General features: G+C 37.2%; 6 protein-coding genes and 1 long non-coding RNA gene across 9 annotated transcripts; 3 read left to right on the top strand and 4 right to left on the bottom strand.

Moving 5' to 3' along the window:
- Window positions 1–103,420: 103,420 nt before the first annotated feature.
- CDC73 (cell division cycle 73) lies at window positions 103,421–214,174 on the bottom strand. Its single transcript, XM_065842223.2, has 17 exons — window positions 213,949–214,174; window positions 208,284–208,389; window positions 207,245–207,314; window positions 206,169–206,231; window positions 206,034–206,086; window positions 204,210–204,298; window positions 201,793–202,009; window positions 189,222–189,320; window positions 187,825–187,903; window positions 179,778–179,842; window positions 127,734–127,791; window positions 125,427–125,462; window positions 124,954–125,041; window positions 117,377–117,538; window positions 115,450–115,550; window positions 112,179–112,320; window positions 103,421–110,944 (listed from the first exon to the last, which is right to left on the bottom strand). Exons 1-17 carry the CDS (start codon window positions 214,077–214,079, stop codon window positions 110,908–110,910), a joined length of 1,596 nt encoding a protein of 531 aa, XP_065698295.1. The 5' UTR covers window positions 214,080–214,174; the 3' UTR covers window positions 103,421–110,907.
- B3GALT2 (beta-1,3-galactosyltransferase 2) lies at window positions 149,046–157,392 on the top strand. Its single transcript, XM_065841635.2, has 2 exons — window positions 149,046–149,631; window positions 154,526–157,392. Exon 2 carries the CDS (start codon window positions 154,662–154,664, stop codon window positions 155,928–155,930), a length of 1,269 nt encoding a protein of 422 aa, XP_065697707.1. The 5' UTR covers window positions 149,046–149,631; window positions 154,526–154,661; the 3' UTR covers window positions 155,931–157,392.
- LOC136103551 (ubiquitin-conjugating enzyme E2 D2-like) lies at window positions 207,796–208,234 on the bottom strand. The gene is given in 3 exon segments (XM_065841701.2): window positions 207,796–208,036; window positions 208,038–208,117; window positions 208,226–208,234. Coding segments are annotated over 3 exon segments (330 nt in total).
- Window positions 214,175–214,709: 535 nt separating the features above from the next.
- LOC136103711 (uncharacterized) lies at window positions 214,710–217,925 on the bottom strand. The gene is made up of 2 exons (XR_011739744.1): window positions 216,754–217,925; window positions 214,710–215,091 (listed from the first exon to the last, which is right to left on the bottom strand). It is a non-coding gene; the product is annotated as an uncharacterized lncRNA (long non-coding RNA).
- A 143-nt stretch (window positions 217,926–218,068) lies between these two features.
- Window positions 218,069–220,374, top strand: GLRX2 (glutaredoxin 2). 2 transcript variants are annotated; one of them, XM_065842068.2, is made up of 4 exons: window positions 218,069–218,244; window positions 218,629–218,695; window positions 219,368–219,544; window positions 219,887–220,374. In XM_065842068.2, exons 1-4 carry the CDS (start codon window positions 218,084–218,086, stop codon window positions 220,016–220,018), a joined length of 537 nt encoding a protein of 178 aa, XP_065698140.1. In that variant the 5' UTR covers window positions 218,069–218,083; the 3' UTR covers window positions 220,019–220,374. The 2 variants fall into 2 exon arrangements, with proteins under 2 accessions (XP_065698140.1, XP_065698141.1); XM_065842069.2 differs by having other exon boundaries at window positions 218,073–218,240.
- Window positions 220,375–220,743: 369 nt separating this feature from the next.
- RO60 (Ro60, Y RNA binding protein) lies at window positions 220,744–238,834 on the bottom strand. Of its 2 annotated transcripts, XM_071810282.1 has the most exons (10): window positions 238,584–238,834; window positions 233,168–233,767; window positions 232,469–232,689; window positions 232,072–232,218; window positions 230,848–230,985; window positions 230,409–230,525; window positions 229,606–229,719; window positions 229,050–229,196; window positions 227,696–227,774; window positions 220,744–227,613 (listed from the first exon to the last, which is right to left on the bottom strand). In XM_071810282.1, the coding sequence occupies exons 2-10, from the start codon at window positions 233,745–233,747 to the stop codon at window positions 227,501–227,503; spliced, it is 1,656 nt and encodes a 551-aa protein (XP_071666383.1). In that variant the 5' UTR covers window positions 233,748–233,767; window positions 238,584–238,834; the 3' UTR covers window positions 220,744–227,500. The 2 variants fall into 2 exon arrangements, with proteins under 2 accessions (XP_071666383.1, XP_071666384.1); XM_071810283.1 differs by lacking the exons at window positions 220,744–227,613; window positions 227,696–227,774 and having other exon boundaries at window positions 229,613–229,719.
- A 215-nt stretch (window positions 238,835–239,049) lies between these two features.
- On the top strand, window positions 239,050–259,662 carry UCHL5 (ubiquitin C-terminal hydrolase L5). The gene is made up of 11 exons (XM_065842067.2): window positions 239,050–239,267; window positions 242,110–242,173; window positions 243,923–244,028; window positions 251,566–251,691; window positions 251,778–251,839; window positions 251,915–252,045; window positions 253,593–253,656; window positions 254,787–254,889; window positions 255,298–255,411; window positions 257,151–257,249; window positions 259,049–259,662. The coding sequence occupies exons 1-11, from the start codon at window positions 239,186–239,188 to the stop codon at window positions 259,091–259,093; spliced, it is 996 nt and encodes a 331-aa protein (XP_065698139.1). The 5' UTR covers window positions 239,050–239,185; the 3' UTR covers window positions 259,094–259,662.
- The last annotated feature ends 28,696 nt before the right edge of the window (window positions 259,663–288,358 follow it).

The following is a 288,358-nucleotide window of genomic DNA, read 5'->3' as shown; positions in this document are numbered from 1 at the left end:
AGAGCCTTAACAATCTATTGTTATTTTAGTTTTTGCCAGCTGCATAATTTTAACTGGAAAAAAAAGTTGCTACTGAAAAAGAAATCATGTCAGAAGAGAGGAAATTTGAAAGTCACGGTGAATCCCATCTTTTAGTACTTAGGTAACATTACAGTGCTACGTGAAGAAATGTTCTTTTTTTAAAAAAAAACATTCTATTTTCAGGTGCAAGGAGAACACAAGGTAAGAAGACAAGAATAATCCTGCTGGCCAAAACAAAGGCTCATTAACATGAAACACCATCTCCTTACAGCTACAAGAAAAATATACAGTAGAAAAAAGAATGGGAGAAACGTATTTGATACATAAGTACTCTGAAGCCTCCAACAATTTTTCAGCTCAAGGACTTCCTGATTTGACTATTGTAGAAGAGCCAGGCTACTCAGCTCTTCTTACAGACTTTACCAGTTTCCCATTGTATCTGTAGAAAGAAGAAAATATGGTAAATATTTTAGGAATTCACAGCCATCCAGCCTTACAGAACAATACAGATTAAAAACTAGGGGAATCCTAACAGAGTCGGAACACTGACTTTAGGTCTGTAACAGCAGGAAATAAGAAAAACTTATCTAAGATACTGTGTTTGGAGTGACACTGAAGTTATATGAGAGTCCAAGAAAATTAGATGCCCAGATCACTCCAGGTTGTGGAGAGGTTTAGGACCTTACCTCCTTTGCATATTTTCAAATGATATTTCAGACACTTCTGATATTTCTTCGAGACAAGAATATACATATCAGGCTCTGCTGATGATTTCTGAAATATTTTGCAGGTATAATGGAAGTTTCTGTAGAAATGTGAAAAGCTGAAAGCACATGGAAAAGTGAACAGTCTGTTTTTCTTAGTGGTTCTTCGTACTTCAATTTGGAGCTCGTTAGTGGGACAGTGTAGGTAGTTTTCACTACAGTGACCATTCTAGAGTTTTTAAGCAAAAATTCAGTTTCTGATGTTGTCATATGCAGAAACTAATTTTTATCTTCCTTTAGAAATAACTTCTGGGTTCCCAAGAGACCACAGGATCTACTGTACAGAACCCAGAGCAATACAATAGGAAATATTCCTGCAAGTTCTGTTCTTTAACTGCGATGTAAACAAAGACTATTTTTAGCCTAATATCTGTAGATTAAAGTCTCTCTAAAGTCTAGGTAGACTTTTTCTAAACTACAGTCTCATCTCTCAAGGCAAATTTAAAAGTCATTGTTCAAAAAAGACACAGATTTATGTATAATAGAAACTACTTTTGTTTCCTAATTAAATATGAACTAATATTAGCATTTATTTTCATCTTAACACTGCTCTTCTAATATTTTTATCTGAAATTCCTTTAAAGCCTATCACTTTAGAGTAAGGAAAACTGGAAGCAAGATTTAAGAATAGCAAATCCTACTGCAATTTGTATTGCTTGTTTGGAGAAGCAAAAGGAATTAGGTTATACAGAGTGAGAAAATTGATACCTAAAACTTATTCTTCAGTCTTGGAAGCCACATTTGAAAAATTCTGTACTTTGAAAGTGTTTTGTCAGTATCAGAATGACATGTAGGACATCAATCAGCCATTTAACATCAGAAATGGGTTTTGATTGTCCGAAATTATGTTTTCAAACTTACCACATACTTTTATTCAAAAACTCACTAGGGGATTTGTGATGGATATAATTTCATTTTGCTGTACTCCAAAGGCTCAAAATTTGATACAGTGCTCCTTATGCCATGTTTCACAGAAAATGGAACACCTGGGGGAGCTATTCTGTATCAGACTGCAGTTTATTGTATAATTGTGGCTTGTCAACTTTTTGTCACCATTTGCAGTACTTAATTTTAAGCTTGCACATTTCATTATAAATAGCTTACTATAACCTTACTAGGTGTATTCACTTTCTGTTAATGGCTCTTGAGCAGTTTATAGCATAACTAAAACCAGAGTTCATGATAAATATTTTATAAAGGCAACCCTTGTCACCTGTTTATCATTCATAATGTGCTGTGAATGCACCAGCAAATATGTATTAACATTTTAGAGATGTTGTGCTGCTACTAACATATTTATATAAGTTTCTGATCCTTTGTAAATCATACAGCATTGTACCAGTATATATAAAAAAAGATATTTAAAACGTTGGTATGTGTTCAAATGATTGCATCACAAAGCCATTAGTCATTCGAAACTCCTGTGCATACCACATTTTGGTTGATAACCAAGTCACAGAATAAGGGACTGGTAAATTTATACAATGAGACCTGCTGGAAAGAGTGACTATATTGTAAAATATCCTTCCTAATGCACACTGTGGGGCTCTGGCAGGCTGTGAAACTGCAGCAAGCTTGTGAGAAAGAATACCTAAATCAAATGTTCAGCTGTGTATGATTTTCACTCTTCTTTTATCCTGTTAAGGAAACTTTTTGAAAGGCTCGACTTAGTTCAGATTCAAAGCTTTGTTTTAAATCAACCAGAGAGGTAAATTTAGGATGCCCATAACTGAGAAATAAAAGCAATTACTGAAAAATCTACAGAAATTTGGGAAACAAGAGTGGACAACCTATAAAGATTCAATTTTTTAAAGAATGAAAGTAAAAAACACATATATAGAAAGAGTGGAGAAAATTACAACACCAAAGTATATTTTTACTATATGATCTTGTTTTTTTCATACAAATAATGACATAATTTTCACATATAAAATATGCAATTAGGACAAAGGTATGAAAAAGATAATCCTTGAGAAGATTTTTGTCAGAAACTTTTGACTACTATTCACCTCTGCACTCAAAGTCATGAGATCTGAAGTCGTATGAATAATTGAGAGTTCTTACTTTCTCTATATTTCTTGTCTAATGAATAATTCATTATTTTTTGAAAAATGGAACACTTTAAATAGGAAATATTAAGAGAAAGACATCTTCAAATACTCCATATCACTTGACTTGGAAAAGGAATATACCTAAGTTCCTGTTCCTCTCTGAATTTGGCAGGCAGCAGAGCTGAATCCATATTTATCAGATGTTGAGGGTGTGCAAATATAAAGAACCCCAGTATCTCTGCTATAGTCCTAGGAATTGTATCTAAGCCTTTAGGACAACCACCTCTCAAAAAAAAAAAAAAAAAAAAAAAAAAAAATCAAAACATTGTATTTTGATTAATGCTGTTTCAATATTTTCTAGATGTATTACTTTCCTTTGCCTAAATTTGTTCCTTGAAGTTGGGTCAAGATGGAAAACAGTTTGTACTGCACTGAAATTCGATTTTGTAATGAATAAATGATTCCCAGAAAGATTTTTGCCAGTGCTGATGTGATCATATGTTCATTGTGACTTGGTCTATAGGTGATGTAATCTTTAACAGTACTTCATCTAGTAGTGATTTTACATATGTGTAGTATAGCACTTGTCTGCTTTCTAATATTTCTTGCGAGACATTATTATATTTTTGTCAGGAAGACTAAATGTTGCAGTCCTTAGGCTTCTAGTATTCATTATTATTTGAAATCTTAATATATGCATTAATTTCTAGAGCATTCAGAAAGATAAGACAGAAGATAATGCCTCTTAGGTCAGACACTGCGTTGTCTGAATTGTCGTCAAGCCCTTGAAAAATACTGTTTGTTTTACTTCTGAGTTTTACTTTTTATTGTATTGTATTTTATTTTAAAAACACTTACTTGGACCTGTATCACCTTTATGTATCTTCCTTTTGAGATTTCCAGATAACTGAAAATGAAGCCACTTGGTTGAAGTCCTAATTATTCTCTATATTCCCTCTTTATGCACAGTGAAATAGTTTGAATAGGAAGAATTGGAAACATCTGTCCCGGAACACTTAGAGGCCACAGTCTGTACATTATTTTTAATGAGCAAGTAACAGTAGCTTCAGTTGACTAATGTATATAAATTTAATGCTGGTTTAAAATACCCATTGCACTCATTAGCTGATAGGTGGCCAACATGAATTCTATTAAATTGTCAGCACATTCCTTCTTTACGGTGACTGGTAGCATCCTTATTATTTTAAGCTTTTCATTCCAGTCATACTCAAGTTTAAGTGACTATGTTGTCAGAATACAACAGCTCATAATGTTTTTTATTACTACTTTGAACCTTCTTCAATCTTATCTAAATGGATAGCAGGGGAATTCTTTCTTTCTTTCCTTCTTTCCTTCTTTCCTTCTTTCCTTCTCTCTCTTTCTCTCCTCCTTTTTTCATATTAAATATACGGCAAAGATTTGTGGACCTTCAAATTTCTTCTGTTAAATGCATGACTAAAATGTTGCATCTACTTGAGCAAATTTTCAACTTAGTTCAAAGTTTCACAGTCCCCAATGAGCACTCAGACACTACTGACAGGCTGCAGGCTGCGTCTAGAGAAAGATCAGGAACAGAAGATGAGCAAGGAAGGCCAGTGGGCTCTGTAACACCATCTTTCACTGCTCAGATGTCCAGAATAACGTGCGTTACGGTTTAATTAGCCTATTTAACGTGGTTTTAATTATTCACCTATGGCAAGTCATCACAATAGCTCAGCTCATGTCTGCCTCTGGTATATATCACTGCAATATTGCTGTTTTCAAGCTTGTAATTAATATTCATCTCCCGAATAGCTCTTTATGAAGATTCCCAGCCACCAGTCTGGACAAGGGACTCCCCCTGAGCTCTCAAATACTGTTCTATTGTGAAAGGTTTACATGCTTCATTCATACTGTGAAACTCGGATAGGAAGGAAAATGAGTAGGAAAAGTTATAACTTCCTGAAATGCTAGTGCTTATTAAATGGGTAAAACTCTAAATAAAAATCCACTTAAATAAAATAAAGCCTTTTTATTAAGTTCAACATATTGACTATAAAATAGATAATGCCCTTTAAATCTAGACCTTTGTGGCTTTCCTGATCTGAACATCTTTTATCTTCCTTCACAGCAGATTCTTGTTAAACCCAAGAACTCAGTAACTTGAAAGAATGGAGAGCACATGAAGAAAAGTATTCTTTTTCTCCTTTTTCCTTTTTCTCCCTGCCTTGGCAGAACTCCCCAATAGGAAAGTAAATTTAATTTTCTCTCCCTCCTTCCATAGCAATACATGGTGCTGTACTCTATAGTATGTACAACTAGGTTTCCATTAACAGGAAACATTTCCAAAGCATAAAAAAGGTTTAGGGCATCTCTTAGGTTCATCTAAACCAGTCTGAAAATGTTATGTGAGCATGTTTTTGAAGTGTTTCAGATTCTGTAATACATTTATTTTCTTAGCACCCTGTGTTTTAGGGTTACTATTTTCTCCCTTTTACGCAGAGGAACTGTTGTAAATTCAAGTTCATGCACCATAAGGAAATCTGGGACAGAACAGATTTCTGTTCTCAAGTCTGCTTTAGAAGGTTATAGCAGACTCTAGTTATAGCAGACTTCGTAACTAACAACCATTTATCATAAAGATTTTATTATAAAAACATAGCTTCAGGCTTCTAACTTAATTATGAAGTTTACATATTACTGACTGTTATTATCCCACACTTATTAAACACATCTTCTAAACCTGACAACTCATAAAAATCCCACCAATTTTATTCTCCTTGTGCCTCCAGGTGAAAAAAAAAAAAAAAAAATAAGAGTAATATAACAAATGCTACTCTTTCAAAAACCAAACCAAACCAAACCAAACCCCACTTCACCTAACCTAGGGTACAAATGGTTCAAAAGAGAAGGACACATACTTTGTTTTAAAATGGATTTCATGGTGATAAACATGGATCCAAAATACATCTAAGTGCACATTTCAGAATAGAAGTGGTTTGCATGTCCCTCTAATTTCCGTTCTATAGAGGATTTCCTAAGAAGCCTGCCTATGAGTCTCTTGATTCCATCAATTAATCAAGGAGCCTTGTTTGAGGAAATCACACCAAGGCATTGATCATTTGTGTTATCCACTCCCTAAGACAATGTCCATCTTCTCATACACTTGCATAATCCCTAGTATAATCCTTTCTGCCCTCTCTACATGCTCCACTGCAGATGGGGTTTTTGTCATTCTACTGTAACACAAATTTATGGTAAGAGTGATGAATGTGACTAGTTTCACGTGCTGCTATGTCAGATTGTACATCCTCAAATTCTCCACATTCATTTATAAAGGACTAACATTCTGTTACTATAGTAACTGCAGTTTTACATGCTGTGACTGTTCTGTCTTTATAAGCTTTGCCACAGCACTGCTGCAAGATTTTTTTTCTCCTTCTTTAATGCTATAAATCATGAGTTCCTCACCAAGTAGTTACATATAAACATTTTCAAACATTTCTGTCATAGAAAAATGCTACTTCTTAATCCTGTCTCTCCTGAAAGAGCCAAAACAGTAGGGGAGTGATTTGAATCAGTGATTTTAAATTACTTTATTTAAAATCATGCTAGGTCTGAGCTTTATAAAAATAATATGAAAAAAAAAATCTGCCACAACTTTAAATTTTAATTTATAATGCACCAAATTATAATATTTAACGTAGCACAAATGGTAAGAGATCTTATTTAAACTTTATAAAACTGCCATAAGCAAGACCCGTTGTATTAAAAAATAAGATCCAAATCCTTCACAATCTTTAGCTAGAATAGCAGTATGCACATGTCTGAAGATAAGAATCTCCATAAATCTTGCAGAGTACTAGGAACAAATTTCTTTTTATTAGTAACTTTTTGAAGTCTAAAATGGCTGCCACTTCAATTCCCACTTCAAAAAAATTCCTTTGGTGTTAACATGTTTAAAATTTTTAACTTGGTTACGTTTAAATATCTCTGTGTTATAAGTAGCAGGAATCTGCTGTGTGACAGGAGTTCACTTGTCATCAACATCAGTCACAAGGTATAAGCACAAGTGACATTTGCCTGGGAACTCTCTAGGAATCAGCTGGCGTCCTGATCCCACTATGCGGTATCGACACGTACTGTGCCGTGGCCCTATCTTTGTCTCTGATGCTGCTGCTCAGAGGCTTCTTCCACAGCATATGGCGTTAATAAAAATAAAGGATGAAAGGACGCCTGTCTTGCGACAGCATGTATTTTAACATGAATAAACAAAGGCAGTGCTTCAAAAATACAAAGATATAAAATTACTAAAATCCAAAGAACCACCTCAGAAAAGAACTCCAGGTTCTCAGTCATCTGATTTTCATCTTGTTCTTCGTCAACGTTTTTTTCTCCTGCTAATCTGTCATTTGATTTACTGACTAGTCAATCTGTATATCTGACAGTGGATAAAAATTTCAAGATCTGGATCCCTTCCTTTTATTTTTGCTTTTTCCATCAGTTATGAATTCTCTGTCCTGATAAGACCACCTTCCCATTTACATTATCAGCATACCAGAGAAAACATGCAGTAGCAAAATATCTCATTGTTGGAACACAGAAAATCGGGAATATGGCAACCTAAAGTGAAAAATGAGCCCCCCATTTCCAAATCACATTTCTGATTTGTGAGAAATTCAGCATGACTTAAAAATTCCTGACCTTAAGGGGAGAGCTGCTGAGGAAAGATTTTTTTCCCATTATCAGCCACTGTACACAAATTCCTCTGATTAATGCCTGTTATCAGGTGCTTGTCTCTGACTTGTAAACACAGTCCTGGTTTCATTCCAGGCTGCTCTGCTCCCAGCTGTGGGGCATGCAAATTCTTCATGTTTTCTGCTAGGGTTACTGTCTGGGTTGCTTTAAAGAAACCCTAATTTCTCACAAGCCTCAGCTTGTGATACTTGTTGAAGTAGGGATTAATTTAGTGCCCACCTCACCACATGCTGTTCGCAGGCTCTTTTTCTGTTTGCCTGGAACACAGAACTGAGTCCCTGGAATGCCTACTCAGATATCCAGAAGTGACTGGATTCTGCTTTCTCTCTGGAAGGTGAAGTTGAACATGTCTGCCCTTAGCATGTGATTTTCCTCTCATCACAATGCAAAGGCCCCCAAAAACACGGTGTGGTCAGTTGGATTTACTCAGCAGAGGCTTCTTCCAGATGCATCCTGTGAACTTGGGATGAGGCTTCACAGCCAGTGTACCCTGTGAATGGCTCAACCTGTCCCATTGCAAAGAGCACAACCAGGCACGACTTCTCCTTTCAGCGCAGCTCCATTGGGTATCTTTCAGGGCTTCACTTGAAAACTGCAAAATTTGTATTACTGCTGTTTCTAGGCTGCCTCCTAAGGCATTGCTCTACTTTCAGTCAAAAATTCTGTAAGTTTGAAATATTTTGTGACTAATAACTTGTATATTATTTCTTCAGTCCTTTAATGTTAGTCCTTGGGTCTATATCTTTGAATACTGTCCCAGACGTTTCTTACATGTTCCTGCAGAATCCAGAAATATAGTTGACCAGCAGTTTAAATTCTGACCTTGTTTTATAACTGTAGTTTAGTATAATTATTATTTTTCAGGCTCTTGGCATATATCTGAAGTCCCTCAAGAAATGTCAAATAAAGGTTACCCGTTCAATATTCCAGAAGCTGTTCCTATCGCCATGAACTAATCACTGACCAACTGTGACATCTGTTTTGATACTGCTAGGTGCTTTTGGATCAGATATGACTTTTGTGCTGCCTGAAAATTTTTTTCCCAGCACAAAGCAGTTGATCCAGCTTGCAGGTGTTACAGAAGGTGAAATGAGGCTATTTATTTCCAGAAATATTCTGTCTTTATTTATTCTGGGACATTGTTGAATCATGTGTTTTTTGGATACTTTAGGACCCCTGTCTAATTTTATTTTGCCATATAGAAATCCATCTCCTTTTCAAACATCCTTATACGTTGCTGAAACTGTAGAAAAGCCCAACAGGGATTCCTCTTCTTCCCTCTTACTGAGATTATTCTGGAGTCATAGCGTGATCAAGTGCATTGTTTTGCACTATCCTATTGCACAGAAATAGTCAGTTCTTGTGTCTGTTTCAACTACTGTAAATTCTCAATGCAAATGCCTTGTGGTTTTTTTGGGTCTGTCTCTCCTCAGTCTCACAAAAAGAACTGATTTACTCCCAAATAGATCTAGGCCAGATGGCACTTTTTGCATGGTGCTGGATTTACAAACACAGGGTCTTATTTTGAAGTTATGCTTTAAAGCTTAACAGACGCTATGGCTGATGGGAGTTTTGCTAGATTGCTTGCACTGCTTAGCAATGACAGTGAATAAATACACAATAGCCCATAAATTCTATTCATGGCATCATCACTGCTGTGGCAACTTTTCTTGTCTGGAAGGCTATAACATCTTATTTCTGAGCTATCACTGTCTCCCAGTCAGGCAGCATAGCCACCTCCAAATATGCCCTCAGGATACCTGTGGAAAAGAGCCATTTTGTATTCCTGGTTTGTCAGAGAAATTTCTGAAGACACAGGAGGAAGAAATTTGAGGACATGAAAGCCCTGGTATGGTCCCAAGTTTTTTGCCTAATAATTTAAATAAATGAAAGACGTGAGAAAATATAAGCACTCCTGAAGGCTGAAAAATGCTCTCTTCACTAACCAGGTTGTGAGGGATAGTGCACTCTAATTTTCTGAATTCTGCCTTCTTTTCATATGAATTTTTTACAGAACTAATACAGAAGGGTTCTTTAATGACTAGGAGAATTACTTTGGTATTATGTTATCTGCTGTAACTATTTTAAATGGAAAAGAGACCTTCAGTCAAAAAGAAAAGAAAGAAAAAAGGAGAGGAGAGGAGAGGAGAGGAGAGGAGAGGAGAGGAGAGGAGAGGAGAGGAGAGGAGAGGAGAGGAGAGGAGAGGAGAGGAGAGGAGAGGAGAGGAGAGGAGAGGAAAGGAGAGGAGAGGAGAGGAGAGGAGAGGAGAGGAGAGGAGAGGAGAGGAGAGGAGAGGAGAGGAGAGGAGAGGAGAGGAGAGGAGAGGAGAGGAGAGGAGAGGAGAGGAGGAGGAGAAAAAAGAGGAGAGGGGAAGGGAAAGGGGCAGGGGAAGGGGAAGGGGAAGGGAAGCAAATGGTGGCATAGATCAATGTTAGCAACAGCACGACAGCAAAATTAGCCCAACATACAGCCTGCAGTTGCTGTGTCTCTGGGCAGAATTCAGTAGTACATGGTGTACATAACTGCCAGATATCCTAAGCCCCATATAAAGTTCATACACCAGTGTTTACTGCAAATAAAACATTCACAAAGTGAAAAGTGAAGAAAGACTTTTGCCATATTTAGAAGCACAAGCAGGAAACTTGAGTGAAGGAAGGACAAGAGGAATGAGTCATAAACACCTCCATCCCTTCCTCCTGTTTTCTTGGAAATATCTTAAAAGTTGGAGCTCATTTTAGGAATAAAATTCTTATTTTTCTTCTCAAAATCCTTCCCACATGTCAGTTAAGTGCACACAGCACTATCAGCTCAGTAACCTTTTATTTCAACACAGGACAAAACTAACCAGTGAAAAAAAAATTCAGTTTGTTTGAATTAATGATTATTTCTAAGATCCTTTTCATCCAGATTTCTACCCAGACTGTCCAATTGACTGTCAAATTAACTAGGGATGAGAAAAACACATAAGATAAAAGAAGAAGCTGTAGCAGTCTTCACTAATTCTTCATAATTAATCCAGACCAAACCCTCAAGGAAGTAAAAAATCTAGTTCCTTTTTTTAAATTTCCATGCAGTACATCTGCTTTTTGTTTTCAATCATTTGCAAAAGCTAATTCTGCTAGTAGTAATCACAGAAAACAAGTATGAATAGCAGTACGAATTGTCCAGATAGGCCGTTTGAATGATGACTTAGACCTGGATGTAATTCATGTGTACAAAAATGTGATTGTCAAATTTGTACATATAATTTTCTTATAATTTTATATGTAATTGTATAATTAAATACAAACAAAGTACAGTTTATTTTGTGACTGGCTCTAGAAAGAAGTTAGCTTAAATATTTAGAAAGACAAAAATCTGGAACTGAAGGCAAAGGAGGTAGGTTTGACTTGACGATAGAAATGTTTGAGGGAGGAAAATGTATTTTTATGTTTTCTTGCAATGAGCATGTGCAAAATAAAGGTGCATGAAAATTTATCTGACATACACACATACTTCCAAAAATGTGATGCTAGTAATTCACAAAGTTTTGGTTGATGGAAATTTTAAACACTTGAGGGTTTACCTAATCAGTGCATAGCTCTATCTGTGTATAAAATCAGACTAGTGGTTCTACAATATCAGTTTTTCCTATAGCACCTTAAGGTTTTCAGGATGTGGGTTCTAGGACTTGCAACACAATTTTTGCATCAGTTTGTCTTCTTCATAGACTATTCTTCCAGTACTTCATAAAAAGAAGGATCACTCTCCAGCACACAGATTTTTGTACCCACTTTAATCATCCTTTGAAAGCTCCTGAGTCTTGCTCTTGAATCTAGCTAAATGGAAAGCCTCCACTTCAACGGCTCATTCAAAGAGATTAAATTCTGTCTACTGCATGATTGAATACATTCCTGATCAAAAAGTAGCAATCACTAAATACATCAATGAACAATGACTTTGAGGAAGGCATTGTTCTTCATTCTGTCCAATAGACCACGGCAAAACTGCTCTTTCATATCAGAGATTGCTACTGAATGAGTCAGTGTTAGAAAAGCATCTGGTCTTGAATTATTTTTTTCCTACTTTTAAAAAATCACAGTATCACAGTATGTTTGGGATTGGAAGGGACCTCAAAAGATCATCTAGTCCAATCTCCCTGCTGGAGCAGGAACGCCTAGGTGAGGTCACACAGGAATGTGTCCAGGCGGGCTTTGAATGTCTCCAGGGAAGGAGACTCCACAACCTCCCTGGGTAGCCTGTTCCAGTGCTCTGTTACCCTCACTGAGAAGAAGTTCTTTCTCAAATTTAAGTGGAACCTCTTGTGTTCCAGCTTGATCCCATTGCCCCTTGTCCTATCATCGTTTGCCACTGAGAAGAGCCTGACTCCATCCTCGTGGCACTCACCCTTTATATATTTATAAACATTAATAAGGTCACCCCTCAGTCTCCTCCAAACTAAAGAGCCCCAGCTCCCTCAGCCTTTCTTCATAAGGGAGGTGCTCCACTCCCTTAATCGTCTTTGTTGCCCTACGCTGGACCCTCTCCAGCAGTTCCCTGTCCTTCTTGAACTGAGGGGCCCAGAACTGGACACAATATTCCAGATGGGGTCTCACCAGGGCGGAGTAGAGGGGAAGGAGGACCTCTCGATCTACTGACCACCCCCCTTGTAATACACCCAAGGGTGCCATTAGCCTTCCTGGCCACAAGGGCACAGTGCTGGCTCATGGTCATCCTGTTGTCCACCAGGACCCCCAGGTCCCTTTCCCCTGCACTGCTCTCTAATAGGTCATTCCCCAACCTATACTGGAACCTGGGGTTGTTCCTGCTCAGATGCAGGACTCTACACTTTCCCTTGTTAAATTCCATCAGGTTATCCCCCGCCCAACTCTCCAGCCTGTCCAGGTCCCGCTGGATGGCAGCACAGCCTTCTGGCGTGTCAGCCACTCCTCCCAGCTTGGTGTCATCAGCAAACTTGCTGATAGTACACTCAATTCCCTCGTCTAAATCATTAATGAATATATTGAATAATATTGGCCCCAGTACTGACCCCTGAGGCACTCCACTAGATACTGGCCTCCAACTGGACTCCGCACCATTGACCACCACTCTCTGGCTTCTCTCTTTAAGCCAGTTTGCAACCCACCTCACTACTCTATTGTCTAGACCACACCTCCTCAATTTAGCTGTGAGGATGCTGTGAGGGACTGTGTCAAAGGCTTTACTGAAGTCAAGGTAGACCACATCCACCGCTCTGCCATCATCCATCCACCTTGTTACATTCTCATAAAAGGCTATGAGGTTGGTCAAGCATGACTTACCCTTGGTAAAGCCATGCTGACTGCCCCTAATGACCCTCTTATCCCTGATATGCCTTGAGATGACACCAAGGATAAGCTGTTCCATTACTTTCCCAGGGACAGAGGTGAGGCTGACCGGTCTATAATTACCCGGGTCCTCCTTCTTGCCCTTTTGAAGACTGGAGTGACATTTGCTTTCCTCCAGTCCTCGGGCACCTCTCCCCTTTCCCAAGACTTGGCAAAAATGATGGAGAGCGGTCTAGCAATGACTTCAGCCAGCTCCCTCAGCACCCGCGGATACATCCCATCTGGACCCATGGATTTATGGATGTCCAAACTATTTAATTGTTCCCTAACCCAGTCCTCATCGACTAAAGCAAACTCCTCCATTAACCTGGCTTCATCGGGGTCTCAGGGGTACAGGGTTCCCCAGGACAGCCTCCAGCGGAGTAGACAGAGACAAAGAAGGCGTTCAGCAATTCTGCCTTCTCTGTGTCTTCTGCCACCAGGGCACCCACCTCATTCATCAGTGGGCCTACATTGCCTCTGGTATTAGTTTTATCTGCTATGTATTTGAAAAAGTTCTTCTTGCTGTCCTTGACCCCTCTCACCAGCTGTAATTCTAAGGAGGCCTTGGCTACCCTAGCTGCCTTCCTACATCCTCTAACAGCAGCCTTATATTCCTCCCAAGTGGCCAGTCCCTGCTTCCATGACCTGTAAACTCGCCTCTTCTGCTTGAGCATACCCAACAGATCCCTATTCAACCACGCAGGCCTTCTGGCTCCCTTCCTCGACTTCCTATGTGTGGGGATGCTCTGATCCTGAGCATGGAAGAAGCAATCTCTGAATGCAATCCAGCTCTCTTGGGCCCCTTTTCCTTCAAGCAGTCTTGCCCATGGGATTTCCCCCAGCAATTGCTTGAAAAGGCAGAAATTAGCCCTGCCAAAGTCCAGGGTTGCAATTCTACTTGCTATTCTGTTCCTGCCACACGAGATGCTGAACTCCACCATCTCGTGGTCACTGCAACCCAGGCAGCCCTCAACCTTTACTGCTTCAACCAGACCCTCTTTGTTAGTGAGGATGAGATCCAGCAGTGCACCTCTCCTGGTGGGCTCCTCCACCATCTGCATGAGGAAGTTACCATCAATGCACTGGAGGAACCTCCTGGACTGTGGCTGGCTGGCTGAATGGTTGAAAAATGATTGAAAAATGATGGAAAAATGATTGAAAAAAACAAACTTCATCAAGGTTCTGCTTTAGAAGTAGCAATTAATTTAAAATCCCATTTCATTTTACATGGAATTAATGTTCTTTAAATGTTGGCATTGATCATCCTGTGGTCATGCATTAGGTTTCTCTTCGGGTGTGTCCATAGGGGGTGTTTGGCATGACTTCTTAAATACTGTTACTAGGGAGAGGGCTTCTCTTACATGTATTTAGACTCATAGAATGAATTAGTAGATAAATAAATGTACAAAAGTTTGGGTAGTGCTTTTAGAGCCATCATTAGGACTGTTCTCTGCTAAAGGAAAAAAAAACAAACCAAACCAAACCAAAATGCACAAAATCACCCTAGTTACATCTTTCAGGATCCAGGGGTTTGAAAAAGCCAGATTTTAACAGTTGCAGATGAAGGGGAGTTGAACACAAGCAACACATGATATGTGCATGTACGAATTATATGCAACCTTGGTATGGTCCTAGCCTTGAGATATGGGAAATGCCAAGATGGTCAGGAGCTGGAATATCAGACACGTGATGAAAGGCTGAGAGAACTGGGTTTGTTCAGTCCTAAAGGGAGAAGACTTCACAGCAACCCTATTGCTCTCTACAACTGCCTCATGACAGGGCACAGAGAAGATGGAGCTGAACTCTTCTCAGATGTGCACAGACATGCTTCTCAGAGTAGAAAGACAAGAGAAAATGAATACAAGCTGGTACACATGAGAAATTCTGACTCAATACAAGAATTTTTATAACATATAGGTGTTTAAAACTGGAACAGATCACCCAGAGAGATTGGTGAATCTCTACTCTTGGAGATACTCAAAATTTGACTAGACAAGACACTGAACAACTCTGCTCTAATTGGCCCTGCTTTGAGTGGGTGCTTAGATGAGGCAACCTCGAGTTCTCTTTCTAGCTGGTGATTCTGCGTCTGGCTTTCAAATCTACTACATTTCACTCAAATTTGATGTCCCCTCAGTTTTGCCATTGAGCACTGTTAATGTCAGAAATAAAGACTGATGGTACTAAGGTTACAGACAGATAATGAATTATATGCAAAAAGAATGAATACGTTGCAGTTGTTAATTCTGGATCTGCCACATTTCAGGTAGTTGATCTCACATCTCACTCTGGAGTCCTGGCATGGGTATGGGGACACATTTGAAATTAGAAACTTATCTGACAAGCTCTATTCAGTAGCTTCCTGCTATAGTATTTTCAACTATTCATGAGGCTGGAATAATAATGTCTCTTTTCCATTTCTCAAATAGTATTTCCTGACACTAAGGGATCCTTAACAGAGTTACACCGCTGTGTGTCTCTTGGCATTCTAGACAGATAAGACAATAAGCCTGAAATTGCAAAAATTTACCTTGAATACTTAAGCTTTCTGTAACCACAAATTAGTATCTCAAAAGCACAGGGAAACATGATGTCTAAACATTACAGTATTAGCACCCCTCATATTATATTTAGCATTGACTCAAAACATAATGAAAAGCTTAAATCTGGCTACTGAAATCTACTACTTTTATTGTGATTTTCCAGTCTGCTAAATTGGAATTGGGGGAAATTTAGCTCCAATGTAATAATATCTACTTATAAAACATTTTTTTAAAAAGTTTTCACTTTTTCTTCTGCTTTTTATTCTGCAGCCTACTTTTTTCTTGGCTGAATAACTTGCTACACATGAATTATGCAGCTCTCATTGGCATATGGAAGAAGGCAATAGCTACCAAAGGATTTAATATTTCTGGTGCTATGTGTAAAGTACAATTTTAAGGTTTTATCCCCTTTCTTAAAGAGTGGAAGAAGAAGAATAAGCAAGAAAAAAAAAATACCCACCATCTCAATTTAGTTTAAAGCATGATCATTTAATTTTCTTAGATCTGGTTATAAAAAAAATAGGAACTTAAAAAAAAGGCTCAAAAACTTTGTCTGCTCCAAGTAGCAGAGGGGAAGTAAAAAAAAAAAATCATGAAAACATGAGAGAAAAAAAAATGCAGAAGAGAAATGAAAGTTGCAGGAAAACAAAAATGCTTTGCAGTCAATTCGAGAACACATCTTCACCTATATAAATTATTGCCACTGCAGTGATGTCAGTAAAAGTACTCCAGTTGACTTTACTAAAGGATCCAGCTCTCTCTTTTCACTAGATTGTTTCCCGTCAGCTCACCTTAGGTCGAAGAATTGACAAGTGACATGGTCTACAGAAACCCCAGCTATATCAAAAAGTCAGGGTCTGACCCACCAGTGAATTAGCTTGTGTTTATTGCTTTGCCTGACATAACATTTCGAAGACTCATTTTGAGAGTTACTTTTAATGAAAACATTAACTGACTTATTAAATTAATATACGCACTGCTGATACACATTTCCCAGGTTGTATATGACATTTATTAAATATATATATGTGTAGATATTACTCCTACATTTTCTTATGAGACAATGTAATTGATCAAGTGGGAATATACTTAGTCATTTTCATGGCTTTTCTGGACATCTTAATCCTCATAGGTATAAATTAGAGTGGCAGATATACTGGAGGTTTTCCAAGGTTGCCCTCTAAATTATGAGCTACTCAGCAAAAGCTATGCTGTTGACTGGTTTTGTACAGAATATATAGTTGGGGGAAAGACCCAAAAAGAACAGAACCTTGACACTAAACATATGTGAGTCCACCTTCCCTGTTACTGTCCTCTCTCTCACACCGACTCACACACACACGTACATTTGTACACATTACAGTCTAGCTTTCAGTGCCTTTATTTTGTTTTATTTTACTTTCCACTAAGCAAACCTCCAAAAATTATCTTAGGTGCACAGTGAAAATAACTGAGCACACCATCCTTCCTCTGCTGCTTCTCCTCATTCCTTCTTTTCCCACCTTCACATCTCGTTCTTGTTAAGTCTCCCTCATTCTTATGAGTAGAGTTATGTATGTTATATATAAGGATGCAATACTTCCCTGGAAAGTATGCATGCAACACTGAATATTTTTAAAGAAAGATGTCAGAGTGAACATGTTTGTTTAGCTGAATCCTATCTTCAGGTTGCATATCTCAACGTGGAATTAAAATAAGAAACGTAAAATTATTAGCCTATATATATAGTCTCAAATTTTCCAGCTGAACTGTCCAATATTAAATTACTGCAATAACACTGCATTACAGCTATGAGGACTTACTGCACGTCTTTTGCTGACATATCTGAGCAGCTGCTTTCACTCCAGCAGCCCCACTTCTATCACCAACTGCTCACTAGCATCAACAAAGGATTCACAACCGAGTCGTTGAAGGTTTGGGCAGTCCATGCAGCAATACTGTGGAACCTCACACATATCCTGGGTGGCTTACTGTGCTATCAATGGGGTAATTTCCTTTACATCACGCAGAAAGACCTGAATGTCACTTAAATGATACTTCTCTTTAATGTTAGTTCATTTTCTTCCCCTCTCCATCAGTTTTCCTGCTGTGAGAATTAAGATGATTCACAGAGTAAAAGGGATGTAAATAATCAATGACCACTTATTTGAACCTCTGGTATGATGAAAGGAGTGAGAGAAACTGAAAAAGAAAAAAAGGCAATACAAGCCAGAGCAAGTAAAACTTGCAAGGTTAGGATAAAGACTCAAAATGGAAACAGCAGTAATCATAGAAATGGATTTAAAATAACTAACTAGTTCTCAGGTTTTCATATCTCATTGCAGAAGAGTAATTTATGCATCCCATGAAAACTGAAAAAGAAAGCAAGAGAAATTGACTTAGAGAAGATTTGCTGCAAGTGAAGGCCCTGCTTTGACTGAGCTTTCAAACTTGATTTTAAATCCCTAAGTGCAACATTAGTTCTAAAGGGAGAAAACAGGTATGGAGAAAACAAAAGAGCAGATAAACTGGGTAATGTCTCCACCATTATCTCACAATCCCTTTGTGAAAACAGAAAGCTCCAGTTGCAGTAATGAAAGCCCTAAGTACAGAAAAGGAACCATAGCTTTTTAAAGCTCTGAGCTGATGGGTTACAGTGCACCCTGACTCACACACTTGTTTATATGCTATTTAAATATGTGTCCAGTAATTTTGCCTTGTGTGGTGTTGTTATTGCTTGTATTTGAGGCAATCAATCAAAACCACAATACAATATTTGATGAAAGGGCAAGAAATAACCTCTCGTGACAACATCTTGGTCATGTATGATTTGGTTTCTGAAATTGAGGTCCTAAGTGGCAATTCTGTTCTTGACCTTGTATTCATTCCAGGTTGTTATGTCTGTTGTTGTAAAGAGTTGCCTTGCTGTTTCTTATATTCTTTGGCATGTCATTATCTTTTTCTGGATTTTTTCTGTCCTCACTTCATGATGCAGTAAGAATCATTCCTTTAAATCAGACTGCAGCTGTCTGTTGCATGTAACTTATGAAGATGTATTCAAAATCCACTACTTCCTGCCAATAAACAGGAATGAGAATTAAAGGGATTTTGAGAAGTCGAAATGGGATTTCTTCTGGAAATATACCAAATAGACAGGTCATCTGAAAATAGCACAGAAATGCAAGACACAAAAATGTTCCACATGTTTTTTACCTGAAAAAGGCTCTGATGAAAGTGTTCAAGAAAATAAGCATATCCCAGGCTAATGATATGGTGCGAAATCTTACATTGCTCAATTCTTGAATTTCCTTCAGACACAGTGATGCTATGTACACCCACCTTTTGCACAGGGCACTAGAAAGTATACAGGTAGTAGTCAGAAATAATGATGATGCAACCAATTTACAATTCTGTACTTGGGTACAGAAAATTTAGAATTTTAACATTAGTCACCTGTGTATATTTGTGCTGAATGTGTAATTCCCAAAGAGGTTAAAAAACTGGTATGAAGGAATAGGATACAAAATAGCATTTTTTAAAGATACCTAACAAATATCACTGCTCTGAGATACAAGTGCAAAATATGCTTCTGCAGTGAAGAGAAAGTATGAATACAGGATATTTTAGTGGGAAATAGCATCTGTATGTTGTTGTGTACCAACATTATGACAAAAATTAAAGATCATGAACTACCCTAATATAGCCTTGCAAAGAAGGAAATCAGTATTAAATAAACATATACACACCCTTCCATTCTCCCATTCACTCTACTTGACCTTTATGTTTGACTGCATTACAAGGTCTGAACAATTACTATTTCAGAAAACTTGCTAATATTTAAAGATGAAAAATATAAAGAGAGGACAGGGTGTAAGCAAATGCTTGTCTCTGCCTTCCAGACTTGGCAATGAGAAAATGCAGGAGATTATTTGATTTTCTAGAGAGCAGCAAGATAACCTCTCCTTAGGAGGTAGAGTGGAACACAGTTCGCACTCCTCTCCTGGAGGAAGGAGCATACTCAGATGAACAAATACGTAGTCCATCCTTAGCAACAGAAGGATGTGATACAGATCTTTAAAAATGCCAGCGCGTCTTGCTAGTCACATGGATGCAAAATTGTTGATGAAACAATTTGCAAAATATCTTCTTTATGGTTGCAACTGACTTTAACTGTCGGATTTTAAAACTGATATTTAGGGAAAAGCTGCTTGGAAAAGCTGAGCCACAGAATTCAGTAGAAGCGACAAAGCCAAAGAGAAGCCCATTAGTTAGCATTCATATATGCAACTAAATTTCAGCTTCTTTTCAGGTTCAGGAAGAGTTGCCAGACACATTGAGGGAATCTTGGCATTTGAAATGTTTCAAATATTATGTATATTTTCTTTTAAGGCCATTCATAAAATTACATAAAAACTTTTCCAATGTACATATTCTATGCTCCATATACCTATCACATACTCATAAGGCAGTATGAGCACTACCGGGATTTAGCCTGGTTTACGTTCCCAAGAACTACACACACCTAGTGGAAGGCTATAATAACACTGTAACGTAGCACAACTGAGGCATGTTTGTGTATACAAATCTCAAACTACTATTCAATTCTACACTGTGTTTCATAGAACTAAATTACTCATAGAGTACAAATGCAGAGTAATGTAATTTTGTACAAACGGGCATGATCTACCCCAAGGCCTCTGCACTACATGTAAGAAATATTGAACACACCAATACCTTTTTGCAGGCTAATTTCAAATTTGAAGTAATAATATTCAAATCAAGACTGAAGTCAGGCTAGTTTACTTTTTTTAAAAAAAAAAAAAAAAAAACAAAAAACGAAAAACATTAGTTGTCTCAACTTTTCCAAAGTTTCAGTAAATATCACAGATGTACTAAGTGTGCTTTGTGAGTTAGGTTTGATTGTTAAAGACCCTTGCATAAGTGAGCAAAATAATTACTCGGAAAAAAGACTTGTGAGTTTGGGTGCTGAACACATCATTACATCTCCTCTGGGCCATAGTCCCCACCAAACAAAGCATCTGTAACTGCCTTGGGGGCCAAAAACTGCTGTCCTGACACTGCCTGTGTTGCTGCCATAACTGGAGCTGTTCCCTAAAAGGGATCTGAGTTAAAATTTTCTGCCTGTGGCTGATAAACACTGCATGCCAGTAACTGCAGGAAGAATTGATTTAGTATTTGTTTAGGTTCCATTGCTGTATCTAAATTTCTTAATTAATTTCATGTTAGAGAAATATAGGACATTTATCTGCAAAAGGAATATGCTGCAAAGGCTTCGAAAACAACAGTAAACAGACCTACATTTTAATCATATATGCTAGATTATTTTTCTGGTGAAAACTAAGCTTAAGTTTAATTAATTTATATCATCAGGAGATATGGAGTGCAGTTGCTGATTTTGCAGCTCCTGCGTATAACCCAATTTTGAAGAAATGTCTAAAGCGGGGGTTTCACCTGAATTACTGAGCGCGATGTGGCATAGTTACTGCTAAGATGTTACAGTCACAGCCAGACAAGGTTGCTGAGTTTCCTTTTTATAGTGAAGCTTTTCCAATCATCATCTTAAATAGAGATTATAATGTCTCCAACTGTGTTAATTTAATGGTAAATTTAATCTTAAATATGCAGAGCAGAGTAGTTCTATAGTCAAAAAGCAAAAAAAAAAAAAAAAAAAATATCCCTAGAGACTTACCTCAAGTGTCTTTTATAAAATAGTACCATGTTACAATTGCTAGAAAGTTAATCTAAATGGACACACAGCTAAACAAATAAATACATAAATGCATGCCTGCATCAATACATTGCCCCAAACCCACACACATGTTATATGTTTTGGTGAATGCAAGTAGATTAATGTATTGAATGTTACCACATTATATATTTCAGGAATTTGCTTCGTGACATAATGCTATTTTGTAGGCTGTTCCTATTATTGTAAGAAAAACATCCTGAATACAAATAAAGATAGAAACATGCGACCTCATTAGCCATCTGATGCCTAAAATTGTAATGATCATTAGTCTTGTAAAGCTAAGAGAGTAAAATTTTTATTAATTTTGTATCTGCTTTTGTAAACTGAGGTACTGGTATCTTATTAAACAAAAGAGGCACATGAGCACAGGACCAAGATGTAAAATACAAATATCTGTTTCTTTTCCTGTTACTGGAATTACCTTATAGATAATATTTTGCACTGTTTATGTTTCTGGTGTTTTAATGGCTTACTAAAGCAGTAAAGAACACTAAAATAAAGTTAAGCATAATCAGAGCAATGTATTGGAAAGTTTGATCCTTCTTCTAAAATAATCTACTTTCCTCTCTGAAAACAGTAACCTCCTTACATCCCAAAGGACCATATTTTATTCAGAAATTGTTTTACTGGCTAAGTGAGCTGTAGTATTTCTCTAAAAAAAATAATTGATCATGTTGTAGGTATTGTGTACACAGAATGACACTTGACAACAAACAGCAAAAAAGATCCACGAAAACAAGTAAAGGAAGAGTAATAACAGATACCTATTCTAGGAGGAAGTGCAAAACATAATCATGGTTACATGTATTTTAAAATAAGGCCACATTGCCCTGTATCAGAATCTGAGTGGGGGTTTTATTTGAGAGCACAGTCTCTGGTGTAAGGGTGAAGAGAATTGTCTGAATTAGTCTGAATTCCAGATAGAAAGGCTGGGACAGAGGTTAGAACTGAAGAAGAGATGAGATTAAAGAAGGGATGTGAGGAATAGTGGGGACTGAGTCCAGGGAAAGTTTTGTGGAATCAGGAGAAAGCAAAAAGTGTTGAGATAGAAGTGGAAGAGCTTCCCACACATATATTTAGTACTGCTAACTGTGAGAACATTGAAATCCTAAAACTGTACAGACCATAAAATATTTAGATATATGTTGTTTTTATTTACCTTTCTTGGTAGGCAGTTATTTCAGGTAGTACAAGCTCAGGAGTTCTGTGCTTCATTGTAGATTGAGCTGTAGATAATCCAGCTATATAATTCTTTAGAATATGCTGCATTCAAATCCCACAGCAGCAAATGCTTCTGAAAGGCAGAAAAAAATTTTTGCTTGAAAATTCTGTACTTAGCATTTCTTCCTCAGGAAAATGCTAAATATTAAGAATAGTTAAGAAATCTTAATTTGTTAATAATAAAAATACTTGAAATGTTTAATTTCAAAACAAATACAAAATTCAAAATCACAAAAATTCATAGCCTTAGCAGTTCCTTCCAAATTGAACAATGGGCTTAAAAACCCAGTCAGTCCCAAAACTATGTATGCACCACTAGTATTAGCAGTATATACTTTATATCATGGATTTCTAAAAAAGCAAACATTGCCATGAAAACTACATTGCACATTCGCAAAATAATTCTATAAGTTAATGGATGAAAGGTATAGAGTAGTTTAGAATGATATACAGTACAGCAGGTTTAGTAAATCAAAGTACGTGTCAAATAATCTCCCTTAAAAGAAATCATTCCGATTGATTTGTTCATGAGCACACACTGAAAATGACTAAGGGACTATAAACAAAGAGAGAATGATAAATGACAGAGCATCAGTATGTAGGTACCCAGACATCACTGGCCTGGTTTTATCACTGGACTTCGTTCATCTCCTTTAGCAAAGATAGAAAATTGGATGAAAAAGATTATTAGGTATAGAGGAGGTAGGTTTTGTATTCTGCTTACCTGGAGCCCTGTAACATAGAACGTAACAGACAATACTTTCGCAAAACATATAAAGAAATTAAAAATATTGTGAATAGAGTTAAAAAATAAAAGGTGGTATTTCTATGATGAAATCATCTTCTTTGGAGAATGGAAGATGTAAACAATTCATTCTGATTTTCCACAGTGGATAAGTAGAGTTGATTAGTGTCAAATGAGAACATGCAAGCTATCGTTGCTTCACATGAACAAACTGAGCATATACAGCTTTGGAGATCAGAAAAGCTGTTTCAGAGGTGACTATAGACTAATGTTGGCATTTAATCTGTCTTGAAATTGTTGTGTGTCCTTGCACATTTATTTTCACTATGGTCCTATTTCACTATGGGAGAATGGATAGAAATATAATGTTTCTAAATGAATGAGTATCCAGGGGTTTTATGCAAATTGTTTATAGCTGGGAGTGGATAATAAGAGCGAAGGACCCCCTCAACAGTGCATTTTAATTAGGGGTGCTAGGGTAAGCATAATTCAGGTAAAATGAAAAACAGTTAGGCCCATGATAATGAAACTTGAAAAGTGCTGTACCTAAATTCATGTTCATTTGTTGGCGTGCTGGCAAGGAAGCATTAATCATACAGAAAGCACCTTGTTTAGCTACAAGCTACACAAAGATAAATACATGGACCTATGTAATGTGTGATGCACTTTGATCTTGAGGCAAACTCCCCTAAGTACTGATGAGATTTACTTCATGCGGTGCTTCTCCTACCACCATTGTGGCAAAGGCTCAAGGCTGTCATGGAAGAACGTATGTCCTAGAGTGTGACAACCTATTCTGCCTTCATCCTGGTTTATCCCTACAGGACAGTCTGACAGGAGCCCCGGATTGATTAGGAGGGGCTAAAGGCTGAGCTAAATCTGTCAAATGCAATCCCCTAGAGTATTATTGTGGTTTGGACTTCAAAGTAAAGAGCAAATGTGAACTATCAAGTCATACAGTGCTACAACATAGGTCTCATTTGTAAGATGCACATTAATACCTGCAGTAATATAGTTCAGATCTGTATTTTTAATGAAAAGACCAACTATATGTATTCTGAAAGCTAACCGGAAATACATAACTTGGCATTTTTCCAACGTCATCATCTTTAAAATGTCAATGAAATCTTCACAATTTTTCCAGTACACATACTTCCTGTATTTGCATAGGCATCTGTGCTTGCAATGTAGAGATGATTTTTTAGGATCTTGGTAATAGTAAGATACTGGGAACCTCACCAGTGACACTAACTTAAGTGAAAGTAAACCACTTTACACCAGCTCAACATATGATTCTCTATGTTAACATGTTTTGTAATAACAGAACTTTTTGGAAATAATGTATCTGAGGTTTGGGTTTTTTTCAAATGAGCTATTGATAACTTTGATTTTTTGTTTCCATCAATCCATAATTTCAAATATTAATATATTCAGTACTAAAATACTTTAAGTGTGAAGTTAAACACCACAGACCTTCTTTGCTGTATTTTAGATAAATCTTTTCCTTCCAATTTGCAATTAACAAAGTCAGCAGCAGTTTAAAAATGCAAAATAAACATAATGATAATTCGTAGACTCTGGGATACAAACAGAATTAATTATATTTCCTCTTGAAACAAATGACACACTGTTAAGCTGTTCTTTTTCTTGAAAACTTAAGTTTTTAAAATGCATCAGAAATAATATCTTTTTTCCCCAGTCCCTGCAATGTTGCATTAAACAATTTCTTGAAATACAAGCAACTTTTGAAAAGCCACTAGTTTGCCTCAGTTGAGTATAATCAGTGGAATGCAAATTGATGTGTAAAAATTGCCTAGAGTGCTTGATGTAAATTAAAATTACTCCTATAAATTCAATGTTCAAATTATCTGACAACTGCCATTGTATTCATTTTTCTGCTGAGTACACCAAATAATAATTTTCTCATTCACATCACAGTTACTTTCGATGCTGGTCAGGAAGAGCTACTGAATATACCCATAATCATTTAATATTTAAAGCCTGTTTAAAAGTAGATTTATCTAAAGTGAATGACCTTCCTGGTGTTGGTATTTCTCTTGCAAATTAAAAACAACAACAACAAAACAAACACAAAACAAAACCAAAACAAAGCAAAAAAGGGAAAACACACAAAAAAACCCACAAACCTTTAACAACAAAACTTTCTGTAAAGTGAACATTTTGTATTTCTTTCCTAGAAAACACCACCATTGACCAAAATAAATCTTTTCTGTTCCTTGCAGAAGAGCCAGACTATTTACAAACAGCAAGTTAGAGGAGCCTCACAAAGACATATGTGAACATTCACATGTATTAAAACAAGTGCAAGGTCAAGGTCATGCTGGCAAGGACTAGATATATAAAATGAACTGCAGATCACAGAGGATGACAGTAATAGAATTAAAATTTAAGTCTCTGAACTCCTATACTAGTGTCCAGGCTTCCAGACCAACCATTTTTTTCAAGATAGTTGCAGGGACTCTTGCAAAAGAAATTAAAATCACATCACCCTTTTTCTCTCGTTTTACTCTGAGACTTGAAAAGATACCAGAAGTGCATAGAAAGTGTCTCACAGTTTTCATTTTGAGTATTTACTCTGATTTAGCACTAGTTCAGTTATGCTGCTCAACACAGACATATGTGAAACATCTATGGTATTTGAAGGCTGTATTTTTTTTTAAATATAACTAAAAGGGACAGCTATATTCCCAAGGTAACTTTGCCCCTAGCTCGTACTAATTCCATGGATTTTCATTTCCCTTAGGAACCTGTGTGTCAGGGTGCTGCCCTGCATGGATGGGAGGGAGAGCCAAGAGTCGAGGGTGATAGCAGGGCAGGCAGGGCTGTGTCCCCACCAAAGGAGACGCAGGGACCAAGTCCCAAGCTTTTGAGGTAGGTGAGCATAGCCAGCCCAAGGCCAGAGGTGGGTTGAGCCAGGCCCCACAGGTGGCCAGCTAAGTCCACAGTGCCAAGGCACAGAGCTGGAGAGCTGCTACGTGGAGGAAGAGGCACTGACCAAGCAAGGAGACCCATCTTATTGCTACGTGGTATTGCCATTCCACCTTCTGTCCTGGCTGTTAAATTAGGCTCACTGTCAGGTTTCTAGCAAATATATCATGCTCCCAGACACTCAGATAAAAGTTTGAGGCAAGATATATTCTCTTTCATTTTCTTTTAGCCACAGGGCATTTGAGAAAGAACTGTCAGAAGAAACATGTTAACTTTTCACCAAAACTGTGTAAATAAAACATTTCAGTCAATTATTGAAAAAATATTTTACAGATTTTTAATGTAAATTTAATCTTCCTAGTTGTCCTTATTTTATTTTTTGTTATTTTTCTTGGAAACATCAGGACAAAATATTTTCAGAAGTCCTACCGGTGTTTGCATGCATATAGATAACAAGGATCTTCATTACTTTGCAATTTTCAACTTTTAGATGGGATTAGGTTTTATTTAAATGAACTCTAGAACTGCATTCCCTCTTTCTTTCCATATCATAACCTACTTTTCTCACATTTGTATAGGGTCAAGGACAGAGAAAGGCTTTAGGTGCAGAAACATCTTTGCAACTGAGATTACATATAACCTTGAATCATTTCACAGAAACATTCAGTTTGCCATTTCAATTATTATGTTAAATCAACATGAAATTGCAAATTACTTTTTATGTCACCGGTGTAACTTTAGGGTACAATTCAAGCATTCAGGGTAGTGATTTCTCTGAAAATTAACACCTTCCCTTTTGTGCCTATTTCCAGCTAAATAAGAGAGAAAGCAGTTGCTGGAGGTATTTCACATGTACGGTCTTGCATCTCCTTCACAGGCTGAGAAAGTCTTGCTTTTAATTAAAGAATTCATCTAGCTCAAAAAAGAATTTAGCAGAAATTCTGCAGTCTTGACTGATTTCAGAAGTTTTATTGAAGCTGCAGAAAATTACAAAGTCAAGTCATATACCTAATTCACCACATTTTCTACCTTACTTCATTTTCATGCCACAACTTGTTTACGATAAGACAGCCCTGTTTGAAGCGGAAAAAATATTTCTACATTCACTGTAGGAAGTCAGCGATAAGCAGAAAAATAGGTATTAAATTATTTCTTTTGCAGGTTATATCACTGAATATCACCAAAGTACTTACCTTTCCAAACTCCAAGTCCTTTCCTGTGGACTTTTGTAAATGTCTGTCGTGGGATTTGATTACATTTGCCTCTACTTTCTTACCAGTCTCTTCTGCCAGCTGAGTTCTTAAATGCCAGCGGAAACAAAAAAACTGTTTCTGTCCTTCCACCATCAAACCACTTTCTTCCCTTGTTATTTCAGAGTAAGCAACTTAAGGCATATTTGTTGTAACTTCCAGTATTGACTCTCTACTCCTTCCTTTGTCACCGTTACCACATACACCGCCCCCAAATAATTTTAAAACGTTCTAAGTATCAAGGACAATCAATTTCCTGGTTGTTGGGAGGGAAAAACAACTTTCTTATTCAAGCTTGTTTCCATAGACCTTGGCAGATTGACTCTTAGTCCTTTAACTACTGCTAAGGTTTATAAGAGCTATGTAGCCCGTGCCTGCAAACTTCTAAATTCCCACAGGCTATTCTCCCTGCTGGGCACAGTTCCCTTGATTTCTCTAGATTTAGCTTAGCAGCAAATTTGCCCTCTCTATGTCTTTGCACATTGCTGCTACTGTTTTAGAAGACTAGAGTGTATGGATAAACCTACCAGGATTTCATAACTGGCCATGATCTGGGGAGACATGATGTTATATGGTGAAAGAATCTGCACCTGAAACAACAGAAACAATGCTGGCCCGGTGAAAGTTCATAGCATCAAGTATTCACAGTTTAATGGTTAAAGACCATTTCCTTAATTGGTATGATGGAAATAGCAGGGAGAAAATCTGAACAAAATCTTTAGTTATTTTCCATTTTCCACAAATAAAGTTTGCATTCCTGTCGCATTTAAACCTACGTAGGAATGTCTCTAATTTCAGTTGCATGTCTGAAGTGTCTTTAAAAAGAGTGTACTACTCTTTTCTATTTCCAGTCTTTTAAAAGTTTTTCAACCTAATTTAACACTGCAAGCGAAACAAAACAAGCAATTAGCTAGTCATTAGTTACTGTAAATCAACGTGGACCTTCTGAAGACGGCAAATTTGTATCATTTAGGTAACACTGCTGACTTCCCTCTTTTCTCTTTTTCTAACATAAGGTTTTTAGGAAATTCTATCATGATGTTGGAAAATAAATTTATATCTATTCAATTTTACCTCTACTCCGCCCTGGTGAGACCCCCTCTGGAATACTGTGTCCAGTTCTGGGCCCCTCAGTTCAAGAAGGACAGGGAACTGCTGGAGAGGGTCCAGCGTAGGGCAACAAAGATGATTAAGGGAGTGGAGCATCTCCCTTATGAAGAAAGGCTGAGGGAGCTGGGGCTCTTTAGTTTGGAGGAGACTGAGGGGTGGCCTCGTTAATGTTTATAAATATATAAAGGGTGAGTGCCATGAGGATGGAGCCAGGCTCTTCTCAGTGGCAAACAATGATAGGACAAGGGGTAATGGGATCAAGCTGGAACACAAGAGGTTCCACTTAAATTTGAGAAAAAACCTTTTCTCAGTGAGGGTGACAGACACTGGAACAGGCTGCCCAGGGAGGTTGTGGAGTCTCCTTCCCTGGAGACATTCAAAGCCCGCCTGGACACATTCCTGTGCGACCTCACCTAGGCGTTCCTGCTCCAGCAGGGGGATTGGACTAGATGATCTTTCGAGGTCCCTTCCAATCCCAAACATACTGTGATACTGTGACACCAGATTCCAGTAGTGAAAATCAGAAAAAGATGATATACATTCTAATGTTTTGCTTGTTGTGTGTTTTGTGGGGGTGTTTGTGGTTTTGTTTTTTGTCAATAGTACACAAGCTGTATTTATCTTCTAATTGTCAAGGTAGATTTTAAATGTCTTGTAACATATACTTAATTTGTTAGGGAGGAATAAATTGGTAATTATCTTTCCTAATGAAATGTGCTGTAATTTCAGTTAGATTTTAAATGGGGCATGACTCACTTTTAAAAGGACCATTGCATAAATGCCTGTTAGTTGCAGTTTAATGAGTTAATGCCCAACTCATTTTTTTTTCTGTCTCTTTCTGAATTATTTTTACAAACTTATTCAGTACAAGGGAGCAACTCGGTTTCTTAAGATTAGGAAGAATCACTACAAAACTGAAATTATTGAGCACTGTAAACAACAGCGCATTCCTTGCTAGTCGCTGCCTGTAACTGAACAGCAAATAAAAATAATTAGAACATGAAAGCGGTAGAATCACATAAAACTTACCAGTTGCTACCCAAAAATAATTACATTGTTATCATGGTAGTTGTAAAGTGCTAGTCTTCATTGCTAGCAATTCTCATAGGGCCCCTATCTTTACAGGGACCATCACCTTTTAGTCATTAATGTGTAATAGATTTGCAGTGGTGAGTAAACAGGATCGATCCTGTTCTGCCTCTTACTTTACCTGTTTCACTAAAGAGGCAAAACTGCCTGTATTTAATGGCTTTCTCTGCTAGTGGCAGAGAAGGAACTTTGCATCTCAGTTAATTACCGTGCGCCTCAGTTTACTTGATTTGCAAAGCATGATGTCTCACTGAAGAAAATGAGGATTTGAATACATGTCCACAGTACTTTGCTAAATGAAACTGGACTTCAGCATATGTGTGTTTACTTGTATTATATCTATAGTACTACATTCCTGTAAGGCATTCACTCCACAATATCAGTTCACAAAGTCCACATCCCACTTTTCATCCCTATGAGAATGACAAATGCATCTCATCTCACACAGATTGCATGGGAGGGATGTCACCGTTGTTAATATGTGTAGATGTGGACAGTGGCTTACCACTGAACTTGGAGCCATCGCCAATAAAAAAAATTATCTGCTAGCTGAGAGAGCTGGTAAGAAAGTGGCATATAAAGCAGATCCCTAGTATAAATAAGGTATTTCCATTATAACAATGTTTCTGAGACATGATACATATTCTTTCTAACTTCTAATTTATTGCTATTATTATTTCTTATTCTTCACTGAATTTTAAAACTGTAACAAAAGGAAATTGAAAAGTTCACGACAGAAAAATCAAGCCTTAAGTGTATTCATTGCACAAACAACTTTATCCCTTGGTATTTTATGCTCCAATTCAAACAATACATCTGTTCATAATTGCATGCATGACTCTGTAAGATTACTACAGGCTATAAATTTATGTCTATGAGCACTGGAAATATTGTAGGAAGACAAAGATAAAGCATTTGAAATGGGAAGACCTTTTAAACAGTATATATAAAACGTAATGTCAGGCTTTAAAAGGTATCTTAACATGTTGGGGTTTTTTTTCTAATTCAAAGCTAAGGTAATTCTGTACCTAAGTCTGGTTGTATTGATGATCTATCACACAATCACTCTAGAGAAAAGAAACACTTCTTTAAAAACTTGGGATTTCAGTCTCCAAGTAATCAGTATCTAGAGAATCATAATAAATCACAGCTTCCATGGCAATCTATGTCCAGCTTCCCCTGAAGTAATTCTCATCCTTTATAGTTCCCTACCAAAAAAATCACCTCTAATATATTCATCTCAGGTCTGGCATTTCAAAGTTTATTCTATCTCATCTTAAAGCTGAGAAATTTTTTTTTTTTGAATTCTAGAACACTGAAATATTGATTAATTTATAGCTCTTCCTTCAGTGCTCTAAAAAATCCTCCCTCCTCATAAAACTACATATTCTTCCCAACATCCACCAGAATACCACAAGTGAAAAACAGCTTGTATTGTGAGCAGCATGACTACCGTGAAGAAAGAGACAGGAACTCTCTCCAGGCAATTGAGCTTGAAGATTATGCCTATCACTAGAAAGGAAAAATACCAATGATTTTCAGCAAGTGCTCTGTCTTGACCCAAGAACTCAATATTGTAAAGCTTCGCTGCATTTATCTTTATCTTCTTTATTGCAGATCTACTAAGTTCATATTAATGCACAAGGAGGAATTTACACAGCTCATACACTCTTAAAAGTTATGTCTATAAATGAAACATAACTATTTTATGTTGGGGCAATGCTGTTAGTTACTGTAGCATTGAACACATCTACCAGTGTCTCACAAAACAAAACAAAAGAAAAAAAGAAAAAAAAAATGAAGAAGAAAAAGAACACCTTGGACTATGTGTTCTTCCACATTATACTTCTAATATCGCTTTCACCATAAAGAACTTCCTGGCTGAACTTGCTACCCCTCATGTTGCACAATATAAAGTTATTTGAGCAGAGTGAGGAATGAGGCCTCCTGTCCTTTGTTTTATATTTCTCTGTTGTTTTCCAGCCATTTACAGGAGTGTTTAGATGGAGTGAGATCCCTTTCTCCTTATGCAACTCTCATGCTCACAGCTTCACTTCCTGCAAAGACATTCTTGCATGTAATAGATTGTAAAGAACTGAAAAGGTATATTCGTTACCATTTCCTGATAATGATTCCAGATCTAATCAATTTTAACTTGACTTTACAATGAACCTGGGGATATCCAAACACCTTTTTCCAGTTTAACAGGACCAATTGAATTTCCTGAACCAAACAGAGATCCTACCATCATCTGGCATCAGACTAACACTGCACATCCACATGAAGTAACAAAGAAGAGGTCCCAGCACTCCTGGGAACAGGCTGTTTCCCTGTTTACTTTTCCCAGTTGGTAAATAGGAAGCCAAATCCATTGAAAATAGTCCTGCTAAATCCAAACCAAAGAGAAAAATTATATTGGAAAAGAAAGTGGGAAATATTTTGGAAAAAAGATATCTGTCATAGTTTCCAGAGCACATGTTAATGAATAAGGACAAAAACATTTGTAAAAGGATTTTTAATGGAAAACACAGCTTTCTGAACAATTCTGTCAGGTCCTGTAGGGCAGCTCAAGGTATAAGGCTGAGTCTCTCAAAGAGGAATTAGAACTGCATTATTTTATTCTATCTATACCTTCTTCTGTTTCCTTGGAGGAAAATGGGATCACAGAAAATAAAACTTAAAAATTAGCTTAAGGATCCTATAAAGATCAGAGATTTTTTTTCAAGGAAGTTAAGTCTAAAACTAAAACAACTGCAGAAAACTTGACAAGTTTAGCAGCCTAATAAAATGCTCCCATTTGGGACTGAAGTTTTTATGTCCTTGAAAATGCTTTTGTAAGGAGATAGTTTTTCCATTTGAGTAACAGCATCTGCCCTTTCACTTAGCTTTGTCAAGGATTTTTTTTTTATTCCCAAACAGTGTACCAATCAATAGTTGTTCAATAATATACATGATTATTGCAGTAGGTACAACAGTGTTTTCTGCCTTCTAATGTAATAGAGAGAAAATTTGAGGAGAGATTTGTTAACCCCTTTCGGACACCTTTCCAGAGTTTTGCTAACCCTTTTAGGCTATTTTGTATGGTTTGATTTATAAAGCTCAAGTATCTAAACATGCAAATGACATTTTTCTAATTTCTTAAAATATCAGAGCTACAACACTAAGTTGCTGAACATACCAAGCAGTCATTATAGAATTTGAAAAAAAAATAATAATCAGGTTACCTCTATGCAACTTAGTTATCATAAGAAAGTATTGGTTTTAAATAAAGTCATTGCGGAATTATATGAGAAAATAATTTCTACAGCTAATAATAATGTTTCTCAGGAGTTCATCTGCCAGATTCTAGAATTCAAGATCCCAGAACTCTTCATAAAGAGATCCCTTAGCTTTATAACTCTCTGAATGTTAGTCCTTTTATAGCAAAATGCTTAAGCATTTGCATCCACGGGCTTAAAGTCAATCATTTGCTTGATCTGATTTGGATCCACTGCTGTCATTTTATCAACTGCAAGCAGGAACACAGGAAAGCTAAACAGTGTTTATAAAGCCAATCTGTGTCAAAGAAAGAAGATGAATTCAAGATGTGTAATTTTAGGACTCCTTCTGGAAGTCCTGCAACTTCCAATTATTAAAAATTACATAAAATAATTTAAGATTTTTTCCTCCTCTTAGACACCTTATGCATTGCTTTAGCTGAGTGCAGAGACTCTAAAAGAGTGAAATACAAGGTATTCTAAATAGTTTATCTAAAATGAGTACTAAATCAATGCTAAAGTTGTCATATAATTGTGTACACTCTCAGTATAGAAGTTTAGGCTGCAGTAATGTCTCTAAGATGCCAGGAAATACAAATGGATACTATCTAGAAGTCAATGAAGCTGCTGCACTGAAAGGGCAACCTTCAAGATTGGATCAATGTATCATGTGGTGTTATAAACATGATTTTTGTTGCCTTTCTGTCTGAGATAGGCCTGTATTAATCAGAAACAGGAAAACAAACAAGTATTTACTAATACAGAATCTTTTTATAGGAAAAAAAAAATCCACTTTTGTTTAAATGCCTGTTTTTAAGCAGAAGTAGTAAAAGTGGAGACCAGGCTTACAGAATGTGATTGATTCTACACACACTCCCCCATCTCCACAAAGGGGAGTTTCGAAAGGCTTAAGTGTCTTTTAAGAAATTAATATTATAGGAAATCCAAAGAGGGAGAAGCTGAATAATAAAGCCATGTTTGAGAATACATTCTGCTCTTAATGTCAACATTTTACATCTCTAGGGTGTTGTGCATCCTTGGCCACACACCATGAAAATAAATTAATACCTGTCAGAGTCAATGAGACCGTTTCTTCTGACATCAGTGAACTTTGGTTTAGGCTATGTTTTCAGTGCAGAATGTGACAATAGATAAAAATACAAGAGAGACTATTCAGACATCTAGTGTCTGTTCCCACTTTTATCAGTACTCTATTGTATGGCCTTAGGCAACTCCTACCCTCATTATGCTTTAGTTTCCCTAACATGTAAACATTTCTTCAACTGGGGAGCAATATAAGGCACAACAAAACCACAAATAAGTGTAGAAACTCATGTGATAACTTCCCTTTAAACTGGGTCATTTGCAGATAACACTACCATATATAGTGATCAAAGTATGAGCATCTTGAATTTTCAATGCTGAATGAGAACCAGCTTGCAAATAAAATCCTCCTCATCCATTAAGCATCTCCTGCAGACATGGTCAATTTATGAGGCCACTGAAGCTGACTGCCACTCCAATATCTCCCTCTCAGACTCTCAAAATACATTTGACTCCTGGCCATGCCATAAATCATCCACAAAACTACCTTCATAACATTGGTAACATGGTTAATTAAACATTACTTTCTAACTGAATAGAACACAACTTAACCAGTAATAAAAATGCAATGAGTGAAGCAGGACTCTTCATGACAGTATTAAACATTTTTGATCTTGTTACACAGAATGTGAGCAAATAAGAAAGAAAGACTTTACATGTTCACATATTAGTGATGTTCTTAGTAAAATTTACTAAAACTTCAACAACAAAAAGCCTGTTTTCATTATTATATATACTGTGAAAAATCCCGTATTTTGCTAACGGATATAGCCAAATTTACCCTATGTGAGGAAACTGTAATAGAGACAATAAAAACCAAACTGTGTAAATATTGCTGTCAGAAGCTGGGTAGGCATTTGTACAAACATGTAATATACACCCTTTCTAGTTATGCAAAAATGGTCCTCATGTATTTGGAGATCATGAAAATTAAATGTAAACACCTGACAAAAACAAACAAACAAAATCCCCTACACATTAGAGTTTATTGACTCAACAAGCAACATAGTTTCTTGACCTTCTGCTTTTTAAGGTCTTGACCATTTGAGGAAAAATGAGATTCCTTTGTCAAAAAGACTGTTGCTTTTCTCAGCATCTTGATATTTGGATTGTATTCAGTGGGCATATCACAAATAAGCTGAAGGCTGATGGTTCCTAGTCTGTGTTCAAACTGCCTGATACTAGGCACAAAATTTGAACACAGACTTAGAATTTTAAAAATATTCAAAATGAAACCACAGTAAAAGAGGCATTTTTAAAAGAATGCATGCATATAATACTGGTTTTAAAATAATATAAGTTTCAGAAACATTTTACTAAACCCAGCAGACTTTTTTCTTCAGGAAATTGTGTTTTAAATCTGGAAATCATAAGCTAAATGTCAGTCTTTGTTTTTAAGACACAAGAAAAGGAATATTTGATACCCACAAATCCTATGCTAAATATAGTAACTGTGACCCGTAGTAACACCAACTATTTTCTAACTACGACAGAGATATTGCTAAATCTTTACAAAGATAGTCACATTCTGCTTCCCATAACATTTTCCATTATTTCAATCTAATCCTGTTAGATAGACATAACTGAGAGCAGAATTTTAACCATTAGTTTCGATTTAGATTTACCATAGGTATTTATTGCCAAACCCATATACCAAACAAGATCATCTAATCTAGAGACCAAACATTGATCACATAGAAATGTAATCAATATTGGTGACTGCCTATTCCCTTTATATATACATATACCTATATTTAAGAACCTTTCAATGTATCACTGAAGCACTTGAAATATTTTACTCATTCTTTTCTCTTGTGAAAATGGTTTGTTTTCTGTAATATGAGTTAGAGATACACCAATGCATGGGCAGCCTCAGAGAGACATCCAATTTCATTCAGATATGCAACACAGGAAAACAAACAAACAAACAGACAGACAGACAATCCTCCTCAGACACCTTCAGGGAGAATTACAGATTTCCTGATTTTCAAAAGTGCTGGGCACTGACCATCCTAGCCAGAGTCGTATGTATGTATGTATGCACTGGGGAACTGTGCAAACACCTCCTGCTTCCTGCTCTTGCTGCCTCCCCACCATCTTTGCAAAAGACACAGAAATGCCAAAAAAAAATTAGTCAATTACCAGAGTGGAAGTTTAAATGGATGCATTGACATGTGCAAATGGACAACTTTTAAATTGTGATTGATCTCTCCTGTATGTCTATGTGCCCTCAAAGGACCAGGACTAATGCTCTGTTAACAAGTGTTCCATCATCTGATTTTAAGCTCAGTGAAAAACTGGATTAAAGGTTCAGGCATGAATCCTGACTCTGTACATATCTCTATGAAAATGTAACAAAATTGTTCAAGACTCAAACTTTACATAGGTGGCTAATTTCTTTAAATTATTTGTCTCTTTAAAAACTTTATAAAAGTTTTTGTTGTTGTTTCAAGCTGATTTTCTGACACTTCTTCCTTTACTAGTCTTTACAAGTAGAAAGAATTCTCCATCTTAGGAAAGGGTCTGCTTTCATTTACAAAATGAATCAATGAAAAAGAACCATTGAGAACTTTTGTATTATTATTATTATTCTACTATAAAAAACAACTAAAACATTTGTGAACCACAGATGTTGAAAATAGCAGTAAGGTTTTAAACAGAGTAACTGGTGCCCTGTAAGAGCTTCGTTCTACTGAGCAATATTCACACATGTACATAGACAGCACCATTCACATGTTTTGGCATTGAAGAGCTGGGTGGATAGACATACATACACCTCAGATGCTAGTATAAAGTTTACTGTCAAAGCAATATTTCACAAATAATATTAAGATCTTTACTAAAGATGTTCAAATTTATAATTGCCAATATTAAAAAAAAAGAAGACATACAACCGTCCAGTTAATCAATGACAGAAATCAGTTTTGTCACTTCAAGTATGAATTAAATCAAAACTATCTATTAGCACTGAAAAAGATCTGCTGCTGCAGAAACATGCTTAATATGATCAGGTTTGAGTGTGGAGATACATACTGAGCAAGGCAGATACAGAACAGAAGCTCAAAACCTAGGGGTCATATTTTGACAGAAAGAGCTGAATAATTCCAAAAGCTTTAGCTTTGCAGGCACTAAAAGGAACCTGATCTCAGAACATTTCTTGGGGCTAGGACGCACAGTCCTTCTGAATAAGAAGCTTTTGGCAGATTTGGTTTGGAAGAACAACTCTTCTGTTTTTTTAATCTCTCCCTGTACACAGAAGCCCAATTATACATCGCCTTTTGTGGGCAAGCCTCTTTTGCTGCAAGAAATGCTCCATTGTGGCTGCCAATTGACTCTTACCTATCTAGTCAGCACAGCACAAGATGGCAGCTTCAAGCAGCCAGATTTCTCTCTTTTTCTGTCACCAAGAGAAAGTGGAACATCTCCTGCAGAAATGTACTGGCCTACAGCATTGCTCTGAGCCATCTATGCAAATCATTTCAGCCAAAGAAACAAAGCTCTTAAACATAGCAACAAACACCATTTCACAGAGGGAGGAAACTGGCTGAGAACAACAATGTGAGCGTTTGAGATAGTGCCAGATTATACAGCAGAGAAAAAAGACAAAAATTCATCCACCTACCCTAGGAAAATATGTGAGAATAAATAACAGGGTGCAGGAAAGCCACCCTAAATGGGATGAAACTAAAAGGCATAACCTGAATGCAAGAAAGCAGCGTGGTACAGTGGTTGGTTACTCATGTTAGTATAAAGAACACAAGGAACATAAAGGAAACTGAGGCAAGAGGATTTTACTCAAAATACTACTTACTGTACTAGTGTTACTTAGAAACTGACAGCTAGCCTTGTATTAATGTTTCATTCTTAACAGAGCAACTGTTTTCCTGAATAAAAGTATTGGCCTCTACAAGGCTCTGCTCATAGTATCCTTTATTTTCAAACTTCTTTTGATATGTAGGTTTTGTAAGGAGCAATTGAATCTACATGCAAGATCCTGATTTTCTGTATTGTTCTAGCATCAGAAATACAATTCCAAAACAAATCCTTATCCTTATATTATAAGGTCACAGCTAATGCAACAGGCAAAAAACATCTGCTCAGACATCAGAGTAAAGCACCTACTCTCTTTTCAGTGTCTCCTAGTATATTCCTCCTATACAGAAGGGAGCTCAGAAATTCTTCTTGATTTTGATCTGACATTTGAATCATATGTTTTTGCACTGATTAAATCTGTGTAAGTATCAATGACTTCATCACATAGCCACATTACCCTGTGTGCTGATGACATATTTCTTATTCATCCATTTTTTTCATCTCACCTAATCTGTTTTAAGCGTGGCCTCTTTGAATATATAGCTAACAGACAGATTCCAGTGTTGATGCTACTTTCAAGAATGCTTGAACCAGCCAAAGCAGAATAATTGTGGTTCTTGGTTACTCATTACAATCATTGCTCCACAACTACTTTATTTTAATTCGCTTTCCCCTTTAATACTGTTTGTGTTAAAGACCTGTTCTAGTCAGGCAATATTTATTAGAAACTACAATGCACAAGATCAGTTTAGCTGATGTTATTTTCTAGGATTCTACAGTGAAGCTGCTCATTTTCATCAAGTGTAGATATCACTGTTGATATCTAAAAAAGTGATAATGAGTGAAGGGTTTGGAGACAATTAGAATCATCTCACTGGAAATCTCTTTACTGCTCTGATAATGTTTGCATTATGATATGTTGTTCTTGCAAGATAATATTAAAGATTTCCATCAGAACTGGATGGCTTCAGGCATACCTTAAAAATCAAAACTGATCATGTTCTGATAAGGAATAACTTACATTTCACACACACCCACTCATGATAGCCAAAACAAAGAATCATGGCTCTAATCTTCTTTATATGCAAAAGAGTGTTATACATTCAAGAAAGGCTTTCAGTAAAATTAATCCAAACTACTGCAGAGTTTCAAAGTATGTTGGTTTGGTTTATTGCCACCTATTCTGAATGTTCCATGCAACCTGAATAACTAATGTAGATTTGTGTGTGTATATAAATGTATGCATATCAATACAAAATTAATAATAGAGTGCCTACATTCCAGTGACATGATCCTGCATTTCCTTCATTATGTGCTTCTCATAAATACACACATAATAGTAAGTTCACACACAAAAAATTCATTACAAGATCATTTTAAAAAGCATAATATTATATCTTTTCCATGCTTACCTTTATCCCCCATTAGCAACATTTTGTGTAGCGTTACTCTTGTATTGATATCATAATGTATCAGATCTTGCTGTGATCTCATGGACCTATAGTTGTCTCCTCCCTTCTTCTAGGTCAGATTTGTTCCAGGCAGCAGTGACCAGAGAGTTGTTTAAGAAGTTCCGTTTCAAGATATTTTCTGTTTAGGAAAAGAGACAATAGTGTCAAAACCGCTCTAACAGTGGAGTCATTCATCTTTCTCTCTCATTGAGGAATTTCTACCCACTGGTGGTTTACATACCCAAACCAGAAATATTTCTAAATCCAACACAATTAATGAACATTTCTGCAATGTCCAAGTGCTTATTTATTATACAAAGAGGAAATGCAACCTATGTTGCTTATAGAAAGGCTGACCTAAAGAAATGCAAGGTGTACTCTTAATTTTTCTTGTAAATGTGAATTGTTCTCTCAACAATCTTTTTTTCATTGCATGAATAAATATTTCTCTGCCTTTCATTGTGAAGCCAGAATAACTTAACTAAAATATGTGCAATACTGTCTTTTTGTTATTGCTACAAGCAAATGAGAAGATGATAAGTTTATTTAAGTTTGCATTGCCTCCCTTCCCTTCAGGCTTGTTTTCTTCTCCCTACATCTCATACAGGGCAATGAGGTTCCTGGCAAACTCTGAACACATACAAACATAATATACCTCTTTCAAATTTCCTGAGCCAGAAGCATTATGGAGCAAGTTGCAGGACTTTCCTACATGTCCCCAGCCCTCTGAATAACCATACAGAGAGAAGAAATATGAGAGTGTATTGTTTCAAAGGTAGTACAAAGGATGAACTTAACAAAACAAAGGAGAATCTCTCAGGCATCGTAGAAAATTTGATAAACTGAAGTTCTAACATCCCCAAGGACATCCACACCTGCTGCTCATAGAAACAAATTAACAGGGGCACCAAAATCAAAAATAAATGGGTTAGAAGAAAAAAAAAAAAGCCAAATTTGCACAGCCAATGTTAAAGCAAAGGATTAGAGAAAAATTTAACTGCAATCTCAGTCTGTGCCCAGGGAAATTGTTATTAATTATAAACCATGTCTTGTGACATCCCTCACCAACATAGCTTTGTTGGAACAAATCTGTATACTAGATGAATTTCTAATGTGAACAGAAGTACTTTGGGCTGTATGTATCTTCTTCCTCTCCTTTAATGAGATATCCCCATTCACACTAGGTAATATCTTCTTCAGCACATAAAATTGCCATCTCCAATGCATGTGCTTCACACTACATGAGACATACTAATAAGGCACAAGATTCACACAAAAGCCCTTAAAACTCACAGGAGAGATTCCCAACTGATGTGAAATGTCACAGCTCCATTGACTTCAAATAGAGCTGTGCCACTGTATCCTAGCTGAGGATGTGGCCTGCAAGCCTTCACCTAGCCATCAGCATAACTTATCATTCAGACAAAGCATTAATGTCATCCCTTAGGCTTGCTCTGAAGAGTATATGGAAAAGGTAGCCTGTGAGCCAGCAGAAAATACATGTTTTTACAAGCATAAATTCGTAGCAGAACTGCTGAAATGAAGCGCTGAGTTCAGAACAGATCCCTCTGTCAGAAGTGATACCACTTGGAACACATCACAAAAACAGCTCCTCCAGGGCTCCTCTCAGAAGAGGGATGGACTGAAGAGGCAACGTGAGAATACAGGAGAAAAAAAAATAAAAAAGGGAATTTTCAGAGGGACTTTTTTTCTCAAGAAGTATCTGACATAGAAAGGAAAACGGATTAACTGTCAAAACAGCACTGTAAACATAAAAGGGTAAGAGATACAGCCTTATGGAAAGGTAAGATGTTTGGAAAGTATGTGCTAGGGCTACTTAAACAGCACTTTCAAAGCACAGTTGTCAGTAAAAATAAAACCAAAACAACAACAACAAAAACAAACACCAAAAATCCCAAAACATTCAAAGATAAAATGTTTCTATCTAATGTTGTTCTTACTTATGCCTGAAAGTATCTAAGAGCAATTTCAGGCAAACATTTGTGGGGGAAAAAAAATAATCTAGTTTCTCACTTAATTTTATGGACTTTGTGGTAAAACTTGCTGTTCTCCATGCATAGTCAGTTTGGCACCAGTCCCATGAAACTTAGGTTATTTAGCTAAGTGGAGGCTAAGATATGACGAAGTCTACAAATGTATCATAGTGTAGGTACCATTAGAGAGATATATATACTACAACTAAGAGGCAATGGTGGATCATTATGGAAATGACTGTACACTGGCCATTAAATTTAGAGTCAGAATTAGTAGTAGGTTTTTAACCATGAGAGGAAAAACATCCTGGAACTGTCTATCATTTGTTGCATCGGAAGGAAAACCTTGCCTGCTTTGAAGATGGAAATCTTTACATTTCCAAAATGGAGATTAGAATAAGTGGCCTGCAACAGTATAAGATGTGATAGTGTTTGATAATTTTGTGTTTCAAGGGATCCATGTCTTTGCAAAGAGCATAGTGTTAGGGACTCTGAACATCCCAGAGGAGTTGGAGCTGATCAAAACCTTGACTTACCCTTTTTGTGATTAAACACAGACTTTACTAGAAGATTTTTTTCTGCCCTGGAATGTAAGGAAAGGAATGTTAAAATACACATCTATGCAAAATGCATAACTTTGTCAAGCTTATATTTCCTAAATGAAACAAAACATGCAGCCCTTGATGACTGGGTATTAGTCAGACTACCCAGAGCCTGCTGCTGTAGTTTCAAGAGCTGACGCTGAGAGCCGAAGTTCCCATTGGGATTCTTCCAGACATTTGTGGGTTGGACTACATGATCTCCAGAGGTCCCTTCCAACCCTAACCATTCTGTGATTTCCACAGTTTATGTGGAGGAGCTGGGAATAACTTCAGAGTTCCCGAGACTTCCAGGGTTCTAGCATTTCTGCACAATGAGGTTGCAAAAATGCACAATACCTGGCCCTTACAGTCCAAATTATAGAGCTGCTTCAGTATTGCAGCTGCAGGAAATGGAGCAGGTTGCCAGGTGAATTTGTTAGAAAGCAGACTGGTTTGCAACAGATGTTTGCTGGGGAAGCAATAGATTCCCCAACATTGGACACTTATGATTTATCTGGAGAGGGTACTGGGTCATCTTGTCTAGACTGTGCTTTGCCAAGAAAGCTTGGACCAGATGATCCTTGTGGTCCCTTCCAACCTGGTATTCTGCTACTCTATGATTCAAATGCAATTCAGTCAGGACTATAGAAAATAGACAAAATGTTCCAATTTCAGCTATTCAGCGTTTTTTGGAATAAACGCTATTCGTTCTTGAATTCTTGACTATCTGTAGCTCATTTCAGCTGAACAGTAAATTCCTCTAAGAGTATTTGTAAATTCCAGGGTAAATACAAAACAAATATTAAGCACAAAAGGACAACTAGAAGATTACATATAGGAGTCTGGAATATAGACTAATACATGTAACCTCATCTCTAACACCACTGATGCTTCATCCACAATTTCTACAACCATAGAATCCCTGGTTAGATATTTGTTCTCCTTGTAACTTACACAGGTTTGTTTAGCACTGTGCACTCTCAAGTAAAACTTATTAAGATAATTGAGTGATTTGAAATTAACATGGAATTTGGTACTTCTCTGTACATATACTTGGGTTTCCTTGGCAATAAATTAGCCAAATATTTAAAATTACTAAATGCAGAATGATGTATATAACCCTAATTTCAAGTAAATTGCTTACAAATACAATTATTGCTTCAATTAAAGTACAGGAACTGAGTCTGATAAAAGATCTATGATTGCTGAAGTTTAACCTGTCCTGATATTCTTGTCCAAAAGTATCATAAATTACTTCTATCCTCATAGGTTGGTTTGTTTTTTATCAATGACCAACATGACAAGCCTCTAATGTAACATGGCAAAAATAAAAAACTTCTGTGAAGATGCAGGGACTTAAACATCTCCAACATCTTACTACAGTATAAGGCCCAAATTCTGGAAGGATGCTTGAAGGGAATTCTCTAGGTAATTTGGCACATGAAATCAGAGAAGATACTCACAACATCACTTTTAGGATTAAAATCTTACAACAGACATGCATGATAATTCCTGGCGTCCTATCTATTCAAGACAAAACTATTCTTTCTAACAGAGCTGCCTTTTGCCCTTCGGTCATCTCAGATTTTTAATTGATGTTGCTTAAATCCGTATAGATGTTTATTTTCAGAAAGATATTACCAGATGGTTTATGTCAATCCTCTCTGTAATGGAATACATGATAGCATATTAATATATGCAATTCTATGCTAAAATTAATTACTCAGGTAGCATAGTTTCTTCATTTTTGCCATTTTATTTATTTCTTAAACTAAATTACTTCACTTAAGTGAAAAGGTTTTGCATAAATAAAGCATATTTGATTTATACTTTCCATAAGAGCTGTTTTCATTTCTATTTTTAAAAACAGCAGAGAAAACTAACTGGATCAAGTTATTCACATCTCTGTCACAACCTTTCTAAGGCTCAAACTGGTGGGCAAGTTAGCTACCTGTTTGAAACCTCAGGAGAGAATGACCACAAAACTAGGGGCATTGGGTGAAAGTGTAAGGAGTCATGAAAGAAACGCTGAGGCACACAGAACGAGGTGGAGGTGCTGGTGAAGCTCATTGCCTACTGCTCAGGACTCCACTAATAAAGTGCCATTGGACTAGCAGCAAGTGTGTATTGGAACGCATTCAAGTCAAAAGCAACATATTGGCTTTTCATGGGCCCGAGAATGTGTCTGTCCAAGCATCCACACTTGTGAGCTCAAGCCTCACTCCAGGCATGTAGAAAGTTTTCCTCCAGACAATCACAGGAGCAGAATATTAAACAAGGAAAAAGCATAAAGGTCTAAGGTGTCAACCAAAATCTAAATGAAAATGCCAGGAAGAGAAAAAAAAAAATTACTGGACAAAACATCCACCAAAAGTCAGCGAATACAGGACAGAGAAAATTGGCAGCCTGGGTTGTTGGAGTCCTCCATAGATTAATCTGTTCCCAGACTCCATATTTTCCTCCACCAGATACCTTTTTAATAATTGAATAAAACTAAAATTTACCCTGGAAGGAAACTTGATGTTTGACTTTTACAGCAGAGGTCTTTCCACAATCACAACTCAGATATTTCAATTGTAGAGGAGCCAGATCAATAATATCAACATCAACCTCAACAGTCACTACAAAGCAACAGGATAAGGCCAAGGGCAAGAGGTAGTATTTGTGTTACAAAATAAGCTCAGCAGGGAAGTTCTCTCCAAACACTCAACCTAAGGAAGAGCAAAAATCTGGATATGGGCTTTTCATTTTTCTTTTTCACTTCAAAACAGTAGAAGAATCTGAAAGCTATAGCAATATTTGTCAATAGCAATTCTAAAGCTTGTATGTCTTGCAAGCTCTTTAGTAACACGTTGTTTCCTAATATTTTTACCACCTAAATCAATACTGATGAATTTCAATTCTAGTCAGAGACAGCACAGCCTACAAGCAGATACTGAGTGGGAACTGGCCTTATTCGCTAGGTTCTATGAAAAGTCACCCATTAGGTAAACAATCACCACCTTAGCTACCATTTTTAAGGGAGGTGAGGATTACCATGTCCCAGGGAAACGTGCCAGGCAGAATGAGAGCCAAATCAAATGGAAGCCAATCAGCTATTACTGATTTATTTCAGTCCAGACGATTAATGTTGCCTGTTTATCCTCACTGAAATTAACCATCTTTTTCAATGGTTAGCTTTCAGCTCTCTGGAAAACACAAGATCTTTGGCATCTCTAGTATAATTATTCTATATATCTTAGAAATAACAAATTTAGTATTTTAATTCATGGTAATTCAAAATAAATGCCTAGAAGAATAATGTTATTTCTTGTGCTTGCATGTCAAATAATAAATGTTTATGAACACTGAAATTCATGCTTCAGTGCTATGGTGTAGACTCTTCACTACAAGGTAAGACACCATCTGCAAGCAAGTTTCAGGTCCAGAACAAAGCCTGGATTTCAAATGATAGCATATTTTGGTAGTGTTTTCATCCAAGAATGTCTTAAACTTTATATACAAGCTTAAACGTATGGCAAAAAGAGCATGTCACAAATACTTATTCCTACAGTATTTTAGTTTTGGAGATTTGTCAAATAGGAGTCACCCTTTTTTTTTCTCTCATTCTTTAGGTAAAGCAAGAGAAGAATCAAACGACATAGGAATACAAATGTATAGAATTCCCAGTCCACAGCAAGAACAGGAGACCGAATGGGTCATAAATAACTTTACCTGTTTCATATTCTGTGGAGTTAAATCTGAGTAGCTCAGAATGAGCTGGCTGCAGCTACCTCTTATGAAACTTCAATGTATTTGGTAATTTAGGTCAAAATATCTTCAGGCACAGATTAAATCCAAACACAGGGACATATATCATTTGAGTTTGTCTTTAATCTTTCATATTGCTTCCATGCTTCCATATTATTGCAGTGAAAGAATTTGGAACCTATCTGTATAATACCTGTGAAAGACCTTGAGAAATCCACAATAATAGGAAATTTTATGCCTCAATATTAACTATAAATCATTGCACAGAAGAGAGAGACATTCTCCAGTATTAAGAAGTGGGCACAAAAGCGTGACTTAAGCAGGAACCAGATGAAGAGGATGAAAGTTATAATGGTGCTCCATAATCAACACAGCTGTGCAATAATTTGATTTTCATTATAATGACGCTATTTAGACATGCCCTGCATATTGAAGATTGAGCAGAGTACATAATTATTGATTAGTTATAAACCATTTGTGTTTTATGTTTATTTCATCTGACAATAATTATCATACATTTGCACTAATTAATTCATCATCTTTTATTACTGGAACTGAAAGGTAAGTAGCCTGAAACAGCAGAAAGGGCATTAAGAAGAAAAGTAGGAGGCCCTGTAAAGTAATAGCATTATTTGCCGTATAATACAACAATGATGCTCTTTGCTTTTTTATTTTTAGAACATAAACAGGGGCAAATGATTTACTAGCTAAAATTTGAACTTTCTAGTAAATTGCTCTCTAAACCATGATGAAGTCAAATTCAGCAAATATGCTGATGAGATGGATCCTGACCTATCATTCATTCTTAATGATATTTTTTTCATGAAGGTCTGTGAAATTGTTGCTCATTTTGGAATATATTTTAGAAACTGTGCAGATTGCCCGGCTTTGGAAGCAGAAGTTCTTATAATACACACCCCATACAACAGTGTATTGAAAACTTTACAAAATGGAGCTGTATAGCATTTTGTGAACCAAAGTTTGTTCCCTAAACAGAAATAAAATAACTTTCATTTTTATTAATGGATGGCTTCATCAGCTGCTAATACCATTACTGTGCAGTGCTGATATAAAAACACTGTGCAACACTGCATGGTGCAGACAGCCCTAAGCCAGAGACGAATGAGATAAACGGTAGAGAAGCAAACAAACATCAGCATGGAATTGCTATTAAGCCTTATCAAGAGCCACAATACACTAAATAACAATACTGATGTGATTCTATTTGCAAAATCTGACCTTGTAACTAAGTGGCACTGCTATATTATGTAGAAGTACAAACTGGCCTGTAGCTATGCTGAAGATACACAACAGTCCATTGTACCTTGCGAATATACCTAAAAGGGAGCAAACCAGGCAGTAATAAAAATAATAATAATAATTAAAAAAAAAAAAAATTGAAGGTATACAGAAGTATTTGAATTTTACTCTTTGAAAACATATATAATATGATGGGAAGACATATACCAAGAGTAGCCTCCTCTTCCAGAGGTCCGGGTATCCATTTCTTAGGAGGCATCCATAGATGATAGTGAAATTAGACATTGGTCTTTCTGTAGACAAGTCAAGGGCAGGCAACAACCTGAAAGTTTATGAGTTAGTGCATGCTGGAGGCTTGGCAAGTGTGACAAACAGCATGCAGGGTGCAATCCAGAGCTCCTTCATGGGATACCAATGAAGTGGAGCATCTCTCTTATGAGGAAAGGCTGAGGGAGCTGGGTCTCTTTAGCTTGGAGGAGACTGAGGGGTGACCTCATTAATGTTTATAAATATGTAAAGGGTGAGTGTCACGAGGATGGAGCCAGGCTCTTCTTGGTGATAACCAATGGTAAGACAAGGGGCAATGCGTACAAACTGGAACACAAGAGGTTCCACTTACATATGAGAAGAAACTTCTTCTCAGTAAGGGTGACAGACACTGGAGCAGGCTGCCCAGGGAGGTTGTGGAGTCTCCTTCTCTGGATGCATTCAAACCCGCCTGGACACCTTCCTGTGTAATCTCATCTGGGTGTTTCTGCTCCGGCAGGGGGATTGGACTGGATGATCTTTCGAGGTTCCTTCCAATCCCTAACATTCTGTGATTCTGTGAGATGTAGCTAGCAGAGCCATGCACTTGCCAGTACTAATTACATGCACTACACATACTTCATCTACATCTTGCTTCTCTGGTAGGGTTCAGATTGGTCTTGAAATGTGAAAGACTGTGTAAAAGTTCACAGTACAGTTCCTGTGCATTACATTAATGATGGATGAAACAAACTCCAAAATTATGTGTATTTTGCCAAATACATGTTTTGTATATTTTACTAATGAATTTGACATCTTTTGAGAGACAATAGTAAATTGTACCTATCTTGTACATGAGAGAGACACATACTGAACTGGAAGACCCTGCTTTACTAAAGTGAGAGAAAGGCAATTTCAGACCTCTGACCCTGGTGGCTTCTGGGCAGTCAGTAAGAACTTGTGATGCTGAGAAGAAGTGGACAAATAAGTTTCACTTTAACAAACTCACATGGTCCTAGCAAGTATTTTCCTGCTTTTATATCAGCTTCATTCTCAGCATATCTGTCATGCAGATTGTGATGTTCTTAAGCATAGGAAAGCAAACAAATTACAAGAACTTCATATGAAACCTTAAACACTCCAGAAACAGCAAGCAATTCTTTTCATGCTTAAATTTTATCTTTAGGGACTGATGGGATAAACTCTCACAGAACAGCCTGATAACAACAGAACGCTTGAATAAATGGAATTTTGGAGATAAGACTTACAGAAAAACAGGAAATCATACAACAAAATGCTACTAAATAAATATCGAAACACTTGATATAGCCTCAGAGCAATATACATCACAACAATATACACTTTTATTTTTCGTTATGTGTTGGGGTTTTTTTGTTTGTTTGTTTGGGGTTTTCCGTTTTGGTTTGGTTTGGGTTGGGGTTTTTTTTGGTAGCTTCACCTGGTTGAAACATGTTCCAAAGATTGTATTGAGTCCCAGAATTTTATTCAATAATCTTGTATTTAGGATGTTCAAGGGTATATTTATGATACTTCATTCATTGTGGTCAATTATATACTAGTATTTTCTTAAGCATAGACAAACAAGGCAGTGATAAATAGATTGCTTAGGTAAAACTATGAATGTGACTTAAACATTTATTTCAGCCATCAAGTTGTGAGTGATGCTGCGCATCTTTCACATACATTTACCTCCCTTTCTGTCATTTTTCTCCCTATCAAATTACCCCTGACAAAAAGCTCCACCTAATACCTGACACCCATTCATGTCACACTGATTTCTCATTTTCCTCCCCCCCTGAATCTCCCCCTTCTCTTTCTTCTTACTTTCAGCTTCCCTACTAATGATTCCTCCTGCAAATCTGCTGACATTCGTGGTCTATATCTAGGCACCAGGACACTGGTCACCTCCCGAGAAACAGCCAAAGCAGCTGTCCAAAACAAGTTTCCCAGGTAAAGAGGATACAAAGTCCAGGAAGCATTACATGCCTTTTAGACAGGGTCATTCAGGAGTTCACTGGTGTCAGACAGTAGCCGGCTTATCACCTGGACATGACTTGGTACGGTCTTTATCTTCATGTGCAGTACAAGATACTGTAATAATGGCCCTGTAATGGAGAAATAATCCCCAAATGGAAGATAACTTACAACAGAGTTAGAGGTCTTGGTTTAGGAGAGGATTCTGCTTAACATATCAAAGAAATAAAAGTGTCGTTGTTTCCAGTGGCTGTTTCTTTTCAATGGTAAGAAAAGAGAATGTGGCTACATTCATTCCTGATTTTCACATTGGGAACTACCGTAGCAACATGGGAAATGGCATCCACTAAAAGAGGTACCCAGAACTTCTACTTTCTAAGTTCTCTGTTTACATACATAGATTTCCTTCTTGTTTATTTTTATATCCTGTGGAAAAGATTAGTTTCACCCCATAAGAATATAAACGTAACATGTAAGGCAGAATAACTGTTATAATCATAATATTTCTTATATTTGCTGATATTCTAGTTTTATAGCCAGACTAGATCTGGTGTAAAATTAAATACTTTCTTAGAATGTTTACTTGTGCCAGAAAATACCAACACAATTCAGCAAAATATCTGATAAAAGGGTTTTGCAAATTCTCCAGAATTTTCATCAGTCCCCTTGGTGCTGATATTTTCTGCCTGTCCTTTCACCACGCTAGAACAGACCAGTGGGGCACATCCCCTGCTACACAAATACAATCACCCTGCTGTAGAGGGTTAATGACAATCAAAGCACATTTTACCATGACTGATAAATGCATTCATCCTTCATGTGATTATAATCAGGAAGTTGATTATCAATAGCAGAAAAACCACTGGAAAATGCTTACCTGATATCAGCTGGACAAAGTTAAAACATAGACATGCATTACTGATTATTTTTGAGACACCCTGAAAATAGCTAAAAGATAACTAGATTTAAGGCTAAATTTTTGCTTAAAATCTCTGCCCACATGAAATAGAACCATGTTGTGCTAAATGCACGTGTAAATACGCACTAGGAAACAACTGTAGGTGTACAACATGACAAAGCAGCACAGTAACAGGAGATACACCATATTATGGTCTTCATATTTACATCTGAACACAGAAGTAGAAAAGAGAATAGTTGATTCATGCATAATTGAACAAGAAGTTTCTCACAGTCCTTCCCTAAAAGAGAATCTAGCTGAGCTGTAATTGCAAGCCATTTCAGACACAACTGAAGGCTAACATGTGTGATCCTCTAAATTAACTCGCACAGTGCCATCCTGCTCTGTAAAAAAACAAACCAGACTTGCCTGCCTGGAGTGGCTGAATTACATCTTCCGTTGACCCTCCAGCAACCTTGATTTCTCTCGCTAGATTCCCTGAGACACCAGCTTCGTTGAAAGTGCTGTATATATACACATTTAATACGTGATTTTTTCCAAACTGGAAAGTTGATTGTTTTATTTTTTTCTTAGAGAAAATTAAATGGGAAGCTGTTGAGACATGGAAAATTGGGTCATGATTTCTAAGCCATTACTAAATAATCAGTAATAGATAATGACTTGTTTGATGGTTAAACATCAAGAAGAAAAGGCCAATGAGTTTAAGGTTATAAGAGACTGGTGTTATTTATATTAGTTAATATTTTTTGCTGTTGAAAACTATAATCACCAAGTAAAGTAAACAATAACCTGCTTTCAAAAGAAAAATACCACAGCTGACCTCTCTGAGAAAGGGTGAGAGCAAGGAAAACAAAAAATCTTTAAATTATCTTTTCATCTTCCTTCTGTTGTTTGACCATGTACAATATATCACTGCTTTTAAATTATGCAATCAGCCTGGTACAAACTAACTTCATCTGTAGGAAATCTTCTATCAGAGGTTCAGTTCAGAGGTTCAGTTTCTGTGGAGTACATTTACTATCAGTATAATTTGGGACAGTATTTAAATATGCCAGAACCCTATGGACTCTTGGCTTTGCCACTGTCTTTTGTGTGTTTCCACACCAAACATAATATGTGGATAGAAATGCTCATTGCTAAGATAGCTAAGGCACTCTCAGCTTAACACTGTTTCTTCTGTTGTGTGCAAAGAGCAAAATCAGTAATAATGTGTAAAGTTCAGAATGCTTGTATGACACAAGTTAATGTTATTCATCTTACAGAAACAAATGAAAAGATCATACAAAGTATTGACAAAGATTTATCAAACCTTACTAGGTTTCTGAGTCAGTGACTGATTCCAGGTCCAATCTCTTTTCACATATGCAGGTGATGGGAAACGGGATAATGCAGCACACACAGCATAAGGATAAGGCCAGCTCTACTGCTGCCTTTCAACAGCTGTCCTCACAACAGTCAACTGGTTTTGTTGCCCTTTTCCCCAGGTAGCTACGTGCAGGATCCTTTATCTGTGTATCCTCAGAATCTGGCAGAAGCTCTTCAGAGCAAACTAGTCACGCCTTCATCTGGAGACCAAGGGAAGTGCTGTCCAGCAACAACCCAGCCTGCCCTTTTGCCTTTAGTAAGGTGAATATGGATTTATTTTAATGCAACTGCAACCAGTCAGGCTCCTCAGGTCCATTAGCGATTAAGAAGCAATAATGCAGTGTGCACCCACCATAAAAATCTTTAAAAATAGGGAACAAAAATGCTGGTATTTTACTACAGTTGCAAAGTCAAGCCTACTATAAATACCTCTGTCAAATAAATTGATATTGGGAAAATACTATATTCAAAGAGGAATTGAATACCAGTTATCCTGCTTGTAATCCTGAATTTTTAAAATGTAATTTCATGAAACCTCAAAACATTTTACAAAGTAAGGCTTTATGAAATTCAATTTGACTTACACCTGACTTTGATCAGTCAGCACAATTGTGGTGATTGTCTCCATTGTCATGCTACCTTCCCATCTGACAGTCTTCTGGACTAAATGTAGTCTAAAACATCCAATCTCTGAAGCTAGCTTGCTGTTACACAATTAAATAGAACATTCATGTTTAATTACACATAAATTTCATCATTCTGTACTCCATGAGGGATTATGAAATAATCACTTGTCTTTTCCTTGGCCTCAGGGGGGAAAAAGAAAACCCACAGAATTTGTAAATTCCATTTGCCACTTGCAAAGAATATTCTAACAGACACAGAGCACTCTCAGGTTCACAGTAACTGCAGCACGTATACAGTGGGTTGCAGTATCTGCTTATATAGACAAAAGTTCTGCCACTGCCCTTTCTGGTCCAGTTCTGTGATGAAAGGTCCACAGATATATGGTAGGTGAAAATGCAGCTGCACGCTAACATGTGTATGTATTGTACATAAAGAATAATGAAGACTAGGACCTGGGTTAACTTGGTTAAAATTGCTTCTCTAGCTTTCTAATTGCAAAACAATGCACTGAAAAATATTAAAGAAATGTCTAGTTTAATATACTCTGGGGATTAGAAACAGTAGGCTTCAGCTTGCTTCAAGACATCTGGTTTAACCATTTTAAATATAGCATTCAAAAAAATATGGAATTTTTTTAATTCTCATAAAATAGGGGTTTTTTGTTCTTTGACAAGGTGATTTCATGAAAATACAAATGGTGTTATAATGTCACCAAATCACATATTTGACTCAATAGTTTAGTGAATTTGCCTTGTCTAGTCATAAATTAAAAGTGAGTCTTAAATATTTCTATTGTGGCAGGATGAAAAGAATTTGTTGTCTTTTTAGAAAATTGTTATTTCAACAGCAATTGAGTATTCCCTAAAGTAAAGATTTAACCAAATTCAAGTTAAAACCAAACTTTTTATTTAATACTTCTTTTGTAGTATCTAGTAAGCTTTATTCAGAGATTTAGCTGGTCATCTAAGACTAACAGATAAAAGCTTGCTTTACACAACTTTTATTAACTGAAAAATGCTCTTATTTCACATAATATACTACATGCTATGTGAAAGTGCAGTTATTGACTGTACCATTGCAAGTGTATTATCCTGTTGAAAGTTAATGTTGCAATTGTTCTGGGGCCATTGCTTTTTTGAAACTAATATAGGCAAATGGTATAATTAACTGCGTGCAATTCAAAGAAGTCCAAGAGAATTTTTAATGCTCCAGGATTACGGGCATATGTTTGTCAACTACCTGGACTTGGAAGTATAGAGTTAAGTAATCTGATATATCAGGAAACAAAAATATTGATATTCAGTAAGATAGCAGAGAAAGAGGATGGATTTTTCTCATAGATAGCCTGGTGATAAGGTAAAATCGAGAGTATATAAAGTATATCCTGAGGGCAAGATTATTTTGAAGATGCTGTCCCCCCCCAAAAAAAAAACCAAACAAACAAACAACAAACCAAACAACTCCATTTTACCATCAGTCTCTAGCTGTCTTTGCCATGGCCTCATTTGGTCCCAATACTTTCAGAGCTGACGCTAGAGGGGGAAATGTTCTTTTCCTGACTGATAGTAGTAGAACCTTATCCAGCTTTTCAGAACAGACAAAACAGCAGCATTACTCCCAAGAATGGTTGAGAAAATATAGTGCCCCATGCATGTCTTCACATAGAGATTTTGCTCAGTTGCAAGACTTAAATAGTGACAAAATATTCCATCAGAAATTTAACTAGTGAGATATAATACACAAATACATCATGAAAAGTAAGCATCATCATCAAGGATTTCGTCTCCTTTAGTAATTCACCAGTTACTCAAGCAACTGTGTAATGTATTCAAGCCTAACTTTTGGTCATACGAGCGTCTGCTCGTGTGTAATATCAAAATTGTCTCATCAAGGAAAAAAGTTGTGCAAATTTAACAGTTCAGTTGCCAGTAGTAAAACATACATAAAGGCAAGCAGACAAATGCTTTTCCAGCAAAAATTCAGCTGCAGTGAAACATCCTTTGCAGCTCGGATGGCTAAATTATGTGAAAAGTACAAACTATCAGAACTTTACATTACTCCAGTTGGTTTAGATTACCATCATTTTTTAATTTTTTTTTTTTTCCCCTGGGGCTCAGCAGAACATTTTATTCCACACACAAGCAGTGTAGACTTCCTTCCCTCTTCCCCTGGTTACTCAAGTGACCAGACTTTCAAGCACCTGGGAAGGAGAATATTTTCTGTCAGCTACAATTTAGAGAACCTCCACAATCTCATTTCATGATGGAGTACATGTTTAAGTCAACAGGATTACTGAAATAAATAAATACTCAGCAGTCTGAACAAGGTATGCAGAATCTGGACTGAATTTTATAACAAAATCACTTTTAAAAAGGTTACCTTCAAAATTTACAGTTTTGTGATGTTTATTTTTGCCCTGAATTATTTTTTAAAGTATGTGCTTCTGTGAGTGTTTTTACAACGATGAAGGAATTCCATACTTTTCTTTACCCCTCTTTACCTCTCTTACATACTTTTTCATACCTCTTTAGGGCCAGGCATGACTTTGCCAGGAGTATAGGACAGCTATGTGAGAATGCATTAAGCTCTTGTACAATTCTAAAATAGTAGCATAGTTCCCTTTTGCACATGGCTGACACCAAGAATTACATTAATTTTAACATAATTGACTATAGTTATGTCTCTGTTGCAGGAGGAACTGTTTAAATAACACTGCATAGAGGAGATTTTTATTCAGAAACTTTGAACTCCTCCACTTACAAAGGGTTGGCATCAATGAAATAAATTAGCATGTACAGAGTTGTAATAAGTGGAAGTGTAGCGTGTACAGAGTTGTAATAAGTGGAAGTGTAGCATAACATACCAGCACACCGCAGGACATCCTTGTGTCTTTGTCCTTGTACTGTAAGAGCATATTCTTGAGTGGATTTCTTCTTGGAGACTTTGACAAGGAGGTCAACCAAGCCCACTTATGATTCTAAAATGTCCTTACAAATACATTTACAGTGTCAGGTTCAGCCTAGCTGAATCCCATGCTTGAATCAAATTAAATCATTTCAAACATAAGAAGCCATTGTCAGGAGGAGCATGTCTGCTTTCTGCTCAGTCTAGCCCCACATTGCAGCAGACCGGCGTTCAGTGAGTGCTTAATCAAGGAATGCTTATTAAACTGCAGATTTGTGCTGTTTCTAGAGAAAATATAAAAATAGAAACATACTCTAGCTGTCAGTCAAGATGGTTATTTTAATGCTGCCACACTTAGTTTAAAAAGTTAGAAGCAGCTGAGCTTAAATATGTACATTCTGTGCATACTTGCTACACTTCTGTACCTTATTATTCTTTTGCATGATACCAAGTTCAGTCTAAAAGTTCTATGCTCTGCAATTTAGGTGCATTTTTCATTGTCATACACCTACAGTGTCTTCAGTAATCTTGTCCACATGATACTTCATGGTACTGATTATTCTTGTTAAGAGAGAAAGGTTGGGGTGGTTTATTTGTTGTTGGTTTGTTTTGTTTTTTTTTTCTAAGCATTTCTTAACAGTAAGTGAATTCAGAGGTGGAATGTCATGAGTCTTATGTAGCAGTATGAAGAGACAGGAATAGCTGAGCCCTACAATTTATTTTTTTACTTTGGAGGGAGGAGAGAGTGTATTTGTCACTAGAATTAGCAAGGATGAGGTAAAAGTTTAGAGAAGTAGGAGAAGCTCTGGCATAGGCAGCCAGGAGACAATCCAGTTGATGTGAATCAGCTTGCTTTCTTTTTTCTACTTCTACCATAAAAAGGATCAATAAAATAGTAATGACAGAGCCACAACTTGTTCTGTGATTTGCACCAAAGTAACTGTAATTATCTGCTGTCACACCTCCCCACCAAGCAGATTGCATGACTGTAGATTAATCGCCAGGGTGGGATGATCTGCACTTCAGTGGATACAGACTCACTGTCCCTGAAGACTCCATATGGCCAGTGGTGTGGAAGAACAAGCACCAAATCACAGAAGTTTGAAAAGCAAACAAAAAGAAAAAAAAAAATCAATTTTTAAAGACAATTAGGGGGCAGTTTACACTATGCTTAACACTAAATGATGTTTACTATAGGTCAAAATTAATATTTGATTATAACAGTGATGGTTGACTATTTTCCGGTAAAATAATTTTTAATAGAATAATTCATCTGATAGGAGAAGTTTTGATGATATTTTTATTGAAAATGGTTCCTTGGATCTAGAATGGAACGTCTGGTCGAACAATGATAAATACTAAATGTCAAACAGGAAGGAGAAAAGTTTTAAAGGAAATCTTAACAGATGGAGAAAGCCCAATGTCAGGACCATATCCAGTGCTGTTTAATCTCAGGACTTGGACTCCAGTTTCTTACAGCAGGTGAGTGGAGCCTACTAGAGAGAGGAATCCTCTGTGGCACGATGTGCAGCCAGCTATGAAATGGCTCTGGCAGGATCAATGCTACCTACCTGAAAGAATGAGTGACCACCTGGTTCCCTAGGCTTAGTTGGTTTTTGTTCATCCCCATACTGATCAGGAAAAGTTTTAAAATATCAGAAATGTCCACAGAACAGGAAAATCATTCAGCTCTATTCTTATTAAAACATTTTTTTATTTTGTCACAAATGATTATATAAAGCCAATGCAAAGACAGACTCCAGTTTTAATATAGGTAAACACTGTACCTGGGGCCTAATGTCTGCCTTACCATTCTTTTTTATTGGATGAAAGTATTTTAAATCCTAGTTTGGAATACTGAACACCAAATATTCTGATTAAAAAAACTGACTGATCAAAACTAGCTTAAATAAGTAATAAAATACTCTAAGGGAACATGAAGGCAAACTGGATTGAGGAAAAAAAGAAGCATAATATAATTCACACTGAGTAAATTTCTTGTTCATTCACAGAATGCCATATCTGAAAATCACTCAAAACACCACTTTAAAAACATCCATATATTCATCTTGTAGCAGTGTCAAATAGAAAACAGACATATTGTAGGAACACTATTATAGACATCTCTTTGAACACTTTCTTTGGTTACTTTATCTGAGCCTCAATATTACTTTATCTGAGCCTCAATATTTCAAACACAAATGGGAAAATATTCTATTAAAGGACAGACAGGAGAAGCCACAATGCCAGTTGGCATGAAGAGGGTGCAAACTGAGAAGAAATGACAAGGGGACACAAAAACTTAATATTTATGCATGCTTACATATCCTTATACTTTTACTCAAATCTACAAATGCTGAATTATTGCACAGTTCAACATAAAGATTAAAAAAGTTTGAAATGATTCAGTGCTCTATTGAATACAATGAAATTGTCTTTCATTCAACATTTTGCCTCATAATGAAAGACAAAACACTATTGAGCCTTTTGGCCTGTGCATCCTTACAAGAGCCAAAACCATGAAATTCGTAATATTTATCCTCTTTTTAAATTAGATGTGCTGGTGACTGAAGAACTGAGATTAAAGACAAGTCCCCAAATAAACCTTCATCCTTCTTCATCAGTTAAAGTATATTATAGTGCAGATTAAAATGACTAGCATTTCTGCACAGATTTTCTCTTCTTCTGCTGGTACACCTGTTCCTCTGGTCTTGCTATTCTGCTCAGTGCATTTAAAGATATCGCTACATGCCCCATATACTCACATTAATTTATTTTCAAGTGTTCAGCATGTCCAGGTAGGTGCTGAAAACTGAAATATCAATTCAATATGTTCCAGCCAACTGACTAAAATTAAGGATCAAAACCAAACAGAAAGAATCAAAGATTCTTCAGCAGCAGAATTTCTGAATCTGGATTTCCCATTGTTCTTGTATCTGCAGAGTCTCTAGTATCTAACCATATGCTTGACCTTTCCTTCCTGAGAAAACTAGGGAAAAACCTAAAGTTCATTGATGATAGAAATACAGATTTGCAAAGGACCTTGAGATCGCCCAGTGGGACACTTGCAGCTGGTACATATCTCTCGTGTGAAAATGGGAGCCATATACGTTCACTTGCACCAAAGAAATTCTCCCAGACACAGACAGTATCTCCATCTAGAGCACAACCATTTTACTTTAGATATCATACCATAATCCTTTATTCAGAGAAAATGTCTAAATTTTGTTCCACCCCTCTACTTTCCCTCTCCTGATGTGGAGTGCCTCCATGCTGACTATGGGGATACAGCCTGGAAGAAAATTAGCAAAGCATGTGTGAGGAGAAGGTATTAAGGAGGTAGGGAGGAAATAGGAACAGACAAAAAAAAGGGAGGGAAAAAAAAAAAAACAGCGACACAAAGAAACAAACAAAAAACTACAACCAAACCTCAATACCAAGAGATCTGAACCAGAATAATTTCAAAATGTGCAAAAGAATAAAACAATTTGCCGTCTCCTTTATGAAGGATTTCTCTACCATGACCCTATTTCTAATTTACAGTAATGCAAGGTCTGTATTTATTATAAAAGCCAACTGCTCTATAGAAGACTTTTTTTTTTCCTTAGAATGGTAAACTGTTTCTTAATTAGACACCCAAAAAGCCTTTTTATTTTCCTTTTCATTAAAACATAATTGTGTTTACCAGAAACCTTAAAACAAAGGATGTCTAACCAAGTACTAGGATCAATATATCTCTTAAACATTGTTTTCTCATAAAAGCATTTTCATTTGCTCCTTTCTTTTCAGTACAGATAAGCTGCTTCTAAGCCATAGCAACTGAATTGTAATGTACACATTTCACTCTATAATTTTAACTATCCAGGCTTGACTACTTGCTGCTCAGAGCCAACATCCACTAAATAGGATTATTTTTAAAAAATAAAATATACAGGATAATTGCTAGAGTTTGCACAAGGCATTCTTTTCTGTATTGAAACTGTAAGCAGGGTAAATAGTGCTGTACTTTCAAACGCTAGGATTTCAATCCATTTCCAGCTAACCACTACAAGAAGAATATACTCTAAAGACTTTTGACTAGCCTAGAAACATATCACTGTTACATTAAATCCATCACTATGTCCATCACAGTGGTTCAATAACTAAGCCACTAGCTGTGGAATTTGATTCTAGGCCAAGCCAGCTTTTATCTACAAGTAACACAAAGTTTCTTACTGTTATAGCTGTGGCAGGAAAACCTGAATCTGTAGCTCAGATGACAACCCAATATAAGAGCAGATTAAAGGAAAATAGTTTGGGGTCCTTTATTTCATGATGCTTAAGTGCTTGGATTGGCCGTGATGCTCCCAGGAGTTTTAAGGTTCTAGAATGATGAAAGATTAATGCTGAAATAACAGCAGTTAGATTCAAAATATGTCTGGATGAACAAAATAAGATTCATTGATAAGGACAAGTGCAAAACAGCAAAATAGACAGAAAAAATAAAGTTCAAAAAACATGAGATGCAATTTTATACTGTAAAGGTAGAGCACAGAATAAGAAACATTAAAGTACTGTTTTTCTCTGTATTTTTCTAGTGTGAATGAATGCACTCTGAACTTCATTGTGCTCTGTGTAGCTTGTTAGTGCAAAGTAATTGGTAAATCAGAGAAATCAGAGAAGAACAATAAAATTTATAAATATGCAACTTAGACATAGTTATAAAGGATAATTAAAAAAAACCCAATATATACAAACATGTAGTATAGCAACATAAAAGGAAAACAGGGAAGGGAGAGAAGAATAAGATTCTTTAAAAATATTTTAAAACACCAGGAAAGAACAGTAATTAGGAGTTAGAAGGAATAAAAGAGAATATAATTGTAATGAATATCATGAAATGCATTTGAACAGGAGTTCTCTTCAGCTTTTAAAAGGTTCCCCAATACACTTAATCAAACCCTTTTAATAAAAAATACTCTGGATAAATATTATTAAAATGTATACTGGTAAACAACCTTGTGTTAGCAAGAGTTACTGCATGAGACTGCCTGATCTCTAACTCCTATAAGGAGTGCAGCTCATACTGGGTAAAGTCAGCTGAAAATAAAAATGCTGAATATACCTGTGTATATGATTAGGCCAGTGCAATAGAGCCATATACAAACTGGAGAGAAAACAAAAAACAAAAAACAAACAAGAAAACCCAAACAAACAAAAAAACACAAACAAACAAAAAAACCACCCAAAAAAAAGAGGCAATCCCCCTTCATATGAGAGGAATGTGTATTACGGGAAACAGATCATCAAAAAAAAAAAATCAAATATGTTCGTATAAATTATTTCCACTAAATGAAAAATGGTCCTGAAGAAGGAAAGAGCTGTACCCCAGCTTCTGCGTCAACCTATACTAAAGGGCACTTTCCCTCTAAATTTCAGATTTGACACATTTTTCCACTTATGAACAAGAATAGCTGCAATTAGGTATCTTATATCTAAATACTACAGGGATAATAATGATTCACTTACAAAGAAAAACCCAAAATCAAACCTCTCTTGATCTCAGTGAAGCCACCAGAATCCACACCACCTGAGAATCAAAGTCTAGATTGCGGTGGAGGTTTGTTTTGTGGTTTTGGGGTTGGTTTGTTTGTTGTTGTTATGTTGGGGGGGGTTTTTTTGGTATGTGTGTCTGTGTACATGATTTCATTGTTGTTTTGTTCAGGCTTGGTTTTGGTTTTGTTGTTGTTGGGGTTTTGTTTTGTTTTGTTTTTTGATTTTTTCTTGCTGTTACTGTGAGGTGAATTTTGCTATGATTTGTAGGAAAGAAAGAAAAATTATAGATTCTGGAGATGAGAGGAAAAAAGGCACCTTAGCTAACACTGCAAGTTAGTTAATTAGTGGATGTACTTTATTTCAGAATAAACCTGCCAACAATATTAACTTACAACACAAGCATACTTCAAGCAGGCTTAAGAGTTAAAAGTAAGCAGCTATGAAAATATTGAGGACAGCTACCTCTCTCATCTCTGAAGAATCACTCAAGTTCAAAAGATGCTAACATTTCTACTTTTAATTAGTTGCTGTTTTGATGTCAGCGTCTAGATAGCATGAAAGAGAATGGATCATTGATGAGTAGATACGACAAAATCCAAGACATCACCTTTCCTTCCAGATTTCCTAATAATCTTTGTTACTTTTCGAACAGTGGGTGAGATTCAAGGAAGCTACAAGTTTAAAAAATCCCCAGCCTCCCCCGGTACAAGATGTTTTTCCTCTTTACAGCTTCACTGAGGTTGTTCACTAAACAGCGATTCAGGCTCTAGGGAATAAGCACCACACTAAGCCTCGCTTGGAAGGGAACACAAACTCCCTAAGGTATGCCCTGTAGGCTCAAAGAAGAAACACAAGACTGTGAGCTGCCAGTGTTAATATTTGAGATTCTGTTGTGTTTGGTTTTTTGTGGGTTTTTTGTTTGTTTGGGGTTTTTTGTTTTTTGTTGTGTTGTTTGTTTTTTTCTTTTTATCCCCAGGAAATGAGGTAATTCAAGGAGAAATAACATCTGTCTGAGGCAAGAACACACACACATTGAAGTGGTTTTTTGAGGGTGAAGAACAAAAGAAAGGGGTTCTTTCCTTTTGACTTACTTAAGTTCTCCGTGGGCTTGTATACTGTTGAAGCTTTTAAAAGAGAGACTGAGAAAAATAGCAATCAAGAGTGTCAGCTAAAGGTGACAAACAGAGCATAAGGTGGCTACTGGAGGGACACACTGTGAAGACGGTGGCTGGGCAGTGATCAATTGCATTTGGAGATGAAGAAAGACAGAGAGAGCAAAAAAAGGAATCGATCCAGTCTGCAACATCTGCAGATATAGGCACCTGGAGTAGATAGGCTGTGACAGAAAAGGGTTCAGTCTGTCAATAATTCATACTGCTTCACTGCTTAACTTTTAGTAAGAGTCTGTCTTGAAAGCAACGGTATTGACATATGTTGTATGGTAGAGTTTTACTAAAACCAGGCATCTCCAGTCAAGAGCAATTCAAACCACACTACTCAGGATCCAGTCACCTTGATCCTTTCTGCCGAATGAGTGTTAGGCCAAACTAAAAAGGCATTTGAAATACTGGTTTTGACAGAAAAAGTAACAGAGAAACACTTTCAAAACTAGAAAGAGAAAATAAAAAAACCAACCCTCTTTAAATGAATCATTCAATCCAGCTCTACACTGTAGAAAATGTTATCCTCATATTTGGCCAGCATGCCTGATGTGAGATACTAATGAATTCAGATGATTATAAAGGCCTGGAATCTGAGTGGTAAGAAGGATCCAAGACATGTGAAAGTAGAGGCTGCAATTGCAAGATGCTTCCTGGGCCAAGGGAGAAGGATGCTATTCACAGTCTGGATTGTATGCAGCATCTAAGAGAAACATCTTGTGTTACTGAAATGTCACTAGAGGGCTGGTACTCAAATGGGAATTAGGCCTCAGCCCAGTCCAGCTTTTCCAAATCTTAGACATTCAACTTTATCAAGTGTAAAAGTAAAATGAAATTATAATACTTATTCTCAGAATAATACAAGAATAAGTCACCCCTCCAAATGTTTCCCATACACAATAAACACCACAAGAAAAAGTTGATTTCATTTGTAAAGAGGCAATTCAGATAATTCTTAAAAAAGAAAAAAAAAAAAAAAAAAGAAGAGGCTTTACAGTATTTACTCAAGTTCCTGGATTTATTTATTAACTTCAATATAAACGTTCTCGGGTGAAAAGATTGGCTCCTCAAGCAAAATGATGTCACAACTGTCAATTAATATTCCATTAATTTATTTCAAATCTTCAAAGTAACATTTAATTTAATTGGTACTTTATTTATTGTGATAGTCAATGTTATACAAGGTCAAGCCTTTGATTAATTGCATCTTCACCACTGAAGACGGAAATAAAATCTGGTGCTGGCTACTACAACAAAATCCATATAAAACATAAAAGTAGTATTTATCAAAACTTAGACACTTATTAAATGACTCACAAACATTTCAAATTATCCTTCCACACAAGTACTCACATATTTAAAGATAACAGGTTGGTTCAAGGAGTCACACAGATTTTAGTCCTGGTGACATCCATTCCTGACTGTATTTAAAATAATGTCAGTCATTTCTGCAAGAAGCTGTCATTGCAGCGTGAATTGTCTTTCAAACCATTTGACTGTTTTCTTCCTGGCTGCTGACAAAGGCTCTGGTAAGTTTTGTGACCCTCAACTGAGAACACTACATGAGGTGCATCTAAATTCGGCTTCTCTAACAAACTATTCCGAATTGTTGTATTGAAGAGTTTCTAAAGCATCTATCCACAACTACTGCTGCAGCTTCTTCTCTTGCCTCTCTTCTTCTAAGTCTGAAACTGATGCATGGTTATTAATTTAGGATATGGTTAATTATTTAGAACATGTTTTGGTTCCCTGCATATGCTTAGTCCATATTATACAGCTTCTCCCAGATGAGCATGCTGTACACAAGTCATTAATAGGATACAGAAAAGTTCATACTATGCTGAGCCACAGGTCACTCCTATTAAAAGAGAGGCCACTTGGCTGCTCTAGTGAAGTCTCGCAATCATTCACAGAGAAACTAGATATGATTCAGCATTCAAGAGAGCCCTAAATGTTTCAGAAATCTGTTTTCTGAAGCAATTGCTATTAATAATAACCTGACAGCTATACTTGGGCTTTATACAATGCCTACAGATGAATACATTTCCAACCTCATTACAGTACAATCAACAGAAGCCAAGCATTTAAAATGTTTTATGCATTGGCTGAACCATATTTTAGTTTAGAAAGAGCAGGTAAGATTAGTTTCATCACAAATAGGCTAGACATTAAAATAAAAAAAACAATAACATTCTATGCTGCAAGATCAAAACAAATAGCAATTGCTACATTCTGGTGCTGCCTATCAATAATTAGTGAAATTAAATTAAACAAGTTGATTTTCTCACTTTCATTTATAGTGATTATCCACCATTTCATTAGTTCCAAATGTAAGAACTTAAGCTGTGAATGCCTGTGAAAACAAGAGATGGTAGTAACAAGTCCTTGCTCTTAGGTGAACACAGCAGGTTTTTAGCTCCTCAAAAACAAAGGCAGGTACAATGAAGTCTACTTGTGATTGTTCTTGCAGTATGGTACATAAATCTTAAAATGTTCCATGTCATAGTCAATCCATAATGAATTATACCTGCTTCATTAAGTTTCAGACACACAGTTACTCTGATTATTTTTGGGTGTTCATTTGCAGGTTTCCTAAGGCAAACATCATTCACTAATTATCTGTCTTCTCCACATCAGACCAAACTAAATCATCACCTTCTCACCATTCAGAAATTCAGTCACTTGTCCAAAACCACTAGCTAGTAAAAAAAAAAAAAAGAGAGGATATGCCTCAGCATTGAGTTATTCCACATGACTCTGTGACTTACACAAAAGCTATAAAAGAACTGGACTGCGCAAATTTCTAGTGTGCTCATAAATGAAGAATAGGTATTTTTTAAATTCTTATCAGCTGCATTCTTGACTCCACTAGTATGTTTCTGCACATGTTTTTGAAGAACGTACTTTTGTGGTCAGATTTTTTTCAAAAATCTTCTCTGAACAGTAATTTAGTGTCTGTGTGTGCAAAAAGGAAAAAATGGACAAGAATCTTACAAGTTTAAATAATTACCTCTGAACACAAAAATTAGCCTGTCATGTACAGAATGAAATTGTTTAAAATGTATTTTTGTAAGTTGCACTCTGATAAGGGAGACAGGCTTTTAAAGGATGGAATTTGTTCTAATGATCCACCTGAAAAGTATTTTTAATTCAAAATTAGAACTTTTATAGAGAAGTAATGGAGTATTTCTTTTTGATAAGCCACTTCACAGAACAGGGATCAGAATGCAAATTACAGTTATTTTCTCTAAGTGCTTTTCCATTAGAATGGCATTAATATGAAACGTTTTCTTTTTCCATTTCATCAAGACATTTCACAGTATTTCTGCTACCTTTAAGACATGGTGTATTAATTTAACAAAATTATACATAATCTTGGGTGCGTTATCTATGCTTCATTTACTTTTTGCAACGTTTATTATCTTATTTTTCGTGTTCGAACCTGTCAATTGATAACATAGCTATGTCTCCTTTCAGAAGATCAGGTTTCATATCAGAGAAGCAAAGTCTGATTACAATAGTCATTTGTGAAAAATTGGGTGGTTTATTAAATAAAAGGATGACACAAGCCTTTGTGTTTAATAGTAAAAAATCTTGTAGGTCAAAGCTTTCTTTTTCCCTCTCTCTTCTGTTTTGTAGGTTAACAAGTAACACAAATAACTGAGAAATGTTTGGAGTTGTTCACTCTAGTGTGAATGAAGGGTGCTGGCACAAATGTGCTGAAGTATGAACAATCTGTAGCACCAAGAACACAGGTAGAAATAATTGAATATGCAAAACTAAGAAACAACAGACTTTTATCTGTGGCTTTTATCACAAAGACTATTCAAAGCTAGTCACACATATCAGTTGTGGACAGTGGGACACCACTCCACCAAAGGTATCGAAAGGGCATGTACAATTATCAGAGCACACACTGCATCTTAATGCCTGAAAATTGCAGTTTTACCAGCTGTTGTTTTATCTGCAACACCTGTGAAAATTACTTCAATCCCTGTCCCACAAAGTATATTCTTTCTTACTTCTTGAACAACAATTTCTAAAGTTGTACAATGAAAATAGATATATAATTGATCTGGGATAACCTTTTTCTCTAGTTTGTTTTTTATTAACTCCAAATCTTTCCCATGTCTGTTTTCAAATACAGCTGCAGAAACAACTCTATTAGTGCAGATCAGAAGGTTGAAACACGCATGCAGATATAAATACTGCTTCAACTAACACTCCTACAGAAAGATATGTTCATTAAATGACACAACCATGAGAAATGGTTCACATTAAGGACCCCTTTACAGTCTTGATGGTCCAGGCCACTAGAAGGGTCATTGGGTAACCCGTGTCAGAGAGCCTCTTCACTTTGTTCACACCAGGGCATCAAGGAAGCGTAAAAAACCATTCTCCTTACTCCTCTAATCTCTACTAGCTTCCAAGAATGTGAACCATCAGCAACGTATAGCAAAGAAAACCTCAAGAAATGAACCAAAACAAACAGAACACCCCCCAAGACCCACCTGTTCCCAGCACAAAGGTTATACAAGATTTTGTCTTCTACAGTCAGCATACACATGGCCTAATAGTGTGCATAGGCATTGGAAGTCAGGGGAAAGTCAAAACAAGAAAATAAAGAATCAATGTGTTGGGGTTTTATTTATAATTTATGAAAATACACAAGTAAGGAGGGAAGTTTTTGGTCTTCCTCCACCCTGTCAAGTGCAATCAATTCCACAGCACTTAACACTTCTGGATTAAATTAGTAAAAAGAACCTTTTCATTTTGTTTTAATTTTTATTCCCTTACCTCAATCCTCTGGCTTTGTAGAGAAGGTTAAGAACAGCCCAGTGGAAATTTCCAGCACACAGGCTCTGAATCACAGTGCTGGACATCTATTATAGGACCCAGTGAAGTCTACAAATAAAGATTTTATTATGCAAACCTCTTTAAAAACCACAGTGCTGGAAAAGAAGATGTGATATCCAGTGAAATATTGGTGGTAATTACCTACCAGAAAAAGTTATGACAACTATCAGTGAATACAAAGAAAAGACAGCAATAGCAATTTTTCCACTGGAAGAGGTGGACAAGCAACAGCACTATAGTATGAAGAAAATGTAAAATGAAGTAAGAGACTAATGAAAACCTGTGTTCTCTATCAAAAATTGTAAGTGTGATGAAGGAAAAGCAGGAAGGAAAAAATATTCAGGATGACAAGCAAAGACTATGTTATTGATAATTAAAGTAGAAATCCCTGCACTAATGGCCACTGTGGACAATTAATGACTGGTTTAATATTTATTTTAATTACTTGACCAGAAGGCAGTCCACATTAATAAAAATCGTTATATGTAGTAACATTACATTTCAAGGGAATTAGCTCTTTTATAACCTGTGTTAACCAGTTTACAACAGATATAATGTGCTTTTAAGTACGTTGGTTCTGTGACTGCTGAGAAATTGGTGTCTCTTCATCAGTTGGCTATTGATTTCCTATCAATCCAAACACTATACTGGTTCACGATTTCTCATACATGTTTTCCATTATGTTTTAAGGTAACCACACACATACAGCATGCAAAAATGGCACATATAGATGATATAAATACAGATATAGATTTTTTTTTTTTTTTTCAAAAAAAAGAAAGAAATAGCCTAAATCATTCAGTCCTTGTTGCAACAAATGTCCTAGAGCCAAACACTCCATCTGCCTTACGTTTCTCAGGTCACTCACACCACTGTGACCTGCACATAACAACATCAGCAAATCAGAAAATGAAACAGTGATGTAAAAGAATCCCATCTGAGACTTCAAGTTCTGTGCTTCTGAGCTGAAATACTTTAGATCACTCTTGTCCCAAAACATGTTCTATATCTGTATTTTGTTCAGTGAAAGAAGTGGTCATGCACTTCAGAGCAGAACATGGTTCACGAATGTTAAAACAAAAAACAAATTAGTAAAATATGATCTTTGCAGTATCTAATTAACATTAGACAGCACAGCAGGGATCAGTGCAAATCCCTATGGAGAGCAACAGGTGAAAAACCCATCCCTCCACAATGTAGAGTTAGACTTGATCTCACTCAGCATCCACTGCTGGCAGCTGGCATCAGCATCACACCCACGTTTAAAAGTCTTGACAGACTATCTGCAACATTGGGTTGGAGCTATGAATCATTCACACTATCACCATCTAAACAGGCTGGATGACAGAAGGCTCCAGCAGATGCAGTCAGACTAACAGGAAAACTATTTTATTTCAACAGCTTATTCCTTCACAAGTAACTTTGTTTAAAGCCCTCTGCTGTTCCAGTCCTTTAGTGGTGTGGTTCTGCTTGTGTGGCCACCCCACCAAAATTCACCTGTGACAGCATTGAAAAGAATGGAGGAAAGAAAGGGAAAGGGAAAGGGAAAGGGAAAGGGAAAGGGAAAGGGAAAGGGAAAGGGAAAGGGAAAGGGAAAGGGAAAGGGAAAGGGAAAGGGAAAGGGAAAGGGAAAGGGAAAGGGAAAGGGAAAGGGAAAGGGAAAGGGAAAGGGAAAGGGATGCAACATTAAGATGCAACATATGCAACATTTAAGAAGAATCACAAAAAGCAATGTCAACCAGCAGTTGCAAGTAAATAAGTGCCATTCTAGATGTTACCATAAATTAATCTTAAATTACATTGGAACAAACAAGACAAAAGTGCAGATGCAAAAACACTTCTGGATAGGATATACTGGAAAGCAGAAAAGTGACAGAAAAAACCCATAGTTTTGCCTTAAGACACAAAAACATGAAACTCCAGACAAGTGCAGAGTTGGAAATTTAGAGGTAAGGAATGAGAGAAATTGATGCCATTTTATGTACCAATTTTATGGTATTTCACAGAGCTTCAGAAAGGATTTATAAACCAAAATCATTCAATTAGCTGAGAAAATGGTATTTTCCTGCACTAGACTGACCCCATCTCTGGTATGATTAAGGAAAACTACATCTGAAATACACATAACTGATCCTTTTATTGGAACAGAACCATGATCATTTAAAAACATCATAAAAACAAGTTCTATCAATTAAGTCCTCCTGCATGTCTGGTTAATGCCTTAATCACACCTTTTTTAGAGCTAGACAATTTCTCTAGCTAAATAATTCTTTACTTATATAAAATAGCACTACTCTAATAAAAAATACAGCATGAAAGAGCAGATCAACAGATTTTCTTATATCATCTCACTTTGAGTCCAATGATTTGCTGCTGCCAAAGGGGAAAACCACCTTCCCAATCCTCCCAGGACTGAACTGCCTCCTTTTCCCTTCCAGCATCTCTGGTACTTGTCTGGCTTCTCAGTGATCTCATTAGGCTAAATAATATTTTTTTAATATATTTTTCTTCTACCTTAGGAAGTCCAGCAGGCTCTCCAAGGAGTCAGATGAGCACCAAAGCTCACATAACAGATTAGGTTCACAGAAGCAGAAGAGAAAGAAGTCCAGATCTATCCTCAGTTATGGACTATCAGCCATCTCTTGAAAGTTCACCTTTACTATACTGCCCTGAGGAAAATGCAGTGTGCAGAGATTCTGACTGAAGTCTCTATTCTAAATTAAACAGAACCAGGATTTATACCCCGGGAAGGTGTTCTTCATTCTACTGGTCCCTTTCACAGTGTATTAGTCTGCTTTTACAATATCATTTCTTCTTTCCTAAATTTAAGCTATGTCTCCAGTAAAACCTTTACCCAAATAGCCCATTTCTACAAAAATATTTGATCTTACTGTATCAACAAGTTTTACATCTCAAACACAATATATATTCAAAAAGTCATGGCCAGTTGCCTATGGGATTTTTGCTTCATACTGTGGAGTAATTTGTGGGGAACACATGACAGCAATTAGCTGGAGAATACCTCATGCAGTACAACTGAAATAGTATTTCTATAGAGACAGTAAATTTGACATTACTGTTGAACTCTGAAGTCCTACTAGTACCTAGCAATTGCTCTTTACAAGGAGGGTGAATGGCTGATTACACAGGGTGAAATTTCACTATCTTCTAGACATAAATGTCCCATCATCGTTATACTCCTCTGCTCACTTCCAAATAATTATGGCACCTAAGAATGTTGGTTTAGTACATCATCCTTTTCTATCTATCTATCTTGCTGTTTGTCTATCACAGCTTCTTACTAAGCTGCCTCTAATAGCAATAACTGTACCATTCACCTCTCTAATTCGGCACTCCTCCAAGCAAACTCTCACTTGTAATGATAGATAAGCAAAAAGGTTCCAATTATCCCTATGATAACAACCATGGGAAGATGCCCTTCGAAGTTGGGAGGCAGCCTAAATTCAGGATTGTGTAATTATCTCAACTGATTAGCTTCCAAAAGAGTAACATAAAGATTTTAACAAAGCCAGAAAACCAGCCAGCCTTTTGTTGAATGTTCCTACAGAGTGACTGACCATCTCATCTAGGCATTAAAAATACATCTCCTTCAATGTCTTGTGACAATGTCCAACATGCTAAAAAGGGAATTAGGTTTAAGCAGGTTAAGTTGTGGGGCTTTTGTTGGGGTTTTTTTGGTTGGTTGGTATGGTTTTGGGGGTACAATTGTTTTTCTTATTGTTTAGGGGTTTTGTGGGTTTTGTTTGTTTGTTTTCCTCTGGACTCGAAGAGGGGAAAAAAAAAAAAAAAGTAAGAACATTTCTTTCTTACTGTTTGAAAAAGAAGTTTGACTTTCAAGCTTCCTCTAGGAAGTTTTCCATGAGAAAATAACTTAATAAATACATAAAAAGTATTAGTTATCCAGGAATGCACTCAAACTACTGCTGCTAGAATCTGACTATTACAGGTTTGGAAATGTTGAATGCAGATCAACAAATGGGAAATTATGCATTTAGACTCACTAGTTTGTATAGGTGACTCAAATTTCCACCCATTCATCAGGAAGGAATGATAGTACAAAGACAGCCTAATTCTCTCCCAGATAATTCTACCTACCTCAAAACCTGACCCTAAACATAAACATTGGAATATGCAAACCTTAGGAAAAGATCAAGGGTTTTTCTTATGTGTTTAGGGTTTTTGTTTGTTAGTTTGTTTTGTTCAGTTTTGGGGTGATTTTTTGGTTTGGTTGGTTGGTCTTGGGTTGTTTTTGGTTTGGGGAGGGTTACTTTGTCATTAGGCAAATTTACTTATATTTGTGAATAATGTTTAATTCTGTCCTGAAAAAGTAAGTATTTCTAAACAGTAATTTACATCAGCAAGAATTTGCCTCCTCAAACTCAGCTCATTTGGACAGGGAACTGCTGGAGAGGGTCCAGCGTAGGGCAACAAAGATGATTAAGGGAGTGGAGCACCTCCCTTATGAAGAAAGGCTGAGGGAGCTGGGTCTCTTTAGTTTGGAGAAGAGGAGACTGAGGGGTGACATTATTAACGTTTATAAATATATAAAGGGTGAGTGCCACGAGGATGGAGTCAGGCTCTTCTCAGTGGCAAACAATGATAAGACAAGGGGTAATGGGATCAAGTTGGAACACAAGAGGTTCCACTTAAATTTGAGAAAGAACTTCTTCTCAGTGAGGGTAACAGAGCACTGGAACAGGCTACCCAGGGAGGTTGTGGAGTCTCCTTCCCTGGAGGCATTCAAAGCCCGCCTGGACACATTCCTGTGCGACCTCACCTAGGCGTTCCTGCTCCAGCAGGGGGATTGCACTAGATGATCTTTTGAGGTCCCTTCCAATCCCAAACATACTGTGATACTGTGATTTTCCAAGTGATCAATAAACTTGGGAGGGAATAGAACGGACTACACAGGGAAGAATGTCAGTTCTGCTTCTTTCCTGATATTTTGAGGAAATAAAATACCTTATAAAAAAAGTTCATTTCCAAGCTTGTTTTTTTTTTTTTTCCTTTTTTCCTTTCAGTTGTCACAGGAATAGATTTTATATAAATTACTAACGTAACAGTACTGATAGTTTTGAAAAGGTTATATGGAAATTGTTCTAACATCAAAAGTCACATTTGGCAAACTTTATGACAGCTTTTGCTATGTTGTAGGCTGATTCAAATCTCCTTGCAGAATACCAATCATATTTGTGCATTTGTAGAATAAAACATGAATAAAATATGAAAGTTTGACATTAATAAATATTAATTTACAAGTCTTTCTTGAGTTCTGTCCCATCTCCGGCAAGTTCTAAGTAAAATGTTAGTAGGTTCACTTCACAAAGCTCCATTGACCTCTAATGATCATGATGAAATTTGCTTCTCATAATGTTCTTTCATGGGCAGTCTATAACACTTTTATGTTCAATAAGGTTACATTTAGCATGTGAATCGCCTTTATGATAGCCGCGTATAATTTTTTATATAAACTAACTTAGTAAGGAAAGAAGGCATAAAAGATACAAGTAGGGCTTAGTAATACAGTTTTAAAAAGACAAGTGTAAATTCAAATGGTGATAATGAAATTATTTCAATACAACTTCAATCTATTTTTCTATTAAAAGTCAGCATGAGTAAAACATGATAACATGAATTGCTCCTATTTTAAATGTCTATTACACTCCGAAAACTAACAGGCTGAATATTATGCATCACATAAGTGCAGGGACAATATGAACAGCAAGAATAAAACAGGGTGGACAAAATGCTCTGTATAAAAGGCTGAATCTGACACAGTACAAAAAATACAAAGAAAATATTAGGAAAACAGAGTTATCACTTTGCTTTATCTAGTGATTTCAGAAATAGATCAGTCTATAGACACTCCTTTCTACATTGTTGTTCCTGAACAATAACCAGACAGTCTGTTGAAAAGGAATATCTCAGGCTATAAAAATTTAATTTATGGAAATATTCAAAGTCTGCTAATAGTTTTTAAATATGACCATGTTAAAGGAAATAATTGTATCTTTTAATTTATTTTTCCCCACGAAAGTGATTCAATTTAACAAAAGAAAAAAAAAGAAAAGCTCTATTTAGAGACAAGTTTTATCATAGCATATGTTGCTATTGAAAATGTAACATTTCTACACTTTTAGTTTCTTCCCTTTGATATTTGTACTCCAAAACAAATTACAGAATTTTCAGGTTTTGCTCTGAACAAAAAAAAAAGATTATTTTTAGAATATTACAATGCCCCATTAAGTGTGTATTCCATTTTTTCTGAAATTATTTGTAGAAATAGGCCTGGATTTTGTCACTGAACTCCATAAGTCAGGATCTGAGCTCAATGCTAGGAATCTCCAGGGAACTGCAATCCATTGAGCACTTCTGTAGCAGAAATGTTGAGCAACCTGTTTCAGTGACATAAATTAGCACACCTACCCTTCTAATTTCTACTAAAAATAATTAAGTTTTTCTTACACTGCTATGTACCTTGTAAAGTAACAGGTAGATTTTCCCAGTTTAGATAGACATGGATCAGGGTCACAAATATCTAAACTAGGAGACTGATGATGGAATGAAGTCATCATCTTGCTATAACTTTTGCTAAGCAATTATTAAAGGATAGCCAATGATGTTAGCCTACTCATCCTTTTTGGTTACCAACATACATTCCACATTATTTTGGACTTCTGACAAGTCGTTGTGAAGTTTGATTGTCAAAGAAAAAATGTAATGGACAAGATTAAAACCTGAATTTCACTTGTTCAAAACAGAAATTAAGATGTAAGTGAAAGGTTGGGGTTTTTTTAAATGTAAAACTGAAGTGAAACACTAAATCAACATGACCAATACAGAAAACTGTTCCTAACAGAATCTTTCATAGGAACAAAGACTGACCTTAGGAATTAATTTTACTAAAATAAGCTAGCATTGGCTAGAGGCTATTTTTTTTTTTTTCGCAGCTTTGCACAAAGGTCAATCTTAGACTAACAAATTAAGCCCCAGGTAGCATAATAAAATTTCAATATACCGGTCTTAAGAGGTCAGCTAGGGATAACATTAGTATGCTAACAAAATACAGTTTACAATAAGAAGGGAACGAAGATATCAAGATGTCAGAAAAGGATATTTAAGATTGTTAACTCTCTTTTTGACAAGAAACAGAAATTTCCACTGGAAAGTAAATAAATATTCATGAAAGGGTTTGAGCCATGAGATGAGTTTCTCTGATTATGACAAATTTCCCATCCACATTATGATGAGGCTGTCATCCTGAATACAAGAAGGGAGGGGAAGAAATACGGACAGAGGTTTACTATCTCTCCAAGAAGTAGAGAATATTCATAAGAGTCTTTCATACCTCTTGGTGTTTCTAAAGCAGCAGTAACTCACTTTCTGTATGGCTGTCAATAATGAAAGAGAAGCCTCTTCCTTTCCTTATCTATCAAAAAATGTTTTTTAAAAAGAACAAGGGATATTTTTATTCATATTATGTATCCCTAGAAGGAATAAAATAAAGGTGTAGAATTCCATAGATTCAGGAGAGTGTTGTAAACTTAGAGTTTTTTTGATTTATTTTATTCCAATATTTTCAAAGTTTAAATACCTCCAGTTTCTGAAAGAAAATACAATATGAGCATCCAATCTAAATTTCTTTTACACATCACGTTTACTCCCAGGGGATAGTCTGAAATTTCCTAGCAGAGCAGGACATGGAGTTTAGAATATTTTTAGTAGCAATTGCCTTTTTTACCTTGTCCCTAAAACCCAAGATTAATTCTCATTCACCTCTGGCTTTTTCTGTGTAACGAAAGCTGCAAAAAGCAATAGCCAGGAAAGTGGCCAGGGAAGATTGTGTTGTGTTGTCATCACTACTGGTAAGACCTGGGTTTTTCTGCATTCACTTTTGAGTACAGAATAGCCTATCTTCAAGAAACAGAAACAGTAAGTCTAGAAGCATAAACCTTTAACAGCAGAATTAACACCTGAGAGAAAGACAAAACTAATTACTCTAATCACTGAATAGGACTTTTCATATTATTTTCCATCTCATGTGGTTAGAAAGGCTTTGCATCCATAAATCCACTGCAATTGTAAGTCAAGCTAAACTTGCAATGGTTGCTTTACAAAGCAACTGCTCACATGCAATTTGCAATCAAAAGAGCAAAATTTAGCAGGAAGGCAAGCTATGAGTGAAGAGAAAGTTTGATTTCACCTTTTCTTCTAGCATTTCTACACAGAACTTGCTATACTTCTCTCTACTTCCTGATACATATTTGTCTTATTTACATTCAGACATGCTGTCAATCAGAAATGCATTTAATTAACATAAACAAATAACAAGTCTGGTTTTTGCTTCCTACACTTTAGACATACTTGAATAATAAAGCAATCTCCAAATTTATCTTTCAGACACAGAAAGCTCAGAAGATCCTGGAGGAAATGGAGAACCTTTTTTTTCTTCAGATCACTAGGCTTCTATATAAAATTGTTTTATCCTAAAATTTCCAGCTTCTCTCACAACGGGTTGTGTCAGTTCAGATCTCATTGGATGAGGTAACCCAGTAAAACTGTTGTAGCCCAACATGAATCATCACAAAACATACCCGCTAGAAAGCCACGCAAGAAACAGTTACTGTCACAGATAATAAACATATAAAAATGTAATCTATTATGGTACTTGCAATGATGCAGCCAGCGGCGAGTTCATACAAAACATTTGAGCAAAATACAACCTTTATTGTTTCCTTTCTGACAAGTTTCACTGATCATTTCATAATGCAAGTCATTTTACTCCAACATCTAGCAACTTCTGATGACTTTAAACCTATGCAATGTTTTCCAACTCTGTAAATAAGCAATATTCCTGTATCTGAGGAACAGTAAAAGTAAATTCAGTCATGTCCAACTTTAGCATTAAGTATATATCCACTTTAAAAGGACCATCCGCACATCTGTTTTACAAAGAACTCTGACATGCAACAATTTTTCACTAACACTTACTTGCCTTTGCTGAGCTGTGGCTGATTTACGCTACAGGACCTTACTATAAGCAGACTGCTGGAAAGGCTTTAATATGAGTCACCTGTGCAGAAGATTGCATCATTATGTGAGATATTTTTCAAGACCTGATTGCAATGTCTGTACAGGCCACTCTCAGGTGAACCAATATGATCTATAACGGAAATCCCCAAAAAGAAAAATGGCACAGTGTGGAGTGCAGACTAACTAAAATGCTTCTACCAAATAAGTATTGACCAGGAGCCAAGTTCATATGATCACTTTTCCTTTAGACTTTTACACATACAGGAAAACCTCACTTATCTAGCTTGGAAAAAAAGGGGAAAAACAAACAAACAAAGCCCACAAAAAACCCTCACAAAAACAAAACAACCCCACACAAGCAAAACTAAAAATAGTTCTTGAAGAGTAGTCCTGAAATTTGAAAACTCACTATATAGCTCTGCAAAGACTGAAATGCTTAGATAATGAATAATAAAGGCAATACTATCTGGAATTAGCTACCTCCACATTCTTTAAAAATCCTAGCCTCAATTAATATATGTAACAATACAGTCTCACAAAATACAGTATCTATAAACAAGCTACAGTTCGGCCGAGTAAACGAAGACTGCAGTAGCAGTCTTCAGTTGTAAGTAGCAATCATCTGTTCATCTGTTTTAACGGACTATAAAGCAAACCTAAATGAAAGAGCAATTTGATTTTTTTTTTTTTTTTTTTTGCAAGGCCTTATGACAATGACAATATTTACAGCCCACACACAGAAACACAGATGGGAAAAAGTTATTCTGCCAAATCAACTTTCTCCGAACTTGTGGTGGACTTACCTGAATGAAGGTTTTATTATGATATGACTAATAATTCTATTCAGAAGTACAGGGTCAAAAAGTAGCATGGCAATAAAGACGTGGGTGAAATTACATATTCAGAAGTAGATCACAATTTTTTTTATAACACAAATATGAAAGCTATATATCACCGCATGTTGTTTTTCAGCATCTATCTACACGTTTCACTGAAGTGATAGACATATAAACTTAATAAAAAATTGTTTTGAAAAAAGGAGTCTACATGCTACAAACTCCATTGAGGATAATGATACTGCGATGGATTGTGTGCCAGTTTCCACAATAGGATGAGGGGAAATTGGTGTATCTTTTTGCTGGTTTTAAATAAACCAGTCTTCATGCTTCAAAGGCCAGTTATTTCCAGCAACTAAAATTAATTCTGAAGTATAGCGATTTTCCCTCCTCTTCAACACATTTACTTTTGTTATGTCATATTAGATATTTCACATTTTCAGAAGAAAGTACAAAGTCCTTCCACCATTTGTTCCTATTATGGGACTGAGACTCAATCTTAGATCCATGCACAATTATGTTTATAAAAAGGTTATCCTAGCAAATTCCACTTAAAGTATAAGATTACAAAAGCTTGATGCAAGCCATTTATGTGGACTGTATAAAAAGTTTCCGGTTTTCAGATATTATGTTATCCTTTCTTTCCTTCTATAACTGTCCATCAATCTGTTTTATAAACTCTTCCTCAAATGAGGCAACACTTATTAAAACACAAAGTCTGTACCACGTGGACTTCAGACCATTCTCTTCAGGAAAAAAAAAAAAAAAAAAAAAAAAAATCTATGATTAGCAGAGATAATATTTTCAGTTTTATGGTGTTCAAGATCTGAATTCCTGGCGGAGAAAACAAAATGCAACAACATTTTTATTTCCCATCTCAAAGGATGCAGTAATTATTTTTTCTCTCTGTATAGTAATATTCTTCATGGATACTGATATTACTATGGTGACTTATAGGATTGCTTTAACGTGAAAATGAAGGCAACATGACTAGAAACTTCAGAGGAAGATTTCTCTAAAAGGGTCAGAGATAGCAAGTGAAATACAGGATTAAGGAGAGAGTGTTGTTATAGCCAAAAGATTGTCTTTCATTTCCCTTTCCCTCCTTTTTTTTTCTTTTCATTACAATAATCTCTTGAATAAAACTTCCATAATTGTTCAGATGAAATTCTAGTGCAAATTTCAACATTTCAAACACTGTGGAAGGCTTTAGGATGTCAAAGTAACCTTGAAATATTTGATGCTACTTTGTTTCAATCTTCCCTACTTGTCTTTTAGTCAACACAGTGATTTGAGGCAGAAAAACTAGAAAGAGGGAGGAAGATTTAACATCAAATTTTGATCAAGAGACTATTTTACAGTGCAAATGAAACAACAATACAAATATAAGAGACAGAGCAAGGAACAAAATCACTATGATCATAGCTCTAAATAATGTGTCTAATGTCTTTGCTAAATTTGAATTTCAGGAAGAAACTACTCACATACTTAAAGCATATATTTCAGTCCTTTGCTGGGTCAGGGAATTTATTTGTAAATTAGGCCTTGACTGTAACAAGATCTGCTACAATAGTTTCTAACATTTCTTGGTCCAGAGACTGAGATTATTGTGTTTGAATAACATCAAGCTTAGATTTATCTGAACAAGCAATAGGATGTTCCATTTTAAATTGTGGTTTGTGTGGATGCAAATAATGTCATATGATCTTATAGGCAATATGTTGCTCACAGGTTGGGAAGCACCATCAACAGAATATAGCAGATCCATGTCCACTTCAAGTCATATCCTCTACATTTATATTTTTAAAAATTCCATATTTTACGTATTTTTTCTTATTTAACAGAATTACATTTCTTAGCTCAAACAACAAAGGCTTATGCTTTCAGGTAATTCAGTCTTTGCTGTCAATGATCAAGACAAGACCAAAATTTAAATGTGTTTGAATACTACATTGATAATAATTATTAGTATATGTCAATAATTATCAGCATGTGTATATACATCAGTATATTAATAATTATCAGTACATACATCTATGTCAACTATCAGTTTTATCAGAGTGATAATAACCAGTATAATAGAGAGTATTATCATAAATGTATATTATTCTCTCTTTTCCATGTTCTTTTTGATACTTTTCCTGCTATGTTCATGCAGGAATAGCTCCATTTCCTAATTCAGATTTTTGACTTATACTGCACAGTGAATATTTACATTAAGATGGGAATTGGTTTCTTCTTACAAATCCGAAGATCTTTCAGGCTTTCGGAATGTTGTTACTATCATTGTATAATGATTCTCTCTTACATTCTTGTACAAAGAAATGAGATCCCTATGGACAATCAAACATCAAATGTTAATGCATTATGTTGATCATGCTTAAAATAGTACTTGCCTTGGGCTCTGTCAGCAAAATTAGCCTTTCTTGATGATTTCCTGACTTTTGAAGCTATAAGGGTTTATACACATTTTCACTAGGGGAAGCCAGATTCTTCTTTACCCTCAGAGATTCTTACTCTAGAATGCCTGGGCAGACATTCTGCACAAACACAAAGGTCCCTCAAGATGAATTCAGGTGAGAGTGAGTTTACATCAGCAAACAACAATCTGCAGTTTTTCTCATACCTTCTTTAAGATAACAGATGTTGTCATGTGAAAATAAAACAAATACAAACCTGCTCCAAAATGTACCAGGCAAGTCTGCAATAATCTGAGTAGGTATACTGACACAAAGTACTCCTAGCAAAGGTGCCTGGTAACACCGAGACAAAAAAATGAAACTGCAAACTGAATTCATTTCCTGTAGGACACAAGCAGGACATATAAATACATGTATAAATACATTCCTTCATTTAAATAGTTGGCAAAAAAATTGTTTTCGTCTATTTTAAAACTTCATTGACCTATCTTTCCCCTCATATATTTAAAATCAAATTTTAGACCCCTAGCCTGATTTCAGACATTCAGTCATGTATGTCATATCACTTGGAACACGAAGTATTACAGTTTTCAGAACTAGATTCTATACCATTCATGTCTTTCTGTAATTGAAGATAGTTATTTAGCCCCTAATTTTCATAATACTCAGACAATAATAGCCAGAGCTGCCCAACAACCTAGGGCAAACAATTTGCTAGCAGAGATGAGACCAGAACAATACACACCACATGTTCACAGATGTTTGTGCCAAAGCATAAACAGTATGAATAAGGGTGAGTTTCTGCCTCCTGCAATAAGCACGTTGTACGAACACCCTTGAACTGATAAGTTAAAACCACGTGGCTGAAAAGCTCAGCTATGCGGCCAGATCCACCCAAACTATTTTTTTTTTCTTTTAATAACAAAGACTTTTTTTAAACAAAGGATTTTGGGGCTTTTTTATTTCTTCAAAACTCAAAGAAAAAATCATACAATAACTAAAGGTCTAACATAGGATTTAGAAAGACCTAGATTAAAAATACTGCACTGTCTCAAATTCCCATCAGGATCTCAGGCATTCAGTTCCTAAGGGTTTATATAAATTGAATATTGTATCATTTCTCTGCCTTACAGTGGGAGCATAATATTAGAACAGCCATACCCTGAATCCTGACTGAGTCCTGAATTCCTGAATCCTGACTGTGACTGTATCAGAAGCAGGTGCTTAAGGAACGTGTTTCACTGTTCTATTTTGCCAGTTTTCATCACTCTGCCATATCAATTTATTTAATCTTCTTTAGCTCTTGTATGGTGAGAACTAGTCTATATTTTTTCTCTATTCACTCTTTCTGGGCTACTCATAACATTGCATTATTTGCCTTCTGGTAATTTTTCCCCCTCACCTCAAGCCAGAAATTCTGTAAATGTTTAATCTCTTCTAGCAGAGAAGCTATTCCACACAGCCCACTTTGTTGTTCTTTTCTCTGCACTATATGGTTCTCTACCACATATTGTCAATAATATGAACATTTTGAGCTGGTCAATTAAGCAGATATTCACAGATTTATAAAATAACATAGCTATTTTCTGTTTTCTTCTCTGTTACTTAATTTCTAACACGGTATTTACATTGTTGGCTCTATTTGCCAAATACTCTAGTTGCATCAGAAAAAAATTATTTTTAATAAATACATCCTCCAATTTTCTAATCAAATGCCACTACTGGCAGAATACATTACTATCCTTGTTTCATATCCTAAAGATCCCAATATGCTGAAAGACCTGAGTTATTTCATTCACAAAAGAAAAAAATTGTCTCTGTAAATGAGTCACGCACATATACTCAGGATAATTATGGTATTAAAAGTCAGATACTAAATTATAAAAGTGGAGGACTGGTTTGAGAGTTAGCAGCACTCAGCATTACCAATGACCAGTTCAGGTCAGGAAATTAAAAACACTATGTTCAACTGAAACAGAGAAAGTAGCATGAATAAATGAAGTGGGCTCATAACTGACTCCTCTAAGGTGCAACCAGATATTGGGTGATTTAATCTACTCAAAGCCTCAGAATGTGGGAAGATATATGAAAATGGTATCTTTGGGAGCACAGGCACTTCTGACACTGGAGAGGTGTTGTGATTCCTGTTTTGTTTTTAATGGTGTCCAAAACAAAAACACCGGCTAACTGGTAAAGTTTTATCACACCCCAGGTTTCCCTGACTACATACTTTTCATGCTTGATACGCCTGCCATGTCTGTAATCTGAAGATGTCATGACATAAGTTAAGAAGGTAACAGGTAACTTCGGCATTATCACCAAAGCTTTGCATGGTTCACATATTTGCATAGATCACAGATATTTGTAGTATGTAACTGCTTATTTCATATGTGCTCATTAATGCATTGATATTGCAGAAAGAATAAAAATATGTACAATTTAGGACAAACACTCAAGAATTTTTACTCTTTGCTATATCTCAAATTGGAAATAAAGAATATAAAACCACTTCTTTGCTCATTCAGAAAAAATGCCTAAGAAGACAGTGGGCTGTGCAGACATTATTTGCCAGAGTACAGAACCATGCTCTGACTCAGCCTTCTTTCCAGAACCATATGCTCACAACTGTCACAAGGAATGACAACCAGCTAATGCCATGAACTTCACCTACAAAATCAAGAAGAAGCTGGCATGATTCCTGGAAATGCAGGCTTAAGTGGTATTTTCTGAAGAGAACACACCAAGCAGACGGCTGCCTCACTCTGCAATCAGCGCAATTTCTAAATGGCTATCTGGTGCACCCACTGGCAGCATCAGCAGTAATCCACTCCAGAGGAGACAAAGGGGGAGGTCTAAGACACAAACAGCTGACATCCTGTTAGAGACACTTGTCTGTAACATCTTGAGGAACCTGTCAGAGAGAAAATCAAACCCTCATATTTGTATTTTTACTTGCAAGGTTTTCCCTGGGGATTACCTAAGAATGAAAACCAATGGCTAGTGCATACACTTACGTGTAGCATTACTTTCCAGCTTCAGGAAAAAAAACCTTCAAGGCCTTACTGTTGAAAAAAAATTCTCTTCTGTATAGGGATATGGGATTATTGTTCTCTTAAAAGGCTGGAAGAAGATATTAAATTAATTCTCTCCCAGATAGTTAATTCTCCTGTAAGAAAACAACAATCAGGCTGTTTTTTAAGTCAGAAAACTACTGACCTTGACAGTGAAGATGTAAAAGATGATAAGTCCTTAGATGAAAAGCCAAATGGCAGCTGTTAAGAAAAGACACCACGAAAAAAGCAAGAAAACATGCAGGAGAACATGTAGATGCTGCTTAGTTAATACACAGCTCATTGCTTGGCCCTCACCTGCAGGATTATTTTCCTACAACACCCTACCTTTATTTCCAGTGACTCCACTTGAAAAACTGCAGCAATGACATCTCTGACAACCTATCAGCTAGTATAATACTTAGGATCAGACATCCAAGCATGACCAGTACAGCAACGGTTGCCAATTTCACTCTAACTACTAGTAACTGCAGTTCGTACTGGTTATGGCTACAAAGCATTTCTGGAAGCAGATAGAACTCAAAGACAATTATTCTGAAGTCTGTATGGCAAGATGCCATGAATAATGTTCCAAACTGATGCCAAGCTCAAGTCTTAGAATTGGTTTAGCAGCATAAGCCCAATATACTACCTAAACCAAAGAAACCTGGCTCCCAACAGGAATCAAAAAGCTCCTATTTTCATCAAAATGGATTAAAACCTTCCATTTACTTCTAAGAAAACATACTTAATTCACATTACTGACAAGTAGGGTCTGTTAGAAGGCAATCTTTCTTTGAAAACAAATGTTTTTTTCCAGAATCTCTCCTCTTCATTTCTCTATCACTTTCTATCTTCTTGTGGAAAAATGGAAGAGGAAAAATGGCAGGAGTTACAAAGAAGCAGATGCACACAGTAGATATTTATTGTGGAAGTTGATGCTCTATCAAATAATCTTGTGAGGGAAAAAAAAAATCGAATAGCTGAAAACCAATTCTGTAAAAACCTATAGAATGAGAAGTATTTCCACATTTTTCTTGAAGAATTTCTTATTTATCTTTGGATTGGCTGTTGAGAAAGCCGCTTGAAAAATGCAGCGGTAGTGTTCACATAGAAATGCCTGTCTGAACCAAAACAAAGGCTCACAAATGTGGGAGGTAGCTTGAATATATTAAAATCATATTGACTACAACCAGAAGAGACTACAACCAGTGGGAAACAGACACAACTGTCCACTTAAGAACTCCCTTTATAGCAAGAGAAGATAATAACAGCATAAGTATACATTTTAGCAGTCTAGATTTTACTGCTAGGGATGCGATTACTGGAAGATACCTCTGTGAAACTTGTGAACATGGATGGTGATGAATATCTGATAGAAATTTCTGCAGTACTTTGAATGTATATATGTGACTATACATGGAACATATGTATCAGTTCTTTTCCATCACTTTTTTTGTTCTTCAGCTTAGTCAAAGAGATAAAAAACCACTTTTTTATAGAAGAAAGAAAGAACAAAAAGTTAAACTAATATGGACATATAAAATGTATCTTCTCTTTTTATGATCATAACAGTATCTATATTAAAAATACTGGTTGCTCAGAATGATCTACTTCTGGAAAGCTGACTACCTATCAGCCATTCCATCCTGAGTTTTTTCTCTGAGACAACAGAATACACACTTTGCTTGCAGAAGTTCTTAAATTGACGTAATTAAACAACCTATATAGGCATCTTGGAATATTATTGTCTTCTTGCATTAATGCATAGACATACTGCCCAGATGAACGGTAGAAAGGTGAAGTGACTTTCATGCACTTGGCATTATACATTGCCTCTGACACCTGCATTAACCTTCTGCTAAGCCACAGCAGATTTCTAGCCCATACAGGACAGCAATGCTGGAAACAAAAGAGGATATATCCACATGTAAGTATATTTCACTTTCTCACCTAAATGAATTATGAAAACAGATTATATACAGTAGTCCTTGGAGCAGTCCTCCTTTTTCAAGAACTCAGTAAGTATGGCTCAGACTTTTGTGCCACACACAAGTCAATGACATGCAGACATGAAGAGACAGCTAGTTTAAAATTACTATGTTTAGAACCTAAATTAAATTTGAAGTATTTAATCTTACAATGTTTGAGCATACTGGTGCCATGGAATATTCTTGAACAAGAGAAGCAACTTATGCTCACCATGTTCAAGTTTTGAACCGTAATTTCCAATATTAAGTACAGTGTCCATTTTAAAACATAATTTAGGACACGTATAACATCTTATTTGTAAATCACAAGAACACAGGTGCATTTAAAAGCTACGATCAACTGTGTAATGTTGAGTTTTTAAAAATCATATTTCACTGGAATTACTATTCACATTGTATTGAGTTTCTAACTGGATGATAATTTTCAGCTGCCCCATGTTTCACTAGCACATTTAAAAGTCTTGATCTTCAATTTGTTTGAATCAAATTGAGACACAATATTACAAAACATCAATTTCCTTTGTAAGAAATTATTGCTGTATTTCTTGCTTCTCTACAGTTAAACCAGTTTTAAAATAAAAAATATATAGCAATAAACATTAGTGTCTATACCTGTGTCCAAAGCCAGCAAATCCCTAAGGAGGCAGACCTCAAGCTTACAGCAGAAGTTACAGAGTGAGAGGGTTACAGAAGCCTGTTCAAAATTGTGTCTAAATTAAGAAAATTTTTATTGTCACATACTTTATTTTTTACATTTAGGATTGAAAGCAAATATTTCTAAATATTAATAGTATAATTATATTTTAGAGCACACAGTTGTCAGTTTCCCCCTGAAGTCATCAGGTGACCAAACATCACACATTGTAGAGAGACCATTTTTGCCATCATGAATGCTTCATTTATGTCATAAAGATATTTTTAGCTGAATTAGCTTTCTAAATTACATTTCAATGTTGCAATTACAGTAAACCTCAGTATGTTCTGTCTTTAGAAGTTAAAGCAGAGTACTTATTCAAAATTAGAAAGAGTTATACAGAAGTTCATTAATTAAAAAAAAAATCCCATTGACTAAAAATAAAGTCTCCCCATTACCTAGGAGATTCTAACCCATCATCTCACTGTGCATCTCCTAATATTTTTTCTTTTTTATTCACTCATCTGAAGAACTTTTGACGCCCAACAACAGCCAAACACAATCAGAACTAGCCCATTCATTGACACACTAATATATTAATAGTTGATCTAATTAATCATTTGCCAAAATAGCTAGCAGATACAATGTTATTGCTTGGATACCATCATTTCATTCTATCCAGGCAGTTAATTTCTAAGACACTTGTATGCATGGAGTTGCCAGCTTGGCATGCTGGCCTCATTAACTCAGCTGCCTTGCTCTTCCAACATGATCTGCTATCCAGCTCTGGGAGACTCCTCCTGTGTAGTGGTTTGTTCCTATTTAGTTTCATTGCATGACTTTTGGTTTTCAAAAGACAAACTACAACTGAAGAAAGATGAATGTTTAAAGTAAATTATCCTGGAGATTTGTGTCACCTGGTAACCTTTTCAGGTGGATAAGCAGACTGGAACATCATCAGCCAATATAGGTAGCACTCAAGCCCTTTCAATTAAGATGCAGATGATACTCTCCCATTCCCCCTTTTCCTTTCTGAAACAGACCAGTTGTCATCAGGAGATTTACAACTGAGATTGAGTTGAGTTTTGCACTCTCCTAATAGTTTTGAAATAGTTTTGTATCAATGTTGTATGTGTATGAATCAATAATACAGGTTCATGGATAGTCAGGAGTTTTTCTGCGCAGCTGATACTTAAAGCACAAGATGCAGTAAGGCTCAAATGCAGACCTCTATTAGATTTTGTTAGATTTTACATCATACTTATTAAGTTATTCAAAGCATGTTGTGATCCCAACATCTTTGAGAATACTTAGAAACATGGATGAGAATTGGAACTGACAAACCATGCAAAGAATCTAAGTGGACTGTCATTTGTATTTACAGTGTCAAAAAGGACCTCTTCTTATGTTACTGACATCATTATTAGGAAACCTGCATACCACCACATCTTTTGTGCATTTAACATGCATTTTAGGACAGATGGAGTCATCGTAACAGAGGGACAAACCACTCCTCCAAGAAAGATACTGGTAACAGAAATTAACATGAAGAGATTATAACACTGTCAAATATTGCTGCTCAGGACTTAAAGAAGTATATTACTTCGGTAGTGAACTACTACAGAAAAATAAACTCACTTCTCATTAGATATAATAATAACTTTATGGTTTATATTTACCCAATACTCCAAACACAATTAGTAAGCATTAGTCTTCTTTCCCATCACCTTCTATTTAACAGATTAAAGGTTTTAGCCATTAACCTATCCAAATGTTTTCTTTAAGTCTCAAAAAAAGCCTTTGACAAAGTCAAGAATAGATCTTTTATCTATTGAATCCCTAGAAAGAAGCCTAATAATAATACTCTTTCATTCCTCCAACTAGGATAGTGGGACACTTTTAACAAGCCCCCAGTTCCTCGTGATATTTGAGTAACAAACACGTAACATTTCCAGCTGAATTCAGACAAAAAAAAAAAAAAAAGGAAAAAAAAAAAGGAGGAAATGCAATGAATGCATTGGATCTGAGGTTTAGGGTGTTTTGCATGTGCATTTTGAACAAGTTTCAGACCTTTATAAAGCAAAAAGTTCAGATAAAGATCCTAACGATGCAGAAGGTGGAGATTTTTGACATGTAGAATTATGTGGTAAAATATTTGGCATTGCCAAGTTCTCACCACTCTAACCCACCTGCCTTCTAAATCTCCATATCCTGTTTCTGCTGTTCTTGCATGACGCCCTCTCCCAAACTCCTGCACTTTTCCAGCCACAGTTTCTCTCTCCTATTGAGCAGACCCCCTCTCGCTGCCTATGCAGTACTCACCATAACATGCCTACCTGCCTCCCCATCTTGCTTATGGTGACTCCTAATTCTTTCACATGCTTCTATTATGTCCAGTACACCAAGATGTTCACTGTCAAGAGAAAAGGTCCTGAGGCAATCTGGCTTTAACAGGAGCTCTTTCAAGCCCCTTCTGACCAGTGGCACAGACTATGATAGCAAGAAATGAGTCTGCTTGTGGCTGTCTGCCCCGAGGAGCTGAGCCAAGGCTGGTTTGTCACACCTGTGCACCCAGCTGCAAGAATGTAAGCTCCTGGAAGGGAGGGAGGGGAGCTATTTCTGTAACATGCCATGGCAATCACTACTGATGCATGCAGCACACTGTTCAAGGAGACAGGAAATTTTCTAGGGGATGGTTATTCACATTTAATCCTACCTTCTTCTACAAATGTGTTACATTTTCCCTGCTGTGAAGCGAAGCTGAAACTGGAGGGCCTGGGGATGCAGAGGGGTTCTCCTCCCTGGCTTGGTGGGCTCTGACCCAGGACTCCTCCTGTCCCAGTCAGACACAGGTGGCTGATGCAGTTCCAGTGGGTGTGTCTGGACAGTGGCAGAGCTAAGCATGTACACCACAGGCACAGATACACACCCACGAGACACTAATACAGTCAATGATGCAGATCAGCAAAGTCAGAGAGCAGTGCCTTTAAAAGCACCCACATAAACATGAGATGCTCAATCCCGTTCCTTCTGTCCAAGAAGGATCAGAGCACAGGTTTGCCACTGGTCACCAGAGCTCCATCACTCTGGGATACTGGCCCCCAGATGTATCAGCCCCTATGACTGCCAACCTTTTCTCTAGTTGCCTGTGCCCAGACCTCTCATCCTACTTGCCTGTTAGTTCAGCATGAAGTTTGGTAGTGTGCCCACATGCACACACAGAAGAGAGCATGCTGGTACAGAAAACAGTCAGGAATAGAGCTTAGTAAGAAAATGCTGGCACTTAATCAGCCCTTTTTATTCTCTGTCCTCTCTGTTTTTTCATCCTCATTCTTTTCCCATTCATCTTGATCTGCCCTTATCTCCCCTGAGATGAACAATCCACTCCTACATACCTTTTTCCCATGGGTCCTGATTTTGTTACATCCATGCCCATGTTTGATGTTTCTGATCCCATTATCTAAGTCATCTAAGCTTTCTACTGTATCCAGAGAGGGCTACCTACGTTCTGTTGGTATCGCAAGGTTTCACTCCAAAGTTTGCCAGCGCTGCCCATTATCTGTGAGATTTGCTGCCTCTCGCCTAACTCCCCATTAATCACCTGTAAAATCCAGTTACACCAAAGTTGGTATTTCTGATGCCATTACTGAACCTGTCTCAATATTATATATGGTATTACTGATATGGTTATCTAGGGACTGTTGGGTTTGCATGATTCTCCTCCCCAAGAATTCTTCCTTCCTTCTCCTTCCCTTCACAATTATCTGTGAAGTTTGGATATTTCTCACATAATTCCCCCTCAGTCATCTGTGAAACACAACCATTCTCCACTCTGGCACAAACCTTCCCTCCACTCGTTTTTGCACTGTCGCCCCTCCTCATACCTCTCCATACCTTTAGTTTTCCCTTCCTCTAGACCTTCCTATCCTTCCAATGGCTTATCCCATTCATTGCGCTTCTGGTCTCTCTTCATCCCTGAACATAGATACTTAGAGAAAAAACAGATGATTCATGAAATCCAGGCATATCTGACTTTTCCTTGGATAGGGATGAAGCCATCAGAAAGTTTACATATATTTATCCTCCACCAAAGGATAAAAAGTATTTTCATTTGTACTGTTGTTTTTCCCCACTTCAAGTCCAAGAAAAACAGCATCTTAAAATAGTTTCCCTCCCTTTTCCTTCATCAGGTTTTTTGCTTCTGTTATAACAGGAAAACAGTCAACCGTAAGAACTCTCTCCAGTAGATGTCAGCTCCTACTTCTTGTAATGAGAATTTTGCAATGAAAACAAGCAGAAAAAAGGGGATGATGAAGCAGGTCTCTTCAGCATCAGGAAGATGAAAAGTTTCGCTTCCCATTTACTAGTGGTGTAACAGCTGAGCTCCCGTTAGTTTAACTCATGCACTCAGGATTCATTTCTTTGTTGCCATTAATCACCTTATCTCTCACTGAGAGAGCAGAAAGGCACACAGGATTCTGGTTTTTGGGATCATGGCAAGATTCCCCCAATGGATTAAATCACACAGAAAAGAGTGACTAAAGCATAATTTTTTATCAAAACTTTTGAAGACTCCTAATTAACTATGCTTTGATGTTTTGGGATATTTGCACATGGCTAATGCAGTCATACAGCACTGAACCAGAATGAGTTGTCGAAATAAAACCCTGTTGCCTATATCACCTATTGCTCTAATCTCCTCAGATCACACACCAGTTCAGTCAGTCATGTTTCTCACCTTTCCATTTTCCTGCAACACCAAAGCACAATTGTGATCCACTTACACTGCAGAAACACCTTCCAGAGAAAAGATGAATTTTCAATTGCTCTTACAGTAAGCAGAGGTCGACAACAGAGTTCTAGCAAGATCACCAGTGTTTTGCCATAAAATGAGCATTTTTGTAAGAGCCCTTCAGCACTCTGCTGCTGTGCCTGACCTTGTTCTGAGCAGGTATCACTGTCTCCTCTCTTTGATATGTTGTGGCCCAATGGAGCCTAGCATCAAGAATGATTCCTGATATCCATGCAGTAAGTATCTAGATAAACAAGGCCCACAGAGCACATTCTTTCAACTTCTTTGTCATGGATTCAGCTCTGCAACTAGAAAACCAATAACTCAACACCAACAGAAAAGGTAGGGATTAAATCAGTGGAGCAAAAAGGAACTTTGAATTCCTAAAGAAGTAATTGGGGGAAAGGGGTGTATAAATCACACCCTGTTGTCATTGTTATGCTTAAGTTCATAGGAGTTCAAGGGGATTCAGTTTTGTAGGCCGATACTTTACCAAGAAATGTAATTGGAGATCATTGGATTTGGGGCACAATGAAACCCCCAAAAGCTGCTTTCCAGAGGGTATGGAATATCCAACTTCTGATAATCAGGGCTCTTACTTCTAAAGTCACTTTTTCAAAATCACAGCATTCATTTTTAAGGCACAGAATATTAGCGATCTGTTCACTATGTCAACTCAAATTCTAAGGAATATTTGTTTGAATAAATAATCTATTCAAAATCAAAACTGACAGTTAAGCACTTAGCATTTACATACATCTTTAAGCAATTGCTCTCTAATTATTTTAAGTGTAACCATAAAACTAATACTTATGGGCCAGCTGAGAATGAGGACTTGCTATTGTGAACACTGTAAAACATTAGAACATAACAGCATAAAGCATGTAGCCTGAGCAAACAGATAAAATGCGGAGAAAAGAATATAAACACAGAGCTGACTGATCAATGATTTATCCTTTTTTCTTTGGACGAAAGAATAGATTAGTAAGCTAGGGATAAGCTAAACAAAGAGAAGTGAAGAAAAAGAGGACACTGATACTAAAGGCAACAAGAGAGAAAGTAAGAAGGGTGAATGTGGAGGAAAACCAATATGAAAAGAAATCATAGACTGGGAAACTGGGAGAAAGAAAGGACTGGATAACATGATCAGTTGTCACAGAACAGAGGACATCTAGATAGACCCCAGGAAAGATGCTGAAAGTCCCAAGGCTCCTGTTTTTCCTGCTTCCACATAGTCCAATCCACTCACTTGATGAAAGAATATATATAAATGAGTAATTATCTAACCTCATAGTGAGCATCTTGACCTGAGCTGAGAGAAATCTGATTTTCAAGTCAATACTTAACACCGTACACTCCGAAACTAAATTTATCTCAACCAAACTCTTCCAGAGTGCTCAGTTCAAGCCTTAGTTTTATAAGGGTGTCCAGCTTTTATATTCTTTCAATATCTTAAAGGCTAGTAGGTTCTTTTGATGATTTAGTAATACAGTATTTGAAAAAACAACTAGATGTCATTTAATGTTGTGTAAAGTATGCCTAGATCACTAATTACTTACTTTAAAAGCTGCCTCAAGATTGGCTTTTCCGTTCCTTTTCAAGATGCCCTACTGCTACAGATTTGTCACAAGCAAGTTTTGGTATGTTGGCTAACATGCTCTACACCTTGCTCTACTTACATTGGTCTGCAAGTCTGCATTACGACTGAATTTACTATATATGTTGTGGTTTACATACATCAAATAATTTCTGCTCTCTTTATTACTCCTAGAACTTGTTTTACACCGCTCCCAGGGCTGCATTCTTTTGCTGATGAGTATCACACCATGGGCTAGTTGGTTTTTAGCCACAGGACCTGTGGTATCCTCATGTACCTGCAGTTTCAAGGCTTCTGCCCTTGTCTGTGGTCCTCTGCTCTGGTCTAGGGTCATAGCTCACTCTCCACAGAACAAATAGTTGTAGTTACTTCATATTAGTTTAAAAAGTATTCATAATGTTAAGTGTTACATCACACAACTGTACAAAACTAAGCAAAAGCTCAAACAAGGTAGGTAATACTTCCCTGGTCACTAGAAAATAAGTTAGCAGCAATTAGATATTTGCTGTTAAAGCTAAACAAGCTAAAAAAAAAAAAAAAAAAAAAAATCTCCAGGCTGGCTAAGAGAAGCCCAGACAAAGCCTGACAGATGCTGAAGTCAGCACTGTTAGTTCAACACAATGCTGTGGCCAGTTACAGGCAACAGCAACTCATTTACTGGGCTACATGACTATGCCATACACTGTACAAATACATCCATCATAGTAAAAAGATTTACACAGTTCTATTTTCCTGGGTAGCTGTGCGGATCTGTAACATCACATTGTTATCGATATGGTTTCATTCAGTGATAACAGAAGTTGGCTTATAACAGTAAACTTGCTATCTTCAATTTCCTATTGCTTTACAGTTTAATATTAAGAGTTTAGGTAAGATTTCAGCTGTTAATTCTGCCCAATGTACCAGGTTTTCTCTAAAAAGCATCTCTATATCTGGTTTGGTTTCATCTTTTTTGACTTAATATCCATCTTTCCTTTCTTTTTATAAATCCATTAGGATAGAAACTACATTCCCAGAAACCCAGCTAAATAATATCTAAAGCAGCTGTTTTGTTATTTCCTTCTTTAATGTTTTAACTCAGAGATTCCCCTGCAATTTTTCAGTAGAGCAGTAAAATCATTGCCTTTTTCTTCTCCCCCAAAAAACCTCTTACGGGAAAAACTTCGTAGTGTTTTCCTTATAAAAAATGCTTATGGGTAAGTTTCTGTAGTGACTTTCTAGATCTTGGAGTGAAGCATCTGTATTGCAAGTAAGAGAAGTTTGGAAGAAATACCATTTAATTGGTTTCCATTAGCATAACGAGGAAACTGAGCTGAAGTTTATACAATTTTATACTTTGCTAATTGATAAAGGGCAATTTTGTTTTAAGAGATGAAGGTAGAGATAGAAATCATAAGGTTCCATCATAAGAATTCTCCAGTTTTGTTGGAGTGGGTGTGGGAACACAGGAAAAAGGGGTGAGACAAACAAATGAACAACAATAAAAAAATAATTAAAAAACAAGCAAACAAAATCCCTAAACTTGTTTTTATGGGGGGACTTTTTGTGTGTGTGTGTTTTTGTTTTTCTCTAAACAAAATTTCTTTCAAATCAAAGGTCTTCTATCTAAGACGACAAAAAGCTGTTTTCTCCAAGTTACCCAAGTTCCCTGCCTGGATTCTGCTGGAAGCTCAGACACAACCAAAGCGCTCATAAGGAGCATTACAATTTCAAGGATGCAGTGTTTTCCAAGACAAAGGCATTCTTTCCAAAAACTGCAAACACTTTGAATATCAATACCAGTGTTGGCTCAAGGTACCATTTCAGATTAACATTTCAGTCCACACTTCTGAATTTTGTTATATTAATCCATTTTCCTGCTATTCCCATAGCTTCAAGTATTTGAGCCTAAAAATGAATTTCTGCTTACATTGAAGTGTATTTCAGAATTCCATTTAAAAACCTCAAAGGAGAAGGCAAATAAAGAAACTTCCCTGCTAAACTTACTGCATATTTAAAATCTTGTGTGTTTTTGCATTTTTAGTCCTTACTGATGGAAAATGGAAATGTCAACTCATTAAAAGGCCCAGCACAGAAGCACCTGGCATATACATTGTAATGGTAAAGGTTTTATACACAACCCCTACAAATAAACAGAAAAATCTCTCCAATTCCAGAAAGCTTAGTGCCTATGCCTGATTTTAAGTGCTTATGCCCGATTTTATTAAGATGACAGTTTTGCCTCTTTTCCTTTCAGTTTTTTTAAGGCACTGTTTCTTTCTTCAGGTTTCCTTACATTTTAGAGAACATTTGTCTGTTTACTCTTGTCTGAATACTGGGAGTTTTATTATGCCTTGAAGGAGTAGAAATAAACCTATTAAAAATACATGTATTTTTCTCTACCTTTTCTCAAGGTAAAATTTATTTTCAAACTAGCTATGTCCTTCATTTCTCCTATTGTTTGCATATGTTAATTTCTATGCAGATCAAAAGTTTGACACATTCTAGTGTTTCAGGTTCATAACTACAAGACAAAACATATTTACATATGACTGAAAAGTAGTGAACTCAGTTTTTACTCCATAAGAAAAGGGCATGGAAAAAGCCACAGCTCCAATATACATGATAAGAGGGAAGTGAAGGGAATTCAAAATTTTGTTTTATGATTGCTGAATAGAAACTGGATGAGAGAAGAGGAGAGTAACAAAACCCCCTTTTGCCTGACAGAGCTGTTCTTAACCCTGCAGTCCTTAACGGTGCCAGCTGCACTTATCCCACTGCAGACTCTGCTAAGCAAGGCTGAGGAGAGAGAAATCTATACAGTGCTGAACCCTATGCTCTCTTTCCTGACTTTCGCCAGCTGCAGGTGTGCCTGTCACTGCAAAGAGCTTAAAAGCATTTTCTCTAAACATTGGATGGGTTGTATTATTTAGATCTTAATTTCAGCTTATATATGGATCAATAGAGTGTGTTGAGCTGGCTCCATCCCATCCCTGTGTTGCATCAGACCACCTCTTTAGGGCAGGCAGTATGCAACAGTATCTGGTTGAATTTGGTTATGACAATCGCTATGAAACTGGCAACCCAGTCTGCAAATTTGTGTTGCTTTTTCAGCCTCATGATACTATTTCCAAAAGCCCCACATCTGCAATGTCTCCTGTCCTTTTTAGGAAGCAGCAAGTTCTGATCTATTTAGTCCTAATCGATACATTAAGTGAAGTTAATCAGTTTGTCTTATTTCAAACTTTAGAATTATCTCTTATTAGATTGGTCAACAAATACAAAAAGTAGCATTGCTTATACTAGGTTATTGATAATGATTGAGTTCCAAGAGCCTTATGAAATTATTTCTGTATTTTCCCTTGCTTCTCCCTTTTTCTTCCCCAGATTTCTCCTCTTTCCCCTTTCCTTAATTCCTGATGTTTTGCTTGTACTCTATAATTTTACACCAAAAATTAATGCCCTTTCAAGTCACCTGTTAGGAATACTCCTACACATTTTTTCAGACATTGAAAAACAATGTTCAAAGGGTAATTTTTATTTGCTATCATACCTATGTGAAGTAGAAGCTAATGAGTTTGAAAATCATTTGTTCTAATTCTTTTGGGGATGCAGAGAGAAATAACCAAATTAGAAATGCCTTATTAAACTATTCATTCTTCTTTCTTTTAAGCAGAATTTTTCTATGATCCTGCCTGTGAGCTGAATCTTTCAGAAGCTTCTATGTAAAAGACTGTATTAATGCAAAGCACACAGTGTCTACTTTGAGGAAAGACAGTGGTCAAATGAAGGTGAAGACTTGATATTTAAAGGCTGATGAAGCTAGAAATGAGGGAAACTATCCTTACTATCCTTACAGTACAGAAATATCTCACAAGTAAAGATAGAACTTCTGAGTATCTGCAAGTTCTGGAAAGGCTTCTGAAGCTGAGGTGTAGCTGGAACACAGACTGAACTTCAAAGTCACAGGCTTGGTGTTTTTTTTTCCTGTTTTGTTTGTGGTTTGGGTGATTTTTTTGTTTTGTTTTGTTTAAATGTATTCATGCTGCAGGGACAGCAAAGCTTTGTCAGTCTTTAATTCCACAGAGGAATGCACATGAGATAAACAGCTGTCATTTTAAAAGGTGTCTTCTGCTGTCTGTATGTCCCTTCTTTAGCCTTCCCCTGAGAATACAGTGCCAGAGGAAAAGCACTACAGTCCTGGATTGACAGCCCTAGGGATCAGGAGATTGAAGTCATCCCAAACAGGGAAAAACCTGTGCAGGTACAGCAAGGCACAGCCCCCTCTCCACTCCCCTTCTGGGATTTGAGATGAGCCTGAGATTCCAGTTGAGCTGTTTCCAGTCTTCAGGATAGCAAAATATTTATAAAGTTGATTTGGGGCTCTCATGGTAGGATACCATACAGAGTCTGACACTTCTTGCGAAAACTAAGTCACATCAAATCCCCAGTCTCTGGCAGAAGTTATATTTAAAACATATGTTGCTACCATAAAGTGCTGGCTTTATTTCAGGAAGAGATGAATCTGAAGTAGTCCACATTGCATAAAGAACTACCAGTATTGCTATATGCATATGCTAAAGATTTGGTACCGAAAGCTGCTTTTTACTTCTGAAGGAAAAACTGCTTTCAGTCTCCTAAATGAAGTACAATAGCACCAACTGCTGCTATCTCAACCGATGACTGCTAGATCCTGTTACTATAAAAGCGTGAACTACTTTCCAGCACAAAAGCCCATTTACCTCATGAATCAGCTGCAACCCATCTTTGGCCTTAGCTGCCAATGAAGCTCTTTCATCTCTATTCAGATACAAACCTCCCTGATCTGTGTAATAAGATAGAAATCACCCTGGGAAGGGGGAGACACAGCTAGAATACATCTTCCTGATTACAAAACAGCAACAACATCTCCCCCAGAAAAGTCAGTGCACAAGTATTTTGTTCTTGCAATTACATATTATTAAAAACTCCTGTGTTATTCTTAGCTTTAAAACAGCCCTTCCAGATGTTACATATCTCCGTCACATATTTCAATGTCTGTCCTGCCTCCTTTGACTTGCTCAGTGATCATGTGCAATGTAGGGTTGCACTGAATAACCACAAGCAGACTTCAGGATCTAACAAAAGAAGAATGGGTGGTGCTGGGAGATTTTAGCACATGAATTTATCAAATGTTTTGAAGAATTTGACTTGCACTCATTTTCTAAAGTCTCTGTTCTAACAGAATATTTGGGAAAGGATGTAGTTTTTACAGACAGAAAAACCCATTGAAATCTTCTGCTCTGTTCTTATTAATAGAAATCTTTTTACACGTGATGTTACTGCATCAATAAAATAGATTGTGGTAAGTCCTTTAATAATTTGAAGGTAAAAATAATGGAGTGATTACAAAGTAATGTATACATCTGTAAAGAACCCTGAACTTCAAAATAAATCATCAAAAGTATTCAACAGTATTCAATAATATTCAGTCTTCACTCTGGTCAGAGATAATTGGCAGTTTTCAAAGTATGATCATGCCCACTAATCTGTGTATTTTTATTATTACAGCCTGGTTGTTTATTTACATTATGATAACTACAGAATTCCAGAGCACTAAAACTTGCTTGACTGCTGCTTTTGAACAATTAAAAAAATGTAACAAAATATTTCTGCAAAGCTCAGGGAGGACATTTTTAAATATTATATACAAAGACATCAGACTGTTAATTAATGCAAATATGCTGATGACATCTGTAAACATTGTTTGGAAAAACAGCACACCTGCTTTTCACCTCTAACACTTCTACTTTAAGAACTAAGCAAATCCTATTAAGGTACCAGCTCTAACCCAAAAGATAATGCCCCAAATCAAAACTGATGTCCCAAGATGCACCGCTCTTCAGCTGATAATGTGCCCTGGAAAACCAAATAATGTCCCTTCATTTGCAATGGCTACATACCTTATGCCACCTTCCCACACAGGAATTCACTGATTCATTTTGATCCATCGCATTTCCCTATAAAGATAACAGATTGTCTTAGTCAAATGAGTGAACTCTGGAACTAGAGTTCAACACCTTTCAGGGGCAAGACAGTTTCAACAATTGTTATTTTTAACATGTATGAACCTGTTCTACTAAAATTCCTTCTAACGTTGTCCAAATAAAGCTGTCCGAGTATGTAAATGTTTCTTTTGTTCTGCCTTTTCTTTATTTTGAGCTACTTTCAGAGGAAATGATGTTCTTGTGACAGTTGAAGCAGATTGTATTTTCTGGTACAGTAAAGCAAAACACTCTAAAAACACTTCATTTTAAGGCTACAAGAGATTATGATGATCACCCAGGTTCCTGTAATTCCTACATCCAGCTCATCTCAAACTCATTATTCCCCATGCATCTTGGAGAATTTCAGTCTGTAACAAGCAACCATCTGGAGTTATTCTTTTGACTTTGAGTAATAGCTTACATATTCCATTTATACTATGGGTCATTGCCAAGCAACAATCCTACAACCTCATATTTCTCGGACAGGGCATCTTTGTGTACTTCATACAAACAAGAGTTGAAGGACTCCTCTACCAAGCATTGAATCAGTCCTTGGTGTCTCAACAATAGCAGAAAGTCTGATTAAGCCTTGAGTTTATCCTGAATAGTTCCTTTTATGTTAGGAATAGAGCTGCTTCTCAGGAGGTTTATGACCATGCCTGAGTTCAGACAGAACAGACCACGAAGACAAGAGGAGGTTCCATTTGGCAGCCTTTTTGCAGGCTGGCAAAATCTGCCGTGCATTTGAAACAGGCTTGTGACATGGCCATAGTTTTGGATTTATCAGCTAGCAACGTGGAGACTAGTCTGAAACATCTGTTTCTGTAAGAGAATGGCTTCCTGACCTCCCCGGTATGAAGAACTGAGTATCAAAGACATGCTTAGTGGAAAAGAGGGCAAATTAATTTACTGAATAATCAAAAAAAGAAGAGGGACACCAAAACACAAAACCCCACATGTTCTGTATGAAGATATTTCATCAGAAGGGATTAAATTGCTTTCAGTACCTTGTAAGAGGTGATAGCTATGGGGAAACAGATCATAGAAAAGTGCAATAGCAAGGCAGAGTTAAAATGAAGGCACAACAAGTATAATCACATTGAATTCCCTCACAAGACAGCCTTGGTAGAGGTATCTTTACTGTAAACTTTCTCAGGAACTGTAAAACAATAGGGTGAAGAAACAGATGCTTCCTAAAATTGGCAGGCTGATAGGTAAATGAACTCTATTAAATTTCACTTGGCACACAAGGGAGGAATTTGAGATCTCTAAACTTAATTAATCCAAAACATTCAGGACTCGGTTTCAGTAATGAGAAATGCTGAAAACCTGGTTCACTTTGTGAAGTATGTGCACCTCAGAAATCTTTTTATGGATAGTGAAAAGCACCTTTTTCATGAGGAGAAATAACACTTAGATTGATTCTGTGAGACAAACCACAGTGAGGTCAGATCAGTGAAACTTCGAGAGCTCTGTGAGATTTGGGAGCAGAAAATACAAGATCTTCGAATGTTCATAGATGCATAACACTGCCTGGATAACGGATTTTTGCCTTGTGTCTCACCCTGACCATCAAAGCCATCTTCTGCCTTGCATCAGTCAATATCTTCAGCTGGAGGGGAAGAAGGCACATACCCTACACTACACTAGGAAGATAAACAGGCAGAGACCACCGGCTACCAGGCTTTGGATTTGAAAAGAAAAAAAAAGAAAAATCAGAGATAAACAGAAGTTGCTCAGAATAACCCAGAACATGGGGAAAACAAACAAACAGAACTCACCAGCACATTCAATATTCTGCTGAGCACACAGGTTCACAACACATGCATATGTGTGAAGGTTACCACTTTGTAAGGTCTCTGAAGTCTGTAGGTCTATTTTGAAACAAACAAAAATTCATACTGAGTTGATAAATGTGGATTGGGAGGGAGGGATTGGAAGACAAAATCTTTTACTTCTTTGTTTCATTTATCTGTTTACCCCTCCCCACCTTTCTTTTCACCTTAGTTCTCCAGATTCAGCCTTGATTCACAGCTAAGTTTGTCCTCCCACCATGTGCCACTTTTTTCCCGGAGTATATTATTCATTAAAAAGCTGGATTTCAAGTTAAAAATATGAATTCACTTCTGTGCCCAGTCTATTGGTCATGCAGAAAGAATTATTTTCCCTGTGAATATAAATACATTAAGGTTTGTTAAGGACACCTCCCACGACTTCTGCCAGTAGCACACCAATTTGCAGTAATACCTGGTTCAGTTCTAGAATTTCTGTGAGAAATTATCGTTTTAGTCTATTAGCAAGTTGCTTATAAAGTGTTTCACATGTAAGGGTTATGAAAATAAATTAGGGTTAATTATATTGGAAGTCCCCTCTCTAAATCATCTTGGCAACTCTGAAAATACATGAAATTTCTATAAAAAGTTTGTTAAAAAATGAGTTTTCATAGTGCGGTTTTGATTTCCACATATAAAAATGTACCACACTGGTTTGAGGCAAGGTTTACAGAAACATCAATTTAGACAAGACTAGAAACTCTAGGGTGATTATTCTTAAAATATTGGATAGCAATTGAAAAAAACTGTGGTTATCTCAATAATGAAGGGCAAAAAAATCACAGCTAACACTTGAAGAAAGGCACCAGTACATATTTCCGCCAAAAAAAAATATTATGAGTACGGGTTTGTATTTAAAGTACATTACAAGAAGTAATTTTCTCAGTCTGGATCTGAAAAAAACATGAAGGAAGTCTTCTAAGTGCTTTTCTGCTTCTGCTGAGATAGGTGTGAATTAAGCAATGCTACTAATTGGCAAGGGAAACAATCAGCAAATAAACTTGATTGTTAATATTTACATAGGAAAATCATCCTGGCCATTACTAGAAGATTACTCAGAACAACATTTAAATACCACCATTTTCTGCTAATTATAAATCAACTGATTAAACTGAGGAGACAACTTCAAATGCCGTAACAGGCGTGAAGGCCAAAATTTACCGCTTTCCTCCACATCCAAGCACCTCCTGCTTCCCTGGCCAGGTACCTCACAGGCATGGCAGCACAACAGAGAGCTCCAGGTGTTTGAGATCCCCAGGTCCAACCTCCTCTTAAAAGCAGGACCACAGAGTAGGTTATCCAGAGTCCAGTTAAGCCAAGTCTTGAGTACTTACAGCAAGGAAATAAGTTTCCACCACTTTGTGAGCAACTGATTCCCATGTTGAATTGCTCTAATGAATTTTTATTTCTGTTTTGTCCAGTTTCCCCTGAAGCAGCGTGTCTCTGTTCGCTCTTGTCCTGTCACTGCACACCCTTGTGAAGAAAGAATTGCTGCCTCCTCCATGGCTACCTTTTAGGTACTAGAAAACATAGAATATCTTTCCCAAGCCTTCAAAAAACCCATGTTCATTTCTCTTCCAGTGATTAAATAAACAACTCCAAAGTCAGATGGAGTGTCCAGCCAACACAGGAGAAACATACTACACAAACAAAAGAAAACCAACCAAACAAAAGGCAAATTGCATCCTCCTTAGAAAAAACCCCTAGTGCTGACCAAACACATCTGTACCACTGAAAAGTGCAACCAAAGTAATCTGTTTACATTGAACCATCTGAAAAAATAATGTTTTCTGCTACAGAGAAGTCCCCAAACGGACTAGATAGTAGGGCTTACACTGGCCACCAAGTGACTCCCACCACTGCAGGATCAAACTCAAGATAAAGGCTACTAGATGAATACAAGTTTTAGGCTAAGACTACAAACATACCACATACTCTGAAACTTAGAAGATCCTTCCACAGCAACTAAATTAACAGTAGCAGGAGTGTTAAGTTTCATGGATTTTTTTGCATTAAATGTATATTGGTCATTCTTGACCATTTCCATTTTATGCAGAACCTACACTGGTGCTGCAGTTTCGATGTGGAACGTGTTCCCACATATAACTTGAATGTTCCCTGCTTAGTTTGTTTGCACTCTCTGTTGTTGCATATTATGCAGACTTTCCACATCTAGTTTAGTTAGATAAATTTACTTTAAAACTGGAAATACTGGATCTAGGGTCACGGAATTTGTTTCTTTATGTTCTTTTGCAAGCATAGTACTTAAAAAGACATCTGTGGAAAATTAGAGGAAAATCATATTAGCTCTGCATGCCACTAATAATATTAGGGTTTGCATTTTAACCTGAAATGTTAGTAAATAAGGCTTATCTTTCTCTTGAAAGATGCACACACTACTTCAAATAATTGGAGTTAAAAGAGTTGTAACAGGAAGGTGGAAGTTAATAGCACGGAATATGTTTGCAAAGTGCACAAGGCATCCCATTTCGGCAGCACTCGTTCATCTTGCTGCCTGCTGGAGAGTATGAATTTTTGCCTTTCAAGCATAAGATACAATGTTTGGATTTGCTGCCTTCACAGGAAGGCAAAGAAGATATTAAACACTGGTGACATTGGCTAAAAGCAATGAATTTATAGAAAATTTAAAGATGCAAAGTAGTCCATCTCAAAATAGATACTTTATAATATCGTTTATATCAATGCTGTTATGGCTTTGCTGATGCAAAGCAAATCTGGCCCAATGCAAGCAGCTGTTTTCTCAGTCACAGCTGTGAACTTACAACTTTTTCCTAACTTTAAAATGCTTTTTTTTTTTTTTTTTACATTGTGATCAGTTTCCAATAGTAGAAAACCTGCTGTCTTTATTATATACTCAGCTAAACTAAAAGCTGTGTCAGTTCACCTCATGACCTTGATGAGGGTTTTGCGGGGTCAGCCGAAGGAGAAAGCCCCAATAGTCACCTGAGTAACACAACCACTTCATTAAGATTGTTTCATTTGCACATTCTAATCAAGGAAATGACATGATGAAAAAGTTGTATCATTTTTTGCCCGTAAATCTTAATCTGAAAGTTCCCACATAGACTTTTTCTGACATTTTGGGTAATAGAGAAACTACATGTCACTTTTTCTCACCTCCAGAGCCAAAAACCATGGCAAAACAAACAAGAAGTCAGGCTCAGTTAAAGCAGAAAGTTAAGCTGAGCTAAATGATGATTGCTCGCAGCCACTATAGAAATGTGACTCCAGTGCTCCTGACTCTGCCTGACCCCAGCGCTTTGTCCCAGCGCTGCCCTCCCCTCCGCCCGCCCTTCTCCCCGCAACAGGGGAACACTGCAGAGTCTAGAACCTAGTGGAAAGTGATAAGGGGGTAAGCCCAGGAAGCACCACAGACCCCTAACTGAGGGAGAAATAAATCGCTGGCTTGAAAGCCAAACGTTACAACTCCATTGCTGAAAAGCAGAGTTGTTGATGTAAAACTTCAGAGTTAGCCTTACAGGAGGAGAAGTTAAGAGCAGGAGGCTTTATATGCTGCAAAACGTGAAGGATCCAGACCAGCAAAGCAGAAATAGCTCTTGGAGGTGACGGGAAAAACACCCCAATATATATGTCATTGCTTCTGTTCTGTTTTGATGTATGCAGATTTTCCCGATATCCTTTACATCTCAGGAAACATAATAAGGAAATTGTTTGAGCTTGTAAATTCCAATAGAGAAAGAAATACACAATTTGAATGTGCAACGGACTGGAACAGCTGAACATGATCAGAATTGTTTGAAACAGCTTATGAAGCTGCGTATAGATTTTGAATGAGAAATGTATAATTTTAATCTTCTTACATTTTGTAGAAGTTATGATCTTGAAAGTGATTTGTGGTTTTCTAGTTACGGAAAAAAAAAAAAAAGAAGAAATTAAGCACATATTACACCATTCAGACTTGTAAAAAGTACTTCACACATTTCTGCACTTCATTGTTCCTTAGCTCTGTGATTTGTGTTAAGATGACGATATGTGTTTCCAAGTTGACTGAATTTCCTTTTGGCCCTGAGCAGGACATTGGACTAGATCACTGCCTGAGGTCCCTTCCAACCTGAATTGTTCTATCATTTTAAGATACAACAGAACCCCATTTCTCTGCCTTGTGAAAAACTAAGGTTATTGCTGGGTTTTGAGGAGTCTCTCAGTCTGCAAACAGTGGCATACACGGCACTGCCAAGTGTGGCATGGAACATTAAGAGCTGCATTAAAGAAAACCAGACATTTATCTGTGTATTTCATATATACACTTTATCTGATGTTTTATTGCTATTAAAAATATTTGTCATGGATATGATATGGTCAATGACTGTTTGCAAGGCTAGCATTATTGTGGTTAGCTGAATTATTTTTACAGAAACAAAAAGTGGGCAGGTATTGCAATACAGAAGACAGACTCAGGAGACTGAGAAAACAACTGGAGGTAATTGCTGTGACAGGATATAAGAACTTTGCTACAGGTTAGGATAATGTAGGAATGACGATTTAATATGCATTTGTATTATTGTGCCCTGAAAACACAATTATTAAACACTGAGCATGATCCACTTATTTTTTCCATTTTCTATTAGGCATCTCTTCCCAGATGCACTACCACCCGCAATCAATGTTTTCTTGTTGCAACAGAAAATAAGTTAGAAAAACTTGCCCCCTTCCCTGATGTGAGTGGTAACACATCTGAAGGCATTAATCCCAGAAATAACAGTATAAATCACAATTCCAGAATATAAGAAACACATTAAAAAATATGTTGCACAATATGATGCACAGAGAATTCTTGAATTAGCAATGGTGATTTTATTACCATTTTGACTTACAGACTGTGTGAGAGATGAGTATGTTCTGAAGATACCTGTGTGACACTTCAGGACCATCTTCCCTTAAACGGATCAATCTCTGACATATTCAATGCATTTAGCAGATTTGTCAGATTTTCTTCTGCTAAAGTTCTCAAAGGCTATTTCTTGATTTTGAAAATGCCCAGAGAACACAGCACTCTTCAGGATGCATCAGTGTAAAAATAAGTCTCTCGAGAGGTAAATTACTCAATGCAGAGTCTTCCTTTCCCGTAATTTCTTATGTAGCTTAGTTACCATATTGATTGTCTCCTGTTGCATGTCCAAATGTAAAATTTGTTCTGAAAAAAATATTCAACATATGGAGAGCACTGCACTTTAATTTCCACACATTACAAAAGTAATGTTGTAAGAAATTACAACATGAATCATGAGGGATGCATATTTCTTCTTAGGGGAATAATAACATGAATGTAAATACATGATTATTAACACAAAATTAACTGTAATTTTGCACTTAATTTTATACTTACAAGATCAACCAGCTGCTGTGATACTTGGGGAAAAGAAAAGGCTAAATAACCAGAACAGGTACTGACCAAAGTCAGAAAAATCAAGATTGACTAAAAGTGAAAATTAATCAAATTTGAGAGAGATTTTATATCGAGCGAATTTACAGATCATTCAATTTGATAAAGCTAAAACAAGATTACTGGGAAGCTAATTTGGAGCATTAATCCATTGAACATAGAAATAAGTTTCTTCTACACAGACTTCACAGTGAATTGTTGTATTTCGGTTCAGTAATGTCAGTTTAGGAAGACTTTCTATGTTTGAGGGTGTTTGTTCTGTTGGTTAAATCTTTAATCCCATTATTCCCTTTTTAGCAACTTTTCAGCAACCAGACTAATTGCTTCCATCATGCATAAAACAGAGGCTCTTTCATACAGGTTTTATTACAGAATAAAAAGTTCCCCTCTCCTGCAACCCATGTTTCACACAAGATGCAACATGTGAATTTAAATGTTTGGGTCAATGGCTGAAATTACCTACCAGAGTGGCTATACATGACATTCTAAAGTAAATAAATTCATCTTCCACTCTAATGCCTGTGTTATTCGCAGCATCTTCAGCAGTGATATCTGTCATACAAACAAGTGGAGCGCTGCTAAATAATTTTATTCCTTTCATTTGGATTGTATCTTTTTAAAACCTGCAGACATACCTTCAGTAACATGTTAGCATCAAGAAAACCATGACAGCCATTCCCAAAAATACCAGAATGAAGAACACCTGGCAGACAACCAAGACAACCTCCACAAAACAGGGAAGTTGAATACATAAAAGACCATCTCACTGCAGTGATGATGAGCAGGAACGCTGGAATGGAGGGAGTGGTCAGCTAAGATGTTTCACTACATACAAAAAGGCAGTTGGTGAGGTACCATTCAGTTACATTATCTTTTTCTATTACCATCTGCACTTTTTAAGGGCATGCTGCAAAATTTATCCGTAACTTATGGCGCTAGAAAACAATCAAATCCACACTTTCTGCCCTTGGCATTAGTATTAATTGCTGTGGTCACCCCACAGTTGTTATGAAATTGTAATAGCTCTATTACTGTTGAATAGCATCTGAAGAACAACTACCAATTTTTTGGTTTCTTCCCTGCTCATAATTTTGTTACACTAGATCTGTCCCTCACAAAATCAATAACAAAACTAGTGTGGTGCTCCCCGAATCATTTGCCAGTTGCCGAACAGGTAACTGTTCAGTTTTCATTCAGTCTCAGGTTAAAGACTGACTCAACTTGGTGGAGCTCAGGGTAATCATTCACCATTCTGCTCCTAATACTTACCTGCAGTATCAGGGAGAAATCTACAGTTTAAGATCCTTGGAGAATAACTATATACGTAGATTATTAGAATCATTAGTAAGCTCTCAATACTTTTATGTTCAAAATCTCAAAGCTTCATTACTACAGGTCAAAACTAACTAGAAAAGATGCACAATGAAGTATTCAGCAGTTCATACCTGCATGCATGTTTTCGTGTTTGGGTTTGGTTGTTGGGGTCTGTTTTGGTTTTGTTTGTTTGTTGGTGGGTTGGTTTGTTATGAGTTTCTAAACACTCTCTGATATGTAATAGGCAGAAGCTTGTGTTTCTTGTGCTTCTACTGCCACACTATGTACTGGTGAAGATGGGGAAGAGGAATAATTCATGGATGTGTGCTGAGGTCCTCAGCTTGCAGGTTTGGGAACAGTCCCAATCTGGGAGATGAAAGAACATAACAGGCTAGATGGGTCTCCTGGATAGGACTTCAATAAGGCAGGAACAAGTAAAAAATTAGAAGCAATTTCTTTAAAGTATTTTATACGTCCTATTTCACCGACAAAAATCCACTATTATGGAACTACAGGTTGGTCTTCATTGACAGGAACAAGAGAAACATGCTTTCTTTTGTTTCTTCTTTCATGGCTAAGTTGACTATTGCATTTAGGACATCCCACCTCCTCAAGGTATTTTTGCTAAGAATTTTCAAAAGTTGGACTTGAGTTAAGATTTAATAATTAACTCCATTAAAATGTCAATAATACTGTCCAGATCTTAAATAACAGGTCAAGTGGCAAGACATCTAAAAAAAAAATTTAAGATTTATCAAAACACTCATTAAGCCCAAGTTTGAGAGTTAGGTGAGAGTTTAAAGGCTTAACCTCATGAGAAGTTTGTCTTCTCCTTTCAGTCAGTAGTGGCTGTCCCCATTGTGTTCTTAGAAGATTTCATTTTAACTTGAACCTTCAAAACCACTGTTAAAATTTGGGCCCACTGACACAATCCGGCCAAAATTTATATTTTATGAACTTATTTAACCAAACCTCCAAGGAACTGCTGCTAAAGACTTACTTCTGACAGTTTCCAATGATACACGCAGGAACCTTGTGAAGCAAGTAACCAGCTTTTCTGAATTTGAAATAAAACAGACTATAGAAAAAGAATTTACAGATGCAAATAAAAAACATAAACCAAGATATTTTTCTTACAGATTTTTTTGTACCACCCCATATCTTTCGGGTTTACACCTGAACTAGTCTGCAATAAAGTTTCAAGGATGTGAGATGGTTCTTTGCATTTGCATTTTAAAAACTACAAATTTTTTGTTTAAAGAAAAATTAACATAGTAAATCAGTTTGGATACACAGCCTGTCACTGATGACTACCTACCAACAAAGTTTGCTTAATTAAATTCATTTTTTTCAAACTTGCCATCTACGACAGCATCACCACTGACAAGAACGATCTACAGACAAGTCAGTAACAGCCGAACAATGGACATGATGTTACTGGGTCATAGCTCTATTAAGAAACCATCATTATCTTTGTCAAGCGTATAAGCTCCATTTAAACAACTTCATACTCTAAGTGATGCATTTTCAATCACGGCTTCAGAATTGCTGTATTGTGTTAACAGTCTTATGGTAAAACCAAACTAAAAGAGGTGAACTACACAATCGCTACTGAAGTATGTAACTGTTCCGAAAACAAAAGTGGATCTGCCATCTCTCTTCAGAAAAATAAGTTAAGTAACAAATGAGCAACTCAGAATATGACATTTAGAGATTCCAGCTTATGGCACATTTTTCCACAGATTATCTGAACTGTAACCTACTTGGCCAACAGTTTCTTCAGGCAGGGATTTTAATTTTTCATGAACACATTGCTCTAATAAAGTACTTAGCATTAGTTATGGCTTTTGAATTAAAATGCATTCATGACATTAAATTTTAAAATCACTAAGTCATTAATTTTGACCAGCTTTTTTTTTTTAATTTTCATATAGTGTTTGTAAGAATTAGCAACTAAGTGCATATTTCATCAACAGAAGAATGAAAGCTGTACTAATAAAAGTTACAGTTGCAGGTCCCTGCAGAGCACGGCAATATTTTATACACCAACTGCATATCAAATGACAGCCAAAAACAAATTTGCTGTTCTGATATAGGCTTATCTGTCAAATACCACATAATAGTTCAACTTCAGATCAAGGGCAACTTAACACACAATCTGTTATCTACATTTTCTTCTGTATTCAGAAATAAAAAGGTTTACAGCATTGCAGAACAGTTCTATAAATTGTCTAGCTCAAGCAATGACTTAAGTACCTATTTGTGAAACTAACTTGCAAGAAAATATTCCAGGTAATAACTAAGTAGCTGAGCCTACTCAGTTGAGGGTGCTGATCTGCAATTTCTGCAGGTATGCAAGTCCCTGTGGTTGCCCTACTTTACCTTACAAAAATTCACCCTTGGTCTGTTTTGTTCAGGGTAGTACTCAGAAAGCTCAAACAGTATAAATCATAGGTATTTTAGTTTTTAATATAAAATCATTACTTCAGATATATCTACTGGCCCCTATAACCTTGCTACTAAAAGAAACAATCACCTGCTGACAGGATGGGAGCACAATAGCAGACTTCAAAGCAGTTTTCACCCTGTTTTATCTTGTTTCATCTCATTCATCTTGTACTTATGAAACGGTGTAGTTACAACACTTAAGATGAAAACAGAAACAGCCAATTTGATATCTAATCCCCATGCTAGTATCATTCTACTGTTCAATAAACTACAGTCAGTGAAGTAGCTCAGTTTTAGTTACACATTTTAATTGAGTACAATTTACACACTTTATACACCTTTAAGTAGTGCATCAGATTTGCTCAACAATAAGAATGCAGCTCACTAAAACAGATGTCTGATCCTCCAGCTTTCCCAGTTCTTCGTATCTACATTAACTTGTATCTACATTAACTTGTAGATACATTAAGCATAAGTGTCTAAAATTCCAGCTGTGTTGCAAAATGCTGCTGTAAGGCTAAATTTTTAAGTCCAAGTAGTTTCATAATCTATGTGCAGCTATTTATGAAGGCAGCAGGAATGCTATTTTGACAGCCTAATTAAACTTCCAATAATGTCAGCAGGAATCTGATTGCAAAATGGCTCATTTTATAAACATCACTACTTTTATGACTGACAAATATATGCACAATCAGGTGCCAGCTCCTTCACAAATACATATTTTACAACTTGTGTCGTAAATTGCTTCCAAGTACAAAACTCTAAGATGTTAAAAGCCTGTGCTCAATCCCTAAAAAATGGCACAGTTCATACAAAGACTTAATGGATTTTGCTCTTCTGCCAATGTCACATCCACGTAAGTTCACTAGCTTCAGAGGAGTTACTCACAATATATATATAATTTTACATCTAAATCAAGCCATCTCCTGTATATCATACCGAACTTGGGATTACACATACATTTAAAACACAAGTGAAATACAGGACAGATTAAAAATAATTGGAGTTTGCTTATTTTAAGACCACTGTGTAGTCTGTATATCCTAGTGCATATGAAGCACACATTTCTTCAGAATTTGCTTTTTAAGTTTGCTGCCCATTAAGTCTCTTTAAAACCAAATCAGCCATGAAGTACTGATTGAGTCTGAATAATAACTACACTTCTAATTGGAAATGTTTCAGAATTAAAAAATCATAGAAGACACCCCAATATTTGAGGCAGCAGTAATGAACCCTAAATTGAACCAGTTCCTCACAGTAGCGATTGCTGTGTTTATAGCCATTACTGCTGTTCCAATTATAGCACAGGTTAAAACAAAGTATTGAATGTTTTAGCTCACTCATGTATGACACAGACACATTTACAATAGCTTTAAGTCTTGTGGGAAAACAGTCATTTGGTACTGACCAACTGCCCATACAAATAGGAGAACTTCCAGTAGTTCTGTATTGCCTCCTCTTCTTAGTTACTTCACAGAACCCATTCAAAAATTCAGTGCCAAATTCTAATCTTGGAGTCACTGTGCCTTTTTTGTCATTTCCATTAGGACCACTTAAAAATAATAGTCTCAATACAGTAGAGATGGAAAGATTTAATGAAAAGTCAGACCTCACAGTCCTCAGAACTTTAAGACAGTTTTAAAAACCTCTTAAGGAGATGTGCCTTCTGATTTTATTAAAAATGAAGGTAACATCAAATAAAAAGCAAAACTAAAGAAGAATACATAGAACATTTTACTTTTGTCAAACCTTAAATGTAAAGTATATTAAAAAAACAAGGTTTGGAATTTCAAGAACAGGAATATAAACACAATTCTATCCCAGAAAAAAATCCATGCAGGTGTTACAGTATTTGATCATTCTCTACATCCACTGGTATGCGACAGCAACTTAATGTTATTAAACAGACACAGAGATACCATAGATTCATACAAATACCAGGGTCTTCTGGCCTCGGTTATACTGCAGACCAAGCACATCTGTTCTTTGGTAAGTGGAGCAGGTTCGTTTTCCTTTCCCATGCAGGACTGTTAGGAGGCCACATTAGCCACCCATCTCAGAAAATTACAACTCCTGTAAACATAGTCTGGGCTACTTTTGTCACAAGAAAACAATATTAGAGGCAGTATCAGAGGTATAAATGCCAAGAAGTTAAAGATATTTATTCCTTGTGGTGGCTGTTTCAGGAAAAAAAAATCCAAACTCTCTCCTTCTCTATTCATTGTTTAATCTAAGTAACATTTATACTCATATGCAAAGGTATTCTGATAGATGGGAATGTACACATGCACACTTTCAGTTTAAATAAAGAGACCTTGTGTGGAGAATGGCAATTTAAAGGTAACATGACTTGAAGGTATCCCTATAATAAAGTTTAAAGATTTAGTAAACTGGGACATTACAAATCCAAAAAAGTGTTTCTAGATTTTTCTTCTTCCCTTTTTCAAGACTGACAGAATATACATATACAGGTTGACATTTTGATTTATCCAAAACAGTTTTCACTTCGCTCAGTTTGCAAGTCCTATTGACTAAAATGTAATATCATTCACAACAAAATATTTTCAGTAAGTGAAACAAAAAGCAAAGAAAACCAAACTAAGCTGAGAAGCTAAGTGGTTTAGAAAGCCTGGTAACACCTATGTGTGCATAAGTGTGTCTAATTTTTTATACATTATATATATAGACACACACACACATATATACACACACGTGTGCACATGCGCACACGCACACACACATTTGTAACCTGCAGTGAAGATCAATCTATTTTCTAATAAGGAACAAAACACATTATTTAAAAATGTGGCTAATTTAACAAAACAGAGAAGAAACTGCTGCTATCAAAATATACAATTTGGATTGCAGACTAGAAGGCTAACAACATTAAAAAAATAGTTTTAAGCAAAACCCCTTTGCTTTTGAATAACAACAGGTATCAACCTGCCATAGCATGAAGCATCCAAACAAGATTTTATAAAAAGTTTAAACTGTAACCCTTCTTCATTTTGAAGTTCTTGACACATCATATAGTGCGAGCCCTGGTCTCCAAACTGGAGCCTCTTTCACTTTTCTCAATCCAAACTTCAGGAAATAAATGGCAGCTGAAGGATTCAGAATCTCAAGTGAGATTTGTGCTTCACCATATACCTGAAAAAAAATTAACAGAAGACAACATTACTACTCTTTGGTATTTATAGAAATTTTACTCTCAGGAATAATATGCACGGACTTTGCTTAAACAAAACTGCTAGAGAATTAGCAAGTTGCCAAAAAGATGCTATGTCTTATATGCCATGTAGCTCTGTATTATGCACAGTATTTGTCTCACTAAAAGACAGTCAGGTAAAGCCTTTGCTTTGAAGAAAATTCATGTTTTCCACAGCATCACACGGCTTCCAACATTGGAAGACTCTTTTAAAGATAACTCTAGTTCATTCTGGGAATTCAGATATATAGTTTAGCTGAGACTTTTAAATAACAAGCCATAGAAAGTTTGATGCTTAGAATTATTTTGGCAATTCCCATAGGATTTTTCTCTTTGTAAGTTCACTCAACCATTCAAGCAGTTTGCTGTGCCATCAACATGAAAAGATCAAACATTCACAAAATGCATGGGTTTCTTTCTTCCCTCAATATTTCTTCAGCTGCTTCACAAGAAGAAAATTTATTCTCTACAACAAGAAAAATGTATTGCGATGAACTTCCTGCTCAGAGCGGGTTCTGAACCACAAAGAAGCAGAGCGAGAAGTGGCGCTGCTCTTTGCATTGCTGCTGGTGCTGCTCCAACCCTCACTTCTCCTGCAAGGCAGGGCTAAGTCCTTGGAAAGCCTTTAAGATCCAGAACAACCACCAGCCCAAAACTCATTATGTGCCATATCGGTTTTGACTTCTTTCCTCATCTATCCAGGGTTGTGGACCCAAGGGCATCAGGGTAATACTTTGTGTCTCCTAAGGTAGTTTCTCGCCTCTTCTAGACTGTCATCTAGTGAGGTGGAGAGGGAAAGGAGAGCTCACAAGCTCAGACCTGCAGTCCAAGGGACTGGGGGAACAAAGGAAAACTAAACACGACCTACCTTGTTCTCCATTCCTTTCCTTCTGCCTAAAGAGAGGTGGGGAGTCATGGTACTAATCCATTAATCATAACTAGCCTTCCTTTAAATCCATGCACATTACACTGTGGAGATTATTTATAGTTTATAATAGAATATAGTGGTATATATTTAACTGTATAATCAGGGAAAAATCTAAACAAGCAGCATTTTCAAGGTAAAACATCATTCAGATGTCTAAGTTGTATACAATTCTCTTCTTGCTCTAACTTTTAATTCCCACCAAACATCATAAAACTGTGATCATAAAGGATTTTCAGCAGGAAACATACCTGTCCAAAGTTTCCCAGAAGCGTAGAAATACTGGCCTGTCCAAGTGTCTTTTGTGGTAGCTTAGTTCTAACACTGTTACATCCCATTTCTGCACATTTGGATCCAGACGTACTTCATCATATTTGAGATGAAAAGCTTTAACTACAGCAAACAGGAAAACATTTAGTGTACAAACATGATGACTTTACTGTTTAATTATTAGCCAAAGAGAATTTCCACCACACCCCTCTTTTTTCAGAATAGAGTCTGAGAACAAAATTAATGAGCCCATCTCTTAGAAAAGTCAACTCGTTAATGAAGGGCACTGAGTTAAATATAGTGGTCAGTGGCCACATTCAAGCTCTCATGCTATTACAGGTTTAAGTGAAAGGGCAGCCTCTATTTCCAGATGCAGAGATTCCAGGAGAATAGCAGAACACCACTGCCAACTCAAGCATATTTTCTTAGGGAAACAAAGATGTTTCTTTAAACTGTTCAAGAATTTTACAAAACCCCACAAATTTCCAAGACCATTGAGAAGGAAACCTGGCTATTTGCTCAAAGTGTGTGTAGAAGACTAAGAGAATGGCAATGTAACCATGAAACGCTACGTGGAGCATTCTGAGAAATTTAGTAACTGCCAGTTTCCCTGATCAACTGCTCAGTTAAAAACGGTAAAATGTTAACTCTTGGGAAGTACCGTCATGTGAATTATGTAAAGCCTAAGTATTAACACAGGGAGTATCAACATCTTCTTGTGATTCTTCTTGATTTTCTTAGCCAAATCATAGTTTTGACATAAACCAGTGCAACATATTTAAGTCTTGTACAACTCCTATCTAGCAACCATTTTAATGCATTGTGGAAACTAGTTATTTCTAATGCCACAGTCATATCTTTTCCAGTACCACACTCTTCATTTTTTTTTTCTTCCGCAAAATCCACCTAGAATTTTTGCCAAATGGCTCAAATAAATTTAAAAATAATTCAAGAAAAAAAAAAAAATCAGTCCCCTTTTCCAGGTCAATCTATAAAATGATGTACCTTGGAGCTTTCTAGAAGACTGCTATCTGAAATTAGCTTTTTTTTTTTTCAATTAACAATCTAAAGAAGTGATCATCTGGCTTGTACCATTGTCAGATACATTTCCTAGCTTTATGAATGAAAACTGAGAATACATATAAGTTATCTTTGTTATACAATGTTGTATATTTCAAAGTAACTCCAAACAAAGCAAATAAAGATATACTGGGGCTATGCATTTACAGAAAAATTAATCAACACCTGACAGAGCCTCTGCATTAAGGTTAAATGATATTCAGCAGAAGAAAATCCAATTCTGAATCTGAAACAAATCAGTATTAAAGCACAATAATGTGCTCTAGCAGCAAGACCTTTAAAATGATATTCAAAAATTGAATATTTGTTCATTAAAGTGACATCACTCAAAATGTAATCAGAAACATTCACTTGCAGATACAAAAATAAGCTTGTTTGCTATGCGAACATTAAACACTCAGACTACGTGGAAAGAAAACCAAGGAGAACAATTGTAGAGACTCAGGTAGCAAAATGCTACGTGAAAAAGCAATTGAATAAATAAAACCATTTGGCAGGTTCTGGTCCAATACAAATTTTATTAAGGAATTCTTTGTGGTAAGCTACTTGCTTGTTTTCCAAAGCAACGGTGATAAGCTTTGAATATTTATTAATCACTATAGAGCCAGTGACTTATATGAAGAAATGCAAACTGCAGATGAAACAATGAACTGCTACAGATCCCAGAAACCACATTTATGAAGACTATAAATATGGGCAAAGCAACAGCTTCAGGAAAAGGTAAACACATACAACCAGACTGATGTTGTTTGTGCTCTCTCCATTTACACTGTCATTAAGAGTATCTCTAGGGCTTTTCCTATCAGGAAAAGATTTTAAAAATACCTCACTTTGAAACAACAGAATGTATTTCTAAAAAAGAAAAAAAGTCCATTTCAATATATCTTTATGAGTCAAGTCAGAACAGATGTCCTCCTTTCACTTGAAAAACATAAGAATTTGTACACCTTCAGACTGAACTACACAGGTTATGATTTTGATCTTTTGGCACAGCGAAGACTTAAAAAATGTCAAAGCATGTCATAACAATTCCTGTGGCCCTCTATACATTTATATATATAAAATTTTAAAATAGGAACTTGCACGTAACCACTAGCTCAACCCTAACTATTTAACAGCATTTTCCTTGGTTTTATTTTGAAGTGTTATTTTATTCTTTCATTAGACTATTTTGTTAAGCTCTCTCCTGTGGTGTATTTTTTTCTTTTACACTGACCTTCAGGCTCGTTCACTCTCAATTCCCCCTTAAGCAACTCATTCTATTTTCTCATTCACAGACACACACCCTTAACCTTCTGTCCAACTGTTTTATTTTTCTTGCTCCTTACCAAACCAGCATTCTCCTTCCAGCTTCTACTTCACATCCCAAACATGTGCACACATAAAACCTGATCAAACTTGTTTCCTCATCACAATGATTGGAAGGTGACAGACTGAACTAAAGTGGTTTTGGTTTGTTTGTTGGGGTTTTTTGGCATTTGTGTACATTTTTTTTTTTTCTTTTTAATTTGTAGCTCAGAAACCACTGGACACTAAGAAAAGCTTATTTTCTAAGACAGATCCACAACAAGGCAACAGAGAAGAGAAGCTGACAGTTTCTTCAGATATTATCACACACCTTACAGTCAGAAGAGTGCAAGAAAAGTGCAGCACATGTCAAAGCAACTGGGCATAACTCTCATAACTGAAAAAACCTTTCCAGATCTAACCAGTGGTAACATCTAGCTCACAACTTGGAAGTATTTGTATCTTACTAAACTTTCAAGTTTTTCTCAGATCCTAGATCATATTTGCAAAGCTTTCTCAGCAAAATACTACTGTTCAAAGTAGTAATGAAATCTGAAGACAGTCTGTAAACCTGTTATCTATTAAGTGTTATAATTACATTGTCTTTCACCTATTTTTTTTTTTTCTTTTAGGAGCTTGGAAAGTAAATTTCTACACTAGCTATTTCTGAACTTCTTGTAAACATGACAGCTCTGAGAAGAATTCTGTTGCAGAAGGGACATTAATACTTGCTATCTGTGCAAAGATCTAAGTGCCTCTTCTCAATGACTTGAGCTCAACAGCACTTTTCCAGTACTTTGCCACATGCATAAACACAGCACAAAATCCAAACAGAATAATAAACCCACAAACACTAAAAAAACAAAACCAAAACCACTCCCTTACTTTTTGCAAAGATATCCACAGGTGATCCATCTGGCAAGAGCCAAGGCCAGCCTTTGAACTGCCAAGCAGGACCCTGTACAAACACTGCCACCACACGATCCCTGCAAACAGACAGATGGACATGCTTATGGCCCTGAACATTTAAATTACAGGTTTTCTTGAACAGACAACATACTTCAGCATAATTCCTTACTCCAGTAACAGCATTATAGCATATTTAGCAACTACACCTCCAGCACAACTACTTTTTCTCTGCTAAGCAAGAAAAATTTCACATGACTTTTTTGGACTTGTAGCTCTGTTTTGTATGTTACATTTTTAAGAAGTCAATGTTTATTGCTGGTCATTAGTATTTTGTTTTTAAAAAGTGCCACAACACTTAGGAGATCATCTTTTACAATTAACACTGTGATGTGAGATGTATGAATTTAAAAGCCTTTATTCTGAACACTGTTAACCTCAATTCTCAAAAATTTATTAAAAGAGACAGCTGCTAAATTTCTGACTCTGGTTGCAAAGTGCATCTTTTATTGTAAGGGTAAGTAATCACTACCTGTGGTCCAAGAAAACAAATTTGTGATTAAGTTGAAGCTTTTATATTAAAAAAATTAAAAGAAAGCCACTTTGAGAACAAATGTCCTCCCACATCAGGTCTATCTTTTTCTTGAATATTTATCATCTGCCCATGATTCCTGCCTACTGCAACAAATAATCACCTCTCTAATCTGTTCCCCAACTATAGTTCATCATATAGTCTATCAAACCCAAATGGAAAAGAATAATAAAGGTGAGGTGGAGGTTTGTTGTTTGTTTGTTTTTTTGGTGGGGGAGAGTTTGCTTGTTTGTTTATTTTTGTAAGACAGACTAAAGCTTTGCCATTTAAAATGATGTTGCAAGTTTTGTAACAGCTAACAGAAAAAACCCAGCAGCAACATGTTAATTTCTAGGTATTATTATCTGATTCTCCCTCGGATAAATCAAGCTGAAAACCCACACCGCTTCATCTCTTTGGTCAGAAGCACTTTAGGAATCATTTAGGTTTGATCATTAAACATTTAAAGTGATATTTAGAGCTTCAAAACCACAGATATCTGATTAGTTCAAGTTCTTAAAACAGAGTACAATTAATTTAGGAACAAGACCTTTTCAAAGTACTCCTCTCCATTAATATCTGCTTTGTAAGTTACAAAAAATTTCACCCTGCATGTCTAAAATATTCACACTTTTGAGGAATAAGTAAAAATGTTGCCTAATTCATTACATCAAATAACAAAAAGATGTTTCTCCAGAATTTTACTGCTCAAAGAAAAATGTTTTTGTAGCATTGAAGAATGGGTTTCCAGCATTCTCTTCAAAGGAAAAGCCTTCTGTAATTCCCTTTCCCCAACTGGGGCTCTCCCTTCACAAGTCAGCTGCCAGCATTCAATGACTCTGATTCAGTACTGAAACCACAGTTTAGTCTCTGCTTTCTGCTGTCTGTTCCTTCCTTCTTTCTTCAACTATTGAAAAAAGTTAGAATGCCAGATGCTGAAGGCCTGCCAACCTATCTTTCTAATAGATCTCATTCAGAAAGCAGACAAGAGAGGAGCATTTTTCCCTCAGACCACGTTTCAATGACTCGTCCACTACAGCATCATGAATAGGAAAATTCATCTGAATATTCCTATTTGAATTTCTGAAACTTTTCAGGCAAACTTTATATTAAGTTGTGCTGCTCATACTGTTAAAAAAGTAGAGTGCTGGATTTCTTAATAAATTATTTTAAGGAGGTTAGTGTAATAATATTTTCATATGAAGAAAAGACTCCTATACACTTGATCAAATCCATATTTTAACTTCTTATGCAATTCAGTAGAATTTTATTGGTCCCCTCCAAATTCTGCTTTTTCCTGATTTAGAAATTCTATGAAAAGGAAATTTATTTTACCAGTCTTGTGGCATAAGTTTCAGAGGTTGGTCTACTACTCGATAAGGTACAGTGACGCTGACCGTAGTTCCCCCCGGCTGTATCTGGTCCTTCCTTCTCTGTATTAGCGTTTCATTTTCTCGTTGACAGCCTTGTTTTTTCTTTTCATCTGATGGTACAAACCTTGGGGAATAAAGACACACTCAGTAGACAAAAGCAATTGATTTGATGTAATCAGCAGGAAAAGTAACTTTATCAGAACTTCGCATTATTGGCAACAGCCACTGAAGCCATCTCCTTTTCATTGTGCCAAGCCTCCATCACCTACTCATCCAGAACAGCGAAAGACGTCAGAATAATACTTCATAAGCCCTTATGATAGAAACAGCCATACTAAAAGGTCCTCCACCCTCAAAACTACAGCCAGACATGGTCTTTCACATTGAAGGCATTCTTTGCCAACCTTACCCAACACATTCATGGACAAGAAGCCAGATCCCAACCTGCTGAGCAGCCATAACTCATTCTCTTTAGTTATGGAGGGTAACGTGGGGCAGCTCGGGCACTACGAAACAATTGCTTCCTGGAACAAATTTTAGAACTCTTGCTCTTGGAGCCATCAGAACTATGTCTTTTCAAGAAAGATGGGATTAAAAAGGTTTTTGAGTGAGGTTTCATTTGTTTGGTGATGACACATTATCAATGATTCATCTGGTTACTATGATGTATGGATACTACAAATCTGGATTTTTTGTTTTCTGAGTAGGTTCTCTGACAGATTAAGTGCTCAGAAAACAAGGATAACGTGAGCCTCATGTCTTACGTAATCTCTATATGACAAAAATAAATGCTTAAGAAGTAACCCCCCTACTGCCCCCCACAAATGAATTACAGATCTCGTATTTTCAGCCCCACACTGCCAAAAGAAAAAATAAGGAATTCCATTTCAAGAGTCTTCTCTTTATGGTGATAATAAAATACACAGAACAGTTCTCAAAATTGGCATCATAAATGTAAGAGTAGTGTAAGCATTTTTACTGATGAATCTCAGTGGATTTTATCAGAAGGAGAGATAACAAAATCATGCATTTGATAGAACTAAAACTATGTCACAAAAAAGTCAGCTGGTGTGACCAGTATCACCTACCAGACCAAGAAAAGAACAGAACTCAGACCCACGTTCTCCTATTCAGAACCACCCAGCTACATGACTGCTTGCTGCTGACATTTAATTCCCTAAACTTCCAATAAAAAGAAACACCACTTTTCACTTAACTGCAGAAGTTATCAGGAGTATTGGTGCTACATTTTAAAAGCACAGAACTCTACATAATTGGTAAGATTTCTCTTCATTATAGTACAGATGGTGCTTTTAAAAGGCTTACTACATTTTCGGGGTAAGTTGTTTCCACTATTTCTATTTGTTCTCTTCAACCTACTTCTCTTTGAATACTAAAAACTCATTTGAATGTGCTTAAACAGGCGGACTGCACTTGCTATTGCTGGAAAAGTAGAAAACAGGAATGTAAAATGAAATATGAACAAAAGTTCATTATTCAGTCAAACTGAAAATACTAGTTTTTGCAAACATCTTGTATCCAATGAGAAAATGGCACTGGGGGGCGGGGGGTGAAACCCACAAACACACATTTTAAGGCAGCACACTGAAATTGTCAATAAGTGTTCAAGCAAAACTATTTTACTTTCCTAATGTAAGTAAACAGATGAAGCCCATTTATACTGTTTATGATTTAACAGTGTTTCAAAAGCAGTCACAACCAATTTCTGAAGTGTCCAAACGCATACAACCACATTGAAGAAATAAAAAAAAACCTCTGCAGATGACTAGGAATTAAAGTTGAGTAGTATTGCAAATATAGAAAAAGCATTACAGATGTTACATTGTAAGGTATAATTAAATTAGGCTTATCTGTCTAGTACATGCAAAACAACACCATTCTAAAGAAAATACAAACAAAAAGCTACACAGGATACACTGGGGAAAAGTGAGAATATAATAAAAACCCATTAAGATAGTCAGTCACTAATAAAATAAACGTAAATATTAACTGATTTCTATTTACTTAACTACCACAACCGAGTGAAATATGCAATTGCATTCAGCACAGTTCTACTTTGGAAAAAGCCACCAAACGTGACATCAGAATTGAGTTTTTCTAGTCAGGTGGTAATTTAAAAACCCAGACGTGAGGTACAACTTCAATCATGAGCACACCTAATGGCCTCTCCTGCCCACATGTTGCAGACTCTGTTTTACCAGTACTAACTGATAGGAAACAGTGGTTTTTAACTTAAAATGAGTATTTTCTTGATAGTCTTAAGCTTTTAAGAAAACCATCCATGAGTTTCTCTCCACCCATCATAACTAAGGGATCTGGGTTGGAATGATGGAAATAATTGTTTGTTTTTTAATAATTTAAAAAATTACCCAAACCCCACCCTCAAACACCTTTTAGCTAAGTGACAAGGTCTATATGAAAAGCCAGGATCATCTAAAACAATGGAGAAAAATTTTCATTTTTATTATGTCCCACGCAGTGAATGAGAATGAACTCTCACAGAATATGTAAATAAAAACCAAACTGCCATAGATACATTACAGTGATAATCAAATATTCATATGAACAGAATCTAAACGGTCAGAGTTTTAATTTAATTTGTATATGTGAGGCAGCAAACACGTTTTAAATGGGAACAGGAAACCTAGACACCTCCACCAAATGAGACCAATGTCGACACTCAGAGGCAATATTGCTGTTTTACAAAGAGTCTGGCAATTTCACCACTATATCTAAGACCCTTGGAATCTGGCTCATCAGGAATTCTCGATTCTACTTCTAGCTTTAAACTTTTCTGTGTTTAAAAATTCATTTCAACACTACTTCATTGACAATTTCTCTCCATTTCACAATCGGCTAGAAACTGTGTTACAGCCATTAAGGCACCATTCGGTTGTGCCTCAGTTCTGTATCTTTTGGACTACAATAGCTTCAATTTTATTTACTGTAGAAAACAATGTCTTTGAACACATTTATCCACAACGGAGCATCAAATATCTTGTTATCTGAACTTTCTGAAGCATAAAAGTAACAATGAGCAAATTCACAAGGAAGAGTAGAGAAGATGGTTGCCATAAAAAAAGCATTGAAGGAAGTGCTCACGTATCTGTACACACACGGAGCACAGGAATAAATACAGCTTACAGAAAGTTTATGAAATATATGTTTGCATTTCTAGGAACCATTGACTCAGTAAGTATAATAAAAGCTATGTGCTCACGAATTAAGACTCAAAAGAAATTCCTGTATGATTATAAATATAATCATGGTTTACTCCATCACTACCTGGACATAAAAGACAAGCTTAAGAAATTTGATTATTAAAGAAAACAGCAACCCACACCCCCTCCCAGCCCCCCATCTTCTCTTCGGAATTGTTTGCCACAACACTATAGCTGGTGGCTTAACTACACATTTGTACTTGCCACCTTTTCAATCATCCAGTACACTAGAAACCTGACTGTTCTGAAACCTGACTGTGAGGGAGCTTACATTTTCTGTTGCTTGTCTAGATTACTATTCGCTAGTAAAAACAAAATCTAATCCTATATCAACTTAGAATCCATTTTTATACCTCTACTAGGAAATTATTAGTACTCAGTTCTCTCGCTGTTAATTGCCAAAATCATTATTTGCATAAAAAAGGGAACACTCTCTCACTTTACAAAGAGAGCAGGTCCCTTCTTAAGATAACAGGCGAGTGATGGAACAAGATCAATTCATGGGAGGTAACTGGGAAGATATTGAACTGCCAGAGCTGCTCATGCCTGGGTTCTAAATTCCCATCAATTGCCACCATTAACTCCAAAACACTTTCACCGAGCTCAGGTCACCGCTCTGCGGCTCCAACTCAGGCACACTGAAAAATGCACGAACAGAGAATGAGGCAACTCCAATGCTCGACAGCAACCGCAATCACCGTGATATACATTCGATTATGTTTAGAACTGGAAACTTGTTTTTACGAGCCTCTCAATATTTGTTAGATTACAGTATCAAAAGCTTCATAAACCTATTTTTGCAGGAGAACAAAGTTTTTTTTTTTAAATACATCACCCTGGAATCTGTCAGAGTTTGCTCAATATCAAAGCTGGATAAATCTCAGTGAGTTGCCTAGCCACAGACGGTGAAACATCATGACTAAAAGCATCATCACCATCAAGATATATAATCATCACCTAATTATTTACATCTGCCTGAGATAATCCGTGCCTTGCTTTTGTACCATGTAAACCAGCATTACCTCTGAAAAGCCTAACTTCAGATATTCTCAAATACTTAGTGTGAAAAGACAGATTTTACACAATAATTATGATTGCTAGTGTTACATTCAGATAGTGAATAAGAATAAAGTGTATTATATGAAATATTTTTAAGAAACTTGACAATACACCATAAAGTATTGCAGTTCTGATTTTAAATGAAATATCTTTAATATTTTAGAAACTCTTTTTTATCTTGTACTTGGCTCCTTAGCTAAATAACCTTTCAAAAAAAGGTTATCAAGAATATTTGCATATTATACAGCATGTGAAATGTATATATTACAATTATGTACAGAAAAGTCCACCTACAAAATGTAAATTGCAACAAATATGTTAACAGACAAACCAGATATCTTTAAAAAGAAAAATCTTAAACCAGTAACATGCTCCTGGTTTATCATCATATGTATTTTCATTCTACTCGTGACAGTTTTCCTGCTTTCCATATTCGCTGCCTCAAAAGAGAGCATGAAGTTAGTGATGAATTAAAGATGCTAAGCAGCATACAAATGTCAGCCAAATTTGGCAAGGAAAAAACCCCAACATACTACAGAGTTATGAACCGGCTTACTAAAAATGTTGATATAATTAATTAGTTTCATTCCTTGACAATGGATTCCAGTGCCTACCATTGTACTGGATGAAAACTGTCCTGTTAATTTTACAATAAACAACTTAAAATATCTGCCTATGATATCACAATTACTTTTCTCATACCCAAAGTGACAATGAGCTGCAGTTCAGTTACTTATTAAAAAAAAAATCCAGCATCCTAGACAAAAACTATATTAAAAGACAGGAGTTCCCAGCTATGACTGTAAGTTTTGATTTTAAGTGGTTTGGTATCTAATTATAATATTAGTTATAATTATATTCAGCTAACTTTGTTCCTTAAGAAGCATTTAAATAGAGGGAATCACAAAAGTTGGTTTTCTTTGTGAAACCCAAAATACTCATTCTTCTTTATCACACATTTTAGAGAACTCTGCTGCCTCAGGTATCTGGCAATGAAGAAAACGCTGCCCTGTGACCAGCCCACGTGACACGGGTGTCACAGCTGCTGAACCCCAACAGTCCTGGGGGCCTCATTCTCCCAGGGTTCCGCTACATTTCTTAGCTGGTTCCCCTGCAACGGCTCTTGCTCTTCCAGTTCCAAAACTCCTTTCTCCTTGTGCTGTATCACTGATCTCCTCTGATGGCTAAAACAAGCAGGCTGATTACCTCTAAAAATACAAAAAATTCAGATCTACCTGAATTTTCTTCAGCAGGGGTAAGGGATGGAGTATTAATTTGGGCGTATCTTTCCTATCTGGACAATATTTCTTTATTCCAAAACTTGTGGCAATGACATGTTGTCTTCCAAATCTCTACTCTTCTGTCAAATTTAGCTGAAAGTGGGGAATGTGTTAAAGGTGGTGGTGACTTAAGAGGCAGAAATTGGAGAAGTGTTCTTTCCTTGGAAAACCATCACATCTCTATCAATCACGCTCTACATCAAGGCTAGTTCTACACCACATACCTGAACCGTAAAAACAAATCGTGCAGCCATTCCTAAACAAATTAATTCAATAAATTTGAATGCAAAGAAAATACAGGCCAGGTGGCATATTTTCTAGAAGAGTGATAGAACTGTCATGGCTAAATTAATATTTTGCTCTCCTGAATTGTGCTATTGAACTTCTGATTCATTAACATACTTTGCTTCTTGCCTTTGTCTTTCATGCTTGTTAACTACGTCGGCGTCCTCCTTTGAACCCTCGAACTGCGTTTCCTTTTTTTCTGGATTGTGTTCTTTGCACTCTAACAATCAATCTTCTCTTGGGGCAGGTCTGAGAAGTTAACTGTAGTTCTGCCCCAGCGCAGCTAAAAACAGCGCAAGCCTCCTAGAACAGATATTCTTAGACAAGACATAGGGGCTTTATTCTGTTATAGGTATCCCAGTACCAGAAAGTCGCAAATTACAGAGCTGTAAAATCCAGGGCTTGCAGGTGTGAATTTTTTTCTTAAACATAAAAGCCCACACAAACAAACATCTTCTGTCCACACAATTGTATTAGTTCAGTAACTGCCTGCACATTAAACTTTAACATTAAAATCCAGCGCTCTCTCCCACTAAATATTTCAAGAGGCACCAAGAGCCCAGTGCACTTACTGGTTCTTTGATATGTAGCAGTAATCTAGAAACTAGAAACAGCTGGAGATCACAAGGCACCTGGTATCTCACAGCACAGTCTTTAAAAAATTCTAGGGTGACTCCAGTGAAAGCTGTAGCACCACAAGAAGGACAGCCTATTTTTGAAGAAAAGCAGCATATAGTCTCAAGAAGTAAAAACAAAGTGCTGAAAGTGGAATAAAAAAAAGAGTGCTCCATTTTTTGAACATACCATTGCAGACAATCTATGGCAGTGTATTTCCCTATGAAAATGACCGCCTGCTTCAGAAAAAATAACTGGTATTAACTGATGGGCAACTCTACATACCATGATCTGTTGGACAAGCAGAAAGATGGTTGGTTTTTTTTTTACTGTTGTCTGGTAGGTAGGTTTTGTTTGTGGGTTTTTTGGTTGGTTGGTTTGGTTTTGTTTTACCATGATAGTGAATTTTATGTTACCATAATGGAAGTGTTGCAGTGTTGGTTGCATTCAGCCATAACAAATTATACCTTAGAATCAGATGTGAGTGCAATAAACAATTTTAGCAACTCATATTTCCCTGAATGAATTTGTGTCAATACTTAATGACAATGCTTTATTCTTATTTTTATTGTATGTGAACTCTTAAAAACTGTTCTATTTACACAACCAGCTGACCTGCTCAGTCAAGACAGCCCATTCTCCTAAAACAGAGGCCACCCTCTGGTCCCCTTCTTTAGGATAACTGTGGTCATTTCCCAAAATATTTTCCAAGCTTCTTGACCACATTGCCCTTGCTCATCCTCTAAGTCATCTTCCATTGTAAGGATTTGTTGATGGGTTGCACGTGTTATATATTAAAAAAAAAAAAAAACACCACACCAGGAACATGACAAATGGTACTTTAAGACTTTCTTCTCAATCTGCCCATTTGGTCAACAGGTCACAACTGTGCAAAATCTCTGAAAATAAGGTTTTGCTTTTTACCTACAATTCAATAAGTGCTAACCTCTTTTATACTCTGGTAGATATTCTCTCTTGCTTAATTATGAATTTGGTACTAGTATACTTCTGTATGTGAAAACAGTTTTTTATACAGTATGTTCTAATCAGCTACTTACTTCAGATCTTGCAGAAGGTCCTTTGCGTTAAGCATTGTTATTAAAGAGGTCGTGGCTGCTGGAATAATGATTATGGGAGTTCGAGATCCTGTAGAGATAATAAAGTTATGTTTGACTGGTTGTGGAGCTTTTTAATTGTTGTTGTTCTGGTTTGGGTTGTTGGGGTTTTTTTTCCCCTTTTTTCATTAAAGGAACTGTACAGAAAAACAAAATTCTTGCTTAACAGATCAAAATAAGGGAAAAAGTATTCAAAGAAAATTGTAGTACGTCTTTTCTAAACTGAAGGTTTTAATTCCCCAAGAAAACATATGCCCCTGTACCAAGAGTGTCTAAATATGGGCAGAGCTCATATTTAGCAAAAGAGAATGCTGTCTGCATTCCACTGCTTGTTTATGTTGCTGCTTGTGGTTCTAGCAAGAGTTGGTACAATTCACACAAAAAAGAAAAAGGTTGTATAGCTAAAATTTACTTACCTTTTTTCTGGTTTGGAGGTGGTCTTGCTTGAGAAACTAAGAGAAAACAGAAAGTATGGCAGAATGACTAATATATAAATACAAAAGTCATTGTAAGGCAACATTTCCATGTTTTCATTTGCAGGATCGAACAGAGAAGAGTCACGCTATAGTCATTAGAACATTTTCACAGATGCAATACACAAAATCGAATAAGAGGTTTGTAATTTGGGTCTCAATGTGCAGAAGACAAACAGCTTTTAATTGTCTGAAGCAGATGTTAGGACAGTTGAGTCAATCTCTCCTAATTATACCAGAACTAGTCATCCCTCCCCATCCTCCTCAAAATGTCAGGGCACTACAACATCAACAAAAATTACCACCAATCTTGAAAAAAAGCTGCTTGTAGATCTTAAGTTCAATAGTGCTGAACCAATGCTAAGATTGTTCCACAACAAACTAATCTTTACAGACCCTTACCTTTTCATTACTACTTATTATTGCACATGATATCTCCAGGATTCAGCTATCCTTAACACATATAAACCTTTCAACAATCCAAATCTGAATTTCAGGCTTACTCAAGCTAAATTTGGATTGCACTTTGAGTCACATGAGCTCTTTGGGTGCCAGAAACACTGAAACCTGAGAGGTATGGCATAACTCAAGAAAAACAAAAATAAATAAAAAAACATCCCCAACCAACCAAAAAACCCCCACCCACACAAAATCGAAGTAAACAAACCCTAACAAAACCAATAAAAAACCACAACAAACCTCAAATCACCGAACAAACCCCACACAAATATACAATACTGTCTGGAGAGAAACCAAAGAATTTCACCCCCATTCCCTCAATAAAACGTTTTCACTTCAGTCTTCCAAGTTGTGACCTCTCCTGTCTGGGAGGTAGTTCAGTCCCAAGCTGGAGAAGTGTCTGTTTCTTCACTTTGGTGCTATTACTGAATAACCCAGCTTCCTCCAAATAAACGTTTTATAGTTCAGTTTTCTGAACAATTTTCCTTAAATCCTAACTTAAAGAAAGAACTGTTGTGCTTGATAACTATCATCATAAGTGTTTATCCTAATTCACAAAAGCAGAAAATGGTGAGCAGCAGCAAGAGCGATGCAGACTAACTCAAGTCTCAACTGCTACTATGCATGACAAATTTCATTAATTGACTTGCAATTTCATAGCAACAACTTGCTCATGTTTATTTATGACCAACTGTTTCAGAAACTGCCTAGAACAGTATAAATATTCACAACACATAGTTGCCATTGTTGAAACATTGAGACCATGTCCTTAATTATCTTTTCTGACACTGTCAAATGCACAGGTATAATTGGCGACACTATATTGAACTACATGAACTTTACCTATTCAATGTCTTTTTTTTTTAAATCTAAGTATCTCCTTAATGTAAAAAGTTCCTTAAATATATGAGCAACACCAGCTGCCCCCCCGCCGCACATACCCACCCCTCCCCCCCGAAAGGGGGGGTGAGAGTGCAGGAGGGCGCAGGAAAGAGGCATCTAGAAAAAATTTGATAGCTGTACCAAGACACATTAGTAGAAAAATAGGTCATGCAGAAGGTGCAAAGAATATCTTAAATTAAAAGCACATCTTATTGTATTTCAAATCGGTATTGTACAACTGTTTTGTTCAATTCAAGTAATGCTATGTGCAAAACAGTATCCTTCTAGAAACTGCACGTTTTCATTACTTTGCTAAGAACAGAACAACCAATTTTTTTAAAGTTCCAAACCCCTAAATATCCTAGAACAGGCAGAAAGATTTTATTTTTTTTAAATGAAGCAGTATATACTTTCTTCAGACTACACTTCACTTCCTTGTTCTCTCTTCAACTTACACTATAGAGGCAAGATAATGGATTAGATTGGCCTTAGAGAAGGGCAATATCAGTATAACCTGTATAATGTACAAAAAATACACTTCTGCCAGTCAATGCCCATGAAGTCACAGTAAGCAGCAGAGACCTGTGACAATTCTGTCAGATTTCTGTTCTTGCCACTTCTACCCTTTTCATAGTGCTGTCAGCTCCATTTGCATTACCATGCTAAACGGGGCTAGTGAGATGAGTATGACAGGCAGCACGACCTTTCTGGTACCAAAAGAACCAAACAGAAGAATCTGTACACAACAGCATTTAGATATGCTGAGAATATTAAACATTATATATGCATTTAGAGGCCAAAAGTAAATGATCCCCACTTCACTCCTCAGCTAACTGAAGTTTTAAATAGTAGTTCTTTGAAACTCTTACTTATTTGGAGCAGAAGCACAAGTGCTAGGAAGTGCCTTACCTGGTCGTGGTACGGGCTGTGCTGCTGGAGCTTGTGTTTTCCGAGCAGAAGCACCTTCCTTATAAAAGAGAGAAGAGATAACATTAGCAGCTGGCCTTCTAGTCAGGTACAGAGACTTTTTAAAAGAACACAAGAACTACAGAGAGTGTCATGAAAATGAGGGCAATACGTTTCTATTAAAGAGAAGAAAGAAAATAGTGAAAAACATTCAAAAGTCTTTACAGATTCTGCTTTAGACTTGGGGAGAACAGACAACCCCATAAGCTTTCACAGGTTTACATTTTAACCATCAAATGCCAATCAAACTTTTTTTCCCATGTTAAAAGACAACTTGTTTTTATAGCATTGTTTCATTTTACCTAGGATCACTTTCACCAAGGGTTAGTAACATGAATGTAGCAAGCAGCTATAGAAATCTCAAAACAAGATTTGCTTATGCTCTGGATGGAAAACCAGGACCGAGAAAGTGCAATGCATTCCTGCCTTGAAGAGTTGTAGTGCCCAGAAATAGCACTCTCATGATAATTAGTTCTGCTCATGCCTTATCCAATTACCTTAATGTAACAAACTAAAGACCTGCACTACTATTTGTTCTTGTTAACTCTGCAGCACCAACACACCATGTAAGAGAACAGTGAGGTCACACATGTCTGGTTCCAAAGCAACATTAAATTCCTGCAAGAACAAATTTTCTTCTCAGTTACTTCTGTGAAACCTCACTGAACAAAAACATATATTACTAACAATATTACTAACACCATAAAAAAAAATTATATGTATTCCAGCCACTTCAATTCGCAAGGCTGACAGAAAACCTTCTAACACGAAACCATGAATTATATCTGAAAATTACTTAAACACTATGTGAAGTGTATCCTTCAACTGTGAGACACTCAGAAAGGTCGGAAAACCCACCCTGGGAAAAACCTGTTGGATATGGCATTATCACATTGTGTGTGCACACATAATAATAACGACATGTTCTGTAATTCAAATAAAAAAGCTAATGAGCAGGGGACTACATGCAAGGAGCCTCAAGCTCCATGACTTAAACAACACTTTAGGAAACAGCTTTTAAGTTTCCACCATGAAAGTTAAAAGTCTGTTTTTATCTCAAGAACTGGGAAGTACGAACAGAAGATAACTTGACAAGCCCTCAGAGAACACAAATTTACTCAATCTCTCTTGTCTGAACTTTAGTAAAAGCCACCCATGATTAGTTACAATAGGTTGGAGCTGACATTTGGTACCAGCACACAGCTTTTGTAACTTTTATAGTCGGCAACCTCCCATTCATCTTCAGTATAAGGATTTAACTTCCCATTGTAGGAAATGGATTAAACTTGAATTTTGCTGTTAGTATTTTTCGCTTATTAAAATATCAACATCTATGTAGGGCACTTGAATCAGTAACTGTTATTTTAGGACTTCCTCTTCAGTACCTGAGAAAAGGTATTTTTGCCAATATCTTCTCACAATAATTACTATGAAAACTATAAAAATCAAAATACCACACTCCAAAGGAAGAGTAGCAAGAAAGGCTGACTACCTTTGAGAGAAGCCTTGCAGCTGAGAAACAGCAGGTATCTGAAATTTCACCTTGCTTTTAGCCAAGAAAGTGGAAAGAAAGTATTTTGCATCTGTTTCTACACAAAAACATTATTTTCTGTGTGAAAAGACTACTCTCCTGTGGTGCACTAATTACACATTTTTAAGAAATACCATGAATACTCCCAGAACTTTTCCTTAAATTCACAGCACTTTTTGAAATGCAAAAAAACTCATCAAGCTAAAGATCCGTCACTTCCTGCGACGCTGAGCTTCTAAATCCTATTCAGTTTGCTTGGATGTGTAACTACTCCAGTCTGCAGTACCACACATCCATTCCTCTTTCCTCCCTGCAGAATCCAAAATGTAACTTCTCTGCCTCCTATTTCACTCAGTCAGCGCCTATGAGTTCAACAGACCCTGCAGGTCCTACGGCAGTTCCAACCAAGGGAGGAAACCAGGAGCTGCTTTAGAGATTCTGGGTTTTTGGAAATTCTTGGAAATAATCATAACCAAATCATAACTGAAGTCTTGCTTTGGTTTCCATTTGACTTGTGCTTGTGATTTCTCTCTTCACCAAAATGTCCATAAAGCACCAATCAAGGTCAACAAAATCTGTTTGGGAGTTTTTCATACTTTTATCTGAATTGTCTGCTCTACAGTGACTAACGGGAAACTTAGCGCAGAAGCTGAGCACAAAGAGCCAGGGCTTTGAGAACATTGCAACTGAAACAAACTAAAAACCAACCTCAAAACAACAACAGCAGCACATTAATAAAAACACCAAATCCACACATAATATCTGATTAATGGTAGGAAATAAATTCTTTTAAATGAACAGATACAGAAGACAGCTACCACTTCCACGTCTATGACCTTTCTATTTGTAAGAACAATTTCTGCAAATTAATAAGTGATGGAGGTCACAGCTTTTAGTTCTGTAAATCACTGCCTTAGGCTGTGAATAATTTCACGGATGAACCTCAGCTCACAACTCCTGATATTCTGGCATCTTAGCACAGAAGCTCAATTGTCACCTACTGAAGGCACAACATCTGTCCTTTGTAACCGAACTGCATCTCTTCTCCTTACAATTATCAGTGACCTAATCAACACCTCCTATTAGGTAAAAACTGCAGAAAATGTAGTAAAAGAAGCCCTGATCAATATTTCAACCCCATATTTCTTAAACGGTTTGTAAGGAGAAGGGTATACCATTAGGATGAGGAACAAAAAATGTAAGTACAGAGCAGCGATGGCTGACAATATTTGTGAAGTGGAGAAGAAAACTTGTTTTCATTACGGAAGTCATTAGCAGGACAATTTTGCCAATATTTCACACTGTCCTAAAAACAAAAGATGCTGAGTTCAGATACAACATTAACACTTTTCAAAAGCATTCCAATACAGATAGAGGTTTTTCCTATGACACCGCACTGATCTATGATACAACCTCTGTTTCCAAGACAGGTAACCCCAGAGAACTATATGCTACAACAGGATTTCTCCCAGAGGAAAAGACAATTCAGGTGACATTGAACTCCACTGTTGGGTCATTCAACCATACCAGGTAAGTGCTGCTGGTCATTCACAGCCCATCGGCTGCTCAAAGGCAACATCTCACTTACATGCTCTAATCCCTGTAAAGACAGCAGCTGATTTCTCTGTGCACACACAGTGAAATATTTCAGATCCTCCAACGTGAAGTTTTTAATGTAAAAGTTACTCTTAAGTAACTAGCCCACTGTAAATTTCAGCTCCAGTCAGGGGAGCTTTTGTTTGTGCAGCTGTACCCTAAGCATCCGAAGCAGCAGAAATCACTGTTTAGCTATTTAAAGAGTCATTTCCTCAAAGTTTCTGAACACTTAACAGTTTTGCTGGAAGATGACATACCTAATTGTTCTGCATAAGCCATTTGAGACTGTTAAGGAGTATATTATGAATATTCATAAGTTGAAACTAATTTAGGAACAAAACCATGGAATCTGAAAAATACAAATCTTCTTTAAGACGACCACTTAGCATCACATTTTAACCAAAACATATTACTTGGTTTAGTTGTGCTAATTTACCATAGGAAGTTATATATAGTTTACTCCTGATTTACATTAAATATATCAGTATTAAACCATTCAGAAGCAACGACCTGACACAGAATGAAATTGGGAAAAGAGATACCGAAAGCTTCATACTTCCCTGGATTTCAGGGCATCATTTACAGATACACTGCTGTACTTTTCAGTGGAACTCATTCTATTTCAGTAATAATGTTTCCAGTCATCTTGGACATTTACAAAATCTCTGCTCAAGAACTGGTTTTATGTTAGCGTAAGCATTCTGCTATTTAGCATTGTGCTACCTAAACACCTAACAACATCGGGTTTGCAAACCAATGTGTGAATACAAAACAGGTTAGTACATGTGGGGAAAAAAAAAAAAAAAAAAAAAATCCAGATTCCCACTTAGTCAAACAAGGAAAATAACCCCACAACCTGAAAAACAACTAACTTCTACTATTACTGTACACCCTGGTAATTAAGCTTTTAGTGCCTTCTTTTCTTCCCTCATTCCTTCTTACAATTTCTATGTTTGTCTTAACAACTCAAAAACCGCTATGCACTCTGATAAGTTTTGGGATAGTAAACTATATTTACAACAACAAGCAGCTTTAGGTTAATTGCTTCAAGTCCCTTAAATTTGTGTGTTTGGTACTCAGCTTACTTCATCCTTTTCCTTTCACACGCACATTCATTTTCCTGCTTCTCCATTACACAGGCAAGTTGCATAGTATGAAGATGAAAACTGTTTTGGTTTTGGACAGATTCTTACCACACTTGTCTTTCAATATTTCACATCCTCAATCCACTTTAATAATTCAACAACTTTTAGAAAAATCTATTTCTTGCAACAGAAAATCTGAGATATTTCATCTGCACAGACAATAACAATTATCTAACAAAGTAAAAAAACTGTGGTCCATCTACAGCTGTATTTAGTTACCCAACCATGGCCAGTTTTGTGTGGTGTTCTTGGTGGTGGTGGTGGTTTGTTATTTTTTTAAACAGCTTTTAAAACTTTTTACAGCATTTGTTGACCCTTTTAATTTACAAAAAAATCCCCTGTCATTCTTTGTGTTAATTTTCAAAAATCACCCATTATGAACATTCACTTGACACCACTACCTAAATGGTATTTTTCCTATATTAAAAAAAAAAAAACACAAACCACAAACACAAACAAGCACACACACATGCAAAAACCCAAACAAACATGAAAAAAAATCACACAAAAAATTACAAAACCTGTATTTTGGATACCTAATACTTTTTGGAGGTCTAAATGAGCATTAACATTCCCAGTTAAGTTACTTGCATTAATCTCTCAACTGAAATAGAAACTGCCTGAAGATAACTCATGCAACATTTCAGGAAATGAACCCTCATGTGTTAAGCAATAAAACATGTTATATTGGTAGAATTTTTTCTTGGAGGGACTTTTCACATATGTCCAAATTAGTTTACTATCTTGAAGAACAAAGGTGCTGTTAGAAGTTTCTTATTGTGGCTTCACAAGGTACAAATCATAGAAGGAAAAAGCCTCAGACTTTAACTAGTTCATTGTGCATTCACTACCCCAGCCGGTTTCTGTGTAGAGATCCACAGAATCTAATATTTTATCCAGTCCCTAATATTTTGACCTTTAAAAAATATTCAGAGCAACAGAACCAACAATTTGATGCCATCTTGTGGCTTTTTTAATTTCGGAAATTTAATTTGTATCTTGTTCCTTAATAACATTTAAATTAATACAAGATCTTAACCCAAAAATCTAAAAATTAGTATGTAACTTGCATGCTCCTGCAAAGAAGCAGTACAAGCAAAAAAGTGACATTTGATTCTATAAAAACTAGTAGGAACTGCTTACATATAAAGCAGTTTTCAACTTCACCATTGACAATGCAAGACCATTCAAAAAACTGTTCTGTTCATAAAGATGAATATAGTAAAACCACAACACTCGGATCTCAAATGAGAAAGAAAATAAATACATGTGGATGGTAATCTTGCAGAATTATCTTAAAGAATACTCCGCAATTATCTATTCAATTTAGGGCAGAAGACTACGAGAACTCCTTTCAGTTACCAGCAACTATACTGTCATTGCCTCAGTGATTGCAAGAACCTTTGAAAATTCTACAGTAAGGTCAGTCTAAGGAACTATGGAAAAATCTTAAACAACTGCACAGTTAAAAAGAATATTACTTTCCTAGAAATACACCTTGCATGCATCAATGTATGACAAACAGCCAAAACAATGCAATGACTTCAAAATCATACAACTAACAACCGGTCCAGGTGCCCTACTTTAAACTTCATAGAAATGTCTATCTATTTCATATAAACAGCTTGGATACAAGGCTTTGTTCCAAAAACTCAAAGCCCTTAAAAGCCTTGGAGAAAAATAAACAAGTAAAACCCTAAGAACCAAGCAAAACAACCCAACTGGGTTGCTCTGCCTCCGCAGTCCAGTCTTCCTAGTAATTCTTTGACTTCTATTCAGATCTTGAGAAATTTAATAATATTTTAAGTTTACCAAGTGTTTCACATCATCGTTTTATTTACACATGAAGCTGGTATAGCTTATTTGCATATTTCTATGCACACAATCTACATCTGCAGTCCCCCAAGACACATATTTAAATAATAAATTGGAAGCTTTTAAATGCCTTTCTATTTCTAAACTACACTGTAAAAAATAGAATTCAATAACAGGATTTTAACTATTGTGCAAATACTGCTAATATCACACAGTCATTCTAACTTCCATGGCTTACAATATTAATAAAAAGGTCATTTCTATTGTTTACATTGTTTCAGTTTCCTTCTAGTCTAGAAAAGAGAGTGGGAGTTTAAGCAGAATTGAAGATATTTTTACAGAACTAATTTTAAAGGGGGAAAAGTTTGCTGTTACTTATCAAGAGTTTCTGATACCAACTGCTTAAGGAAAATAACACCATTGCTTCACTATTTCCTACTTCAACAGCGAAAAAAACTGATGTGACAAGATGGGTTAGTAAAAATTATATAAATCATATTTATTTCAAAATATAAAACTGTTTACACTGAATATCATGTCTTATCAAGCACAGTTTGAAGAAAAGTACCAGTGGAAGATTGCCAGTCCTCAAATTCAGCTGCAAGAAAGATAACTTGATGCCCATCCTCATAAAAAGATAAGGCAAATTTCATCATGGTTTTCAAAATATTGTTAAAGTTGGTACATACAACAAATTTCACAAGTGTAAGGAAATCAGATATAGAGAGGGTGTTTTGGATGAGTACAGCATTACGATGAAGGAGGAGAGGGAGAAATGAGAAGCAAGGGAGGATGGCAGAAATAAAACTATGCTGATGTCATCAAGTGACTAACTGGAATTTAGAAATACTTATTGTTGCACAGCACTCAAGTTAAACTTTTGTTTACAAATCTGGTCCTTTATTAATCCATCATATAATTAAAACGGACAAGATCACTCAAATTGCAAAACGTTAACCATGGGAAACCTAATAAAGAACAGGACCGCTGTTTTTCCTTCAGTAGCTGGTTATGCCTGGAGATCAGTGTCATTGGAATATGTGAAAAACACTCACTGCAATTTCTTGTTTATTACAACCAGGTTAAAATAAGTTTGGTTTAAACATGGAAAAATAAGATTGAATTAACTGGACTGCTTGTATATAGCTTAGGCAATATTCTGGTTCTGCAAAGAAAATACAACACAAATCACGACTGGATCTAAATGGATACTGTAGTGACTAGTGACCAGCTCAGGGCAAACCCACATAAATAAGCTAAAATAATAATAATTAAAAGTATTGGGTATGTTTTTGGAAGCACTAGCCCCAAAGCTAAGCTTCCAAACCATTCTGACCAGTCTGCACTGAAGCATGCCAGAGCTCCTTCCAGCTTTAGCCTTGTACAAGTGCCACTAAAATTAAGATCTTCGTCCTGAATTTACATCAGTCAGGTAATTTCAAACTGTTGCTATTGAAATAGCTGAAAACAAATGTTGGTGACAAAGCCAGATTAAACATGCACACACTTCCATTTTCCTGGGGATAAACTGTTGTCATGAAAAACAACTGTTAATCCCAAGAACTTCAGAGGTTTTGTTTGTTTGTTTTAAAAATAAAGACATGCCTATAATATACCTACCTATGTTTATTTAAACGACTCATTCCCTTGAAATGTGTGACAAACAAAAGTAGGTATCACTAAAACATTATTTTTGCTTAGAATTCTTTCTTTTGTGCTAATTATCTGAATCAGCCTCACACATACTGGCAGTCGGTGAGATTTTCAACATACTTTGAGAACAAAAGTGAGGTGCAATGGTTTATACACTACTGGTTTTCCATATACTAAAACCAGAACATGCCACATTGATTTGATTGAACACGAATCCGCATAATTGTGAATCTACTACAATTTGCTAACATTGTAACCTCCAGCTTTTGACTTCACGCATCAATCTCTACTTCCAAGTGGTTACTACCTTTAACCACGCATATTAGTCACTCATATGAAGTGCTTTTTTCATCAGAAACATTACAGAACATGGGGCTCAAATAATTAAATAGCATAACAGCACTGCTGACATGCAAACTCTAAACATACGTAGAAAAGCACTTTTTCTATTCAGATCACACTTTGGAAATGGTATTCAAGGGATCACTCATACATAAATTAAAGAAAATGTTGCTGAGTACAGAGCAATGGGAAGATCCCCCTTACACCTGCATTCAGTGGGCGATACCTTTGCAGTGGAAAAGGCTCACCAGACCTCAAAAAGGCTCCTCTGCAATGTCTGGAAAGACTTCTGAAATGCTTTGTGTGAGGAGAATTTTTCTAAAAGCTCTGCAGTTGCCTAAACAAATACACATAGATCCTTAACTTCTGTGTGAAATTTTTTTCCAAAAAACGCCCAAACTGAGCGAAGCTCCAAGCAACTGATTAATTTTGTGTGACACTGTTCGGCCTCTCAACACAACAGAAACCCTTGAGGGTCTTCCAGACTCCCCTTGGTTATACCGACTCCTGAACAGGAGATGCTGTAATATTAGACTTTTAGTACATACAAAACTATTAAAGACCTTGGGTTTTTTTTTCAAGATTGTTTGTTCAAAAAATTATCCAGCACCACTTTCTCCCAGTTGTATTTCATCCTGATGTGATCATCTGCTTTCTGTTTACTTAAAATGAGTTTTAATATTATTCTTCCATACAGTACCAGCTTTAGCAATCACAGCACTATGGTTATATATTACATTATGTTACAAGAAAACATAATTATCATGGGTGGTCATGGCCATTTTCCAAGTTATCACCTTGGAAGACAAAATATCAGGAGAAAACCCTGAAACTGTGCTCCTTGGGGCACCATTGCACAAAGCTGAACAGTGGAGTGATGAACTCTTAGCTGTTTGTGTTGCCTAGAAAAGTAACTGCCGAGTTCAAACCAGCATGAGCTTTTCCAGGATCAAAAGCTTTAGCTGCAGCTATAATAAATTGTAATAAACAAGTTAAGAGATAAGAGGGCTTGAGCGATGACAATGACAATTATAAGAACACAACGGACTGTAACCACTTTGACGTGGAAAGGGCTATTCTGTATTGTCACAGGCAAGGGAAAAGTCTAGAAAAATGTTCTAATTGCAGATTGTTTTTGACACTCAAGGTTTCCTTCTTTATGAATAAAACCTAATCTACTATGCAGGTTGAGTTGCAAAAGAGTAGATGTTTTTTAAGCCACAAAAGGTGACAATCTTGAGGCCTCTCATAACTGGAATAAGCTGCTAGCAATACTAAAACACAGATCTGTGCAGTCAGTTGAGTAATATTGTAATGCAATTTATGCTCTCTCAAATTTTCTTCTTAATTCCTTTTATATTTCTTCACCTTGTGAGTTGTATACTAAGGCACCACAAGAGAGTCTTGTTGGACATGCACTTACTGCACTGGCTACAGCAAGGTTAAGTGATAATAACTGTACATATAGGAAATGAAGTAATGTAAAAAGGAAAAAAAAAAGATAATGTATTTATACAAGTTATCTATGCTCTTTGCAAACAACAGTAAGCCTCCAGCATAACATCTATTAAAGCCCTCATATCAACAAACTGTCCATTGAGACAGAGCAGATTCATATATCTAGGGTGCTGGAGATAATACTGACAAAATATTGAGACAGAAGAGGTATCTATACCACATCAGAAAAGCAATTAGAAACCAAACAGTAATCTACTGCAAAAGTTCTGAGTTTAGTCCAGCATGAAAGTCTCACGATTTCTACACTTGCATATGCTGCAGTTATCCAGACACTGTAACTCCCCTAAACGGGGAAGACTGGACATTTTAATCTGTTTACAAGTTAACTAGAATACCATCTTTGAACATTTGTCCTGCCCAGCTGTGTAAGTTCACATTTTGTTTTCAATTGCCATATTAAATAAACAAAAAATATTCTGAAGAATGAAAATTAAGAGAAACACCATATTCACAAAAAACAACCCCAAAATTATTAACAAACAAAACCCAAAACCAAAACAATAAAAACCAAAAACAAAGCAAAACCAAACATCACCAGATTTTGTCATGTTCTTGTCACAAAGTTATTGCTTTAACTCATGAAAATATGTAAGTAAGAAAATATATTGTGTACCATGAAGATGGGACTTGAATCAAGTCAGGATGCAAGTGACCTTTTTAGTGGATGGTGGTGTCAGGATGATGAGTGAACAGACTTCTTTGTTTGCCTTTTAACACTGTGGCAAAGTACCCTTGATCATAATGGCAGTGAAAGGTATCACCTCTCCATAGCAAGAATGTTAATCAGTCATTTCCCCCTTTCTCAAATGCCTAATTTAAGCCTTACATTTATAGGTTGTACAATCAGAAAAACCTCTGTGAAACATTTGCCAAGTACTACACTTACACACAGCGCTCCTCAAGGTGAAAAGGCATGGGAACAGCAAAAAAACCTGCCAAGGTTTCTGCAATAAAAGCACCTCTAGCTAGAGGCATGGGGTAAGCTCACGTTACCACTGCCCTAGATTCTGTTCCCCGTCTCCTTTTCTCAACATGCGACAACATAATGGTCTTTGTCAACAGGTTGATGAGCTGTTCAGAAGAACTGATGTACAATCAGTTTTAGCACAAAAAGTCTGGAAATCTGACACATAACGATCTGCCTCCCAGCACAAATTTTTTTATCATCCTGGGAATAAACCTTCCTTTCACCAAAAATACTAAACCTGAACGAAATCAACTAGTTTGAACAGACACAGAATACCTTGCATTTTCAATGCACAAGCTTGCTATATGATGCCATACAAAAAAGCACTACTTTGAAAACTATTATGACTGGAGCTGACATTCAATTGCAATGTTTCTTTCTGCCTGGTGATTTCATACACTTGTATCAAGTAAAACAAAAGATTTCAGTAGGTTTAACTCCAGAGAAAACACATCCACTACTGGATCAAAATGTTTACATTCAGATTTCAACAAAAAGAACAAATCCTCGGAAACATTTCCCCACATTTTAACTCAGGGCATAGAGGCAATTTGGGATTCAAAATAATAAACATATGAACTTCAAGAACCAAACTTATAATGTTCATAAGCAATGTATTAATAGTAATTCAATGTTAATATTAAACTTCAGGAGTTACATAGCCTCTAGCTTCCCATGCTTTATGTTTTTAACACAGTAAAACATCATGGAAAATAAAAAACTTGTGCTCTTCAGTGTCCTCAAATGGCTGCTCCCACCACCATTAAAAATTATTAACATACCTTTCTTAGTATGACATTCCGAAGTCTGAGCATTTCTAAGATTTACAGTAATAGCATCCCACTTATACCAGTCACACAGATGCTGACAAACTGTCTTCTAGACTACCTAGATCTTTTCCTTGGACTGCACTATGTAAAAATTTCATGCACATCATCATAATTAAACACCCAGAATCAAAATGCAATGTTTTTGGTACTGTTATATGCCATTTATGGTCCTGCTCTTGTCTTTCTTCTCCCAGCACCTCACTACATACTTTCCATTGCAGAACTCTCATTGCAGAATTCTAATTAAAATACTATTTTATTTACAATTATGAAGGAGCACTCAAATTAGAGGAAAACAATTCCCACCATGCACTAGCAGGTTCACAACAGAATGTGTATATTATTGCTGCAATATTATATACCAAATAGATTGTGCAAACTGCTACTGGTATTTTTACCCCGAATTAACGTATCATTCATATGACCCTATTGCATAATATAAAAACCGATGATGCTATATGCCTATATAAAAAACTAACTGTAATGGCAATAAATCATGCATTAAGTTAAAATACAGGAAGGATTCTGGCTGTATCACACAAGAGGAATTTTTCCATTTGGCCTTCTGCCTCTACTTTCAGCTTCCTTTGGCATTATATCTAAATTCCCCATTATTCTTCTCTCTTTAGTAGAGAAGATTAAATTAAGCCCTTCTCAAAGCACTAAGATGACAGCATTCAACTTTCATTTTTTCATTTTATACACAATCCATACACTAGATAGACCATCTTCAAGCTTCTATCTATGCATTATAAGATCTGGTTTATAATATGACTGTTCTTTGAAATAGCTACGGCACAGCTGTATTTTTGGTAGTGCAGAAATGCAGTCCTCTTCAATGAAGGTCAGCTGCTAAGGTCCCATGCATACAGTCTGGGCCCATTCTGCTCAAATACGAGGACAGGACTACGGTTGTACAAAACCTCTACAAATGTTAGGATCTTCCTATTATGTTGTGACTTTTATACCGTCTTCATCCATCACTGCAGAAAAAATAACGTCGACTAAATGAACAGACTCAAAAGCGTATTTTAAAACAGGTTTTAAAAGTTCTCAAATGGCTGCCTCTCTGACTGTCTCTATACACACACAAATTCCTCTTTAAGAACTTCCCACTGTGAATAAACATCTAAGATGACAGATGATGTCAGTCAGCACAGACACAGGTGAGGTTCACTGCAACTATTATTTCTGTTCCTCCCGTGTTAGCAAGTATCAGTCATCCATAACCATCCTGCGGATTGCACAGTTTATCTGAAGGAAATCTGCCTTCAGCAGCAAGACCTCTTCAGCTCTCCTTCAGCCCTCACATCTGCCGTCTTACTTCAAATGGTTGTTTCACCTTTGAAAAGTCTACTGTTGGTGATAAAAAATAAACCAGATTTTTTTTTCCTACAGCAATCTGTTGCAAAGTAAGATCCCCTCACTTGAAAACTGAGCGCTTCGGTGGCAGGAAATAAAAATGAGTAAGCCACTAAGAGCAGACAATGTTCTGGAAGAGAGTCAGGCTTCCAATGCCAAGAACCATCTCAATGAGGAAAAAAAAACAAAGTGTAACAAGATTCCTCTGTTATGACACCCTGGAATTTTCTGTATGTGCTTAGGAGGGCTTCACCAGTCACAAACAGATTCAGTTTCACAGAGGTTCACCCAATAACTTCCTTCTTAATCTGGTCATGCTCTACTTTTACAAGAAAACCACCAAAACAAAACAGCAGCATCACCTTTTGAGAAAGTGCAGCGTAGTAATTTTACATGTAGCTCAATAGGTTGGTAGGAAGTACAGAAACCTCACACTCTACTTATTCTTGTTCTTCTAAAAAGACAGTTTAGAAATGTAAGAAAAAAAAAATGTTTAAGAGATAATGCCAGAGTACATGTTTCTTCCTTATTTTGCAGCTTCTACATTGTCATATTCTTGAGTAAATTAATACACCTATTTCTGAAGCAAGAGCAAAACCCCTTATCCTCTCAAACACACTGACTAGTGCCTAGTTTGAAGAAAAACATCTGAAAATTACATAAGAATATTTACAAGGCACTACTAGTATGAAAGGTGTTCCAAAAACTCTCAACTTATCACCATCAGATCTCAATGAGCTGGGATCAGCTATTCTAGGTCACCCGTTTTCCATTCCAGATGACAGAGGTGCCTCAGATTCAGCAGTTCCAGGAGCTCAGGACAGCTTTGCAGTGAGTTGAGTCCCCAGCCAGCCAGTCTCCAGCATCATGCACAGCACGGACCTGCTATATATAAACCTTGCGAGCACCTCCCATCCACCACAGCACTTCTTGGAGAACAAGCAATTCTACCCAGAGTCATCAGAGCTGATTAGCTCCCGCCACACGGGACCTGAACCGACTCCGCCAGCCCGTTCAGAGCGGGCTGAGGCAGCGATTCCCCGATGGTCGACATTCCACAGGCTTATTGGATTGTGTGCATTATCGTGTGAATGCACAGATCCAATTTTATTCTGGCATCTGTCCCAACCAACCTGCTAGTGAGAGAGCTAAAGACATTCAAGAGACCTGCTCTAACTCTCCCTGCTGCATCCAGCATTTCCCACATCACTGAGATATCTCCTTGCCCATTCCCCCACCAGCACCCCTCAGGTAAGGGAAAGTTAATTACAGATAACAAAAAAGCCCTCTTCTTGTCATTAGGCAAATCCAGCATAAAAGCACAGACACTGGTGCATAGTTGAGACAGAGCTGTGTAGAGTCAACTGGAAAAAAAAAAAAAAAGAAAAAAAAGGGGGTGAGAGGAAGGAAATGGTAAAAAAAAAAAGATATTTTTTCAAGGCAAAGAAATCTCCTCTATATGAGGTGACCTAGATTCCCAATAAAAAGGGATTCCCTTCTTGTATTGTATCCAGGCCTCATTAAATTAAGAAGGCATTCTTATTTCATTTTATTATTTTGTTTGCTTATAAGAAATGCAATAGAAGTAGAAAACAACCCTGGTCTTTTTTGGTCTATTATGCTTCCTACTGATATTAACAGAATTACAGGGCTTTTTATCTCTGGCAAAATAAGTAAGTCCAACAAAAACAGAAAGATGGAGATGCAAAGGTTGTGAGGGGAAAAAAAAAAATAGATAAAGACTCTGAAAGGTTATTTCTTTTCTTCTGCAATGCAAATCATAATACTTGCACAAATAAAGCACAAATGTGCATTAACCAAAACTTACAGGAAAAGCATTTGTATAAGTTTGAATGCTTCATTACGCAAATCCTTGCAAGAAGACTTAAAAGAATGCACAGTGTGCAACCCATCATCTGAGGTCATAAGATTAGTGGGCTTTTTAAGAAGATGACTTTTTTGGTGTTTTTTAGGAGCTTTTTATTTTTTTTTTTTTTTTAGATGACAGATGCTGTCTATACATTTACTTCAGTAAAATGGACCAGTGACAGAAAGTTTTACAGATGCTGATTAGGAGTTACAAGAATATATCTATATTACAGAAAACTCTAATCTTTAATGTTATGCTAAATTTTACAAATTCAGCATTATTACATTAAATATCAGTGTTTTTTTCTGTTAAGCACACATTGCCCTGCAGTACGCATTAATGGTTCTTAATGCTATGTCATAACATGGACAAGATGCAAGAGAGCTTTCTCCGATTTCCTCTCTTGTTAAAAGCCACTAAATTACAGAAAATAAAAAAACCTAGAATTTAAGCTGGAAATATCATTTAGGATAGCAGAAAGTAATAAAAATTCTCTAGTTCTAAACCAATATTCTCCCACAATTAACATCATATAAAAATCATTTATTTGAGGACTAGAATTCCTGGTGATCCTGATTCCATGTTAGTAATTTATGTGAAATAAAAATCCTTAGGCTCACAAAATTAATCTAGAATCTTACACAGATTACAGGAGGAATTATGAACACAGTTACTCAGACACAAAACATGATTTCCACAGCACAGTTTCCTTTTCCTTGGAAGTCACTAAAGGGATGCTATCATTTAATATGAATTTGAGAAGTGGAAAGAGAAAGTCTGCGGGCCAGCTTGGCAACTGGAGGTATGCAAAGCCGCTTTGTATGGTCACTAGACTTTTTTTTCATCAGAAGCAAATACAAAGGAACATTTACTTCCAAAGGATTTTTTTGCCACACAACAGAATTAATTTTGAAATAACTGGAAATCAGTTCAATTATATTAAGCACACCACATTATAAAACTCAGCACATACTAAACCAGCTTTTCATTAATATATGCTGACTGGAAACTGCTTCAAGTTGAGGGAATCATTAACATGGAACAACAGCAGGAAACACACAGATACATGAAACCAGCTGAAGTAGTTCTATTAAACTAGGCGGTGTGCAGGGTGTTTGGAATAATTTTAGTTCCCCCAACATGTCAAGTAAAGGGGGGCAGGAAACTGCTCTTAAAAGGGGTCTTATTCTCCATTTTATGATCCACATTTCCATTGGATGTGAAAAAGGGTTGCTTAAATTTATTACAGCGATAGACCCTCTTGGATCACTGGAAAAAGGATCACTTCCACAGATTTTCCTGTTTTCCTAGTTCAGGTATCTGTGCTTGAAGAAAACACATCAGGCATTTAAGACACTTGCTAAAGCTTTGTTAATTCTGCTGTAAATCCTGCATGTCCCACACAATCAGCTGTAAATGAGGATACCTACAGGATGGAGCTGTTGGAATTAATGCACTAAAGCTACCGAGGAAATGTGACAGATGGAAAGAGTCAATGCAGGTCTCAATCCCAGGACACGTTAAATTCTGACAGTTCTGAAAGTCCAGTTCTTCAATTTCACATTATTTAACATCAACTGAAGAACTGTGCCACCAATTTCAACCTCAAAACTAGGAATTTGAGGTTGATAAAATACCTCCATATTCACATACAAACCACATACACAGGGGGAAAATTTAGCAAGCAGATGAACAGTCGGAGCTACTAATCTCTTAACCAGTCTCGCAAAAAAATATCTATATATCTATGCAGCTCATGCAGCAGTCCAAAGAAGAGTGCTGGGCAGGTATGCACCCTGGTGATGAACCCGAGGGATGAAGGCTCTTCAAATTAATGGGAAAGAAATGCTGGATGCCCCAAATAGAGCCTAAGGGAAAAGGGTCTTTCTGAGCCTGTTGTGGGAAGGAACCAGGCAGAGAACAAGGGCTAGACAGGTGGGAACAGCTGGAACAAAACATTCCTCTCCTTAGGCAGAAGAGCTCGTGGTCTATGAACTCCCACAGGATGGCATCTTCCTGCTTTAAGAGATTTGATAGGTAGTATCAGTTTTTCCCAAAGTCTCACTTTCTGTAAGAATTTAAGTTTTCATTTCCAATTCTCATGCTGGAGGCGTGAGGGTGGGTGTTAGGAATAACTTGATAATAAAGTGCAGGCAGGTGGAATAAAACAACTCATAAGCTGAGGGGAAAAAAAAAAAAAAACAACCACACACACCAAAAAAACCACACACACACAACAAACAACAAAACAAAAAAACCCACAAAACACAGAAGTCTGCTTTCCACAATTGTTCTTTAAACCGCTTGTGAAGGTTCGGTACTTCTGATGGTTGTCCTGCCCTCCCCTGCTGTGCTGAATCAAAGCTTCATAAAGTCCCTGCTCTTTTCAGAATGCAAAAGCAACACCTGTGACAGGCAGAAAATATTACTGCTGGCACTGGATTGTCAGTTCATCAGGAGAGAACCCTACAACCAAAAATACTGCACAATACAAATGAAATTACGTTGTATGAAATTACATTGTCTATCTCCTGGAAAAAAAAAAAAAAAAATCTGCATTTAGCACTTGAGATCAGCAATAATTGGATGCAAAGCCTGGGGGAAGACATGAAAAATCAGAATACAGAAAAGAAAGATGTGATAAAGCAAACTGTGTTATTAAAGAAACGTGTCTGGACAGTAGTACAATATGCCAAATTTGCATAACACACAAAACCAGAACAGAAATAAAGTACATGGAAACCATTTTGTATTTGGGCTTTTCAGGTGAATTTTGAAGCACTCCAAAGCTGTGTTACTCACAGAAGGCTGTGATAAAGGAATGGACTGAATTCCAGTTGGACAGCCAGAAAAGTCAGTTTACTTAATAAAAACCCACAAGCTTTAGAATTAAGAAACATCCCCTGGAAATGTTTCCTAAGGTAGATGGAATAAGCAGTACCCTCCTGATTTAAGAAGATCACTTGGTCTTTTCTCTCTCTCTCACAACTTTACAAACTTAGGGATGTGTTTATATCCCTCACTGAATAATACAACAACTACCAACTACTCGTTAGCAAAGAAAAATAGACGTTTCACAATAACTGGAAACCTTTATCTAGTGCTCTGTCACCATTTTAGCTTGATCTATATTGCCATATTTGTGTTTCAAGTTTGAAATATTCAAAGATTAATGACATCACTAAGTTTATAGCTTGGGTGTGACCATTTATAAAAAAAATGTAGCAAGTGTAAGCTGGTTTTCTCAGCTAGCCATGCAGTGGTGAAAATCTGCTAAGGAAAATAAGGCAATACTGATGCTTGTGGTCATTTCTAGCTTGCTATTTTTTCCATGTAGTTAAAAACATGCCATATACATAATAATTCTTAACACAGAAAATTAAAACTAAGCATTTATGACATTCTCTATTAATACATTTCCAGAAGAAAATTTTAAAAATAACCAACCTTGAGAATGTTTCCACTAATCATTTTCAACCCTTGAACTGGAAAGGTTTTCAACACATTACAGCTGAAATAATATTACATTTTAGTGTGATAAAATGGAATAACCTTTGCAAACTACTCATGGAGTATCCAGAAAGTATGGTCCTCATGGGAACGTTCAGTTGACAGGTCAGCTATGATGTACAGATTTAGTTTACTTTCATTGGGCTCATGGCTGCCAGGCAGAAAATTACCAAGCAGCACACACCTGAGTACTGCCATCATTCTAAATTGATTTGAGAAACTTCTGATAATGTTGTCAAGAGAGAAATTTATTTAATGGTTCAACCTCAGGGTCTGATTTATTTTAAAACCAGTTGGACAAGACTCTACTGATAAACTTCCTACATGTCATTTTTAGAGGTTAAGTTTTTTGAAGAAACTATTCCAAACTTACACACCTTTGTTATGTGTAAGTAGCTTTTCCATAATTCACAGTTGTCAGGTGCACAGGTTATTCTAAGTGGACATCTTCTCTTATTCCTTGCATCTGCTTCTAGCTTTGCAGAACTCACGGAGCAGTCAAGCTTTCACTGGTCATGGTAACTCTGTGCTGTTCCTTACACACACGCTGCCCATCTTCACATCAGTTACTCCTTCTCAGTCTTAATAGATGGCAGCATTTCAAACACTAGCATAGCAGCTTCTAATTTAAGATGTAACCATAGTAACATTACAGAACATACTACTCCTTGGATCAAGAATAAGCGGTCCACTGACCCTTCACGGTGAGATTGAGCTGAAATAAAGCCCATTCCAACCTCCAGCCCAGCAAGATTTCTCAAACCTTTAGGTCATATTTCCAGTACAAAGAAAGCTCTGCCCTCTTGAAATACTCAGAAACATACAGCATCATATAAAAGTAGTAAAGAACAAAGTGCTGTAAAAGAAAAGCAATTTCTTCCTGAAACTTTGACTCTCTTAAGCTACAGTCACACTCAGATAGAAAGTAATAGAAAAATCAAAGCTTTTCCTCACTTTCCTGTAAAATGACCTGCTCATCGTTTAAAAGCAAACAAGTGAACAAAAGAAATGATTCACTAAGATTTAAGAATTCAATATTCAATTTGTTCACAGGGCTAGATGACAAATTTTACACATATCATCTACATGCAACAGATCTGCCTGAACTTTCCAAGCTACACACAGTGACACGGTCATATAACTAGCAGCCAAAGCTGATGTCTGTTCCCTTCTAAATCTACTTTAAAACAGAGCCTATTTTAAAAAAGTGGTTCTTGGGATTTTTGTACCTTAATACTTACTAATGAGCATTTACAGAAAAATAAAACAGCTCTGCCCACAATAAAATGTAAACATACCACAAACACCCCACAAACCTTTGGAGATACACTCCAGGTACAGTGAAGCAGTACTAAATAAATTAAGTGGAAACAACTATGGATTTTAATAACCATTTGTTAAAATATCGCCTTGTTTCTGAATACAATGTTGTGTGTCTTATCCGAAAATTCTAAAATCAGAAGCATATTCACATGCTGGTATTTGAAAAAACATTACTTGCTTCTACGTAAATCAACACAGGCAAATCAACTACATGAAGGTCTCACTTGTAGCCCAGAGTGCAGGAAATTGACAATACTCCTAGGCAAGTTCTGTCACATTTATATATAATATTTTTTGTATACAATAACCTATTGCTGTATGTATATTATAAAGGATAAGGATAAGAAAGCTTTTGTGTTTAGGTGGAAAATTCAGTAGACTGAGCACACATACAACCTTTCCAAGTACTAACTCTCAATTATTCATGAACGTCCCAGAACAGTAAGTGGTGCTGGACACAGGTCTCTCCTCCCTCACTCCATCGCCCCACTGATCCCCCCTCTATTATGCAAATACAAAGTTTTTTTAGAGTGGAGGAGGTACAAGTCTTTAATGATAGCCATGTTGTACTCATAATAAATAGTTCGAGAACATACTCATGCTCCCTAAACATCCTCAAATACGATCACAGGATTCGTGGAAATTTTCATTAGGATAGGAAATGCATACATTAAAAACAAAACTAGACTAATAGAAAAAGTTAGTGTACACAGCTGATTTAGACAGGAGGACATAAAATCTGGTTAGGTTTCTAGTAAATGATCAGAACATGCATCTGGATTAATAAAACACACTGACTGCCTTATTTGCCAGTAAAGGACGCACCTACCCCCAAATCCTACGAACTGGAGATACCATATTATATAGCAAATAGATTTTCTTTATCCTTTGGCTAAAAAGAAAAGCAACAGTCTAGAGAGTTAGTGATTAACTTTTCAAAATAGAGAGGACAAACAGTGACTAAGAAATACTTGGGTAAATATGCTGGTACCTTTCTATTTTCTGCACTACCTATTGTGATATAACATACACTAAAGATAATAAGATGCCTCAGCATAGAAGGGTCAGTCATCGAAAGGACAGAAATGAAAGGAGCGCAAGTTTCATTAGGACCAGAAAGACAAATTCTGTAATATAAGGTATGTCTGTAACAGGCAAAAGACATTTTAGATCCATCAATAATTGAAATAAAGTGCCCCCAGTTCTGCAATACCAGACTTCGACCTTTACCAAAGAAGAAAGCCATTAACAGCAGAAAGGCAGCTTAACAGCATGCACTGATACATTAGTGTTGTCCAGCTTAATTGAGTAACCTAAGATTACAAAAAGCATCGTTTATAGAGCAGGCATGTGTAAAGGACGTATGAGCAAAGAAATAGATTTTTATTTTTCCTTTGGCATGAAGGGACAAGAGATTTTTACTCAGAGAGCCAAATGGGTTAAATCAAGTTTCAGTATTTAAATGCCTATAATTCCTTTGCACTGCAGAACAGCTTTTGGAATACGGGAATAGAACGCCTAGCATTAAAAATTCCCCAGAGAATCATAACTTACACTGTCAAGGAAAAGTGCAAACAATTTGAAAAACCCCTCAATCATTCATTTAATAATCATACAATTTTTATACTATTCACCTATCACTGTGCTTGAACTGAGTATGTATCATTTATCAAATAGGAGCAAGAGCCTGTGAAGGTTTCTGTCTGCCTTTGGTTTTAGTCAAAATGAATGCAAACAATCACGTGGGGTTCAGCCAAGCAATGACGTTAAATTCTGCTCTGTCAGAAGACAGCATCTGTCAAAGCCCACATTTAAACTGCTGCCTGCCTGTGCAGCAGCTGAAGAACTACAGAATGGATTTTATAGACCAGAATCCTCGGTTAAAACAGCTCAAACCCTTTTATATTACTGCCTAGCAACAATGAAGGAAGGAATAGCGGGAAATCCTATTACCGAAGGCAAGTGAAGCACTACGCGCTAGCACTCCCTGCTCCCGTTACCGTTAGAAATATGGATACTGAGGGGACGAGAACACAGCACTGCATTGTCCGGCAAGGGAAACACCAGATGTAAAAGCTCCAGTACATCAGCCCCGAATGCCAGACAGCCCTGATCGGAACAGAAACAAGAACTACTGTCCTTTTGTTTGAAGGATGAACAAAAAGCCCCAAGCCAAGGACAACACTTATGATCAAGGAAGGTAACACAGCAACGAGCAGACAGATGGACAGACTGGATACTGTGAAAAGCAATCGCAGGCAGCAGACTGTTGGGGGATGTGCGCATGTTCGATAGCATCTTTTTTGCTGAAGTGATGGCGTGCCAAAAGTATTTTCTGTGGGTATAATCCTCGCACCATCAATGGCCTGACCAGGGAAGGTATGTCAAATCCTTGTGTGTGATATTCATTTACTTGTCTGTTACCTTTTCAGCCATTACAGATAATGATCACTCCTAATTTGCAGAGCCCTGAGATAACATGTCTCTGAAGAGAAAGAATTCTAGCGGCTTTTTCCTCTCCCACAGCACAACATCCCTACCTTACACTTACTAAACGCATTGCTCGCAGTCTGCACAGGGTTGCTGTGGCTAGAGAGGAGGGATTAAAGGGATAATGTAGCCACTGTAATGATTGCTTTGAACAGAGAAATTAAAAACTCAAACCCCTCCAAGAGAGAAAAAACAGTTAGAAATCCTCTCAAACTAGGTCAGAATTAATCCCTATCTGAATTAATCTTAAAGCACTGGTAAAACGTCCATGATATGACACACTGAGGGCACTGACCCATCAATACAGACCACACAGTCAAATTGCATTATCTTAAAAGTACCTTCAGACCCTATCACACTTGCTTTTTTCTCCCCCAAAACACAAGCAAATTGTCATCAGGCTAATATCAGCCAAGCATGAAGTGGGAGCATGCAAAAGATTGGCCATGATTTAAGCTATCAGCAGTGCAATCGGGCACCACATTTTACAAGTAACATCAGGCTCCCCTGACATCCCAAAAGGAAACCTTCAAACACTGTACGCTCAAAATGGTGAGCACGTAACTTAACTCACCCCATCATTACAATTTCTGTTTAATATGAAAACACTGACTGTTTAACTTGGATTGTAAAATGACATTCCATCTTATTGCCATCCATTTCTATTTATTGTTGGAATTTAAATGCTTCATCACTAGCAGCAAACAAACCAGATGAATATTTGCAATACAAATACAAGACCTAAATCTACAGCAATTTAACACACCAGAGAAAGAAAGTGCTTATCTGTAGAATCTACCAATAAGCTGTAATAAATCACTTAATGTCAATATAAATGTGCTTTCTTTGCCCAAGGCAAAGCTAACATGCAATAAACCAACTGCAACTGGAAAGAGTTGACATACCTAAGGATTCAGTATACAACAGTCCCCAGTTTCAGATCAATTTTAAGACATTTAGAAGGTAAAGTCACTTTCCAGAACTTTTAAAACAAACAAGCAAAATGCACCCTCAGGCAATACTCTGAGAGAAGCTTGCCCAGCCAGTGGTGTGACTTTCATATCTGACATTTAAAAACCTGCACACCAAACCTCACCCCGAGTGCTGTTTTGTGCAAAAGACTAATGCAGTTTGTAAGTGAACTCAGGCACATTATGTTAGGCCCAAGATGCAACTGCTGCTGCTGTTTATCAGAATACCGACTCAGGCTGCCTTTTGAACTCTTCCCTCTAATTAAAGAGTTTGCCCACACAGCTAATCAAAATATGAAAATCCAGGACGTGTGAATAGGAAGTCGAATGCTTCAATTTGCAAAGCCGTAATTATAGAGTAGAACTGAAAGTACAAGGAATTGAAACACCAGCAGAGCACAGACCACAAATATATAAACTCTGAATGCCACTTGAATTTTTATTTGGCATCTGATAATGCATCAGTGACTGCACAGTCAAGTGCCAAAAATGAAGTAGAACTATTATAAATCATATCTTCAAGCTGCAGAGTTACATGCAACAACAGACTTCCAGAGGTTTTCTTATGTACTGCCAATGATAGATGCCTCTTTGTAAGCTTTCTGCGATATGATATTTTAAACATTCGGACAGAAGTAGCTATGCTTTATCCCTAGTTAAAATGAGAAAAAATAATATTTTTTATGATACTATTTGATAATGGTTTCAATGTATGTTGACTGTTTCCATTATTTTTAAACAATGCATCCTACGCATGTAGTACTTTCTAAAGGTGCAACTACTATTGCTCTATTTCAAATACTTAATGCCCACTGTATATTTTGAAATGCTTTGCACCTGAATTAGAAAGAAAATTATATTAAGCTACTTAGGTTTTTTTTTCAGTCAATAGTTTTATGAAGCTCAGAAATAGATGTGGGTCCTTCCTCTATAAACACAATGCTTTTCTAAAGGGCAAACAGGAAACTCCCACCTTGAAAAATCAAGGAAATATGTAAGTGAGAAATGACTCTTTATATTTCTTATTGTAGTTCCATCTCTCACCGTAAAACTTATTTTAATGTGCATGATGTGAGCATGTAGCCTAAAAAAAAAAAAAAAAACAAACCAACCACATATATTTCAGCCATTACAACTGTCTTTTCTGGGACACTTCACTAGTGCATCATGGAAAGACAGCACCTGAGAACAGTCTTCAGTTTACACAAATATTTACATAACTTACAGATTCACTCACTGCCATATGCAAGTAGGTGCACAACAAAACACCATCTCAATTAAAAACTAAACACACAGTAGTAGTGCAGCACAGATTTGCTGAAGTATCTGCACCTAATGACTGCAGTTGTAGAAGTGGGACAATTAGTCTGACAAAATTAATCAGAATTCTGCTTGCTTCTCCACATTCAGGAAATTCTGGTTTTTACTTTCTTCCTAAACTGCACAGGCATGGAGTGGAGTGATAATTAATCAAATATTCCCACTGTTGCCTTCCAAACTGGTATCAAACAGTTTCCCTGAGATCCAGGGTACCCTTTGAAGTGACATTTATGTTTGCCTATGCAGAGATATTTTTCCCAAGTAGCTGACTCTTCATTTCAAACTCACTGCACACTGCAGAGAAACTAAAATAATATTATCTTTGAGGGCAGGCTTTTGTTCTCTAAGCATGCAAAAGCAGGCACAAATGGTCAGATAAACATAAGACTTCGACGTTTGGGGCTTATTTTCTTTTACATAAGGGTAATGTCCAAGTTAAAGCAGAACAAAAAGAATAGTGTTAATTTTCATGCTACATACTTTAGCCACACGTTTAACAGCTGTAAACTGGAAAAAAAAATGTTAGAAAGACAGTCTCTGGTAAGTGGCATCGGTCCCAAGCAGTTAAAAAGAAAACAACAACAACAACAAAAGAAAACAACAACAACAAAAAAACCACACCAAAACAAACAAACAAAAAAAAAGACACCCAAAAAAACCCCCAAACTTTCAGTGAGCTTGAAAGTAAAATTAATGAATGCTGCATAAGAACACAAAGACAGGAAAGAGCTTAATAGATCAGTAAGTAAATATTTTGCTATTTCAGAAAGAGAACTGAGGAGCAGTGTCGCCTTTCCAGAGACGTTCACATGGTCACAAACCACCGTTAAAATCCCACCTTCCGCGCTCCTCCTAGTGGAGGTTTGCAAGAGACACAACTCCACCTCGGAGCGGTATTACAACCCCCTCGCTTCCCAATCTTGTGAATGAAGCATCTTCTTCATACACCTTATTTTGTTTACATATAAAGTGACACACAGTAATTAAAAAAAAAAAAAAAAGCAGCTTAATTATATATCTCTCCCTAGCCTTCTGAAATACAAATTTTCACTTCCTTAAACTAGGTAGATTGAATGTTAAGTCACACACATACAATTTAATGACATATTATTCAACTGCCACCTCATCTTAAATTACTTCCTTACAAAGTAAAATCCTGCAATTTCTCATATAACATGTCACTTAGTTTTTAAATGCACAAATTAATCCAAATACTGGGTTTAGGAGATAGCAAAGCAATTAATAAATTATACATTTATATTAGAAATAGCATTTATTATGGACTCTTGTTCAACTTTCATCTTTTTTCCTATACAAAACCCTAGGGCCCAGAAATAAATTAGAGCAAATTGAAAATCACAAACGAATTGCTACTGTGCAGTGAAAGGTTCATTTATGAGATGATGTGATCAGCTTTTAATATGCAGCATCATGAAGCTGCCATATTGACTCTGCTCTTGAATATGAAAAAATTGAAGAGAAAATGAAGCACAGACTAGTTCGGCATTTTTTCCTACCTTTACAGCTGCTAGTAACAATACTTAAAATGTCTGTGTGATACCACAACTGCAGCAGTTATATACAAATTTAGAGAGAGAAGAAAGCAAAAATCACATTCATCAGATAGTTTGCCAGAAACTAAGTTAGTGCTGTGCAATTTTTCTTTCAGTTAATACGAAAATTTCTCTGCCTGCTAAAAACCAACAGCTTAATTTTAATTCAGCTGCGTATGAGCCTGGCACAACAGCCAAGTGTTCCATTCAATATTTTTCTTCATTGTAGAGTAGAAGGTTAAAGGTGCCTGAAAGGTGACTGAAAACGTTATCCTGCGTTACCATCTGAGGGCTGTGCAGTGAGGTTACTGGACCCTGAAAATTAATTTTGACAGGTGCATCTTCTCATTGACTTTCTGAACGCAGTTGGGGCCGGTGGAAAGACGCCAAGCCGTGCACTGTGACTAACACAACTCTGCCATAATCAACCTTGCGCCGTCTGTCCCACCACCAATACATGACCATTTTACAAAAAGGGTTTTTAAACTGTGAGCTGCACTAGCCTCTGCATGTCAAATCAATTTTAATTAACGCCAATAAACCTTCCATCTGGTATTAAGGCCTCTTCATTCAGTCCTTCTCAAACACTGTACAAGGATTTCACAGTCAGTACACCTGAGGCTATTTACATCTACTTCATGCTTGTTTTGCTAACACGATCAATATTTTTGCCTTTTTATCTTTGGAACCCAGGATGTCTGTCAAAACATTTAGCACAAAAAAAGGCATTTTTAAAAGCTAACAAATCAAATCAACTTTAATCATAAAACAAGGTTGGCTTTTAGCATCAATAAAACCTTGTTTATATTAACATGGGTTGGTTTATTTAAAAACCAACAACTTAATTTTAAGTTTATATCTAGATCCTCATTGTAGCCTTTTATATTATGAGTGTGCAAAATTAAAGATTTCTGATTTTGGTTTTTTACATCTTTGCAGAATGAGCCATTTGCAGACAATTACTCAACATGAATAAAAGAAAATGAATACCAAAGAATAGCAGTGGATTCAAAAACAATTGGAAAAACATTTTGCTCGGCCATCGTCTCATATCCCATCATTGGATTCTTACAACATGCTTCAGTGGAGAAGACGACACTGCTGCTTTGCAAAGATGACCTGGAATACCAAAAGGTCTCTGTTTCGCACCCATCTCATTGGCCTGATCTCTCTCGTATTTCTTTTTGCTATGTTTCTGTTCTTTAATCATCACGACTGGCTGCCAGGCAGGGCTGGATTCAAAGAAAATCCCATGACTTACACTATACGAGGATTTCGATCTACAAAAAGCGAGACAAACCACAGCTCTCTAAGGAACGTGTGGAAAGACACTGTACCTCAGACGCTCCGGCCTCCAACAGTCACCAACTCCAACAACACAGATCTCTCACCACAAGGAGTAACTGGTCTGGAAAATACACTCAGTGCCAATGGAAGTATTTACAGTGAGAAAGGCACCGGGCATCCAACATCATATCATTTCAAATACATCATCAACGAGCCTGAGAAGTGCCAGGAGAAGACCCCTTTCCTAATATTGCTCATAGCTGCAGAGCCGGGCCAGGTAGAAGCCAGACAAGCTATTCGACAGACCTGGGGTAATGAAAGCCTGACACCTGGCATCCAAATTGTTCGTATTTTTTTGCTGGGGTTAAGCATCAAGATAAATGGATACCTCCAGCGTACCATACTAGAGGAAAGCAGACAGTACCACGACATCATTCAACAAGAATACTTAGATACCTATTATAACTTAACCATTAAAACTCTGATGGGAATGAACTGGGTTGCATCTTACTGTCCACATGTTCCATACGTTATGAAAACTGACAGTGATATGTTTGTCAATACTGACTATTTAATACACAAGCTTCTGAAACCAGAACTTCCTCCAAGGCACAAGTATTTCACAGGTTATTTAATGAGAGGTTACGCACCTAATAGGAACAAAGATAGTAAGTGGTATATGCCACCTGATTTGTATCCAAGTGAACGTTATCCTGTATTCTGCTCTGGCACTGGTTATGTTTTTTCTGGAGACTTAGCAGAAAAAATCTTTAAGGTCTCCTTAAGCATCAGACGTTTACATTTGGAGGACGTATATGTGGGGATCTGCCTTGCCAAGCTGCGAATTGACCCTATGCCTCCACCCAATGAATTTGTCTTCAATCACTGGCGAGTTTCTTACTCCAGCTGTAAATATAGCCACCTAATTACCTCCCATCAGTTCCAACCTAGTGAACTGATCAAATACTGGAACCACTTACAACAAAACAAGCACAACGCCTGCGCCAACGCAGCGAAAGAAAAAGCAGGCAGGTATCGCCATCGGAAACTGCACTGAAGGACGACGCTCCTTCGGTCTCATGTACTCCATGTGCAATTTGTAAATACCGCTGAGCATGTACAGTGAAAATGGATGAGCTTAATGGGACAGCCTTTAGTTGAGCCCCATCACATAGTGCAGTCTGAAAATTATTTTTTTAAGTTAAAGAAAAGTATAGTTCTTGATAACACTAATATTATGAAACTATAACCAAAAGGTTCTTCCCAGCAAATTTGAGGAAAAAAGAAGATGGTATATCAGGATTTTTGTGTTAATGTGCAATAATAAGCATGCACACCTTGGTGGTACAATTGCTGATTTATGTGCCAATAAAATATAATTGAGCATATTTTCCACACCAAAATTTCATTTTTAAAAACGCATCCATAGCTCTAGTTCTCTTCAACGTAATGATTTCTTGTTATCTACAATTGCTATAAAATGAAAAATAAGAAACTACAGAAAATGCACCAAGGGCAGACCAGTTTTACCTTCAAATACCACGTTTGAATTATTACACATTTCTTTAATGTACAACACATTTAGCAATGTCACATTTCCAATTCAGTAAGACAGTACACCAATGAATTCTAAAACACTAAGAAAATGCTCTCTTAAAGTAGGTCCAGTTTGGGGACAGTTGCTTACTTCGGTTAGGAAAGAGGGATATATGAAATCAAAGTTCAGAAGACTGCTGCTTGGCACATCACCTGCAGAAAGGCAAGCAGTGTTCTAGATTCAACTGGATTCTTCTCAAGGAGCTGACTAGAAGTCTGGTAATTCTCTGGAAGTCATAGGGCGAACTCCTAAAATCTGGTGTCAGGTAACATCCGCCTTGGCATCTTTAGGCAAATTCATTGAATCTACTATTCATTTCCTTACATAACTTCGAGGTAACTCAAAGGCTGATGAGAAATGAAAAATGGAACAGTCTTTTGCTGTAGCCTCAAAAATTTACCATTTTGTGGAAAGAGGGAGAAAACCAACCAAATCTTTATTGATTTTGCTCTTTCCTGCCTGCCAAAAAGAAAGGATCAGTCAAGTGAAAATAGGTCTGCTAGAGAAAGTTAAGCCACACACCTTACTTTATAAGTGGGAAAGTCTAAGTCATAATAAGATTGAGAGTTCCAGACAGCAATAAGGGTGAGAACAAAATCTAAGCAATTTTTAAAATTAAAGTCACAACATGTACCACTGAAAATAAATTGTGAGAAGTAGGTTTAATCTATTTACAGGTTTCTAGTTTCCTAACAAACAGAACTTTTAAAGCTTATTTTCCATCAGAGTTACAGTAGACTTGTATCAAATTCAGGTTATTACTGCTTGTCACTCTGCCAGAGTAAGCAATACCCACCTCTGACTTCGCAGCAAACAATGGAACTGTGATTAGTTTTCTGTTTGACTGGGACTTTTTAATTGGATAAAATAAAAATATTTGATGTACTTTTATTATTTAATAAAATTGATTATATTTATGGTCTTTAGACTTGACTTTTTATGGGAAAGCTGCTCAGAAAGAAATAAATTTCTAGCTTTTCTAGTGTGCCCTAGTTCTTAAAGCCTAGTTTTCATACCACACACAATACAGAGATTACAGAAGGTTCTTTTTCTTTGTAACGAAAACACAAGTCACATTACCAAGCACACTCAGCAGCAGGAACTTGCACAAACAGACTGTATTGCACTGGACCAGCCCTCTTAACAAATTTGAGGAGTTCTTATTGAAGATAGCTATGGAAATTTGCTCATCACTATTTTTTTCCTGATCCTCCACTAAATTTTATCATCTGCTGTGTTTGAAGTATAATAATTATACATTCGCGCAATTCTAAGATACCTCAAATCACAAAAATGACCATTTCTGGGGCAAGTAAATCTCTGTAAAAATGGTAACTCTCTGCAGAAGAGAGGTCTCCAACTACAATCAAAGAGCATCCATTTAGCTTTGGTGAGGACTATTGGCATTCACAGAACACAGAGATCCAAGTTGCATTAGAAAAAGTCTTCGGGAGTGTTCTTTCAACATAGTTTGCTTCATACTTGCTTTGCCTGCTTCCTTCCAGCTCATGCAGGCCACAGTTAATAGCCCAGCTGAAAGCCATCTGGCTTCAGTTAACTATTTGCAAGCTTTACATAATAGAGCAAGTTTTAGACAACCAGAGTAAGTGTTGAAAATCACTTACTACTCAAGGGTATTTGGTTCTGGAAGACACATAATCTTGTAAGCGGCCTCTCCCCAGGCGATGCTGGCCAAGAACAGAGTCCATCCTCCTGGAGATGACTCAACGCTGTTCCAGCCTCCAGTGCTTTCCTTTCCAGCTACACTGCAATGTACTCTGCTTGGATTTTACCAACTCTGGCTAGTTCAGAATGCTGTTACTGGCTTCTGGGTACAGTCCAAGAGGTTAATAACTAAACCTTAAATAGTTTGGCACTTGAATCATAAAGTAAGGCAGCCAAACAACCTCTTGGGTGCTCCACTTTGGAGTTCATGCATGATGTCGATCTGCCCGAGCTTGGCAGAATCATGGTACCGTGCCTACGAGTTCAGTATATCACACTTCTTGCTAGTTACAATCCTAATGAGGAGTGTAAGATGTTGAATAAAAAGCCATTTTTAATGCACTTTGAAGGGTCCAACATAATTCTTTAAGGTTTGTGTTAATGCTTGGGTATATGTTGAAACTATTCCATAAATATATTTGAATCAATACCAAGACAGCTAAAGGCTACTTAAAACATTTGTATCCAAGTACTGTTTTCTTGCACAATTCATTATAAAGCTTTCAGAAGCAGGAGGGACAGCTTGTATGGGGAAATATGCAGTTACAGAACAAAAGATCTGCGTTCTATTCTCTGAATGTTTTTACTGTTTTCTAGCTTGTGTTTAAGCTATTCGCTCACTCTGCTAGAATATAAAAACAGCTACTGTTAAAAATAGTGCAATAATTATTTATATTATTAAAATATTTGACAAGTTCTCTCAATTCCTTTCCCCATAGAGGAAGACAAAAAAAAAAAAAAAAAAAGGCATTTTCATTACCAATAGGATACAAGCTTACAAGCTTATATCTAGAAGTCTAACATGTCTGCAATGCAGTAAAAAAAAAGAAAGGATATAAATAGTTAACTCATTGAGGTATAGAAGTTTGTATAATATTTGCTATAAATGTTTTTAATTGTCTGTGTGTCTGCTTCAGGTTGAAAAAAATGAAAAGGTCAATGTCTCAACGTACTATAAACAAAAAATCGCAACGTCATCAGTACCACCATTATGGCGAAGAAAAAAAAGTCTTATGAAAGTGAAGCATGGTAACAAAAATCAGACATAAGAACCCCGTAATTTTTCCCCTATTTAACTTTCAACTAAATGAAATACGCACATTGATACTAGATGACCAAAGTGAAATCCCACAAAAAAATTGTTATTTGCCAAGAACAGAACTTTTACTTTCACATCTCCAATTAAAAAGAGTGATGTGGCTTATTTGCAGATCACACATCAATAGATTTGAGCACGGAAAACGCACAGCTACAGATTTTGGTGTAATACAACTGATCCTATCCCAGACATGGACAGATTTCTCATGGGTAAAGTTCACAATCTGTTCTAGTATGAAAAAAATACATGTAAAGGTACTTCCAAGACTCAGCAGTTGGTCTGAGGGAAAATTCAGTGTCCATTAAGATCTTCACTTAAATGTTATCAATTATTTTCATGCCCTATAAATTTAAAATTATAAGATGGCAGTGATTTAGAAGAGATAGGACAGGCTGACTTTCAGGTTAAATTACTGTTGTAGTAAGATTAAAATTCGCTTTTCTTTGCAATGCAGTTTTATAAAATGTGTCAGCCCATATTTACAAAATGTCTTCAGAATATGCATGTTAAGACTTGCATTACCTGTCTCAAAATCCATGCTAAATCAGGCACTGGAGGAGAGGGAAGTACCTAGAAGCCATTCTTTTAGACTGCTCCTCTCCTGCCCCCTCACCATCCCTACTAATTTTCCTGATACGTTAACACAATCCTCAGTCATACTTCAACCTAAAATACCTACCTAATCACATAGTGCAAGAAAATTTTAATATCTTGAATGAATACTCATTTCCATACGTGAAACTTCCTAGCACAAGATGTAAGGGAGATGGATGCTAATACAGAAGCTACTACATTTGTGATATTAGTGAGAACAGGCTCATAATCAATTGGCAAAAGCATCAGTACTTGTTCAAATATCTTTCCATTTTATAAACTCATTTCTCAATCCTTATCTTGTGCTGTAAAATAACACAAACATTGGACAAATACTTAACTGCTCTATAATAACTGCACCTATCAAGTTTTTTTAAGAGCACTTATCTTCCTTTTTGTGTCAGATTTTGTTCCAAAACAGCATGCAATTTGGCTGCCCTGCAGTCTCACCCTTGTTGGTCAGAATAAATTCAGACTGCAGATCACACCTAACAGACCTGGCTGGCATTTGCTGCATCACTACAGATTACACCTCCCGCCCATCTAGACCCACCTCCTTCCTCCAGCTCTGTTCTGCAAGCCCCAGCCAAGCAGCAGGAGGGAGGTGGGGAAACGGCACGGCCAGCAATGCAATGCTGCGCTGCCAAAATGTAGGTCAGAAAGCAGAGAACATTGTCTTGCTTTTGTACCCACGGCAAGAGAGAAGCCAAAGGCTCTCCAGGGCGGGAGGTGGGGGGAGGGTTGTGCAGAACAACTTCTTTACAGCAGGTCACTTAGAAAACCAGAATGAAGCTAAAAACGCAGCAGCTCATCAACACCACACAGATTCAGAAATGTAGTGCAAGCTCAGTGATAAGGCAGAGCACTAAAAGTGAAGCCAAACTACAAAGCAGGATCTGAATGTCAAAGCGATAAGTATTTGCACTTGCTTCACTTCCAGAGAAAATAAGACTCTATGAGGTAAGTCCATTCTTCTAATAAAAACTTTAGTTTGTGATTGCAGTGCACGATTTTTATTGCTGCCTGAACCCCAGTAATTACAAGACACAGTGCAATGGCATGAACCACCTGTCAGGAACTCCACAAAGAGTATTTTACATACAGGACTGTCAGCCCGCAGTCAAACCAACAGCAAAGAAAACTAAATAACTCGTATCTAGGATTTACATTTCATTTTCAAAGAAGGGGTTAATTCCAGTTTTCATTTCTCCCTGGTTAACTCAAAAAACATCTAGGCTGGTACCTTCCTCACACAGCAAAATGACTGCAAAGGAATTTAGCTGAACATGGGCTATGGATGAAAACTACCACGTTGCACTTCCGATATTACCATGGCAACAGCTACAGAGCTCTCTTAAGCATTTAAATCTGACAGTTTTCTTGATAACACTAACTGGATGATAGCAATGATGCACTTTGGTTCATGAGCTAACTGCTGTATAACTCAAACCACAGGGTACAAACCATTCTCTTCACTTTTCTCAAGACTATGCTTGTGGTCAAAATTTTCTGACTGAGACAGTAACCTTGAATTACTACCCTAAAAAAGATAAAAAAAATTAAAAAGTCCCTCCAGCACAGGGAGTACTCATGGCTTAAAGCTTTATGTACTCTTCAAGGTTTCTGTTTGAATGGTTAAGTTGTGCCCGGGTGCTGGACAGGGTGAAGTCAAGGCTGATAAAATCTTTGACAAGATTTTTCTCAAAGGGTTTTCATTCACCTTGGTTGGCTCAAGAGCAGAATATGCTTTCTAAAGAGCAAATGGAATTGATGCTGCTACTTCCAGGTGTCTTTTGGCTGAGAGAGAAGGAGGAGGAAACTCATGTTCTTCTACAATTGTTATCAGTTTGTGAGCAATACACACTTTTTAAAATAAGAAAACACTGCAGCTGAAGAATATACAGGTATGCCCCCAAGAATAAGTGCATCCATTTCCTTTTAGCCCATTTATCTTTATCTAATATTAATTGACATTTCAACTGTTTAATACGTATATTCAGTGAAGCACTCTGATCTCCCAGATGCTCAGTCTGGGCATAATGGAGAACTGTGTTTTTCTTTACCTCATTAGAAAGAGAAGTGTGTGAAACACATTTCTCACCCTAACATTCAAGGATATGAGCTTTGATATTGACTTGCAATTAATTCACCTGAAAAAGATGAATAAACTGAAACAAGTGTGGAATCCTTAAAGGTTTAAAATTTCCCAAGATGACAAAAATCAGACCATAGGAAATAGTCATGCTTGCAAGGATGTAAAAGATGAATATTTTCAACATAAGCAGTCCTCAAAAAGTTAAGTATTCCCAGTTCTTTCTCTGTTAACACTTCTAAGGTTTTGTATTAAATTAAAAACATCCATGCCATCATAAAAAAACCACTAAATCCCTCCACTCTTGAAAAACCACAACCACACTACATCTTTTCTTGTGGAAGGGCCCAGCATTCCCACATCTCAGTAGCTCAAAGTTTAAAACAAGAACAACCAACTGCCAAAACAAACCCTTTGTTAATAAAACACCACCAAGGAAAACAAAAACATTGCTCACTGCCTTTACTAAATATTTAACTTAACCTGCATTTAAACAAGCCGAGGGCTAATATTTTGAGAATAAGAGAGAGATTCTAAGTTTCATCCAGGATTTCTATATTGTTGTCATCACTTATAAAAGAAGCGTGAATTTGGCATGCAAAAAACCCCTCACATCTACATCATAATTTGAGCCTGTTGGGACACAGCATACAGGGTGATGCAAGATGATAAAACAAAAATGAGACATTGGAAAACACCATCTGTGCCTCAGTCAAAAATTCAGTAATGCCACTTAATGCAAATGCCGGTCTTTTTATAGGCATTCCTCTAAAGTCCACCTAGGCATTGATTTTTGTAGACATAAAAATTCAAGTCAATTATCCAGCCTTCTCTGAATCAAGAGAAAACCTATCTCCCATTGTATCATCTTTGAATAATTTAAAGTGTTGTATTTTATGGAGTGGTTTTCAATGTGGAAAAGGGTAACATTTTTATGTCCCAATAATTTAAAAAAACAAGATCACAATTCAGATGTACACTTAACGTTACTTAAGACTCTAAAATAAAAGTAACTATCATATGCATACCTGAGGGTACAACTAACACATCTGTTCCTCAAAAAGCAAATTACAAAGCTTATGCTGTAAGCACACTGAGGCATACCAAAGGAAACACAAAAAACCTCAAATGACAACGAAACCCAAATAACCCACAGAAACCACACTGCTTCTATACAAATATATCTTCACCAGAAAAGTATTTTCAATAATACCTCTATTAATGTCATAAGAAAATTCTGTCTTTCAAATCTGAAATTATTTTTGAAAGTTAATGCGGCAGATTACTTTTATAATTTCACCAAATTTGAGATGGTTTATGTATTTTGGAAGTTAACCACATTACTTAAAAAAGCTAATATTTTTCCTGAAGTCTCAGAATGGTAACAAAAATAATTAGACAAACAATGACAGATAATCACAATTTTTATTTTATAAAAGTTATAATTTATTCAGATTTAAAGACATAGTTACTACTTATTATCTAGCTGTGAATTACCTCCTTTTAAAAAGTGAGCAAGTTTGCTTGCTACATACAGTAAAGGTATGATTTTCTTTCTAATCAAAATTCAGTTGAGAAATGGATGCTGCAAGCAACTTAAGACACTCAGCTTTCACTAATGTTAATAAAGCAATGTGGGCCTTCTGCCAATAATTTGGGGGCTTTAAGCCTGGGTAAAATATAATGCTGCCATATTCATGAAAAAAATTGCACTGTCTGGGTACCTCAAATATTTATTTTTTTTCCGCTTCCACCATTTCCTCATTTTCTACTAGTACAAATTAAGCAGTTCCAATGATTTATTGTCCAAATTTCACACTAGCGGAGTAGAATGGAAAAACTATAATAAAGTACACAATTACATTCCTTCCCTACACCTCCTCCTAATCATTAAAAAACTTTACACACATGAACGCAGACTTCTGACAACACCTGCACATATCCCATCAATGAGCCTTTTTGAGAAACACCAATTTGAACAGTAAGACTCCTCATGACAATCAAACATTAATACTTCACCTCTTCCAGTTCTATAAGAGAACACAACATCTATGAATCTTGTATTGAAAATTTTTAATTGTAGAAGATTTTACATGTAATAAAAGATTCCGTGACCCATCTCTGCCTGTAGCCCCCACTTTTCTCATCAAAATATTCTCTTGAAGTTGTATTAGCACCTGAAGTAAAAATATAGTACTTGGACTCATAACACTTGGACTTACTCGAAGAACAGGTGAACCCTGGAATATTCATGACAAAACCGATCATCATGATCATGAAGTATCTGTTCTTTTTTCTCTCCACTCATGTACAACTGAATGGAAGGAACACTGCACACCATATTCATACCAGGATTGTTGTTTGTCCGTCTCAACCACAACATATTTTTGCATGAGTTTAAAGTGCTGAAAATAATTCACTGGTACAGTCATCTCAGCACATACAACTGTGATCCAGCTTGAAGTTAAGACAAATTGCTGAGTTGGACAGTGCTCCTGCTCTCAAAAGCTGGACTGGTCCAGCCCTGCCAGAGCTGAGTAGCTGGCCTGCACACTGTTGCTAAGCTCCACATGGATAGTGCAAGGTGCTGGATAATTGCCATTTTTTTTTTCTGTGACACAAAGACTCTTGGACAAAAATAGCTTTACATATTTGCTGAACACATTTTACACTGGCTTTGTCAGTTATTTGAAGTGAAAAATTATCACAATGAGATGCATTGCCAAAGAAAAAATAAGACTATCTCCCACCAAGGCCAACTAACAAATTTGGCATTTAGTTGGTTTTAGCAGCCAATACTGACAGAAGAATCCATGTTCATAGTCTTCCTCTGGCTTCTGGGAAATCCACAAAAATTGAATGCATTTTATAATAGTCAATAAAGCTTTGGTTTTTTGCTGTCCTACTTCCCTGTGACAATTACCTCTTAACAGTTAAAACCTTTTCTCAAGTTATCAAACAAACACATGGTAGCAGTCTAGAAGAGAATCTCTGCAAGATACAATATGAAAAATGGAATATTTTTCTAAACACACCCCATAACAATCTCCTTCTCAGCCTAAACACCTTCAAGAACATGCTAACGATGAAACATTCATGGAGAAATTTCCAACAAATTTTAGGCAAGTGAACATTAACTCCCTAAACATTCCTTTTTAAAGACCCCAGTCAGAACAGACAACACAAACCTGTCTGGTTCTGATAAATAACAAAGTACAGTTTCTGAATTTTCTATACAACATTTTCAAAGCTTACTGACAAGCTGGAGTCTTTTAGATATCATCAGAAAATTGGTCATATATTGCAGACCAACTCTTTGCATAACAGTGGCATCAGATGATATTAGACCAGATCAAATTGACTGGTTTCAAAAAAATCCGGTAAATATGAATATTGATTAGGACCTGTTATTACCAATACTCCTTCCCTAAACAGTTGATGAAATTTATCCAACAATTCACAGAAACATTACCTGAATTCCCCCATTTACCGAAAAAAGGACAGAACACAGAAATTCCCCTATACAGATTCAACTATAGGAATGTTTTAATCTGAGACTGTACCATTCTCCATACATGCAGTATGGTAGCAGAAGTTAACAACAAATTTACTGTGATGCTGCCAGCTATATTACATTAAAAATATGAACAAAACCAGTAGAAATACTTCGTAATTGCTGACCATTATGCTAAACTTTTAACTGAAACACCTCAGTAGTGTTACATAGTACATCTCTTTCTATTAAACTGAGACAAAAGACGCAAAACTGAGGAAAGCCAGATTTGGGGGGATATAGGTAGGCAGGACAAGCACTGAAGAAATTGTTGAGAGAAAATATTCCATAACAACTGAAGTGTGAAAGGAGTAACTATGCCCTAAAATAAACAGTCACTCTAATAAATATCCACAGCAATTTGATTTCCTGTTCCCTCCTCACCTTAAAGATCCCAAACATGCCACATAAAACTGCAAGCAAAACCAACCTCAGGTGTCCCAACCGAAATAAAACCAAAAGTTCAAAAGACTTCTGCAACAATTTTCTGTTGTTTGTTTTATATATGCAGAGAACAACTGAATTATGAAAATTTTTAAAAGTATTGAAATTACTATTAAATGTGAGTTGACATGAAATACAGAAGATCTTGCTCTGTGCATGCTGGACAATGCACAGTCTTCACAGGCTAGTTAATAAATACCATTGTAGTTCTTGATAATCTAGCCATTACTACCCAGACTGAAGAGCAAGAGTTGAATTTCATTTGTGGATCTGATTCAAAACAAATCTGTAATCCTATGTGAGCCAGTAGTGAACACACACAGAGCACTAAGAAGTAGGGCCTCAGCAACAAGAGAAGTGGGAAACGCATCTGACAGTCTGGGGAAGCTGCTCCCAAACATAATGGGCTCATCAATGATCTAAACGTTTATATAGGTTGAAGTAAAGGTGACAAGTCAAAGCATATTAATTTAAATGCATTAAATTCCCACATGAATTTCTAATGCAGGAGTAAATTTGCCTCCACTCACCGTAAACCAAGGAAATTAAACTACAGCTAACTAAAGTAATTTTATTCCTAAAGACATCACCAGCCAATGGCAATTTAATGCATTATAACTTATGAATGTTGATGTTGTATACTTTGGCAATTTGCTTTAATTTGCTTGAGTGCCTTGATCTAGATATGGCCTTAAGGAATACTTACATATTGCCATATTAGATTGTATCATGCTTTGTATTAAGGAGAAAAGGTTATTTCTGAATGGCAGAGCTATGAAGCACTTGCTTTAACAGGAAAATGGAGATGACTGTCAAAGACTCTTAACTTCCTAATGCCTCCTAAATATGCTCAGGTGGCAACAGCTTCACCTTGGGAAGACCTGAGGTGTTTGATTATAAATGCATAATAACTTAAGACTTCAACTCTTTCTAACAAATAATGTACTGGGGAGCTCAGCACCTACAAGAGAAGGCTGAGAAGAAGTTGCAGAAGATCCTCATGTCCCTGAAGAGCACCGACAGACTGCAACACAAAGGCAACCAGGAAAATAAAAATGTCTTGTTTTAGACACAGGGAAGAGTTACCCCCCCAAAACCACACACAGCTATTGGTCTTTGATTAACATTTGTGTGAGTGCAAAGGCACTTCCAGAAGTCTGTTTATTAGTCACAAAATTCCTAAACAAGATGGAAATCCAGGAAGATATGCTGAAAAAGGCAGATAACTTGCGAACTTGAACTATTAAATAGCTCCCAGGCCAGCAGGAGGTTACAACAGCCAAGTGACGGGCTACAGTGGTTCAGAATTGGTTTGTATCAAAGTGAACACGGGGAGAAAGCACACAGGGTCCACCAGAAGCCTCTCCTACAGCAGTTCGGCAAAAAGGAGTAAACATGACTTCAGCCAGGGCTTTAACAATGAAATAAAAATTAAAATATTAATCAAAATTACTGAAAACTAACTGAACCTAAATTTACCTAAGTGTATACCTTTCTATGCAGAGAAGTTTAAAATATTCTACAGTGAAAAACAAATAATAAAAAAGCAAAATACAATTTCACAGTAATACCTAAATTTACACTGAAGTATAACAAATCCACTACAGATCAGTGTCAGAGTGAATGAACCATTCATAAATAAAAACAGAATACCTCTTATTTTCTCCCCCACCAAGACAACGTCACAAAGCACAAGAAGTTTAAATATGTCTGAGAGCCCTCCCTTTCCAACAAAAAAACAACCCCATATTTACTACAAAAAGCCATGAATACTTTTCTGCAACTAGCAGCAAAATATTTTTACCCAATCACCTTCAGACTTGCCAGAGAATGTTATTCTACTGCCTTCACCCTTGAGAAATGAAAATATCTGCCTACCCCATCAGCTTTTAATCTTCCTATGGACAGAATTAATTTAGCTTCCTTCTGGGGAATATGGCAGGAGAGAAAACTGGCCAAGCCCACTTGAGCCAAAGTGAATCTTTTGTTTAAAATAAAAAAATCATAACATTTTTCAAAGCTGTGAACATTCTTCAGTTTTGCCACATTTATGAAGTATCAATATATCTCTGTGCATTTTATTATAGTTTAAATACAGCTTGACTAAAGAAAAATCATTTTACTGAGCATAAGGCAGAAACTCCTTCAAGTTTGCCAAATATTAAATGTCACATTTATCAATCATTTTCATTCCACTTATGAGAGGCACGAGAAAAAGTTACATTATTTCCTTAAAGGTATGATTCTTATTCATAACTGAGAACTTTCACAAATATTAGTATACTAGTAACTACTGTTCAAATTTAATACATTCTTGATCTTAACCTTGAGGATATTGAGTACTTATTACTTTTTATATTCTCTTCCTCTCGGCTTCATATAAATGAGTGATAAAATAATACTTGAAAAACATTTTCTGTGCATTGTGAATTTCCATCTACAAAATGTTCCCGGCATATGGATTATTGTTACGATACTCATTGTTTAAAAGGATCTAATACCTACGTTCATATCGGAAAGAATGACAATTCACACTGTTTGATAACCTAAGCCAATTACAGGCAGCTTTTCAGAGGAGAACATAAAAGGGCATTAAGAGTGTTGCTGAGAACTGCCAGGGGAAGGAATGTAAGAAACATATTGAATACGTGGTTTTGTCATACAGCACAATAACACGCATACATAAGTTACCCTTATTAAATATTTAGTACATCCAAATAAAGGTGAGCAAACTGCCTGATTAGGCTATTCCTTCATTAGTCTGAGTGACAACTGTAACAAGTAAATACCATTTTCAAGATATTGTATGAAAAAGGAAGTTGATTTACATGTTCAAGTTGCATGTAATGAAATTTGAACCAACTATAAAACTAGGCTTGAAAACCAGATGCAACATTACACCAGGCAGTCCAGAGTCCCTTTAGATTTTAATTTCTAAGATAGCATTATGATCTATTTAGTATTTTAACATGTATTTTACTACTTTAATTTGCATTTCACCTGCTGTTCATGTCCAGATATTTTTGGAAGCTTTTTCATGACATTATTTTCAAGATCTAACTATGCATATGAAACCTACTAAAAATCTGTGGTTTGTTACAGCATATGATGTCATCCTAGAATGGAACAGATTTTATAGACCAATATGAGGTACCTGATGTATTGTGTATATTATATTGTATATATTATTAGATGCAAAATACTTGGCTTCAGGCCTTATAAAGCCCTCTCCATCTGGAAGTCTTCTGTTTCACTTAGTAGCCACAGGAAAATACAACTAATCAGGCAGGTTATCTTTTTTAATGCCGACTGGGTTCCATTTTCATTTCAGTAAAATTGCAATCTGTTTGCCTGATCTACATCAACTGCTCCAAAGATAACGAGCAAGTAGGACTGATGAATCCTGGTGCATGACGCACCCGCACAGCTCCTTGTTCCAAAGGAAAAGGTTTTTTCCCCCTTCAGCAAACAGATTTGTTAGCAGCCTACTGCGGTGACATTCCCTCCCTTCTTACACAGTATGTTGTGAACCTACTTTCCAATTTCAATAAAACCTGTAAGAAAGTTATTGCCTTTGTCAACTTTTATGAAAATTGCTGGCTGGGGAAATGAAACCCTAAAATTAGCGCTCCCAGGGAGGGAAAGGCAGTGCTCTATTTCCTGAAAATGGCAGCACCAAGCCATCCGAAAGGAAACATCTGGAACTCATCAGCTGCAGCTCCTTCCAGGCCAAGGGAGGGTGTGAAGAGATACCTGCTCCACTGAGCTGGAAGAGAGACTTAGGTGATTATAGAGAAGAAACACATTGCTTTTACTCCATTCAAAGAAACCTAGAATTTTTAAACAAATATTTTAAATTAAAAGTACTATGAATTTACAGCAACTAGCCTAACCGTTACCTACAAGCAATCTTATCACTACATTGCTTTGCTTAGTCACAAAAAAATTTGGCTTCACACTTCAACTGAATTTTTAAAGCATACCTCTTACTTGTGCACAAAACCTAGTCATACACCTTTATGAAGGAAAAGTGTTGCCTGCTTTTAGCCTCAAAGAGACAAAACAAGAGACCTTTTCAATCCAATAATACATCCAAAGTCTCCTACAGCAGCAAACAAAATTGAACAGTTCAACTCCCTACAACTTAGCCTGCCAAACACAGTGGTAATACAAGGTAAAATAATACCATGTTTTGTTAATATTCATCTCGTATGAAGCCTAAACAAAAGTTTTATACCCTGGCTAATCAAAATATGTATTTGTAAAAGAACAGTTGTTCTCAAAGTTATTAATCAATTTCTTTCCATTTACCAACTGCTTTAGATAAATTTAACATTTTAAGTACATAGGACAAACCTTCATTATTTGCACTAGTAAGCACTGAAGATTAATATGTTCATATGGTAGCAAACAAAACTCTGAGAATTGCTTTTACACTTCATAAGAAAATCCAAATAACTCATCTTGAAAAAATTCACATTCACACTACGCGTTTATCAGCTCACAAAGACTGGAAACCCGATGGGGTTTCCTACCCCATCAGTATCTTTGGTGTTAAATCTGGAGTCCCAGATATATGAGATTCTTGTGACTTAGAAAAACCCCAAACCAAAAGCCTCCAAAAAAAGTCACAATCCTTTCGGGAATTGGGAGTGGCAAAACAGAAAGCGGTGAATGAAATTAAACCAGACAATACATCTTTCAATGCTTACCTACATGCACTTTCAAACATACTCAAGGCTCCCTTTAACTCACTTAGCTAAGCTGAGTAGCGTCTTTAAGAGAGTTTTAAATGAATAAATAGCGAAGAACCACCCTTCCAGCAGCAGTGATGCAAGTAGTTTCTGCAATAGCATATTGCTCAGTGAAAACATAAATACAGCTCCAGATGGCAGGTCTGCAGATCGCAATCACAGGTATATTCCGGAAGGTATGATCAGTATTGCCTAAATGCAGGTTGAGTGAGCCACAACTAATGCAGAGTTCATTATACAGTCTTTACAGTCATTTGCCTAATGAGAAAGCCTGTGCTGAAACAGACCACATCCAGGGCCATAAGTGGCAAATCTGAGTAAACCAGGATTTTGCCTATAGGTTCTTGTCATAGCAAAAATAAATAAAACACATTTAAACATCCTGAAAGCGAGGATGCAGATTCAACAGCAACAGCATGTGGCTGCATAAAAGATGCAGGCAGATTAACACCTGGATTTAGATGGAACAATAAAATCACTTAAAGACCAAAACATAGTCAGACTTAATCAATTACCCTTTTAAATGGTGCAAGAAGAAATTGCCTTAAAGGCTTTAAAACATCGCGTATTTTGCTGTTCTAACTGCACCTTCTCATTAGTGATGTTGCACTATGTTGAAACAGTGCTGAATGACATCACCTCTATTCCACCCCCCCAAAAGACTGTGAACCAGAGTTCTTACCTTAGTATTTCATTAACATTTGCATCCAAAAGATCTGTCAAGTCTAAGCTCTATAGGTTTGATGTGCTTAGGAAATCTTTCCCTTACATATTCTGATGCAACAACTAAAGAACAATTGCCTATAATACACTCTTGTAATATTAATAACTGTAAACCTGTGAAAAAGTCAGCCACACAGCAATACCTTCTGGTTGGATTCAAACACCAACAGCTACATACTCAAAGAGAGTACCATATAAGGGGGAAAACAAACAAACAAACCCACAACAACAAGAATTAAGCAGGGAGACCTTTAAAATAGCAACTCCAGAGCAGTGTCCACAAATTGAAAAAAAAAAAAAACAAACAGTCCTTAAGAATTTTCAAAGAGGGCCTTGACAATTAGGACAAAGTACAGAACTTCTAAAAATAAAAACTCACAAAGGAGAATTTGCTCTGCCATGACTAAATAATAGTAGGTAGCACTGAGATGTACATGAGACTGGGTTTTGAGGCATGTTCCTGTGGATGTTGCTGGAGTAACAATCAAACTATCCCGCTTTCCAAGCTCCAAAAAAAAAAAAAAAGGTATGACTATGATACTAAGCCACATAAGTTTTCTGCTTGGAGTGCTTGCTTATTTCCACAAATAATAAATTGTATCTTACTCCATTAGGAGCAAAAAAACAAGTAGCAAAGTGTCACATGGTCTAATGACAACGATATAATCTCAACAACTGAATAGAGAGGGAAATCTTGACTCTGTCATCTCAGATTAGTTACATCAATGACTCAAACACTTCAATTATAACATTGATTTAGTTACTGTACCGTAAATTTCAGTGTTAGAAACCTTCAAAACTCCGTTAAAACTCATTTTAAGACAATGGGATGGCTACCCATGTGATTATTTTGATAAATATGGATAAACTTGCGGAAAGAATGGATGTTAAAGTGAAATAACTTCTGGTTCCCCATCTGTCACATGCTCATTTCTACTGGGTCTGTAAGACCTTTGTACCGCCTTCAATAGTTGTGAATAAAGTTACATTGTTCTCTCCCCATTAGAAGAAATTTGATGATCAACTGTTAGTTGAAGATGCAACTATTACATATTCAGTAAATGTTTGGAGATAATTTATAGAGGGAAATATGTAAACAATACTCTTTAACATATAACCTGTATGAAATGCATGATGTTTGATTGTTCAAAAAATTAGGACAAAGGATAAAAATCTGTAGCTCAAGTTTAGCTACTACTATTGAGCAATGCCCTATAAAACTTTAATGAATATTACACATAAATCTTAAGACCTGAGAAACACCAATGAATCAAAACACCTAAATAAGATTCAAGCAGATAGCAAACACCTAATTCAAAGAACACCACTGAAGTCTCCTAGACATTTTTGTTTGGGGTCCTGTTTCCAAATGAGAGTGACTCCTGAACCATGCGTAAAGGATCTTAGTCCTGGCAGAGTGTATGTGGCAGATGAGTGTCTCGAGGAACACCCATAGGGCTAGCAAGTAAACTCATATCATTCAGCTTTAAGTCAAGGCAGGTCTAGCAAGGCATTCTAAAACTCATACTAAGAATTTTTAAGACTCTCAAGCTTCTGTAAGTAAAGCTCCCTGGATCTCTAATGCTCCACTTCAATGTATACTCAGAAACACTTTGGATTCTCATACTTCGCACTCCTCCACTGAAATCACTCAAGGACTTGACAGGCTTGCCACCAGCACACTTAGCACGGTGACACAGTCGAGCTTCACACAGAACAGAGACTTGAGACACCCTCATTCAGTAACAAAGCTACATGGCCCCAGGTCTTGCTCCCTCTTTTGTTCCGTAGCATAAGGGGCACCACAGCAATGCCTGGCTTCCAGATGTGACTGCTTACACAACATCCATTTTTCTTGAATTTACAGTTCTTACTCCCAAAATAAAATAAAACCTATTATGAGGAACAAAACAGGTAGTTCTATTGTTTAATGCAGTAGAATAGCAAGAAATCTTGGCACAGATATGCATTACTTACAATTGCTGAAAAAAAGAAGCGCAGCACTGTTCAACCTAACACATTTTCTTGAAAGCTGCATTTGTATGTGATTTTCCTTGGTCTCTATACACGTGACTATTTACACTAAAACTCTTCAGGGGAGAGTAATTTAATGTTTGAAACACGACTGAGGCAATGAAATCCCAACCACTGAAATTGCTGTGCAGACCTTAAACATAAAATTACAGTAATAGTTCTTAGAAAACTTGGTTGCATTTCATCCACTCTTGATAGAGTAACAGAGACACCCAAGGCCCTTGGGGTTGTTACTGCAGAGCAGTGTAAGGTAGCTGGCAGATTGTTCCAGGGAAACCTCCATTTCTCCAGGTCAAGGATTTTCTGAGTTACTGGTCGTGTCCTAGCCCTTAATCCCCATGGACCAAGAACCTCATGGTTGCCTGAATTACAGTTGCAGATAAATATATTTAACATGCAAAAAAAAAAAAATTACAAATCCAATGAAAATAAAACTCTCTACTTGCAGCATCATCTACGGAACACTCATTTTTAATAGGCAATTATTTCAAACATCCTTTTGATGGTTAAAATCTGAACAGTGTGCACACAAAGAGCTGACGGACACACTGCTTGGCCCACGGAGGCGAGCGGGGGTGCAGGCAGGCTGGCGTTACGTTCACGTCAAGAATAATGACCAGCTTATGCACAGACTGCATGAAAATAATGCTCTGCTTCAGAGCCCGTTTCAAATGCTTTCAAAGAGTCTGTTGTTTTGTTGGCTCCCTCCTCAATACCACTGCTCTCAAATATTTTAATGAGATTAGAACATGACACAGAAAACTGGTGGATAAGTAGTTATATCTCTCCTATGTAAGATGTATTACCTTTAAAAAAACAACTGAAAGTGTAAGTGCTATTTATCTACATATTAAGACACAATGTCCAGTTCCACTATATGCTTTCGAAAAGTCATTTCAAGTTTTGGCACTAAATCACAGTCTTAATCCTTCATGACAAATTAAAAACGAAAAATCTTGTGAATTTACCTACTTACACAGAAGCATATCAATTAACTGAAGTCTTATTTAAAATATGTGCATACACCATGTTGATTGCTCCTGCCCCAACATGCTTCATTTCCAACGGCCCAATCTTTAAGATGGCAAAAACTTGGCATTTCCCTTCATTCTACTACATGCTAATACTTTGAAAAAAATATACCAGCAGTTAAACAACCTCTCAGTTAAAATAATAAAATCACTGGGACTATACCATACTTGAAAGATTTGGGAGGCAATAACAGCAGTATCTTCTGATTAGTTAAGGTTCAAAATCTGCAACTGACAAAAAAATGATGAAAAATGCTGTTGACCTTGGTGGTGCTGAACCAGTCTTCCAGTTCTTCTGAAATTAAGCCTGTTTGTAGTGTGGCTTACATAGAGACCCTCTTTTTTAATAGTAGTTTTCTGTTGGACTATGTAATGTATTTGTTTCAACTGAAATGTAATGTATTTTCTTTAATTACCAATAGTCTCATATGTTTACTCAAACTAATTTTACAACTGACAAATAATTGTAAAGCCTGGCAGTTTACACCAGAAAGACTGAATTTACTTTCGTTAATTCATAGGAAAAATAACACTGAAATCAGAAGCACTGAAAACCTACATAGAATTTCTTATTAGAGATAAAACTTAAGATGTTTGAATGCTCTGCAGAAATTTGCATTGGAGTTTGCTACAAGCAAAGTGCCTCAACTGAAACCCTGAATAACTATACACTGACTTTCCAAGCGTGGCCTCCAACTATCTGATATGCAGATCATCTCAATAGCTAAAAGAGCTGTTGCACCCACCTGTTTACTGAACAGTAAGAGAAAGAAACGCCAGCAGTAGTTCTGGCTGCTTATGGGCGTGGATGATCAACAGATTCCATTACAAGCAGCAAAAACAAAAGACAAAGGAAGCCTCTGAGCTTCAGCAGCTATGAATACTAAAAGAAAACAGAAATTAAAACCAGGAGAGATTTCTAGTAGTTAGGAAAGAAAAAGTAATTTCTACAAGGGCCTACTGCAGTACTATGCATATCTTACTTGCTTGCACCCCAGCTTATAACCACATTGAATGACATCTCAAGACTGATCAGGATGGTAGATCAGATCAGTCTATTCCTTCCTTTCATATTAAAGTCATGAAAACCTAAGAAAGAAAAAGCACCAAGATGAGTAAAACCAGCATCACTGTAACTACTATTCCCATGGAGAAACAAACGTCACTTGCATGTGCACGCAGTCAATACAAAGCATGTCCTCAGCTTGGAAGAAGATTCCACTTCAGGACCGATCTACAAAAGCCAGCTTTATCAGATACTCGCAGAACAAGCAGCTTCTCCCATATTCTGACCTAAGCACAGATAGTTAGTTTGTTCTAATCTTCACATCTCAAGCTGTCGTAACAGTTAAATAATTCACGTGTTCTAGTTACCGAAACCATTAGTCCAAAACTGAGTTTTGTTTCTGTACAAAAGAAATGTCAGACCACTTTCTAGGCTTTCACTAGATGACACTGGCTTAGTCTCCCAAATTCACATTTCACTTTAGAAAAGCAGAAAGCTAATGTGCTGAACACATAAAATTTACACAACTAAGAAAGAACACATTGAGAATATCAGCTTAAAATTCTCTCCCAGCATTCCCTCACACCCTGCATGGTACAATAACATTTATCTTCCGTAGCTCTTATTTGATCCATCTCAAACAGTAACCTTTCCTACCTAAAGCACAGAGGTTGTCCTGCTACCCAGGGGATTATGCTTTGAAGTGAAACCTGCAGGTAGACCTGGACATTTCTGAAAGTCACGCTACACAATTTGCAACGTGAACTGCTGGATAACTGGACAGCACGAGTTACCACCATTAGCTTCCCAAAACATCACCAGCCCAGGCAAATAGGTGGTGCCACAGGTATTAGAAAAGGCTTTCAGAGGAAGATGGCCCATTATAAACAATTCCAGGTCCAGAATAATGAAATCATGCCTTCACAATTGGGGGAAAAAAAAAAAATATCATTAAATAAGTCAGTTCTTCCTAAGAGAAAGTAAGTGTGCCAATTAAGCAAAAACTCTGTTATAGGGAAGAACTGCCAGCAGCACAAGTTATTTTAGCTGACATTACTTCAGAAAAAGCCCACCATTCACCATCTGTTCTGGCACAAGTTTTGAATGCTAAGAAAGTTTCCAACATCACTGATGAAAAGCAGGCAGTCAAGATGCAGAAGTTTTTGTTTTGCTGTTAAAAAGAACAAGCATCTATGACAACTCACATTGCAGCAAGAACAAAAATAAAAGAAGTTTTGCACATTTAATAAAAATCACTACAGATAATTACGGTAAGGCAGAGTGCAAGCGGAAGACACGCAGGGAATATAACAGGAAAAAGAAAAAGAAAAGCTTCTTAAAATTTGACATGAGAAGTGTGTACACAACTCCAGACAGGGGGGCACAGTTTCCACTCCAAGTCATAAGCATGTCTACAAAGGTTTTTCCGACTGCAAACAAGATCAAAACTTTTGGAAGTTAATGCTTCCATTGACCTTTTAAAGGGAAAACTAACCATCAAAACAAAGTTCTTTGTTCAGACAAAGACAATAAAAAAACAGCGTAACACAGCAAGAACAAAAGTCTGGGTAGATGGTATCACAAATCACGTTAAACACTCAAATGAACCACCACACTAGTATAAACCACCTCTTCCAACATGCAACTCATAACCAATGTGGAAACTAGACCAAAAATAAGATACAAAAAAGTGATAAAGAACAAATATAAAGTAAAATAGGTAATTGATCTGTCTGAAGGAAATATTTATATTTTCAGAAGCAGTAAGAAATTCTAAATGCCCTACTACAAACCATTGGTGAGATCTCGTGTGGACTACATAAAATTTTACTTCTCTGTGCTTGAAAAAAAAAATCTTAATTCTAACTGGAATAGTTAGCAAAAGAAAACTCACATGTGAATTGAAAGCTTATTTCACAAGAAGATTTTTTTAGCCAAACAAAGCAAAAAGTTATAAGAGAATATGACTGCTCTCTATAAATACACTAATGGATACACTAATGGAAACAAACACCATGGAAAAAAAAGAGAGGAGCCACCAAAGTTGAGGATAAAAATGGTATAGAAATGAACCTTTCAAATTTCACCACTCATTTGAAAATCAAAGGTCTCAAGCTTGAAGTCAGCCTCTAACAAAGAGCTGCGGAACACTTCAATTCCCTTCAAATGTTTGGTGTGTTCACACAAGGGATTATACCCGTGCTATGAGGAGAGCAGATGACATCATGTAGGTAGGATGCAATTCCAGCACCATCCTCCATATTCCTGTGATTTAGCCAATGAGTATAACATTATTTTCCATTAAATCTCCAGGGGAAAAAAATTACTTTCCCATTTCCTCCCTAGTTTTGCCTAGCATAAGAAATAGGAACAAGCCACCAAAAACAAGTGAAAGTATAATGTGGAATTTGCTAACTACTAAGAAATTAAGCATTCTATACAAAATGATCTGAAGATTATGGCTTAGAACTATATGGTCCATCACTGTGACCAAGTTTAGACAAAAACAGATGAATATTTCTGTGCCACATAATAAACAGATTTATTTCTCTCCCATCTGAAGCACAAAGTCAGTATGTCACTGTAATTTATGAATGAGCTGAACATTTAGGACACCTTTTTAAGAGTCTAGAAAATAAAGCTCCAAAAATCCCTTACAAGTTCTTTCTTAGAAAAATGCTAAATGACAGATGGAGTTTTAATATTTCTCACGACACCAGATGATGCTTTTATGTGCAGTCATGTAACACCTCTTAAATAGTCATTTCAAAAAATTATAGTTTATGTTGCAAAAAAGATTCAATAGTAATTTAATATCAGTTTTCTTTCTTAATGAAAGAAACCAACACGGACAATTTAGTAACTCCATCTCAAAACTCTAGGTAGTATGTTGAATATGTGAGCTAGGATTCCTAGACTATAAAACCTTAATTATTTTTTAATGAACTTTAAGAAGTATCATTTTTAGAGCTATGTGCATCCCCTCACTTTTATAGTTGTTATAATGACAAGTTTAAAACATTTAAACATTTCTACTTCACTATAAACTTGTCCTTTATTAAAAAATTGATTTCTTTTTCCTCCCCGCAGGGCAATTTAAACAGAACTGATTTACTAAGTCATTTCAAGTGACTACCACTTCAAACAGATATATTATACCATAGAAATCTGGGTTTGGTATATTAACACTGCTTGATCCTTCATAAAGCAGCTCGAAATCAGTTCAAGATTCAAGAACAAATATTCAGACATTGTGGGTTATTTCCCTCCTTCATCCAATCGATTTCTGTGTTCATCTAGAAATGACACTGTTCACAGCTAAGTAGATTGCTTCCAATTTTTAAGATATTTTAAGTCCAGGAGGTTGGGAACAAAAAACTTGGGCAAGAGCTTTTATCAAACAAGAAAAAGTTCTAAATTATTTTAAGAAATTTACATTCAAGGTACTATTTTTATGTTCAAATTAGGAGTGTTATCTAGAAGTAGTGCATGGATTTAGGAGACTATTTAGTGCTGTCTATTCATCAGTTTTATATAGGTATGCAGATGGCAAGAACCCTAATGAGGGCTCTACATTGCTTTTGTAGCATCTGTCCTACTTACCAGCAGATCAAAACAGCATTTGTTTGAGAGCATTCAACCCACTTGCACAAAAGCAGACAAATATTGGCCAAAAAAAACCAAAAAACCTGTTTGAGGGTCTCTTTCATCTGTATATGTAGCAATACCCACTGACAGCATTGTAAAGTCATAAAAAAGAAGTCCAGCTCACTAAGCCTGAAAGCTCCAACACTAATGCAGAGGTCAAATTCTCCCACCACTGAACAAATTAATGTTATTAAATGCAGAGAAAGAAACAGAGTGATACACCAAACCCCAGCTTTATTACTTAAGTTTTCTGAGTATAATTCTACCACTTACAATTATGAATGATGCCTTTTATAGACACACATAAGACCAGCAAAAAAAAAAAAAATCTGAGTATTAAGCACAAAAACACTGCACCTCCACAAGAAGAACCCACCAGCAAAGCCTTCACAGCACACCTTTCACTGTGGACAAATCCCTTGAGCAAAGATCTCACAAATGTGCAGACCAAATCAAAACATGTTTTGTCTTTTCACAGAGAACATTCATTAATCCTGTTAGTCAGCCAAAGTGAACTTCAGAGCTTAGGCCAGATTGACAAGACATACATACAGATATGCTATCATTTCCACAAACCATATATAAGAAAATACTTTTAGCTTACCGTTACAGACTTCAGAGTCATTCCGTGATAGGTGCCCATGGTATCAATTTTGAAGCCCTCCGTTTCTGCAACGGAAAAAAAGTCTCTTGTAAATCATTATGAACAGAGGGACATCCTGTCTACACAGACAACACTGAAAATATCTTGGAATTTATTTTAGCAAAGAACACATCTTTCTCTTGGTGGTGGTTTAGGTTCTGTTCACAATACAAAACCTGGTCAGTAATCAGGAAATCTGTGTTTTCTTTAGACAGAAGTCCATTTGGTATCTCTGCTTTCTGCACAGTAAGCTTTTCCTGCTGCATGGAATCATTCAAACCACTACAGAGAAAGGATGAAAACTTAAATCTTTGTGAGAACAGGTTACAATATGCACTTGGTCTAAAAAATTCTCTTCACTACAAAAATGGAGAAGCTCCTCATTCTCAGAATGCACTATAATGCAACATTTTCAACTTAGAGTTGTATTAATGGAAAAATATAATTCATAAGAAAGCACTTTACACATTGACTATAAAACCATTGCCACTTAACACGATAAATTTACTTTTGGAGTGCAGAAGAGCAACAACATCATTGTCATATTATACAGAAGACGAAATCTGCATAAATTCACACTACCCCACTAAAGGTGATAAAAGGGGTTGTTTTGGGGTTTTTTTCTGTTGTTTTAATAAGATTGAATCTATGTTGATTAAGTGCCAGGATCCTGCAAGTGCTCAGTGACTAAACCTGCTGCTGCTGGCCTGTTTGCCTTTGAATCCTCCTTCTCTGTCAGCTCCTGAATACTGTGACCAGGACTTGCAAGAAAACCTTTTTCCTTTTGTAAATTCCCTAGCCTCATGCATCTACTGTCAACTGACTCCAACAACCAAACACCCAATTAATTTGTACTCAAAATGGCATGATAATCACCAATCAAACCACGAGAAGCAAGAATTTGTCTATATCTAAGCAACTTTGGGGCTTTTTCAACTGGACTTGGGTAAAGGTAACCGATACTATATAGAAATAGCTATTAGAAATTGAAACATTTTTGCCATTTATTACACCACCTTTATACAATGCATCAGCACAAAAACATAATAGACCAAAACTAACATAGAATCGAAGTAATGTTCACATCTGAACCTACAAAAAGTCCAAGAAAAATATGAGATTTTCAAGACTGTTAAAGTTTCTTGCTCTTATGAGTAAATGAACTTAAATTGAAACCCAGACAACCTTGGAAACAATGCAGATGCTGTGAGAAGCATCTATGGTTGCTCATCCTTTCTTCCTTAGATGAGGAAGATTATCAGACACTTGCAGGAAATGAGGCAGAAAAGTTTCCCAGATTTAATAACTCTTCAGTGCCTAGGAGGAGATAGCCAAGGGTTGAAAACGGATCATACTCTTCTCACCATGGAGATAGGTATCTGTTTTGTGAACATTGTTTTTGCTTTTTCCTTCCCCTCCTTTGCTCTATTATGCTACCAGACCTATTCTATCACATGTAAAGGCCTAATGCTACCGACCATGGGGTGGTGGTTTTTGTTTGTTTTTTGTTTGTTTGTTTTGGGGGTTTTGTGTGTGGGGTTTTTTTTCTCTTCTTTTTAATACACAAAGTCACCCCAGTTCCAGCTCTTCTTCATCTCGGCACCTCAAGGCCACCCCTCCCCTTCTGCCAGATTTAACATTTCTGAAGGACACAGAGTTGATTCTGCAGGTACAGACAGACATGAACGCAGTCTTCTCTACAGGAAGAAAAAAAAAAAGCAGTCTATCTTCCCATTATAAATGGCTATTGCTTTACCGCCTTTCCCCCAAACCTCAAAATGTAATTACGCAGTCTTAGCTCAGGGCTCATACAGCTAAACTTGTGCTAAAGATAGTGAAGTTGCATTTGACCAACACTTCCACGGATAGCAGTTTTTTCTGTGACTATATAGGTCACCATTTCTGGGCAAGGAGCATATTAATATTTCAGTTGGTGCCTGGAGCCTGGCAGAATACTTGATAGAGCTCCTCTAAGTTGAAGAGATGCTTTTGCTGACCTGGAGTGACATAAATCTGAGGTGTATAATCCAGGCTGACAGTTGTTTGTGAACTTTGAAAGGTCACCAACAGAGAAACCCTTCCCTTTTCCAGATAGACCTGTTATGGGTTGCTCTTGCCTGTGACATGGAGAATTTCCAACTATTTCAACCAGATGTTCTTCCCAAATTCTCAAGAACACAACAGGCTTCCTTAACTAGACCAGCAAAGCAGCATCCCTTGTTGTGCCTGGCATGTTACAGCTTCTTTCCTCCCAATCAATGGTTTCAACTTTTGCAAAAATCTCCCCAGGTCTCTCATGAAGTGTGTCCTGGTTCATTTAATGAGCCAGCAGGGTCACTAACTAGAGCTCAAAGTAGAATGTAGGTACATTCCAGAAAACAGCTACAGCAGCCACTACAAGGTCTAGTGCAACCCCAGGGTCTGCTACCTGTAGGTAGGGTGGGATGAGCAGGAGAAATCACCTCCCAGGCTGCCCACCAGCTCTCAAATTTCTTGTCTCAAGCTCTCAAGCAACTGGTGAATGAGTTCAACATTGTCAGCTTCAGATAACCACAGCAACACAACCCTCCTGTAACTGGTAACAGCACGGACAATCTTTCCTCACAATACAGCTTTACTGACTTGATCCTCTCACATTCACCATGTGATATTCTACCAGTCAAACACTCACTTATCTTACAGAAACAAACACTGCTACAAGTGACAACACTGGCACATGCACTTTTGTGCCTTTTTATAAGGTCTCAACAGCCTGTAAACTTGGTCACATACAGTGGTACCTCTAGCTTTGCTCACTGCCCACAGTCTACGCAAAGCAGAAAAAAAAAAAAGCGTCCCAGCCAGGGGCTCTGCCATCAGAGTTGCATTCCTGCTTCAAAGGCTGCTCATGGTGTTTCCGAGGTTAACACAGCTGCCTGTAAAAGACAATCAGGGGCCAAGCTACAAAGCAGAGACACTTCTTCCAGAGCATCCTCCGAAGGCAGCAGTTGACCCTGATACAGCCGCTCAAAAGCAGGCCTGGGATACAGGAGGAGACACAGGCCACAGCAAAGAGGAGCAGAACACAGAGCAAGCTGGAGCACCAGGGGACGGGCCCCAGCGTACAGAGCAGAAATTGCCAGACCCCTTTAAGAACACTAAAGCAATGTTTCTCCCCTCCCTCCCAAACCAGCTCGAACCTGCACTGCTGAGTCATGCACCAGCACAGAGATGAAATATTAATGCCTGGCCAAGAATTAGTTTGCAACTCCAGTTTCAAAATCACAGTTTCTTCGATGGTAATAGAGGAAGCAGTCAAAATTATGTCATCTACTAAGAAAAGGGTATCTAAGAAAGGAGTCCACTAAGTATCAGGATGGCAGGATTTGAACCCTTTTCTTTAAACTTGGGGTTAGATGCAGAAAAAGTTTAACAAAAAAAAAATCTACACCACACACCCCCTACTTGAGAGTCTTCAATACCTTCGTATTTCTCAATATAATTACAGTTATCATACACATTTTGTTTAGGCAAAAAGTATTCCATAATAAATACTTTAAACGCAGGAGTAAAGAATGCAAGCAAAGCCCAACATTAATGTATTGTGACAAACTGTATTATATTTGGCAAACAGAAAAAATTGTAATCAGTTTCATAAACATAAAAGTATTGTTAAAAACAGTGACATCAACATATGCCTTAAAGCCTACATCTTGAGAGTCTAAACACAATAACTAATACAGAAAAATCAATTCTAATGCTTCAAAAACATGAACTAACATCAGTTAGCATTAAGACTATTTTTTCTTCTCCAGTTATTGCATGTATTACAATCACAATTTCACAGTTCAGTGACTCAAAGACCATCACAAGAACCACACACTTTTCCACTGTGGTTCACCACCTTTCTAGTGTCACCATGCATGAATCTGAGTGACTTCTCTCATTCAGAAGAATTAAACACGGAAATGAAAATATGCATTCTAATATATCAGCTTATTTGACTGATTATATTCTCAATCACCATTTGGGCATCTGTTCTATTTCCTTGCATACATGTATTAATGTTCAAAGTGCCTTCCATTTGTTGAAAGCCTACTGCTCTATGTCAATTTAGGTCACTCTGCATTTTGATTCTGCACCTGCTGCAGCTTTAGCCATCCAATCCGGGTGCAAACTTGAGCGCTGATACACTACCAAAAGAATAACAGCTTTGAAAGACTCAAATTAACCTGAATTTCTGGAAGGAAGTCTAGGCAAAGAGACAGGAGCATGTGTCTGAAATACCGAAGAGCTCAAGTTAAAGACTTTGTTTGAATTGTGGATGAATAAGATTGAATAACCGCTTCTTTTTTCAGCTGTAAACTTTTCAAACCCCAGAGAGCAACAGCTCTGCAGATTGTTCTGGAAACAATTCACTACCCGACTTCACATCCACGGTAATTAAACCACTGACACTAAATTTCATTCTACATAAGAGTTCACAGAACACTCCTTTTCAGTACTATACCCTAACAAATAAAATTTGAAAGTTTTATGCCTGAATTTCTAAGCTACACTAATTAGTTTACTAAATTCTCTGCAAAGTTCATACATAACAGTTCAGTAATAATCTTAAAGTAATTAACCCCAAGTTCCTAAAAGTTTCTCACAGTACTAATAAAAAAAAAAAAATACAGTATCAATCTGTGTAACTTTCCCAGCACTGAAGTGAATGTACAGTACTGAAAGTTATCATACTGCTTGGTCATACTAAGCCAGAAAATAAGAGACAGCCTGCAATCTTTTTCAAATGTGACTCTCTTGCACATATACTCTGCTAGGGAAAAAAAAAAAAAGCAGCAGCAGAATCCTATAACCTTAAAATGAAAGTCTAACAAGGCAGTCAAGTTTCAGAACTTTGGATCTCCTGCTACCAGAGTTCTCTTTTCCCCCCTTGTGTAAACAGAAATCACACAATTTAGAAGAAAATAGTTATTATGAGAAATACTTTATAAAGAGACTTCCTTAACAATGTATAGGAGGGAGAAAAAAAATGTAAGGTCCAGAGTCACCTCAAGTTTAAAAAGTCTATAGCCCCAGGCTTAGTACTTATGACTGGTTGAAAACTAGATATACTTCTGAAAATCAGCAGCTATGTTTGAAAATCCAAATGGAGTTCCATGTTGTTGAAGAAAGGACAGCATCACTGACTGCCAGCATGACAAAAACAAAGCCAACAAGAAGAATCAGCAGTCAGGGAAAGCGACCACAGGGTGTTCACCTCCTCACCTCAAACCCATTCGCACAGTTCACCATGATGGGTGCACTGCCAAGTAACACGTTCTTCCACTGGGGAAATATCAAGGACATGAAAATCCAACTGCAAGAGACTTTCTAATACATTTCTAATACACAGAACTTTCAGGATGTCAAAGGAAAGATTTTTTCTCTCCTGCCCAACCAAAGCTGCGGTAACAAGACACCCATTTGAGAGCCACCAAGTACTGACTCAGGGCTGCACAAGCAGGACCATTGACTGCAGATGTAACTGATGCTTTCCTCTTCAAGACTACTACCTTACTATTGCCACCTGTCTCACATTCACTATTAAAGCAATCTAAGCCATTTTTGCAGCAAAGCCTGTCCCACCTGGTATAAAGATTTTAAGCAGGCCAACCAGAGACATCCTGACACACAGCATCAGAAATAATGATCCATCACAAGGAGCAGAGAAATTTGGCTGCAACTCAGCAGATTACTTGATGCATCTCACGTTAAAAATTCCAAATTTACTATTTTAGCTCTACAAGCTTTGAATTGTTTATGCTAAGAACACGATTGTTAAAGGAAAAATTCTGTATTAAAGCACATGTATATTCAAAGAAAAAACAGTTCACCTCTTTTCTGCCTAAACTTTAAATCTTCATGAATACTGTAGTAGTATATGAAACCGAGATAGACAATAAGTCGCAATCATTATGCAACTATAAGAAGACTGCTGTGAATCCTTCCTATAGTTACAATACCTTTGAGGAAAGAACAAACAGTAGTACTAATAAAAACCACTGCACTGAAATAAAAGTATGTTGAGGCCAACAGGGAATACACTTCAAGAGGATATAATAAAATATCAAACCAAATTTCCTATAATAACTTTCATACATACACAAAAAAAAGAACCCTAAATGATGTATTCACATGTAATTTTTTTTCCCAAAGTTTTACAAACTTTTTTTTAAACCTCGAGATCACTACAGTCAGATGCTGAAATTCTTGTACACTATCCAGCATGAGGTACATGGAAACAACCTTTGCAAATTTATTATGGCATGAAATTCTCCTTGGTGTTCTATCACTGAATCATAGAATGGTTTGGGTTGGAAGGGACCTTAAAGATCATCTAGTTCCAACACCCCTGCAAGGAGCAGGGAAATCTTCCACTAGACCAGGTTGCTCAAAGCCTCATCCAATGTGTCCTTGAACACTTTCAGGGATGGGGCATCCACAGCTACTTCGGGCAGTTTGTTCCTGTGCCTTACCACCCTCATGGTGTAGAATTTCTTCCTTATATCTAATCTTAATCTACCCTTTTTCAGTTTACAGCCATCATCCCTTGTCCTATCACTATGTGCCCTTGGAAAAAGTCCCTCTCCAGATTTCTTTTAGGTCCCTTTTAGGCACTGGAAGGCTGCTAAAAGGTCTCCCTGGAGCCTTCTCTTCTCCAGGCTGAACAACTCCAGCTCTGTCAGACAATCTTGATAAGAGAGCTGTTCCAGCCATCTGATGATTTTTGTTGCCTGCTCTGGCCCCTCTCCAACAGGTCCACGTCTTTCCTGTGCTGAGAGCTCCAGAGCTGGACACAGGACTCCAGGTGGGGTCTCACCAGAGCAAAGCAGAGAAGCAGAATCACCTCCCTTGACCTACTGCTTTTCTTTCTCCAGTCACAATCAAAACCAAATATCCAGTTAGTAATGTAATATACTCATGCTTTTATATTTCTTCATATAGCAAAAATGATCATGTCATTTCAATAGAAAATTGAACACAATCAGCTAGAGCACTTCCAAAAAATCTGAGAAATCACATGCACAACATATGAATGCCATACAGTTTCCCTGAACAAAAAAGTGATACTGACTTGGACAAAGCCAAATACACTTAAAAATGCAACCTGAATCATTCATCTACAGTTTAAAATGGCATTTAGCAGCATGTGAGTTCTCGCAGGCAGAACAGAAAGCCTCTAGAAGCATGCACGGGAAATTTCAATAAAGAAGAGGATGGTATTGTTTGAGAACTAGAAGGAAGCAGCAACTCAGAGTTGCAACAAAAATGTAACAAAAGTGTAACAAAAACTTGCTTTGCCCTCTGTAAGAAAAACAAAAACATCCAACCACAACAAATAAGAGATTTGCAAAACAAAACCACAGCGAGACACCAACAAGAAATAACTAGAACTGGTACTGAAACAGAAGATAAAAAAAACAGGGGGACAGAAGAAAAAATCTGAGTCATCACTCAAGTTCAACCTTCCACCCTGTTCTAAAGTAAGTGAAAATTCTTAAACATTGTAGATTATTTCCATCTCCTCTACAGAAGGGAGCTAACATTTTGCAATTTTGTTTTGTAACTTAAAGAGGCATAACAAGCTAATAATATTTACTTGTAATTACTGGAAGTAACTTGAAGTAATTGTGATTGTTTGAGGGCAGGCAATTTCACTTTACACACCTGACAGTGACATTTGCAGTTCTGCTTTTCCATTAATTACATATGAGTTTTCCCAAACAAATAATTCATTCTTTTCTCAAGTAGTTCTGGTTTTAAGCTTTCAGTTTGCCTCCTAATAGGTAGAAATAATTTCTAATAAATAATATTTTTAGACTTTATTACCAGGAAAAGCTCTCTTTAGGCATAGTTACTTCTTTTTTTGGTCTTTTCTTGGGTTTGGAAAGTAGAGAATCCCCTAACCAAAGCTTTGTAACTCACCATCATTTCACAGCTTTTTTTTTTTCTTCTTATAAAAGAAGTATTACAATCAACTTACCCTCTTTGCCTTTGAATCTTTCCTGATCGTATCTGTTGTAGGCAGCTGGAATAGGTTGCTTATTTCGTAAAGTGGGATCCTAAAAACAGGTTAAATACGATTTGTAAAACATACTAAAAGATATTTGATTTTTTTGAACTTTCATAAAGTATTACATGGAACTGCTCAAGAGTATAAAATTAGTTCACTTGCGTAGGAGTTTCAATGCATTTGAAAACTTCTGATACACTTCTCTTCAACATCCACTTACAATCTTAGAGAAACAACATTTAGAAGTACATGTTGAAAGCAGTGACAACAACATGAGACAAAGCAGTAATAAACTATATTAGCTAAAAATCTGCAAGTTTTATGAAATCACTGAGTTTTTGTAATATCTCAAGAATTGGTGCGGGGGGGGGGGGGGGGCGGGGGGGGGGGTTTGGGGAGGGAACTGTCAACTGGCAACTCATGATTAAACCTTCAGCCACACACACAAAATGTTCCTTGCCAGACTGATTAAGCTCAGATTTTGCAAAATCTACAGGAAAAAAAAAAAACAAAACAAAACACACACAGATTTGGAGGAAAAAAGGCATTCTGGGAAAAAAAAAAGTTTGAAAAAGCAGCAATCTAGAGGCACACTAAATACCAATTCAGTCTTTTTGTGGATGGCTTAGTTATGTATTCACAACTATTCTGAATGAGACATTTGAATAGTCCCATGCACAATTTATGAAATCCAACACAAAGCAAATATTTAACTGTTGGAATTCATCTTGCTATTTAAATTTAGTTTTGTTAAATGCAGTAGCAGCAAAAACAAAACCAAGTATGATTAAATAGCTTTTATAGCAGACTCCCACCAAGTTCAAGAATATATTATGTTTAATAGAATGCAACAGTAAACACCATAATACAAAACAAATCCTGTCTAATACTTAGATAGACTTAAACAATAAAGCCCTAAGACTGTCTTCCTGATTTATTACAGGAAAAAAAAAAAAAACTGGTTCAAGCTGTTCCCACTCATGAGTCATGTTCCAGATTCTTAAACATTTGCTACCCTATCTGTCAGAAAAACAGCAAAACATTTTGTTTGAAATGGCAGTAGTCTCATCTAATACATTTTTTGCAAATAGATGCAGGATGTTGCTAGTGTTTGATAGATGCAGGAGCTGGCACTAGCAACTTAATCTCTAAGTAACAAGAACACATTGAACAAATTAAACTAATATATTCAACTCTTTAAATACCAATAAGTGTAATTTAAGTTAAAGAATATCTGTGAAGTTATGCTTGAAAGTTGTGCTTTCATTGGAACTAAACCAAAAGAAATTCTGGTTTTAATGACAAGACACTCTACTCTCACATTTAATGTCACAGCCTTTGTGTATTCATCAAAGTGCTGCTCTTACCGTTGGTGCTGTATTTGGTGCAGGTCTTTGCTCAGGTGCTCGGCCTTCTTCTCTAGCTTTTACCGACTGAAGAATTGCAAAGATATTCTTGGCAAAGTTCTGAAAAACACCAGATACCCATGAATTTTGCTGACTCTCTGCATTTTCCATAACAACAGAGGTAGAAGACACTATTTGGATAACTTGTGCTTCACAGCAAAACAAAACTACTACACCAATTTTCTAAATAGATGTTTTCTGGTTACTCTTCTGTGACAGGATCCAAACTTAAACAGAGTTTTAAGGCATCATTGCAGCCACCATTAAGGCCAAACTTGTGAAATCTAACTGGCTTCATTATACCACAAAGTAACCCAAACTCTTCACAAGGTGCTCGAAATCTCTTTATCCCTTACAGGCCCTTTGAAACTTTGTACTGTAGCAAGAATGAAAAACTGTTAAGATTTCCAGGGCAAGTCTCATCTATGAGGCCCAGGTATGTATATGCTAAGGAGAGCCTGGCTGCTTTCTCTCAGCCTCCTGAAGGGATGTCCCAGGCCCTGGCACGACAAGCAGCTTTCCTCCACTGGGGACACTCAGCTCCTCTCAGGGAAAAGCCCTCACAAAGCCCAGGGAGGTTTTCCCCGACACACCACGGAGCAGCAGAGGCCAGGCAGGCGCCTCCCGCCCAGCAAGGGGCCCAAGCAGAGCAGAACACGCTTCAGCTGGCGGGGAATGGGCCACAGGCACAGCCCCCTCACACTCCACTGCAGATCTTTTAACATCTGTCATGAATTCCAACTCCACTCCATTTGGCACCAACTAATTTGAGCAGTAGAGCCTTCCGTCTTTAATTGGAAAAAGCAAGTACAGAAATCACATTCACAAATCCTTGATTCAAGAGTGATTCAGGATAATTCTAATAATTTCCATGCAGTGTTTTGTCAGATAACCAAGACATTAAGGCACAACAAATTATATCGATCAAGGTTTTTAAAAAACATTCCTCCTAGTAATATTAGCAGGACTGCTTTATTCTGAACAAAAATGTAAACGCTAATTAAACTTCTGAAAGGCATATGCTTATTACATTACCACTCAATAGGCATTTTAAGCTATAGAGAGATGTGTACACAATGTCTGTCATTACTGTCAATTTTTGGTAATGGTTCATCAGTAAAAGAAACCTTTAATCAATTAAGGAAAATTGCTTTTTTTACTGTTTCAGAATAGCATAAAGTATCCACAAAACGCTTAAGACTCTTCCAGAGTATTGTATACTGAAGCAGTGCTAATTAACAGCACTGGCATTACAAAACAAATGCATGAATTACAAAACAAAGATTTCTGGGGTGAGTTTTGTAGAAATCACATAGAGAGAGCAGTAATGCAAAGTTTCTATGAGCTTGTTCACCTGACCTCAGTCAGCATGTTGTCAATCTGCTCCGAGCCAGAGTGGCAGGAACTGGAAGACCACCAGGAACCACTTGCAAAGGCAAAGCCATTCCTTGAGCAAACCCAGCTCTTTTCACAAAGACTGAATGAACTCATACAAAACTGGTTTTGAAGTTCTTTTCAGTCACAAAAATCCTGGAAAAAGAAACTTTTAAAGAGCTGTGAGCCGTGTGCATACCAATTATACCAGGATACTCAAAATCAGCTCTGTTCTTCAGAAGATACACCTAAACTCCTCAATTTCCAGTAAAAGTGTGACTTCTCTCAAACTGTGGACCGGGCAGCAGATCAATCATAATTCCTGTCATTGCTGTGCTTTATCTTATAATGGCTCTTGGAAACGACAAGCTACTCAGTCTTCTGAAATTCAGGAAGAGGAACTAATTAAATAACAAGAGGAAGAATCATTTAAGACTGACTATCCATGTAGAAGCCAAGTCTTCTTTCAGTCACAAGGAAGCTACAACTAGCTTTCACATCCGTATTTCATTCATAAAATGTACAGTTAACATACTCTTGAACGGAGCGTAAATTTCAAACTACAAATTTTTCAAAAGCATTTAGCACTTCAGACTCTCAAGACTTTAATAGCCTGAAATTGCGTGTCCTGGATCAAATTTTAAATCCTTTCAAGTATAAAAAAAATAAACAAAACACACCACCACAGGATTTTCTCCCATCTGCTGAGAAATAGTAGCTAATAAGCACAGAATTACAAAGTGTTCTTGCTGATGTCTTTTTCCCACAGCATGACAATGCAGGTCCCCCAAGGCCACAACCAGTATCTGTTTGGAAAGGGAAAAAACAGCAGCATTTTAACAAGTACTCGAACTACCATTATCATCTTGCTGTTCATTGGCATGGCCGGGGATGTGGGATTACATTACTGTGACAGAAAAATGATCGAGCAGGAACTCCACTGTAGGTACCAACTGATTTGCAAAGCCCTGCAGAGTTGCAAGCCTGCTAAGTTTTCATTGTCCATCCCTTCAGAGATCAGAATATGAGTATCACTTAGCTTCTGATCTAGATTTAGTTAAGACCAAGTGCAACGTTTTTATTACCAAAACCTTCTGATGGGGGCAACAGAGCAGGAAAAAACAAAACAAAAAAAACCACCACTGTTTCTCTGCACTAGGTCTCAAAAAAAAAAAAAGTTAAAAAATTGAACATGCTTTAAAATTGATGCTTAAGAAAATCCCCAGCATGTAAAAGGACAATTCAAATCAGCTCTTCTTGTCAGCTCCCTAGAGTGCTGCTGCTCCCATGAAAACTCCCTTAGTTGATTCCAACCATGTCTACACCTAACAGTAATTCATCACATTGATGGGGATGGAAAGAGAGGCAAAATGTTTCAGCATCTGCCAGCATCTATTTTCAGGGAATACTGTTTAATTATCTTGATCTGAGGTTTCAATATTTTCTTAAATAAAACTCTACCATAATAGAATTTTCTGCCCATCCTCAAGCATACCTCTAAAAGATGCCTCCTGCACTAGATGTAAATCAGAAGTAGCCAACAGATGATCAGGAACAGCAGCTCGAGTCAGCTAAACTTAGTCATCTTACAGAACATGCCACATGTGTTCTTTAGGAAAGCCTGCAACAGTACGTAAATTCTCAAAATTTACTGACACAGATGCTCTATCCTCTGCCAACACAGTGACTAACATACACAAAACCAAACTATTGTCACTGGTGCTAACTTCACACCAGGCTGTTTGATGAGAAATACCAGAGCAAGTAAGATCAACCTCCTCTGCTGGGGAAGACTTAATCAAGTTCCATCACCATCAAAAATCCTTTTGTAATAAAAATGCTGAACACTAAATATATCACAATTTATTCTGAAAAACTGCAATCTTTATTCTGCAACCTATATTTATTTTCTGTAACTAGCCGTAACCCTAACACTTATTAACAAAGACTTCCGGTCAGAATAGTATCTTTATCAGGTTAGCAAAAAAATAAGTGTTTTTTTTTTTCTAATAATGATCATCAAGGAGAAATAACTATTTCAACTTTATAGAAAACAATTCTTGAGAAAAAAAAAAAAGAAAATCACATGATCTTAATCATTTAACAAAAAAAAAGTTACATCAAAACTACAATACTAGAAGCATATACACTGCTATACAGTATGGCTTACAGGGCTTTAAAACTTTCCTATAGCTGGACTGTAACCAATTTTTAATTACATTTTGCATTCTGGTATTTCACTACAAAGAGAGAAGAGCCTAGGAACAACCCTCTAAACTTGAACTCTCATTTGAGTTGACAATAAGGATTTCTTCTTGGACATGTATCCCAGGATGATCAAGAGCTGCAGAATGCTATAAACATTGGCCAAACTTAGAGCAGGGCTGGAGAAGGAAAAGTCCTTTACCACACTTCTTTACACATTTGCTTGACATGCTCAAACACACTGCTAAGTCCTTTGCAACCACTGGCAGACTGAAATGCATGATGCAGTACCAGAAATGCAATACTTCCACCAGACATTTTCAGCAGTTCCTATGTACTGCAAGACATGAAAAGCCTTCACAGTATTCAGATGGTCTTGTAGAGAATACAGCAGAAATGTCAAAACCGCTCATACGGAACACAAACTGATGAACTGGACATTTAGGAGAAAAATACTTTGCACCTTTACATTTAACACAAATATTTAAATCTGGAGTTGTTCATTTAAAGCATCACTCTCCTAGGCCTAAGAATCTGTATTTTCAACTTGTAAACTGTTCAGCAACATTTAAGTTGTCTCCTCCTTGCTCTTCTAATTGAAAGATAGTCCTAAAGCACTGCATTTTATATTGTGTACTAGGTTGCCCTCAGAATGAAAGGCTGGACATATGCAAGGTCAATATTCAGGGACAGTGACAAGCAATAACAAGCACGCAAACACATTGGCAGAACAGCTACGTGAACTATTGGTATTTTCTGCACTGTGCTTATTCAGACCATAAAAACTTCCATCATTTCTGACTCAGCATCTTTTCTTTCCTTACACAAGGACCTTTCGGAAAAAGGCCACAGGTAGAAACACAATCTTGAATTATAAAGCTGTGATTAAGTAAATCCTCCTTTTTGAATTACATACACATGTACCCCTCCAACTTTCCTTATCTGCTTTCATTTGGATAACACATAAAACGCACAAGATGCTCAACTGTTTGCAGAGAGCTTACAGTACCTCTCACACTATTCTCTGTACAGACCATACTACAGTAAGTCATGCAATAAGCATACTACCACATAAACAATTTTTAAAAGAACCACCTAAATAAAAAGGTCGTCTTAGTTGTGCTCTCAGGAAAATAGTTGTTTAAGAAATTCACAATAAAGCACTGCAATTTACATAGCTAACCAACTGAAGCAGAGTACTTTATATGTATTTTTTGAAGGGAATCTATAAAAAAACTGAACTTGTTACTAACTACTGGGGAAACAAACTAACCAAAAAAAAAAAAAATCAGACACTTCCTTTCACAAAAAGTTACTCTTGGAATCAGTCAAAAAGTTCATTTAGGTGTTGCTATAGTCTACTGCACTGAATGGAAAACATAGCTATTAGCCCTGTATATTTGTGGACTGTATTTTCAGTAGAAAGTTCCACTCCTCTTGTTCTGGACTATCTTCACTATATTTTTCTAGCATGAGTATTACATGAAAGACAACTGAAACATTTAATTCAAAATAGCACAAAGGCTGATTCAAAGTATGAAAGAGCAGCAACACTGTAACATCCCGAAGACACAGCACAGCACAAAACCTGCTCAAAAATCTCCTTCAAACATAATCTGAGTTTGTAACTCTTATGAATGCAGCATACGAAAGTGTCTGTGGTTTGGGTTTTGGTTGTGTGTGTGTGTTTGTTTAATGGCTGTTGTGCTTAAAAATGGTGAAGATGCTTCACAGCTGACCCAAATTTTCTTTCAGGAAACATAATGCTTTATTTTACAGTTTTCTGACAAATTTGAGGTACCTATTTGCAAAACAAGATTCACTAGTGCTCAACATAAATTCATTTTTTATAATCTGGCCCCATCTTTCAAATGCAGTATTCAAAATATCTAGTAGTAATATCTTCCCAGTTTTACTGTGTAAGCTAACAAAGGCTAAAGTTGAGTTTGGGAACTGAAGCTATATCGTGCCATTACACCCTTGCACAGCCACTCAAAAACCATATGCTTGTTCCATTTGAAACCACTAACAAGGATAATAGTTGTTATTAACCTGACACACCTTCATCCTTTCAATTTTTCTAACTAAATTCACCACTATTGGTAATTTCAGGAACATGGAACAATCCTGCCACCTAGAGCCCACACAAAAAAGTGCTTTTACAATAAAATAATTTCTCTTAAATTTCCAAAATTTTATTCTCTGACCTTTTAGCTGTCAAAAGTGATTAAAATACTATATTATTGTTGCTATAAAATGATTTTGACTGAAATATTTTCCAGTTACAAGATCCCATTAAAAAATTCTACTGAAATTACTATTAGAACTGTAGTTGTAATCCTCTCACAGGAGACTTCACCAGCAAGAATGCTCAAATGGTATCGGAACAAAAACATGAACTGCAAGTAACTGAAAAATATAATTCAAATGTTAGTGTTAGAAGGCTCAACCCTACAAATAAAAGACATACATTTAAAAAAAATAAAGTACATAAATACAAACCATATTGGTAGTATTTTCCAGGCAATAACACAAAATTAAAAACACTGACTGCTATAAAGATGACATTCATTTGGGGAAAATGAAAAGTTATGCTATTTAATACTTTTGTACAGAAATACAGAAAAGCACAGGAATAATATTCTCAAATATTCAGAGCAAGACACTATTAAATTTGCAGTTGTGGGTTACATCAACGGTAAATGCCACATACCAGGAAAGCGCTAATCCCTGTAGCCAGGTCAGCTATAAACCCCCATCATCTTACTCAGTTCTGGACTTCCCATCACCAGGCACACAAACACACCCAGGAGCTGGGGGCAGGGCATTGGGGAAATAAAATCAAGATTATGGAATTTAATACATACAACTCACAGTCATGGTCTATAAAATGAAGTTTGAGCTGAGTCCAATTCCTTCAGTATTAATGTCCTTTTTATGGATATATAATACACAATCATCAATCCTGTTTTCCAAAGAAAAGTACAGATAACTAGAATATTACAACAGGACTGCAATAACTAAAGATAAAACATCAGAAAACTGATAATGGCTTAAAAAAAGTTGCTTATTTAAACAAATTACTTGTTATGCAAAATAAGATTCCTGTGCATTCAATATAAGCTTAAGAGAATTACCTGCTGGACAGTCTAATCTAAGGTTTTCAAATAACAAGTACCAGGATTAAGGCAGAAAAATAACATTTTGTTTGATTCAGGCTTACTTCCCAGTTTGTTAGAAAGGGAAAAGGAATATTTATAAGTCATAATTCAGAATATATTCTGTTAATTTTTTGATACAGTAAATATTAAGCATGGGAAGACTAACTGCCCAGACTGGGAAAATCATATTGGTGAGTCTGCAGAAGGGAAGCAACACCAAGTAATAAATTAGACCTTTGCTTCAATATTGCAATCTTGACTAGCAAGTCATGTGTACATAAAGAAACAATCTCATATTGAAAAAAAAAAAAATACAATTTAATTATTCAAAGGTTACAAGTATGCTAGAGAGCCAGAGTTTCCATACCAAGTTGTAACACTCTAAGTAGTTTTTCCACTATTAACAGATACCTGCATAAAGAGCCTACCTCTGATCATCTTTCAATTTTATACACAGCTAATTCAATTAGAAAAATGTTTACCTCAAATTCAGATTTCTCACGTCCAACTTATCTGGTTCTACTTCAGTGCTCTTCCCTGGAACACGTCCAGGCACACAGTTCCATTAAGATGCCGTACAGGCCCCTCTGGACTCCTAGTGCCCTGCAATGTCTTCAGAAGACCAACACCAGGCTCAAGGAAGACAGTAAAGAAGGGATTTACAGAAATCCCCAAAACCAGCAGCTGGACAAATCCCACCCAATTGCTGTAAATGGATATGAGTCCATATATGGACTCAGATACACGAAGCGTGTATTGTTCCATCTTCTTACTTGAAGTAATTTAGGAAAAGTATGGGGTATAACCTTTAAGCCTTCCCATATATTCGATAGGATGGATTATCTTATTTCTCCTGTACCTAAGATTAGAGTTCACTTGAGAAAAAGAAATTCTAATATACTCACAAATCTAAGAAAATATGACTAACCAGTGCTACCTAAAATTTAAAAAGTTCTAGCAATAATCTCTAGCATATGCCTAGAATTAAAAGGATTAAACATTTTTTTAAAAAACACCAGAAATTTTAAGAGCTCACTATTACCTTCAGAACACTGCTTCATTTGAAAAAGTTATACATTCACGAGGTATTCACTAATGCATTTCCAAGGTTCCAGTTTTAAGATTTCTCTACACCCAAGTAGAGCATGTTCAACCCAGCCCACCCAGTTGCCATGCTGCTTTGCTGAGAAATATTTCTCAGCAATCTAGGAGATTAAAAAAATAAATAAATAAGAAAACAAACTTAAAAATCTGAAGTCACCAACAAAAACACACCCTCCAAATGCACCTGTGAATGCTGAAACTCCTGTTCAGGCTACTTTAATCTATTCCTACAAGAAGAATTCAAATGCCACAAACACATTTACAGTAGAGATAGAATGAGAAGATTTTTCCTTCAGAAAAGATTGCAGAAGCCTGCAACAAGACACTTTAAAAATAGAAAGGATTATTCAGGAAGGAAAGACACAGGATGGACGTGAAAGAAATAAATCTATTTCAGTTTAAACACTGTTTTTTCTAGGTGTCCAATAGTTTGTTCTTCAGGACAGCCAGACATTTGGCCAGAATCATACACAATAGAACTGAAACCTCTGTAAAGCAGTAATTCAAAACTTAACACTCCAAACACTTATTATGGTAAATATTTTACATATGGGTTCAAAACTTAAGCTACCAGAGAAGATAACCAGTTCTACATACAAAGGTTCTCCAAATAAGGACATTAAAAAAATATTTTGCTAGCATTTTATCCTAAGATTTGCACTTTCAGAAGTGTCAGTATAAATTCTGATGTACCTTCACCAGACAATATTTCAGTTCAAATTGATTTAACATACATGTAAACCTGACAAATCTACCCTGTTCTACAGAAACAGGTCCTATAGTCAATTGTGTAACTACACTATCAAGAACTCATTCATGCCCTTCTAACATGTCAGTAAGCATCTGAAATTACTAGGCCTGCTTTGCACAAAAAGGGCCACCCAAACCAAACACAAAAACCCGACAAACTCACACACACAAAAAAAACCCAAACACCAGTGAGGCACAACAGCAAGACATCTCATCCAAATATCAATCTACAGATTAAATAATTCCCCCCCCCTTTTTTTTTTAATTTCTCTCCCTACCACTGCACTGCTTTTCACCCCACCCCAGCATATCCAGCTGTATTGGATCTGACAGTAGCAACTCCCTTACCCTGATTTTTGTGTGTTTGTGAAGATGAAAAAAGAGAATTGGACCGCATGAAGAGTGAGCACAGAAGACATCAATTTCTTAAAGCCCCCAACAACTGCGGATTGTTTAAAAAACAGTAAGTGAATTAAGTGAATTCAGAAGCAGCTCCAGCATCAAGTACTTTTATTGCTTTTGAAATGTGACTACATTTTCAGTTGGTCAGACTGTCAGTTGAGTCATCAAAACAGCAATATTTATGTTGCATGCTTTTCATCAAACCTGAAATTAAATTGCTTTAAATATATATATATATATTCTCAAATAGTTCTAAAATTAAGCTACTATGAGAGGAGAAAAAAAACTAACAACAACTTAGACTAAACAGATGCAATTTGGCTCTGAAAAGTGATTACATAAAAATGCCACATTATTCATAAAATCCAGAAGCCTACACTACAGCCTTGGGGAAGGCCAACAGATGTTTAAAACAGACAGTGCAGCATGACTCATCCACTAGCGATTAAATCAAGCACTGTATTTTCAAAAGAAGGTAGAACTGCATAACAATCAGGCAAAAAACTGAAAAAGACCTCAACAAAATTTCTAAGCAAAACATAAAAGTAAGCAAGCAGACAAATGTAAATTCTAGAAATCTTAAAACCAAAAAGCATACAGGTGAACTGAAATGTCTGATTTTCAAAACTATAGCAACCCCACAAAACAGTAAAAAGAGAGGCAGGGATCAATGCACCATCTGATCAGAAGAGGGTAACAGAGGGGGTTGTACAGATAAAGGATTGTGTCTGGCATGACAGAAAGCTCAAACTATGAATGACAACCAATGAACAACATAGGAAATGAATGATAACCCAGTACGAACAGGATAGTACAGAGACTTCCCGAGAAGAAAACAATAATTAGGAGAGACTGCAGTTACTTTGTATTAGAGTTTGGCTAAGTGTCAAGAAGGGACATGACGCAGCAATTAATTCCTTAGCTATCGTAAGCAACTGCTTTTCAGAGCAACTGGCCAAAGCAGTAACAAAAGGAAAAACATCTCTCGATTCAGCTCATAGTATCTATGTTAGAGAGGTAGCTGCTGAAGAATATTCTACAACAGGTGCATCAATGCACTCTAATTCAACATTCTGGTAAGCAAAAACAACCCCTACAACGAGGAAAAAAACCCACCACTATTTAGTTTCAGGTAGGGCAACTACGCAACAACGAAGATGCTATCAAAAGATCATTAAAAGCAGCATCTAAAAGGGCAGAAATCTGCTAAAGATGATAGAAAGGTGGCTACATCACTGGAGACTTAAAAAAAAAAAAATCTTGGTTAGTTCTACGAAGCAAAAAGGGCTATTTGAAGTAAAAAGCAAACTTACACATCAGAAAATGCATCCAAAAGGAGAAACAGTAAATACTCTATAAATATAGTTCAGATTATTGCCATCTACATAAAATTTTGAGGAGCATCTTGCTGCAGGAATCAACACTTTTTTCCAAACACATCAAAAACAGAAATCTGTCAGAAAGCTGATAAGGACAACAGATTTTCTTTTTGCTGTGGCCTGATCTTCCTAGTGTTTTCGTTTTGCATCTTAAGCTATCTCTGCATCTTTGCTTACCACAGAGAACACTGGGAAAGTTCACACACAAGAGTTTTTCTCCATGGACAAGAAATTTGATGAGCTGCCTCTGACTGAAGCAATGTTTGGAAAGGAACCATGAAGTTGACATTTTTGGGTGCTCTCTTATCATTCACCCAGCAGTTCTAAAGGAATTTAGATATTTTAAAAGTCATGGTGTGTAAACTAGTGTTGAAATAAATTTGGGGTTTAAAGCATTCTAGGAGGATTCAAGAGACCGCAGATAAATCTATACAAAGCAGACAGTGAAAATTTACAATAAAAATAATTATCAGGCACATCAGCAATTACAAAGTATCATACAGAAAAGTCCAAACATAATTTGCAGATCAGTATGGTGCTTCCCTGATCAAAATTCCGCAAACAAACAGGCAAGTACACAAAGAACGATCTGCCTGGGAGAACTTATCTGAGCTTCCTAACAACTTTTCAAAAGTTCACAAAGCTCTTAAAAAGGTAAACTAAAATAAAAGAAACCAGAAGCCCTCCCAGTCAACCTTCGAACAAAAAACCCTCAGCTGTTCTGGGATAAACCACAGTCCTGTGTAGCAAGTGATATTTCCCCATCTACCTAGTCTCATTGTTACTTGTACAAAAATAGAATTATTAACATTCAATTATTTCTGTCCATCAAGAATGTCCATCAATTCTGTCTATCAAGAATGCTCCTGCAATTCTGCACACACAGAAACAAAGACTTGCTATGACAACTGTTATATTCATCAGGCTAGTCCAAGTAACTGCATGCTGGAGTCCAAGAACAAAGCTGGTATCTTCTTTCTTTTCCTTCTGTGTTAGGTTTTGCTTAAAATTACTGCCTCATCTCCCTGTGATCACAAGGATACTACAATAAAACATTCAACTCTTTCCCTAGTATCTTTGCAAGTTTCCCTTGAAAGACATGCAAAGATAACAATGCCATGAATGATTCGCTAAAGAGGGAAAAACTATTCAGATTCCTTCAGTATAAACATTTCTGATGACTAAAACAATAAAGGCTGTTACCAGTTTATCAACTGTTCAGCACTGAGATTGCTACAAATCTCACAGACTCAAGGCAGCAACACTCACTCTGTGCGCAGCATGCAAGTATGGGCCACATGCCTAGTAATTACCCCATAATTGATGAATTAAATTATTCTACCACTATCATCATGAGAACAGGTTGTGAAAACGAGCACTATGTAAAATACGGTTAAGACAAAGGAAAACAGACTTTCTGAACGTTATTTTCCTGTGACAGTACTTGAAGAAGTGAAGGCAAAGGATACAATTTGACAGTAAGTTCAGGAAAACAGACAATCGCAGTCTTTTAGAAATTGACTTATTGCTTCTTGAGAAATTTAGCAGCAGGTGTCACGGCAATAAAGAACACAAAACTGTCCAAAGAGGGGAATCTGTCAGCTGTGCTTGCAACCATGTTCAGGATGGCACATAACCAAATCCAGTTAAAGACATGGATTAAAGGAGCAAAAAGGGACAAAAATATACAGAAAAGCCTCTTCATGGTAACACTTTCTTGTGTTCATTTTAGCATTTTTCTCTCCTTACTACTTTGGTGTTTTCCACAGCTTAGCAGCCTTCAGACTTTCAATGTACACAGGTTGCTACTTCTATCAGTTACTCCCTACTTTTCTCCATTTCAAACCTGCAGGTACTTTGACAGAGCCCTCTCAACTGTAGGGCTCAAGTCAGTTATGTTTAAGAGGAGTTAAGTGATTACTTGGTATCTTTTAAACAGCTGAAGCAAGTATTTTGAGATACATTTTAGGCTTACTGTAATGAGGTAAGAACAACTCTTCTTCACTATGCCAACAGCACTCCAATCCTACCTTTGGCTAGAACACTAAGTATAATCCGCTCAGTCACCTAGAGCCAACAAGCTAGAGATACAGAGAATAGAAGAAAATACTATTTATCATTTAGATCATAAAAATAGTTTGGTATCCAGAGCATTACCTTGCCTGTGCTTTGTAAGATCGTAGTTCTTGTCCTCCATACTCTTTCCCGGCTGACAATATCTCTGGTTACATCCACTTCAGCATCAACAAAACTTCTCTGTTTAAGAGCAGTTATGTCATCATCCAGATCAGTTTTGATAGTGGATCTTTTCTTTGCCATGATTTTTGCTTTGATAGCAGCAATTTTTTCCACTGACATGGCTTCTGACAGGGACCTGAATAAGCAAAATAACAGAAGAGACTGAATAACACTAACACTAACAACTCTTCTGAAAAAAAAAATTGTGAATTAGTAACTTCATCCTTCCTAAAGTTTACGGCAATGCTATAAATCATAAAACAGTCACCTTGCATACACTTGAAGATTACAAGAGCTTGGCATTGCTGTTTTGGGCAGAAGAATGAAACTTCTGACAAAAAACTCCAACCCAGCGTTAGCACAAAAAAAATATCAAAAAATGCCAACTATAACTAACAGAAGTATAGATTGCAAACGTAAAGCATCAGGACTAACACCTCCATTTACAATATCATCTTCATTTCAGCTCCTCATTATTTTCAGTGGATTACAACTCTGTGTCCAGTCAATCAGTCCCTGGCTGCTCCGAGGCTTTCAGAGCATTAATCTAAATTTTGGCTGAGGTGCTGTTTCGTGGACTTGGCCACTTGGAAGATGTGTTACCTTTTCAGAGCATGTAGGCCACACAAACAACAGATGGTAGAAACTTTGTCCACATTAATCTGTGTTTGAGGGAGCTCAGTTCAGTCCAAGAACGCAACACCTTTATCTGTTTGCTTTTAATTGCAAACATAGAACTTGATTGCCAAACAGTGAGCTGTATTGTTTTGCAGAAGAGCTGAAGAAAAAAAAGACTACTGAATTGCGCAATCCTAACTGCATATATCCAATTCAATTGTATGTGACTTTTTTGAGATTACTTGTATTAATTTCACAATGTACCATTTGTGAAGTATTCTCCTTTTACAACTAAACTATTGGAAAGGGAACTTCGTAATGTTGCTGTTAAACAAAGTAACAAGGACAGTGTTCAAACTTACTGCCTGTAAATGTTATATTTGCACTTTGTTTAAAAGGGCAGTCTTTTACATTCAGCATAAAAATAAATCTGTAAATACAGAATACAAAGTAATTATGAATAGTACTCAGTAATCCTCACTGCAGCATTATCTCTCGACTCCAAAACAAAGTTGTGATACACTCAAGCTCGTATCTGAATCATTAGTTTATACAAAACAATGTGCGCACTTTTTAATTTTTTGGTCTTTCAACTTTCTGATTTCAAGTCAGATATGACCATCAAATTTTCTTTTTCTCTATATTTTCATTTTAAGTACACCAACACAAGAGACAAAGAGGAAGATGACATTCAAAATAGGTATAACTACAGATTATATAAATGTCACAACTCTGCTATATTAATTGTTGCAACCTAAATTAAATCCCAGTAAGGGACAGACAAGCATTCACAGTATTTTTTTATGCCCAAGAGATAAATTTCTCAAGAATGCAGTTGGCCTATTACGTAAAACTATTTATCTGCAAAATCCAACACAGACAAAGCAGTACCCTAATTCATACTCATACACCTTAACTGTAGGAAGCATAAATCTATTTTACATTACAAGAGCTGACATACCAAAGAAATCAAGCAGCTGTCTTTACTTTAAAACTTCTGAACTCAAATATTTGCCAATGAACTACTATTAAGCCCAAGATAAATCCTTAGCATCGACAAGATCTTGCAAGAACTTCCTTTCCTCTCTGCTTGGCTTTGGGCAGCTATGCTGTAAGACTCAAAATCAGCTGTCAGTCTTCACAAAATTCTGGATGGATACAACAGAAGACGAAAGGTGATGGGCAAATGTTTTAGCACTTGAATACTGATTACTACTTATGGCAATGACAGCGCACTATCCCCTGGTAGCCTACTGCCTCTTCAGAGCCAAGCAGCTCAGCTCTGTAGGGAGTCAGAGGTTGTATTACCCTCTGATCCGTTTTTTCTCCTTTTGCATGTAAGACACTCCTCCGTACAGGATATTTTTCTCTGAAATAGAGATAATCGGTTTCCCCTCGCAGTTCTGCTCATTGCATATGACTGCATAGATAAACATCATAGCAGAAAAAAGCAGAAATGGCAGAGTTGGTGGGGTGAAGAAACAACTGTTTGCTCACTTCTGAAGACAAAGCAAATCTCATGCCATGATGTCTGAACTTCCACTCAAGAACAGGAGTCTGACCAGGCACAAAGTTCTGCCTCCTCAGGCATTACTGATGATAGCACCTAAGAGAAAGAGACTTCCACTGGGAGCTGTTGGACAGAAGTAAAACTAGGTGCCTTCAATAGCACAAGAATCATTATCAGTCTGCTAATTGTTATCCATAAGTATTCCTACCTGATCTGCTCCGTTTGCACGATACCTTCTTTATGTCCTTCCAGTCGAGCTGCCAACCGCTCCTTGTCAAGGCGCACACACTCTTCATCCTAGCAGTAACAGTAATGTTCAATTGTAAGGTTTCATTTTTGAGCATTCTCTTTAAAAAAAAGGCAACGAGAACTAAAGCTATTCAGAATTTTTTTTTTTTTTTTTTTACATCTGCAAGGACAACCTTCACTTCCAAGTATTTTTGATCTGCACACTAGCATTAACTGTATAGCTATTAGAAATTTCCTTTCAAGAGCCACAAAGTATTATTACAATAATGAAAAGAAACTACCATTCCCTCTTAAAAACCCTTGCTCAGACAACCATGGACAACAATATAAAAATCAGATAAGTTAAAGCTGGCAAACAAGGCACACATTCAGGTAGAACAAGACATATACACACATACATATTTAAGATAAATTTCGGACATTCAGTGTAATCAGTGACATTTTTAAAGAAAAGAACTGCTCAGAACTGCTATATCCTGACACAGAACTTTTATAAACGGCATTCCTAGTAAATACAAAAAACAAGTCAGGAGTAAGGAAGCCTCTAGTTGCTCAAGCCTGGTTTGAGACAGACATGTAATTTGAGAAAGCAGTAGAGAGATGTAATTTAATGCCATCTTTTCAGCTTCTTACACTTGTGTTCAATCTGTCTTATTTCCCCATAAAACTTAACTCAGCATCAAGCCTGTCGTATTACTAAGGGCTGTTTGGAATGGCTGAAACACAGCAAAACCAGTCAGGCCCATATATCAGGAGAGATCTGGAATCTCTACACTGAGATGACCTCTGAATAACTTTGAATAGACTTCATAGACTCAGAGCTGCTGGAGCAGCAAGGAAACAAAGATGGCCATAAATTCATTAGGCTCACACGCAGTAATCTTGATTCTCCAAATTATGATGGTGAAGATCTACAGTTTCAAAATATAGTGGCATCACAACCACATCGGGTAATGTAGAACGAAAATCTATAGATCACCAAGAGGTCATCTGACAGCAATTAGGTGCCGTTAAGAATTCATAAAGTTTTAATTATTCTTACACAGTTATAGCTAAGCACAATGTTCAATTCATGTAATTAGACAGCTTCTTCTGAGAGGAAATCTAAAGCCTCGGTACCACAAAAATGTATACAGCCAGATCTATAACTCACAGAGAAGACAACTGGATGAACACAGTTAACAAAAAAAAAAAAAAAATCAAGAAAAACAGTAAGTCAAGTTTTTAAAACCAGGCAGAGTTAAATAATACAATGTGCATAATAACTAGACACATTGCTTTTATTCAAGGGGTACTTGGGAAATTACACTGTTAAATTAATTACCTAAGACACAGCATCAGAAAATAGTAATCACAGGGACAGTTTCATGTACTGCTATGAAGAGACTAAAACAGCAGACAAAACAGACAAGTATCAAATGCCAGTCTTGTCTCTGTCAATGAAGTTATAATGCCAACTGATGGATGGCAAATAACCATGACCAGTCATTCAACAGCACTTTTATTACAACCCCATAGCTCATAGCAGACAGGTTATATAACACAACAGGCACTTCTGTGGTGAAGCTTTCCCCTTTCATAGTACAACATACATCTAGCAACTAAAATCCCAAGTTTAAATCAGAGGCTTAAATTCCAACTCCTTCCAAGCTCATGTCCAAACTAACAGAAGTAGTATGAGTAGCCAGAGGATAGGTAGCACAAATGAATTGCTACAAAAACAGATAAATACTGTAATTTACCACCACCCCCAATTGGTACTGATGACAGTTGCTGTCATTACCTCTATTCTTGGTTTCTTTGCTTCTGCTAATATTTCATCTGCTGCTCTTTTAACTACAAGAAAAAGAGGACATTAAAAATGCAAGATCATAGTAGATTTTCATACAATAAACCTCACAGTTATTTTTAACTGTACCTTGAGTGGATCGCTGAAGACCAATTTCAAGTGGAGCACTTCTGTCTATACTTGATGAGGTTGCTGTAATCAAACACATTTCATTTAAATACAAAATATTTGCAAATGTATTTCAGTATAAAAGGAAGAAGGACAACACAAATTGCAACAACAGAAATTCTAACTAGACATTAGGTAGCAAAGGTGGTCAAACACTGGAACTGGAGATATTCAGAACCTGACTGAATATGAAGTTATTACAGATCAGGTTACTCAGGGTCATTTGGCCCTTATTTGAAAAGGAGATTGAACCAGATGACCTCCTGGAGTCCCTTCCAACATAAATTAGTCAGTGATTCCATGACCTGTATATACCACATAAAAGAAAACAGAGTCACAAAGATAATTACTTTATAACCTGGAATCAAGATCTACTAGTTTATCTAGTTTCTGGAGTAAAGACAAGCTGCTGGTCCCTTTAAAATATAAATTAAAAAAATTATTTACTGCTCACATTAGAGAAATAAACTCATATTCCAGCATATTTAAAATTCTAAGTTGCTCTGTTTTGTAGGTCTTAGAAAGTAAGCCACATTTATCTTTCTCTCAGAGAAATCTCTTTTCTCTGACTATTGCTAACAAAAATTTAAGAAGATTGAATGCCAGGCAAATCTGCTGGACTGACAAAGCAGCGAGTGATTTGATATATTTTACTATACTGAAGATTTTATCCCACACACTTGTTGCATCAAGATCAATACACTACTGAAATCTTCCCACAGTCTAAAGAAGGAAAAAAATATAAATGTTAAGCACTCCAGCACATAACTGTTACCTGAAGGATGTTGATAATAATAAAGTAGCTCACTTCTAAACAAGCATGTAGGAATGCAGCTCCTATCTAAGTGCCACAAAAATAGTTAAGTTCTGAACAAATTTTTTTTTAAAAATGCTAAATTTGAGAAGTTTGAACATGTTCAGTTACTTTGCAATGTGACCATCATTAACCATCCTTCCCCTCCTACTCCTCACTTGTCCCACAAACATGCAGCAATAAAGCGCACTATATGTTCAAGTTCAAAGTAAGCATCACTCACATGTTTCCCCATTTAGGTACGCGAGCAAGTCTTTCCTATCAGGTCTCCTTACCACAGGAATGTTCTCAGTCTGAAAAGACAGCAGACTTGACGTGAAACTGTTATCGCTTCAGAAGGCCTCCTCATTCACACAAAGACAGGAACACATGTCCTGCCTCCCAAGAAAGCATAACTATCAAGCTACAAAAATAAAATTATTTCCTAGAGGATGTTCAGTTCAACTCCACAAAATGAAACATGTCTGTTATCAAACTGAAAGAGTGGAGACAGCCTTTTTGCTCCTTCACTTCAAACATGCAAATAACAGCAAGAACTAGTTTTAAAACACACAATTCTCTGCCAGGAGTGAATATCAGTATGCAGAAATAGAGTATTTCAATTTTCTTGTTCCAAGAATGCATAACACACAGTACTGCTGTATCAGATAAACTCGTAGCACAGGGGAAGATGACATGTGGGCTCACAGAACACAGTCAAATGGAAATCAAAAGTACTTTCTCATTCAGAGTTCCCCATCTTTGTTTGCAAAGCTTATCCAATAATTTATTTAATTAGATTGCATACTTCTGTGTCCACTCCAAAGCAATTCCACCATACTTCGCTGTTTCATAGACTCTTGCAGTCTCGGGCACTAAATGATCATCTAGATTGGGATCACACAACAGAGAACAGATGGACAAAAGTACTTTTGAAATAGTTAGTGCTGGAAACAACCATGACCATAGAATGTCAAGAGAAATCCTGCCATTACTGTTAATATTTGTGAGAGAGGCTCTTGTGGTAAATGCAAGCTGGCAGCTTGAAGGGCTAATCTCTTAGGAAGTGAATTGTGAGGTAAAATATTCTACCTTGACAGGGACTGTCATTTGATCCCTGTGTAGAGGTGTTCTTTTTTAAACACACGCACTTCGTTGCATGTCTTTTCCCTTACACCAGCCAAATTCATTCACTTAAATGCTAGTACCATTCCCTGAAAATAACTGTGCGCATATTACATATCACAAACAAGACAAAATAAAATTGTATATGGTCTACTTACTGCAGCACGGCGGACATAAACAGGATGTGAAAGGTGCACATTATTGAGCAGGAACAAGATAGAATCCAAAGTGTAGTATTCCCTGGGTTGGCCCTCTTTCCCTGTCCTGTAAAAATCAGGAAACAAAGATTTTAACAAATAACCTCTCCACCTCTGTCTCATGCACACACTTTTTGTGCAAATCTCTCTTTTCTTTCCAGAAGGCAGTTCAAAAAAGCAAGCAGTAATATCGTTATGAGGCTGTTGCTGAACTAGTGCACTATCAATTGCATTAACAAACACAAGTGAGGGATATGTGTTCTTGCAGACTCTTTACAGAATGCCCAAAATAATCCAAAATAAGAGCTGGATGGGTTGTAAAATATAAAATAAGCAAGACTTGGGAAACCATAAGAATGTGTTCTCCCACATTTCAAACATATTTATTCTGATTATCAAAGGAACTATCTGCCTTACTTGGGACAGTCGAAGGAACATACCTGAACCACAAATGAAGAAGATAGTAAACATGTGTAATGGGACAGAATTTTCACCACTTGAGAAAGCACAGTAGAAAACCCTGAATACACAAATTCCATTAAGCCTACAGAGCAAAAGGTTCAAAATGCTGCCAAAAGGTCAAAGTAAGGAATGATTACAAACTAATTGCACATGAAACTAGCGAAACTAAAACAGACTACAAAATCACAATTAATTCCCATACAGCAACACCACAGCACCAAGTTCACTCTCTGCTTTCAAACAGCTTGTTTGAAAGAGATGTCTTTTAAGTCTGAAGATGAATCTGTTCTGTGTAACAATTTGAAAAAAATAACAATCCCTCAAAATAGGGCAACAAAACAAAACCAACAAAAACCACAGCTTCAGCTTGTGTCCACGTACATCAAACATTATTCTCATAACTCTCCTCACACACACCGTCACCCCTTCATGCTGTCACTAGGAGATTTTGTAGTGACTTCCCCAGTTCCAGAGCAAAACCTACCCCCTAAATACTTCAGCTGCTCTGAGAAACAGACCTTTCCTGCAGCTCCAGAGCCCCCAGCAGGCCCAGGGACTCCAGTGCCCAGAGCTGGGACCCACCAGACCCCCGCTCCAGCAGGACGAGGCTCCCCACACTGCCCAGTCCCCATCCTCAACCAGCCGGCTCACCTCACAGCCTGAGGAAGATGACCCACCAGAAAACAAGGCCAAAACTGTAAAATTTAAGAATGGCACAGAATTTTGATCAAAGCTGAGATTTCAGGAAGAAATAATTTCATTAAAGACATAAGGAGTTTTCCCTCCAAGTACAGTGGCTTTACTCATGGTTCACCATCAGCATGTCCACCGTGGAACTGCCGGCCTCACTGCGGGAAGGGAGAGGAGAAAAAGAATACTCAACCATAACTTTCTTTAACCTGAAAGAGCTACACAATCACCTACTAAAAGCAACAGAAGTGCATTTTCTTCATACTGTGGATATAATACCACTACTGCTTTCCTTGCAATTACTTTTCTGAAATTATCTAGATCAAGAGTGTACATGACCCCCTTCAGAACTCGTTACTAGCAGTAAGGTTGAAAATATTGCTTTCATAATGATGCCTGAGAAAACCAATATACCTTTACTCACATGGAGAAAAGTGATTCAAAAGACTGGGAGAAGGGTAAAATAAGGGATCTTTCTATCATTGTCCTTTCCTTCCAAACACTGGTCTGCATGGGAGGGGCGGACATTTCATTACTGAAGAGGAAAGGGAAGATCCGCGGTATCCTTCAACTTCCAGGAAGCCAAAAGTTGACTTCACAATTACAGCCAGCAGAACTGAATTCCTCAGCAAGGAATTGTTTACTTATGTCACTGTTTCACTGCTATCTTTGATAATGTGGTATCTAAACTCACTCAGAGCACTGGCAGAAACAAAAGCTTCCTCCACATAGACTTGGCTCTGAAGTCTATGTCAACTGATACAGCTGTCACTTCGTTTAAAAATGAACAGTTCTGATTATCTCACTTCAGAATAACTCTTTTTGAAGCATATCCACTGAACATTATGCTACAAGTCTGGCTGGTCATCTATTCAAGTTTTTATTTAAACTATTTAGCAATTAATGGCATAATTTAGAAAACAAGAACTGAACGGTTATCTATTAACTTGAAAAAAATACAGTATTACAGAACCACAGGCATTGCCAAAGCTCAGCAGAGCACAGCTGGCACTTCATCATTTAAACCACACATACAAGAAATCCCCATGCTCATCACAGCTGTAAGCAGATGTTTTATTAGGAGGACAAGATATTGCACATCAAAGGAAAAGCATCAGATGAACAAGCAGTTGTACATAAGGAGAAAATGTAAGTCTAAACTAACATTTCAGCATCATCAGATTGTGTTCCTTTCAAATTTCCCAGACAGAAGGAACCTTCTCAATAAACAAACTCAAAGCAAGGTGATCCGAAGGTAGCTTAGTTCACGCAATTTACAAACATCCAATGTAGCAAAAGAAGTTAATTCTATTATTTTCCACATTTAGTAATGGTATCAATTACTTAAAAAAAAAAAGTTAAGATTCAGACCTCAAAAAGGCCAGTCCTTATATTTTTGCTTTAATGGTTATTAAGAGTTGTATCTCTTCATAAAATAAAACTCCAGCTTAAAAACTGTAGAAAATGTTTACATAATGTAAGACAAAGTTTCACCTGCTTGTTTTTAACACCAGAAATTTACTTCTGGCCCATCTACTCACCCTCAACCTGTGAGCACCAGGAGTTTATTCACCTTTAAATGCTTTATTTCCTCTTTCATGTTTCAAAACATGAATTTTTATAGAGGTACTAAAGGCCTGTGTCTCATCAGGAAAGGAAAGCAATAATCTTTAAAAGCACAAGACTAGGCATGTGGAGTATCACAAGAATTGCAATACTCACGACCAGCTGCTCACTGTTTACAAACTTCTCAGCTGTGCATACAAGACCTTCTGCTGGGTAAACAAAGTAAATCAGTTTCTCTGATTGATTCCTTTGGTTTTGAAACAGATTCTATAATCACTCTTCTGGGGCCACAGATGAGCCATTATCTCAAAACACAACACCAAATCTTAGACCATCTAGGCCTCTTCATGTGTCAGCAGGGGTATTCATATAATTATTATCTGGAAAGTTACCTGGATTAAAATTAATTTCTGTTCTGCCTTTTTTTCTTCTGCTCCAAATTACTTTTAACCTGGCTCAGTTCCTCAGCACAATTCACCGTTAGGCTGACACTTGTGCCAGCGCAGAACGAAGGCAGTGCAGGCAGCACCACCGGCTTCTGCCAGCTGAGCTACTCAAGGAGCCACAGTGTTAAATATCTAGCGAGACTAATTCTAATTCTAGCAGGGACAAAATGCCACCGCTGCTGTTCTGACTTGCATTACTCTCTCCAGACTGGCAGCAGAGATGCAATTACAGCAATCGTGCTGTGGACTCCTAAAACAGAAATCAAGATTTGCTTCACGAAAGACTAAGCCACAAGCAACTGCTCACTGCAAGCATAGTTTGGATCCTGACAAGTGACCTAAATATTTTAAAAGTTTTGAATCTTAAAAAGATTTTGAGAGCATTCCTCATAAGTCCCTGCTTAAGTCTGGCAATGACATAAATTAACAGCTCCTAAACTGTGGTGTCAAAGCTACTGAGCATGGCTTGCAGAACTGGTCTTATTTTTACAGTGTCTTCAGTTTAAAGATTAAACATACATAGTTTCACGGTGGTTCACCAGAAATGTTGTGAACTGACAGCAGTCTGATCCTACCAAAAGTTCAGAAGCCAGTGGTCTAAACCAAGATTTATTAACTTACTTCAACTTCAAAACAAACAAACAAGAAACCCCAAAACACATCAATCACAAGAGGTAAGGACACAAACAGCTCTGATGAGGTTACTGCCGCTGTTCTGCTCAGAGCATCCTCTGCACACATAGTTCCTTCTTGACCAGAAAGATAAAGCTGCCTGAATGTATAGAATAAAGTTTTTCTCTCCAGCTTTTTGTCTTTTGTTGACAATTTCCAGGCCTAACTCAAGCTCTCCTAAGCAGCAGCAGAGGCAGGTGGTCATATTGGTTTCTCTGTTCCCTACAGAAGAGGAATGAAACTTGCCTGTTAGCTTGTTACTGCTTGTGAAAAGCAACCTGTAGCAAGGAAACCACCACAATTGTCTACACAGTTGCTAAACAAAAACAGAACCAAGACTTTTCAAGAACTTTAAAACTTAACTGCTTATGCAAATATTTTTCTTCTTCTTCAGTCTAGCTACCAGTATCCTCTACTCAGCCAGGAAGCACATATAAATCCCAGATGAGTTTCTGAGATCTTGAAATGGGTAATTAAATAGCACTTCCAGTTTTACATAAAAGTGTAAAGTCAAATGAGTTTAAAAAAAATAATAAATCTATCTACAAGTTAACATAAAGCAATACATTTATTTCCTTTCTCTCTCAAATGAGTAGTCAGGATATTGGATCAATACCAGTATGAATATCATAATCATGAAAACTAAAAGCAAAAATGTCCCTGGTCATACACTGAACTACAAATGCTTTTTTTGAGAAATCTGCAGGTTCTGTTTTTCCACAATGCTTCCCTGGATACTATACACTCTCTGATCAGTACCTGAAACATTCACTATCTGATATCTAACAATATGCATTATTTTCTCTTGGGTTTAAAAGAGATTCACTGAAGTCCCCCTAGTTAGGACACCAAAAGCATGCAGCTACTATATTCAGATGAAAGGACAATGAAGAACTGCCTTGCATTGCAAGCAATACCTACCATACTAGAAAATTCAACAGGTACGAAACCTCATTTCCTAGAAGTTTTCTAAAAATAAGCATTTTACCCAATATAATCATTTCAGCCACAGAAGCACTATCTCTTGCCTCTCTCACGATAAGAACAACTAAGAACCAGCCTGCGCTAGGTCCAGCCCAGGAAGAGGCCTCAGCCCAGAGCAGGCTGAGGAGCAGCAAAGCATCAGCACAGCTCCACAGGGCTGACTCGCGGGCGGCCCTCCCTGACCTCCCTGCACCAGGACAAAGCCCAGCAAGAGAGAAGCAGCCCAGGTAAACGGAGACAGTACCTAACACCTGTTCTTTGCACAAACCCCAGAACACTTGGAGAAGCTGCCTCCTGCCATCTCATCCCAGAAGCCTGCAGGACCCGGCCCCGCTGCGACTCTCCAGCCCCGGCAGTCACAAGGACAGGCCGAGAAAAAGCCTTCCGCCGGCCCCGCTGCTCTGCCGGTCCAGGCCAGGGGCTCCAGCCGGTGGCCGGGTGGGGTCCTGGAAACCTTCCCGAAGGGACTGGCGAGACCTCCCGACCCGACCGGGCTGCCAGCAGCACGGGGGGCAGGCATCGCCCACCCGGCCGCGGGCTGCTGGGACGGCCCCTACACCAGGACCCCGTGCCCCGGCGGAGCGGAGGCGCCCGGCCCCGGGGCGCTCCCATGGGGCCCCGCCGGGAGGCGGTAGCCAGGCCGCCCGCCCCCACCCGCCTCGCTCCCTACAACGCAGCAGGATGCGAAGGGCGGCGGGACCCTGCTCCTCGGGCGCTGCCCCGCAACTTTGGGGCAACTTCTCCCTCCGCCCCCCGCCCGTCCCTTCCCCGGGAAAGCGGCCGCCCGCCCCGGCCCCACCGCTCACCCCCAGATGACATAGTTGGTCTTGACGTTCTTGGGCCAGGAGAACTCCCCGAAGATCACCTCGTCGCCCTTCACCACGATCTCCTTCTTCTGTGTGTTGTACTGCCGCAGCACGCTCAGCACGTCCGCCATCTTCGCTCCGGAGCCACCGGCCTCCGCCGCTCCGCTCCGGCCCGGCCCCTCTAACAGCCGCGCGAGGACCTCTCCGCCAGTCGCGAGGCCGCGGGCTGCCCGCCACAAACGCCTGAGCGGAGGAGAAACTGCTGCTACCGCCGCCTCCAGAGGGCGACGCAGAACCCGTTGCCATGGAGCGACGCAGCCCCGCCCTCAGGGTGACACCCGACTGGGCGGGGCGGGCCCCGCCCCCGCCGTTCCGGAGGCTCCTCCCCCGGCGGGTCGGGGCAGACAAGGATAGCGCTGGCTGCCACGGCCATGGCTTCGAGCGGCGGCGAGGCGGCACGAACCCCGCCAGCGACACGCTCCCGAAGCCGCTGCAAACCGGCCGTTCCGCGCTGGTGTGGGGTCTCCGCCGGGCACAGGCACTCCCGCGGGCGGCGGGACGGCAACTGCCGCGGCGTGGAGAGGCCACACCCCTCATGGCCCCGCCCCTCCCGGCCCCGCACAGTTCGCCACAGAAACGCCTCAAGATAGCGGTACGGAAGTTCTGCGGCCCGCGGAGAATAAAGAAAATCTTATGGAAGGGAAAAAGGAAAAAAAAAAAAAAGAGGAAACAAAAAAGTCTGTGCTTTCTCAATCACCAAAAAAGTAATTACAAAAATATTTATTGCTTCTGCATCTGAAAAATAAAGAAGTAATTTACACCACTGGGCAGGGACGGCTTTACCTTGCAGAGCCGAGGGTTTCGCAGAGCTCCTGGAACACCAGTGCGCAGCGGAGCAGCCCGGCAGCGGCAGCAGCCACAGGCGGCCTCTCTGCCCCGGGTTAATTCCTGCTGCTCCAGCACACAGACACTGGCCATGTGGCCCTTCACAGCAGAACCCCGGCTGGCGGCCCCTGAGGAACTCCAGTTCGGCATTTTAGGCCTGAAAGCAAGCTCTCGTGATGACTTCTCTGATCTGTGATGCTGCTCAGAATTTTCTTAACACTTTCCAACACTGGCAGAGAACATTGTCCCATTTTAAATCTGCAAAAGACAAAACCGCATCATTTTTCTTCCTGTTAGTACCACAGTCCGAAACTGACAAAACAGACTAAAAGTCAACAGTGTATATAATTTCCTGTTCCAGGATCACGGAATCATAGAATAATTTGGGTTGAAAGTGATGACACATCTGGACAACATGCTGAATATCACAATTATAACATTTCACATATGGTATCGAAATGGTCTAGTACACAAATATACTGCAACACCTAGTAACATGCTAAATTACACCAATTACTTCCAATATTTATTTTTCAACTGGTATAGAGTGATGTTTATGTACTGTGGCAGTTGCACGCCCCCCTTTCTCCCTCCCCCCTCTCCTTTGATGTGGAAGGTGAATGCACACCTCCCCCTCTTCCCCAACATTTCCCCCCTCTCCTGCAATGGCGCAGTTAATAGTTCCTTTTTGTTTAACCCTCTGCAAGTTAGCTAGGAGAGGGGAAGAGGTGCCAAAGGGTCTGGAAGTTTCTGGGCACCCACAACCAGAGTGGCGGGGGGGGGGGTTGCTGAGAAGTTTCAGGGTGCCCATAGCCAGAGTGGGGGTGCAGAGAAGCCAAGAAGCTTCTGCAATGCCCACAGCCAGATCTGACAAGACTATAAAAATGGGGATCCCACCAAGGCTGCCGTTTTTGTGTCCTCTAGGAGCACCAGGCCAAAATGCAGACAAGAGTGACCATCCCCCTGGACCAGGACGCTGTCTAAGGTAACCTCCCGAAAAATCGGACTGCCTCATCTCCGCGTGTGAGTGAGTGATAACATAATAATTCCTCGACAGATAAGTGAGTGTATTAAATAATTCCTTGCCGAACAGGCAAGCGTATTTTCCTGGGGTCATGGATGGCTCTGGCATTGTTTGTCACGAGACACATGTATGCACACTATGGATCTCCAATATTCTTATTTGCTGCACCCCAATAATTTCCTCAACTGATATTCAAACCTGTATTTATGTTATCGGAGTGCTAATTGATTTTATAAACCTCGCTTCTTATCGGTTAATTTGTTGCACCTTTTTTGACCAGAATAAAAGTTTGTTTTGAAACTTGTTGTCCATCTAAAACTAACTTTGGGGTGCGTCCGTTACATGTACTTAGGAGGCAAAACCATAATGAATAAAGAGAATATAATTTCTCAGACTGGATTTGGAGTCATTACTGGAGCTACAGCTAATGAAGAACTGGAATGGAACTTGAAAGCCTTCCGGTGGGCCAAGTCCCATTTCTATGTCTCATTCAAAGACCCCCTGCACCACGAAATCAGTTACCTCTTAAGAAATGCATCCCGTACACCTGCTGGGCTGCAAATAATACTTACTTCAGCAAGAGACAAAATCATTATGTTACAGCCAGTGACATAAAAAACCCATTTGTTTTAGCTATGCTGTGGTCTGTTGTTCAGTAATCATGAATGATGCATTACATAATCAGCTACAAATTTATTTTCATGTTTCAAGAAAATGTAGTTCTGCTTTACTCTTTCATTTAAGGATCCCTCCATTCAAAGATTTAAATAGGAGTTTACAAACTGGTTCTCACAATTTGCTTGGGAATCATAGTGAGATTATTAACAGTTCTTTATCACTAAATCAGGATTTTATACGAGACATTAGAGAAACTACTTTCACACAGCATTAGATACCTGAGCGTTTATCAGTTGTATCACAAGTGATGAAGCTAGAAAATAATTACCTGAAACGACAAAGCATGTTACTATTTAGTAAGACGAAAGTATATCACATAGATACAATGTTTCAGCTGCATTTAACAGAGCTGTAGTCTTACAAGTTATTCTGATATTATACATAAAATGAAAACAAAGTTGCAAAACAACGTTTGACAATTTTACACCACAGTAAGTTTGTTAAGATTAAGAGCATCAAGAAAGATCGTTCAAGTCTTATAATACATGAGGAGCAAGATACACCATATTTGAATACATAACATACATTTTTATATATAAGTGAACAAAACAAAACCAGTACTTGTTAGTTGATATCCTTGCATTGTTTTTTAAAACACGGGACTGACTGCTGAAGAGCGATCCAGAGCAGAACCTCACAAAACTCATCCTCTCAACAAAGAGAAGGGCAGAGAAGTTTTTGCAGCACTGAAATACTGCCTAGATACCAGTGGAGAGGCTCAGGGGATATTCTGTAGGTTTGCTGTGCCAAGGCCATACACATTTGAACAGCGATCCAGGCTCCATAGCAAGTTATGTGGGGGCAAAGCAAGAGAACATCGCCAAACAGCCCTTAATAGACAGTCTGGGAAACAAAACAACATCCCACCTAAAGTACAGCCTCCAAATCTGTTAACTCTTCAAGAAGAGAGAATGAATTTTCCAGGAGTCACTAGTAACATTCCACATATTACAGGATTAGTGGCACCGCGAGCGGAACTTCCCTGGTCCCAGGGCATCGCTTGTCTTCTGGGAACGCTCCTGTTCCACAGGGAAGATTATGATTATTTGAGTAACCGCAACGCCACCTCCCACCCCGCAGCAGCTCTGCAGCCTCCAGGAAAGCCGCCCCGTCTCTAACCCCTCTCCTGACCGCCAACCCGCTGACGGGGTGCTTGGGAGCGCCTTCGCTGCCCCTACGTGGCGATTCCAGAACGGCTTTTCCTCACAACAAGCCCGCCACCGCCGGTATCCTCCCAGGTAGCGGCGCCAAGGCTGCAGGTAACTCGAGGGCCTGCTCCGCAGAGCGGGAGCCGCTCGCCCCGTACCGCCGCACCGCGTAGCTGCTGCCGCCGCCCCGCTCTCTCCGCCGCTTCGTGCCGCGGCCGCCTGCAGCAACTCCCCCACCGACGCGACCCACCTCCCCGGGCGGGGCCGGGCTGCCTCAGGACACCGGCAGCGTGGCGGGCAGCCCCGCGCTCCCCTTGGGAGGAGCTACGGGAGGACCTGCTAGCGCGTTCGGACCGCCGTGAGGACTGCGGAGAAGCCCCGCCCCTTCCTCTTGGCGGCCATGGCCCTGCAGGGGGCGCTGCGCGGGGCGGTGGGGCTGCGGCGCTGTCTGGGAGCGCTCTGGCGGGACGTGTGGCCGAGCGGCAGGGGCCTGCGGGCGGCCTGCGGGCCCTTCGGACGCACCTCCTGGGAGCAGCGGCCGTGCAGGGAGCGGAACGGCAGGTGCTGGGACCGCTCGGGGCTGGGGGGCGGCCCGGCTGGCAGGCGGCGGCGCAGGGCAGCGGGAGCAGCGGGAGCCGCTGCTGTGGTGGGAGCGCGCGTGGTCCCGCCTGCGAGAGCCGGGGGTGAGGCTGGGTACACACTGGCAACTGCGTTGTCCTTGGGAAGAGTGAAGTATTCCTCTTATAAAGGCAGCCTTTCTGATTACAGTCGGTATTTTCAGCTTTATTTACAGGCGTGTGAGAACCAGCACGGCTGTAGGTGCTGCACCTGTGGTGCTGCATTTAATGTATAAACAAAACAGTACGAAGCTAACATATAATTTGTGAACTATAAAATGTGTCATTTGTTTGAAAACTAGAATATCTGACCTTAATTTCTTTTTAGTTTTAGAATGGGGAATAGTGTGTCTACTGTAGGATTGTCTAATGACACTGCTGCAAATCAAATACAGGTAACATTATTTATGCAATTCTTACTTATTTTCATTATTTCTAGAAGCCAGAGGTACTTAAAAGCCCCTATGATTTATAAAAACAAATTCTGTGTATAGCTCTGCATGTTGCAGTCGAGAGCCTGACTTTCTGGGTAGGCAGGTGGGAAGCAATGTTTATTCTGCTGTGAAAGTATGGGACACATCCCTGAAAGAGCTGCTGGGCCACCATAGAGGTCTTCAGAGCTAATGTGAGGTGGGTATGTTTGGCACCCCCCCACAGATCATGATATCTTTTTGACAGATACCTTGATGGAAGTCACTGTTATGCTTCTTTTAAAGAAAGGCAGCTCATCCCTTGCCTTAAGATTCTTGTGGCTCTAGATTAGAATTTGGGAGAATTTAGAGGCCAAACCAGCTCTTCACTTTACCTTAAAAAACTGAGAATAAAGTACAGTGTTTTGGAAGATGCTTCAGAAGTAAGCAGCTGTTGCTGCAGCATGGCTGGGAACCCTTCAGTTGTCCCTGTTAAGAATACCCCAGAAAGCCTTTTACAGAGAGTAATTTTCCTGTATTTGTTACCATAATATCAGATTTTTAACTTCTGTGTCTGTTTTCGTGACTGTTTGATACTGCTAAAACACAGACTTAAAAACAAGGCCCACTGACTTGAGTGTTCTTTTGAACATACAGGAAATTATTTCAGACAACTGTGTGGTGATTTTCTCTAAAACAACATGCCCCTACTGCAACATGGCAAAAAAACTTTTTGAGGACATGAATGTAAATTATACAGCTGTAGAACTGGACATTAACGCAAATGGAAGTCAGTTCCAAGATATTCTTGAACAGATGACTGGTGGCAGAACAGTAAGTATATTTTCTTGCATGTGACAAGTGAAGTAGGAACTTAGATTACACGTGTTCCTCATGGATTGTGACCATATCAAGGTCTTTTTTTTTTTTTTTTTTTTTTTTTTTGAGATGAAGCAAACTTGGGACACAAGCTCCTAAATTAAAGGCAGTTTCCCATCTTCATAAATATTGTGGAAGCTTAGGAGTTGTACAGTACTATTAAGTATGCATGTAGAAGAACATATATGCATATATAAGAACATAACTCTAGTGTGGATAGTAGAGTCCATATGTACTTGCTTAGATTTTATTTTTTTTCCCCAGAAGTAACTAATGCAGTCTTCATTATCTTCATAGGTCCCCAGAGTTTTTGTCAATGGGACTTTTGTTGGAGGTGCTACAGATACTAAAAGGCTCCATGAGGAAGGCAAACTGCTTCCCTTAGTTCATCAATGTCAAGTGAAAGGAAAATCCCAAACAGCCATCTAGCTCAGCCTGGTCTTCCTTTGTATGAACAGAATTTCAGACAAGTTAAAAGATCAAAGATTTACCGTGTCAGTTGGACTCAACAACTTCAAGCCATGGATTTCTGAATCGTAGATGATGCACTGACACCGACTCCAGGGATTCAGGAAATTACTTTGGGTCCTTGCCTACATTTTACCACAAAAAAAACTTGTAACTCTGGGGGTTCTGAGCATGAGACAGTGAAGTCATTTTATTGCTGTTACATCCTGTTACTATGCTTTGGAGAAGTACTGACTGTACAAGCAAAATCTTGTCAGGTTTTTTTTGTTGCAAATCAGTTTGCTTTTCTGTTACAATAAATTGTTAGTTCAATTAAATGGTGCCTTTAAGTGTAGTTCTTATCTGAATCTCAAGTAGTAATCTTGAAGAGAGTATGAAGCAAAACAAGTTTGTGGTGATAGTGCTGTATGTATGTATGTCTGCCTCTCTTCCATTTCACTGTGATCACGTAGCTATCAAATTGGATGTCTGGTTGCTATGGAAAAGGCAATGAAGATTTTCACCACTTGAGGGGGGCAGGTGATTGCTTTTGTCTTTACTCTGCACTACGAAGTGTCAGTCTGTACCGTGTCACTCAGGAATATCCTTGTAGGGAAGCCGGACAGGTCGCTGGCACTGAACTGTGCAGCTACAAACTACGTTATGATCAACACTGTTTTGAAACTTAAAATCAAGTAGAATGGGTCTAATATGCATAGAGTTTATTTAGTACTTAAATTCTACAGTCAGAATGCAGTTTACTAGTAATTTTAACTTGCAGTTAAATGTCTAAAAGAAATGTCTAAAATTCAATAGTTTCAGTACAATGTACACCCAAAGCCAGAACAGGCAATGTCAAGACTCTTGGTTATTTCATGAAAGTTCATATGCAAGTAGAAAATTATATCACATTCTTCAGTAAAAGGGACCATTATACTACTAAAGGTGCACAGTTTAGAACAGAAACATTAGTCAATCTATTTTTACTCACTTCTTGTGAATAAGATTTCTGTTATTTCCATTGCTTTCAGCACGGCATGCACCTCAGCTTTTTTCCCCTCAAGGAAAAACGCATCCCATTCAATTCCAGATAACAAGGGCTGTAAGAGTATCATTTACATTTGACAGCTGCTTTTTTGTGATGTGGGTTTGAAATAAGTTTAAACCACATCATTTGTAGAAAGTCTTTAGTATAGTTTCCTGCACTGTGCATCTTTAGCATGTGTAATGAGTTCAACACACTGACCTTGTTATATTTTTATTATTGCGGTTTACTGTATTATGCTAGTTCCATCACTGCCTTATTAAAATTTCATTTAAAAGGACACGCTCATCAACGTAAACACACACAAATGTGCATCTCTCACTAAATTTATACTTAACAAAACAATTTATTTTGCAGATACAGTGGTAACCAGGTATTTTTTTCTCTGTGTAGAATTCTTAGGCCAGTTATGTTTTCTCAGATTAACAATAGTCTTACACCTGAAAGCTGGTAAATCCATCATGTAAAAATAATAATAGTATGCAAAGAAATTTTTCAAAGACCTTTTAATTTTGTTCCCTGTTAAAAAAAAAAAAAAAGTCCCAAAACAGTAGTGTAAAATAACCCTTTGAGTTCTAAGTTTCAGAAATCCCAGGGCACTGTCACTTAAGGCAATATTCTATTCCAATAGTTGAGAAAAGATGTTGTATGCCTGCAGGTCCAAGTGAGTGCCCGATTATAAAAGAAGTTATGTCTTAAGGCACTCAAAGGGTTAATTGTTTATTTTTAATCATATTAAGGCTCCCCATCCAAATAGTTTCTCATTAGTTTCGTATCATTTCATAGAAAGTAGCAGCAAGACAGTGCCTTCATTACTGGATGGCACAAAGCCATGTCATGTTTAAGTTATTTAAACATGATATGGTGGTTAAAGTGTGGTTCTACTCTCGGAAAAAAAAATAAAGGGGGACTCAAAAATATTCAGTAAAATTTTCCATACATTTTACTTAGTGTTGTCTCCAGGACGAAGCTGTTTATCTTACAATAATGCTTGCCCTGGGATGTGAATGTTAAAAATTATCCACTAAAAGATTCTGTACTTACACTTAAGATGTACCTGCTCATCCAGCTTAAACACCACGCTCCTAAGGAGTGGGTGAAGCTGGAAATAAGAGATCAAGTTATTTAACTAAGCAGACAGAGCTCTGAGCACACCCATCTGCTGCTGCTTTATACAGAATTCCGTTTAAAGAGTAGAACTGCACTTTTATAGGCGAATGTAATAGAAAAGACATTTTTAACTAGTTGTGCTTAGCTCTAAGAAGCTGGTAACATTAGGAAAACAGCTTTCTATGTTCATTATTTGTTAATGAAGCATTTATAAAAGTTCTCAACATACCACATATATATGCAAATCTATATATTAAAACTTAAATTCAGAATGCAGAAATACCTAAAGAAACCACGATTTACAGTATCAAAATTATAAATCCAAATGTAAGCACACATATTAAAAGATACCACACCTTCTGCTGAAATTAGCTAAGCTTAAATTTTAGCTCTCAAAGTAGCACATACATAATCCACTGTCCTAGTGTTTTACCCTTCCCCATAACTCTTACTCAGCAATGTTGTACACGACACTGTATCATGGCAAGATGAAGTTTCTACCATTGCAGTAATAGTCATTACAAACAGCTTACTTACAGCATATTTGTCCACTGTGAAACATTGCAAATAACAAAATAAACCTCAAAACCAATGAAATGCTTACAAAAAAGATTAAAAGCGCAAGCAAGACAAATGATTCTTTGCTTAGGCTTACTTCTACATCCTATTCTTTGAACATTTGTCTAATCAATACTTCAAAGAAACTGCTTGTTTATCCAGAATATTAATTTAAATGTTTCCCTACTTCTGCATATTACAGTAGCTAGATAATATTCAACAGTATGGAAAGCTCCAACCCCCTGAACTAACTCTAGAAAGAAGCTTTAAATTTGAAAAGCCAATTTTAAGCAGTTATTTTATAAAAATAAAGCCACTCACAGGCAGATGTTGGATTTTTTTAAAGAAGCAATACTTTTGTCACTGATCTTTACACAAAGTTTTACCAAAGATCTGATAGATACAGCAAACTAAATGTTTTGTAAGATATTCATATAATCAAAGAAATGTAACAATTTATCCATTTTTTAAAATTAAGATAAATACTATTACATCAGTTCACATATCGGTTATTTAGCTAAGCCAGCACACTCAATGAAGAACAGAGGGAGGAAAAAAAAAAGGAATGGATGAGAGCTTGTACGTGAAAAGAGATTCAAGTACAGGTTTAAGGTGACAAGGAGCTGAGAAAGGAGAAAAAAAGCTAATATTAACAGAGAGAGGGAAGGGCAAAGCAAACCGGTAAGACAAGAAACAAAATAAACGGAAGCAATTCTAATGCTTCTGGTACGGTGGCTTTCAGTTAGGTATGTGGTTGAGCAGAACAGCATTTTGCAGAGATTTCCTTAGTGTTTTTACAGACAGAGCCATTATTAAAACACATTTCCAAAATTGCTGGTGTACTTTTTAAGCCAAGAATATATAGTTCATCGAACAGCCTTTTAAAGCCATGCCCATTTATGGGCCCCAACTAAACAACAACAAAAAAGAACAACACAACCGCCCTAATGATTTATGTTTAACAAACAGTTTTAAGAGGGATTTTAAGCAGCAAGATATTTTAGCGCCAGCTTTTAGTGGCCTCCACATAGTGGGCACTTAGACCAGCCCTGCGGACTTCAGATTCACACCTACTTTTAGACTTCACTTTTTTAAACACAAAGGAAAGTAGGTAAGCCCCTGTATTTTGTCTGTCACCTAATTCTACGAGAAGCCCAAATTCTCCTCCTCTTTGCTACAGGTCTTAAACTCCTGACACAAAACTCTATTTCTCAGCAAAATTATTACTGTCTATCCAATTTATTACACAGTGCTGATGTATGTATTGCGTGATTTTTAAGAAATCTTGAGTGCCTTCTGCCCTCTTCACATTCTTGATCGTATCCGTTCCATGAAGAAACTTGACCTTAACCTTCATCCCTTATGGTCCTTCATTACACAAGAATGTTTTACCTCCCCTGTGCTTCCAACCATTACATCCTTTTGTTCTTTCTGATGCTAAAGTGCCTGAACATTGTAATCTTAGACCTAATAGTCTACTACTTAAGAATTGGGAGGGGGTCACAGGGCAGCCCAACTGAAAGCCTATTAATTCTGTCAGACATCAGGAAACCTGCATTAACCCAGTCTGCAGCTGCACTCTGCGTTTAGACCTTTTTTTTTTTAATTAATGTTGTGAATAAACTTAACTAACTTGTCCCTGTTCCATTTTTACTGGTACACTGCAGTGCACAATTATAGCCCCATTTTTATTTTGTTAGTCAAAGTGGGGGATTGGACTAGATGATCTTTTGAGGTCCCTTCCAATCCCAAACATACTGTGATACTGTGAAGTGTTCCTCCAATGCAAACAACACTATTAATTTGAAAAAGTCCATGTCTCCTCTTTGGTGAAAGGGGAGGTCATTCATTGTATACTGAACTAATGCTTAAGCTTAGCAACTCTGCCTTAGCTCACTTACTGTTTTTTTTTTTTTTTAACATTACAGTAATTATTGCCACTTTACATGTCCAGTTATCAAATTGGAAACTATCAGCTTAGTAACTAAAGACTAAAATCAGGACAAATTTGTGTTATGGCAAATTAGTTATGCTGTCCCCTAAAATTCACTATGTGGGCAGATGAAAGATCCAGCCTATGGAAAAGGAATATGCAGCATCATTATTCTAAGGCCCTTACTGTGAGATAATAACAAAAGCAAACTGAAAACAGGAGAAACAAAGGTCACAACACTACAAAGTTTCAGCTCTCTGCATTAACTTCAGCTTCCCCTCTCTGTGAAAATCTTAAAGGAGCAGATGTCAAGCTGATCTCATGGGTGCAAGTTTTACAGCAGATAACCAAACCACTTAGAATATTCTATTTCTAACAAGATCTTTTTAGCACAGAGATATGGCAAATGTTTAGGAGCATATTACATCCTCCAGCATGGACAACTACCTTTAACATGGTGCACAGCCATCCAGTGTCAATAGATACAGGGAGCTACATCTTCTCTAAGTTCTACTGAAAAGTTCACCTTCACTTACACCCTAATTCGAGGAACTGAATTTTAAACTGGCCTGCTTTCAAAGATGCAACACTACTAAAACCACTCATTCAACCTGTTAGTAACTAGTCTAATCTTTTACTTGCAGTAAATTTATGCAATTAGCTGCATAAAGTTACTTGAAATACTTAAGTTTTTATTTTATTTTTAGTCCAAAATATTTCTATTACTTCACAAATACTACTCCAAATAAGAAAAAGTACTTGTAAAAGATACTTATCTATCAGTCATTTTCAACACTGCTAGCTTAGAAGAAACACCTAGTCAGATGTTTTGACTACTGTGCAATTAAAAACACGTAACCACCAAAACCAACTCCAAAACATCAGTGCATTTACTTGAAATATATTGAGTAAAAGAGGTTACTCCCCATATTCATGGGGTTTATTTAGAAAGGAGACTAAAAGTGGTAAGAATTTTTTCATAAAATAGGTAATTATCTTTTTCCAACTCAAAGTGCTATGTCTCAGCTGTTGTAGGAACACTTGTTTTTTCTAGATGTCACCTGGCAAGCTGGTGGCAATCCCATATTCTCCAAGGATCCTATCAGAGCTGAATCATAGGAGCAGTGATAATTCAGGAGTAACTACATTTGTGTCCACTGAAAGGTAACTGTCCTACCATCAGTTCTTTAAGCCATGATTTTAATGTCAGAAAAAGCTTCCCTCACTGTCTTCATGTGTTCATTAAAGTATGTAGCAGAATACTGTCAATAACACGTAACCTCAAGTTTTAGCACCAAAAGAGATATCCAACCTACAGAATGCAAGCTTTGAAATGATAATCGATACGTTAGAGGCGTAATGAAAAGCGTAGTATCAAAAGTATAACATGAACTTGAATTTCACATTTAAAAGCTTGGGTTTTAGGCAGAAAAATATGGTCTTACATATCATTTACCACAACTGGGTTATTTTTATAAATAATGATTATTTTCAAATTAACATCAAATTCATTGCCATCAAATTCATCAGCCAGAATTAGCATAAAAGAGGCTGACATACATTTGTCTTAGGGGAAGTTGTAAAAGCATCACTAAAAACCCTTTTTCATCTTCTAAGATTGTGATCTACTAAAGAGATCTTTTAACTTCCCCCCATGCACACATATATAAAAAACACACACACAGAATTAAATACATATACACATGAATTGTGATCAATTCCTGTTCCAAAGTGATATTTGCTAGCTTTATCCTTATTTATTCACACTCCTACTATTAGACTGAAAAAAAAAATCCAGTTTCAATCACTTCCTAAACAAGATTTTGAGAACATGAAGGAAGCAACTGTACATTTAATAGAAGTTTTTAAGAATTGGTCACTATAAACCAGAGGTAGTTTTGAAAAAATGTTAGCTTGAATTAATTTAAGAAAACAGAAGTAGCGTTTATCTACAAAAAGGTTCTAAAAAATGAAACACTCTCCTGTTAGGAAGATTGTTTCTGTATTACTGAATACATTGTTTTGAAAAAAATGTAGCTATTCGTTTCTGGTTGTTACTGTTCAGCTTTCAAAAGCCACCCAAGACACATGCACTTGTTGATTTTTCTCACTGAAAGTGTGCTGACGCTTCCTGAAGTTATAATGTGGACTCAGTGCAGCTTCCTAGGCATTTCCAAGATCTTTTTCTACTAAAACCATTTTTTACAACTTCCGGTAAAGCATATTAGTTCTAAAATAGTGCTTCTGAAACTGCATTGAAACTGCCCCTCAATTTATCTAAAGAGCATTAATTACACTTTACGCCTGAAAACCTAGACCATAATCTAGACAGAAAAAGATCAGCATGAGCTCTTCCACTTTCAGTTTTATCAGTATAAAATTTCACCAACTTTTATACTGTATCACAGTCACATGGTCTCACGTGTGCCAGAAAATACTTCTTTTGTAGATTTGAAGTGTAACAATGGAAACTGTTGAACCTTAGTAATTAAAAATATAAAGACTTTAAGAAGTCCAAAGAAAATTTCCTCTCAACAAAGCTGCTGTTAAACCAACATTATTAAAAATACTAAACCCACTTTTTTTCCCTGCTCTATCCTAAGAATAACCCATCAATTTATTCTTGCAAACAAGCATTCCACAACAATGGTGGGGGGAAAAATTAAAAATCTCTCAGTATTTATTATCTATTATAAATGAAAGCCAACCCTGTAGCTACTTTTAGCAAACTTCCCACTGTTATTTTAAGTTGTGTGCAACAGGAAAAAAGAGAAAAGAGATTCCTTATCTGTTTTTCTTGTTTTCCCTTCACAAAAAGTTAACATTCTGATATGTGTATAATGTGCCATATTCTAATACAGTACATTTGGCTGCGAGTTCCCAGGGTGAAGTCTGTTGCCAGCAATGGACCCACTGGGAGGAGCAAGATGCCTGGAAAATTAAATCAAACCCAAAGTGAAGTTTCGAATAACATCCAAAGCTCCTGTATCAAAGCCACATATATCCAACATGCCTCTGTCATCTGGATCTGCGATCGTAAAACCATTTGAGGTCATTCCACAAACAATCAATTTAGCAGGAATACCCATTTTCTAGGGGAAAGAAGAACAAAAACAAAAATCAGAACACACATATACAGTAACTTTAACATGACAGAGATATTGCTATCTTGCTTGCATAAACCACTAGCTGCACAGGCATATTGATAGAAACTAGACAGGCCTTAAGCAGAAGTGCAGACTACCTGTTCATGTTTTACTGAAACTGCAGTTGGTACATTTCAATAAATAAAAATAATTACAATGAAGTATATTAGTACAGTTCTCCTGCAAGACTAAGATTCAGAGATTATTTAAAATGTAAACATCACATTTGCTATTCTGCAGTTCACTCTGAGAAAAAACTTTCAATAATAATAATCATCAAATCACTTAACAGGAGTTAAATAGTGTGCTTTTGTCTAAGGCAAGGACTTCAAAATAAATACAACAGCTGTGGCCTGAACAATTCTGCTAATTGAGTTGAATTTGCAGGTTAGTAACCTGTAAAGTAAAGCAAAGCAAGCAGCATGAAGGCCAGAGTACGGAACTCTTTGTTTAAAGCACAAATTTAGAAATGAGAGCTAAACGCAACTAAGAAAACAAAAACACAGTGGGCAAGTTAAACATTTTTGGTATTCATTTCAGCTTGGTGGGCATGAAGTTTAATGTCTACACATACAAGCTTGCAAAAAAGCATTTTTTGGAGTTCAAAAAAACAGTTCCCTGAAAGCATAAAGGATTGGTTGCTGATTAAATAGGAGTTCCTAATAGCAATGTGCTTGGATAAGGTTTTTTTCCTAATTCCATTTCAAGATTACAAAGCTTGGAGTAGCCCCTTTAAAGCACAATGAGCTTTCTTCACAAGATAATCTCACCTCACCACCTCATCCTGTTGACAGTTTCCCTAAAGACTTATGTTCATTACTTCATGTAAATTTTGTGGTATCTACTGCAGATATTAAATTTAATTATATGAGCCGAATTTCACTCCGTAAGAACTTCCTACAAAAAACTTATTCAATCAATTATACACAGAATGCAGTAATTCATATATTCCCTGATTGCTAAACAAATTTTTATTGGTGTTGCAGTACATCGAGCAGTGTAGGATAATTACAAATCCTTTTAGCAATTCAGTGGTTTTAAATACGCGCAGTTAGTGCAACATGTGCACTAATTCTGCCTAATTGTAGAATATCAGTTTTTAACAATACATAATTGTTTAGTGAAAAAAGCCACAACTAGTTCAGTCTCTAAACCATTTTTAGAACTGGCAATTTTTTTGTACTGTATTCATAAATTATAAACAGTCAGAAGTGTATTTACCTCTCTGTAATCTCTAAGAGCTGTTGCAGGATGAGTATTTCCAGCAAAGGTCTCATTATCAGTAAATACAATGAAGACATCAGCAGCTGTCTGAGTTTTTTGAGCCCATATCATTGGAAGGGAACAATCGGTAGTACCCATTGGAATCTTAAAAGAAAAAAATACATATACATGGAACCGTGAAAAAATGACTTTTTACATAAGCTTTGTGTCTTATCACACACAGAGGCTTCTTTGTTAAACAACAGGTCACTTATTCATTTCATTTCAGTTTTGTTCAGGGTTTTGTTTGTCTGTTTTTTAAATACTCTTTTCAAACTAAGTCATTGTGACCCAACGCTGCCAACCTAAACTGCAATGTTCAATATCCAGCAGTTGAAATAATGACATTTGTTTGACTTTCTTTAAATAAAAGGGAGAAAAAAAAAATCCAGTGTTTTACTATACAGATACGAACTAAACACAGTAGTAGAATTGGTCACAAAGAAAAGACAATGCAACTGCTGAGACTTCTAAACCCTGATGTTAGCTTTTTTTTTTTTTTTTTTTTACATACTTCATACATTTTCACTAATACTTGAGGTAACGTCATATCAGCTGTCACTGGGCAAGGGACCATTTCATGTGAAAAGGCAACAATATGGGAATCCTTCTCAGTACGTGCTACAACCTGAGAAAGGAAGAAAAAAATAATTTAGTTGTAGTATTCAGAATTTTTAACGTCTGAATCAAGGCATTCCATACCAAAACCACGACGACATATCCTTTTGTATTTAAGTCAACATGGCTCCTTCTATGCACTAACGCTTCACTCTACACTTTTTAATATTCTGTAATATTACTACAAATAAACATTACAAAAATCAGAGCTAAAGAAATGCTCTTATTACTCTAAGTAGAGATACTTCCATATTTCTGCTCTCCGCTCTGACATAAACACTAAGTGTTTTTACACACAGAAGTCTGACTTCTCTATAACACAAATACAAAAGAAGCTTTAGAATATCAAATTGAGGGAACAGCAATTGTGATACAAAGGCTGTATTGATAACTCAAATGTACACAACAGTTATTCCAAAATTTCTCAATCCAACCTGTATTATTCTACGAATGCTTCTGAAAAAAATTCAAATATATTTTCAGCTAAGAGAAGTGAAAAAGCAGCCTTGACCACTTCAATTTATACTGGAAACCAACATCTTCAAATTGATCTTTCTGAATTTGGTTGCCAGTAGCTTTAAGCATCTGGTCCATCAGTGAGGCACAAGTCACATCTTCTAACCAGCTTCAGAGCTTTTCTTATCAAAAGGGCAGCTCAAGCTGCAAATAGTTATAAGTAAAAGAAATCAAATGCCTCACCATACACATCACTGCTGCAACCGTGCTAGCCTTGAGCACACTGCCCAAAACTTTTTGCGTCATCGATGCACTGACATCAACTGCAAGTATGAAGCGTTTCCCTGTTGGTTCAACTGTCTAGAAGGAAAAAGGCAAACAAAAGAAAATAAGTACACGTAATTAATATATTCATTTCTTGTTCCTCCTTCTGCTTTCAACCCTAGAAGTGGGGCTTTTTTTTTTTAATTCTTTCTGGGGTAACATTAGGACAATAATGTTGCTGAAAGCTGAAAATACCATGAAGTTTTGATTCTTTGTTTAATAAAATCCTAATTCCTAAGATTTTTGTCATAAAGTTTCAAAATTGGTATCCACTCAACAAATTTCTCCATATCATTTTACAAGCTTTCAGAAAACAAAGAATTCTTACAAAGCGTAAAAAACTGAAGAACTACATTACCTTGAAAGTTTTGTAAAACGAGGCATCTAAAGCTTCTAAAATGTCTTCATCGGGACGCCACCAAAGCTTCCCTCTGCTTCCGTGTCCAGCTTTGTAGGTTTCTAATGCAACCAAAATATGGAATGGATGTATTCTACCCTAAAGGCAAAAGAAATCAACAGTAAGTTATTGAAAATCTGAACTCCTTACGAAGAAACAAACAAACAAACAAAGAAAAAAACACACAAGTAGGAAACTAAATCTAAGATCCTACTACAAAAATCCCTGGTTTAATATATTGTTCCTTTAAGTTGATTAAATTTGAAGAGTTCATGCAGTCTTCACACAGCTATTGCATTAACTGATACTTATCAGTTACTGGTAAGGGACTTTGTTCCCTTTCCAGCATCTTCTAATGAATTCCAAATGTTATCTTAGGCCATCACCAGAATTTTGGAGAAATTTCACATCTCTGATTGTCCAGTGTTATCTTCTATCACAGGCTTACAGTGAAACAAAGTCCCTGTCTGGATGAGGGGAATGGAGTTGAGTTAGGATAAGAACAAACTTTAAATTAGTTTTGTATTTATTTTTTGTTGTTCTCAACTCAAGTATGGTCTTGAAGAAGTTAAGTGTCCTGATTTTAATCTCCTCAACTCACAAAACTACTAGAAAAAGCCACTGGTCTTCTCTTTCTCCCATTAAATTCGTGAGAATTTTGTTCTGTCTTTGGGGAACCCTTTTTTCCCCATCTTATTTTCTTACTACTTGGATGGATAGTAAAGCAATCTGAAAGGAGAAAGTCTCCTTATTCTGTCTTCTATTCCCTCTCAGCTGCTATGCTAGTTTCTTCATTCATTTCCTAGGATCCTAGACAAGTGACTTCCACTCAATTTTTAAGCTGTTATTACTGATTCTAAACTACAAGACTTGGAAGCAATGGATGAACCCAAGAGGCAAAGCTCACCACAGCCCTAATTTAAGAAAAGATCCTAGCTGTCAATATACTTAATTTGTATAAAAGTGTCAGAAATGGCAGGGAAGGGGGAATCAAATGAGAACCGATAAATACAAGTTTTAAAATAAAGGTGCAAGTATTCTGCACTACAGTTTTTTAAAAGGTTAAGTACACATTTCCTCCAAAGAACTTCCCTTTTATTTTCTAAAGAGGTTGCCTGAAGAAATACAGTTTAGGAAGAGACTAAAAACCACAAGGGCTGGCACTGATTATGAAAAGGTTCTTGCCTTTTTTAGCAGTTTCTCATTTCTCAGTCTTTCACACACTATCGCCACTTCTGAACCTTGTGGTTCAAGCACTGAATTTGCTGTCAGCTTTCCTAAATTTTTCAGCAATACAGAAATGGACATCTCCTTCAGCAATGCCTTCCAAACCTATGACCAAAAAAAGAGAAGAAAAAAAAAAAAAGATATTTCCAAACTACAAGAACTGACATCTGTACATTAATTAAGTGTATTTTAAAATAAATGTATAAGTCACATGAAGACCTTCGTTATTTTAAACTAGCCACTCGGGTAAATAACTTTGAAAACAGCATAAGGGCTATTTTTTATGGAAGTCTGAACTTAAGACTCTGGAAAGTGTTACTCTAAACAGAATACAAAGCTAACGAAGTTTACCTACCTCTTTAGATTTCAGATGGTTTGTCAGGAGATGCTCTCTAACTAGACCATATTCCTCTATTAAATGAGTAACTTCCAACTCATCTTTTGTGCGTTTCACTTTCTCCACAGCCTCCAGATACTTTAAGAGTTTTTCAGTCTCAGCAGAAACTGCTTTGTCTTTATAAGCCTCTTGGACATCTTTCCACCCTTTGGTAATGTATTTAGTGACTACAGCAATTCCTATTGAAAATAAAAAATATGTTCCAAGCAGGATTACCATGTTTACACTGGCATTTATCACTCTAGCAAGTAAATGAGGTAGCAGGTTTCATTCTTAGACCTGTGAACCAGCTACAAAAAAGGTCAGCCACACACAACTTAGAGCAGTAGTTTTAGTTACTATATTCTCCTTAGAAGGGAGGACCCTAACATATTTGAAACCAGCAGACCTTCCCAAATAATGAAACAGGAACAAACTGAGAGAACTGTATTATTTTCTCTTGACATAAGTGAAGAAAAAGAAGGAACAAACTCTGTACCTTGAAGATAAACAGGTCAATTTCTGATACAAGCACTCAGGGTTTTTAAGGTATAAATTACAGTATATTATCACTAAGAAATCATCGGTCTAAAATGGTACCTGCGTTTCCAAAATAGTTCCACAGTAAATATAAAAGGTTTAAAACACAGTCTTTTCAGGTAAATAAAAACTTTTTACCTTCACTGGCAGGTTTTAGGTGGGACAACCTCAGAAGATCTTTATGAGACCAACCACTCCTTTGTTTATATTTTGTAACTGCTAAAGCAAGAGCCATGCCATTCTTTCCATTGTACCAATCTGCAACAGCTTTCCTCAGTGCACGGCCCCACATGCCACATTTCATGCCCTCCTTCAGATCTTTTTTAAATTGGACGAAAGTAAAGAGATGGGTTGGTACGCAACACACCTCAGGAACAGCTTTAAACGCCGCTTGTTTCGTTTTTGCATCAGAACACTGTGAGCAAATTGCAAGAGCAAAAAGCAGGGGCTCCTGTTTTGCTGCTCTGCCTTCTTGACTAAATGTCTTTATTTCTTGAACAACTTCACAACCTCTACCCTCTTCAATCAGTCTCATTAAAGCTTCTGCATTTCCAAAGCCCAGCTTCTGCTCCTTGATGTAATAAGTACCACCTTCTGAACCAAAACACAAGAAACGTTGCAGTCGATTCATGTCAGTAACATGCCACACATAAGCACTTTCAGAGTTCGGCACATGCTTTTCATTTAGGTCTGGCGCTTGATTTTCCTCATCTTCCATTGTTTACACGTCCAAGAGGCCTGTTAAAAGAATAATGAAGTTTATTAAGAACTATTGTGAAAACCTGATGACTGTACTCTTTTATCACTTCTTAATAAAGTAAATGTATCTTGACTATACAGTTGTAATTTTTACTTCATAGATTTAATAAATGTGCAACAATACATATTAGGGGAAAAGAAACAAGAAAACAAGAAAATCTCTGTGTTACAGTGGTGACAAATTTACTTCCTTCAAGCCAACTTAAAAACTACTTAACCTCAGTAAGTGGTACACAGAAAACATTGCTGGTGCTATGCCCATTTGCCACTACCACATTACACCACTTTCTTGGGTAGGTTTTGTTGCATACTAAATTGCTCAAAACTCAGATCTTGCCCTACTGTATTTTGCTGAAGAACTGGTAATATTGACCAAATGAAGAAACACAATGCTAAAAGAAACCATTGAAATACTGAAAACTGTTAAGTCTGAAGACTGTGCGAGAGGTTAAATATGGTGGGCTTCAGTGAGGCTTAGACAACAGCTTTTCAACAACTGACAATAGCTCAAGAAAAAAAATTATCTTTACTGCAGACTCAGGCTGCTGTTTCGAGAGACACCGAGAAATAACACAGACATAACAACAAATTCTGTACTGCTTTATATTTGGAGTTACGAAGAAAAACAAAACAAAACAAACAAAAACCCGCAAACAAACAAACAAAAAACCAAACAAACAAAACCACAAACAAACAAAAAACCAACCAAACAAAAAAACATCATTAAAATTCACAGGATTTCAGATCTTTATATACTCTCAAGTTGCAAGAGAGTTCAGCAGTAGGCAACAACACTGCACTTACTTGTAGAACATCTAGCATGGTAACATCCAAGCCATAACATTTAAACTGAAATAAATGTAGTTGAAATTAAATCAGCAGGGTAAGAAAATTCATCATGATCACCACTATCTCCAAAACATTAATATGCCAACAATAAATTCCGTTTTCTCAGTTCTCACAAAACAACAAAAAGACACCAAATAGCACCAAGAGGTCCCATTTAAACAAACAAAAAAAGCACAAATAATCTAATCCATCAAACTGTATACAGATCTTAAAATATGCACACACGAGTGACATTTCCAAGAAATCCACTTGACAATTATTAGGTATTGCAGATATCAACTTTTGTCGTGCTTCTTTGGTTACGGAAGATAAAAGCCATTTTGCTTCATTTCTCAGGATAAGCTAGAACAAATACATGTCACTAATCCAGACAGAGATTTTTCTTCCCCAGTTCAGCTAAGTAACATACTGATTTACAAACAACTGTGCTGTCTGCATCCAGAATTAATTAACAGTCAGCACTGCTCCCATTATATTCTATATACTGCTAAAATTGTAAAAATAGAAGCCACATGCTGATGCCTGGTTTTAAAATGCAGGTTTCGGTCAAAAAACAGCTAAGAAATTTCTTCCCCGTATTATGCAGAGCACCAGTGCCCAGCTATTTTTCTTAGTGCTTAAATATTCTAATCATGTTTCCTGCCAAACCAATTTACACACACATCATGCTTGAGCTGACTTTTTCACTGTCATCTGAAGCATGCAAATACACTGAAAATAACAATGGTGGCATTTGCAATGCACTAATAGCATACTAGTATGTTTTATTGTCAAAATGCATTTTATTTCAAAACTTTTCAATCAGTTGGTTTTACTAAATTGTAGGTAACCTTTCATAATAAACATAAAAAACCCAAACAAAAAAAAAAATCCTGAAATCACTGTCACTATCCTTTAGTTTATTTATTAGAAAAAAAAATTACGTGGAAAACACTGAAAAACACCACTATCTTGAAGCAAAAATAAGAATGGGAAGCATGCAGGATCATGTGTGAGTAACCAGATGTCCATATATATATATGAAATCTTGAGAATAATTTCTTGTTGCGTCTTTCATACTTTGCTATAGTAAGTATTACTACATTAAAATAAGGCTAGTGGGCAAACTCCTTCTAGTCACCTATGGATTATCAAGACTTAAACTGACCTGGAAGGACCATGCCTTTCATTAAACAAAGTATTTATGACCACACTCTGCTGATTATATTAAGAAATACCAGCACTGCTTTCAGTATTTTAGAGCTTTTTCCTACATTTTTCCATTTGCACAGGTTCCATCTAATATGTCCATTTCGTTTTTAATTCTCACTTGAAGAGTGCAACTTGTCCTCACATGCTTAGTTTTTTAGTCACTAATACAAGTTATCTATGCCAAGTATGGGAACAAATCCGAAATGAAGTAATTATAACATTTCCAAAATTTTAAATAATATTTATCTGATCTGAAATCTAGATTTGTTTATAAAATACTGTAACACATTATCAGTATTTCCAAAGGTAACATCCTGAAAGGCAAACAGTTTCTACTTCATTGTTACGTGTGAATATGCAGTATCATGTTAACTCTATTGTATTAAAGAAGTTTAGAGCTAATCATCAGAGAAAAAAATTCTCCTGCTGTACTTCTCTATTACACCATATAACAAGCCTAACTTACTTAATAATGGATAATTTTTATTTCGTTTTGCATGGAGTAGACTTTTGTACAGACTCTTAGCATTGAAAAGGGGTATGTGCATCGACAAGCATCTGACACAAACATCCATATTTTAAAAGATAGTTGTAAATGTACACATCTAGCTTTTCTGAAGCTATTTCTAGGTTTTTTGAAGTTTAGCTCTCTAAGTTCTTTTTAGGAACATACAGGGTGTTTCAAAAAGATGGACGCAATTTGAAATCACTGTTTTTTTGAAACTGGGTCCATCTTTTTGAAACACCCTGTACTATGAGCTACAAAGACACAGGCTGGTACAATTTCCACCTTTTGTAAAGCTTCATTTTCACTCAGCCCTCAAAGTCTTCTTCTCAGATGGAACATAGCATTTCACAATGGAACGAATTATCTGCAGTACTTATCCTATTAAAAATATCTACAAGTGTTCTGAAACATTCAATAAAGCCATTAATGTCTTCTGATAAGCAATCTAGGATACAAAACAGACTTATCTCAAAGTACTTATTGCTGCCTCAGAGTTAAAAGAAGCTTCAAACCAACACAAATTGTAAATTCAAATAAATCTATATTTTTAAAATTACCCTTGAAATCTGCAATAGCTGATGCAAACCAGTGTTCTCACCACAAACCAGCCACACCAGAAGTATGAAATTTAAACTTCACCAGGGTCTATTGGAAAAGCACTTACTCAGTGTTGAGTTATTTAAATCATGTCAGCCATTTTTAACTCATTTCACATTTCAACCTTACAAATTTGCAAAGCTGTTCCCTCCCTCTAATCAGTCCCTTTCCTCTGCCCAGACCTCAAGATTATTTTCGCCTTTAACATCTGTACAACACATAAACCTTCACCCTCACAAATGGATAAAGGCAAACATGCACCTAATGTACACTCTACCATAACTCTACTCTTCACCTGCAGTGGTGAACTTGAACTTCACTCACAGAGGATTTATGAACTGTATTTTGACTCCATAAGCATTTCCAGTTTCTGAGTTACTTGAATGCAAACAACACCACAAAAAGCCTTGATAGTCACAGACTAGATGCTTCATAACAAAAATTGCTGAGCTACAATTCATGGTTGCTCATCATTATTAATGAAAGAGAAAACACATTACGGGATTTTTTTTTATATATATTCCAAACACCTGTTAAATTATCTATAAGTAAAATACGGCTTTGACTGGTCTGAAACAGCCTATACAGCACTCACATCTTGATCAGTAAGTCAATACCTTTATATTGCTGTACCACAACATGACTGAGTTTTACAGGTTAACCTTTGTTATTCTCTATGACTTTTACAATTCACTCCCAGTTTTCCTAAGAATTGTCTGACAGTACAAGTTTCAGGCTCATATAAAAAAAATAGAAAAAGCACAAAGTTTTAATAGAACCACAGTTTTAAGTTAAATTCTTAAATTTAACTACTATTTTAACTAAGATGAAGCAAACTTTGTAGTGAAAACATATGGAAATAACCTTTGAGAAAGTCAGATCTTTTATGATAAAAGTGTACTGACATCTTAAAAACGCTTTAAATTGTCTTCAAATACTTCAAAACTATATGTACTTTATTCTATAAGAAACTGCATTCTCCCATTCTGCTCTCAAAATTTTTTTTATGTATCAAACTGAAGATGATAAATAACGTCTCCTAGTTTATTGAACAGAAACGATAACCATCACTCTGAAATATGCTTGTAACAATATATCTGCACTACAGCAGAGCTCTGACAATAACGTAAGTCTTCATGCTTCAGAAAAGAAGCATCTCTATCTAAACAGGAATAGTAGCAGAACATTCTCCAGCTCACAAATGCCACGATGACCAGTGTGATGACAGCACAGGAAATACAACACTATGAGAACCACACACTTGGTCAAAAAATTCTACCGCAGAATTTGCTTAATAAAAATGTACTGACTGGAGAAAACAGCATCTTAAGTTGATACTTGACAACCTGTGAGTGTAGCTGTGAGTCTCCATAAAGAAAATAAATACAAGTGATGAGTAAGCTGAGAAGCAACCCCAAAGGACAGGCCCGCTAATCCCCTCAGGCGCAGGTGCCAGCAGGAGATACCCACGGACAGACACGGCCCCTTGGGATTCCCTCCGCAGCCGTGTCAACCCCGCCGCAGAGGCCACCCGCCCCCGTCGGGGCTGACCCTGAGAGTGAGCCCGCACACCCACCGCACCGCGGGTTGCCCGCCCGGGACGGGCTCGCGCCCCCCACCCTCAGCGCTCCCTCGGGAGGCGCGACTTGCCTGCGAGGCCGCGGCCTGGGAGGGGCCGCGGGGCAGGGCCTGCCCGGGCTAGCACGGCCTCCAACGCCGAGTAGTGGTGCAGCCCCGGGGAGCTGCGGTGGGGAGGGCAGCCGGGGCGGTGGTGGAGCCGGCTCCGGGCGCGGGGGGCAGGCACGGCAGGTCCCGCTCCGGCCGCCGAAGGCTCCGCGTCTCCCGCAGCCCCGCCCCGCCGGCGCCCCGACAGCATCCCCGGGACCCGGATGGGGCCGCGCCCACCGCCCCCGCACCGCAGTGCCCGGATGGAGCGGGGCCGCTGGGCCGAGGCAGCTTCCTGCCGCGGGACAGGAGGTTTCCTCCGTCCGCCGCCCCTCAGCCACCACAGGAGCGGAGCCGCGAGGCGGAGGCACGGCCCCTCCGCGGCCGCGGCGGTGCCGCCGGCGGCAGCAACGGCTGCCCCGGATCTAGTCCCTGCCGCCGCTTCCTGCTCCCGCCCCGCCTCACCATAGAGATGACAGGCGCGGCGTGGGCCGCGGGGCCTGCCGGGAAGGGAGCGGCGTGCGTGGGCCTCGCAGCTCAGCTGGCCGGCGGCGGTCCCAGCCTGAGGGAGCGCGCGGGCCGTCGCCATGTCGGGGGGGAGCAGCGCCGGCGAGTGGTGCCTCATGGAGAGCGACCCGGGCGTCTTTACGGAGCTCATCAAGGGCTTCGGTGAGGGGGACGTGGGAGCGGGCGCTGCGGTCACGCCGCTGGGCTGGCAGGGCGGCTCTGAGGCCGCGGCCCCGCTGGCGGCTGCGGCGGGACTGCGGTTGGTCCCATGCGGGTGCCAGGCCGACCCTCCCATCGCGTCCAGTGGGGCGCTGCCCGGAGCTTAGCTGAAGGGTGCGGAGCCCCGGAAGGTTGAGCGCGACTGCGGCATGGCTGCGGCCCGGCCGGGCAAGGGGACGCGGGGCGCGACTGATGGGAGACCCAGGCCGGGGCCCGGCGAGCCCCGCCAGCCCGCGCCGATGAAGGGAGCGCACCCGCAGCGGGCGAGAGCGGCGCAGAACGAGCTCCCGTGGAAGCGGCAGTGTGGCTGTTGGGGGCGCGGGTGGGAGTGACCGTGTCTCCCGTGACTTCTGTGCGGCTGTCCCGGCCTCGGGCCGTGCTCTCAGCTCCCGATGCTCCGCGCTGTGCAACGCCGGGCAGCCCCGCAGCCGGCTCCGGGCACTGCTGGCAGCGGCCGCCTCCCGGCTGGGGAGAGCGAGACGGCCCCGAGCTCCCCGCGGGCTGCCCGCCGTGGCGCGGGCCTGCCGCTCCCAGGGCCGAGAGTGTCCGGCGGGCTGTGTAGCGGGACCCCTCCTGTGGCCCAGGACACATGTCGGCCTCTGCCAGAGAGCGGGATAAGCACGTACGGGGCAGGGGAGAACATCTGCGTTTGCAGTGGGCTGGGAGCGCGCTTGGATCGTGTGCCAGCTGAGTCAATTGCAGAGACTCCAGGAGAGGAGGAGAAGGAACTGGCTGTGACTGAGCTGAGCTGTGGTGCTCGGCAGGAGGGTGGGCAGTCTGCAAAGGACCGCTTTGGGTTATAGGACAATGGGTGTTTCAGAAAAATGGACGCAATTTGAAATTATTGTGTTCTCAGAAATTCAACTATCACGTCGATGTTGTCCTGTACTGCAGGTGAAGGGAACATAGAGCACTTATTAAAAGGTTGCTAAAACTTGATAACTCATTAAACTGTTCATAATTTTTTATGTAACTGTAACATGTTGCCATTGTGAAATATTGCACTTTGAAATTGTGTCCATCTTTTTGAAACACCCTGTATTAAATTTTATGTTGAATTGCTTTTAATATCACAGTATCACGATATCACAGTATGTTTGGGATTGGAAGGGACCTCAAAAGATCATCTAGTCCAATCCCCCTGCTGGAGCAGGAACGCCTAGGTGAGGTTGCACAGGAATGTGTCCAGGCGGGCTTTGAATGTCTCCAGGGAAGGAGACTCCACAACCTCCCTGGGTAGCCTGTTCCAGTGCTCTGTTACCCTCACTGAGAAGAAGTTCTTTCTCAAATTTAAGTGGAACCTCTTGTGTTCCAGCTTGATCCCATTGCCCCTTGTCCTATCATTGTTTGCCACTGAGAAGAGCCTGACTCCGTCCTCGTGGCACTCACCCTTTATATATTTATAAACATTAATAAGGTCACCCCTCAGTCTCTTCTTCTCCAAACTAAAGAGCCCCAGCTCCCTCAGCCTTTCTTCATAAGGGAGATGCTCCACTCCCTTAATCATCTTTGTTGCCCTACGCTGGACCCTCTCCAGCAGTTCCCTGTCCTTCTTGAACTGAGGGGCCCAGAACTGGACACAATATTCCAGATGGGGTCTCACCAGGGCGGAGTAGAGGGGAAGGAGGACCTCTCTCGATCTACTGACCACCCCCCTTGTAATACACCCAAGGATGCCATTAGCCTTCCTGGCCACAAGGGCACAGTGCTGGCTCATGGTCATCCTGCTGTCCACCAGGACCCCCAGGTCCCTTTCCCCTACACTGCTCTCTAATAGGTCATGCCCCAACCTATACTGGAACTTGGGATTGTTCCTGCCCAGATGCAGGACTCTACACTTTCCCTTGTTAAATTCCATCAGGTTATCCCCCGCCCAACTCTCCAGCCTGTCCAGGTCCCGCTGGATGGCAGCACAGCCTTCTGGCGTGTCAGCCACTCCTCCCAGCTTAGTGTCATCAGCAAACTTGCCAATAGTACACTCAATTCCCTCGTCTAAATCATTAATGAATATATTGAATAATATTGGCTCCAGTACTGACCCCTGAGGCACTCCACTAGATACTGGCCTCCAACTGGACTCCGCACCATTGACCACCACTCTCTGGCTTCTCTCTTTAAGCCAGTTTGCAACCCACGTCACTACTCTATTGTAGGGTCTAACAGCAGATAAGCCTACACAGGATTTTGGCCAAAGAAGCAATATGAAGCAAGGTTACATTGATTTATAATTTCCATCACAGCTTTTTTTCACAAGTGAAGTCCAGGCATGCTTCTCCTTTTGTATTTGTATTTAATGAGATGAATCTTCCATATACTAAGTATTTGAACTTTTGGGGATCTGTCTTATGCACACGTCTTGCTTGAGTGTAATTTTTAAAGCATTTTCAGTCTACTACTATGGGTCTTTCTCTGGAGATACCTATTTTAAGTTCTGCTTTGGACTAGCTGACTGTGTGTTTAAAAACAGTATTATTATCAGTTGAGCAAAGCACATGAGGTGACTCGAGATATCATAATGTCCTCCACTTCTATTTTAAATGCAGCTCTGTTATAAAGACATCACCACCATACACAGTAGAAATTCCTGAAATAATTCCTCTTGAACTGTCTGGTTTGGTTGGTTTGTTTTTTTTAAAGACGCATTAAAGCCTGTCAATGTACTTTTCCATAACCTGAACATACAAGTTGCGGATGCTAACCACACTTCTTCCGTGTGTTTGTCTTTCCTGGCTGCATCGCATGTAAATGGGGTAGTTGACGAGACCTGTATCTTTTCTTATTTCAGGTTGTAGAGGAGCACAAGTTGAAGAAATATGGAGCTTGGAACCGGAGAATTTTGAAAAATTGAAGTAAGGCCCTTTTCTAATCTGCATGGATTTTATTTGCCTTTGAAGTCTCTGAAAGAATGGATACTAAACTTAGGTGTTTTTTTGTGGCTTTGTTTTTGTTTGTATTTTTCCTTCAGTTTCCACAGAAGTTCATTAGGATCTTGATGTAATTGAATGTCTGGCAATTAAATTACTTGTTATTTATGCCTAGGTACTTAATCTAGCTTTTATGGTTTTTTGAAGAAGATGCTAATAGCAGCTAGAATGTGAAAATAGATTTTTAGTTATTTTGTCATTGGCTTGCTTGGATTATATCCTTTGGCAAATTATTTGACAAACTTGTGTTCCGTGTTTTGTCCTCCTTTTTCCTCATGTAACATGATATTACCTCTGTTGCCTTAAATTAATATGCTGTACTTACGTATTTTTGTAACTTGTTTTTCATGCAGAACCATTTCCATATGTGTGTGAAGTCAAATACTCGTTATAACTTGCAATGGCTGTTACATGGAACAATTCTGCCCTCATTAGGCAATACTAATTCTTTTATGATTTTGTCCATGATGTGTTGTTGTCAGTGTTCATGTACAAGATTTTAAGAGAGATGTCACCTAACCAGACCATATGCTGTTCCCGTGCAGATATCCTATGCTTGTATCATTAATCTTTCAGAAGATGCAGCAAGTAGTACAGAAGATGTAGTTTTAGAATTTTTTGTCTGACTGGCAATATTTCACAAGTGATCTGAATGACAGAAATGTTACTTGAGAACTTGGTTTATTTGCTGCCTGCACTGTGTAGTCATGTTGATACTTTATCAGGTTAGGTGTTTTGTTCACAAAGTAACAGGTTTGCTTCCTTGTGCTGTCAGAACTCTCTAGGCTGGAGTGATGGCCAGCTTCCTTTCCACACACATGTACAATATTTTAACTTAAACACTGAGAGTTAAAGAACGTAATAACACGTAGCATTTTTCAAATTCCTTCAGTGGACCCACTGTTTAAAAAGACATCTCAGACTTCTGATCGGAGCTTAGGAGAAGTTTCTTATGCAGTACAGTAGCTTGTTTACCTTTCATGCATCTTTGTGGTGATCTTACATTTAAGTTGATGAATAAGTTTTTGCTTAATTGTACCTGTAGATTTTGTAAGAATTGTTTCCTTTGCTAATAAATTTTTGTTTCATGGAAATACTAAATACAGTGCAATATGCAGTAAAAGCTGTTCACTGTGCAAGACATGCAGTCTGAAAAGCAAGACACAATTTTAGGAGAAGAGAGAACTGGATTTCTCCTACTTCTCAAAGAGAGAACTCAAAGCGTGAAGTTGGACAAAATCTCCTTTTTGAATATTTCATTTATGCCTAAAAGGATTACCAAAACTTTAGTTCCAGCCCTTATATGTGACTGACAAATGTTTGCATAGCTGTTTATTGCTAACGAATTGAAATAAATGTCGTGCAGTTGTAATAGTTACAGTAACCAGGAGAACTGGTCCTGACATACAAAAGTTACCGATTAAATGCTGATTCAGATTGGGATCATCTAGCATATATGGAAAGAAGCCTGAATTATGTTCTGTCTAATTAAAAGACCACGTCTCAAAATTTCAGTGGAAGTTCCCTATGGTTAGAAAGAAATAATTAATAGTATTACAGTACCAGCATACAGGTAAATTATAGCAGAGGTTTCTGACTTTGATGTTTTTAATCAATACAGGTGATTGTTGTTGTTGTTGAGTTTTTTTTCCCCATATCAATTTTATTTTTTAGGCCAGTACATGGGCTGATTTTCCTCTTCAAATGGCAGCCTGGAGAGGAACCAGCAGGTTCTGTTGTTCAGGATTCCAGACTGGATACAATATTTTTTGCTAAACAGGTAAGCCAAGTTCAGTATTTTTCCTGAGTTATGTTATGAAACATAGCTTTTAATACCAAAAGATAAACTAGCTTTTTGTTAATATGTACTCAAAAGTTAACATTTTACAAGATGCAATAACTTTAATAAATTCTGTGAGACTAAGAACTGTGTATTAAAAGATTATTAACAAAGCAAATCAGACAAAAATATCATCAGATATTTTACCCTTCTAAAGCTCTTGTAACTCTTCTGTGCAATAAAGAATTACTTGATAAATGTTTTCAGCATGATGAGAAAATTATTTTTTTGAAACCACTTTCAACAAATTCTAGGAAGAAATGTTTATTTTGATCTAGTTTTTATTTCTTACGTTTCTCAAGTGCTCTGCAGCTAGGGCAGTATAACTCTGGGATATTTCCCTTGAAGAGTTTGCAGACCATTTAGCGTGGAAGTTTTAAGTGTTTAAATCAGAAAGTTGAGTTTAAATGAGACATTACAGGAAAATGGTTTTTGTTAATGTAATCCACTGTGTTTTATTAACTACCAAGTAGTACTGAAATTTTGTAAAAAAAAAAAAAAAAGTAACCAGAAAGTAACCAGAATGAAAGTAGGAGTATTTAATAAAGGTTTCTAGCTCTTTTTGAGGATCTGCTTCTCAAACAGTGGTAAATGTAACAGTCCAAACAAGAAATGTAACCCTACGTGTGTTAATTCCAAAGCATTCATATCAAAGGGGAAATTTTTAGGTTTTCTATGGAGACTAACACATAGACTGATTGTTGGGTTTGGTGATTTTTGTGTTGTTTGGTTTTTGTTTGTTTGTTTTTTCCCCACAAACACAGAGGTGTTTTGTATGTAAATTTCAGGATATAAACAAGTCTCCACACACTTGTAGTTAAAAGTGTAGAAGTATTGAAAACAATGGAAACATTAGGTGTGTCTATAGCTCTCATGGCTACTCTGTACATGGGCTTCTGTTGTGCAGATAATAGTCTTTAATCTGCTGTAATCACTCTTTCATACTATTGTGGATGACTTTATTATTTTATTTTTTTTAATACTGGTTTCTTCATTCTTCCCGTGCTGCAGCGCTTGAATCCTGCCAAGCAGTGTCCACTATTCTTATGATACCATGATCAGCAGTAGATTGCCAAATGTCTTTACAGGTCTGATAGGCACTGGTTTAGGTTGTGATTTCTAAGCAATCCGACACACTGTTAATGATCAGTAGGCTGTGGCTACAGAACAGCCTTGATGCAAAGGACCTCAGGAAAAATCCTTGACATAACTCTCAAAGGGTAGTTAGTTGACAGGAGAAAATTACTCCTATATGAATCTAGAGAGGTTTTGTTTGTTAAGATGAAGGCAGATTTACATATTTCTTGTTTCTTTCCTGTGAGTAGAAGAGGTTCTTCCAGAATTGCTCTTTTTCTGAATGCTGTAAAGTTTCATAGCATTTGTCTGCTTGCTCCACTTTTTTTGCCTTTCCCCACCCCCTACCCCCCCCTCTCTTTTTGAAGCATGACTCTGTTTAAAAGCAAGTAGCTCAGAGGAACTTTGTTGAGCTTTAAGTTGGGGTTGCAGAATGTACATCAGAATATTTGGATAATGTTAGACTTGCTAATAACACCAGAAAATTAAAGGCTGACAATGCAAAGTCTTTATTTTGTAGCTTTCTTTGAAGCATTCCTATTTTAGTGTTTTCTTAAGCCTGAAACCTCTTCTTGGAGGTGTAGAACTTTCTAATCTTCCCCCTCCTTCAGCTGCTACCTTTAAGGAGGGTGTGCTGGAGTGACTCTTTATAATTCATTAATTTCGGCATGGAAGGCTGTTTCTAGAAGTGTTCATTATTCTAAAGTAGTAGTACCTAGTTATGCCACTTGATGGCATGGAATATATGTTTGCAAAGAGTTTAGAATATTTTTTTCTAGTTTTAGTATTGTCTGTTAGTGCAGTGGCTTAACATAATCAAAGCATTTGTTAAAGACATGTATATGCTTGTATTTCATGTTGGTTCAGTTTTGCCTGGACTGAGGTATTGTGACAGGACAACTACTAAAATAAATAGTCACAAAGAAATTAAAAAGTTAACAGATAAATGAGAGAAACTGGTTTTGATATTTGGGGGGGATTTTATTATACCAGTTTAGCTCTTGTGACTTTCACATTGGAGGAAGTTAGCCTTAGCTAGAGATCCAACTTGACAAGCTCTGTTTTGAGGACTGGTAGGTTTTTTTCAAGCAAATGGCTGATCTGATGGTGAGAACACGATGTCTTGGTCGTCCTCACCTGAACGCTTTTGGCTTCTCGGTTCTGTTCCTTTCTTGCAATGGCTGAGTTGTGTATTGAACTTCCATGAGCCAGTGCAGCTCATCAGCCAGCAGTTCTCTATAAATGCATGTTTTCTGGGCTGGTCTCCTGCTCCATTATGAGATGTATGTTTAGTGAGTCTGTACAGGTCAAAGCTGGTAAAAGGTGAGAGAGAACAGGAGTTTCTTCATTGTAGTGGTGAGGTTATTGCATTTCTTGAAACTGTAGTCTGTGGATGCTTCTGGGTCACCAAGGAGCACAAGGGAACACAAGGATTAATGTTAAACATTGCTATTGTAAAATAGCAACTCCTCCCAGCTATCATGCAACTAGGCTACTGTGCCTTTTTTGTTTATTTTCTCTATGCTTGTTTTAAGTCCAATTTTATGGTGGCTTTCAGGATGAAGTTTTGTTACCTTTCAGGACTCTTTTTCAGATGTTGAGACTTTTGTTGTTGTTGATCTTAATTATGAAAGTAATTAGTAAAATCACTGTATGTTCATTTGTGGGCTGGAATCCCAGAACAAATAGATTTCTTTTCTGGGTTAGCAAAATTTTAATGACATTTAAGATTACCAATCTCTTGATCTGTATCTTCAAAACCAGCATGACACTGAAGCCCTACAAATCTCAAGAAGTCTTTGACTCTGTCCTTTCCCATACAATGTCGCTTTTAAATGTTACTGTCTAAAGATATATGGTAAAATCCAGTTTACTGCAGATTAAGTTTTCAAGTGTTGTTCTGAAGCTTGTGTGAGCAAGGCTAATTAACTGTTAGTATGTAACAACAATTTAATATGGGAAGTAAATGATGCTGTTACAGCATGGCTTCATTTGTGTTCAATTTTAATTAGATTTTTCATCTTAAAAATTATTTCATAATTAGGGGAGAAGCTTTAGTTAGGCATAAAAGGCTGTAGCTCTCAAACTGTATCTATCAAAGCATCTTCAAAATTGCATTTGGAGACACAGTTTGGATGAGAAGCTTGTACAAGCTCACATTTTACTCGTGTCCACTTGCATAGCAATGTTGTAGCTGAATTCCAAATGACAACTAGATCTTGTTCAAAGTTAAATCATGAGTATGTTGGGGGGGTTGAATTTTAAATTCTGTCTAATACGCATGCATATTAAAGAATTCTTTTTTTAATGGTCACTTCTGTGTGCACTTATGTTAAATTTGGCCTCCCTGTTATGCCTAGGTATGATTTGGTCCTCTATTTGAGGCCACAGAACTCTGGATGATCTTACATACCCTTTGAGCTAGGATACCTAGGCACAATGAGGTGAGTTAAGGATACAATTTCAGCCTTAACTCTGAATTTCCTGATTTGTGTGTTGCTTAAGTAGGCCCTTGCTGTTATTTTTACACACAATGGCTACAGGATTGTACCACTCAATGTATTCAGCTATCTTCAGCACTGTTTGGAACGTCTGTATTCTGTGCTGATCACTGCAGAAGTGTCTCTTGACAAAAAAGAATGCCATTGTTGCAGACTTATGTATTAAATTATTTTAATAATCTCTTCAGGTTTTGTTACTGAAGTACTGGTATCATGACTTTGTTTTGTGCCATGTATTTATTTTATGCTGCATTGTGGTGATATAACATTAACTTCATTAATTGGAAATAAAACACATATACCTTCTGAAAGAGGATCTAAATAATACTGTTAATAACAAAACATTGGTCTTTAGTTATCCTTGTGCCCCTAATGGAAGTGTATTATATATATCCTTTTAACATTTCCAATACTTCAGTTTATTTCAAACTCAAAATTTTTGATGTTTTCAGTTTTGGTAATGTTAAGATAGACCAGATATCAGTGTTAAAGCTAAACTTGAGAGAGCACATAACTTATAAGAAGTAAAGTGAAGCTGCAACACGTTTAATCAAAGTCAGAAAGTAGTTTTCGGGAATTGAATATACGTATAGGAAGACTGTATCTTTATTCCAAAGAAATAAAATTAGATAGGGTTTTCAAACAAGAATAAGTTTCAGAACTTTATCCTAATGCTGAATTTTCCACATGGAACTTTTAAAGGCAACTGTTCTGTAACATCGGGATGCTTGGTAGGTGAACCTCAGAAATTTGCTGGTTATACTACCAATTACAGCACAGGGTTATCCACAGCTTTTTGACCAACAAAATGCATAATCTACGAGATGGAGGTTGCAAATCAAGAACTGCAAGTGCTTCAGCCTTAAGTTGATCCAGACTCACTGGGTCCTTAGGGAAAGGTACATGGTTTTGAAGTTGCATATCTTAACTGGAGAACGTGCCAGAGCAGCCTGTTCAAGTGGGTCCATTGTTTTAAGCTAAGCTTCACTTGATGTTATGGCAATATTCTCAGGTTTTTTGAGGTGATCTCAATAATGTGCATATATATCTGTGAATATCTATATATTATTGTTTTCTTTCAAAATACACCTTGTAGCTTTGCTAGCAAAATCTTTCAAATATGGTATCTGCTTTAAGTTGGAGTCCTGAATACTGATCAATCAAATATCTCACCAGGACTTCCTGGACAAAAATATACAGACAAATGTTGGATTTCTGGACAAATACAGAAAATCCTCTTAGGTTTCCTCAAGTCAAAATAAAAAAAAATCCTTCTGAGACAACCTGCATGTAATGTCATACTGTCTAAATGCAGAAAATGTTTTCTACCAACACTGAGGCACCGTAAGTAAGAGATACATTGGAAATTAAGGTAGATGGGTATTCTGACCGATTTCTCTCTTGAAGGACTCACTGCCCTGTGTGTATAACAGTGCTGGACTGGCTGGGTGCATTGATAGGGTGCTGTGCCTGTGTCACAAATGAATCTTGCAGTCATCTGCATTTGATACTGCTGTTACCCACTCCTCAATCTTTGCTCTTCCCCATGAACTACCACTAGCTGGGGACCTCCATCCATTTGGGAGTTATGTCATCCAGGAAGACCGTATTCTTACACATATCATCTGCACTTGCTTCTATTCGCCAGCTACAGGGCTGTTCTTGCTGCCTTTTCCTCACCTCCTGCCTCTCACTTTCTGAAGAGTATTTGTCATTCTGTAATGTATTTTCGTTTCAACAGCTGGGCACTACTGGTGTAAGACCTGCGTCTGCTCTGTATTGTGTTCTAGCAGTAAGACAAGATTGTTTAGCTTGGTTCTTATATATTTAAACAGACTCACACTGTAGTTAGAATACAAAAATATGTTGATGCTGAAAGGCAAATATTATATTTGAGACCACAAATTCCCTGCCAAGTTTAATTTTTCCTGCTATTTTTGCTGTTGTTTAAAGCTCCTGTATCTGGCTGGTCCAACACTGTTTCTGTGTTGATCTTGCCTTTAGGCAGAAAATGTCTCTTAATTTCCCTCTCCTTTTTTGAAGCCATTATTGGGTTAGTGGTCTGCTAGAACGGATTGTTCCATCTTGATTTTTCAGTAAAAATAGTTACCAGTTGGTGCTGTCTCTCCCTCTAATGTCCTGTATTAGTTATCATTTAACAAGTGCAGTTTGCTGTAGTGACCTTCCATTCGCTGTAATAGCACAGTTCTAATAGTTTGTCACCACAGATCTCACAGTGTACTTTGTCTGTCAGCTTAATTACAATATTTGTAACAATTGCTTCGCATTAGCCCACTCTGACCCACTTGGGATCTTCTGCTTTCATCCTAGTACTACTGTCACGACTGTCTCTGATACCATTCTTTTGTCATAGCTCAGAGAATCTTTAGTTCTTCTTCCTTTTCTATATTATAGTATTAATTCTCTCAAATTATGTCATTCTAGTAGTCCGTGGCTTGTGGGTTTTTTTGATGGATTTCCCTTCTATGTCCTTTATTTTGTAATTGTGTAAACTCTAGCCTTGTGTACCTGCAATTTGTTTAATTTGAGTTTCAGCTGCTAATATGTTCTGCATGTGTCGTTGACTACCATTGATTACCATTTAAGTCAACTAAATTGTATTTTTCTTAAATTAAGATGTGCGTTATTATTTTTTATCATCTGCAATATACAGACATAATCTGAACTGAGAATACCCTGAAGTATAGAAAATGAATATATGATGTAGTTTATAGTACTAACATAGTAGGCTTTCCTTTGTTAAGGACTAGCTTTAATTGTAAAACAGACTGGTGGTTCTTTCTCTCTCTTTTTTTTTTTTTTAATTATTTTCTCCTTTCTTGTTGGAAGTGGTTTTGCATTCAGAGCCCTGAACTAATTTTCATTTTTAATACAAAATCAACACCCTCTCTCCCAGTCCTAAGGTTTAAGTAGTGGTTTTGGTTGAAAAATAGTCTCATAGACTGAAAATACATTATTTTTCCTTCTCTATAGCTCACTGAGAAAAAACTGCTGAGACAAAGTCTTCCTTGTGTTTTAGTCTTACACCATTTGATTACTGTGCTTTTAATTAAATCTCAGATTATATTTAATAATCCTTGTAGTGTCTTTCTTTAAATACTGAAATTTAGTTTAGGTATTACTAAGCAACATTAGAGACATGGATGTAATATGAAGGGATTTGTTTATATTTTCTAAAAATGGCATATTTAACACTTAGGAGCAGTGTCATGCAGAGTAGTAAATTAAATGTTAGGTTGGAAAGGATAGGTAGATTGTAAATTAAGAAAAAAATGAAAAATCTGAAGTTTCATATGGCTTATTGTTCACAAACCATCTTTTAAAAAATCTTTGTCTTGTAGCACTTCTAAATTTTTTTTAGTTTATCCCTAGGATATTTTAATTTTTTTGTCCAATGTGGCCTTTCTATAAAGATTCCAGGTTCCATAATGAACTTTATTGAATTCTGATTATTTAAAGGACATTCTCTTTGGGGGAGGTGACTTTTTTTTTTTTAAGACCATAGGTTTAATAATGTAATTCGGCAGCTTGCTTTGAGTAGTGCTTTATTTGTTTTTTTACTGAGATCAGAGGGTTGCTATATTTCTTCTCTGTCCTTTATTAATCATTTTAGGGAGGTGGTGAGGCAGAGTGACAGTTTTGAAGTAGAATTGTGAAATAACAGTTTTATCAATGAATTGTATATGACAACCATGCAGAGCTCATTTTATTAAGTCTCCTAGAGCAAAGGCTTTTTTGTGGCTACTCAGACTAGAGTTGCTGCCTGTGAAGCTCTAATGTGAATTGGCACAGAAAGCATGTGCTTGTAATGAAAAATGTTGTCCAGCTTAAATTAAATTTTTGTCATCAGTACTGAACAAATTCTCAAAACTTTTTTCTAGGTAATTAATAATGCTTGTGCTACTCAAGCCATAGTAAGTGTGCTATTAAATTGCTCTCATCAAGATATCCATCTGGGAGAGACTTTGTCAGAATTTAAAGAATTTTCACAAAGTTTTGATGCTGCGGTAAGTGCCTACTCTTTTCTGTATTTTAAGTACCATAGTGTTATATCTATGTTGGCTTACAACTTAATTTTGTTAATTGCTTTCAGATGAAAGGTTTGGCACTAAGTAATTCAGAAGTGATTCGGCAAGTTCACAACAGTTTTGCCAGGTAACGCGTGTTTTAAATCTGGGCAAAATTTGAGCAAATTCTTTTTCATCTCAGATTTTTTTTTTTTAATTGCAGACAACAAATGTTTGAATTTGATGCAAAGTCTTCAGTAAAAGAAGAAGATGCATTTCACTTTGTAAGCTATGTTCCTGTTAATGGACGGCTATATGAACTAGATGGCTTAAGGGAAGGGCCAATTGATTTAGGTAATATTTTATATTTTTTCTGAACATCCTTCATTTTAACAGTAGCTTGTTACAACAGATCAGTTGTATACTATATGATCAAACCAAGTCATTTATGAAAATAAGGCATATCTTTAACATTCTCTTAACGTGCTATTCAAGCTCGTGCTTCTTTGCAGTCATTTATATTATTTTAGTTTTGTTGGTCTGAAAAGGAAGTTTTCTTCCTGCTTCTCTGCGTTTCTGATTATTTCTCCATTCAGTAATCAAATGAACAGGTTGTGCAATCCAGTGGGCTTCTAATACCTTAGTAGTTTTGTTGCAAGAGAGAAGTTCACATAACCCACTTCTTGTGGATATGTGCTCTCCTTACCTGAGGAAATATGGTGGTGTTTTGACCTGTCTCTAACAAAACCTGGTGAAAACTGGTAAAACTGTGTAATCTTTTAGGCTTTCCTTACAATTCTTGTGCGCAATTCCTTTTGCTAATATTTGCCCCCATGTCTTCGTTTTTGTGGTGTTTTCACTCAAGGGAATTCCTGTGTCATGTTTTCAAAGCTGTTTTGTTTCCCAGCTTGATTACAAACTATCAATTTATTTTATCATTTCTTTCTTCTGTGGGAACATGTATACAGCTGACTTCATACGCATTTTATACATTATGTGTCTGGTGTTTACACACTGGCCTCGTTCTTCTTAGATGGCAAATATTCTTCTAGTGGCTTAAAAGATAATATCTACTTTCAGCATAGTTTTCTTCTCTGTAGAATTTGTTCCTGCTTTGTGTCTTGTCATATTTCTTAACTGGTGGTATGTGTGCCATCTTATGTCTGGAAAAGCTCTACAGAGCCTTTAACGTGTCTGCACTCTCTTTGGAGTCTGGTATCATCTCAATATGCTCCAAACTCCATTTCCAGAGTGTTTTTCCAGTTTTCTTGACAGTCATATTTATTTTTAGGCTGAGTAATGACTTGCTGCTAAATCGCACCTTTAATCTGGTTAGAGAGATTGTACAGTCAGCAGACCTACCAGTAACATTACTTTTATGGTCACAAGATCATGAGTCTCTCCATTTGCTTTAAGGTCTTGAAATTGTTAAGATGACATTATCAACTTGTGTAATGACCTCTAGTTATTCTGTCATTTATCTTAAAGTTTTCTATCATATGCCCTTTAATATTTTTTATGGAACAGCTGTAATTATCCAAAGTTTTTCTTTTGCTACCTACTTTTATGTTGTCATATCAACTAGTTTCTTTTGTCATAGAAGTCTTACATAGCATACTTTTCACCCCCGTTGTTTCTTGCTATATAAAAAAGTTAGATGCTTATGCCCTTAAAAATGAGTTTTCCTCCATTGCTTTGGCCCAGTACATTATCAGAATATTGTTATTAGAAAAAGTGTCTTGCACCTCTTAAAAAAATCACCTGAGTAATTTGAGACTGGAGTTCCCAAGGAAAAACTTGTTACATACTCTGAAGTTGCTGCATAAGCCTGAATTACGCAAGTCTTGAATTTGCAATAGATTTTGCAAAAAATATTTTTTTTCTTTGTGTTTATTTTCTAGGTGCATGCAATCAAGATGACTGGATAAGTGCTGTACGGCCTGTCATAGAGAAACGTATACAAAAGTAAATGGTCATAATGATGCTTTTAAAACATAGCACTTATATATGTTTTAGAATTCCTTATTTTTAAGTTACTTCAATTAAAGGCTTTCAACTGAATTTCTAAGAAATTACTCTTACGCATAATTTTTTATGTGCATAACACTGAGTGACTTAAGAACCTATTGCCCAAGATGAGCCAAATGTGATGATAGATAAGTCTCAAATGTGCTGTGTTCCTGTATGTTTAATCAAAGCAGGTATTCGTGTAGTGAAGAGAGATCCTATTAATACTCTGAAAAAGGAAGAGCGAGATGATGAATTCTGGTAGACAACTCTGTGTCTTTGCGAGTGAAAACTAAGAGTGCTGTTAGCATAGAGAAAGTTTGGGTGTACGCGTATAATTACAAATACCAGATAATAACTATATTTATACAGCTGGTATTTAGAGACAGCAGGTTTTCCTTAGGTATGTGGCTTAGTTTAGAAATTTAAGCTAGAAAAACATGCTATAGAAGTTTTCCTACTTTGTAGCTCTGACCCCAAACTGCAGCCCCAAATGTGTTACAAGTTGATGTTATGCCATTTCTAGAAAATAATTTTCAAAGTCCTTTACTTGAAGACCTTTTTTTTTTGCTTTTGGTAAGCAAAAAATTGCCACCAAATTGCATTTGGAGAATTTAAACTCTGAAATGCCTTCTAGTCTAATTGGTGAATATTCTTTTTCACATTGTATGACGTCTCCAACTTTTTCTGAAAAGCAACAGTAATGAGAAAGTAGAAACTATTGTGTGCAACAGTCTTGCGCAAGTTTTGTTGTCAACTATATTACGTTTTGGTTTGGTTTTTAGACAGTTTCAATATTTTTTTTTAATTTATTTATTGTGACCATAGATGGGAATAGTAATATTTTGGGATAGAAACTTATTAGGAGTTATATATTGGATAGTGCTCATCTGAGGTCTGATTTTTATTTTGCGGCAAGATTGAATCTGGAGCACAACTTTAAATTAATAGATCCGTATAGGTGTGTTGTTTTTTTTTTTCCCCACAAGATTAATTCCATTGTGTTGAAATTGTGGAGAAAGTTTTTTGAGTTGTCATGTCAGTGATTAATTTTGAAAGTGATTTTTTTTTGTTTGTTTCTCATTTAGATACAGTGAAGGTGAGATAAGGTTTAACTTGATGGCTATTGTATCTGACAGAAAGATGATATATGAGCAGAGGATTGCAGAACTACAGCAGCAACTTGCAGAGGTAGGCCACGGTATTTAAGTTGCTGGGGTAGTTCTCTGATAATAGTTCTCTTTCTTTGTTTTATTATTCACTTTCTTTCCTTGCTCCAAGTGGAGCATCACTAAACAAAAAGCAGGGAAGGATTATGATGTATCTGTCTGTTTAGATCTGAGTGAGCTAGTTTGAGTGCTTGGTACAGCATGACCGTGTCATCATGGCTGTCTTGACTCATTTGCTGTAGTAGCAGAACTTTTCCTGGTACCTGAGCTAATCTGCTTATGATTAACTGCAAAAATTTCTTGAATGTTCCTGTAACTATAAGTAAAACTGAATCTATCTGTGGTAGATATAACTCTTAAGACTTACTTCAATTAAAGAAAATAAAAATGCAGTAATGTCATCCATTTAACTTTTTCTTTTGTGTGGAAGGAGGAGCCTATGGATACAGATCAAAGTAGTAATATGTTAAGTTCTATACAATCAGAAGTTGCAAAGTACCAGATGTTAATTGAAGAAGAGAACCAAAAATTAAAAAGATATAAGGTACGTAGCCTTTGCTCTTTTGATGAAACTGTTGGAAAAGTTGTTAAGAAAAAGCCAGCTTTTATATCTATGGGAGGCTGTTGCAATTAATCTGAAGGAATTGGATGGGTACTAGGAAGACAATGTTATGTAAATACATGTTGCATTCCTGAATGTGCAGGTTAGTTATCAGGTTACTTCCTTTTAGGATAAGACTTACAAGTCAGTTTGTCTCTGTAGCTCCCTTTGTTTTACCGCTTCCTTGTTTCTCACAATAAAATATTTTCTTTAGGCACAGTGAGTTCTAGAATTTGAACAAAGAACTCGCTCCGTGTGCCTCAGAAGACTGACCAGCCTTTTCTTGCTGGAGTTGCTCATTACACTACTACACATAAAAGTGGTCTATTACTAAGTAGGATTTTTTGTTTGTTTTTACTAGAAGGATTTAGATGTGTTAGTTATAATTTTTTTTTTTTTTTATACTGAGTATTCATATAAGCTCTCCCAGCTCTGGTGGTTAGTAATGAACAATGTTGATGCATCAGTTGATAATGAAAGCTAACTGGCAGATTCTGTGAACTTTGTGTATAGATCCATTCTGTGTTTGCACATTTATCTTCTAATCTGACATACAGCTACTTACATAGCTTTTAGTGCAGGTGCTTTCATGGAGTACTTGAGTTGTTCTTCTGTTATAGTTTACCTGCTCGTACTATTAATGAAAATGAGAGATGGGAAAGTTTCTCTGAGGTTATCACTTGCAGCTTTTTTTATAATTGCCTAATATTTTTAAAGGAATATTTTGAGGAAGGAAAAAAAGCTGGGTAACTTTTTTTTTTTATAATTCCTTACCCTGTTTTTCTTTGGGTACAGAAGGTGGTTAGATTAAAAATAAATTTTGAAATAAATGTACATATCAAAGGATAAAGAAATAAAATAAATGTTTTCACTAGTTTCTAGAAGGTACACACCAAGACTTCAATAATTCTAACGATAATTTCAGATATATTTCTACAGTAAATGTTTTAAGTTGTGAAGTATTACTCTGTCTCTAAAGCTTCACAGCATCAGGCTGCAATTTAAGAAACTATTAAAAAAAAAAAAAAAAAAAAAAAGCATGTGCTTTACCAAGCGTGAGAGTGAGCAAACAAATGAAATGGGGGGCAAAAAACCTTAAAGTTCCTCATTGTATGTGGGCAAATTTGTGGAAACCACTTAAAAGTCCACACTTTTTTTTACGTTGGGGTATCTGCTTGGGGTCTGTAGAGGTCATTCCTCTTGGTTGAAAACCCAATGACCTCCCTTTCTGAAGGACTGAACCATTGTAGAAGATGCAGAAGTGTTTAGTATAACACAAGTAGTTATTTGCATTACAGAAAGGTTTAAGTCTTCAGTATTGACTGAGGCCACAACTACACCAGGGACTGTAAAAATACATAGGTTGAACTGTAATTTAATTTGAGGGTAATTTAATTTGAATGTGTAATTTCGATAGTATTACTTCTCAGTGTTAAAGCATGGGGGTTTTTTGGCTACTATGACAAAACACCATTAAGAGAATTTGTACCTTAAGCAGTAAATTCATCTGATATGCACTTTCTCACAGTGTGCTCAGAATTCTGTTGCTTCAACTTTATTTTTACCTGCCTGAATTGTAAAAAATAACTACAGCTCTTGGTGGAGGGACAATCATGACAGGGAGGGGAAAAATCCCCCTTTAGACATATAATAATTCTGTTAATGCTTTTAATTTATTTTAGATTGAAAACATTAGAAGAAAACATAACTACCTGCCTTTCATCATGGAATTATTAAAGACTCTAGCAGAGCACCAACAGTTAATACCATTAGTAGAAAAAGTGAGTATTTCCAAGCTGACTTTTAGGAAACAGTATATTACTATGATTCTTCATACCTCTACTTAAATTTCAAAATGCAGTCAAATGTCTTGGAAACATAAATGGCATGAGTTTATTTAAACTGCTACATTCAGGTGTATTGCTAGACTGGAGATTTTGGGACCAACTAACTTTGCACTATTGTGCAAATAACCTAAAAAAAGTTCTAATGGTGATATAGGAAGAAGCAATTCGGTATCAGCTAAACTATCACATTACAGGGCATAAGATGCTACATGGGAAATTAAAAGTCCTGTTAAAATTGTGATGTCTAGCTCCAGTTGCTTTGTGGTAGCGTTCTCTATACTATGTTAGTATCCCTTTTTGAACTGAAGATCATTTAAATGTGTACATACACAGATAAATATGTACAAGATTGATCCCATTTGCCAACCTGGACTCTTGAGTAGTCAGCGTTTTGACTTATCTAGTTGTCGACACTAGATGGCAACCTTTGTACAGAGGTTCCGATAACTGAGGTAGCTTGAAATTTGTTCTGTTCAATTTCTCTGTTCTTATACTGATTTACTGGCTAATTGTGCTCCCCTTTTTAAGTTGTCTAGCTATTAACGTTGATTTAATATTAAGGTTTGTATTAAGGATTGTTTATTGTTGTGGATCTGTCACTTTGGCAAAGTTATTAAACTGTATGGCTAGTCACGTACTTGAATTGTAATCGGATCAGTGCTGACTTACATATCTGCTCAGGCTGCCATAGACAGTATCCCTGATTTTGAACTCACACTAAAAAAAGAATCTCTATATTATTATCATGAAAAAAGAGCTAAATATTATTTAATGAGCATATTCTTTAGCTGAATTTATTTAGGAAAGTATGTTTGCAGGCCAGGAGTTTATAAGACGGTAACTTTTGCATTCAGTTTTTAATCTTTTCCTTCTTTGGGTAACTTGTGGAGTTTTAATCCAGCTTTGTGTTAGTAGGAGTTATTTATAACACCGTCAAGCTTCTTTTACAAGTAAATTCCCAGTGGACCTGAGCAGCTGGTGGTAACAGATCTTAATTCTAAACCACTGAATTAGATCCAGTCCTGTCCAATGATAAATGGTAATGAGCAGCGGTTGGATTCAGAATGAACAAATGTTTTGGCAGAAAGATGGCTAGCACTGCATCTGAATTGTCCCCTCTTCTTGCCTAACATTTTTTTACTGAATTCGTAAGGAAGAAAATGCTGTTTTCTGCCAATTCAAGCTAGAAATTGGTACAAGGTATATGAGGATCTGTTTGTAAATATCTTGGTAGGAACTCTTTTGAGTTTTTTCCACTCTGCTCCTTTGAAAGATATAAAAAAAAAACGAAGATCTTGGTTGCTTCAGAGCTTTTAATTTGTGATAATCGGTATATCTAAACGCCATGTTTTCTTGTGTCATGAAATGTTTTCACTAGGAAGAGTTATTTCTATATTAAATGAAATTATTATGGAGGTATGAAAAGTGAAGGTTAAACTATGTTTTAAAAATAGTGTGTTTTTTTCCCCTCTCCTTTTCCCTATGGAAGTTACCTAATCTTATTGTTTTTTTTGTATTATACATTTGAACCTATTGGTATTCTTGAAAGGCTTTATATAGGAACCTAGTAAAATAGTAGTAGAGACTTCTGAAGGGTCTACTTTTTTTTTTTTCTCTCATTCTACAGTATTTTTTATTAAATGTTCAAAATCATAGTAAGTAGACATTCAGAGCTCCAAAAAGAAGACCTTTGTCTTATCAGAGCTTAACACCATCTCCCTTTTGTTTTTTAGGCAAAAGAAAAACAGAATGCCAAGAAAGTTCAGGAGGCCAAGTGAAGATGAGTTTGAAAAATACATACAATTATGTGCTTCTGAAACTATTTTCATGACAACAAATAAAACTTTTCATAAACTTTAAATTTTGTCCAGCGCACGTTTGACAATTGTAACAGTTTGTCTTGTACTGTATGCACGGGTCTAATTTTCTTCCTTCCCCTGCATCTTGTGCATGTAGTACTGCTAAATAATGTTTAGGTTCTCTTGGTCAAATTCAGTATTTAAGTCTGTCTGATTTCTGAAAGTTTTGGAAATGGACCTAAAAATGTACAAGGGAAATGTACCCATTTTGTCCCACTTGAATATATGGTAACGATACAAATGCCAGAGTTTAAGTATAAGCATGAGCTTTCTTTGCTCGTCTCTACTAACAATTACAGTATTATTGAATTGTTCAGTGACATACCCTGTGTCTTTGTTTTTATGAAGTATGTGTCTAATTTTTTTACAAAATCGAAAAGTATGAATTTAGCTGTAGAAACATTTGCAAAGACCGATGTATAATCTCAAAAGATCTGCATTGCTTTAGTAGAAAATATAATAAATATTCCCATTTTTATTTTGGCAAACTTTCTTCTGTGGTATTTTATTATTGGATAAGATTATGATGATATGTATTGGATATCACCCTTGTGACTTTAAGTATATATGCTATAAATTTGGGTTAGAAAGAAGGCATACTCTTTCAGGGTGTTAATATTTCTGGATATAAGGTAGTACCCTTCTAGAGTATGTTAAATTTAAGGTCAATTAAACAGCATTGTTCTGAAGACTTGGGAGGTAAGAAAAAAACATGCATGAAAGATTCTTGTTGATAACAACATTGTAATGGAAGATGCTTGACTTGCCTTCTGTGGACCAAGGAGAACGTCTGGGGAATGGAGCTGAAGTGGTGTCCTGCTGCCTTAGGTGTCCTCCTACGTGAAGTATGAATTGGCAGATTGTTTAGGTAAGGATAGTAGTGGGCCATTGTAACAATACGTAATATTTGAATTACTGAAACACTGTTAGTGTGTGTAAATTCATTTAGAAAACTTCCAGTTTCTTCTTAAAAGACTCAGACTAGAAAGAGAAAAAAAACAAGCAAAAGAACTTTAATTGTTTGAAAGACATTTAAAACTAGTAAAAGATGTTTGTTTTGCTTACTTTGCCTGTAGGCATACTTCACTGAACTGTCCTCAAGACACAAAAAGAGAGAACAGTACAAAAGGAGGGGGAAAAAACACGCACACAAAAAAAACCACCACCAGAAAACCACAACCTCAGAGATTGAAAATGTTTTATTGTATTCACTTACTTGTACAGAATTCTATTTTGAATGTGTTTTCTGGAGTGTTTTCTGAAATTTGCTCTAATTTTGAAAATTTCAACAAATCTTTAATGATATTTGAAATGTGAGGTTTGTCGAATTCTTATTTTTAAGCTACATGTTAAGATAATGTTCATAAATCCTTTCTGTGCTTCCCAAAACAGTTCCTGTAAGAAGCTGTTATTCTTTCCCTCCCACTACTTATGCTGTGTGTTACCTTAATACCTTACAGGGTAATATTGAAAGCCATTGTTTAGTTAACAATGAGTTACTCTTGAGTTTCCAAGATAAAAGTGCTAGGCATCTTTGCAAGACTTTTTGCCCTGATGACTTAGCTAAATCTGCAGTGTTGGTATACTCCCAAGAGTGAATGAACAACAGATAAAATAAGAAGTTTTAAATTTATTTTAGTTGCAATAGTGCTGTGTATGTTCCAAGGATCTGACCTTTGAGCAGTGAGGTTATGGATGCTACGTAAGTGAGACTAAAAGAAAAATACTAAGGAAATGGTGACAAGGTAGTGCGCATTTATTTCAACCGTGTGTGACTAAGCTAGGTTATTTATTTTTTTTATTCCTAAGATTTGTAAAAGTATTTTTGGCTTAACATTTTCTGTTGGCTTTGGCAGTCTTGTCATAGCAGAACATAAAATGGGTGATTATCAGCAAGTGAAGGACCTGTTTGAAATGTTCTTGTCAGTTGTACAAAACTTCTTACAAGATAAGATAACGATAAATTGAAGTCAGTGTTTTACATGCAGCCACTAATGAAATCTGTAAGCATAGTTGCATTTGTCATTGTAAAGGAAAATTGTAAAAGTGTGTTACCTTGCATTTGTTACACGCTAAGGAAAATACACATTATTCATAATAGTTAGACTGTGAACCTGAGCTGTAAGAGCATTGACAGTGGTTTGTGTAGTGCATCTAGAGAAACTGCAGGCATGTATTTATTTCTAGATGACTGGCTGAGAAGCAGCAGTTCTCCCGGCAGCACTGGTTGTGAACTTTGAGATATTCTCTCTTGTTCCCTGACCAAGTAACAGAATTAGCACAAAACCTTCAAAATACCAAATCACCTGTTGCTTTCAGGTTATACTCACTTGCCAGGAAAAAAAAAAAAAAAATATCCTTTCTTTTTAGGCAGTGATACAGGACTTACTGGTGTGATGAATAACAATATTTACCTGTCCAGGATGGGGCATGTGTTATTGTGCATGTCATGTTTGTCAGCCTTCAGATGTGATCTTGCATTGTGGGCTGAGCTCTTTCAGTCCATTATCCCAACAGTGTATCAGTAGATTAAAGTTTTGTGTTAAGTCTTAAGTGGTTTCTGTGATTAGACCTGGTGAGTGTAAGGAAATATACACATCCCTCAGACTACTGATGGCTGAAAATCCTTTCATTTGATTATGCTGCAGCTTTCTTAAAAGTTGGCTTACTGCAGGATTTGAAGGGAAACAATCCTACATGCTAGGCCTTTCCAAAGCCTTGTGTGGTACCTGCCTAACCAGGTAGGTACTAAATCCGTCATGTTTCGTCTTAAACTCAGTCATGTTGAATATTTCTCTTGCTAAGTAAGTGACTGGTCAACCTCTTTGTAAATTAACGCGTGTTTTTGTATGTCAGTGGTAGCATCCAACAATATTGGATTTGTAAGGCAGCTGTATGGACTATTCTGGCTTCTGATGAACACCAGAGAATGTTTTTGTCAACTCCAGAGTTGGAAGTCCTTCTTCAGTCCTGTCTTGAGAAAGCTGAAACACTTCATCCCATTACTCAGTGAAAATAGTGTTGACTTAATCAACCTGAATAGCTTGAAGGCAAGGGGATCTCTGGAAGAATTAGAGTTGATGCTGAAGCATATACTGTCTGACTGGTTTTGGATATTGTATATTAAGAAGTCCCTCCAAAATTGGTGGGTCTAAGTAGGGTGGCTAAACCACATCATTCTGACAATGCAGTTACTCCTAGAGTAAAATAAATCTGCCCAACAAAGAATGCTTGTTGGAACCTTGATCAACTTCTTTGTTTTCAGCCTTCAAAGCATAATAGGAAAGTTCAGTGAAGTGTCAAGTTTATAGCCTGCATTCACTAAATACTTTAGTGAAAGGTTACTGGTGTTCTTGGGAGAGCATCTTAACATGATTTGCTACTCTTAAGAGCCTGTATCTGATATAAATCCTTAGAGTGCTCAGGAAAGTTTGAATAACCATAGCAACAAAAGTTTTATTAATAGTGGAAGTATGTTACAGATACTAGTTTGTAGAAGAGGAGAAAAAAAGTTACATTAAAGTCAGTATTAGGCTGTTAAGCATGTATGGACTTGATCACTTTGTGCCTTCCTAGTGAAACTTCCTTCTCTTACAGTTTATGTGCTTCCGAGATGGGAACTATGCAGGATTACAAACTACAAATTTTCCTCTGAGGTCCCTGAGCGTTCTTGTAAAATAAGATATAAATAGAAGCGCATCCGTAGGGAAACACCTATAGAGGAAATAGATGCGTTTAGGTATTTAAATCAGTCATCTGTATGTAGTGGGTTTTTTTTAATTTAATGTATTTTTATTCCTTAAAATCAAAAATAGCAACATAACTCATAGTAAGTTGTGCTAGCATTTTCAATCTTTCATCTTCAAGAAGTCTCTTTTTTTTTAGCAAAAGTAGTGATAATGCAGAGTTGTTCCAGCAGAGTTACAACTGCAAGGTTAAGTGAGATTGCGCTAGGTTTTTCTATGTGTAATGGCTGCAAATCTTGCTAAAAACAGTTTAGCTATGGAGCCTTTTTGTCTGATCTGGATAATCTCACTTCCTTCTCTTAATAAGATCTAACAAGAGTTTGTTATATTGAAGGCACTTTGCAAGTCTAGTTAAATGTTTTGCCATGATAAGCAAGTATTTTCCATATTTCGTTTAGTTTGTTGATGCTTTAGTTACATCAATTGGAGATTATGTTAATATTTGACTTCTTTTTTTAAACTGTACACATTGCTAATTGCTAGGGCTACATCTCTGACAATAACTAAGCAATCATCTGCAGCTTTATCATTATCTAATATTTACAGTTCAGTGAATGAAAAATAAAGTGTGCTTTTAAGCAAATATTTTTATTAATTTCTGCTAATGTTATTGATGGAAGTCTGGTACCAACATAATTGCTGTATCCCAATTTAAACAAGAAAACATGGTGTAACTGTAGGATATTTCTCATAAAAATAATTTCTGACTTGAATATCCAGTAGGACCTCTTATTTGAAACACTTTCCACAAATGTGTGCACAAGTGTGTACGTGGATTACAATTTCTTCACAGCAAGTAGTGAAAAAATGTTTTTATAGTAACAAGTCAGATTTCCTTGTCCTTAATGGACAATATTGTATCACGTAAGACCAAACGGTTTGTGGTTTACTGTTCCCTATCAAGTCTACTAAGATATTATTAAGCTATTTTTGCTTTTGCAGTTGATGGAAAAGCAAAGAGTAAGTCTTGAGGAAATAAAACACATGCATAATTCTGCTGATGGTATTTAAAGCAAACTTCTGCACAGTTTGAACACATTTGACTTGACTCATCATGGTTACCATGTGGTATGCTTCAAAAAATAAAACAGCATCATGCCTTACCAGTTTTGTTTCTCAATAGAAAAATTGTTTTCCAAGAGCGGAACAGAGTATTATGAGTTTTTTCTTCAACCACATCTTTCTCATTCCACTTTTTATTTTTCCAGTAATACTGTGGTCATTTCTCAATCACTTAGAAATCTGCAGAGCATTTCAGGAAGTTTTGTGCTCAATATTTACTTTGAAGTCTAAATGTGGTAGCACATTTAGGTGAGCTAAACATGACTCCAGATTCCTAGATTACTGTTGAAAATGCAGTTTTGTTTTAAGGGGCGGGGGGGGGGAATATATTTTGGAGTTAAGCTTCTTCAACTGCTTTCATTTATTTTTTTCCTGTTTCATCTTTTAAAAGTCACTCTGACATCCAGCCCTGTATCTCCACCCACATAATGGGAACAGGGGTTTGCTGTCTAAAGTGATGAAGCATCATCAGGTATGTGTTTTTAGGAACTGTATGTTTGTGTGAGTGGTATTTATTACAGCAGACTTTATCAGAAAGGTATAACTAGCCAAAGAGACTGTGATTATAATCCTGGAAATGCTCTGGTGATGGAGGGGCAAAAAGTAATGCAGGTTGTTAGGATAGCTCTGGGAATGACAAAAGTATTTATGCTCATATATCTCTGCTTTTAACTTGAAGCTGTGGTGTGGGAAGTAGTATCTTCACAGTGACTTCTGTCTTCCTCCAAACCATTGTTTTCTCAGTTCAGAGAATATTTATACTGTCATAAGTTACCAGCATAAGATAATGTATCACTGTTCCATTGTACATTTTTTTTTTTCCCCTCATACAAATTCATTTCCAACTCTCTGGTAAAAAGTAGAAGGAGAGTGAGGGATGTACTGAGTTTTCTGGATCTGTCCCACTGCTTTACCTGCTTGGCTACACGAAGAAAAAAATTATCAGAATTAAATGTTGATACATAGAAATGAGACAGATGTTGCTGTCCCACATGACTGGAATAGTAGAGACTATTACTTAATATTGCCTACGTACTAGTGAGAAAAGTTGTTCTTGCCTGACAGGTGATAAAGAGAGCTTGTCTTAGGGGAGGTTTCACACTATGCTGAGAAATGGAGAGATAAGTACAGTAGGATTATGCTGTCCCAGATATCTGAGACTCATTATCCAGAACTCATCTTTATGTCTCTGTATAGTATTACATGTGCCAAGGAAAAAACACTGGGGGAAAGGAGATCTGTGGATCTTCTTCTCTGATGTGCCATCCAGTTTAGTAAGCCTGTAAAAACAAACAAATCCAACAAATGAATGCACCGACTTAACTTGTCCAGGTACTTCTCTGTGTATGAACACATCAGAAGAAAGATGTGGCCTTACTGACCAGGGTTAGTCCTGTAGCGCTATTTTTCTGATGGCAGGTAATGGTTACCTAGGGGTTTTGTGAGATACTTGGAAAATTTCATTACTTTTCTCTGCCACTACCTGCACACCTTGAAGCACCAAGTGTTTATTGCTAAGACCTTGAATCTGTCTGTGCGGTTATAAGCCATACTTCGTAAGAACTCATTGTGAAATAGCTACAGGACTGCCTTTGGTCCTCTTTAAGACAATTTGGATTCTGTCCAGTGATTAAGGCTTTTTGAACTTCAACAGCCATATCTTGAAGCACAAAGTTTCTTACTAGTTCTAGGAGAAAATAAATGAGGATGCGTGTGCATGCAGTGATAAGCACGGGAACTTAGATGCCCCCATATGAAAACAGAGAAATTCCAGTTTCTGGGAAGCTGAGTTATTCTTACTGAAAATATCTCCCCTTTGTGGAAATGGCTGGAACACCAAATGCCGATATGGCAGACTTCAGCACGTACTTTGGCTGTGGAGCAGTCTTGCTAGAGCTCATCATCTCCAACTTCCTAACTTGGTATCTTGGCCAAAGAATCTTGAGAACCGTCTCATTCTTTCTGCCTCAGAGTTTGCCTTGGAAAAAAAGGAAGAAGCATCAAAAACTTGTACAGCATTCTTGGCTCTGGCAAAGGAGAGCGAGAGTGATTTGGAATAAAGTGGTAAAACCAAATTGGGAATAATAATGGGAAAGCTGAGGAAAGAACAGATACAGAAATCATTTGTTGTTTCTTTTGTTTTGTTTTCCTGAAAGAAGTGGGGAAAGTCGGATGAAATGTACTTCCTTTGGTGGCCAGGAGATGATTAATAAATATGTGACAATCTAAGCATAAAGTGGCTAGGGTAAACCTTCAGTTCAATACAAGGTACTTTGAAATAAACATGTGAGCTTTTCACATGTGTGTGTATACATTTATATGAGATCTTGTGCCTGAATTTCCTGAAATACTTTTGAGGCAAATATTTGGCTTAGACAATCATTTTGTTTGTAGTAAATAAAGATCAATGCAAAAAAATTGGACTGATTTGAGATAGTATTTTAAAATGTTATTCCCTGTGATACTTAGTCATTTTTCTTATAGAGTACAGGAATCCTGAGTGTGTCTTTTGGACGTAGATAGACCTATTAATATTTCACTATGCTTTCTCTGTTAGCAGCTCTTCAATATATACAGCTTCTTCTTAGTACTTTATTCTGCATTTTTCTGCAATGTTGAGCATCTTATAACGTAGGTTCAAGTTCAGACAATGTTGAACCTGGCCTTTAGCTTTGACTCTTAAAAAATCATTCTTTAATTTTACGTCAAACAGTTCCCTATCTAAAGTGTGCTGTTACGTGAATGACTTCCGGTTTGTTTGAGGAAGTTAATTCTGTTGGCATTTGCTGCAATTGTTTCTGTTAAGTTCATGATGTTACGTAATCAAGAACCTAAACCTCTTAGTATGTTTGAAACATGTGAGACTCAGACATGACAATAAAACCAGTGAATTCATAAGCAGCAAGAAATTTAGTCTGAGGAGGTAGCAAAAGCTAATGCCGTGGTATGTGATTCATGTTAAACTAAACCTGATTCACATCTTGTGACTCATAATAAATCATTGATTAAACATAAAATGATCTTCCTCGCATTGCAAAAAAACATAGTGTTGTCCAATAAAAATAATGAGGAGATTGGGTTCTGCCTGGGGAATCTGTTCAGTAGTTGCTTAACTGAAAGTATTCCAGTCATTCCTGAAAGTTCCCATAAGAATTTAATTATAGATTCCTGGTCAGAATGTATGTTAAATACTTGAGATACCAGAAATGTCATCCACCAGTTTGTTCAATCAAAGCAAGGAGTAGTACTGAAACAAATATTTGAGACCAAATATTTGAGACAGATGTAATGAGTGCACCTGAATTTCAATTTACTTGCAGTGTGACAAATTCTTACTTTTCTCTCTCAAAATTTTTATGATTATAGGAAGTATTCTGGATAAGAAATGGGTTATGGGCATGCAAACTTTCTAACCACAGTTATTTAAAAATTTAATCTTATAAGTCAAAGGAACTAAGTTTGAGTGTAGAATTTTAGACATTGCTTTGTGCTTTCAGTTAAGGATATATTTTCGCTTTGAAATCATTTCACTGCATACCTTCAAAGTAACACAGTTGACTTGCCGTTGTTGCACATCAAATATGGAAAATAATATGAGAAAAAGAGGGAAAATGCTGTGTCTATGTTCCATGCCCAAAGGAAATATGCCCCTGTTCCTTCTGTCCTGTCCCTCGATTTCTGTTTTAAGGGTAGGCTTGAAGTTTTGAAGGTTTCTGAACTGCTTGCACTCAATGTATTATCCAGGATAAAGCTTCTGGCTGTTTAGACTTGAAAAAACACCTTGCCAGAGCCCTAAGTGCATCCTCCCTCTTCCTCCCCCCTTCCATTGCTACCTATAAGGCCCCTGCATTGCAGCCAAGCCCATCCCTGGCTCAGTACCCCATTAATCCAGACTCCGGCTCTGACCCACAGACTCAACCTTCTGGCTTGGCTTCAGAGCTACTGTATTGCTGCGGACTTCCCTGGTGACCACTACGGTTACCACCCACAGATCTGATCCTGACCTGCTGGTTCAGCTTCTTGTCTTGACCTTGGACCTTCCTCGTACACTGTCTGAAGACCTGGACTGTGCCTGAGTCTGGCCCTGTCCCTGGATCTGCTCTGCTCACCTTTGCTAGGTATGGTGGGACCATGCTGCTGCTGGGGAGGGCACTGCCCTGCTGGTCAGCCCAGCTCATAGAATATTTGATTCCTGTTTCTGTGTTGCTGTTTTGCTATTTTTTGTATCAATCACAGTCATTCTGGCTCTCTGGAGCTTAATGTGTTTCTGGATTTCAATTTTTCTGTTCTTCACTTGATGCTGTACCTGTCTTGTTTCAACTCAGTCAAATTCAGTGACTCTAGAGGGACTGCTCAGTGCTCAGGCTGAACTGCAGATGTTGCTTTTTCTGGCTTCTGCCTTCTTCCTAGCCAGCAATCCCAAGATGTAGTAGCATATCCTTAATGTGAAAGCAATCCTCAGTAAGTTTTATAAAGGAAGTCCCAACAACAAAACATTGAAGTCAAATTTCTAATAATTTAGTGCTAGTAGTATGTTACATAAATGTCTGATCTTTTTGTATCTCCTTTACATGCTCAAACCCCTTCAAAATGTTGGAAGGTCTAATTCCACGTTTTTCTTTGCCAGTTACGAAATGGGATGTGAACTGCCAATGGTGACTTGTGTTATGTTTATAAAATATTTTATAAACTTGTAATTTTACAGTAAAATAGAAATACAAAAGTCAAAGCCAGAAGAGAATGTTTGACAGTTTTAGAAATATTTTTTGATTTATTCAATATAGGACACTATCATCTATGGTTGGTTTTGGAGGCCTGGCTCCTAACAGTGTTTGTATGAAGGAAAGGAGAGGGGGGGAGGGAGGGAAAGGTTGTTTTCCCTGTGAATGATGCAGCAGGATCCAAATGCTGTGCAGCTGGAATTTTGGTTCAGTGCTGTGAAGTGGGATGAAACACTTCCAGTAGATTGCTATCCTTTGTGTATTTCATGAATCACTCCAAGCTGCATGCTGCGCCATCTGCTAACAGTTTGAAGCCACCAAAACCCCATTAACAGTATTGTCTGGGTTACTTAAAGGAAGTCTGACTAAGTGTGCCTAGACATAGATTCAGGATACCAAAAATGGTAGAAGTTGTGACCACCCAAGAGGAAGCCAGGTGTAACCGAAGGGTTTAGTGCACTGCAGAAATTGGACACTTTCTTGTCTTGAGGAAAATTTAGCAATGCTTGTATATAAGATGACACTGGGATTGAAACTACTTGGAGAGTTTATGGAAAACTGAAAACAAAGAGCTGAAAAATGGAGCTCAACACCAACAGGGAGCACTCAGAGTGGAAAAACAAGAAAAGTGGTTTTTGTATCACACAGACAACTGTTTGGCAGCTTCTGCAGGAGTGCAAGGGACTTAAAAAGAATTAATGAGAAAGACAAGAATTTATCTAATGCTAAAGCTACTTGTTTTTTGTGTTAGATGGAGCTTTATTGTAGTAATATTCATCCAGTATTTGCATCAGGATAATTGCATCATATGTTCTGCCATAGTTCCTTCCAGAACGAATACTAGATATACAAGATATACAAGAGAGAAGCAAGTTAGATAGTACCATCAAAGAAAATGGCTTGGGACTTTTCTCAGAAATCTGGGAAAGTCTGTAATGAAGGTGAAAGAAACACTGGAAAATACACTTTGGTTGTGTGATGGGAGAGCAAGAGAAGTGAAGAACCTCATTTCTTTGTGTTGTAAGGAAATAAGAATTGTTCATTATTCTTACAACTCTCACACCAACTTTCATTAACATAACTGTCTTGGAAATTATTATTTTTCGTTGAGCAGATTTGGGTGTTTGCTTTTCTATTCAGTACAGAGTTATCAAATTTTCTCTTCTATCTCTATTCATACATTACCATAGGTGGCCACTGGAGATATACACAGGGATGCAAAACCATTCGTGCATCCTTTCTGTTGATGACAGTGTCTCTTTCACTGCAGAGCTAAATTCAGTGACTTCTATCTATGGTTTATTGCATACACAAACACAATGTACAGGAAATAAGGTTTATGGTTCTCAACTGCTGTAAAATCTTAATGGCTGTGCTCACAACAGACACCATGGGTACATTGCATGCTTTGGGTTCTTTTCTAGATAGCCTGAATTTACAGTCCTTGTATCTTGGTAAATATAATCCTTTGCTATATGAGAAAAGGCTAGGTCTAAAGATAGTAATCTTCACTGCGATGGAGCCAAAGTCCAGGTCCTTGTCCTGGTATACAGGCTTGCTTTGTCCATATAAAATCCTTAATTTGAAACCCTGCATTCATATACTTCATCCTGCCTTGCCCCCAAGAAGATGCTTAATAGAAAAATCAGACAGTATGTCAGATGCATCAGCCATTCCACTGGTGAGAAAAACTGAAGTGGACTAATGGTTTGTTAAGATGAGACACATGAATTGGTTGTGATTTGCATGTTTCAATTGGTTTAGGACTTAAGTCTCATACACATATAAGGAACTTTTTCATTGTACTTTTCTCGTGATGATGTCACGATCAACAATGGAACTTAAAAGCTTCATCACTTTTTTAGATGTTGTCACAATGTATTCGAAACTTTTTTTTTTTAGTGTAAGAGGACTCTTTTTCCCAGCATTTGACTGATTTCCAGTTCTGCAAATATTTATGTGCATATGAAGAGTCCTACTAAAGTCAGTTTTCTCACATAAATAATTCATGTAGACATGTAGGAAGGCTCATTCCTGTGTATATCATTTATGTACTTGATTAGCTCGCTGTCTTTGAGTAACTACTTGCTGTATTTCTAAACACTTTTCAATTATGAGATCCTAGTGTCTAACCGCAGCAGATAAGAAATACCTCCAGTGTTTTCTTTCATGCTGTAAGTAAAACTAAGTTCAGAACAGCTGTGAGTGATGAATCAAAAATAAGATGTTTAATTTAGACTGGGATTTAGTCCACATTGTTCTTAGTCCATTATTTGTAAGAAATGTTACGCTTTACTGTTCTCTTGTGTATTTACAGACTTGATAATCTCTTAGTGTTTGAGGTCACCATTTCTCTGCTAAACCATGTATTGAAAAATCAAAGAAAAAAAATCTACATACTGTTCGGGCTCTTCATTTTTACCTAAACTTATTTTTCTTTGTTATTCTTGTAATTCTTTTCCTGACCTTTTTTTTTTCTTTTGCAACATGGTCAAGCAAAATATATCACTTTCACAAGTTCGTGACAGAAGGAGGTTGAAGAAAAACAGAAGGTTGAGTAATATTTACAGATGCAAAGGCTACTTCAGAATTACAAAATATTAAATTAGTCTGCTTTGCGTTAAGTACTAATTAATGAATGAATCATCCAGTCCTAATGTATGCTTTTGTATTTATATCTCTGAGAATAAGCATACAGTAATTGATTTTTAAACCTGAAAGCCCTGTTTCTTCGACTACTATGTGGAAGTGAAAGACTAGGCTTGTTTTTTCAGTGATAGTTTGATCTCTTTGTTCACCTGCTTCAGTGGCTTGGGAAATGTTGGAATGATTAAGGCATATTTTACTTTTAAGTGTGTAATGTACCACATACATGGTTAGTACATACAGAGTTGTTAAAGCGTAAGAACTAAATAAGTTTGTATTTGCTTTGCTGTTAGAACTACTTCGGGATTTACCAAATAGTCCAGCTCTTCTCCTATCTGTAGTGATACAATGTGTAAGATGAAGTCAAGATTGGACGTGCCTTTCTTTTGGAGCTACATTAGTATTGATAGATGCCAGCTAGTTTTACTGATTCTTTTTATCTTTTAGACCACACCAGAGGCTTAATAAGCTGGGATATTTTATTTCCCAAAGATAACGCATGTCAGAAACTTGGGAGGATGAGCTTACTGCAGACGAGGCTCTTCTTTCTGCACAAGACAGACAGGGGGAGCACCAGGTCTGGATATCCTCCTGCGGCGGAGCCACTTGTGGTGTACACGTACCTTCAGAATATCCTGCCCTCAATGGGTATTTTGTCCTAAACTCTGGAAAAACAGAACTGATTGCATGAGATCCTTTCTAGCTGATGTTTTCAGGCTGTATCTACATAGCATAAATTGGCTACAGTATGACTGTAATTTATTATGATTAATTGGAGTAAAAAGGTGGAAAATGCAGCCAGCAGAGATGGATGTAGAAAGCCCTTTGCTAGCAACCGAAGTTCTGGGGGTTTATTGTATCCTTATTTTCTGTCTTTATCTAGATTGATGTACATCTGAGAGGATTTCTCCTTTCTTCCTTAGCCATGAGGATGTTGTGGGGCAGGTAAGCACTATCGCTGCTCTTTTCCTCCATGCATCTTTAAAAGTGTGAATCCCATTCTTCCTTGGAAAGGACCATTATGTTCATCAGGCGTGTGCTGGACTCTCTGCACACAATGTCACCCTCATGTTCTCCCAAGATTAGTATCCTGTGATGGCAGAGGAGGGAGTGGGGTGATTTACAAGGACATGGTGTTGGGTGCTTGCTACAGGCCACTTGTGGGAGTCTCCATCATCCTGGCTGTCCTGACCTGAGTTCACCCTATGTGTTGTGGCAGTGAACAGCACTTCACTGGACTTTAGAGACTATCTGACTAAAAGATACAGACTTAAATCTTCAAGTTCTTTAATGGAGTTGGATCCCAAGAGTTGTGAAAATCCTTGCCCTTAGCCATTTAGCATATATTCTTTGGCAACGTATATTTTACATGATATGCTACTTTTGGAACCGTATCTCTGTACAAACAGCAGTGAGGAGAATCAATGTGCACAGCATGTCAACAACTGCATGTGCATAATGCAAGGACTATGCTCAGTTACTGCCCCGTCTCTGCTGGGTTCTTGGCTTGATATTTTTATACACAGTCGCTCTAAAGCGCTGCTGTAGCATGTTGGATTTGTCTATTCTGTGCCAACTCCTTTAGCAGGACGTCTGAGTAGGCTAGATGAGGCTGAATAGTGTTTACAATGGCATTATAATTAGCAGAGTCTAATATGATTTGGATTTAAGTATGCAAAGAAAAATTAGCTTTTTAATACAGTTCAAGCAAATCATAAGAAGAGAGTTGTTGGCAACAGTCCTCATGTAGAGAAGCCTTTTGTCTTATCTTGACTGACTAAGAGTGTACATTAAATTAATCACAAACTCCTAGAAGTTAATGATAACTCAATCAGACTGAAATCAACATTATAGTATATTTTGGAAATTGATTAAATAAGGAAGTTCGAGCTTATGTTCAGTTGCGTCAATTCTCTTATGATCCATTTTGTTTGCATCTTCAAATTCTTGGCAGTTACTAATTATTAAAGTGAGAGGTCATGTGTGCAGTTAAAACACTGTCTAAATTGTTAGCGGGACTGAAAAAAACTGCAGCAGCATCCCATTTTGCCTCAAGCCTGGCAACTAATGACTTTTTGGTTTTGTTTGGGTCATTTAATGCTATTTTCTCTGTATGTCCTTTGTGTTTGGTTTGTTGGGTTTTTTTTTTTGGGGGGTGGGGAGAGGCAGGATTGTATATGACCCTCATGAGCAGGCAGGTTGCATTTTATGTTCTTAAGTCATCATATTAGTGTCTTTACATGAATAGGAGAAAGCTGGCCTAAAATTTTCAATATCAGTATCTCAGTAAGCATTTTGATGAAATTGGGTTTTTTACCAACTTTTTATTTGAGTTCAAAATCCTACGTGAATAATACGATTTCAATGTTATCACTTATCAAAGGCTCTTCTGTCCATTAAAAAAAAGGTGTGTAGTCTCCTAGCAAGGTAAGATATCCCCTGTCACAGGAAAACATTCTAGCTGGTTAGTCACTGTATCGGGTTTCTCCACATCCATCCTGGTTTTGACCACTTGTATGCCCCACAAATGTGAGGAAATTTCATCATTTCATAGCTCTTTTGAACAGAATAATGTCTTTTGGTGCAATTTCAACTGCAATATCCTATTTGGATTAGTATACACAGCACACAGGGCATTTTGTTATAGTTTCCTGTGCAAAATAACATTCCTTTCGTGAAGTCTGGCTGTGGAAATGGAGAGCTGCAAAGGTTTCAAACACCATTCATGGACTTCACACTAACATGAACCCTAGAGCTGCTGACTGATGGGAAACAAAGTTCAGCCATGAGAGCCTGAAGTACACGTCGTTGCTAAAATGGAGGTTCTTGTTCACTTTATCCTTAGTGCATCTGCCAAAAAGTTCTTGTGGGAACTGACTGTTGTGTTTTGTTTCAGCACGAAAATTTGATCTGAGTTCTGAATATATACAACATTTTGATTTGGAAATATTATTAATATTTAGCCCCTTTCTGAAAAGAAGATTCTAGAAGAAACTACTTTCTGAAGTTAAATTTGAATAAGTGCATCTAAAAGGAATCCTTCTAATGTAGCTGATTGTGCAGTGGAGCCTCTGAAAGGCTCCAGTTATGCCATAATAGGTATGGTAAAAAAAGATACAGGATAAAACAAAAGTTAACAATAGAGTGCAGGAGTCTCAAATGGCATTAGCTGGCTTATCATTTCTGCTATCAGTGACACAAAATCAGTTTGCAGCAGCACTGTTTATCACATATTTATGTAATCTAACGAAGCTCCTGGAGGCAAAATGTTTTGGCATTTGTTGCTGGATTTTGTTTCCTCCTCTGCCATTTTGGGCTAACAAATGCAGGCAGATCAGAAACGAGTATTGCATATTCCTACATGGATATGTAGGTGTGAGTGGTTTGGGGTTTGGGGTTTTGTTTGTTTGTTTGGTTTGGTTTTTTGTTTTGTTTTGGGGTTGTTGGTTGGTTGGGTTTTTTTTTTTTTAACCAGTTTTGGCTGTTACATGTGCTTGCATGTCAATGTTAGTTTGCATAAACTGAAACTCAGGTGCATAAAGACAACTGCAAATAAATGCTCTCTTCTCTTCTTAGTTTTGAACTCAAAAAAAAAAAAATCCTGAAAGCTGAAACTCAGTCTTTTGATTATGGTATAAAAATGTCAGGGAGAAGAAACAAACAAAAGAACATGAAATCTCATTGTGCCTCTTCCTTTCATACCAAACCTTGTCTAAAAACCTGTAGGGTCTACTCACATTCTTGCCAAGTTATCTTACTTGAAGGGGATGCTCAGGATTTATAGTATTAGTTCCCTAGAAACTTGGGCTGTGTCCAGTGATTTTTTAATGCTGGTTTCATTCAGTTACTGTGGATCTTTTCTATTTATACAGTCCATGTTAGATGAAGAAACTACATGCTTATATTAGGCATACCTCCAATCTGTTATGACTTCATTTTTTTTTAAGTACTGGTAGAGCAGAACTTTAAAAGTAGTCAGTGTCTGATTCTTGTTCTTCTAACAAATCATTGTTAGAAATTGCATCTAACTCAAAAATATCCATCCTCAGCCTGCCATTTCAGAGCTGTTCTTAACAGGACATGGTTCTGTCTGTTCCTCATTTAAAAAAAAAATGGTCTCATGTTGAATCTCTTGCGTGAGACTCACTGCACCATGACCTCAAGCAAATGTTTGTCTCTTATTTCATAATATGGGCTGGCCAGTCAGAGAAAGCAAACTTCAGCTAAGGAGAAGATATGTGTCTTGTAAAAGTAACTGTAACCTATTTTTATCAGGGTCCAATCTTTTTCCTACTGTCAGAAGGGTGTAAACTTGTGTAAATAGGGCCTGCACAGATTCTGACATGTATACGTTACTTACAATGTGGGTATCAGGACTTTTGTCCTTTGCTCTAAAATTTACTCTACTGAATTTCACAGAACTCAGTAAATTGGCTGAACTCAACAACTCCTGAAAAACTGAGTAGGACATCTTTTTATGCATGAGGCAAGAAACATTTCGATGAACTACTGCCTTCACTTTTCAGGTGGCTGCAGCAATGCACCCAGGCCATTTCGGGAAATGTAGATCTTGCAGTTGGCAGACGTGGTGTGTTGGCTGCTCAGCAGCGAAGTGAGAACAAGTCCCGATGTCAATAATAATGGGACCTCTGATTTTATAAGTTAATGAGCAGTGTTTCATCCTCAGCATCTGTTTCTGGCTTTCCCTTGTTGCATCAGACATTCAGTCTTCCAAATACAGACCTCCAGGTTGGGTTCTGCAGCCTGGGGCTTCCATGGCCCCTCCTAATGGAGGGGGAGGTGAGGAGTTTCTCAGTTTTCTTGGGCAGTCTGATGAGCTTTTCAGTCTGCTGTCTGACACAGCTCAGATGTACTGCGTTGTGGGTGTCTGCTTCTATCCTGAGACTTCTCTCAGGAAATAGCTCTGCTAATTTTAGAAGCAAAAACAGTTGAAAGAGGCCCATTGCAAATGCAGCCAGAGTATCTCACGTCTAATCAGTTATGAAATCTGATTGATGCTAAAGCCTTTTCTTAGCAGAGTGTTTATTACTCTTGAAGGGGGTGGGGAGAAAAACAACACAAGAGATCTTTTACAAGGCAGACATAAATGAACAGAAGCTCTTTAAAAATGAACTTGTGGGAACTGGGAGATTGATGCAGTATGTCATAGGCACAGAAAGGCCAGACGACAGCTTTCTGAGTACATTGGCGTAAAATCAGATAGACAGAAAAGAAACTATAGTACTTTTTCCCTGACATGACCTGAGGAAAAATACTGGCTGTTTTGCAGCTTTTGCATACTTATCTCCGGCATATCATGTTCTGTAGTGATTAAAATACAACTTCTGGTGACAGCAGGAACTCAGATGCCCTTCTGAGTTGTGCGCAAAGTGTGACAGTTGTTCCTTCAGCCCAGGTTGTGTTTCAGTGTACGATTTAGCAACAGCTTTTTATTGCACTTGATTCCTGTATCATCGCTCTGCATAAAAATACAGGAAATACAAAATGTTATAGCAATATTCTGTTTATAAAGGAAAAAGTAACCTGTTGCCAGGGTCTGTGAATGTTATATGAATTCACACTGTCCCAGGAAGGCAGGGAAAACAAAAATGAAATTACTCATATTTTTAAATCTTTTGTCTAACCACTTTTACTCCTTTCTTTTTTTTTCTTTTGTTAAAGTTGTGTTGCAGAATTAAAAGCTGCAGAATACCTTTTGCACCATGAGTAAAACTAGTGTTATTTCCATAGCAGGGCTATTGTTGAGGGCTCCTCTCTTATGCAGACTACAAGATCATGAGAGATGAATAAAGGTGCTAAAGAGTGTGTACAAGGTTCTTCATTCGTGTTCTGTCATGTGTTTCATCCATTTTCTGGTGTCTGCTTCTGAATAGATCTTCACCGTATTCCAGTTCACAGGGAGTGGGGTTTTTTGCATGTACTGAGGAGTTTTTCTTATTTGAGTCTTACATAACTATTACTAGACTTGAAACTGTTTCAGGGCTGCAGGCATAAGAAAGAGACTTTAACCTAAATAGAGTAGGTTCAAAATGAAAAGATTTGAGCCTGGCTTTAAACATTCATGAATTTTTTGCTGCATATTATAGCTTAATTTACAAGGTGCCACATTATTTGGAACTGTACATACATATCTTCTCTGATTGCTACATGCAAACCAACCGATTCCCTCTGATTTTCAGTAAGATGATGCTTCCTCGTCTTCTTTGTAATCAGCTTCAGAAAAAGAGTATTTTGTACAGAGAAAAACTGTCATAAACCCAGTGCCATTCTAGAACATTTTGTTACAACTGATTGTGCCTCAAATGTCATCTTTGGGAAGATTTTTTTATATCTTTAGTCTGGGCCAAAATGAACACTGATGAGCTATTTCTTCTGTGACTGACATTCTCGGAGCACAACTGATAACAGCAGTAATGGTCATGTAATGTACAACTTGTTGTAACTCTCTGCTGCAGAGGGTTTTACCGGGCTCTTGCCACAAACTTGGGCGGGAGCACATGGGCCTCTGCTGAAAACTTTTGACAAATCCTACCCAAGGCATTTTTTGAGAGCTGTAAGGCCTTTTTGAAGATATATGTAAAGACCCAGCATGAGGCACAGGAGTGAGAGCCCTAAGGCAAGGAAACTGTTCCACTGTTCATGTTCTTAAAATTACTTTGGTGCTCAAGTCACTTCTGATCCAAAAACATTCAGATATTAGACCTCAGAAAACTTATGACTGTCAGAATTATTTTGGGGACTTGGGATTCTCCATCATAACCACATATTTTGCCAAGACATGAGGTGTGGCGCCAGTTCAAACTGTAAATACTACGATTTGTCCAAATTATTATTCCCTTCAAAGAAAAAAGTTTCTTTGTATGAAGCTATAAATAATACTTTTTTATTGCATACTGAGAAAAGAATAGCATTTTGTGAGTCATAGTTATTGTGGGGTCTGTGGACAAGCTTTCAGGGCCTGATGTGTTCCCACAATGTGCAAAAGCCTTAAAGTTTGGCAGTCTTGCTTCTTCCAACAATAAATCAAAGACAGATACTTAAAATACTTTGATGTGAATAGCTGAACCCATTTCAAGAAACACCTTGGGAACTAAGTTTCTATCAGATCCAAGCAGAGGAAAGGAGCTATATACCTCATTACTGGTCAGGTGAAAAAAAATCTTTGTCCAGAAATTTCTTGAGTTCACTTGGTGTCACCAGTCAGTGTGTTGGAGGTGAAGTGTTTAGTGAATACTTTAGTACGTAACTGCCAGGATTGGTTTCGGTGGTGGTTTTGTTTATTTATTTTAAAATTATTTACTTAAAATGAAGCCTGCTTGAGAAGAAGTGACTCTTGGTCATAATTTATTGCAAGTGGCACAAATCCTGTTCTGTTACACCTCTCTAAATCCTGTAAGTCCATGACAACACACAGAAAGATTTGACCCTCATTATTAGAATGTAAAGCTTTCAGCCAAATTGCAAGGTAAACTATGTCAATACCATTTTGGTCAAATATTTTAATATTTCTCTTCTATGATAATTACTGAGTGCAGAAACTCCAATGCTTCAGGCGTTTTGCTGTCCTCTATCAAAAGATGTGAAGTTCAGCACATACGTCTAGATGTTTAACCAAGTCTCGCTTAGCTTGAAGGTCAATGCCAGTGTTGTTCATTTTGTCTGAACGACAGCTGAAATAATAAACCACATTCCATCATTTGATACAGTTTTATCTTCCATTCCTATCTGACAGAAAATAGAAGTAATGAGAGCTCCAGTGAGAACATGATCACTGAGGACTGCTGGAAGTGATTGAGTAAGGTTCTTTGAAGGAATTCACTGTCTTCAAATATTTAATCCAGAAACATCTATCTATTTTGCAATGGATATGAGGAAAGCATATGATACAATGAACCACACTGCATGATCTTCTGACTGACCAAATCTATTCCATAACATTGTCAAGGAGCCCAGTAAATACATATGGGAATAATTTCCATTTGTGTGCAAAAGCAAATGTAACTGACCTTGTTACACATTTCTGCAGACAGTCACGTCTATGAACTTTGCGTCTGTAAAGATTGCATTCAGATTGCCTCAAGCGTTTTGCCCAAACACAGAAGACTAAAATGAAACTCAGTTTAACTGTTATTCATCCTTTCAAGACTGAGGTTCTCTTGAAAAGCTTGCATTTGTTGATTTTGCCCCTGCTTTGAAGAAGAAGACTCTTCTCCCCACTATACTTCCATTTTCTGCTTTGCTAATGTGACATTGCTTTCAATTTGAAGTCTAGAGAGAGATCATATATAGAGCATTTTTTTTTTAATTTCTTTTTGAATCAGATTTTTACAGGATGGGGTGAAAGTACTATTAGGTTGGTGCAAAAGGCATTGCATTTTTTGCATTGTTGAAATTTGCTGTTTGATATTGGAATGCATTCTTAAATGTGGTCATGTTATACATCATTTTAATGCTTTTTCTGGCTGTTTTGCTGCTGTTTATTTTGTATTTATTTTAGACTATTGAAATTATGTTAGACAAAAAGCAAATTCAAGCTATTTTCTTATTCAAGTTCAAAATGAGTCATAGAGTTGTCGGAGACAACTTGCAACATCAACAATGCATTTGGCCCAGGATCTGCTAACAAACGTACAGTGCAGTGGTGGTACCAGAAGTTTTGTGAAGGAGATGAGACCCTTGAAGATGAGGAGCATAGTGGCCAGCCATCAGAAGTTGACAACAACCAATTAAGAGTAATCATCAAAGCTGATCCTCTTACAACTAAATGAGAAGTCACCAAAGAACTCAATGTCAACCATTCTATGGTCATTCGGCAGTTGAAAATAATTGGAAAGGTGAAAAAATCTCAAGAAGTGGGTGCCTCAGGAGCTGACCAAAAATCCAAGAAATTGTTATTTTGAAGTGTCATCTTCTCTTCGGATCTCATTATTTGCATTAAATCAGAGTGAAAGTTAATCCTGTGGAACAGCCGGAAGGTTGTATTACAAAATCTTTACTCAGACAAAACCTCGCTTGTGGCAAGGACTTTGTATGATGAGATCAAATAGACCTTTCAGTTGATTGAGGTGTTTTATTTTTTGCCTGGAAGAGAGCAGAAGGAGAAGGAGAAGCAAAGGACAACTGAGACAATAATTTGTTGGTATATTTAAATAGATCAGCCCTGAAAATCACACATTTATCAAATGCATCTGGTCCTGGACTTTTAGCTTGAAGATCAGGATAAAATATTGAATCGTTGGGGTCAGAAAAGAGCAAAGGCAAGGGAAGTCAAGTCCATTGTCAGCAACTATGTTTCCAAATATAGAATAGTTTAATTGTCTTTCCTTGTTAGGAAAGACCTTGTTAGGTTTAAGTCCTGTTTTCCAGGACTTAAAAATAGCTGTGAGCTCTCTTTAATGAAGACTTGTGAACAACGACCTGGCAGGGACTGTGTTGAGCATCCTGCAGGTCTGTGCTCCCTGGGTGGTCACAGTGGGGACAGATTTATGAGTTTTCCTGGATGCCTCCTGGACAGCTGGGGGCTGCTTTTCTCCATGGGATATAGATGAATGCCAGTTGTGGTAATGACAAAACTTAGAGTTGGGCCATGGCCTTTGCCTTCGGACAACTACCTCCAGTGAAAAAAATAGAAATAGGATTTATCGCACCCACTTTTAGCTGTACAGATGCTGTTAGTGAGCCACTTACCTAGCACTGCACTAACAGCGCAGAGAAATACCTTCATGTGGTCTATAATTTGCCTGCTGTATTTTAAACATCTTTCTATATAAAGCAGAGTAAACAGCTTCGAAATGTCTGTTTCCCTTTGCTAATCTTAAAATAAAGCTAGGCAGTGAGTCCAAACGTAGATTTTTTTTTTATTTAGGTGTGTGAAGTTTGGTAAAAACCTACTCCCATACAAAAAAGACTGTAAAGAGTCTCTTTTCTACTTATTCTATTCATCAGGGCCCAGGTAGGGATGTTAATTTTGCAGCACTTACTTCAGATCCAAAAGACGCCCTTATGTCCTCTGGGGACTTGCTGGAGGAGCTGCTGTAGTGGTGGTAAATCAAATTCTCCCACCCCAAGTGCTTCTTGTGGGTCCCACACTCAGTGGGGACAGGCAACCAGTGTGCAAACCGGTGCCTTGCTCCCTGTACCTCCTCTCTCCCCTCATGTCTAATATAAGGGGGAATACCACAATATATCCACCTTGCTTTAGTAAAATATTTCACTCTGATATTTACCACACTAAATTTAGTGCATGCAGGTCTAAAAGGTAGTGTCATGTCTTCCACTGCTCTGTGGGAAAAGAGGGATTTGGGGGAGAAAACTACCTAGTGATTCACAAGCATTTTAAGAAGTTGCTAGTTGATCCGAAAGTATTTTGCTTACCCCTTTAAATTACTGTATTCACATATGTGATTGTTTTTCAGTGGTCGTCTTATTTATACTTTCCTTAAATTTTTTTTTAAAGTTAAATGAACTATTGTTTCTCCAACTGTCTAAAAATAAAGAAATAATTTCTTGCTACAAGTATTAGCTTATTTATGTAATTGATCCAAACCTTAATTGAATGTGTATCTGTATCATTCTACTAATTTCAGTGAGAAAGAGCTCATTACAACTAGAACTGGTAACTGAACTGCAACTATGCTAATTAGAAGCTGCTGATGATCCAAGAGCAGTAGAAATGTCATTATACATGTTTATAATGCACTCCGAAATGGAACAAGAAAATTGATAAAAATTCTGGAGGGAGGAAAATATTGCATTATTTCTACATATTGTATTGTCATCTTCAAAAATGACTCTGAAGCAAGAATGACTCATTTTGGAATGTAATGAAACATCCATGAAAGGTCTGAAAACTAGATGGTTACAGTGACTACTAGAAATAGATTTCCATAAGCTAAATAGGGGATTTGGGTGAAATATCCAGGTGCTGATTTGAGCAAGTCATTAACTGTGTTGGGAGGGAGGTGGGGTTGTTGGAGTTTGATCTAGTGGAATGATTAAGAATTCTTAAGTCACAACAAGTAGTATGGTGTGGTCCTTATTTTGGTTACCATTGCCCCTCTTGAATCTCTCTTTCTCAGGTTACCTTTTTTATAACTTTTCCTTGTGTAGAAAATGTCTACAACTATTGTAACTTAATGCTTGATAAAGTAAATGAGAATGGTGGGGATGGAGAGAGAGAAATCTGTGCAATCATGCTTTTTTAATCTGGTAAAATATTCCCAAGAAAGTAAAAGTAATCCCTATGAAAATATCTCTGTTCATAAATGGTCAACAGCTTATTAGACTCTGGACTGGTTCTTCTCAAAGACAAGCTGTTCATGGAGCTCATCAGTCATTTCTAACAAAATCAAGGCAAACAGAGTTGTGGAAAGTAACTGCTATAGATTTTTCTTCTTTTTTCTTTGCTTAGGATTGAAGTTAAACTTTTTTTTCCCTTTTTTTTTTTCTCTTCAAATGTTGCTGTATTTCAGATATCCCTCTACTGTACAAACATTTTGAAAACTGTCTTAACTAAGTTAGTTCTTCAGCATCTTGTCAGTCTCACTAGAAATGCTCAGTTACAAGTTCTGATCTTACCTTGTGGTTTTGTGACAATATTAAGTAAAGTTCTTCTTCAGCCCTGGTTTTATGGCCTCTGACATGCAGTGAGCAGGACCCTCATAAACACTGATGAAGGAAAAACGTCCTGCTCACATGAGCATTAGTTACTGCACAAAAAACTTTTGGAGACTGTAAAGTTTCATTTCTTTCCTCTCCCTCAGCTTATAAAGTTCTGGTATTTCTTGTTCTCTGTTGCTCCATACTATGTATAACCTCTAGCTACCCAGGTCGCCCTCACTGTAGCTCCCCTGCTAGTTTAAAAGAATGATATTGCCTTCTTTCTGTCTAAAATTATTCTAGTCTGCTTTATCTTCTGTGTTTCCTCTCATTATTCTTCCTTAGATCATTGTTCTTGATGTTATTTCCAAAGTGAATGTATTGATTTCCTGTCTGTGTCCCTGTCTTTTGTTTATTAAGATGATAAATGTTTTAAGATAAAGTCTATCATTTGTTACATATATTGGATCTCCCTTTGATCTTGCAAGAAAATTGCTACCCCAAGTTTAAGAGCTGAATCACAAGTGTAATAACTCTAGAAGAGCTATCAAACACTTCTGTGTTCTTTGTTTCATTACTTCATTTCCAGGTTGCTGGTAAGGAAGGACTATTTGTTTTCCAGGAACAGTGATATGACAGTTTGCATTTACATCTCTAACTCCCACTAAGTGTCTCTCAGACAAACTGCTTCTAAAAAGATGCTGTAACTAAAGAAATAAATATATTAATCTTCTTTAATTTTCTCTGACTTATAAACTGGATACATGGAAAGCCTAAAATTTTCAGGCTCATAAATATGCTATTTCTTGACCATTCAAGCTTCAGAATGAAGTGATCTACAGAAAAAAAGGTCGGCTGCAGCTCATGAGCTGCTGCTGCTTTGAGTTAAAAAGCCATAAACACAGGAAACCTAAGTTTTCTTTTCCTACCTAGAACTCAAAGCCAGCTCAGGTTTGTTTGATCTGGTAAACCGATAATGCTTTGATTTAAAAGTGGATGTTTTCTCTGAGAATACAGAGAAAAGGAGCTGTGAAAAAGCAAACTGGATGAAGGGCACAGACCCACAGAGACGTGGGGAAAGGTGGAAATGGAGAGAGATGCTGCTCCCTGCTCGTTTTCGCAGAAGGATCGGGAGGGCGGAATCCCTGAGCATTCTGCTGCAGGCAAGGGCTGGAGCACCAGGACCCTGTGTCCTACAGGCAGCATGGGCAGTGCTGGGCTTCAGTGCAGCTATGGCACCGACTGAGGATGGATCTAAAGAATGAAAACAAAAGATAACCCAGCCCACGTGTTGGAACATGGCTGGATACCATTGACTTGAGTGGAATTTCACTTCAGCAGAGGTTTACTCCCGTCATGGTACTATATTTGGAAAAATAAACATGAGTGTATGCCTATATCCTGAATGCAAGTTAATCAAGTTAGATAAGATGAGAGAAAGTAAATGTAAGTAATATTGCAGACCAGGATGCCAGCTGATCTTGTGATTTGACAGGTCACTTCTCAATATTTGTTCTGCTAAAAGGAAAACTTGTATATTTCTTTGTAATGTTTGTGAGTGGATTCATGTATTTGTCTTTGTGCTTTTCTGCTGCAGGGCCGTAAGTGAGATAACAAGTGATTAATGTACCCTGCTAACAACAAGAGCACTCTGAGTGACACACCAACTGCTCCCACTGAAGCCCAGTGATGAATATAGCAGGAGGAAGATGCGTTATGTGTACAGTATGTAAAAGGATCTGCAAGGGAGTTAAGGATGTTTACGCAGCCATAAAGAGAACAGGTGCGAGTGTGACTCTGAAGAATACCCAACATCCTGTTTATCAGGGGAAGTCTCTTGTTTTTTCATGGAAAGAGTCGCCTTTGTGTTTGCCCCTCTGGACAAAAGAAATAGGGAGTAATAGTAAAAATAGCTGCAGCACCAAACCTTCTTCCTGAAAGCTGCTTTGCATGGGGGGTGGTTGAAAGGCTCAGCTTGTGCAGCCAGCTCCCGGTTGGGAGCCCTGCTTTATCTTGATGCAATAGAATAATTTCCATCTGCTTGGTTGGAGCAGAAACCCTCTCAATTTCTGACAATACTTGGCATAGTGTTGACATGAGAACTACAATTTTCCATTGTTGTTTTGACCCTCAGATAACTTCTTTTATGGACAAAAGGTTACTAGCTGCACGTCTTCTATTTAATGTAACTGGCATTCTGCCACGTTGGCTTTTCTGCTGCATTTTCATTAGCAGAAGGAAACTGCGAGACAGTGGCTGTATGCAGACAACTTCACTCCTTTCTAGTATGGCCGTGCTGAGTGGCACTGAAGGGTGATAACCTTGGCACTGGAGACATCAACTGTAAAATTAACTACATCTTGGTGATTTCCAGATCCACATCAGAGATGGAAACTTTCCTTTGTCTTTTTCAGGTCAGTGAAAGCCATCTAATGCTCCCAAGAGTCAAAAAGCATTTTTTCCATCTTCTATATAATGACAAGCAATAAATACTTTATTAGGCCCTATCAGGGCTGTAGCAACAGCAACACAGAGGCTGCGATGCACATGTGCAGCTTTGCAAATTGTTTTATTAACGCTGCTCAAAATGGAATAAAGCCACATTCCTTTTAACTCAATGAGTTTGGAGTGGAAACTCAGTGGGGGACAGACAGGGCTGACCATCACAATGGCCCCTGGTGTTGCAAGTGATGGGGAGCCTGGTCAGGAGCAAGGGGTTATGGAGAGTGGAGGTGCAGGCTCTGGCTGTGGGGCCCAGGGCAGTGGGAGGGAAGAAAGAGTTGCAGCTGCTCAGTCACCCTTCTTGAGAAAGAAGGAGCATGTTTGTGCAATGGCTTTGCAAAAAAGAAAATTTGCAGGTTTAAGTCAGATCAGGCATAGAGCATTTACCAAAAAATTCTAAAAATCAGGAAAAAAAGAGTCATAATTTTTTTTAGTTTTAGGCATGTGTTACTATTCACATTGGGTGAACCTGATAGCTTTTTTGCTGATTAATGGCAATAATAAAGTATCTTTAAAAACAAATGCACATCTTTATATGTGCTGCAAACCTATTTAAGCTGTATTTACAAAATGTAACCCCTGACTGAACTTTGAAATGTCTGCTTCTAGAAATATAAGCCAAAACCTTTTTATAGCACCATACTGACAAGGATAACTTATGTATTTCACAGTATAGAAAATCCTGGAGGCAGCGTTATTTTTAGCTGTGTAACCTTTAAGCGTATTCATCTATATACTAGTAAATTAGTTTTTAACAGGTGTATGACTTAATATAGCAAGAAGATGAATTACAGATGTGGGTAATGTCTGTCCAAATTGCTTTTTTCCTGGCTCTAAATTATTCATCTGGAATGGCCAGAAGCCAGCTATGGGAATTATTGATAAAAGTGAGTTAAGAATAGATTAGAACATTTCCCTTGTGAAGTATAATGTGTCTCTGTTGACTGCATTATTTTCCATCTTCCATTAAGCGCTACAAACCAGACTTTTTTAACCCAATTTTAAACTATTCATGATCTATTTAAATTCTATTTTTATAAATGCTTGAGTTCCTTGTTTACAGTGTGAGGGATGTTCTTTTAAAGGAAATAACATTGTTGTAAGCAACAAGACAAACATTTCAGCATTTTGCTTAGGGTTAGTTTTTCTGGAAAAGTAAAACTGTGTCTTGCCGATGTCTGAGCTTGGTGGCTGAAATGTGCAATACCCATTAATTTTAGTTGGTGGTGCAAGTGCAGTCAGTATTCTCTTGTGAGTACAAAAGTTTTAGACCAGCTGTGGTTTTGTACAGTTTTTTGTTCTCTCTTTTTTCACTATTGCTTTTTATTTTAATAAGTCTAGGTGCCTAAGAAGATTAAAGAAGTCTTTGGCCTGTGCCAAAAAATGAAAGGATGGATTTACATGTGGGGAATTCATATGAAATGTGATAGTGAAAAAGCACAATTCATTTTAAAACATAAAATAAATGAGGTTTTCACCTACAGGATGTGCAAGAAAGCTTTAATAACTCTGAAAAATAAATGAAGACTGTACAGTGGTGTAATAAATGTGAAGTGACTATGCTCATAAGGACTTCTATTGTAATGCAGTGAAACTGAATGCTTTGTTGCATCTGATATTGATTTGGGCTCTCGCCTGCCATAGAGAGGTTATAACTGAAATTAAGAAAACAGGCTAGAAAGTTTAAAAAAAAATTCAGTAATGAGGAAACAAAAAGACATAGAAACACTGAGTTGTGGTGAACAGCTGTAAGGAAGGAGTGGTCAAAACAGTGATACTGAATAATTCCAGTGTTCTGCACTAGAAGTGTGGAGAAAGGACAGTGGTGATAAGGAGGTACACACCAGTGGTTAAAGATTCAGCTCTTAACTCTGACCTTGTCTTCTTGTGTCATCAGCATATATTTTCTTAGCTGTTTTTCTCCAGTGTGTAATGAATATAATTCTTTCTCTTATGTATATTGTTATATTGTCAGAATTATTTATTTCAACAAATGCTTTTTTTTCTTTTCAGCCCTGAGATGGACGTTATCTGTTGTGTACTACATTTCCATGTGTCTTTTAACTGTAAGATAACTGTAAAACAAACTGCAGTTCGTCACCTGTACTGGTAATACAAGAGAAAGTGTTGTCCTAAGCATCTTCCCTGGCAACTTCCCTGCCTCTGATCTTTCTCCAGCTCCAGATTTCTGAACTATTGGATATGGTAGGTAACTTGATAATGTGAGTAAAGAAAGTTTGTCTTTAGTTGTGTGGAGGTTATCTGAGGTGCAAGTTGCATACATGAAGATACTGTATTTAGAATGTCTAACCTTCTTATTTTCTTCTCTCCTGTCTTTGAATTTGTGTGTAACTGGGACAACTGGGAATACCATAATGGTGTGAACTGTGGTGGTGCCTCTCAGTGAAATGTCATTGACATTGCAGTCATTATTCAAATGGTCTGCTCCTAGAAAAGGAGATTTGGTAAGAAATAGCAAATGAGGTCTCTGTGGGGAATGGAAACTGAATGACAGAATTATCTAACATACATAACATTTGTAGAGGCTGTGCAATAAATTATCAGAGTTAGCAAAGTATAGTCACAGAAACAGAAGGAAGTTGGAAGCAGAAGATAGCTCCTGTGCCATTTAAAACCAGTACTGTCTCTCAGAAGATTTTTTTTTTCTATCTGTTAATGTGCTAACTTATATATCACATCATTAGACATTTGCAGGTTTTTAAGGTTACTGTTGTTATTCCACCAAGTCTCTTACTTCTTATATTGCCTTGTTATTCTTCATGTTCCAGCCAATATATATCTTGATGGCCAGGATGAAATTTTTTAGGTATTCGGCGTTGTTTACCATGGCAGCCTGGCCAATGCAGCAGCTGGTTTTGCTGATTTTT

This window comes from Patagioenas fasciata, chromosome 6 (genome assembly GCF_037038585.1).
Source record: "Patagioenas fasciata isolate bPatFas1 chromosome 6, bPatFas1.hap1, whole genome shotgun sequence".
NCBI classification, from domain to species: domain Eukaryota; kingdom Metazoa; phylum Chordata; class Aves; order Columbiformes; family Columbidae; genus Patagioenas; species Patagioenas fasciata.
Note: the sequence above shows the minus strand (reverse complement) of the source record. Positions and strands in the feature narration are given on the sequence as shown.

Excerpts from the sequence above, each read along its gene's own strand:
- UCHL5 (XM_065842067.2), top strand. The coding sequence starts at position 239,186 with ATGTCGGGGGGGAGCAGCGCCGGCGAGTGGTGCCTCATGGAGAGCGAC. Across the intron at positions 239,268-242,109 it reads GGAGCTCATCAAGGGCTTCG|GTTGTAGAGGAGCACAAGTT; the intron begins GTGAGGGGGACG and ends TTCTTATTTCAG. Across the intron at positions 251,840-251,914 it reads GTTCACAACAGTTTTGCCAG|ACAACAAATGTTTGAATTTG; the intron begins GTAACGCGTGTT and ends TTTTAATTGCAG.
- CDC73 (XM_065842223.2), bottom strand. The coding sequence starts at position 214,079 with ATGGCGGACGTGCTGAGCGTGCTGCGGCAGTACAACACACAGAAGAAG. Across the intron at positions 202,010-204,209 it reads GTGCAAACGGAGCAGATCAG|GTCCCTGTCAGAAGCCATGT; the intron begins GTAGGAATACTT and ends TTGCTTATTCAG. Across the intron at positions 127,792-179,777 it reads TGACTCTGAAGTCTGTAACG|GAAGGTGCTTCTGCTCGGAA; the intron begins GTAAGCTAAAAG and ends CTCTTTTATAAG.
- B3GALT2 (XM_065841635.2), top strand. The coding sequence starts at position 154,662 with ATGCTTCAGTGGAGAAGACGACACTGCTGCTTTGCAAAGATGACCTGG.
- RO60 (XM_071810282.1), bottom strand. The coding sequence starts at position 233,747 with ATGGAAGATGAGGAAAATCAAGCGCCAGACCTAAATGAAAAGCATGTG. Across the intron at positions 230,986-232,071 it reads ATGAGAAACTGCTAAAAAAG|GGTAGAATACATCCATTCCA; the intron begins GCAAGAACCTTT and ends TTTTGCCTTTAG. Across the intron at positions 230,526-230,847 it reads CGTTTTACAAAACTTTCAAG|ACAGTTGAACCAACAGGGAA; the intron begins GTAATGTAGTTC and ends TTTTCCTTCTAG.
- GLRX2 (XM_065842068.2), top strand. The coding sequence starts at position 218,084 with ATGGCCCTGCAGGGGGCGCTGCGCGGGGCGGTGGGGCTGCGGCGCTGT. Across the intron at positions 218,245-218,628 it reads TGCAGGGAGCGGAACGGCAG|TTTTAGAATGGGGAATAGTG; the intron begins GTGCTGGGACCG and ends ATTTCTTTTTAG. Across the intron at positions 218,696-219,367 it reads CTGCTGCAAATCAAATACAG|GAAATTATTTCAGACAACTG; the intron begins GTAACATTATTT and ends TTGAACATACAG.